General features: G+C 39.0%; 1 protein-coding gene, 2 non-coding genes and 3 pseudogenes across 5 annotated transcripts; 4 read left to right on the forward strand and 2 right to left on the reverse strand.

Moving 5' to 3' along the window:
• Nucleotides 1–11,549: 11,549 nt before the first annotated feature.
• Nucleotides 11,550–31,111, forward strand: LOC114212086 (calreticulin-like; annotated as a pseudogene).
• A 9,925-nt stretch (nucleotides 31,112–41,036) lies between these two features.
• On the forward strand, nucleotides 41,037–41,145 carry LOC114212188 (U6 spliceosomal RNA). Its single transcript, XR_003609911.1, has one exon. It is a non-coding gene; the product is annotated as a U6 spliceosomal RNA (small nuclear RNA).
• A 19,520-nt stretch (nucleotides 41,146–60,665) lies between these two features.
• Nucleotides 60,666–200,792, forward strand: EPS15 (epidermal growth factor receptor pathway substrate 15). Of its 3 annotated transcripts, XM_028106748.2 has the most exons (25): nucleotides 60,667–60,793; nucleotides 94,186–94,227; nucleotides 98,336–98,425; nucleotides 99,494–99,541; nucleotides 102,996–103,091; nucleotides 105,382–105,447; nucleotides 106,806–106,931; nucleotides 108,990–109,049; nucleotides 117,757–117,846; nucleotides 118,815–118,960; nucleotides 120,564–120,720; nucleotides 125,286–125,371; nucleotides 146,524–146,596; nucleotides 160,408–160,569; nucleotides 160,945–161,142; nucleotides 168,133–168,336; nucleotides 170,127–170,243; nucleotides 170,470–170,560; nucleotides 173,493–173,528; nucleotides 174,611–174,747; nucleotides 179,018–179,087; nucleotides 191,663–191,739; nucleotides 193,953–194,115; nucleotides 197,196–197,383; nucleotides 199,214–200,792. In XM_028106748.2, exons 1-25 carry the CDS (start codon nucleotides 60,761–60,763, stop codon nucleotides 199,358–199,360), a joined length of 2,703 nt encoding a protein of 900 aa, XP_027962549.1. In that variant the 5' UTR covers nucleotides 60,667–60,760; the 3' UTR covers nucleotides 199,361–200,792. The 3 variants fall into 3 exon arrangements, with proteins under 3 accessions (XP_027962550.1, XP_027962549.1, XP_027962551.1); XM_028106749.2 differs by lacking the exon at nucleotides 197,196–197,383 and having other exon boundaries at nucleotides 60,666–60,793; nucleotides 199,214–199,304; XM_028106750.1 differs by lacking the exons at nucleotides 60,667–60,793; nucleotides 94,186–94,227; nucleotides 98,336–98,425; ... (1 more) ...; nucleotides 102,996–103,091; nucleotides 105,382–105,447 and having other exon boundaries at nucleotides 106,854–106,931; nucleotides 108,974–109,049.
• Nucleotides 130,928–131,790, forward strand: LOC114212043 (neo-calmodulin pseudogene; annotated as a pseudogene).
• On the reverse strand, nucleotides 140,525–140,943 carry LOC114212044 (small ribosomal subunit protein uS8 pseudogene; annotated as a pseudogene).
• On the reverse strand, nucleotides 157,701–157,806 carry LOC114212191 (small nucleolar RNA U13). Its single transcript, XR_003609914.1, has one exon. It is a non-coding gene; the product is annotated as a small nucleolar RNA U13 (small nucleolar RNA).
• Nucleotides 200,793–222,852: the final 22,060 nt, after the last annotated feature.

Below are 222,852 nucleotides of genomic sequence, written 5' to 3' on the forward strand. Positions count from 1 at the left end.
CCCTTCATCCTAAAAACACAAACAAATGAACTCTAGAAGGAAAACGTGAGCACTACTGTGATAGTGAAATTTTTTGTATTTCATAAAATATCAGAGCTCAGAAGATCTTGAAGGTTGCCTTGCCTAACCCCCTCCCTGGAACGTGTCACGAGCAACAGGGAATTATGGCAGAGTTTACTTACTGAAGGACAGATGTTTAATGGTACTGTTTCATCCCATAAAATACTCTGTGTGTGTGTGTGTGTGTGTGTATAAAATCTGATTGATTCTTTGAGAGTGAGGTGAATAGGGTACTTGCCTAGGAATCAGGATTTTTTGGAGTTGAGTCTATATTCACCTTGAAAGCCTGGATAAGCCGTTTCTCTCTCCTGAGACTCAGTTTCCCCATCGATGATACAAGTAACACTGTGTTGAGAACAAGGTACAGAGATGGTACAGATATAGGAATGAATAAGGCCAGGCAAGGGAACTGGATAGGAAGACTTCAGGGAGAAAGTAAAACCAGAGCAGCACTTTGAAGGATGAAGAATTTATCAGATGAGCAGGGATGGAAAGAAAAGCATTCCAGTCAAGAACAGCATGTACAAAGGTTCCAAGTTATGATATAGCCGGCACTGGCATCTTCAGGGAACTGGAAAGTATGAAGGAGAAGGTAGTTAAGGTGAGGCTAGAGAGGAGGCAGGACCTAGATCAAGGGAGTTAAGGAGCCTGGCCTTTCTCTGAGCAGTGGGGAGCTAGTGAAAGTGGTAAACAGAGGAAAAACAAAACAAAACAAAAGAGATCTGGCCTGGGTATGAAATTGAGCACTTTAGCAAAAATATGGACGATGTATTATGAAGCTGACCAAAGTTCAGATTGGAGACAGAAAAATCATTTGGGAGACTATGGCAATCTTCTTGGTGAAAAGTGGAGAGGCCTACATGGGGGCATGGGAGTGGTGGGGAATATTAGGGAGGAGCAACTAGGAGAGATGGTTAGGAGTTGGCTGACAAGTGGGATGCCAGAATCTCACAGTTTCACTGACTGGTTGTGGGGGAATCTTCTGACAAGGCACAAGCCTCACCCAAGTGTAGATTGGTGGTCCCCCATTTCCTGATTGACCTCAGCTATCCTTTGCAGTAAGCTCTGTGAGGCTAAGCTTCTGACTGCTAACTCCTGGGCCCACCCCTCTGCCTGGGGTGGCTTTACTCACACTGTAATTCCTGTCCAAAGGCAGAGAGCATGTACAAACCTGCAGTCACTTCCCCAAGGACTGAACTCCCCTTACCCAATGTGGCAGGAGTGAAATGCCCAAGGATGTCACTGACAAATATTTCTGAAATTCTCCTTGGAATCAAAGGAGGAAGAGCTTCAAGTCCCAAGTTCCAAGACAGTTGATGAGGTCAAAATCATGAATAAAACCCAGTGCTTTATGCATAGGAAAGATTGCTCTACATGACCTCACCTTCTCCAGGAAGCCTTGCCTAGAACTCCCCTAGAACTCCACTTCTGTGCTTCTTGTGTTTCAGCCCTGCTCACACTGTGGTTGTTTATCTACCTGATTCTCCTGTGTTGCCAGCATCCAAGTCAGTGCCTGGTATAGAGAGGTGCCCAGTAAAGGATTGTTAAATGTTGAACCCTTTGACACACACACACAACCAAAAAATCACACCCTATGAAGAGAATCAATGTTCCAAGAAATCTTCCTGCAGTAGGATTTAGAGACATGTACTTGTTGAGGTCAAATGTCTACTTTAAAGGAATCAACCCAAAATATGATAATTATGCCAAAAGGAGAGAGAAGTCAGAGGAACGTGCTGAGGGGCTGATGCTGCTTAGACTGCCGGCGCAGGATTAGCTAGTGGGTCACCAGGGTTCTAAGGTGTATCCTTGATTTAGTAGATCCAGGAATCTAATACTGCTGGGGTACTCAGAGCTAGGAAGATCTAGGCACTGACTTGTTCTATCAAACTCATGAGTGGCTGGTATATAAACCATGTCCATAAATTCATGAGCATCTCAGATTTAACATGTCTAAAGCAAGCTCTTGTCTTTGTAAAACAAACCTAGACTTGTTCTCTGTCAGTCTTCTCCACATTAGTAAATGGCCCAAACATTTCATCTGGTTGTTTAGGTCAAAAAATCTAAGAGTCATCTTTGATTCTTTTATTTTCTTCTCCTTTACCAAATCCACCAGCAAGTCCAATTGACTCTACCTTCAAAGTATATTTTGAACATATTTCTAACTCCCGTATTGCTACCCACCTAGTCCAGGCTACCAGCATCTCTCATTTGGCCTATTGCAGTAACTTGAATGACTTCTTTGCTCCTGTTTCTGCTTCTCCCTAGTCTCCTCTCATCAGAATGATCCTTTGGAAATGTAAATCAGATGGTATCCTTCTAGAACTTAAAAACGTCCACTGCCTGCCTGTTAGATTTAAAATAACATCCAGCCTTCTCACCATGATCTACAAGAACCTCCATGATCTAGAGGCCCCTCCCTACCTCTACAGTCTTATCTCTTTCTTCTGTATTACATTCTATCCAGATTGTCTTTCCTGCTGTGTCTCAGACATTCCAAGCTTAACCCCATTTCAAGGCCTTTGTACTTGCTGTGACTCCTGTCTAGAGTCTTCTTCTTTTAGGTCTTCACGTGGTTTATTCCTTCTCACCATTCAGGTTTCTGCTTAAGTGTCTCCTTTTTTTTTTTTTTAAGTAATTTTATTTATTTATTTGAGAGAGAGAGAGAGCACGAGCAGGGTGAGGGGCAGAGGGAGAAGCAGACTCCCCGCTGAGCAGGGAGCCCGATGTGGGGCTCAATCCTGGAACTCTGGGATCACAACCCAAGCTGAAGGCAGACACTTAACCGATTGAGCCACCAAGGGGCCCCAACTGTCTCCTTTTTGATGGGCCTTTCTTCTTCATCCTAGTAAACATTAGTCCACCATATACAGTTATGTTCTCCTCCTTTAAGTGACAGTTTTTTAAAACTCAACTTTCTTGAGATATTGTTTATTTATTTATTTAAGATTTATTTATTTTAGAGAGAAAGAAAGTATGCAGGGGGTGGGGGCAGAGGGAGAAAGAGAGAGAGTCTTAAGCAGACTCTGTACTGAGCACAGAGCCCGATACGGGCTCAATCTTACAACCCTGGGATCATGACCTGAAATCAAGAGTGGGACGTTTAACCAACTGCCACCCAGGCTCCCCATTTGAGATATAATATATATACGATAAAATGCACCCATTTGAAGTATATGAAGTATATCATTCATTGAGTTTTGAAACTGTGTGACCACCACCACAATTAATATGTAGAACATGTCCATGCCCCCTAAAAGTTCCACGTGAACCTCTGCATGATTAATTTTTTAGAACACTTTTCACTATATGATAAGTTTCTCATTTGTGCATTTATTCATTGACTCTCCCTCTTTCATCGCTGTTAGTTTAGCTTTCTGATAACAGAGTGCTTCTCTGTTGTGTTCATTGCTATATCTGTAGCCCCTAGAATGACACATAGTAGGTGTTTAAATTTTTTTTAATGAATGAAAGAATTGCCCTGGAAAGTGACCCTTTCTAGAGGTAACAATGCTCCTAATAGCCAAGATAAACCCTTCCTGGTTGTCAGGGACCCAGGAAACCAAATTCAGTGAATCAGAACTTAATTTCTGTTGAGTGCCTATTGTGTAACAGTGGCTCTTTTTTCTTTATACATTATTTTATAGAATCTCTCAACAGTTCTATCAGAAAGATGCTACTATCGGGCGCCTGGGTGGCTCAGTTAGTTGGGCGACTGCCTTCGGCTCAGGTCATGATCCCGGAGTCCCGGGATCGAGTCCCGCATCGGGCTCCCTGCTCAGCAGGGAGTCTGCTTCTCCCTCTGACCCTCTTCTTTCTCGTGCTCTCTATCTCTCATTCTCTCTCTCTCAAATAAATCAAAATCTAAAAAGAAAAAGAAAAGAAAAATGCTACTATCTCTCTTTCACTGATGAGAAAACTGAGGTTCAGAGAGGTTAAGTGACTTTCCCAAGGTTGCACAGCTAGTGTCAACAGTGGTTTGGAGGCCAAGTAGAGCAAAGTCTGGAAAAACATTCATTGCATTTTATGGTTAGAAGACCATTTGATGACTCAGTGGAGTAGTGGAGGCGGTAGGCTGACTACAGTAGGTTTAAGGGTAAATGAGGACCTAGAAAATGAATAGAACAGGTATGGGCATGTTTTGGAGAACTGAGAGAAGTAGAGAGCTCAGTTAGGTAATTTGGAATGCAAAGGGAGAGTGGAAGGTTTGGATGAAAGGTAAATGGGCAAGTGAGTTGAGAGGAGGGAGTAAGGTGAAAGATCCACAAATCCAACATTACAGACTTGCATTTGGTATAGTACCTGGCACATAGAAAATGCTGAATTAAAATTTTGTGGAAAGAAGGAAGAGGGAGGGAAGAAGGAAGTACTGTGAAATTTAGATAAGAAGGAGCCAACCAACTGAAAAAAAAAATGGAGAGGATCAAAGAACAGGTGTACTTCAAGTAACAGAGTATGAGAACTGGAGGATAGGAGGCCACGATCATGCAGGGGAAGTGTGAGCTTGAAATTTCAGAAGTGGAAGAGTTCCTGGTGATGGTAAGGCCCAACGTGTGAATGTAGGGGCAGATGGCTAAACTGGTGTGGAGGGAAGGTCGGTGGAGTTGGGGGTACATTATTAATAATTGGGAACATTTGGGGACAAACCTAAATGTCCAATGGTAGGGGCCCAGTCAAATAAAATATGATACATCCATAGAATGTTTGGAAAACCTTTAATGTCATAGGAAAATCTTTATGATAAGAGCTTAGATTTAAAACGAACAAGATTGTATCTAAGATATACATTGTCACTATTATAAAATACATTTGTGTGTGGTAAAAGGAATAGAATATACTAAAATGTAAAAGGTCGATGTTGGAATTCCAGATGACTTTAATGTTTTATTTCCTACAATGAACTGGAGTTAGTCTTTTAATAAAAAAAAACTATTAAAAAATTAAGAGAAGTGTTTTGCCAATCCATTTCTGCTTGGAATTAAATTTCCTCCTTTTAAACTCTAGTTTTTACAGCAAAATTGTATCAGAAACCTTAACTAACCTTTATTAAGCACAGTATTACTCAGTAGGCACAATGCTTTACACACTCCAATCCTCACCTGAACTCTGCAAAGTAGTTATTTTTTTCCCAGTCTATAGACAGTCTAACTGAAGCCCAGAGGAGTTGAATAATTTGTCCGATGTTACACTTATTAAAAGGCAAAACCAAATTTGAAGGCTATACGATATAAAAACTGATCTTTCTTGCATTACCCCTACTCCCCACCTCACTGCCTCCCATGAGTCCAGTAAGTTGAAGTCCTTCTAGTTCACATTTTAAGCAGTATTTAGCAATCTCAAAGAAGGTAAATCTTAGTTTCTTTGATGTCAATACTAAAAGGGCCCTGAGAGCTCATCTAGCCCCAAATGGCCTCCTTCTTCCCACAGTCAGATGAGAAAACTGAGGTCTGGAGAGAGGATATGACATGGCAGGGCCATTTAAAGGGTTTGTTCCAGGGTTTGATTCAGACTCCTCTCTTTCTGCTGTTTTCCCAGACTATTCCAGGCCACAGGGCAGCTCAGCAACCAGAGGGCCTGCCAGGCCTTTAGAATCCAACCCTCTCATTGTACATAGAAACGGAGCCCCAGGTGGTTTTCCTTAAGTCACATAGTGGGTTGGTGGCAGAGATGCTTGTTGAACGCAGGTCTCTTGCCTCCATAAAGGAAGTATTGACCACTGCTACCAGCTGCCAAGTGTCAGTTGGTCAGCAGGAAGTAAGACCAGTGGCCTCAGGGGCAAAATGAGCTTTTGGAATCTGAGACCTTGCATAGGGGCTGGCACATTAAAATATGCAGGAATGTTGGTTGATTGAATTGGAGGATCACTGAATTAGTGATACAAATAAGTGTGGGGGAGGGCTAAGGCAATGGCAGTGCCATTTGTAAAAGTACAAAATCAGGCAGAAAGAAACAGGACTTCAGATGAAGATCTAAATGATGCAGAAGTCACAAGGGGGTTGTGTGTGTGTGTGTGTGTGTGTGTGTGTGTGAATGTCAATTCTGTCAACTCTTAGACTTGACCATGAAAACTTGGCTGAAGAGACATTCTGAGATAAAGGGCCTCTGTGCCCAGCTGGCTCAGACCCATGGAGGACAGCTCAGAGGGCTGAGGAGCAGCCTGCTGCTCAGGCCTCCAACTGATATGCGATTGGGACCATCTGCCAACTGTGGGTACTTGGACATGCTTGGCCTGAGGAAAAGTCACCCTGGACAGATGCCCAAACCAAAGAGGCTGAATCCAGCTGGCCTTTCCAGGTCTCAAGTACACACTGATGGTAAGGGTCTCTGCAGAGGCCGCAGGGATGTGGAGGTGGGAGCAGGGGCCATTGTTAACATGCAGAAAACAACAAAAAGGCTGGAAGGAAATATATCAGAATCTTGACAATGATCATCTCTGTGAGGTAGATCATAGGTGTTTTTACTGCTTATCTGCTGCCTCTGGGCTTTTTACATTCTCTACAATAAATTATTTTGCTTTGAATAATCAAGAAACATAAAATAAGAAAAATAGACACTATTTGCCTGTCTTGTGAGCTCCTTGAGGGCTTGAGGGCTCAAGGAATTATGACTTACTAGTACTTTGATGTTTAGCACTCACACTGGAAGTGTACAGGAAGTCTGTAAATATTTAAGTGAATGCTTTATATGGTCTTCTACTTAAAGCATTTAGGCTCTTATTCAATGCCCACTTTGGCATTGTGCTTGGCTATGTGCTTCCAGTGGCCTCAGACTTGGCTATGTGCTTCCCAGGGTATAGTTCATTAGAAATGACAACCTATAAAATGAATGGGGGACCTACTAGAGGTGCCCATTCAATGACAGCAAAACTAATTATTTTTAATAATTATTATAATCACAATAATCTTTATTATTATTATCTTATTTAATTGGGTCCTCATGCCAATCTGTCATTCAACAAACATTGAGCACCTACTATGTGTACAGTATTCCTTTCTTTGAAGAGTTTAAATATAAACCTTATTTACAGATGAGCACACAGATTCAGAAAACTGATTGGCTCTAGTCATATACAGAAACAGGTGGAAAGGCTCAGATTGTTATCCAGTGCTGTTTATTACCCCACAAGGCGTTTTTATCGGCTGATAAATATTTGAATGGCTATGGTCTATGTGGCAAACATGCAGACAGACTGGCCGGTAAAAAGAAAGGAAAGTAAGTGGGCAGATAAGCTAGTAGACAGGTAAGCAGGGACATAGGTTCTTGAGAACTGAGTAGATTGCTAGAGGCAAACACATTGACCCCGGGGAGAAGTGAGTGCTCACAGCAGAACCAAAACAATGGAGAGAGAAAAATTTCGAAGCAAACCCATACCTCCGCTGTACATTACAACCTAATACAGAGTTTGAGTATTCAAGAAACTTTATATTTTGCTTAAGATTCTCTATACAAGGGGCACCTGGGTGGCTCAGTTTTAAGCATCTGCCTTCAGCTCAGGTCATGATCCCAGGGTCCTGGGATCAAGCCCTGCATTGGGCTTCCTGCTAGGCGGGATGCCTGCTTCTCCTTCTCCCACTCCCCCTGCTTGTGTCCCCTCTCTCGCTGTCTCTCTCTGCCAAATAAATAAATAAAATCTTAAAAAAAAAAGATTATCTATAGAAGAGGTCAGAGTCTTTTATAATGTTTACAAAAAGTTTCCATTGAAAGTGGTAGATAAAATGTTGGCACCCGAAGAACAAAACTTTAGTTCTTCTAGCAAATTTTCTTTTGCAAAATAAAATCTGATGATGCTGGATAAATGTTACAAATATATTTTAATGTAATTATCCAAGCATTTTCTAAAGGACCTATTGTGTCCCAAGCTCAGGACTGGGTGTTGAGGAAGGCACAACTTTTACCTTCAAGGCTAAAAATATTTCTCTTTATCTTTGATGTTATATATCTTTGTATACATATACACGTGTACAGATTCTGTTTCAAGTAGTTTTTATTGAGCACTTACAATGTGCCTGACATTGTGTTGCATGCTATTTTATTTAATTCTCCCAGAGACTCAATGAGTTAGGTAACTGCTTTCTATAGACAAAGAAACTCAATCTCAGCGAAGTTAAAGATACTCCTAAAGCTAGTGGTGGAGATGAGACCCTAGCCCAGGCTTTGGATTTGAGCTCCATCACAAGCTAGACATGGTAGGAGGTGCAATGTGGAGATAAGTTCATTTGACATAGGAATCGTGGTTATGTGGCCTCCTTGGTTTTTCTCTCTACAGACTTGGATATGATTATGTGCTTATATCAGCTAGATGTACAAGGTTTCCAAACTCCCGTTACTTTTTGTTGATTGGATCTCTGGGGACATAAAATATTTGACCAATTTGAAGGACAAACTTATCAGAGGAAAAAAGATAGTAGCATCCAACCTTAGTTGATACGCAGGTCTCTTGCTCTCAGTTAATAAGAGCTCTCCTTGAGCTGGCCCCTATTTACTTTCCTCTCCTCTTCCCTGAAAACTATACAGTACTGTTTGCATTTCCCTTGAAACACCATCCTCTTTGATGCCTCTGGGTCTTTTCATGTGCAAGTTATTCCATTTAGAACACCCACTCCTCACCTTTTCTGCCTTTTCAATTCTTACTTCTTCAGGCTTGCCTTCTCTGAAGTCCACCCTGTCTTTGGAGGGCAGACAGTGCTTTTCTGAATTTCACTGTCCTTGGACTTCCTTCTATCACTGTCCTTACCACACTGTGTTGTAACTCTCTACTAGTCTGTCTCTTCCACCAGACTCTGAGCTTTCTGAAGCTCATAGGTCCCTAAAGGGAACTTGTCAGATTCATGTCTGTGTGCCTAGTGCCTTGCACAAAGTGAATATTCAAGAAATATTTGTTGAATGAAGGAACAATGAACCCAGAGCCAGGGTGCAGAAGAACTGGGTTCTAATCTCAGCTCTGCAGCTGACAACTTTGTGTCTGTAAGCAAGTCACTTCCTTCTCCAGGCTTCAGTTTCCCTGCCTGTAATATGAGGAGGTCAGACGAAATGACCACTAAGAGTCATTTGGCTTGAGACTTCTGCGATGTTTAGATGTTATGATGCTAAGAAGAAAAGTCTAAAACATTAAAGTTGAACTTTATTAACCATGTGACACTGCTCTCCTAAAAAGAAAGGCCCCTTGTTTTGGAACATCTTCAATTGTGTCAGGTTTGATTTGTATCAATACTGTTCACTCAGAAAAATAATTACTCGTAAGAAGTTCTGAGTTCTGCCCTAACCTTTCTTACCATGGAGTTCAAGATTAAAGTTGTACAACTGTTTCTACATACTTGTTAAATTGAATGAACATTTGTCAAGTGGATTAACAAATGAGTCAATCTTATTTGTAAAGCTGAGAATCTTATGGCATAGGCAAAAGGCAAGGTCATACATACATCCACTTAGTCATTCAACAAATATTTTGGCAATTAACTCTGTGTGAGATACTGGGACACAATGGTAAGTAAAATAGCTATGGAACCTACCGGTCTGGTGGTGTCTGGGGAAGACAGACATTACTCAAATTGTATGCAAATAATTTTATTAATTACAAACTGTAAAGGACTATGTCTCTTACCTTTGCTGTGCACTCTTTAGGTTATAAAGGGCTTTTCACACACTTTACCTCATGGGAAGCCATATAGCATAAGGGTTAAAAGTAAAGATTTTAGTGTTGTATAGGCCTGGGTCTGAATCTGGCTTGCCTACTTACTTACAAACTGGGCTCTTGGACAAGTTTCTAAGCTTCACTTTTCTCATCTTTTGAATGGGGGAAAAATAGCACATTCGTCACAGAGCTGTCATGAGAATGCAATGAGCTAATGCATGGGAAGCACTCAGCACAATGCTTGACATATGGTTGCTGAACAGTGGCTGTTAGTATGATTATACAATTTTTTGTTCTTCATAGCACTTTTCCCTGTATCTCCCTCTTATTCCAGAAGAAAGGCCGGGTCTGAAATCAGACGGGTTCACATCTCAGATCCACCACTTACTAAATACAAAATGAAACTAATAGTATCTTTTCATAGCATTATCCATCGGAGTAAATGAGGAGAAATTTTTAAGGGACCCACACGAAGGCCAAACATATAACAGCTCTTTTGACTTTGGTAACAATCCTTATCCTTCATGGGACGAACTGTGGTCAGGGAAGTAGTAATCACTCCAGTCTAACCACAGCAATGTTAGATGGGAAGGAGCTCTTGGGGCCCCACCACCAGGAGTAGTGGGTGAGGTGGTCACTGAGATGTCTTGGCCTGCCTAACACTGAGATCTTGGGAGAGATAGGGGAAGACTGGGGAAAGCAAACCCACCCCCTGGGCCCCATGGGGGAGGTAGTTGAGTTGTCAGGCTTGAGTCACAGGAGCTGACAGGACCACATATCCAGGTCTTCCTGGATATGCGTTGAAGTAGGGTTTTCAGGGGCAGAGCTAAGGCAATAACCCTAGATATTGGGTAGTGGAATTTAAGAAATATCCATTCAGCTGTGGGGAGAGATGAAATGAAGGCTACACCCCAAGGCTTCTTCCATCTCAAGCTTCCAAATTGCCCTGTGACTCTTGGACCCCCATGGGACCGGGAAGTGGGAGTCAGCATAAAATCAGAAAGAATGAGGCATAAAATCAGAAAGGCACTGAATGTTTGGATGGAGTGCCAGGTCCCAAAAAGAATGCCTCTTTGTCTGTATGCCATCTATGCCAAAGCAGAACAAATTTGTCAGCATCTTCTCAAAACTGAAAGGGAGAGTCTAAAAAGTTTAAGGAATAAAAAAGGGCAAATGGAAATTGATTATTTAATATCATCATTACTAATTCAAGAAGTATAAAATGGTATTACTAATCTCTTTACTTGAGATGAAGTGATTTTATTATTTTATCTTATTAGACATAAATATGTATAAGGGCTTTTTTCCCCTAACCATATTTTTTCTGTCTATTTTTAAGAGAATACCTCACGCCTTTCAACCATATATTGCCATGGTGGTTTTTAGGACTTCACTCCTACAGAGGAGGGTAGGTGGAGCCTTAATGTATAAGTGACTCAAATATTTGGTAGTCAAGCCATTCCACATGGTAGGGCACAAATGGTAGAGTTTAGGCATCAAATAGTGAAGGGGATTTCAGAAATATCAGAGTTATCCCATGATATTCCCTTACTGTTCCTGCAGGCTTGGTCAGCCTTAGCGCATCTTACTGTCTTTAAGAAAACACAAATCAGGGGCGCCTGGGTGGCTCATTTGCTAAGAGTCTGCCTTCGGCTCAGGTCATGATCCCAGAGTCCTGGGATCAAGCCCCGCATCGGGCTCCCTGCTCGGCGGGAAGCCTGCTTCTCCCTCTCCCACTCCCCCTGCTTGTGTTCCCTCTCTCGCTCTCTCTCTCTCTGTCAAATAAATAAATAAATAACATCTTTAAAAAAAAAAAGAAAACACAAATCATTCTATATGTTCCTTAATTCTTTACCCCATGGATGGATGGAAAAAGTGACGGGTGGAATCTAAATTTAGGATGGATTATGGTAATTTCAGTTTACCACAGGAAAATTTTACAGAGACAAAGGAAAGGATAAAGGTAAATGCTGGAATTCAGGAATATACTAATTGACTGGAAAAAAGTTCTGACTTTTATACAATTGTTTTTACACATGTTATCAATTCATTTCTCTTCATTAGAATAAAAAAAAGTAGTAGATGGAAAAGAATGAATTGTCCACAAAAATAATAATGTCTATTTATTAAATAACAGGTATTCAGGGGCACCTAGGTGGCTCAGTTGGTTAAGCGTCTGCCTTTGGCTGAGGTCACGATCCCAGGGTCCTGCTCAGCAGAGAGCCTGCTTCTCCCTCTTCCTGCCACTCCCCCTGCTTGTGCTCTCTCAAGTAAATAAATAAAATCTTTAAATAACAGGTATTCAAAACTAAACTCTTAGACCCATTATCCCCATTAATCTTCCTAACAACTTCATGAGATGGTTACTATTATGTTCCCAGTTTTGCAGAGGGGCCCCCAGAAAGGATGGGTAATTTGCCCAAAGCTATATACTCAGCTAGTGAGAGGCAGATCTGAGATTGGATTCTAGGTCTGGCTCCAGGACTGTGTTCATTACTGCCGGACTAGCCTGCTTTTCCCCCACCCTGGGATTTTTTATATAACACTGTACTTGAAACAAGGAAAAGCACTGTATAACCTCCAAATGTTGCTTTCCCCTAGAGCAGCTTGATACAAAGGAGAGTGGAGCAGACAGACCTAAGGCTAACTCCCATGACTCACTAGCTGCATAATTTGGCAAGTCTTTTCACTTCTCTGAGCCTTGATATTAGATGGAGATGATAATCATCAACTGCCATGTTCATCAGACAGGGCTGCTAGAAGAGCCAAATAATGTAATGAGGGAAGGGAGAGCTCTGAGGACAAGGTCTACAGGCAAGGTTTTCTTTCTTTCTTTATTTTTTTTGTCTGAGAAAGCTTTTATCCTATAAATAGAATCCATTGATTGTCCCCAGGAGTAACTTACCATCTTCTCTCTCCTGGCTACTGTTATGAATCTCATTTTCATGTTTATTGAAGGACAGAATTACAAACTGGCTTGAGCATTTAGAATCTCATTTAAATCCACTCTGGAAAATTGTTTCCAAAGGAGAGAGAATTGCAGACAGAGTGACTCGTGGGGTGTCAGCTTCTTGGTGGTTCTGGGAGTAGTCTGCATAGCCACCCATTTCCCCTCAATTTGATTTCTTCTGTGTTGCTCCTCATATCTCATCCCGCTCAAGTTCATTAGGTTCCCCTTGGTTGTCTAGAAGGGCTCTTGGGTACAAATGAGGCTCAGTAATGGACTGAGATTGGACTACATAGCAGGATCTGGTAGAGCCGAGATTCTGCTTATGGTCTTCTGCTTATGGGTTCAGTGTTCTTTTTCTTGGGCCCACTCCCTTTCCCTGCAGTCTTCCCTAGCTACTCTAGCCTCATGTGAGGTCTTCGGGGGAAGTAAGCATACTCTTTAAACTACAGACAGTTCCTAATGCAACAACAGACATGAAAGTGTTTAGCGCTTAGCACTGGTGTGCAGTAAGCACTTCAGAGACAGCTGAATCAGGAGCTGTGCTTCTTCTGTGCAATTTAACACTTATTTATTGAACACTTCTATGCCAGGCCTTGGCCTAGATGCTAGGAACATAAAGATGACCCTGCTCTTCAGGAGCTTAAAAACTATTCAAAGAGACTGAAATAAACCTCTTTGCAATCTAGTGTGACCCAGGGAAGTACAGAGAGCTATGGAATCATGGAAGAAGGATCTTCTCTAAGCATGAATAATGATAGCCCTTTGCATTTTATGTTGGCAGTTTACAAAGTGCTTCTCACAGCTCTTACCCATTTGATTTTCATGGAATCCCTATGAGGTAGGAATAATTATCCACATTTTCTGATGAGGCAACTGAGGCTCAGAGAGTTAAAGTGACAGACAAAGTCATAACCAGTAAGCTGGATAGCAGCATGCAGCATGGAATAATGGAAAGACCGCTGACTTTGAAGTCAGGAGACTTATCTTCTGTGTCTGCCATTTGTGACGATGTGATCTTGGATAATTTTCCTTCTCTGGGGCTTAGTTCCCTCATCTATAAGGTAATGTACTTAGACTAGAAATGTTCTGTGAGTCTCGGGATAAACAAGGCCTTGTTTTGTAAGCTGCAGAACAGTATTTAACCATCTTGAAAATCAAAGGCAGAATGGTATAAGGGGGAGAAACATGGATTAAAATCCCAGTTTAGTTCCTTATTTGCCATGTGGGCCTAGGCATGTCACTCCACCTCCTTATAACTCAGACTCCTAATTTGTAGAGATAATACCCATTTTGCAGAATTCTTCTGAGGCTTGAATAAGGTAATGTGTCCAGCATAGCACCTGGCACATAGTAGGTGTGTAAGAAAGTACCAAAGATTGGTGAGACCGAGTACTGGGTCTGGCTGTTCTTTGAGATTTAAGCCTAAAGATTCTGGTTCTCTGCTCCCAGGTCTCCAGACCAGTGAAAATGCCAAGTTTTGTGTCCTTTCATCCAGGTTTATGCCATTCAGCAATGAGAATGAGACCTTGGTGGTTCAGTTTTCAGTAAAACATGAGCAAGGCATCGACTGTGGTGGCGGGTATGTGAAACTCTTTCCTGACACCCTGAACCAGGAGGATGTGCATTCAGAATCCGAGTATTACATCAAGTTTATAAGCTTTCTGATAGCAGTCAGTATAAGCCCCATGAGGTCTTAATGAGAGCCACTGTAATTGTTGAAGAGACTCAGATTCACCTGAAACAGGAAATTTCTAATTCACCTTCCTATGCAGTAAAATTCTGCAACAACCTGAAAATAAAGCACTTTATTTTTTTTTAAGATTTTATTTATTTATTTGACAGAGAGAGACACAGCAAGAGAGGGAACACAAGCAGGGGGAGTGGGAGAGGGAGAAGCAGGCTTCCTGCTGAGCAGGGAGCCCGATGCGGGGCTCGATCCCAGGACCCTGGGATCATGACCTGAGCCAAAGGCAGACGCTCAACGACTGAGCCACCCAGCCATCCTGAAAATAAAGCACTTTAAACCTAAGTGTCAGTATAAGTAAACCAAAGAGGTAGAGAGCCACATGGCATTAACAAGGCTGTAGTACAGAGAGACATTCCCCAGTTCTCAAAAAGGGAGAAAGGAACCAGAAACTGTGTAGACACTCTCAGAATGTACCTACTACAGTAGGCTTTGTGCTCAGAAGGAGGTTCCAGCCCTTGATGAGGGAAGGCACAGAAGGTCAGGGAAATCACCTTTATCTAGCATTTATAATGAGTCCAGAGTATTGCATCTCTAACCTCACTATGTCACTAGGCCTCCTCAGGGCAGTCTAGCTCTTACTTCACTCCAACCTTGAACGGTGGTTGAGATTTAAAAAACCAACAAACAACAAAAACTAACCCAACTCCCAAAGCACTGATGAAGAATGTGAATTTTACTGAATGTTTTTATGCAAAGTCAGAGGAAAGTGTTGCACCACATTTTGTTACAGCAAAAATTTCCTTAAAATTCTCCTTAAACATTTCTTTCTTTTCCTAGGGAGTTTCAGATCTCTTGCTTCAAGCCCTTACCAAAATCCTCCTCTTCAGCTTTTTTTCCTTTTTCTGTGTGCACTCCCTCCTCCCAACTCTTTCTCTCTCATCTTTCAATCTCATCCATGCATAGAATGATATAGCACTCTGGGGCCCTAAATGCTTAAATGCCCCCACAGTGCTAATATTGTTGCCCATCTCTATTCTCTTCAGAATCCACCCTCATCACAAGGAGTTTATATGTGTGTATGTGCGAGGTGGTTGTAGTAGGGAAATTGAAAATAAATTTTCAAATGTGATTTTTTTTCACATGAATATTATTTTTTCAATGGTCAAACAATCAAACCATTTTCAGCTGTTATCAGGTCCATTTTACAGATGAGGAAACAGGCAAGAAATTTGCCCAAGATGAGTAAGTGGGAAGCCAGAATTTGAACCCCATCCATTTGGCTTAAAGCCTGTACTTTTTCTATTCCACACTTTTGCCTTCTATTTGGTGGGGACACAGGCAATGTGAATTGTTTTTTAAAAGGCAGAATGAAAGACATACTTTTAAAAAGATACTGGTGAGGAGCTATGAGACCACAAAAGATGCATGACTCAGTCCAACTGGGGGCTTTTTGGAGGGGGTATTAATTGTTCTTTGAAGAATGAGTTATATTTTAACAGGCAGAGAAGGAGGTGGAGGGAATATAATGAAGACAGAGGAAGCTGTGCAAAACCTCAGAGGCATGAAATAGAAATGCAAGTAGAAAAATGATGAGACCAGTATGGTTAGAGCACCTTGTGTGTGTGTGTATGTGTGTGTGTTTAGGATAGCCAGAGAGCAATAACATGGGAAATGAGGTTGAAAAACTAGGTTAAAACCTATTCTCGGACCTTTGTCACATTAAGCTCTCTAGGCTCAGAGCCACCGATCAACAATTGCCTCTAAAGTTTTCACAAAGCAGAAAGAACCCCAGGCTCTGTTTCTCGGTAGGCTTGGGCTGAATCCCAGCAATGCTACTTATTAGCACTTTGACCTTGGGCGAATGGCTTAACTTTTCTGAGCCACAACTTTCCCAGCTAAAGGTGGAGATAGTAACAGCTGCTTGTTTCGAGAACTAAATGATTTGGTATAAGGTACCTGGCACAGGAGGGGCTTTCTGATTGGGTTTGGTCAATTGAAGCCTTGGCAGGAGATCAGAGGGAGGCAAGAAAGCTGTGTCTCTCAACTGAAAGGCACAGCCTCCCTCCTGGCCACGCTCCCGACAGGACTTTTTTTCTTCCAGGCTCTGGTAACTACTCTTGCTCCTTGCAAGGATAGGGGTAGGAAGAGCCCTACTGTTGCTAGTTGACAGCACAGCACTATTCCTTATGTCTTCTCAATGTCCTGCCCCCTTCTTTGTAAATAGTTCCTTTATTAAATTCCCCTCAAGGAATCCTAAATTAGAGTGTGCTATTTATTTCTTGCTGGACCCTGATTAATACATAGGCTATGTCTGTCTTAGCCTCAGACCAGGCAAACTGCCTAAAAATGGTATAAAATCACGCATTAGGATTTAATTTCTAGGCCCTGATATCTGTGGCTTTGGCAACAACAAAATACAGGTCATCCTTTGCTACCAAGGGAAATACCATGAGAACAAAAAGACCATCAAATGCAGGGTGAGTATGTGGGCTGGTCCTCAGCCTGGGGGAGAAGGATAAGCATTTTATATATGTTATCTCACTTGATCCTTACAAGAATCCTATAAATTAAATACCATCAGAAAATAGATATAGAGGGGCACCTGGGTGGCTCAGTCGTTAAGCATCTGCCTTTGGCTCAGGTCATGATCCCAGGGTGCTGGGATCGAGCCCCACATCGGGCTCCCTGCTCGGCAGGAAGCCTGCTTCTCCCTCTCCCGCTCCCCCTGCTTGTGTTCCCTCTCTCGCTGTCTCTCTCTCTCTGTCAAATAAATAAAATCTTAAAAAAAATAGATATAGAGAAGTGCTATAAATTACAGAAGTTCACATAGGAGCAGTTTCTAAAAGGCCCGGAAGTCAGATAAGGTCCCCCCTTGGAAGAATGTTTGGCATGGTCTAGTTGCCCACTACTAGATATTGAAGGGATGGGGGAGATGGGGAGTGCTGGGCTTAAATATGGGTGATGGGTATCTTAGTAACATCCGGTTAGAGAGATCTAGGTTGGTTGGAGGATAGCAGCTGGATTTTATTAACAACTCAACAGGCATTCCCCAATGCCAACTTTGTGTTGGGCCTTGGGCTGGGGATAGAGTGAGCCAGACATGGCCCCTGACCACACAGAACTCACAGTCCAGTGAAGGTACAAATCAAAAAAAGGAGAGGACTACTTAGTATGCTGAGGGTCTGGGGAAGCACAGAAGAAGCCCCCTACATAACCTGGAGGCTCAGGAAATGCTTCTTAGAGGATTTCCCTGTGCTGAGTTTTGAAAGATGAGCATGAATTGGTTTTGTGAAAGAGTGACAATTTTAGGGAGGATTTAACTCCTGGAAGAGGTAATCACATGAAAAAAGTCAAGAAAACTTGAGAAATTTGCAAGAAATTTGGCACAACTAGAGTGCCAGAGAGGGGCAGGAACTGAGTCTAGAAAAGCCCATAGGATTTGCGTCATTGAAGAACTTGTATTCAGGCTCAAGGCCTTTGTTAGCAGGACTGTACATGCAGGGGCTCCCTGAGGTCCTCCTCTGGGGTAGGCCTTGTGCTGGAAGCTGCAGACACAACAAATGAGTCAGACATGACCTCTCCCATCGAGAAGCTTACAATCTAGGGGAGAGACAGAAAAACAGACAAGATCAGAAAATGAACAGAGCCGCGATGGAAGAAGGGTAGGGGCTAGGAGAAACCAAAGGAGTGTGTACTTAGGAGAATGAGATCCAGAGTCTCTATTTGGGTTAACCACTGAAATGGGATGAGGGATGTGGTGAAATATGTTTGTGGATATGTGGGGGGTGGCATTTAGGAACTGTTTTTGGTGGTGCATTTAATGCTTGAGGTCCAAAGATGTCCAATATGGGCTGAAATATTCCCCATCCCCTTTCTAGATCAATAAAGACATTTACCTATACGCTCTGATCATTTGCCCCAATGCTACTTATGAGGTCAAAATCAACAACTAGCAAGTGGCAGCTGGGGGTCTGGAGGATGACTGGGACTTCCTACCTCCCAGGAAGATAAAAGACCTCTGTGCCTGGAAACCAAGGAAATGGGATGAATGTCTGCAAATAGAGGATCCTGAAGATAAGAAGCCTGAGATTAGACAGTGTTTGTCAGGGAAGCAGGTGGAGAGGTCAGCTATGGGGATGGGAAAAAAAGTCTGAGGAATAGAAGCAGAAACTGGGGCATTAATCCCTCAAGGAGATGTCCAGCTAAATATTGGTATCCAAAGAGGTGTGGAGGAAAGAGGAAAGTAAGTCACATTGGTTGAGACATTATTGATCCTTCTGGCAGCCTCTGTGAACAATGTGCCCTGATCTCTGTTATGAATAGGGAAACTGACACTTAGAAAATGAAGTGACTTGCCAACTACAAATACGTTAGCACCAGCCTTTGAACCTGAATCTCTGATTCCAGAGTTATTGATATGGGGAGTGTGTGGAGTATATTCACTGATTTATTATCATTCACTGGGAAGCTCTACTACATATAGCTATGGATAGGACAATCCAGGGATTGAGAATCCTCCTGGGATTCAGAATCTTTCTCTCAGAAGGCTTTTTCTCTCCTGTATTGGGTTTGTTTACAGAATCTTGAGCTGGGCTTTCATAGGGGTAAGGACAGGAGGGTGGTAGGGTTAAGGAGCCAGGTCTAGCCTGATTATATGGATCCCAGTTTCATCCCAGCCCACTCACCTGTCCTCAAGGAGGAACATTTTGTTTTAGGACTGGGAGGACTTTGAATACATCCCAAACAGAAACGTCAAGAAGCCAGAGGACTGGAATGAGGCAATGGATAGGGAGTAGGAAGGACCTCTGATACCAAACCTGAAGTATAAGGTGAGGGGGGCCTCTCCTTGCAATGGGTATGAGAAATAAGACAGAAGAGATGTAAGATTTAATTTATAGAAAAGAAACTCTGAGATCCTGTGGTCTTCTCTCACCACGCCCCACCACCCACTGCCCATAAGACTGCAGCCTCATCTGGGCCCTGCTCTCAGGGCTGTGCCTTCCTGGGTCAGGGTGGTCTGGTAGAGGTCGATGCTGGAAGGGGCAGGTCCAGGAAGAGCTAGACAAGCGGTTTGTCCAGAGTGGTAGAAAGCAGCTAAAGGAACATGGTCAAAACAGGAAATGGGTCTGGGGTCAGGAAGCAGAAATCTTAGCACTGATCCTGAAAGGGAAAAGTGGGACATGAATGAACCAAAGGTGTCAGGGGTGGGGATGGGGAACTTCTCCTTAAGGACTAACTCCTGACCTCCTATCAGAAGTGAGAAGAAACTAAAGAAATCAGCTATCAAATGGTCCAGAGATAAAACTGACACCAGCATGATTTTATTTGGCCACAGTTTCCTGTGTTACATATCAGGAAGAGAATGGCCCCAAGTGCCAAAGTCCTTAAATGGTGTTCCCTGTGAAGCTACATTTTCTTAATTTCATGAAGAACTTAGGCACAGAGATGGGACCAGGCTCAGAATGGGTTTCTGTCACCCTGTTCAGCTCCCTCTAGGTAGAAAGGAGAACTTGGAGAAGTCTCATGCATTAGCTCAAAAAAACAGAAAGAAACTACAGGAATCCTGCTCTGGTATACAACGTCTTTGTAAATTGATTGGTCTTATGGGAAAATACTGATGCCGTGTTCACTCTTCGGTTCTTTGTTTAGGGACAATGGAAATCTCAGATCATTGACAATCCCAATTACCAGGGGGAGTGGATTCATCCAGAAATAGACAAACCTAAATGTAAGCCTGACCTCACCATTTGTCACTATTAGAACATCAGAGTTCTTGGCCTGGACCTTTGGCAGGTAAAGTTCTCTGGGCTCAGAGCCACTGATCACAGTCCCCCTAAAGTTTTCATAAAGTGGAGTTGCAGGCTAGAAATCACAAGACTTGAATGAGTCTTGATCTTTCTAAGCCTCAAACTGCTCATCTTTAAAATGGGACTAATTATATTTGTCCTGATAACAACAATAGCTAAAATGTACTGAGTCCCTACCATGTACCAAGTACCATATTAGAGACTTTGCAAATACTAGTTGATTCTCACTATGAAATCTCCTATTTCTAAATGTAATAATAATAATAAACTGAGGTTCAGAAAAGATAAATAATTTGCTCAAAGACACATTTGGTGAAAAGAAAAGCTGAGATTTGAGCATAGGTCTTTCTGAGGCCAGATTCAGGCTTCCAGTACTTTATATTGCCTTGCTGGTCCCGCATGATTCTTGGGGCTGATTTTGTGCAAAGGGAATCATCAGAGATGTGGTGAAATTTTGAAATATTAAAATCCCCAGGGGCACCTGGGTGGCTCATTTGGTTAGGCAGTCGACTCTTGTTTTTGGCTCAGGTCATGATCTCTAGGTCCTGGAAAGGAGCCCGGCTCAGGCTCCCCACTCAGTGGGGAATCTGCCTCAGGATTTTCTCTCTCTGCCCCTCCTGCTCCTCTCTCTCTCTAAAATAAATAAAATCTTTAAATTAATAAAATCCCCAGACAGACGTCAGATGTGATTGACCCAAGCCATGATGGCAATTCTTTAAAAAAAATTTTTTTAAAGATTTATTGATTTATTTGAGAGAGAGAGAGAGAGTGAGAGAGAGTACAGAGAGGGGCAGAGGCAGAGGGAGGACGAGAATCTCAAACAGACTCCCTGCTGAGTGTGGAGCCTGAAGCAGGGCTCTATCTCATGACCCTGAGATCATGACCTGAGCCAAAATCAAGAGTCAGATGCTCAACTGACTGAGCCGCCCAGGGGACCCATGATGGCAATTCTTGACCTAGCCTTTCTCTCTCTTCCAATCATCTTTCCTGGCTCTGGTTGGAAGGGAAAGAGAGGGGCTCAGATACTCAGGCCTTCACAGAGTTGTTCTCTCTCTCTCTCTCTCTCTGTCTCTCTCTCCCCTGAGACCTGTTATTGAAGATGGGAAGGATTCTTTCCCAACTCAGGGGAGAAGAGCGCACCTCAAGTGCTGGCCCTAGAATGAAGGTCTTAGCCCAGAAGGCCTCTGAAAGACTACAATCTATACAAAAAACAAACAAAAACAAAACCCCTGCAATCTACATAGCCTTGGAATTCCCTTGGAGAGTAAGGGAATTCACTTTTGTTAAACACAGGCCTGGGATCAATGCTTTACCTATGTTACCTCCCTTAATTCTCATAACTCTGTAAAATAAGTACTATTGTCTCTTATTATCCCATTTTACATTTGACAGAATTGAGACTCAGAAATGGCAAGCGATGCACCCAAGAGCACACAGCTAGTGCATGGTAGAGACAGGAATCAAAGGTCTGTCAGCCTTTATTTACTACTATACAATAGAGCCTCTAGAAACTTGTCTTTGAGTGTATCCTGGAAGATTCCATAGCCAGAGAAATCTGAATCTGGCCAGCCAGGGAAATCTGTCTATAGTACAGGGCTGCCAAAGGGCTCTTGGACAGACACCCCCTATATGAAGTTTTCTTGGTTTATTTATTTTCCACCTTCTTGGTTTCCTGGCTCAGTGAGACCAGCATAGGAGTGCAGGGAGATGATGTATATAAATTGCCACATGCACGGCAGGGGTTCAGGAGAGAAGGAGGGGAGGGAGGAAGGGAGGGAAGGAAGGAAGCAAGGAAGACATGTCCTTTCCTTCCTTTCCTATCTGAAGAATGTGGATACAGTTTGCACAAGTTCCCATTGTTATCTCTTTTTTCAGGTGTCTCTTTTTAATAAATAATAGGAACTTTCTATATCTTGTATAAATATGTGGTCATGTTAATATGCCTAATCTGACTGTTTCCTTAAAATGCATTGTAGTTTTTTTTTCACTGAAAACATTAAGGTATACATTTAAAACTGCATCTTTGTTAAAAATTTTGTACAAAATTTTAAAATGATTTGGCACTAATTGTTTTGAGTTGTAGCAACCTCTCCAAGCAGGCAAACCTTCTGTTTGAGAATTTAAACCATGCTGAAGGAATGCTTCTCACACTTTAATGTGCATATGAATCACTGGAGGATCTTATTAAAATGCAGATTCTGATCCAGCATGTCTGGGATAAAGCCTGAGAGACTACAGTTCTAAAACTCCAGCATTATCTCTTTAGATTGTTGTTTTTTTGTGACAAAGCTCTGCATCATGCTCCTATTATCCTTGCAGGCATCCTTTCCTTCTAGGTTCTAATCAGGTCTGATACTCCCAGGTCTTACTTCACTGGACACACTTAACTAACTGGATACATCCAGTTTACCACCTGGTTCCTGCACCCTATTTGAGAAGCCTAGTGACTCTCAGCATGGAGATAGGTGGGGATTCCCTCACCTGTCCTGGCCCAGCTGGGGTTTCCAGCCTTCAGAGGCTCTGTGAGCCCAGTTGTCCACCTGGTGGGACCTAGCCTAGAAAGCTGGTCAACTTTCCTGCCTGGTCCCTGACCCTTTCACCCTTTGTTCTGACTCCTGGATACACAATCCCCTTGCTTTTGTTGTTGTTGTTTTTAAGCAGAAGTAGTTGCATTGTTTGATCAGGCAGAGGCTGGGAAGAGATGGCCACAAAAAAAGAAAGTTCTTTCTCTTGGGTGCCAGGGTTGCTCCGTCAGTTAAGCGTCTGCCTTCTGTTCAGGGAATGATCCCAGGGTCCTGGGATTGAGCCGCACATTGGGCTTCCTGCTCAACAGGGAGTCTGCTTCTCCCTCTTCCCCCCCCCGCCCCCACACTTGTGATCTTGTGCTCTCTCTCAAATAAATAAATAAAATCTTAAAAAAAAAAAAAAAAGACAATTCTTTCTCTTACTTTTGGGACCTCTTATGATCTTTGAAGGAATAATGACACCAAAGGCAATATGAGCATAATGACACCAAAGGCAATGCAAAGCACATTGATATCCCTTAAGTCATATGGTCTGTGAGGCCGGAGGACTACTTACCATCTCCCTTTTACTGATGAGGGAGAAGAGAGCTCAGAGAGGTAACTTGACTTGTCAAGATGTGATAGCCAATAAAGTGCCCAAACCTACACTCTTTCCGTTTTATGATTCCAGTGGGATATACCACAGGAAACAAGTAACTTTCTGTGAACTAACTTTTCAGGCTTTACAGTGTAACCAGGTGCTTTCTTGTGCATTGTTTTCTCCTAAGAACTGTATGAAGAAAGCCGTAAGGTCTATTTTCTTCCATTTGTCAGATGAAAACATGGAGGCACAGAGAGGATGTTATGTAGACCAAGATAATTCCACTAGCAAGTTTTAGGAAGCAGAACTGGCCCTTGCGTCCTGATTTTTACTTGAATGGAGAACCATGAGTTTAGTGTGAGGGGGATGGGAATAAAGGGGCACTGAAGAGAACAGGGAAGATTAGGAATTTTTTTTGTGGGAGTAAGGAAAATGGAAGAGCCAATAAATGAGCTGTTCTCTAACCAAGACTGCTGATAACTCAAAAGAGGGAAAAAAATTGCAAAGGTAAAAAATCTCTTAAAGTTGTACAAGGAATTATTAAAACCAGATAAAAAATGGCTCAGAGCAAATAACAATCTCTATTCAAAGCAGCTATTTTGTTATTTGTTCTGTTGGGGGCAGGGTTGGTGGGATGATACAAGCCAAATAAAAGTCTTCTCATCAAAACAAAACAAAACAAAACTTTTCAAACCTTGGAGGAGGGACACATGATAACTCATGTTGCAAACTTTCTTTGGGTCACACAACTGCTCCCACACAATTAACTAACACACTGCTAAAGTAAAGAAATACAGAATGGCCCTCTTTTTGCTCCTTCTGAAACGGATCCAGATATTGAAAAGTTATGATAATTATTGCCATTTACTGAGTGACTATTATCTACCAGACACTGTGCTTTACATATATTATTCCTAATTCTTATGCTAACACTGCAAGGGAGTTATTCTCAATATTTTACTTATGAGGGAAGAGGCTCAGGGGAGTTGAGTAATTTGCCCAAAGTCATACAGCTAGTATGTGGTTGAACTGGTCTGTCTGACTCCATGACTCATGCTCACTGTATTCTGTTCCTTTATCATTAAATTAACACACACTGGACTTATATATATGCCATTGACTTAGTTCATCTTTTCCTTTAATTGTAAATACTAAATATATTATTTTAAGAAAACAGAGAAATATGGTAGAGAATCTAAATTTTGCTCATACTTCTTGTCAAAACTTTTTCTTATGTTCTCTTCATTTTTCTGATTACATTAAAGAGAGAATCTTTAAAAGGGCATCTCCAAGTGGCATCAAAGGTAGGTCCCATCAGTATGAGCTGGGGCAAGAGCCACTGGGCAGCAATTTGGAGCCTAGCAAAGTGATGAAAATTTCTTCATAATAGTGGTCAGAGGTTTGAGGAAAACAAATCTTGGGAACTAGTAAATTAACTTTCTTCTAGAGTGGATCAGCTAAGGTGGTACAACATTTTGGACCCTCTGTATTATTAATCACCTTTGTATTCCCTCATTCTGCCTCAATTATTGATTAAAATCTCTGGGCCCATGGCCTTTGAATTTGCACTTAGCAAGTGAATTTTTAAGCCCTTCAACCTCATTCTAATCCCACTGTTCTCATTTCAACAGGTAAAATCAGGTAGCATCTTTGACAATTACCTTCTTACAAATGATGAAGAGTTTGCTGAAGAGGTTGGAAATAAGACCTGAAATAAGAAAAGTAAGGTATTGCCCCACTCTGAATTCCAGATGTCTGACTCCTCAGTTGTGCAGTGTTCTTTACATTTGCAAAAGCAGCCTAATAGTCATTATCTCATTTGCTGGTCACATGTTCCTGAGAGGAGGGATAAGTAAGGAAACATACATATAACAACTTTGTACTTGAGCACTTTCCAAAAGTTATCCCACTTAGCCCTCAAAATCACCTAACGAGACAGATATTATTCCCATTTTTCAGATCTGGGAACTGAGATTCAGAGAGTATATATAAACTGCCCAAGGTCATGCACAGCCTTAAACTTGTTGAATTAGAAGTCACACTCCTTCTGTGTCATGCTCCCTGCTCACAGTGTGGTGATCTAGAAGGCGGCTGCAGAGCCTATATCTAATGCATGCCTTGGAGAAAGAAGGAAGGTGTTGGTGGTGTTCACCAGCTTTCCTGTTCTCCTAGAACTATTTTATGGGTGGAGTAATAATTGGGACAATGGCTTCATGACTCCCTGGTTCTGCAGGAAGTTCCATTCAAGCAGGTTTGTGGCCAGTGGCAGGTCTGATTACCTAGTAGGCAGATTAAGCTCATGCTTAGAATACCAGCAAAGCACAAGCACCCAAAAAAACCTTTTTGAGAGACTTTTGTACTTGTTATTTCCAAAGAAGCATGGCAGTAGTCATCATGGAAAAATAAAACTCTATGAAGCCTTTTTATACTTTTTAGTCTGGTTTTGTTTTGTTTTTACTCTGGGGTTATCATCTAATATTGTTTTGTTGAGGCAATGTTACATATTGGTTGAGGATGAATTTTATTTTATTTTAATTTTTTTAGAGAAAAAAATTCTTTATTGAAAAATAAAAGGAAACTAATTCTAACCCAGTGAAATTTACAGATCAAGGGAATTCAGTGCTTATTTATATACTACATCAGAAAAGCTGCTGTCTGACATGAAACATTACCAAAGATTAAAAATGATATTGCTAAATATAAATCTTTTAAAGAATGATTGGTACACAGTTATATGATCTATAGTGAATTCCAGTTTCAGTAAGAGCAAGAGCGTGAATTTTAGAGTTAGATTGCTGAGGTTCAAATCCAGGCTCCATCACTTACTAGCTGTATGACTTTGCACAAGTTATTTAACCTTTCTGATCTTCAGTTTTCTCATCTATAATTTGAGAATGATGATAGCAACTCTCTTATAAGTTCTTGGCATACAGTAAGTGCTCAATGTATGGTACCCATTGTTATTAAACCATACATTCACTCAACAAATATTTATTGAATGCACTGTTATAGGTCCTGAAGATCTATCAGTGAAATAAAACAGAAGTTTCTGTCCTCATGGGGCTTACACTCAGTTAGGAAAGACTAACAAGAAAAATATAAATAAGTCAATACCATATGTGTGAGATAAGCTATGGAGAACAATAAAGCAATAGAGAAGGCTATGATCATGAGGTTTTTGCTCTTTTATTATAGGGGTGGTCAGGAGAGGCTTCATTGAGTAAACAACATCTAAGAGACTTGGAGGAAGGAGCCAAGCAGGTATCTGGGGAAGAAAACCCAGGTAGAAAGAATAGCAAATGCGAAGTCACCCAAGTAGAAGCATAACTTGCTTACTCAGGAGTAAGAAGCCCAGTGTGATTAGACCTGAGTGAGAGAGAATGAGAGTAGTTAGGTCCATATCCCTGAGTAAAGTGGGGAACCACAGGAAACATGTTTAGCAAAGGAGTGATATGAACTGGCTCACAGTTTAAAATATTACTCTGGCTGCTATGTTGTAAAAGATGATAGGAATAAAAAAAGACTAGTGGAACAAAGGCAGAAGCAGGTGATAGTGGTGGAGGTAAAAAGAAAAGCTCAGATCCATTTTGAAGGCAAAACTCACAGGAGTGATGGAGTAGATAGGGAATATGAGTAAGAGTAAACAAGGGTGGCTCCAAGGTTTTTTACTCAAGTGACTAGAGGATGAAGTTACTGAGATAGAGAACAAAAAAATGAGCATATTTGGGGGTGGGGGTGGGGACAGAAATAAAAGACTATAATTGTTAAATGTTAAGTCACATATGATTATTAGAAATCCAAATGTCAAAGAGGCAATTGAGTATGAGACTGGTTAAGAGGTATAAATTCAGGAATCAAAATCAGCCTACAGGTAATACTGAAAGCCCCCATGAAGCTGGGTGAAATCCCCTAAGGAGTGAGTAAAGGAGATTCAAGGATAAGTTTTGGGGTACCTCGATATTTAGAGATCAAGAAGATAAAGTGGAACAAGCAAACAAGACAGAAAGAGTAGCAAGCAAGGTAGGAAAAGAACCAAGAAAGAGTAATATCCTATAGATCAAATCTAATATTTTATTTTATTTTATTTTATTTATTTTTTTAAAGGTTTTATTTATTTATTTGTCAGAGAGAGGGAGAGAGAGAGCGCGCGAGTACAGGCAGGGGGAGTGGGAGAGGGAGAAGCAGGCTCACCACCGAGCAGAGAGCCCGACACGGGACTTGATCCCAGGACCCCGGGATCATGACCCGAGCCGAAGGCAGCCGTTCAACCGACTGAGCCACCCAGGCGTCCCGCAAATCTAATATTTTAAGGGGAGAAAGAATGATCACTGGTGTCAAAAGGTCAAGAAAGATGAAGACTGAGAATAGACCACTGTTTTTAGGACATGGAGTTCATGTGACTCTGACAAGAACAGTTTCAACGGAGAGATACAGGGGAAAAAATGGATTCAAGAAAGAAAGGAAGGAGAACAACTAGAGACTCCCAGGATAGACTAGTCTTTTGAGAATTTTACTGTAAAAAAGGTAGAGAAAACAGGGTGGTAGGTAGTAGAAAATGTTGGTCAAGATTTTTTTTTAATATATATATATATATAGAGAGAGAGAGAGAGAGAGATCCTCCTGCCTACATGTATGCCAGTGGGTATGATCCAATAAAGAGAGAAATCAATATAGGAGATACAGAGGAGAATTTCTGGAGCAACATCCTTGAGAATATGAGAGTGGATGAGATCTAGTGCCCAGGAAGATGAGTTGGCTTTCCATAGGAGTATGGATATTTCTTCCATAATTGCAGATGTAAAGAATGAAAACATGAGAGTAAAAACAGGTGGGTGGGTAGATATGGTAGTGAGGGGTTTTTATCAGTGGAATTCTCTGGGAAGCAGACACCAAGATGGAGCTAGAAATGTAGGCTATTTATTGGGAATAATGTTGGGGAGAGATGAAGGGCAGAGGGTACAGAAATAGGTAGAAAAGTCTGACACCTGCGAAAGAAGGATTGGGTAAGAATTGCTGTGAGGGCAGCACAGCTCTGAGAAAGTCTCACCTACCCAACGGGGCTCCAGGGGAAATACTGCCTATAGAGGAGTTCTCTGTTAGGAATGGCCAGACCCTAGCACCCCCTCCATGCTCAGCCACTGTCTGGGGGCTGCTTTGGAATAGCATGTCCTAGGTTCAAACGCTGCAGTAGATCCCCAGGCTCTACAGCTACAAGCTAAAAGCTCACTGCACTCCTCACCACTGATTGACAGGTTCTTCTTCAAGGAAAATCCATGTGGCATAACTCCATGGCTGCCAGAGAGTATGTGGAAAATTTCTTCTGATTGTGAAATAGGAAGTGAGATTTAACAACTTAATCTGAGATTGAGAAAGATGTGTTGGAAGTTTGAGGAGAAGAAGAAGATGAGAAATAGTTATCCAAGGAGAAGTAGAGTGAATCAACCACAGAAATACAGTGGGCTCACTGGCTCACCTAACTAAGGGCTCACCTGAATTTAGTCATAATAAGTTTAAAATGAGAACAACAGGTTTGGTTTTATTGTTTTCTCTAGCTATTTTCTCCCAGGTGCAAGCATGGAGAGTTGGATTTAACTGAGTTGAGGGTTTGCTTAATTAAGGGAGAGCAAGGGAATTGAGGATGTTTATAAGAGAGTGATCACACAGAAATAAATAAAGGAGAAAAGGGAGGACACGAGCTGGTTGAGGTCTAACGAAAAATAGATAGGCTCCAAATGGCCAACAGACACATGAAAAAGTGCTCAACATCATTCGGCATCAGGGAAATCCAAATCAAAACCTCAATGAGATACCACTTCACACCATTCAGAATGGCTACAATTAACAAGTCAGGAAATGACAGATGTTGGCAAGGATACAGAGAAAGGGGAACCCTCCTACACTGTTGGTGGGAATGCAAGCTGCTGCAGCCACTCTGGAAGACAGTATGGAGGTTCCGCGAAAAGTTGAAAATAGAGCTACCCTACAGCCCAGGAATTGTACTGCTGGGTATTTACCCCAAAGATACAAATGTAGTGATCCAAAGGGGCATGTGCACCCCAATGTTTATAGCAGCAATATCCACAATAGCCAAACTATGGAAAGAGCCTAGATGTCCATCAACAGATGAATGGATAAAGAAGATGTTGTGTATATATATATATATACACACACACACACAATGGAATATTGTGCAGCCCTCAAAAAGAATGAAATCTTGCCATTTGCAACAATGTGGATGGAACTAGAGGGTATTATGCTAAGTGAAATAAGTCAATCAGAGAAAGACAAGTATCATATGATCTCACTGATATGAGGAATTTGAGAAACAAGACAGAGGATCATAGGGGAAGGGAGGGAAAAATGAAACAAGACGAAACCAGAGAGGGAGACAAACCATAAGAGACTCTTAATCTCAGGAAACAAACTGAGGGTTGCTGGAGTGGATGGGGGTGGGAAGGATGGAATGGCTGGGCATTGGACATTGGGGATGGTAGGTACTATGGTGAGCGCCATGAATTGTGTAAGACTGATGAGTCACAGACCTGCGCCCCTGAAACAAATTATACATTATATGTTAATAAAAAGAAAAATAGATAGGCTCAATGGATTGTTGTAGGTCCAGGTGGAGCTGAGGAGTTGGTGGAGTTGGTGGTCTCTGGTTACCTTTGGCAAGAGCAGTTTTGGTAAAGAAAGGAGGGTGGAGGCCGATGAGCGAGTAGAGCAGTGAGAGGGAAGTGGAGAAATAAAGTTCTTAATTGTAGCCAGTACTTTCCAGACATAAGAAAATGAAGGCCTGATTGAAAGAGAAAGTTTTTTCCTCTAATAAATGCGGGAAACACAACAAGATGTCAAGCATTTGCTCTCAGCAGGATTCTAGAAAGACCCAGCCTACTGGGCTTGCGGGTTCTCAGTCTAGCTTTATCCCCCAAAACTGGGTAAAAGACCAGTTGGCTCAGATACTCTAGGTGAAGATTAAAGCCCTAGAGGAATTTAGATTGTATCCCTTCTTTAATGACCCTTTGGGTAGAAAAATCTATGAAGTTGGCTCTAGGGGTCAAATTCTGGGACCTAGATGTACACATTAGCGAACATAGAAGGAGTCCCATTTCTGACCTATTGCAAGCTTGTACTGATCACAGGTCAAAAGCAAATTCAAAGAGTTCCATAAAGATTGTGTTACTGGATATAGTAGAAATGGGAACAGACTCAGATCCAGAAAACCTGGGTTTCTAATTCTAGTTCTACCACTCACTAGCTATATAGCTTGGGCAAGTCATTTAGTCAGTCCAAACCTCAGATCCCTTATCTAGGAAGTGGGACTAGTAACATTTACCTCATAGATGGTTGTGAGGAATAGAGATTATGTGTGTAGATTGTTTAGCACTATGCTTAGCAATGCTGTAGGCATTCAGTAAACGATTGTTGAATCTGAACCAATTTTATTTATGAACAAATTACACACACACAGAGTTCTCTCCACTGCACACATACTGAAAATTTGTATGTAAACAAATACCATCCCAGAAATCTTTAAGAGTGTGGGAAGACACCCAACATTTCTAAAGTGGGTTAACTTTGTTTATACCATTTGTAAATTATTTTGAAATTCTACATTCTAAGCAGGACAAAGAGAAGCAATGGAGGGAACTACATGAAGAAATGGAAAAAGAAAACAGGCAGGAGAAGCCAAGAAGAAAAAAGAAAAGGAGGAGGAAAGAGAAGATGACATCTGGGGAGTTGAAGAAGGGGGAAGTGAAGAGGATTCTGCTGAGGAACCAGGAAATGACAGGCAGTGGAAGGAAGATGATGCCAAAGGAGCCTTTCTGGGTAAAAATGAAGAAGCCTGTGTTGACCAGAGGGATGAACTGTAACTGGGTAAAAAAAAAAAAACCTTACACCCAGAGGCAAGTGATGTTGCTTGGAAGGAGAAATGTTCATGAGGTTAGCAGAATCTGGGGAGTAAAAGTATGTGCTCTTTTTGAACAAACTTTGGATTTGTACTTCTACTCTACCTCCTTTAGTCTGTATGACCTTGAGAAAGTCACAACACCTCCTGGGGCTTCTATTTCCTTATCAATGGAAAGGGAGTGATAATTCCTATTTCATGAGGTTGTGGTATGGACTAAATGAGCCATGTGTGTACATTGCCTGATATAACTATAGAGTGAACAAATAGTCACAATTCCTACTATCATTATCGCGGTGTTTAGGAAATTAATTGTTGGTAAATAAGCTTCTATATGAACTTGATCCTCACTTTTCATTTTATCTCAGTACATCCAGGGAATTTTATTTTGTGTAAATATCTGTATCACTAGGTATTTACTGAGTAGTTCTGATGGTTGTACTTATGGGTGATGATGTTTTCTTCTTACAGATGTATCAAACACTTAAAAACAAAATCAGACTTCCTCTTAACATAAAGAAGTTACTTTGTCAAAGTCCTTTTGCTTCTCTGCTGTTTTGTGCCCTAATTTTCAAATAATTGTTACTTGTTTGCAGGGTTGCTGGTCTTATCTTTTCTTCCCACCTGCTCACAACATCACTATCATAGGCATTCACATAGCCCTTTGCAGAATGCAAAGCACTTTCCCATAAATTTGAGGAGTTCCTGCCATGTGCTCATTTAACCCTCACAGCAGCAATTGTAGAGGATCCCATTATTATCTTCATTGTACAGATGTAGAAACTGCTTAGAACAGGCAAGTCATTTGCTGAGGGTAAGGGACAGGACCAGTATCTGAACTCAAGTTCATCTGGTTCCAAAACTTTTCCTTCCGTTGAACTAGGCTGTTGAATGAGTGAGCAAATAGTTCTTATATTGAATACAGATCGTAGGCATTATCCGACACAGAAGAAATACCATTTTAAGATAAATAAGCAAAAAGTAGTTTTCCTCTTTAAAATTTTTTCCCCCAAAAAACCAAACATACAGAGAAGCAATTGAGAGAAATGTGACAGTCTTTTCATATTAAGAAGTGATACAGCTAATGGGACAGCCAGCTGTTTGAGGCCACCGAGGTGGATTCCTGGCTCCGTTTACTCATCAGCTGCATTTTCTCAGGCAAGTGCTCTAACTTTCCTGTGTCTCGTTTTTCACATGTGTGAGACAGGGTTAATAACAGGACCTACCGCAAACTCAGCTGTGAGGATTAAATGCTGACTCCTTCCTGCCTCTGTTTCACAAGAAGTACACCAAGGACTAATTCCAGGCTAGCCGGGGGGGTCAGGCCCAGACCCATCTGTCATATGATAGCACAGGGCTACAAATACGGGTCCGGAACACAGTAGGTGATTGATAAATATTAGTTAAAAGATTGAACAAACCTCTGCCTGGTGTTTTCAGGGAAGATTTCATGAAGGAAGTGACTTTTGAGCCAGATCTTGAAGAATGTGTATGAGTATGTCTGTGGACCAAATTTCAGAGTCAAAGAGCGGGGCACCCAGGTAATGGGAATTGGGTGGTGAGTCAGGGAGGAATAGCAGGTATTCCTTCTCATTTTTTCCCGTAGGTTGGTGCCTAGTGTATTTTCTGAGCCTTATAATCTTTGGAATATTCTGGCTTGGGAAACTTGGCCTTTGTAGAGGAGGCAAAACTTTACCTCTGTCCTTTTGGGGTCTTTGGCCGGGCCTGAAAATTTAATTGACATAACACAGATGAACAGGAGAAAAGCATACACATATACTTAATATAAATTTTATGTGACAGAGGAGCCCTCATAAGGAAATGAAGGCCCAAAGAAGGGGCAAAACTTGAATGCTTTTAAACTAGGTTGAACAAACAGAGGCAATTGTGGAAAGATAATGAAAACGTACAGGGAGGCTATAGGAAGATAAGAATTATTTTAACAAGGTCTGCTTGTACAGAATTCTCTGTTTCAACGTTCTGTCCTTGATGATAAGAATGTTTCTTTTCTCCTGGTAGATGGAGAGCAGCTCTCACATGGGAGTTTATCTCCTGTTTTCAGGAAGAAAAGAAATCAGAGTGTCTCTATTGTATCTGCTGTTTTTCAAGTGCTTTTCACTAAAAATAATCTTTATACTAAAGTGGCATTTTTGGGGTGGCATATTTTGGCACCCTTCATTTTTATACCTATTTATTTAACATAAGCATCTTCCGTTGTGAACAAGAGCAAGGCTTTTGGTGCCTGAGCCTGAACATCGTACTGGGGCTGGAGGGCTAGCTTGTAGGTAATCTATATTTTAGGCATTCCAGTTTGATGCAAGCATTGTTACTACCAATGTCTGCCCCCACCAGATAAAGATACTGATTTTCATGCAAAAGAGTGAAAGAGTAGAAAAAAAAAAGAGTAAACACTATGGATCTATTTAAATATTTTTTTAAAGCTACTGCTTTGGGAATCTTAAACAAAAATTTTTTTTAAATAAGGGGTGACTGTGCGGTTCAGTTGGTTGGGCATCTGACTCTTGATTTCAGCTCAGCTCATGATCTTGGGGTTGTGAGATCGAGCCCCACATCTGGCTCCATGCTCAGTGGGGAGTCTGCTTAAGATGCTCTCTCTCTCTCTCTCCCTCAGCCTCCCCCCACTCTCTCTTTTTCTCTCTCTAAAATAAATAAATAAATCTTTAAAAAAAATTAGGGGCTTCTGGGTAGCTCAGTTGATTGAACATCCGACTCTTGATTTTGGCTCAGGTCTTGATCTCAGAGTCATGAGATTGAGCCTTGTGGCAGGCTCTGTGCTCATTGGGAAGGCTCTCTCTTCCCTCTGCCAACCCCCTCTCCCCCTGGCTCACTCTCTCTCAAATAAATAAATAGATCTTAAAAAGAATTAAAGCTGGTGCTTTGGGGCATGCAACTTTTGATCTTGGAGTTGTGATTTCAAGCCCCACATTGGGCGTAGAGCTTACTTTAAAAAATAAAAAATCATTCAAAAAAAGCTACTGCTTTTACCTTTGTTAAGTTTCTTTTATATTTATTTTGATAAATTGTACAAACACTATTTCAGAAATTAAGGTAATTTAACAGGGGAAAGTACATGTATAGTTCCACCCTTTCTGCACAGACTTTGAAATTTTTTGTATTTCCTTCCAGGTCTTGTCTTTTGAACACCACCATTCTGCCACTGAAACATAATTCTCCAGATGAGGTTTTTGTTGTTGTTGTTGTTTGGGATTTATTATTTATTTGAGAGAGAGAGAGAGAACATGAGCACAAGAGTAGGGGGAGGGATAGAGGGAGAGGGAGAGGGAGAGAATCTCAAGCAGACTCCCCAGTGAGCGTGGAGCCTGACGCAGGGCTCTATCTCACAACCCCAAGATCATGACCTGAGCTGAAACCAAGAGTCAGATGCTCAACTAACTGAGCCACCCAGACACCTGAAGTTGTGTTTTTTTTTAATTCTGATTATAGATTTTTAGAAAATAACAGGTGTTCAATGTAAAAATTTGGAGTCTATAAGCATATTAAGAAGAATTATAAAATTTTCTCATTATCCCCAAATCCAGAGACAACTATACAATACCTATTGTCTTTCCTCCCAGTATTATGTTCATTTGTTGATTGGATGGTTTGACTTTAGGTGTAGAGGGTTTAGTTAACCACACTCCTCAGTACATGGCATTTTATCATCTTAGGTTGGTATTATACTTTTAAATTCTGTTATTTATTTTTTCCCTCTTCGTCCCCTCCCTTCCCCCACACAGGCAACTAAGTTCTACTTGGTGTATATCTTTTCATTTGTATATGTTCTTATAAAATGTGAATTTTGTTTGGTATGGACGTATTTTAATTTATGCAAATGGTACAGTGTTTAAATCTCATTTTGTTTCTTCAGATTTTTCACTGAACACTGTTTTTCAAATGCATTCATATTGCTGTTTATACATCTAACCCATTGCTTCTGATTGTTGTGTAATTCTTTATGACATAAAATTTACTATATTTTAGTCATCTATTCTCCAGTGATAGACCACCAAACAGGTTGCCTTTAAGTCCTCACCATCATAAATAACACTGTGATTAATATTTTAATCCTTTGTGTGTCTGCATAAAAATTTCTTTGAGATATATCCCAGGAGAGGAACTGTGGGCTCCTAGAGTATGTGAGTTCGTAATTATCATAATCTCTATCAGATTGCTTTCCACAAAGGGCCATAGCAGACTGTACTCCTGCCAGCATGTGTAAGGGTCCCAGCATCCCCACAACTGCACCAGCAAAGCATTATCAAACATTCTAGTTTTTATAGTTTGATAGGTGTAAAACAATAGCACATTGTTGTTTCAATTAACATTTCTCTGATTTTTTTTTTTAGCATCTCCTCATATCCCTTTTGATTTTTGAATTTATTCTTGGTTTATGTCTTTTGCTTATTTTTCTCTAGAGGTTGCTGTTCATATTTACTTGCAAGAGTTTTGTAAGCTAAGTATTTCAAATAACTTCTCTCATTCTCTCTTCTAGTTACTTTGTCTTTCATCTAGTTACAGTGTGTTTTGTTAAATGGGAATCCTTATTCTTCATCAATATTACTGTGTTATAGTCTGTGACTTTGAAGTTTTGCCTTTTCCTTCTCCTTGGCCACAAACTATAATAGTCTTCTATTTTTTTAAATAATTTTTTCACATTTATTATGTCTTTAATTCTCCCAGAGTTGTTAAAATATGGTAATTTTAAGATTCAAGCCTTGATGTATTGGTTTCTGAGAGGGAGATATTAAAATCTTCCGTTACAATTATGCATCTATCTGTTCCCCTCTGCCGTTCTGTGTACCTTAAGACTATATAATTAAGTGCACCTAGGTGTTTGCCTGTTGTTTCTTTTATGAATATATAATTACTTTTTATCACTTTTTTATCTTTTGAGACTAAAATTTCTTTTTGACAGAATTAAGATCACAACTCAGTTCATATCTTCCTCATGTATCTCTTTCATCTTTTTATTTTTAATCTTTCTATCCTTTTATGTTTTTTTTTCAAGATTTTATTTATTTGACAGAGAGAGACACAGCTAGAGAGGGAACACAAGCAGGGAGAGTGGGAGAGGGAGAGGGAGAAGCAGGCTTCCCTCCAAGCAGGGAACCCGATGCGGGGCTCGATCCCAGGACCCTGGGATCATGACCTGAGCCGAAGGCAGATGCTTAACGATCTGAGCCACCCAGGTGCCCCTCCTTTTATGTTTTAAGTGTGTCTCTTATAGCCAATTTATTGTTGGTTGTAATTTTTAAAAATTCAGTTGGTGAGATTAACTTATTTGCATTTGATGTGATTAATATATATTAAGATTTAGTCCTACCATCCATTCACTATGCATTCCTTTTTATTTTTTATTTCCACCATTGGCGAGGCTGAATTTTCTTCAGCAGGTTTAAATTTTATATATAATATTATACTTCTTGTGGTAGTTAGCCACTGGCTTCAGACTCATACCCATGGGTTTAAGAGAATTCCTCTATCTTAACAGCTTGGACAAAAGCCTAAACAAAAGTTCCAAGCTTGACACTCAAAGATCTGATGTGTCATGTGCTCATGTTGATCCAATCACTGTTGCTAAGATGGAAGGTACTTGATTTCTAAAGGAAACACAGGGTACCATTACAAAAGGAAGAATGGATGCTGGGAGACCACAGAATAATGTATGTCCACTTCTTCATACTAAATCAACTCCTTCAAGCTTCCTTTTCTTCATCTGTGAAATGGCAATGATAATACCTATCTCAAAGGGGTGATATGAGGAGCAAATTGGGTAATAGATATGAATTGTATCTCTTGTGAATCATAAAGTGCTATACAAAGATAGTTGTAATTCTGGCTCTTGCATTTCTCACATGGTATCATTTATCTCTATGTATTTGTATTTATTTGTATTGTGTATCTGTATTTATTGTTGGTATTTATCTTTACTGCCAAATGGGAAAGTGCCATCCTAGCCAGCACTCTCCCTAAATTGTGCCAATGCCTGTAGAACTGATTTTTTTCTTTCCAGAGAATAATGAATGGGCAAGATGTCGGGATGGTGTTTGACTGGGGAGTAGTTTCTATCCAAAGAGCCCTGAAGTTTCAGAGCAGGTTAACTTGCTAGTAGACAGCTGAAAGTTTGGTGCAATAGAGCCAAACTGGGCTCTGGTTCTTTCTCTGCCCCAAATTAGTTGTGTGGCCTTAGGCAGATCACGTAAACTCTCTGAGCCTGAAAAATGGATGTCACAAGAAGATCTACCTCTTAAAGTTGTGGTAGGATTAGATAAGATTATATGTAAAATGCCCTGGCCTTAGAGACTAAGTCTTAAACTTGTGAGACACATACTCAAATCTCTTTCTTGAGCACTTATCAATTTCCATTCTGCTACATCATGGCTAGGTTGAATGCAGGTTCTTTCTCATCTCTGAAATACATTGAATTGCTCTGTTTTCTTAGAGAATAACTGTTGTTTCCCTCAAGGTCCCATGTCTTCAGAATTTAGGCCAGGAATACTTGCCAGCAGAATATAGTCTCACAAGAGATCCTGTTTATTATAGGCAACTGAAGTTGATAATTCTTTTTTTTTTTAAGATTTTATTTATTTATTTGACAGAGGGAGACATAGCAAGAGAGGGAACACAAGCAGGGGGAGTAGGAGAGGGAGAAGCAGGCTTCCCCCTGAGCAGGGAGCCCGATGTGGGGCTCGATCCCAGGAGCCTGGGATCATGACCAGAGCTGAAGGCAGACGCTTAACGACTGAGCCACCCAGGCACCGCTGAAGTTGATAATTCTAATTTTTTTCACATGTGAAGATTTCGATTCACCCTAGACGGAAAGTGTATACCTAATATGTTTACTGGACTAGGCTCTTCTATACATGATTGCTCAGAAACTTATAATAATCCCGTGAATTAGGTACTAATATCCCCATTTTACTGACAGGGAAATAGAAGGTCATATAAATTAAGTAACTTGACCAAGGTGACACAGTTGAGAAGAAAGGAGACAGTCTAGTGTAATGGAAGGAAGATGGGCTTTGGAGTCAGAAAGATCTAAATTAGGATCCCAGCAGGACCATATACTAGGTCTCAAACTTGGAACAGTGACCTAATCTCTTAAATCTCAGTTTCTTCAGTGGGGATTAGAATATCTACCTCAAGTAAGTATTGTGATGTTGAACTGAGATAGTATTTGTAAAGCAGAGAGCCTGGCACATGGTAGGTGTTCTGTAAATCCTTTGGTGCTTGATAAGTGTATGGGGAACACAGAGCCCGTGGAGGCCACCTATAGTGCTATTTTAGAGGAATCTTCAATCATTATCAAGCTTCTTTAGAACATTTGATGAGATATTCAAATGAAGCAGCGAGATAGAGTGAAAGGAGCCCAGGCATGGGAGTCTAGAACCTGGGATTTGGTGCTACCTCTTATTTAGTATGTATCTGACTTTGGGCAAGGAAACTGAGCTTCAGTTTCCTTATTTATAAAATAAAGACAATATTCTTTGCCTCACAGGGTTGCTGGACTTACGCATGCACATGGATGCAAACACTCTTTTTAGTCTTAGAAATGTAAATATGTGGGCTGTAAATGTGAGGGCTTTCAATTTGTGTTTATTATTCTCAGAGGGAAAGTAAACGGGACTCAAGATAACCTGCGCCCTGCCTACTAGAGAACAACTATTGGGGAACTGGACCCTTAAGTGAGCCCTGATTAACTATTGGCACCGCTGCTGCTGGGGCTGCCGCTTGTGCTCAAATATCAATCATCATGCCTGCTAAATCCTCAGGCCTGCCGAAAGGCAGCCCTGTGCTGGACGTCCCCCCTTCCCACACCCTGCCCCACACAACTGTTTAGACCAGAACTGGGAATCTGACCCAAAGGCAAGGAACCCACGAGCTTGTCAATGACCTACAAACGTGGTCTGCCTCCTAGAAAATGAGTTGGACAAATCAATATTTCTCTCTCAGGCATTTGAGTTGGGAAATATGAGGTGATTGAGGCAATTAGTAGCAATAGAAACTATGACCAAAGGGATGCAAAGAGAGAGGTCATGAGGTTGAGTAGGGGTCCATGTGAGAGGAGATGGCATCTAGGCTGTGACAAACCAAAGTGATGAAGAAGCAGAAATTATGAGTAAGCAGAAGCTATGAAGTAGAAAACAATAATATATGTTTATTCAACAAATGTTTCTAGAGTTCCTCCTATGAACAAGGCACCGTGTTAGGCTCTGAAAACACAAAATGACCAAGACACAGCCTCTGCCTTCTTTGTACTTAATTTTAGTGGGGAAGAGAGACAAAACAAGTAAGCAAACAAGTAATTAGAAATTGTTTTAAGGGCTAAAAAGAAAACAAATGTGAAGCTGTGATAGAACATACCAGGAAGGGAGCCACTTAAGAAATAGCACCATAAGGGAAGTTCTGTCAGAACAGATCATTAAAGCAAGACCTAAAGAATGAGAGGGATCCAGGGAGAAGAGTATTTGAGGTGGAGGATAAGTAATGCTGACTGGCAGGAAAGGGCTTATCACATTCAAGGAAGCTGAGAAACAGAAAACAAAACAAAACAAAGCAAGCCAGGCTGCTGAAGGAAAGTGAAGGAAAGGGAACAGCGTGAGTTGAGTTTGGAGGGGTAAGCAGGAGGCATGTCCCAGAGCCTAGCAGGCCTATGTATGGAGTTGGGAATTTAGTTCCAGTGAAGTTAGTCCCAGTGAGCCCCAGTGAGAAGCCATGAAAGTATTTGAGGCTGAGTAACATGATCCAATAGCGTGTGTAGATAAGCTTGAAGGCTAAAGAGTCACTCTGGGTTTAAACCTACATTCTACCATTTACCAGCTGTGTGGCCTTGGGCGCATTACTTAATCTCTCTGTGCCCCAGTTTCCTTTTCTATAAAATTAGTGGTAGAATTGGGTTTTACCTCATAGGGTCATTGTGAAGATTAAATACATATAAAGTGCTTGTAGCAGTTCCTGGCACGTAATAAACACCCAATAAATGTAAGCTTGTATTATTATTTTGTTTTCAAAAAGGTCATGGTACCTACTGTATAGAGAATGAATGTGGGAGGGATAAAAGGGGAGCCAGTTATGAGGTTGATGAATAGCCTAGGGAAGAGATGATGAGTGAAGTGGTAGTAGTGGAGACAGAGAGAAATGGACTAATTTGACATGTTTTTAGAGGTAAAATATTCATACTTTGCAGGTGGATTGGACATTGTGATTGAGGAAAATAGAGGAATCAAGACTGACTCCTAAGTTTCTAGCTAGAGCAACCAGGTGGAAGGAGGTGACATTTACTGAGAAGGAGGAGCTTGGAGGAAGCAGGTTTGGCAGAGAAATTAGGAGTTCTATTTTAGACCTGTTAAACTTAAGATGTCAGTGAGATCCAAGGAGCTATCAATCAGGCAGTTGGTTGTAGGTTTGGAGCCCAGAAGAGAGGTCTGGGATGAAGATATGAATTTAGAAGTCATTAGCATAATCAGCATTCAAAGACTCCCTTGTGGGTATCAGCATTTGAAGACACAGAAGTAGTTGAGATCATCTAGGAAGAAAGGATACAGAGAGAAGTAAAGGGAGCCAGGAACTATCCCAAGGAGCAACACATTTTAGGGTGGCTGAACAAACAGCGAGAATGAAGAAGGGCCTGTGAAGAGAGAGTAAAACCAGAAAAGCATGGAATCAAAATCAAGAGAGTTGAGTGTTTCAAGAAAATTGGAGAGGTCAGCTCAGAGTGGAAAGGTCAAATAAGATAAGGATAGAAAAAATAGTCACTGATGACCTTGACAAGAACAATTTCAGTGAAGTGTGTGTGCGTGTGTGTGTGTGTGTGTGTGTGTGTGTGTAAGTGCTAAGTAAGCATCAAATAGGCTGAAAATGAATTGGAGGTGTTCTTACTTTGACAGCACATATACTAAAATTAAAACAATACAGACAAAACTGGCATGACTCCTACATATAGATGACACACAAATTCGTGAAGCATTCCATGTTTTCATATGGATTTGACTTTTAGACAATGTTAACTTTTACATATTCAAAAAAAAATTGAATCTACAAGAATGAAAGGGATCCTAAAACTGAGTATAAATAGAAAACAAATAAACCTAACTGTATATAAATAAGTAATATAAATATTCTGAAGGAAAATAACAACTAATCCAAATAACTTTTGAACACAGTATTTTGTATATGTACCTTTGGTCTAAAAACAAAACAAAACTGCAAACAAATCTTGAACCCAATTTAACAGATTTTTTTTAAGTTACATGAATGTAGCAATTCTGAAACTATTTTGTATGTATCATAACACTGAGCAAAGGAAAAAAAGACAATGATGCTATTGGGAGTCAGAGTTCTCACTGTGGGAAAAGGGAGATGCAAATAAGGAATAGGAGAAAGAACCCTGTGGTGCTGAATTAGAATTAGAGTGTACTAGTAATGAATTCATGATTAAAAATAGTTGAACTATATTAAGTTGCCATTTTTCCTTGTGGCTCTGTTTACCTAGAGGGCCTAAAAGCAATTACACCCCAGTAACAATGAGCATATCTGGTGCCCAGATCTTGGTTTCTAAATACCATTGCCCACTAAAAGGGGAGCTCTTTGGAGAGATGGATAATTTTCAAGGCTAGACAGGAAAAGTACAAGATGAACCCGGAATATCATGTTATACCAGAAAGCAAGAAAAGTGCTTAAAAAAAAAAAGATGGGTGTGTGTCAAAAGGACACAGGAACCAGTATGAAGGGACTCTTACTGGCCAAATCTGGGACAAGTTGAACATTAAAATGAATAATGACAGTAATGGAGTATAACCTATTAAATAAAATAAGAATCTATGAGTCTATACTAATGATAATAAATATATAATTAAATAAGAGAAAAGGGAAAGATATTGTTTACAGAATGCCAACTAAAAAAATGGAAGTGGAATAATGGAGTTATAAAATCACCATTTTGCAGCCATTAGAATAATTAATTCAGACATTGATTAGCAGTTCTATTTTAGACATGTTAAGATGTCAGTGAGATCCAAGGAGATATCTATCAGGCAGTTGGTTGTAAGTTTGGAGCCCAGAAGAGAGGTCTGACATAAAGATATGAATTTAGAAGTCATTAGCATGATCAGCATTTGAAGACATAGAAGTAGTAGAGATTATCAATTATCAGTGAATGTTGAAAACTTTCAGCACAAGCTTGAGAAGGAACAAGATATTTATACAGTCTCAAAATACCTTTCCAAAGATTACTCATTATTTACATAGGAAAAAATGATAACTTTACAGTGAAAAAAACTAACAGATGCCACCTTAACCAACTGATCAAAGTGAACACCATCAATAATGGGACCAAGTGACACCATGTTTTTTCTCATCATATGCATTGAGGACATAATATCCCATGGGTAGTATGCCTGCTCCCTCAAAAAAAAAAAAGAAAAGAAATTGAATTATAAGAAAACATGGGAAAAAAACAAATAGAGGGAAATTCTACAAAACACTGGCCTGTACTTTTCAAAAACGTCAATATCATGAATAACAATAAAAGACTGCAGAACTCTTCCAGATTAAAGGAGACTAAAGGGTCATGACAATTAAATGCAATGCATGATTAGGGATCAGGCACTGGATCAGAGGAAAAACTACTAAATAGGACAGTATCAGGCCAATAAGTGGAACTTTGAATATGGACTAAATATAAGGATTTTATCAATGTTAAATTTCCTAAATTTGATCATCATACTGGGAGTGGGGGGAGGAATGCAGGTATATAAGAGAATGTCCTTGTTCTTAGCAGATACCCACTCAAATATTTAGGATATTAGGAGTAAATACTCCAAATCAAATGGTTTAGGAAAAAATGGTATATGTGCATGCATTCATACACGTATGCATACACACAGATAAAGAGATTGTGGCAAAATATAAAGTTCTGATGCATTGGGGTAAAGAGCATATAGGAATTATATGTAAGATTCTTACAACTCTTCTGAAAGTTTGAAATTATTTTGAAGTAAAAAGCTTAAAAATAAATTGGAGATGAGGAAATAGAAACAGAATGCAGATAACTCTTTTGAGAAATGTCTGTGAAAGGGAGCAGAGAAATAGGACTGGAGAGGGAGTCAAGGTTATAAAATAGGTTGTTAAAGAGAGGAGAAACTAGAACAGATTTGTGCGCTCATGAGAACAATGATGAGCCTCAGCCCATCCTTTGTAAGATAAGAGATTTGGTCAAATACACTCACCTCCGGCTCCTCTGAAAATAGTTTATTCCTTAAACTGCAACCAGGAAGACATTTGGGTCACCACTTGAGGGCAGTACAAAATGATGTTACATGTCGTTCTGGTGGTTTTACTGTCTCGGCTGCTGGAACAAAACAAAGCCCTTTATGGGATGTTCTCTCAAATGTGTTGTATGAAATAAACCTCCTAACATACCACTTTTTCCAAATGTTTTAAACCAGAAAATTCCAACATAATTCATAACAGGGGCTTGGGGTGAGGACAGAAGGGATGAGAAAGAGGGTCTCATGCTTAGAAACATGCCTGGCACATGTTATGAGTTTAATACAGAATAAAAGGCAACAGAAAGATTAGAGCATGTCAGAGCTAGAAGCAGCCCTAGAGAAGGATGAATCTAGACTTCTCATTTTACAGACAGGATCTTGGGTCCAGAGGAGGGAAGGGACTTGACCAAAGCCACAATAATGTGGTAGGGAAGGTAATGGTTTCAACATTTACCTGGTTAGTCTATGAAGACAGAATTTCTAACACTTTCTAATGACATCATAAATACAGTCTGCAAAGGGGACTGACCCCATCATCGGCACTGATACTGAGTTCCCGAAAAAACTGTGACCTCCGTTGTGAGACTGTGCCCCTTGTGTCTTTCTCTATCCTGGGAGGATATGACGCTTCACCTTCAACTCTTGTCCACTTTACCTGGTCCTAATGCTCTGGACAGGTTAGTTCTGATCACAGCCAACCTATTTCCCACCCCTTTCTGGCAGGGCCCTAAGGGGTAACATGTTAGACTTTCCTACCAACACTGAGGGATGAAGGTTGAAGCTGGAAGATGAAGTTGGATAAAAAGTGAACGGGCGTGTGTCAGGACACTGGAAAGAAATTAACAGTATCAGTGCAGTAGCCTGGAGATGATCTTAGAAGGACAATCAGAACACCCTAGTGAAACACAAAACTCTAAATAACATAATGGAGAAGAAAGCAACTTTAGACTAATCAAAACACAGAAACCAATATGACTTCTTATCATGCTAATAAGTGGGCTCAATTATGCAGAAGAGCCCCTAATCTCACTATTGACTACAGAAAAATGCTCACGCACTAGCTTTGCATTTCAAGATCGCCTAACCTGGCCCCAGCCCATTCTCTAGTCTCATGTCCTGCCATAGTTCCCATTCCATGCTCCAACCACTATTTTCTGAACACTCCCTGCAATGGTTTAAGTGCTGTGGTATATCAGGTTATACTTTGCACTTGCTCCATTTTGAGGTTCACCTCAAATGACACCTTCTTTGGATGCTTTCCTTGATCTGACCCTCACATTTACTTGAAGATTCCTTTTGGTTCTTACAGGCACTGCATATACTTATCTTGAGCATTCATTTCTGCCTTATCTTTTGTACTACATAATGAGCACTTTGAGGACATGGATTGGGTCTTAATACTCCTATTTTTGGGGGGGGATTGTTTCCATTTATTAGTAATCTACCAATAATCTTTCTTACCTTTCTACCACTCCAGTCTTTCCAGCTCACTCCTTCCAACACCCCAATTCCAACAGTTCTCTAATAGCCCCTGGGCCAGTGATCCCAACACCTCTTGACCATTCCTTACCCATCTTATGCCCTCACTTTCCTTCTTACCCACTTAAATTCCAAGGTCCAATGTTAAAATCATTCCCTTGATATGTCTTCTTCCATTTTACTCTTCTTGCTTTGTTATTCTGCCTCACAAAACCCCTACCCTGGACAATCTAACTCTCCATCTACTCTACCTTTTGGAACGTGGTTGAAGAAAAACCCTCAACACTGTCAACTGGACTCTTCAAATTCATTACCACTAACCTCAAGTAAGCCTTTAGTGCTATCTGGTAATCATTTTATGTTAAAAGTCCATCTGCTTTCCCTAAATGATTATTTCATATTTTTTCTTCAAACTTCCAGCACCTCTTTTTTTTCTCTCTCTGTAGATAATCCACCCATCTGCATCATCCATGCCTGCATGGATAATTACACCTCAGTGGTACTCTGAAAGCCAGTCCTTGCCCCTATGCTCCAGCAATTCTCTCTCTTGTCTATATCATCTGTATTTCCCTTCCCAAAGTATCATCCCACAGCTTAAAAAAGTGCTATGGTGGGGTGCCTGGGTGTCTCAGTCAGTTAAACATCCAACTCCTGATTTTGGCTCAGGTCATGATCTCTGGGTTGTGAGATGAAGCCCTCTAGTGGATTCTGGGCTCAGTGGGCTATGGAGAGTCCGCTTGAGATTTTCTCTCTCCCTTTGCCCCTCCTCCCACCCTGAACAAGCACACGCGTGTGCACACACACACATTCTCTCTCTCTCTTTCTCTCTCAAATAAATAAATAAATCTAAAAATAAAAGTGCTGGAGCACCTGGGTGGCTCAGTCGGTTAAGCATCTGCCTTCGGCTCAGGTCATGATCCCAGGATGCTGGGATAGAGCTCTGCATCAGGCTCCCTGCTCAGAGGGAAGCCTGCTTCTCCCTCTCCCACTCCCCCTGCTTGTGTTCCCTCTCTCTCTCTCTCTCTCTCTCTGTCAATTAAATAAATAAACAAAATCTTTAAAAAATAAAAAATAAAAAATAAAAATAAAAGTGCTATGGTATCTCTCATCTTAAAAAAAGAAATCTTGGAGTGCCTGGGTGGCTCAGTCATTAAGTGTCTGCCTTCGGCTCAGGTCATGATCCCAGGGTCCTGGGATCGAGCCCCGCATTGGGCTCCATGCTCCACAGGAAGCCTGCTTCTCCTTCTCTCACTCCCACTGCTTGTGTTCCCTCTCTCACTGTGTCTCTCTCTGTCAAATAAATAAATAAAATCTTTAAAAAAAAAAGGAAAAAGAAACCTCTCTTGACTCCATATTCCCTTCTAGCTACCACACTGTTTCTCTCTCTGCTCTTCATTTCAGCCAATATCTCTAAAGAAGTATCTATGTTCCTTGATTTCAGGTCCTATCTTTTCATTCTCTCTAGAGTCCACTTTAATCAGGTTTCACCCCCTTTCCTAACTGAAACTGTTTTTACCAAGGTCACCAAAGACCTCCATATTGATAAATCTGGAGGTATTCTCAGTTCTCATCTGACTGGCCCTATGATTAGATCTGATACATTTGCTAACTCCCTCCTTCCTTCCTCATTTCTTCCTGAAACACTTGTCTTTACTTGGCTCCAGGACAGACACCACACTTTTCCTCGTTTTACTCCAAGCTCACTGTTGGTTTCTCCTTCTCAGTTCCTTCTCTTTTGCTAGTTTCACTTCATTTCCTTGAACTCTAACATTGGAGTGGCTGCAGTTGGACTTCTTGGATCTACAGACACTGTACAGATGTACAGATGGTCTTACCATTGTACAGATGGTCTTACCCAGTCTCATGGCTTTAAATGCCCCCATATGCTACTGACACCCAAATTTATATCTCCAACTCAGATTTCCCCCATGAACTCCAGACTCTTATTCCAATTTCATTCTTGACATTTCAGCTTGGATGTTGAAAAAGTATCTCAAACTTAATGCAAGACAAAATTCCTGATGTTCTTCCCAAATTGGTTTCTTCCACAGTTTTCCCTATCTCACTCAATCATTCCAGTTGCTCAGGCAAAAACCTGGCATCATCCTTGACTCTTTTCTTCCTCTCATACCTTACAGTCAAACCTTTAGCAAATCTATTGGGCCCTACCTTTAAATATTTATTTATTATTTTTTTATTGTTATTTATTTATTTGACAGAGAGAGACACACAGCAAGAGAGGGAACACAAGCAGGGAGAGTGGGAGAGGGAAAAGCAGGCTTTCCGCTGAGCAGGGAACCCGATGCGGGGCTCGATCCCAGGAACCTGGGATCATGACCTGAGCCAAAGGCAGATGCTTAACAACTGAGCCACCCAGGTGCTCCAGGCCCTATCTTCAAAATATATGCAGATCTGACCACTTCTTACCACTTCTCCCCCCAAACCCTCATCTCCTCATCATGCTAACTCTCTGACCCAAGCCATTATCGTATCTGGATTGTTACAATAATATCATATTTATTTTACTGCTTTCTGCTCTTGTTATCTGTGACCTATTTTTCCCACAGTAGTCCAAATAATTTTTTTAAACCTAAGCCATACCATGTTCTTCCTCTACTCAAAACTCCAGTATCTTTCCATCTCATTCAGTGTAAAAGGCAAAGTCTTTACAATGGCCTACAAGACCTCACTTGATATAGGATACTATAACCTCTCTGACTTCCTTTCTTTTTTTTAAAATATTTTATTTATTTATTTATTTATTTGAGAGAGAGAATGAGATAGAGAGAGCATGAGAGGGGGGAGGGTCAGGGGGAGAAGCAGACTCCCCGCTGAGCAGGGAGCCCGATGTGGGACTCGATCCTGGGACTCCAGGATCATGACCTGAGCCAAAGGCAGTTGCTTAACCAACTGAGCCACCCAGGCACCCTCTGACTTCCTTTCTTAATCATTCACCCTTATCTTCACTCTGCTCCAGCCATGTTGGCATCCTTGATGTTTCTCAAACCTGCTAGGCACATCCCTGCCTTGCACTGATATTCCTTTTGCCTTGATTGCTCCCCACCCTAGATATATTCTTCGTCAGTCTCTTCCTTTAAGTCTTTTCTCTAATGTTTCCTTATCCATGGGGACTTTCTTTTTCACTGATGACAATTTATTATAACCTGTTGGCAGCACACAGATAGATATTAATAAAACCAGAACTATGCTTCTATAGAAGTGGGCAATGATATGTAGCTATGCTATGGGAAGTGTGTATGTTTTTTTCATGGGGACTTTTCTGACCACCCTTGAAATCTCAACCCCTCTCCCCTTCTTATATACTCTTCCATCTATCTTTTTTTCTCTCCTGATATATTTGTCTCCTTACCAACTTAGGATTTTATATATACTATATATATTTATATTTTTATAAATAATTTATATAAGATACATGAAGGCAGAGTTTTGTCTGTTTTGTTTACTGCTATATCCTCAGTACCTAGAATAGAACTTAGCACATAGTAGGTACTGAACAATTATTTTTGAATTAATGAACAAATCCTCATGATAACTTTATGAGCTAGATTCTATTTTTTATAGCTTCTGTTTTATAAATGAGGGAACCAAGGCTCAGAAAGGCTTAGGAACTTAAATCACATGACTAGCAAGTAGCAGAGCTGAGGTTGGATGCAAGATGTCTTTTTCTTTAAAGCCCACAACTTTAACCACTATGGTAGTCTACCTTCTCTGTATCTCTAGAATCAATCCTCTTAAGTATATCACCACTGTGCCATAGTTTTGGCCCCAACAAATCTTATCTGTATTTCTTTAAAGCATCCTTGACCCTATTGCTCCATCCTTTACACAGAGCCAGAGTGACATCTCTTTTTTGTTTTTAAATGTACATTTAAGTGGTTTTTACGATATTCACAGAATTTCACAACCATCATCATTATCTACTTGCAGAACATTTTCATCACTCCAAGAAGAAACCCTGTGTCCATTAGCACTCACTCCCGTCCCCCTTTCCCTCAGCTTCTGGCAATTGCTAATCTAATTTCTATCCCCATGGATGTGCCTATTCTAGAGATTTCATATAAATGGAATCATATAATGTGAGGCATAAAAGCCTTTTACATCTGGCTTCTTTCACTTAGCATAATGTTTTCAAGGTTTACCCATGTTGTAGCATGGATCAGCACTTCATTCCTTTTTTAAAAAAATTTTTTTAAAGACTTTTTTTATTTGAGAGAGAGGGGAAGGAGAGAGAGAGCATGAGTAGGGGGGAAGGGCAGAGGGAGAGGGAGAGGGACAAGCAGACTCCCCACTGAGCAGGGAGGCTGATGCAGGGCTCAATCCCAGGACCCTGAGATCATGACCTGAGCCAAAGGCAGAGGCCTAACCAACTGAGCTACCCAGGCATCTCAGTACTTCATTTCTTTTTATTACCAAATAATACTTCATTGTGTAGATATACCACATGTATTTATCTATTCACCAATGATGGACATTTGTTTTTACATTTTTGGTTGTTATAAATAACATTACTGTGAATATCCATATGCAAATTTTTATGCAGATATATGTTTTAAATTCTTTTGGCTATATACCTTGGAGTAGAATTGTTGGGGCATATGATAATTCTATGTTTAACTCTTTGAGGAACTGCCAAATTGTTTTCCAAAGTGGCTGTATCATTTTATATTTCCACCAGCAATGTGCGAGGAGTCCAATTTCCCCACATCCTTGCCAATTCTGGATTATTGTAACAATCTCAACAACATTCTTTTGCATGTAGATATGCAGTTGTTATTGTCCATTTAAAAAATTATAACCATTTTAGGGGCGCCTGGGTGGCTCAGTTGGTTAAGCAACTGCTTTCGGCTCAGGTCATGATCCTGGAGTCCCGGGATCGAGTCCCGCATTGGGCTCTCTGCTCAGTAGGGAGTCTGCTTCTCCCTCTGACCTTCCCCCCTCTCATGTGCTCTCTCTCTCTCTCTCAAATAAATAAATAAAATCTTTAAAAATAAATAATTATAACCATTTTAGTTGGTGTGAAGTGCTATTTCATTGTGGTTTTGATGTGCATTTCCCTAATGATTAATGATGGTGAGCTGTTAGAGCATATTTTGTGCACTTTTTGGCCACTTGTATATATTCCTTGGAGAAATGTCTATTCAAATAATTTAGTCATTTTTAAAGTTGGGTTATTTATCTTCTTATTGTTGAGCTGTAAGGCTTTTTTATATATTCTGAACAATTCATTTATCAGATATATGATTTACAAATATACCCTCCCATTCCTTGGATTGTCTTCACTTTCTTGATGGTGCCACTTGAAGCACAAAAGTTTTTGATTTTGATGTTCAATTGATCTATTTTTCCTTTTGTTGCTCATGCTTTTGGTGTTATAGCTAAGAAAGCATTACCTAATCCCAAGTCATAAAGATTTACATCTACGTTTTCCTCCTAGAGTTTTAGAGTTAGGAAACTTACTTTCCTCTAAGAGCTTTGTGGACTTACACTTGTATCAGCGACCTATTTTGAGTTGGTTTTGTATATGGAATGAGGTAGTTGCCACACTTTATTCTTTTGCATGTGGATATCCAGTTGTCCCAGTACAATTTGTTGAAAAGACTATTCTTTCCCCCATTGAATTGCCTTGGCACTCTTGTTGAAAATCAGGGGGCACCTGGCTGGCTCAGTTGGTAGAGCATGAGACTCTTGATTTCAAGATCATGAGTTTGAGCCCCATGTTGGGTATAGAGACTACTTAAAAAAAAAAAAAAAGAAAACCAACTGGCCATAAATGTATGGGCTTATTTTTGCAGTCTCAATTCCATTCTACTGATTTATATGTCTTTCCTTATGCCAGTACCACACTGTCTTGGTTACTCTACCTTGGTGGTAAGTTTGAAATCAGGAAGTATGAATCTTTCAATTTAGTTCTTCATTTTCAAGATTGGCTATTCTGAGTCTTTGAATTCTAAATGAATTTTAGAATCAGCTTGTGAATTTCTACAAAGAAGTTAGCTGAGATTCTAATGGGGTTGCACTGAATCTGTAGATCAGTTTGGGAAGTATTGCCATCTCAACAACCTCAAGTCTTCTAATCCATGAACATGAAAAGCCTTTCCATTTATTTAGGTCTTTAAAAAAAAAGATTTTATTTATTTATTTGAGAGTGAGAGAGAGAGAGGATGCATGTGCACGAGCAGGGGGAGGGGCAGAGGGAAAGGGAGAAGTAGGCTCCCCCCTGAGCAGGGAGCCCAAAGGGGACTCTGGGATCATCCTGGGATCGTGATCTGAGCCGAAGGCAGATGCTTAACTGACTGAGCCACCCAAGCACTCCTTATTTAGGTCTTAAAATTTTTTCAATGATGCTTTAGAGTTTTCAGTTACAAGTCTTAAACGTCTTCTTTTATTTATTTATTTTTAATTTTTATTTTTTAAAACGATTTTATTTATTTATTTGTCAAGGAGAGAGAGACCACACAAGCAAGGGGAGCGTAGGCAAAGGGAGAAGCAGGCTCCCTGCTGAGCAAAGAGCCTGAAATGTCTTCTTTTAAATTTATTCTTAAGTACTTTTTCTTTTTGGTGCTATTGTAAATAAAATTGTCATCTTAATTCATTTTTAGATTATTCATTACTAGTATACAGAAATAAAACTGATATTGATCTTAAATCTTTCAATCTTGCTGAAATTGTTTATTCTAAAAATTTTTTTGTTTCTTTAGGATTTTCCAAATATACACAATCATCTCATTTGTAAATAAAGATAGTTTACTTCTTCCTTTCCTATTTGGATGCCTTTTATTTCTTTTTCTGGCATAATTGCCACGGCCAGAACCTCCAGTACAATGTTGATGAGAGTGACCTTACTTCTTTTTTTTAAGATTTATTTATTTGATTATTTGACAGAGAGAGAGAGAGAGAGAGAGAACATAAGCAAGGGGCGCAGGAGAGGGAGAAATAGACCCCCTACTGAGCGGGGAGCCTGATGCAGGGCTCCATTCCAGGACCCTGGGATCATGACCCCAGCCAGAGATAGATGCTTAACCAACTGAGCCACTCAGGCGTACAAGAGTGACCTTTCTAAAACACAATTTTGGATTTTTATTTCCCACCTTTGGAGTCTTTCAATGACTCCACATTGCTCTTAGAATAAAGATTTTATTTCTTGGGGCGCCTGGGTGGCTCAGTTGGTTAAGCGACTGCCTTCGGCTCAGGTCATGATCTCGGGGTTCTGGGATTGAGCCCCGCATCGGGCTCCTTGCTCTCGGCGGGAAGCCTGCTTCTCCCTCTCCCACTCCCCCTGCTTGTGTTCCCTCTCTCGCTGTCTCTCTGTCAAATAAATAAATAAAATCTTTAAAAAAAAAAGATTTCATTTCTCATTTGCTTATGATGCATCTCACCTTAGCTTTGCATCCTTAGCAAAATCCACCCCAACTGAATCACAATACTTTTCCCAGCTCTTTGCTCTTTCTTGCTTCTGGGCCTCTGTGTACATTATTCCCTGTGCCTGATACACTCCCTTCTGCATCCATCCCTGTTTCACCAGGGCAATTTCTACTCATGCTCCAGATATCAGCTTATATACATCTTCTACTAGGAAGCCTGTTCTCCCTTGTCCCATAGCACAGTGTGTATTTCCACATTATTGTGATCTTATTCTTTTAACTTTATTACATTGCATTTATAATTGTCATTTTGCTTGTCTGTTCTCTCTAGGCTATGTGTTCTTTGAGGGTGGAGACTTAATCTTACTTTTGTAACTCCTCTGCCTTACAGAGTGCTTGGGGCGTAGTATGTCATAAAAACTTAACTTGTTGAATAAATTAATAAATGGGAAGAAGCCCATTTATCTGCTCTTTGTAAGTTCCATACTTCAGTAAACTGTCATTGGTAGTTCTAATCAGTGAATCAGAAAATGTGCCCACCAGGCTAGGAGTTTGCAGGATGTTGTTCAATGTTCTCTTGTGGGCCTGAGATAATGTTCCCTTGAAGTTCCAATCAGAATCTTCTGTTAAGTAGTAAAAAAAAGAATTGTTTTCACAGTGCCCTTGGGTGGACATTTAATTATAGGGATAATTTGTTTTGTATAGAATTTCAGATTTATAGCCTTTCAAAAACAATTGGTTTTCTTGAATCCAGTTCTTCAAAATTGATGATTTTCTAGGCCCCACTGCATTTTGATGTAACAAAACTACCCAAAACATGTAGTGAGGTAGGGAGTATCATTGCCATTTCACCCACGAGGGGCAGAATAGTTAAGTAATTTGCCCAGGTTCCCAGGGGCAGAGTCAGAATTTGAATGCAAGCCTTTCTGATAATAAATCCATACTTTTAACCATTTACTTCCTTCATCTTATCTACTTATAATGTATAATTTTTCAAAAAGAACAGCTGTGTCTTACTTGAGGCTAAGCTTGACACTTAGTAAGCCAAAATTGTATATTGTCAGAGTTATCCCTGAAAAATTCTAGAACTTATTCAGTATAATATACAGACATATTGTATCTGCATAAGCTCAACACAACCAATTATTTGCTTCAGGCTTAAATCAAAACCTTGACTCTTTGGTTGAGTATCAGCTGAAATCCTTGGCTTGCAGGTAGAGATAATATTGAAAGTAACAACAAAAACCCCTTTCTTTAAACACTGAGCACTGAGATGTATAATTACATTCCTATACAGTTAAATGCAAACATGAGGCTACTCCCCTTTTTACATACTTTGATTTTCTGGACTGTAGGATAGAATGGATAGTGCCTCCAGTAAAATATGTACCTTTTTTTTTTTGTATCTTTCAGTGCCAAATGTTGCTAGGAATCAGGACATTCTCCTCAGACTTCCAAAATTTGACAGATTTATTTGAGATCTCTGTTATGGGTGAGACACTGACAGGGTTTACTAGTAAAGCTAAAGAACATGAGGCCGTTATAGAGATAACTAAGTCCTTAATTATCATTGCCATAACCCTAATGTGATAGTCCCCATTCATCGAGCACTTATTCCCATGTGCCAGACACTGTGTAATGTGCTTTATAAGCATTGTCCATTTAGTTTTCTTTATCACTCTGATGTAGTTTGCATAAAACTGAGGCTCAAAGACTTTTAATAACTTGTCCATGGTGTTATATCTTATAAATGGAGGACTTCAATCCAATCTCAAATTTGTCTGATTCTACAGCCCATCCTCTTAACCATTGTCCTGATGTCAGGGTTTCTGACTTCCTTTTAAAAGGGTAAAACAGATTCCAGATTGTCCTTTTAAAAAATCAAGGGGATTAGATTTAAAAATGTCATCAATGCAAAACAATAATGGTCCCTTTTGTGTCCAGTAGATTTTGCTTGTCTGAGAATCTCCAGACAGACACATTTCCCTAAGCCTCTTCTGTCCCAGCCATGATTCCTTCTGAGTATATCCTAATATCTCTTCCATCTTTCTCTGCTCGTTCCTCCCTCTCTCATCCCCACCATGCTCCATTCCACAAAACATTTTAGCATGCTCAGAACATACTTGCTCTTCTGTGCTTTGCTGACTCATACTTTACCTGGAAAGACCTGGCCCCACTGGAGGTGTTGCTCAGGAGTTTGAGAAGTCCCAGAGGGTTTTAAATAGGGAAATGACAAGATCTGTTTTTTTGTTTTGTTTTGTTTTGTTTTTTAAGATCACTGTCTACGATAAGGAGAATTGATAGATGTAGCTGCAAGCATGAAACTAGTTAAGGAGTTTCCGCTGTGGTCCAGGAGAGAAGGGATGGTGGCAGTGAAGACAGTGAGAAATGGTCAGATCTAGAATATATTTCAAAAACAGAATTGGAATTTCAGATATATATATAGGAGGTTGAGCCAACAAACTTGCTCATGATTGGACTTGGGCTATGAAAGAAGGCACAGAATAAACGAAGAAAAGCTATGGACTGAACAAGGCATCCTCTATTTGTGTTATAAGATATTCAATACACAGTCATCATCTCAAACTGAGACACAACTGTGATTATGGCTGAGAAAATCTTTGACTGAAAGAGTTGTTTGTCATTATGTGTGTATGTGGAGTGCCTTAGTTTTCACCAACTACGTGAAAGTGCAGGATACTGTGCTAGGTATTTTCACAAAAGTTGCATCATTTAACTTCCCCTAAACCCTTAGAAGGAAGAATTAATATCCCCATTTTAGAGAAAGAAACTAAGACTTCACTTATGATTTGACTGAGGTTACACAGTTCATAAGGAACTGAACTGAGGTTTGAAGTCAAAGTTGACTCTAAAGCCCATGTTATTGTTGCTGCAATGATTCAAAGGTACAAAATCAGAATTCCCCAAACTTTTCTCTCCATTACTTGAAGCCTCTGTTGACTCTCATGTGTCCTACTTTAGAGCCCAAGGCTGGCAAACAGGACAGCTTTGTTCTGTCTGTAGCCCATCCGCTGACTTGCCTTGTGATTTAGGGCAAGCTTCTTAATTTGATGGTGTCTCAGCATTCCCACATGTTAAGCAGGGCTAGTAATTAGTGATGGAGACAATGCTTTGAAATCTGCAGATGAAAGGACCTGCAGTCTTGAGTGCAAATATTTTCTTTCCAATGGTGTTCTTTTGGTTTCTTATAGTTTCCAGGACCCTTCATAAGAGGAAGAAAGAAAAAGAAAGAGAAGAAAAGAAAAGAAGAGAAAAGAAAAAGAAAGGAAATAGGACAAGTATAAAACTGCATTTACTTGCTCACTGGAAGCCAATGGAACTTTAGGGACATAAATGTAATAATCTTCCTTACTCTCTAGTACTCGATAAATATTACTAATGGATGAATGAATTTTATTAAAAAAACCATTAAGGTAGGTTTGGAAAACCACTGATGATCTTTAAAAATGATTTCTATTTTTGTTTCTGATTTCTTAAACCCTACATATTCTCTAGTAAGTAGAAAAAGGAGGTAATGCTTATCTAGTGTCCATTGTGTGCTGGGCATCAGGCTAACTGCTTTCACATGTAACTTCACTTAAGCATCATAACAGCACAATCAGGTAGGTGCTATCACTACCTTCAGTTTATAGGAAACAATGGCTTGGTATAGTTCACTGACTTGTCCAAGGTCACAAAATTAGGAAGTAGCTGAGCCAAGACTGGGCCAGACTGGGGCTTCCCAGTTCTAAATTCTGGGGCTTCCCAGTTCTAAATTCAGGCTCTTCCCAGGACACCCCATTGCCCTGAAAAATTAGTGATGGAGACAGTTTTGAAATGTCCTATCACACCCTGGGTGTATGTGGCATTTAAAAATCTCTTACTGCTTGTTCTTTTCAGTTCCTGGCACAGGGACAGTTATTTGTATAGCACAATTGTTATTATTGTGCAGCCTCACATATTCTTTCTGCCCTGGGCAAACATGAACAATAATGGGCGATATTTATGCAACGGACAGCTTGGAAGCATGAGCTCCAGATTATCATTACAATTGTAGTTTAATTTTTTTTTCCTGTAGCTTAGCACCATTTATATGGAAGGGCCTTTCTCAAAGTCTCATGCAAATAAACTGGTTCTTTGTGTATTCAGAGAGCTCCTCCGTTTTTTTTTTTTTCCCATAGTTTCAATCAAGCATCCTGTATTTCTAAATGCTGGCATCACAGATACGCAGTGTTCGTGGAGAGTTGATATAACAGTCACCTCTAAAGTTGGAATATAAAGAAATAAAAGTAGCTCTGGTGTCCCGGAAGGGTCGGTTGGGGAGAAGGAGTGGGATAGAAAGATGGAAAGATAGGCTGATGACAAAGTTGTTCAGGATCTAAGTTCTCCTCTTCGGGATCAGGGCTATTATAAATCCAGGGCCTCATCTTCAGCTTTCCATGGTCAAAAGCTGATTACTAATTGGAGAGTTGTCTGAGGGGGTAGAGTTAAATGGTGATCTTGAAGAATGGTATTCTTATAGCTACCACTAATTAGGCATCTATCCCAGTCAAGGCTCTTTGATAGGACATTTATGCATGATTTGTAGTCCTTATATCATCCCCATAAGGTAGGCATTATTATCTCCAATGGACACATGAGGAATATGAGGCTTAGAGATCAAGAGACATTAAGTTGCCCTAGAAAAAACAGGCAAGTCCTTTTTGTCTGCTCCATGAAGCTCATTCTTGTTACAATGAATTAGATCACAAGTATCTTCCATTAGTTACATTTTACTCTCCTAAAATAGATTTGGGATATGACCCAGTGCTCTGATGAGATCTGGGACAGGCATTTGCAAACTGTCACTGGTGTGTCATTTAAAAAGAAATCCAGTCCTAGAAGTTCTAGGCCTTTTTAGGAGTTTGGACCATCACTCCTATCATCCATTACATGTCGTTTTAAATTTAAACCAGAACCAATGAGTGGAAAAGGAAGCCAGTACTAATTATTGATGATCTGGAAAGGGGTCTGGGGCAAATCCCATGTAATGATTTTTAACTTGTCTTCCCTTGCTGAGGGCTCTGATTATCATTATTATTATTTTAATCAAGACCCAAACCTGCTTTAAGTGGCCTTTACTGAAACAAGTTATCTACAAAATATTTGTTCCTTGGTTTTCTTATCTGTGAAATAGGGATAAAATAAGGATGCAAATAATAACTACACATGACATTATGCGTTTAATTCATTTCAACAAACCTTTTTCATGTACCTATTTGATTCCAGGAATTGTGCTAGATGCTGTATGTGAAAACATATATAAACTGTGAAAAGCAATTCTGAAAAAATATGGTGTATCGTTTTTGATTTACTATAAATCACATAGTGATTATAACGGTAATAATTCCTTATGTTTCCTCTATATTTTCCACACTGATCTGCTCATTTTTTTTTTTTTTAGATTTTATTTATTTATTTGACAGGGAGAGACACAGCGAGAGAGGGAACACAAGCAGGGGGAGTGGGAGAGGGAGAAGCAGGCTTCCACCAGAGCAGGGAGCCTGATGCAGGGCTCGATCCCAGGACTCTGGGATCATGACCTGAGCCGAAGGCAGACTCTTGACTGAGTCACCCAGGCGCCCCTGATCTGCTCATTTTTTTAAAGATCTATTTATTTATTTTAGAGAGAGAGAGCGAATGAACAGGAGCGGGAGGGGCAGAGGAAGAGTCTTGAGCAGACTCCGTGCTGAGTGTGGAGCCCAATGCAGGGCTCGATCTCATGACCCTGAGATCACAACCTGGGCTAAAACCAAGAGCAGGACATTTACCTGAGTGTGCTACCCAGGCGCCCCTGATCTGCTCATTTTTATATATGAGAAGCTGAGGCTCAAACAGGTTAAATGGTTTGTCTGAGGCCACACACCAAATGATTCCCTATTCTCCTTACCAGCTACATACTGCATTTCTGGAAAACTTTATACACCAGGGATTCCACTCTATTCACCCAAGAGTAATATCTTCTTCTACTTCATATTGTTTGGAGGAACCTCTTTGAATAGCAAGTGAATTTGTATTTCCCATAGTAACTTATTCCATGGCTTTCAGATTTCTTAACCTACATCTACATCTACAACTATCTCCATCTTTAGGTATTTTCATATATGTTATCTCATTCATCCTCACAACCCTAAGGTTGTACAGCTAGTAAATGGTAGAGCCAGAATTGTAACCTGGATGTTTCTGGTGTCTAAGCCCTGTTTATTCCACTATGCTATACTGCTTTGGTTATTAGCTGTATAACTGGGCAAATCAATTAACCCCTATAATCTTTTTTCCCCCCTATAATCTTCATTTATTGCATCTATAAAATGGGGTTATACCTTTTAGAGTTGTGAAGCTCAAATGTGATAATGTAAAACAGAAAAGTTGAATTACTAAAAATTACTACTCTACCTGGTAGAGTAATTTAAAACAGTATCTCCTCTCCTCCCTTGAGTTAAAAAGAATAACAGCAGAAAGAGACCCATGGAGACTGTTGAATAAGTGGTTGTTCACCAGACCTGCATGGCTGGCTTTTTGTGGCTGGACCTTGTAAAAAGGGGTCTGAGCAGAGTCAGGAGTTTCTGGGGGCACTTCTGGGATGGTTTGCCCATTTTGGCAAAGGTCTAAAAATTAGGTGAGGCTTACTCTATCATGAGCCTTGTTCAGTTGGCCATCCTGGTATATTCAATGGGGACTGCAGGGCACCTGGGTGGCTCATTGGTTAAGTGTCTGCCTTCGGCTCAGGTCATGATCCCAGGGTCCTGGGATTGAGCCCTGCATCGGGCTCCCTGCTCAGCAGGAAGCCTGCTTCTCCCTCTCCCACTCCCTCGGCTTGTGTTCCCTCTCTTGCTGTCTCTCTCTCTGTTAAATAAATAAATAAAATCTTTAAAAAAAATAAATAAATGGGGACTGCTATGATAATGGTGACAAGGTCATGGGCCTGATTAAAGTTGTGGTTTGTTGGTGTGGGAAGCCACCATGACTGAGAAAGGAAGACCAATTCTGGGCAAAAACACTTATTGAGGCCTACACTGTGGTAGCTAACCTGTGAGTGGGATGTAGTAATGAGTCAGTCCCCTGTCCTCAAGGATTTTACAGTGTGGTGGGGTAGAGAAAAGCCTTTAATTAACTCTTAAAAACAAGGCAGAGTATAATAAGGATCATATCAGAATAACTAAAGGGTGGGGTGGGAGTTCCTAGAAGGCTTCTTGAAGTAGGTGGCATATAAGCTAAGTTTTTAAGGATCAGGGTTTCTAGTAACTTGTTTATTCCAACTGAAGATGACAGTATGAGATAGTGTAGGATGTATTATGTTTAACACAAGCAGTAACTGAGGCTTTTTATTGAGTACCTGCTATATGCTAGGGTCTGAGGATATAGAAATACATCAGAAACTGTCCTTGCCATTGAGAACTCTCAGTCTAGAGGGGTAGACAGATGTAAAGAGTCATTAGAGTGATAATGACTTCATAGGGTAGAGAAGAAATGTCAAAAAGAAGAGTGTGTAACTCTGACTTGGGGAGGTCAGGAGTTGCTTTGCAAAGGGGCAAATACTTAAGTGTGTCTTCAGAAACTAGGAGAAGTTTGCCAGGTTGACTATGGGAGGAGTTAGGAGTGCTGCAGGCACCTGAGCAGGTCCCAGTGCTCTTTTATTAAACAATGTAAGTGTGGCAGGCAGCAAGAAGGCAAGGACATTATTTATCGTCCCTCCCACTTGGATTTTGGCTCTTGGAAGGAATGACTTAAAAGTCTTCTTTTTCAATATCATACCCTAATAGCAGATGGTTGCATGAGAGGTTTTGGAGCGAGACCTGGATTCTAACCTGGCTCCCTAATCAGCTGTATGATCGTAGGTAAAATACTTATTTGTGTTTTGGTTTCTTCATTTATACAACTTATTTGTGTCTTAGTTCCTTCCATTCATACATTTGAAAAATTAAGTGTCTAGCACAGAATCTAGCATATTTTAATAAAGTACTGTTATTTCTATCATGATCTCATTTAATTTTCACAAGGAACCTTTCTACCCTTCTTTGGGTAGAATTGCCCCCATTTTTCAGAAGCAGAAGCTTAGAGTAGATAGGTGACCTGCTTAAAGTTCACGGCACAATCTGTAGTGGTCTCCTCCGCCTACGCAGCCCGTCCGCCTTACTTTTAAGTCCGCGCCGGGTTTTCGCAGGCGGCCCGGGGGATGGGGTAGGCTCCTGTCCGGCAGCGCTAAATCCGGATCCAGGATTTGGGTGCCGCCGCGCTGGCGCCGGGCGGGCGGGGCCAGGCGGGGCGGGGTGGGGCGGGCGAGAGGAGGGAAGTTGTCGAAGTTAGGGGAGACGCCCGCCCGCCTGCCCGGGCCTCGCCTCTGACCGCTCTCTCCGCCTCCTCCCCGCCCCGAGCCCCAGTCCGCCCGTCCTTCCTTCCCCTCCCGTGCATGATGGAAACACCATGGCTGCGGCGGCCCAGCTCTCCCTGACACAGGTAACGCCGCCTGCCCGTCCGGCTCGGTGGGCCGGTGTCCCCGGCCCGGCCCCCTCCCCCACCGTCCTGTAGTTCACCGACCCGGGCAGTTTCTCTCGCCGCGGGCGGGGTGGCCGATGGTGAGAGCGAGAGCGTGTGTATGTGTGTGTGTGTGTGTGTGTGTGTGTGTGTGTGTGAGACTGTGTGACTGAGGGAGGGCGCCATCCCGAGCCCGCAGCTCCGTCGCAGCAGCCGTGACCCCGCCCCACGCCCCCCCTCCCCCGCGCCCTGTCCCGTGGCCCCTTCGTTCCACTGCTGAGTGGACCGTGCCCCCTGCCCTGTTCAGCCGTCGCCTGGCGCCTCTCGCTCCTCGCAGCTTTCACCCAGCGAGTAAGTTTCCTCCTTCCAGGCCAGAAGTACTCCAGGTGAGCTCCTGTTGAGCTCGCGCAGATCAGCCTCACCCCCAGGTCAGCCCTCGCCCCCCACGAGGCTGGCTTTTTGGGCTATGCAGAGCGCTTCTCTTAGTTAAAAGTCACCTTCCCGACCCAGACGCCCAAGGCTCCCTTTAAGATAGCCTTTCCTCTCTAAACCGGCCTTTTCCCCCTGGAGTCCCGCGAAAGCCTTCCCTTCCCCAGCAGTTTCCGATTGTCAGCCCCTCTTCCAAATATGTCTTACACTCCCCAAGCACTTACCCTGCTAGCCTCCTCCTGAATTCAGCCTCTTCCCCTCCTGATCAGGTTTCCTTCTGGGTTAGACCCCTAATTCCGTCTCTTTCTGCTTCCACTCTTACTGGGTGGGGGCTTTCTCTTAATCGCTGCCCACACGGATAACAGGGAAAACATCCTTCAACAGGTGTGATGGCTCCTCCAGTCTTGGCGCTGGGAGGACTGTGGAGATCACTGATTGTGGGGGAACCTGTTCTCAGGGTCTTTCCTCTTGCCTTTCTGTTTCCTTCAGAGCCCAGTCCTTGTGCTTCCCGGAAAACCTTGTGCTTCAACATCATTCACTCTGGGAGCCTCGTTCCTCCCTCTCTGTAAAGAAAGCCAGTTGTAATCCTCTCATGATGTTCAGGATGATGAGGACTTGGACCTGTCAGTCCCTTCCTGCTCCTCTGACCAAAACTCACCCCAACCATAAACTTCTCAGCTTGTTCTCTCCAAAGCTGGTGACCATATACTTCCCCCTAGGGGCCCACCACAGCCTTCCTTCCTGCCTTACATATCTCCCTGCCACCTTGTAGTCTCCTTGGCCTAGATTTGTCGGTGCTTATACATTTGGGCCATAGAATTTTCTGTGTTGGAGCAAAAGGCTTTGGGACATTTCACCTAGCCCTCTGGAATAGAGAAACTGAGTGAGAAATGTTCTCTTGAGGAACCTGGAGTCACATATAAACAGGTGCCTCAGGTGAAATAACTAACTTCAGTTTGCAGGAATTCTGTTTCATAAGTGAAGTTTGTTTCCCAGTTTTCTTGATGTTACTTATCATATTTTGACAAGCAGATAACAGGGAAGAATCCTTGGAATGTAGTGGTTTAGTTTTGGTGGTGAATCTCTTTGGAAGGGTTCTCCTGAGATTTAAATTTGTGGAGTGGCAACATTGACTTTTGGGCGTTCACTTTTTATGCGTCTAGTTAGTGACTTGCATTATACAAGATCCTGTTGGCAGGCTCTTGCTCTCTGGCTGTGTTGGCCAATTCAGGCAGGAGTTTTCCCCTCTTGAAGTTTTTGTTCTTGAAGTTTCTATAGATTTGTTTCTTAGTTGTTTGCATACTTGATTCTCTCCCTGGGTAATGTTTTTAGTTTCTGTTTACTATCATTCATCTCTGGAGATTTTCTTTAGGCTCTGTCAGTTTTACAGTTAAATAATTTAAATATGTGCTTGTGGTTATGTATTTAAATACTAACATGTACACAGAGTAAATACTGAATCAGGAGTATTATCCTTAAGAGTTTCACATATGAGAGAACATACATTGATGGTTCATTTATATTGATAATTCAAATTAAGTCAATTTAGAATATTTTGATTTTAAGACATTAAGAGGCAATAAGATATATGTTAAGGGACAGAAAAAGAACCTCTTTAAGTGTTAATATACCCTAATGTGCCTTCTTGCTATTTTAAAACTTTTCTAATTTGGATTGTTTTAATTTTTTAACTGCTTGAAGCAAATAAACTAAGGTAACAATGCAACCTGGTTTCACATTCATTATTGATCTATTTGTGTCATGCCCCACCGTCCATCCCCAAATATACACACTTAGGCATACTCAAGTGAGAAATCCTCCAGGGCAGGGACATCTTTTAATTCATCTCTCTTCCTCAGTGCCCATCTGGAAGAAAGTGATTAAAAACTGTCTTATGAATGACTGAAAATTTTAAAGGGCTCTGTGACAGTTAAAAGATTAAACAGATGCTGGAGTTAGTTTCTGCCTCTGGTCATGAGATAATAATGGGTTTGGAGTAGGTTCTTTCATTCAACAAATATTGGTTAAGTACATGTTATGTGCTAGGCACTATGCTGGGATTGTCTTTATAGTTTTTTGCCTTTATCAGTTAAGCAAAACTGACAGTTTGGGGGGAAAATATTTTAATTTACTCCTTCCTTCCTCTTTCCCTGCATACCAACCAACCCACCAGCTCCCAGCCACCAAAATAAATTATTTAAATTATCATATTCTAGCTACTAGAGAGGATAGAATACTAGAGTAATGAAATTGAGTTCCAGTCCTAGATCTGCCAAGAGCTAACTCTGGCATTGAGTTAGATAGATCTCCAAAGCCTGAGTTTTCTTAATTTTAATATTCATTCAAAAAATATTTGTTGAGCATTCACTGTGTGCTAGGAATTATGTGCTAGGGACTGAGGATATAATAGGAACAAAATAAATAATTCTTGGAGACAAAACATGGAACTTACATTCTAGTGAGAGAGCTTGAATTAGCTGATCTAAGGCCCTTTCCAACTGACATTCTTTTTTATAGATCATATTCTATGATTTGTAGCTCTAGTAGGACTTTCCCAGGGTACTTTAGTGCTGTGTAGCCTTAGTGTTTTCTTTCTTTCTTTTTTTTTTTTTAAGATTTATTTATTTGAGAGAGAGAGAGAGCATGAGAGGGGGGAGGGTCCGAGGGAGAAGCAGACTCCCCGCTGAGCAGGGAGCCCGATACAGGACTCGATCCCGGGACTCCAGGATCATGACCTGAGCCGAAGGCAGTCGCTTAACCAACTGAGCCACTCAGGCGCCCTCTTTCTTTTTAAAAAAAATTTTAAGTAGGTTCCATGCCCAGCGTGGAGCCCAGTGCGGAGCTTGAACTAACCACCCTGAGATCGAGACCCGCTGAGATCAACAGTTGGATGCTTACCAACTGAGCCACCCAGGTTTCCCTAGCCTTAGTGTTTTCTAATTTCAGTTGTCTTCACTAGACATTCTATTTTCTTCTAATCAATGAGAAGTAAAACTTGAATGAGAAAGTTCTTGTGATTTTTGCTTGTGGTGATAGATTATAAAAAAGATATTAATACTTTCTCTCTTTAAGCTTTTCCAGTTGCCCATTTCCTCTTCAAGCCTGTATTCTTTTTTTTTTTTTTTTTTGACAGAGAGAGACACAGAGCAGGAACACAAGCATGGGGAGCGGGAGAGGGAGAAGCAGGCTTCCCGCGGAGCAGGGAGCCCCGTGCGGGGCTTGATCCCAGGACCCTGGGATCATGACCTGAGCCGAAGGCAGATGCTTAACGACTGAGCCACCCAGGCACCCCTCAAGCCTGTATTCTTAATAATAATACTGCTATCAGCCTTTCTTACTATACGTAAGGAATGTTTACTATATACACAAGGGTGTTACAATATGCAAGGAATTTTACTTCATTTAATTTAAGAATGAGGGAAGTAATTTACATGAGCTAATAAGTAGTAGATCTGAGATTTGAACCAAGGTCTGTAGGATTTCAAAAGCTGTATATTTCACACTCTTTCTCTGTGTACAAGATGCTTGGCATGTCCAGTGCTCCCTTGTATTTTTGATGCTCTTTTTTTGGTAAATGCCCTATTTTCCTAATTAGATAGTAAACTTCTTGAGGATGGAAGCCAGGTCTTTTGACTCTGAATCTCCAGTGTCTTTTATGATACGTTGACAGTACAATTGTGGGTATACAAGTGGTGTTCTTGGTGATGATAAAAGGTTTATTTTATTGAAATATGGCGTGAGTATTTTAAATGATCTTCCAGCAGTTCAGCTTTATGCTGAGGTTTTCTTGTTTAATTTAGCAAGGATTCTTTTTTAATAATAAAAAAGCCCTTAGAATGGGACTTAATTGAAAAAAATCTTAGTATATGGTCTAAACCAATAAGTGCTATAGGTATATTTTCCTTTTAATGCTTTTTTTTTTTAATTGCAAGAGTGATATAACTGTATTACAGAAACTTTGGAAATTGGAGGAAAAAATCTCTCATAATTTTAGTTTGTGGTGTTTATTTTCAATTTCATTAAATAAAAAATACATGATGTATTAATAAATGTGTCATCTTAGTGGTCTGGTTTAGCAATTATGACAGTAAATATCAGGACACAATATGAAAATTACATGTTCTCAGAAGCAGAAAGAGAGTATTTATTTAACATGATGTATTATTTGAGTTCCTAATATGGGAAGGGCACAATAATGATATTTTCTTTTGTGCTTGCAGTTACAGTCCAGTGTACTCAGGAAATCCATACTTCTTTGAGTGATATCCAGCCGTTCTCAAAAATGGCTTGGAATGTTCAGCATTTGGGAGGAGTTGTCATAGTTAAAATTAATTAGGAACAGTTGGGTTTGTTCAATACAGAGTCTCCCAGGAGTAACCTAAGAGTGTATTCCTTTGTTTTCACTCTATTTGCAGACAGAATGATAATGGACTAAAATATAGTAGAAAAAGATTGAGTATCTTTATTTAGTAACGAATCATAGTGCTAATCTCCTCTCTCACTAATGGTCTGATTTAAGGACTCTATCTAAGGTGTTTTACTTGCTCTTCAAGGAATTAAACAGACTTACACACTTCTTTGTTTTGTGAGTTTTGCACTTAATAATATTGGAACTCTGGAAACTAGAAACAGGAAAATGGGTTGAGTGAGAGAGAGAATGAAAGAAAAAGAAAGAGAAAGAGAAATACCTAGTTACTTGGAGAATTGGTAGAACTAAATGAAAAGTTAATGCAGGCAGAGTTCATTAGGTAATCCCATACACTGGAATTTCATGTTAAAGTGGTTAAACTCTCATCAACAAGATAAAATATTATGCCTTCATTAAAAATTATGTTTATTAGAAAAAAAGCAAAAAAACAAAACAACAAAATTATGTTTATTAGGAGCTTCTAATAATATGAAGACTGTTGTAATTTGAATGGTGTATTACAGCAAAGTGGAGACATCTTATTTAGAAGAATGATCTAACCCAGTTAAGCATGCACAGAAAAAAAGACTGAAAGAAAAAAACACCAAGATTTTATAATAGCATGGTTGTAGGTTTTATTTACCTTCTTTTCAACAGTGAGCACATATTTCTTCTGGAATCTGCTGATTTAGCATTTCTGTGTGACAACTTTTTTTTGAATGTTTACTGCTAAAATGAAATGAATGACTATATATAAAGTGAAAATCTATTCTAAGATTGCATTTACACTCGCATTTCATCTTAAACATTCCCACCTTTGCATTTAGAGAAATTGGTCAGAAGAATGATAATAACTATTTTTTTTTAAGGTTTTTTTATTTATTTGACAGAGAGACAGCGAGAGAGGGAACACAAGAAGGGGAGTGGGAGAGGGAGAAGCAGGCTTCCCGCTGAGCAGGGAGCCCGATGCGGGGCTCGATCCCAGGACCCTGGGACCATGACCTGAGCCAAAGGCAGACGCTTAACCGACTGAGCCACCCAGGCGCCCCAATAATAACTATTGTTATAATTGGTGTGGAGAATTGTCAGAGGACTAATTTATAAATTTGTGTGCTGCTATATAATTTACAAAGCATTTTATTCTCTCATTTGATTTTCACAATAACTAACAAACTAGGCTATTATTATCATTTCAAATTGGAGAATACTAAGGCTCAGAATTTGTGACTTAAGTTTTACAGTCAGTAAATAAAAACATAAACCTGTGTTAAAAAAAATTCAAACAATACCAGTGAAAGTCTTCTTCCTGCTCTGGGCTCTGAGTCTCCTTCCTAGAGGCAGTCATTCTTGCCACTTTGTTCTGTGTATTTCGAGCAATAATCTGTGATGTATATGTAAATATGCATGTTTTTTTTTTAAGATTTTATTTATTTATTTTTATTTGAGAGAGAGAGAATGAGAGATAGAGAGCATGAGAGGGAAGAGGGTCAGAGGGAGAAGCCGACTCCCTGCTAAGCAGGGAGCCCAATGTGGGACTCGATCCCGGGACTCCAGGATCATGACCTGAGCTGAAGGCAGTCACTTAACCAACTGAGCCACCCAGGTGCCCTAAATAAGCATGATTTTTTCTTTTGAGTAAGCTGCGTGTTGTTTCATGGCTTATTATTATTTATTTATTATTTTTTTTAGCTTAATCTAGGAGGTTGTTCTCCACCAGCACGTATGGATCTCCCTCATTATTTTCAAAACTTTAGGATCTTTCCTTATATGAATAAACTGTAATTTATTTAACTAGCCACCTAATGGATATTTATGTTGCTTCCAATTGTTTGCTATTACTAACAGTGCTGCAGTGAACATTCTTTTACATACCTTTGTGCACAGGTTTGAGTAGGTACTTTAGTTTTTGGAAGGTATAATTGTTGGGCCAAAAGGATATTTGGATACATATTGCTAATTTGCATTTGCAAAGGTTGTACCAGCAACTCAGACCAGTTTGAGTGTGCTTTTCCTCCTCCATAGCTTCATCAATACAGTATATTAGCAAACTTTTGTTCTTTGCCAACTTGATATAGAAAAATGATGTTAAAAGTTGGCCTTATGCACTGTATTTCCTATCACATAAATGTGAATTTTTTAATATTTTGTACAAAAGTAAGGTAGAAGTGAGATATAAGAAACTTAACTTTGGGATATAAATAATGCTTTCATGAATTGAAAGTGCAATTAAAAATTAAAGGTTGGAGCTCTTTTAAAAACTTGTTTTTTATATGGTACATATATACAAAGAAAAGTAAGCCTCACTTCTTCCCCCTTTAGATTGGGGATTTTGTAATGGGAATTTAACGGTACCAGGAGTCTCTCATCCAGAATAATCAAGCTGCTTATATATTGTTATGTCTCAATAAAAGTAAAAATTTGGCCAAGAACAATGGGGCAAGACCATACTTTTTTTGGGGAAACCTTCTATATTATAATACTTTGGATTTTTTAGATCATGGTTTTTCAACTTTGGCACTATTGACATTTTGGGCCAGGTAATTCTTTGGTGTAGGGGGGCTGTCCTGTGCATGTGGGATGTTTTGCAGGTTCCTTATTCATGAGATGCTAGTAGCACTCTTCCCATTTGGGACAATCAGAAATATCTCCAGATATTGCCAGATGTTTCCTGGGGGACAAAATTGCCCCTAGTTGAGCATCACTTGTTTATATATATACTTTTCAAACTTACTGATCCAGTAAGGCATATAGGAGATAAAGAAGTATGTGCTTTCTTGAGATAGGGTTGGGAGAATAGTTTATCTTCATATTTTTATTCCTAAACCTGCCATGAGGCATGAATGGCTAATTGTGCATAGATTTTGAACTTAAAAAACTTAAATGGTAAGAAACTGGAAATTGTGAATTTAATTTTATATGTGATTTCTCTGCCTTTCTTAGTGAGGTCTTTAGTTGTGGAACAATTCTGTCTAGTGGGCTAAGTATTGATACAAAGATATGGGAAGGAAAACATTCTTACCCTGTTACTGAGAAAGAAGAGAACTGATGTTTCTTAAACTCCTAATAAGCAATAGGTACTTTCAGGTTATTTATATACATTATTTCACTTAATCTTCATAGTCTTTATAAAGTTGCAATTAATCTTCTGTATTACTTACTTAGGGTTGTGTTGTAAGTGGTAGCTTTTTGAGATTTGAACCCAGGCACATTTTTTTTTTTTTTTTTGGAGATTTTATTTATTTATTTGACAGAGAGAAACTCAGCAAGAGAGGGAACACAAGCAGTGGGAGTGGGAGAGGGAGAAGCAGGCTTCCCCAGAGAGCAGGGAGCCAGATGCAGGGCTCGATCCCAGGACCCTGGGTTTATGACCTGAGCCGAAGGCAGACGCTTAACGACTGAGCCACCCAGGCGCCCCCAGGCACATCTAGTCTTAAACACATTTGCTATACTGTTTCCTGTAAACAGTCATTGACAGTAAGTCAGCTATGAAAATGAACATTCACATGATACTCTATTCCTCAATTGTTATGTAAAAGGAACAAATTATTCAGAGTGAGGTATGTGTATCTATGTGCTTGTGTGTGTGTGAGAGGGAGGGAGGGAGAGAGAGAAGAAGTCAATATTGGGATAATAATAACAATAATTAATACTTATTAAGCACTTACTTGTCAGGTACTGTTTTTAATAATTTTTACAACCTGATGAATTTTTCAGTAATCCTTCCAGCCTGATAACTGGATCATTCTTATTATCTTTGTTTCACAAAAAGAGGAAATTTAAGCTCAGAGGTGAAGAGTAATTTGTTCAAGGTCAAGCTGCTGCTAAATAGTAGAGCCAGAATTGTGAGCTAGTTAGTGTAAACAATTCATATAAATTGAATGAATGTGTTTTTAAGAGCAGAATAATAGCTCTGACAGATTTAACTATGGTACTAATGCTTGGTTAACTGAACATATGTTCTAGGCTGCAACATCTTTTTATGTGAAAATCAACTTATCATTGTATAGACCACATCTCTAGAAAGTGATTATTATACCACATAGTGGAGAGTTTTTGTAGACTTGATAGAAGGTTGATAGAAAGTGTTACATTTTGCAACCTAGGAATTTATTACTCATGAAAACCTAAGCCTGTCTTGGTTTGTGTACATCATGCCAATATTTATTTTCAAGCTAATATTCTCTTGGACATCGTAGTTTGGACTTGGAGTTCCTTCAGTATTTTAATGCTAACGATGATACCATGTATCAAAAAAAATTCCCTAAGAAACAAACTGTTTTATTAAATAAAATCGAGAACCACTAAGTTTAAGGATTTCTGACACTCCAGATATGAACATTGTAGAGAGCTAGGGTGAAATAATGGGAGATCGGGGCTCCTGGGTGGCTCAGTCGTTAAGTGCCTGCCTTCGGCTCAGGTCATGATCCCAGAGTCCTGGGATTGAGCCCCACATCGGGCTCCCTGCTCTGCAGGAAGCCTGCTTCTTCCTTTCCCACTCCCCCTACTTGTGTTCCTGCTCTCGCTCGCTCTCTGTCAAATAAATAAATAAATAAAATCTTAAAAAAAGAAAGAAATAATGGGAGATCTTGGGCTTTGTGATGTCTTAGGTTAAATCCTTTATTTGATTGTGTAATAAGTTTCTTAGCCTCTGTTTTTCTTTTTGTTTTTTTAAGCCTATAAAATGGGAGATATACTTACCTTGCAGGATTTGTCATGAAGATTATGTGAAATAATGGATACAAATGTCCAAGATCAGTTTAAATGGTAACAGCTAATAATAACAACAACAACTGCCAGCACTAGCCAAATGTTCATAGTCGGTGGATTCTACTTATTTATAGGGCCATTAATTTTTATGAAATGTTGTACTTAGGATTTTCACAGATCATTGATACCAAGGATTATTGGTAACTTCATTTTATCTTGTATTCTGTAGTTACAGCACAGATACATCATTAGGCATATACAAAAAATGTGAAACTTCTGTGCACCAAAGATGCTTCTGTTATTGCTGGTTGATCTCTTTTAGTTCAGAAACCATTTACTGAATGCCTCCTGTGTTGTCATCACTGTGTTAGGCCTTAGACATACAAGGAGAGTAAGGCCTAGATTCATGCATGCACTGATATACCTTTGTCCTTTAGGGAGATAAACACTGACTTTCTGGGATGATAAGTGCCTTGAGAAAGGGTGATAGAAGTAAGACACTGGGGTGCTATGGAGTATCCTGTGATTATGATGGAACTTTTTGTGGTAGTTTGGTTTTTGAGTTGATTGACACCGTAGATGACATTTTAAATTGTACGTGACAGCATGAAACCATAGAACATTTGACTCAAGTCAAAATGTATTTTGGTGCATAGGGTCCACATTGGGGAATATACCATTTTCTTATGATTTATTCTCTGCTTTTTTTTCTCTGTAATAAAGCAAGAATTTTTAATCTAGAGCATAGGACATTAGGGAGGGGTTTCAAGGATAGGCTTCAAAGAATCTGTGACCTACTCTAAATACTATGTAAAAAATAAAGAGAATCAAGTTTTCTATCCCAGGGATACTCAGAGAAGTTTTATTTTTATTTTTTTAAGATTTTATTTATTTGACAGAGAGAGAGAGCACAAGCAGGGGAAGCGGCAGGGAGAGGGAGAAGCAGATTCCCCACTGAGCAAGGAGCCCGACCTGGGGCTCGATCCCAGGAACCTGGGATCATGACCTGAGCTGAAGGCAGATGTTTAATGACTGAGCCACCCAGGCGCCCCGAGAGGTTTTATATAGTGGGAGGAACACTGGATTTAGTACAAGACAAACCTGGGTTTGAATTCTCCCTCTGCCACTTGTACTCTCTGTGGGTGCCCATGGCAAGTTACCTAAACTCTTGGAACTTCCTTTTCCTTATGGGTGATGTATATATATTGTTGAAATACAGGAGACATTCAGTAAATAGAAGTCCTGTTGTTATTGATACTTACATGCAGAAGTCATATAAATATTATTTTAGATATTTTCATTTCCAAAGTTCTTCACTCATTGAAGAAAACTTAGAAAATGCAGAAAATTAGACAAAGCATGGATCACCATCTACCCCATTCTTTAAATTTTAGTTTTTTTTACTTTTTTCCTTTACATGTGTTTTACAATGTAGTTGTAAACTTGCTCTCTAACCACACATCACATACATATATTCATATAAATGTATAATTTTGTATTCTGTTTTCTTTAACTTAACATTATAGGTGTTTTTCTGTGTGGTCTTCATAGCATTTTTTTATGTCTTTAGAATATATTCATTAGTTGGATGTTTTATAGTTTACTTATGCCCTATGTATACAGGCAATTTTTGTATCAATTATAATTAATGCTGTTGTGAATAACCTTTGACATACCATTTGCTGAATCCTTTTTTGTAGTGTTCTAGATGGTACTTACTACATAATTGAATTATTTTTCTGTATATACCTTTCAGTTTTTAAATTAAGCTTGAGTGATTTTTGTTTAGTTTATAAGATCTTGAATGGCAAAGCAGACAGCAGCAGTATTTTACTCAGATGGGAACAATAATTTCAAAAATGCTCTTGTGAAGCAATTAAGTTGACTATATTTAATTTGGTTTCAAACTACATTTATAGTTTGTAAAGTTCACTTAGCATGGGAAATTGGCATTGAAAGTTGTAGCTTGAAGAGGATTGGATGATTTCAGTTTGCATATAGTTTTCATTCTTTGCAGGTTGGGTTGCTTTCATTCTTAGTTTTGTTCTCTACATTCTGTTCCATGTTTTATATTTTTTGTTTTTTATTATTCTGGCACACTTTCATACAGGGCCTTATAAGACCTGGGGGTGGGTTCTGGACCATCTGGCACTTTAAAACAGTTCAAAAACTTAACTCTATCGACTGTACTTTGAGCCAGACTTGTTTGAAATGTCCTGGTTTGTCTCTGTGCTTGATGGGTTTTTTTCTTTGTACTCACAGCTTTTTATGACTATTTTCTTCCTTATTTTAGTACAGAAATTTTACCAGTATCAGTGTTCATAGATTAAGATGGACAAACTTATTTTCCTATAACCACACACACACACGCAAAAAAAAACTCTAATAAAGAAAATTTCCCCAAAACACTCTATTTTTAAAAATAAGTGTATGATTGTCATGACTTATACATGTTTAATAAATATTAAAAATATTTAAAAATTGATTATTTTATAGGTAATAATTAGTTTTTCATCATGAGGCTAGGTGGAAGGAAGAGCATACTCTGAAATTGTAAATTTACTGAATTTGTTTCTATTACTAGTTTAAAAATATTTCATATGTGAAAATTAATGGTATTTTTGACCTATATTTGCATTTAGAAATATGAGCTATCAAACAGTATTAAAAAGTAGTAGAGGTAATGAATTTATAAAATGTTTAAAAATTGTTTAGTTGTTAAGCTTTCTTTGAGCTTCCTGCCATATTGTTTCTTTAAAATTTTTAAAATTTATTTTTTAAACAAAGTGACATAATTTGTATATCATACAATTTACCCATTTAAAATGTACAATTCAGTGATTTTTAGTCATTTATAGATGTGTGCAACCATCACCACAGTCAATTTTGGAACATTTAATTGCCTCAGAAAGAAACCTCGTACCCTTTAGGTATTGTCCTCTTTTCTTCCATGCTTTCCCCAGCCCTAAACAACCACTAATCTATTTTCTTTCTCAATTGATTTTCCTAGTCTGGACTTTGTGTGAATGGAATCATGTACTATGTGGACTCTTGTGACTAGTTTCTCTCACTTAACATAATGTTTCTGAAGTTTATCCAAGTTGTAGCAAGTGCCAGTACTTCATTCCTTTTTTATGGCTGAGTAATACTTCATAGTATGGTTATACCACATTTTCTTTATCTTTTTGTCCATCAGTGGACATTTGGGTTGTTTCCTCCTTTTGGTTATTATAAATAATCTGCTCTGAACATTCATGTACAAGTTTTTGTGTGGATATATGCTTTTATTTTTGCTGGATATTAATCAGGTCATATAGTAGCTTTATGTTTAATTGTTTGAGGAGTTGCCAGACTATTTAAAGCAGCTGCACCATTTTGCATTCCCACCAGCTGTGGGATCCTCATCATGAGGATGAGGACTTTTCCACCACTTCACTTCCGGCTGTGGCCAGAATCCTAGTGGCTGTGAAGTAGTATCTCTTGGTTTTGATTTACATTTCCCTGATGATAAATGTTTTCTAGCATCTTTTCATGTGCTTATTTTAGTCATTTGTATATCTTCTTCAGAGTAATGTTCATTCATGTCCTTTGCCCATTTTTCAATTGGGTTATTTGTCTTTTTATTATTGAGTTGTAAGAATTTGTTTTATATCTAGATATATGTCGCTTGTGAGGTATACGTCGCTTGTGAGATAGATGATTTGCAAATATTTTCTCCCATTCTCTGGGTTATCTTTCCACTCTCTTGATAGCATCCTTTGATACATAAAACTTTAAAATTTTGGTGAAGTCCAATTTATCTTTTTTTTTTTTCTTTTGTTACTTGTGCTTTTGGTGTTTTATCCAAGAGTTTTTTTGGCAAATATCAGGTCATGAAGATTGATCTCTATGTTTTCTTCTAAGAGTTTTATAATTTTAACTTTTATATTTAGGTCTTTGATTCATTTTGAGTTAGTTTTCACATATGGTATGAGGTAATGGGCCAATTTCATTCTTTTATATAGGTCTCCAGTTCTCACAGCACTGTTTGTCAGAAAGACTGTGCTTTCCACACTGAATAATCTTGTCAAAAATCATTTGACCAGGGGTGCCTGGGTGGCTCAGTGAGTTAAGCATCCAACTCTTGATTTTGGCTCAGGTCATGATCTCAGGGTCCTGTGATCCAGCCCCAGGCCAGCCTCTCCAACCCCCCACCCCCCACTCCTGTGCGCCCATGTGCACATGCTCTCTCTCTAAAAAAAAAAAAAAATTCATTTGACCACAGATGCATGAGATTATTTCTGGACTCTTAATTCTCTTGTGTTGATCTATATGTTTATCCTTTTGTAATAAAACGCTGTCTTGATTATGGTTGCTCTGTAGTAAGTTTTGAAATTGGGAAGTGTTAGGCCTCTAACTTTTGTTTTTCTTTTCAGGATTGTTTTTTCGAATTAGCTTGTCATTTTCTACAAAGAAGTCATTTGGAATTCTCATAGAGATTGCATTGCATCTGTAAATTAGTTTGGGGAATATAGTTATCTTAATGTGAAGTCTTCCAATCCATGAGCATATGATTTTTTTCTATTAAATATATCTTTTCTTTAATTTTGTTCAAGTTTTGTACTTCTTTGTAAAATTTATTAAGTATTTTATTCTTTTTTATTCTTTAGTTATTTGAATGGAATTGATTTCTTAATTTCATTTTCATATTGTTCATTGCAGGTATATAAAAATTCAGTTAATTTTTGTATATTTACCTTGTATCCTACAATGTTACTGAGCTCCTTTATTCTAATAGTTTTTTAGTGGATGCCTTAGGAATTTTTGCGCGCTGTATAAGATCATATCATCTATGAACAGAGAGAGTTTTACCTCTTCCTTTCCAATCTCGATGCCTTTTATATATTGTTCTTGTCTAATTTCCCTGGCTAAGACCTCCAGGACAATGTTGAATAAAAGTATTGAGAGTGGACATTCTTGTCCCTGATCTTTGGGGGAGAGTGTGCACATTTATATACAGTTCCTTGAAGATGTGTAGTTCAGCAAATGATTGTTCAAGAAACCTAGTATTATTTGAAAGGGGTTTAATTCACATTGTGGTTATGTAGCTCAGGGGTTCTTGAGAGTGAACTTGTATATCAACATCACCTGAGAGCTTCTTAGAAATGCAAATTCTTAGACCTTTCTCAGTCCTACTTTGAATCAGAGTCAGAAACTTGGGGGTGGGGGATTTAACTTTTGCATGATAAAGTTCATATTTTGAAAAAACTACTAAATGAGTAACATGCAGGGTTTTAAGTATATGAAGCATGTAGTATTCACAAAGACTGTTTATAGTAGATATTTTTCTCTTCCTTCCTTCCTTCCTCCCTCCCTCCCTCCCTCCCTCCCTCCCTCCCTCCCTCCCTTCCTTCCTTCCTTCCTTCCTTCCTAGCATATGTAGACCAACCCAGGGAGCCTGTCAGTTTTCTGTGCTTTTGGGCAAGTGGTTAAAAGAGTGAGCTCTGGCATTCTACTGCATGGCTTGAAATTCTTGTTCTGCCATTTACTAGCTATGTGAATTTGGGCAAGTCGTTTAATCTTGTGTTTCAGATTCTTCCTATGTAAAATGTGAATAAGAGTGTCCACTTTATAGATTGTGAAGATTAGATGAGATAATACAAGTAAAGTGCTGAGAATAGTGCTTGGCCCATAAGTAAGTCCTTAATAAAAATATCTGCTATTACAATTATTATTGGTCGAGAGGACCCAGCCGTGGCCCATTTTTCATGAATTTCTTTACATTTTTCTTGCTGTCCCTGAATTTTTCTTCCTCTTCTTTGCTTTACTCATTTGACAGATACTGTGTACCTCCTCTGTGTGAAGCACTGGTGTTTGTACTGTGACATACATAGTAAGCACGACAGATAGTCGTTGGCTGCATGGGTTAATATTTCTGGTGAAGGAGACCAACAGAAACAAATAGATAATAAATATGTCCAATTGTGTTAAGAGCTAGGAAAAACAAAGAGTGAGGTAAGAGAAGAGGGTGCCATCAGGAGCTAGTTTAGGTAGGGAGGTTAGAAAGGCCCCTCTGAGGAAGTTATATTTGATCAGAGATCGGAATGAAATAAGACGTGAGCCATTGAGTATCTTTTTTTTTTTTAAAGATTTTATTTATTTATTAGAGGAAGCAAGAAAGAGTGAGCACTATTAGTGGGGCGGCAGGGTAGAGGGAGAGGGAGAGCAGACTCCCTGCTGAGCAGGGAGCCCCATGTGGGGCTTGATCCCAGGACCCTGAGATCATGACCAGAGCCGAAAGCAGCTGCTTAACCGACTGAGCCACCCAGGTGCCCCACCATATGAGTATGTATGGACATGTTCCAGGTAGATGAAACAGCAAGTGCAGGGTTCTTGAGATAGGAGTGCTCTTTACAGTTGCTTGACTGGTTTCTTTAAGATTTAATTTAGGTGTCACTTGTAACGGACTTCCTCAGCTTTTTCTGTTAGTTATACAATAATTCAGACGTGACTTTTATTGACTTTTCCTTTTTGGCTTCCCTTAGGTATCTCTGATTCCATAGCAACTGTGTTTGCTCCCTCTTGTTGCACTTATCACAGTGGATTGTTATTGTCTTTTAGTATTCCCAGTATCTAGGCATATAGATGTACAACAAATGTCTAAATGCATGAATTTTCAACTTTGTATTTCCCTAGTATGTTTCTCTCTGTACTTTGTTTTTGCCTGGTAATAACGATAGTAAGTACAGTTTATTTGAATACTTCCTTATTTGTCTGGCAGTCAGCTTATTGCATTAAATACATTTTTGTATTTAGCCATTGTGTTATAATTTTTCTCTTTCTCCTTTTCTTCTCTTAAGGCTAAATGACAGTAGGACAAACAAGTTGTCCTATTTGTTCATCTATCAGGAGTGCCTAGTACAATGACTCATAATAGATATAGCAGTTGTGTAAATGGGAAATGACCGATATTAGTATGTTAATGCATTGAGTTTTCTACTGAATCACATAGACTATATAATATAAAGCGTATTTGTATAGTAGTCCATGGACCCTGAATTAGGAGTTTTAAGCAAAATAGATCATTTTGGATATCTCTAACCTTCCTAGCTGCTTTCCCTCAGCAATACCTTATCTAGTCAACTGTTTGTGTAAGTGCACCGCTGGAGTTATTGTATTTCCTCAACACTAGAAATTGAAATGAATGGTCCAATAATTATACAGAACACTTGAAATTGAGACTGGATGAATATTATCTCAGTACCCATGCGTCAAAATTATCCCCTCCTCCAATTCCAGTAGAAATTCTTATTCCTAGTACTTTCCAGATAGAGGTTAAGCAATTGCAGTTTCTGGTGTAGGTAATTCTCTGCAGAGGCTGCATGAGTGATCAGTAGACAACCCCCAGAGCAACACCTGCATTTTAAGAGAGGAGTGTGCTAAATAGGCCAAATGACAAATTGGTGGAATATGTGTGGCTGACAGTAGCACCCTGCTAGTATTTTACTAAACTATGGATTGAAAAGCAACACATCTTTTCAGATTATAGATATAGGTAAGTTGACAGTATTTTTCCAGTCAGAGGTTCAGTCATTTGGCTGAAAAAGGATGCTTTTTATTTCCTGGCTTAGGGATTTATTCCCAGGAAAAGATAGTGAAACACTTGCAAGGATGGTTCATATGAAAATGAATCAATGTAATATACCACATTAATAGAATGAAGGGGAAAAAACCCCACATGATCATCTCAATTAATGCAGGAAAAGCATTTGACAAAATTCAACACCCGTTCATGATGAAAATGCTCGATAAACTAGCAATGGAAGGGAACTTCCTCAACATGATAAAAGCCATATATAAAACCCCACAGCTAGCATCATACTAAGTGTTGAAAGACTGAAAGCTTTTTTCTTACTATGAGGAGCAAGATGAACATGCCTGCTTTTACTATTTCTATTTAACATAGTACTGGAAATTCTAGGTAGCACAATTGGGCAAGGAAAAAAAAAAGAAATAAAAGGCATCCAAATTGGAAAAAATAAAATCATCTCTGTCAATGACATGATTTTTTAAAAAAATTTATGGTGGTAAATAACACATAACATGAGATATACCTTCTTAACAAAGTTTCAAATGAATAGTACAGTATTGTTAACTGTAAGCACAATGTTGTACAGCAGCTCTCTGGAACCTTTTCATGTTATATTTACTGAAACTATTCACGCTGAATAGCAACTCCCCATTTTCCTCTTCCTCCAGTCCCTGCCAACTTCCATTCTACTTCTTACTTCTATGGGTTTCACTACTTTAGATACCTTATATAAGTGGAGTCATGTGGTATTTGTCCTTCTGTGACTCACTTAATATCCCTTAGAATGTCTTCATGTTTCATTCATGTTGTAGCATATACAGGATTTCCTTCTTTTTTATGACTGAACAATATTCCATTATATGTACTGCATTTTCTTTCTTTTTATTAAGTTTTTTATTTTAATTTCAGTTTTGTCAACATACAGTGTCATATTAGTTTCAGGTGTACAATATAGTGATTCAGCAATTCTGTACTTTCTCAGAGCTCATCATAACTGTACTCTTAATCCTCTTCACCTATTTTACCCATCCCCCACCCACCTCTCCTCTGGTAACCATCAGTTTGTTTTCTATAGTTAAAAGCCTGTTTCTTGGGACGCCCAGGTGGCTCAGTTGGTTAAGTGGCGGCTGCCTTCGGCTCAGGTCATGGTCCTAGGGTCCTGGGATCGAGTCCAGCATCGGGCTCCTGGCTCAGTGGGGAGCCTGCTTCTCCCTCTGCCTGCCACTCCCCCCTGCTTGTGCTTTCTCTCTCTAACAAATAAATAAATAAAATCTTAAAAAAAAAAAAAGTGTTTCTTGGTTTGTCTCTGTCTCTTTTTTTCTTTGCTTGTTTGTTTTGTTCCTTAAGTTCCACATATGAATGAAATCCTGTGTGTACCACATTTTCTTAATCCATTTGTTGATACACAGTTAGGTTCTCTCTACTTCTTGGCCATTTTGAATGCTGCAGTGAACATGGGAGTCTATGTCTCTTTGAGAACCTATTTCAGTTCTTTTGGATAAGCACTTAAGAAGTGGGATTGATGGATCATATGGTAGTTCTATTTTTAATTTTTTGAGGACCCTTCCTACTGTTTGACATGATTTTTTATATGTAGAAAACTAAAGATTCCATAAAAACAATGGTGGAGCTAATAAACAAATTTGGCAAATTGCAGGATACAGAATCAACACACACAAAAAAGGTTGCATTCTTATGCAATTTTTACTAGCAATGAACAGTTTGCAAAGGAAATTAAGAAAGTTGGGGTGCCTAGGTGGCTCAGCTGGTTAAGCATCTGCTTACGGCTCAGGTCATGGTACTGGGATCAAGCCCCGAGTCGGGCTCCCTCTCCTCCCTGCTCCTGTTCTGTCTCGCTATTTCTGTCTCTCTCTCCAATAAATAAATAAAATACAGATTTTATTTATTTATTGGAGAGAGAGACAGAGATAGCTTGAGAGAGAATGAGCAAGGAGGAGAGAGAGAAGTAGGCTCCCCACGAAACAGGGAGCCGGATTCGGGGCTCAGTCCCCACCCCAAAATCAAATCTTAAAAAAAAAGGCAATTTTGGGGGTGCCTGGGTGGCTCAGTTGGTTGAGAGGTCAATTCTTGGTTTCATCTCAGGTCATGATCTAATGGGTCCTGAGGTTGAGCTCTGAGTCAGGCTCTGAGCTCAGTGGGGAGACTGCTTGAGATTCTTTTCCTCTCCCTCTGCCCCTCTTCCCACTCACATGTGCGCCCATGTGTGCTCTCTTTCTCTCTCTCAAATAAATCTTTAAGAAAAAAAAAAAGAAAGCAGTTTCATTTGTAGTAGCATCAAAAAGAGTAAATACTTTGAAATAAATTTAACCAAGGGGGCAGAAGACTTGTACAATGAAAACTAGAAAACATTGCTTTGACTTAATTGATTATGATACTAGAGAAATAAGAGTGGATAAATGTATAAAAGTACATAATTTGGGGTTAATAAAAAAGTTCTTTTAAATTATCTATTTTCATATTAAGTTGTGTTAAATAGGTGGCCCTCACAACTAAAGGTGTCTTAGAATTGGAACATGTGGTAATACCTCTCTGAATGTTATGGAGGTTCAAATGATACAGTGCATATGAAAGATGCTAGTAAGATAATGATGAAAATAACAACATTGATGATAAAGACTAGTAAGATAATGGTGAAAGTAACAGCATTGATGGTAGAAGCAAAGGAATGATTAAGAGCAAAAAGTCTTGCAATCAGACTTCTTGGATTTGAATACGGTTCCAACACTTAAGTAGGTTTATGACTCTCAGTTACTCAGTTTATTAATGTGTCATTTTCCTCATCTGTAATGGATATAATATAGATGCTTTGTCAGGTTATAGGCTTAATGTGTAAAGTGCTTAAGACTAGTACTTGGTGTATAAGAAATACTCAATAAGGATTTAATATATGTTACTTATTATGAAGCTATAATACACTGTGTATGTGTATGTATGATTTTAAAATGTCATGTACTTAAATTCTTACTTTATGACTTAAGTTACCTTTTTATTTTTTATTTACGTGTTTATTTTTTTAGGTAGGCTCCACACCCAATGTGGGGCTGGAACTCATGGCCCTGAGATCAAGAGTCACATGCTCTTCTTAGTGAGCCAGCCAACCAGAAGCCCCTTAACTTGCCTTTTTAAAAAGCAGCATTTCGTTGCTGGGTCTCTGGTACCCCATTCTTTTGGGTCTCTGGTTCCCCATTAATTGCGAATTTTTTTTGTTTTATTTGTGCAAATCTACTGAAAGAGCTACTCTTCATATGTCTCTATTAAATTTCAGCATGTTTGTTTGCCTTTGATTACTATAGGCCAACTTTTACTAATCAAATCTATTAGTTCTGAGCTATTAATCATCCCACCCAACTGAGTGTCAGTGGTAGACTGTGAGGGTTTACCCTCTTTCCCATTTTGTAAGTCACCATAATGAAACTTCTTTTTACCAAATTCTTTGCTATTTTAGAAATGAACAAACAACTAATAAACTTGCAAACATGCATGTTTTCTTAGTTCACTTTAAGAAGTTTATTTAAGAAATGGTGTTTATTTCCAATTATACTTGAGACAAAGTAAGGTTGTGTGGATATTTTTTTAAATGTTAGGTCTCTAATATGAAAAGAATTGAAATAGCAGAGATTTTTGTTGCTTTATTTTTTGATCTGTATTATTCCAAAAGCCAGTCAAGAAGTATATAAAATTCACTTTATAGTCAGTTTTATTGCTATATCAGAACCTTTTTTTTTTTTAAGATTTTATTTTTTTGATGGAGAGAGACACAGCAAGAGAGGGAACACAAGCAGGGGGAGTGGGAGAGGGAGAGAGAGAAGCAGGCTTCCCACTGAGCAGGGAGCCCGATGCGGGGCTCGATCCCAGGACCCTGGAATCATGACCTGAGCCGAAGGCAGACGCTTAACGACTGAGCCACCCAGGCGCCCCATATCAGAACCTTTTTATGCAAATGATAGGAAAGGCTAGTTCTTAAGTGGAAAGGGAGTATGTTTATGTAGTTGATAGGTCTGGGAGTAGAGCTGGCTTCAGATGTGTTAGGGTCTCAGTGATATTACTTCTCAGTTTTTTCTTCATATCTTGGCTCCAGTCTCAGGCAGGCTTTCCGTTGTAGCACTAAGGTGATTGTAAAGCTTCAGGCTTATATACTTTATAACTACTAGTACCACGGTAAAGAGAATCTCTTTTCTGAGAGCTCCCACAAAAGAACTAAGATTTTGTCTGATTGGTCCACCCAGAGTTCATATTTCTCCCTGAAATAGTTGCTATGGAGAATGGGTCGAAGAGTAGGTTTGCCAGAAAGAATTGAGGTTACCAGTTGTTATGGGTTGAATTGTGTCTCTCTCCCACTCAAATTCATATGTTGAAGTCCTAAAATGTGACTTTGCTTGGAAATAGAGTCATTATAGATGTAATTAGTTGAAATGAGGTCATACTGGAATAGGGTGGGGCACTAATCCAGTACAACTGATGTCTTCATCAAAAGCAGAAATTTGGACACAGACATACAAGGAGAATGCCATGTGAAGATTGGAGTTATGTTGCCACAAGCTAAGAAACTACCAGAAGTAGGAGAGAGGCCAGGAACAGATCCTTCCCTGGTGCCTTCAGAGGGAGCTTGGCCCTGCCAACACCTTGATTTTGGACTTCTGGCCTCCAGATTGTCAGTAAATTTCTGTTATTCTAAGCCACTTAGTTTGTGGTACTTTTTTATGGCAGCTCTAGCAAACCAATGTAGTGGATCATGAATTTATAGTAATACCAGTCTGTCCTGTTGAGTGACTTTCTCAGTTGCAGCCTCAAAGAAAAGAGGGTAGTTGGGTTCATCTAGGTTTGGGATTTTGCTATATTGGTGTGACCAAAAGACAAGAGGAGTAAGAGAATTCAGGTTATTGACAATAGTACATCATTGTATCTAAACTGAATAAGAAGGAAAGTATAGTAAAAGAGGGTCTGGTGGCTCAAAGTCAAAATGAAAGGGTCAAAATAAGAGGTCTTATGGAGGCAGAGGATGTAACTTGAAAGAAGACATTATGTTTGGAGAACAAGATGATTGAAGTATGATTTAGGAGGAAGAACGGGTGCAGGTAAAGGTAGAAGAGCCAGGAAGGATGTTACCATAGGAGTAAGAGAGTGACTGGGCCATACCATGTGTATTAACTCCATGTTTTGCAGTGACCACTGGAGTTAAGAGGTCTAGGAAGTAAGAAGCCAGGTTGTTGGATGGGTTGTTTAAGTCTATGGTAAAGTAATCCATTGATGATGAGATTCAGAGTAGAGAGGAAGACAGTGAGTCGGTTGCCAAAACCAAAAGATGCCAATGTTAAGGAAGATGAGAGAGTAATTTTGTTGAAAGGTAAGAACCTCAAAAGAGTAGAGCTTTGTTTGTTTGTTTATTTTAAATAGGCTTCACGCCCAGCATGCAGCCCAACATGGGGTTTGAACTCATAACCCTGAGGTCAAGACCTGAGCTGAGATCATGAGTTGGATGGATGCTTAAACAACTGAGCCACCCAGGTGCCCCCCCTTTTTAAATTCAAGGTAGATGATAGTATAGTATTGGTTCCAGGAGTAGAGTTTAGAAATTCATCACTTAGATATAACACCCAGTATTCATCCCAACAAGTGCCCTCCTTAATGCCCATCACCCATTGTTTTGTTTTTAAAACAAAAAGTTGAGTAAGTATAACTACAAGCTGCAGAGGTAGTCAAAGAGGAGTTTATTCCCATTTCTGGAGCCTGAGATAGGCTGGATGTTAAAACTGTACTATTTGAGAGTGCTATAAAGGAGGTAAGAGACTGAGTTTCATTTAAAGTGGGAAGTTGAAGGTAACATTCTGAGAAAAGACGTATCTGACTTTGTCTTCAGGAGAGGACCAGGTGTTATTTCATGTTGGGAGGTGGAGGGAATGTTCTCAGAAGAGGTTGAGGAAAAAATGACTTGCTTACCTTTTCCTTTCTCTCTGTACTAGACAATAAACTTCTTGAGAGCGGGGACTATGTATCACTGTGCCTAGCTCAGTCTTTGGGAAGTAGTAGGTTGTCAAAAAATGTTGAATGAATGAATTTATATTCCCAGCAATATTTGAGAATTTACTGTAAGAAGGAATTTCATTAATAATCATTCATTCAACTAATATTTATTGAGGGTTTCCATATGTAGATACTGTGCTAGGTACTGGGGATATGATGGTGAACAAGATAGGTATGGGCTTCTGCTCTCATGGAGCTCATCTTATAGTGAGGGCCACAAAAAAACCAAAAAACCCCACACAGACAAAATTAAAACAAGTTGTATTAAGGTCTCTGAAGGAAACAAGCAAGGCTGAGGTAGAAAATAAAAGAGAAGAGGACCTACTTTATTTTATTTTATTTTTTTTTAATTTTTTTTAATTTTATTTATTTTTGAGAGAGAGAGAATGACAGAGAGAGAGAATGAGAGGGATGAGGGTCAGAGGGAGAAGCAGACTCCCTGCTAAGCAGGGAGCCCGATGTGGGACTCGATCCCAGGACTCGAGGATCATGACCTGAGCCGAAGGCAGTCGCGTAACCAACTGAGCCACCCAGGCGGAAGAGGACCTACTTTATGATGATCCAAAAAAGTCTTGGAGTGGGTAACATTTAAGCTAAGTCCTAAAGAAAATGAAGATACCAACTGTGCTTTTCAGGAAGAGAGAATGACACCTGCAAAGGCTGTGAATTGGGACAGAATTTGCTCTTTTAGAAGAACTGAAATATCAGAGTGAAGTTAGTGGCTCTAAGTGAGGCTGGGGAGGTGAGCAGAAGCTGGATCATGCAGGGATTCCGAGCCATGGCAGAGTTTGGATTTTATTTTTCGTCAAATGAGAAGGCACTGAGGTTTTTAAACAGGTGAATATTACTGTCCTGGTTTATATTTGTATATGACCACTCTACAGTCCATATGGAAAAGTAAGAATAAGGGCAGAGAGGGTAGATAAAAGTTTATTACAATAGTAAAGACAAGATACGGACTGAGATATGGAGAGTGGTGGATAAGTTCAATGTATATTTTGGAATCAGAGTTAATAGGACTTGCTGATGGATTGAAAAGAGAGTGAGAGGTAGGCAGACTCAGGTATTTGGCTTGTGCACCTTAGGTGGTTGGTGGTGGGGGAGGAATGGGTTTTTAGAGAAAAGAATATGTATGTCTGTCAGATGTTTGGGAGATATCCAAGTGGAAATGTAGATGATTAATATAAAAGTTTGGAGTTCAGAGACGGGGTCTGAAGTAAAGATATCAGTTTGATAGTCATCAGTGTAAGTGTGGTATTGAATAATGGGAATTGATGTGATCATCTGGGTTAGTGTAGAGAAAGGACCTGAGAGGTGAGGTTGTTAATGTCCTCTGTAAAAGGTAAAGTGCTATATATATGCAGGAGATAGTTATTTTGTTTCATTTCTTCCTCATTTGAATTTTTATACATTCATGTATTATTCATACTTAAAGATAATGCTTCTCCCAGTGATTTTATTTTGGGCTGTCTAGACTGGCATGTATAGGGCTTACTATCTTCTGATGAGAGACCAAGCTACTCTTTGTATTCATTCTTTGTCACTCTGCCACTTCGATTTTTGATCGGGTTGAACTGGATTTAACAGAAGCTGGTTCATTATTGGCCTGAGTTGCTGATACGATCTGTTTATGCCCATTGTTTTTCAGTGGGATACAGCTATGTCATCTCTTGAAATCCTTTTGTCTTCTTAAAGTACCTTTACCTTTCATTTCTGATCCTCTCCAAAGCAAATATATTCTTAGATCTAGATTTTGAAAGCTTTCTTTACAATACTGTTCTTGGAGTATTCCTAGGTTTTTGCCTGCTATGTTACCAATTTATAATGGTTTGTTATGGGACAAACATGAGGTATTAGCATGTTTGCAGAATAGAACACTGCAACTTTAAGGAGAGAATAAGCTGTTTGGGGGCAGGAGCCCTGTATGATTTTTATAACCCCAGATACCTAAACCTATTGCTCTGTCGCTAGAAGGCATCTAGTACATGTTTATTAAATTATTAAATGAGTTGTGACTCAGAGCTGAGGGGTAATACTGTGCGTTTTGTTTTGTTTTGTTTTGTTTTTCTTATTTTTTTTTTAAAGATTTTATTTATTTATTAGAGAGAGAGAGAGAAACAGTATGAGAGGGGAGAAGGTCAGAGGGAGAAGCAGGCTCCCCGCTGAGCCGGGAGCCCGATGTGGGACTCGATCCCAGGACTCCGGGATCATGACCTGAGCCAAAGGCAGTCGCTTAACCAACTGAGCCACCCAGGCGCCCTGTGCGGTTTTTTTTTTTAAGATTTTATTTATTTATTTGACAGAGAGAGAGAGAAAATACAAGCAGGTGGAGGGAGAGGGAGAAGCAGGTTCTCCATGGAGCGGGGAGCCTGATACGGGGCTTGATCCCAGGACTTTGGGATCATGACCTGAGCTGAAGGCAGATGCTTAACCGACTGAGCCACCCAGGCATCCCAGTACTGTGCATTCTTTAAGTGAACTGCCAGATGGCTGCTTATATTTCCTTGAGCTCCTTCTCCTCAGCTTTTCCTCTACTCAGCTTCAGGGCTTTTTTGCTTTCTAAAGTTTCCTTATTATTGACATTCTTTTGACTCTTCAGACATCTTCAGATTGCTGTTTCCTTTGTCAGTTTGGATTACTCCTTTTTATTTTTTCATTCTTCTGTTTACTATTCGTTTTTATCATGTTTTCCTTTGTATTGTGAAATACACAAGTCTGTTTTAGACATCACAAGACTGTCAGAAGATTTTAGTCTACTTTGCAAGCCATTCACATCGAGGAAACTTACGTGTCTAAGTACATAGGCTTTTCTGGTTGTATTCATTTGTTACTTTGGTCTTTGGAGGTGCTGTTCCATTTAAAGGAGTTGGTGGTTGTGGTTGTGATGGAGTAGTCGAAAGTATGTCAGGGCTAGTTCCCCTTCTGGTTCCTCGGTTCTCTTGAAAATGGAGTATTAGAAGGATGTATTCTAAGTAGCTGAATTTTGTGTGTTAATATGTCAGAAATACTTATATGGCAAATTACCTGGAAAATTGTGTGCATAATGACACTTATTTGTTTTTTTTATAACTTTTTTTTATGTCTACTAGTATTGAATTGTTACTCATTTTCTTAAATTTTTAGAGAGAGCAAGACAAAAAAGATTTTGGGTGGTTTATTTGGAAAAATAAAATCTGTTCCATTGTCTCCTTTTCATTACCTAGACTTCTGTATCTGCTTGCCTTTATACACAGTGTTCTTCCTGTCTGGATTGCTACCTCTCTACTTTGTAATGGTCTCCAACACCACCTTTTCATGGGAAGTTGCAAAAAGTACTATAGAGAGGTGGCATATACCTTTTACCCAGTTGTCCCTAATTGTAATACCTCATGTAACTAGTACTATAGCAAAACCAGGAAATTGACATTGGCACAATTCACAGGCCTTATTCAAATGTCATCGGCTTTATAGGTATTTGTGTGTCTGTGTATGTATGTAGTTTTATGCATGTGTAGTTTTATCAGGATTCATGTAAGTAACAACAATTAAGATAAATGTTCCATCACAGAGATTTTTCATGTTACTCCTTTATATTCGTAGCCACTCCCCTCTTCCTTTTGTTAATTTATATACTGGTTATTCTTTATCATATGTTATTCACTGGTTATTCTTTATCGTATGACCTTGTGATTAACAGAAAAAAGATAAGCGTCATGTTTTAGAAGTTATCTCTTTATTTTTACCCTTTTCCCGCACATTATACTGTAACCATTCACAATAAGCCTAACTCTAAAGTTTCAGTTCCTTTTGTGCTTTATAGAATCATAGTCTCTTGAAGTCCTATGATGTAGCATCTACCCCCACAAAGCCCCCCAAAATGAAACTAAAAATTCCATATGAAGCGATTCTTGACATTTGTTTACTAACCTATGAATTTCCCTAATAACCAGGACCTCCTCTTCTTCTTCTTCTTCTTTTTTTTTTAATTACCTGATATTCTTTGGTATTAGATTACCTTTATGTTTTGCTAGATTATGTTGCAATAAGAAGTAACCTAAAACATCAGTAGCTTACAATAACAAAAGTTTAATTATTGCTCACATTATAGGTTCCCTAGTAATTAGCTATAGTTCTACTCCACGATTCTTTCTCATTTTAGGATCCACACTGAAAGAGCACCCCCAGTTTGTGACATACTGTTCTCTTGGTAGAGAGAAAAGAGCAAGAGTTGATGGAAAACACAATAGCTCTTAAAACTTCTACTCGGAACTGGAAGTTCCTCCTATTTCACTGGCCAGAGTAAGTCACATGGCCAAGCCAACCGTAGAGTTGTATTTGCCAGAGAGAGGCACTACAAGTCACATGGCAACAGGCAGATGTGTTAATACTTTGATAAGAGGAAAATAAATGAGAATTATAATGCAGCCTGCCTTAGGATGGAATAGTATGCAATACTTTTGTAATAACTTTTTTCTTACTGAAGTTTATTATACTTTAAATGATTTTTTCTTAATAAAAATAGCAGCTCCTTTTTTTTTCTTTGTCACATTAATTAGGATATTGGTTCAAGCCAAAATCACAGTGGCTTAATCAAGAGAGAGTTTATCTCCCTTAAGCAACTGTCCAGGTAGGGTAAGTGGTATAGGGCTGATATGGCATCTTCATGATAGCATCTAGGACCTAGGCCCTTTTTCTCTTGTCATTCTTTTATTCTCAACGATGTTTTCCATCTCTCAATCTGGACAGCTGCTCCATATTCTGCTACCATATCTGCATTCTGGCAAGCTAGAAGAAGGGCTAGGAGGTAGAAAGCATTTTTCTTCCCTGTAGGTGCATGAACCTGGAGTTGGACACATTATTTCCTTTCTTATTCCATTGAGGAGAACTGGGATTGTAAGAGAGGTTGGGAAGTGTAGCTTTAGCTAGGTGTCCACATGCCCAGGTAAAGCTTAGGGGTACTGTTCTGAAAGAAAGAAGAGAAGAAAGGATATTAGGAAACAAGTAGCCATCTCTTTATTTCAATTAATTTAACTAATATAAGACCTATGAGAAATAGATATTACTAGCACTTTATAGATGAGGAGCCAGGCTTTTTAGTTTATTTTTTGTTAGAGAGAGAGAGAGAGAGAGAGAGAGAGAGAGAGCACGAGCGGGGGGAGGGGCAGAGGGACAGGCAGACTCCCTGCTGAGAGGGGAGCTCCATGGGGGGCTCCAATGTGGGGCTTGATTCCAGGACCCTGAGATCATGACCTGACCCGAAGTCTGGCATTTAACCTACTGAGCCACTCAGGCTCTCCAAGGAGACAGGCTTTTTAAAGAGGTCAAATAAGTTGTTCAGGATCATCTAAGAAGTAGTGGAATGGACTTTGAATCTAGGCCTATCTGATACCAAAACTTGAGTATTTTTTTACAAAACTATATTTGCTTTCTAATATCTATTATTTATAAGCATTTGACATTTTTTTCAGAGTAGTAATAAATAGCTACTGACTCTTTAGAAGGAATTCTTACATTTATGAATATTTTATTTGTGGCAGCTAATAAGAATTTATTATGTGGCTAATCAATAAATAATTGCTTTTAAATAATGTTAGAATTTTAAAAGGTCACATTTTTATTTTGACAACTTTAGTTTAAAAGTTTTCCTTTAGAAATTTAATTTAGATGCTAGGGGCACCTGGGTGGCTCAGATGGTTTAAGCGTCTGCCTTGGGCTCAGGTCATGATCCCAGGGTCCTGGGATTGAGCCCCGCATCGGGCTCCCTGCTCAGCAGGGGGCCTGCTTCTCCCCCTCCCTCTGCTTCTCCCCCTGCTCATATTCTCTTTCTCTCTGTATCTCTCTGTCTCGAATGAATAAATAAAAAAAACCTTAAAAAATTAATTTAGATGCTAAAAATTCATAGGCAATTTTGAACACTGATTTCAAATTCAGGGATTTTTGTATTTTTCCTCAAATTGAAAATAGCTTTATTGTTTTATTTTAATTATAAAAATAGGAAATGCTTAGGGCACCTGGGTGGCTCAGATGGTTAAGCGTCTGCCTTGGGCTCAGGTCATGATCTCCAGGTCCTTTGGGGAGTCTGCTTCTCCTTTTCCCTCTGCTGCTCCCCCTGCTTGTGCTCTGTCTCTGTGTCTCTCAAATGAATAAATAAAATCTTAAAAAAAAATAGGAAATGCTTCTTATAAAAAATTTTCAGAGAATACAGAGTAGTATAACAAAGAATGTAAAAATAATTTATAATCCCATTATTCAGAATTAATCACTGTTACCATTTTAAAGCTATGCCTTTCAAATTTTTTTCTCTCTGCATTCATTGTGTGTGTCGTGTATCTGTGATTTCTTTTTGATCTAAAGTGATCATATTTCAGGAAAAAAATTTTTTTACTGAGACAGGCCGAAAACACTCTGGTTTTTTTTGCTTCATGAGTGAATTGGCAGTTTGGATGGCTTTTTCCATTCTCACTTAGCTGTATCGTATTAGTATACTAATCAGCACAGGGTGTACTTTAGAACACTTCAGTGAGCTAATGCCTTTTCAAATGTGTTCATGTAGTAACCAATCAGTCTGTATTTTGATGATTAATAAAGTACAGTTTGGAGCTCAGAATTTTTTCCTGTGTATGAGATTCCCACCCCCACCCCCAACCCTGGGGGTCCTAAAAATTCAACTGAATTATCTTTTTTCTTCAGATTTTTTTTATTATGTTATGTTAATCACCATACTCAACTGAATTATCATTAAACATTAACTCTTCATTATTGATGGTATGTATTTTATTTGCTTCCTCTAGCAAAGTGTCTTCAACCTTATCTGTAAGTAGGATGGGTATGTAATTTTTCACTCAACCTGGACATTTTTGAGAATGAAGATTTAAAATTCTGGAAGTTTTTTGAAATATATTTTTTTGGCCATCAAAATGATTTCATTACATTGGTAGATCAGTATAGTAGTTCTAGTCAAACATGATTTTCAAAAATAAAATTTACTAAAACATACTATATTATAACAAAATTAAGTCTTTATATTGATTATCACAATATTAAAAAACACATACAGAATAATAATTTTTGGTATCATATTTTCTATCAGTTTCTTAGCCATACCTGTCTCTAATATTGTGTCACTAATACTTTTCTGAACAGTGTAATTATTTTTCAGTCTAGTTTAACTAGTTTAAATTTTTTCATGAAATTGTCTGTTGTAGTTTTCAGAGTTACGTATTGGGGTTTATAGTTGTTAATCTTTACAGTTTATTCTCTGTAACCAGTAATATTTTTAATTGCTAGTATAATCTATTTGTTGTGATGTACCTGGTTAGCTCAGGAAAAAATTTGCTAAATGGAGAATATTCTTAATTCTCATTTTTTTGTTATTGAAAATTATAAATTTGTCAGCCCCAATATTTTTACAGGTTTTTTTTTTTTGCCTCTGTTAAGGTACTCTTTTTGACAAATATTTTTATAAGATAAATCTTGTCATAAAAGTTGTCCCTATTTATGATTATTTTACATGTTCCACGAAATTTAAATGCCGCAAAATTGTAGGCTTTCTGTAATTTCATTTCATTCCAGTACCAGTGTCAAATACTTCTTCCACTACTTCACAAGGTTATAAGGAGTTAGCTGTCTCAAGTTGCTTGTGTCTGAGGATACTTTTCAGTGAGTGTTCTGCATGCTGTTGTTGAAAAGAAGGTGTGATATTGTATCTGTGAAGAATCAGGAAAAGAAAGATAGAATTATCACTAGTCCTCTTTCAGATTTCATGGCTTGTTCAACTGGATAAAGCACTTACACTACTAGTTGATACCTTGGCCAAAAGTTAGATGTATATAGTAGAGGTATACTAAATCCATTGTGGTTTATTTTAATGTATTTTAATATAGTGACTAGTAATAATAGTTCATTTAAGAAAATGCAAAATCTGAGGCAAATGGTAAACTGAATGGTATGCTGGGACAACAGATTGTAAATTAAGACTGTCCTGAGCAATCCAGGGCATGTGGAAAGCAGCATGGTATTGTGAAAGAGCATGGAACTTGGAGTGGAATAGACCTGCATTTAACTCTGGGCTTCACCATTTAACAACTTGGATAAGTAACCTTTTCGAGGTTAAGGTGTGTTAGGGTTTTTCAGAGAAGCAAAACCAACAGGATAAACACACACACACACATACACTGATTGATTTTAAGGAATTGGCTTATGTGATTGTGGGTGCTGGCAAATCCTAAATCTGTAGGGCAGGCCAGCAAGCTGGGGACCCAGGGAAGAGTTGATGTTGCTTCTGAATCTAAAGGCTTTCTGGAGGCAAAATTCTTTCTTCCTCAGGCGGGGTACTTCAGTCTTTTTTCTTAAGGCCTTCATCTGGTTGGATGAGGCCCACACACATTACTCAAAGTCTACTGATAGAAATTTTAATGACATTAAAAAAAATACCTTTAGGGTAACATCTAGATGGGTGTTTGACCAAACAACTGGGTTAGCCTAGCCAAATTGACACATACAATTAACCTTTACATTAGGTTTCCTCATTTGCAAACTGGAATGATACTATGTGGCTCACAAGGATACTATGGCTCACACTAGTTTTCTTCATTTGCAAACTGGAATGATACTATGTGGCTCACAAGGATACTATGGCTCACACTAGTTTTCTTCATTTGCAAACTGGAATGATACTATGTGGCTCACAAGGATTATTAGCATAATGTGTTCTCAAAGTTGGCACTCAATGAATGTTGATTCCTTCCTTCCTTCCACCCTTCCTTCCTTCCTTCCTTCCTTTTAGATTTTACTTATTTAGGGGCGCCTGGGTAGCTCAGTTGGTTAAGCAGCTGCCTTCAGCCCAGGTCATGATCCTAGGGTCCTGGGATGGAGCCCTGCATTGGGCTCCTTGCTCAGCAGGAGCCTGCTTCTCCCTCTCCCTCTGCTTGCCACTTCCCCTGCTTGTTCTCTCTCTCTCTGGGTCAAACAAATAAAATCTTTAAAAAATTTATTTATTTATTTATTTGACAGAGCATATGAGTGTGGGGAGCAGAGGGAGAGTGAGAAACTAAATGTTGATTTCTTAATCCGGTTTTATACCCATTAAGGCTATAGGTGCAACCTTGATGCTTGAAGATTTTTTTCCTGTTTATCTTTGTATTTCTATCTAAGCCTCTCTTGCCCCCTCATCTACTTAATAAGTCCGGTCAGATCTATCTTACAAACATTTATTCAGACCATACCCTTCTTTTCTGGCATTGCCAATGTTCAGATCCTCTACTGGGCCCATTAAAATGATTTCCTAAGTAGCCTTCTACTTTCCATCCTATTTTTCCTCTTCACAAGTAATCAACTAGACCTAATACTATGTTATTAACTCTTGAATCTGTCCCTTTGTCCATTCTCATTTTCTTTACTTTTGGCATGTCAATCCCTTCTTAAGTTGTCTTCTACAGAACTTCAAAATCTTATCTCCACAAGTCCTATCACCATTCAGAACTCCTCATTATTTTCAAACGTAACTGAGCTTTCTGTTGATTGCATGCTTTGTGCATGCTCTTACCTCCATATAGAATCACCCTCTCCCCTTCCGCATTCCTGCACTGATGTTACTTCCATGAAGCCTTCTTGGACTCCCTTCCTGGTTCCAGAACACTCTTACACATTCATGTCCAGGTGAACTTGAGCCTTCAAGACATTGATATTCCTAAGCTGCCTTTCACATGAGATAGTAAATCTGTTTATTAGCTGACCAAGGGAACCCTTTGAACTGTGGTATGAATTGAATGGCACTCCTTGCCTACAAGTGTTTCAGGTCTGATGATATAAATGTAATCTTTTTGTATATCAGTTTATGTATTCACTCGATTATTTTATCAAAATGGTTTTTGAATTGTATTCATAGGGACCTTGGACACTTGGGTAGAAGATGAATGCTGAAGGCTTTGGGCCTTTCACCTGTCTTTAACCAAAGCATTTCACCCCTAATTTGTTATATGTTGGGTTTCTTGGTAAAATTTTATATGAGGAAAAGAAGTTTTGATATCAAAAATAATTTTAAAATTCTTGTTTTATTTTGTCTGCTTGATTCTTAATATATATGTCTGCTTTTATTCACTTTCCCCCTCGAAACTAAACCAAACTTTTTGAAATCAAGGATATTTTACTCTTACTCATCGGTGTTTCTCAAATATCTGTTGAAAGAATGCAAATATACAGATTATTGAATAGCATTTAATTTTTAATTATTTATTTTAGTTATCAAGTGGGAATCCTGTATATGAAAAATACTACAGACAGGTAAGATTTTTGTTTCTTTGTTGTCCTAGATTGAATATAAAAATATTTTCAACTCTTGATGGTATATTTGCAGATCACCAGCCATCTCAACACATTTGGTGTCTTGTTTTCAATTTCTTGTGCTTTAACCTCCTGCTTAATGCTTTTGACAAGCTATCAGAAAATGAAGGAAAGAGATATTTAAGCCCAAACACTTAATTGCTTAAATGTCTGTCTACCCGTATTATGTATACCATTACATATGTTATAAAATCCATGTAACATTAGATATACTAATGTAGATACAAATATCCAAATTAATTTTAAGCCAAATAGAAAAGACTCTTCTGGTTTTTTGTTTTGTTTTGTTTTTAAAGATTTTATTTATTTATTTGACAGAGAGAGAGAAACCATGAGAGAGGGAATACAAGCAGGGAGAGTTGGAGAGGGAGAAGCAGGCTTCATGTGGAGCAGGGAGCACGTGGGGCTGGCTCCCAGGACGCGGGGATCATGACCTGAGCTGAAGGCAGATGCTTAACACTGAGCCACCCAGGTGCCCCTTCTCTGTTGTTTTTAAGACTTACTAAAGTTTAGGGATGCCTGAGGGGCTCAGTTGGTTAATTGGTTGGCTCTTGATTTCGGCTCAGGGCATGATCTCAGGATTGTGGAATCGAGCTCTTCCCCTACCCCCACCTCGTGGGGCTCCATGCTCAGAGTGGAGTCTGCTTGTCCCTCTCCCTCCACCTTTTCCCCTCCCCTCCCTCATGCCCTTTCTCTTGCATGCATGCTCGCCCTCTCAAATAAATAAAATCTTATTAAAAAAGACTTAAGTTTAATTTTCACAAAGTTAAAACTATGATTTTCATACAAATATGAAATGAACATGTGTCAAGGATTTTATTTACCTCAATTAATTACTGGAAGAACCAGTAAGACATAAAAATGAGCATATGAGTTGTAGAGATTTATATTCTCCACCAGACAAAATTCATTTATTGGTATGGACAGGAATCATTGCATTGCCATCAGTTTTCTATAATTTAACTTATATTCCTACTAGGGTAAAAGAGCCTAGTCAATAGAAAGTCAATCAGGGGTGAATACATCAAATCTCTTGAGGGTATAGACTATCTCATTTGCCCATTTCCAAATACTGGATCATTTTTCCTAACAATCTCCTCACCTGTGATCATGATCATAGAAAATGCTATAATTTGACCTGGCTATTTACATAATTACAGCAAGTTTATTAATGAACCATTGTAAGTCTCCTTGGGTATGACTTGCAAATCTACAGACATATAGTCACTATTTAACAACTTCTGAGCCTGGAGAATTAGTTTCTACCTGAAATTTCTAAAGAATCTTGGATTGTACTTTTTAAAGCCTTTGCTGTTTTTCCTCTATCTTGAGACCAGGACCCAAACCTTAGAAATTCTTTCCCCCATATTTCATCTGCAGCACATATAAATTTGAATGAATTTATCTCATCTTGAGGTTTCCCATATCTGCTAAGGTTCCTAGCTTGCTAAGTGACCTTGCTTTACTATCTCTGAGACTGGGACCTTATAAACCAGGTTGCAGGCCCTTTTTCTTGGGAGGGCTTTCTAGACATTGTCTCTGCATAAGTCAGTCCTTTTTCCTTAATAGTGGCTTTTTCTTTCTGAATAAAAGATACCTATTCTCACATAGGCCTTATTTTTTTTTAAGATTTTATTTATTTATTTGACAGAGAGAGACAACGAGAGTGGGAACACAAGCAGGGGGAGTGGGAGAGGGAGAAGCAGGCTTCCCACTGAGGGGGAGCCTGATATGGGGCTCGATCCCAGGACCCTGGGATCATGACCTGAGCTGAAGGCAGACGCTTAATGACTGAGCCACCCAGGTGCCTTATTTTGTGCAGTTTATTTATTCAACTATATCCTGAGAAAAAGAAAAAATTAATCTGTTAATAACTATATTGCCATAAAAATAAGGACATTCCATTGAAAGATTTGTTTTTGAGTTCTGAAAGGTCAGTGAAAATCAGATACCATTGAAAGCTATTTCATTCAGTTTACAAAGCAGAGCCTACTAAATTGAGGGTTAAAAATAACATAAGGAGAAAAAAAGGGCTTTTCTACATATCCATTAGAAAACAGAATATTAAAAATAATACCAATAGTATTCCAAGTTAATAACCATAATTAAATATTCCTCAACAGTTTATTCAGTCCTGTGTAATTAATTCTTCTTCTCCTGAATCTTGGGTGAGGAGTCTGATTTCATGAAATAAAACTACTTCTAGACTGCATAGTCCCAGATATTCTTTCTGACTTAGTTCACCAGTACAGTCTGAGAGTTGTCTAAAGTGATATCAGCTCAGAAGTCTTTATATAAAAGTCTATGTTTTGAAGGGTTAATAATTCAGATTATGTGGGATAGTTCTTTCCATGAGGCTCTGAAACTGTCTTTCTTTGTCTTTGATGAAGACACAGATTCTAACCTGTAGCTTATGGCAGAGCGAGCCTTTGGGCAAGTGTCAGAGTATAACAGAAACTCCTGTACATGATAGAGACTAAATGACTGTGTTTTAATTTATTATAGTAACCAAAAGAATGGAAGATAGTAAAATTGGAATATGATACATAAATATTTCATGAGCGTTTGATCAGTGTTTCCCTTGATGGTCTTTCTGTTTAGGTCATCCTAGGGATAATGTCCCCCCACCCCAACCCCCCAGTCAGGGAGTAGGCAAAGAAGAAGGAGTTCTGCAGATTTTTAGAGGCAGGTTTCTCAACCCTTTTTGTACTTCCTTGTTACCCCAAATTTGGATTGGGCAATTTTTTCTTTTTTGCTGAGTGCCTGATTTGTCCAGTGTTCCTTTGAAAGAAAGGATTGCTCTTTTGTGTCTTTGCTGGGATTGGCCTGTCTGAAATGCTTTGTGTATGTTTACAACAAAATCTTTTAACTAAACTGGAAAAACAGCTAGCTCACAAATATCCTTGAATCATGTTACTTTTCCCATGACTTTTTTAAAATTTACTTTTCATTTTTACAAACAATTTTACTTTAGGAAATTTTTACAGAAATGAAAATCATTTTTTTTAGCTATTTTTCTGTTTTAAAGGAAAATCCCTATCAATTAAAATGATGTGTTTCTGTTAATGTGCTTTAGGAACTTAAGAATTATTAAAATGTTTCCTGAAGTTTATTATGGAATCACTGCTGGTTTTAGAGCTGATACAGCTTTGATTTTGTTTTTAAGTGTTGCAGTTTCTAAGAATAAGTATAAAAGGAGAAGTTAATGATTTAAAGATGTTTGAAAAAAACAGATAACATATACAGCTATTCCCATTTGTCAAAAGACCTCTCCAGGAAATGCTGCCCTTTTCCTCCTGTTACTATTAAGTTTATTAGAATTTATTTATTTATAAATTTATTTGCGAGAGAGAGAGCATGAGCAGGAGGAGGGACAGAGGGAGAGGGAGAAGCAGACTCCCTGCTGAGCAGAGTCCGATATGGGGCTTGATCCCAGGACCTTGGGATCATGACCTGAGCTGAAGGCAGACGCTTAACTAACTGAGCCACCCAGGTGCCCCGAATTTATTAGAATTTAAGGGGTACCGGGCGCCTGGGTGGCTCAGTCGTTAAGCATCTGCCTTCAGCTCAGGTCATGGTCCCAGGGTCCTGGGATAGAGCCCTGCATTGGGCTCCCTGCTCCGCAGGAAGCCTGCTTCTCCCTCTCCCACTCCCTCTGCTTGTGTTCCCTCTCTCACTGTGTCTCTCTCTGTCAAATAAATAAATAAAATCTTAAAAAAAAAAGAATTTAAATGGTACCTATAGAAGACTTAGAGTCAGAAGATATATGTTAATGTTGTGACTCCCCTAATTTTGCTCTACTTCTCTGAGCTTCAGTTTTCCCATTTGTGTAATGGGTGTGATATAAAAAAACTTTGTAAATTGCCAGTGCTATTGAGATGGTGTTCTACACATGTGGTTCTCCGTATATTTCTTGCCTTTGTTAGTCAAAGGATTCCTGTTCCCTTTTTGAAAAAGCCAGTTCCCAAGTCACAGGGAGGAAGGCAGGTAAAATGATGATAATTTTGTCTTTGTGGTTGTCATCAACTTATGGTTTGTATCTTTTCAGGTTGATACAGGCAATACTGGAAGGGTATTGGCTTCTGATGCTGCTGTTTTCCTGAAAAGATCAGGGCTTCCAGACTTGATACTTGGAAAGGTAGTATTCATTTTATTTTTTATTTTTATTTTTTAAAAAGATTTTATTTCTTTATTCATGAGAGAGAAAGAGGCAGAGGGAGAAGCAGGTTCCCCAAGGAGCAGGGATCCCGATGCAGGACTTGATCCCAGGATCCCGGAATCATGACCTGAGCCGAAGGTAGACGCTCAACCATCTGAGCCACCCAGGCGCCCATATTAATGAATATTTATTTAGTAGTATAAATAAATTGGATGCAAATTTAGAAAGATACCATCAAGAAACTTAGAAGTAAGAATTGAATCATTGAAGCAGTTACAGTAATGCAATGGGGGGAATTTGTGGTGCAGTGATTTACCCTTTTGAAAAGTAAGGTGTTTTTCAGATTTTTAGAAAACCAATTTCTTTTTAGTGGGATGAAATGAGGAAGTAATAGTACATTTGGGTATTGTGGGGAGAAACAGTGCAGACTGGGAACCTTGCCACCCACTCAGAGAGTTGGCTCTATCTCTGCTTCCTCTATTATAACTGTCTCTAACTGTGTTTAATTTGTGGTGAATAGAATTGGGGATGAGAGGCTTAGAAAAGAGCACAAAAAAGTGGAAAGTCCCTCTCCTGGCTAAATCTCCCTGTGAATCCTTATACATGATATTGATAATAGTTATTATAAGTTAATAATTTAATTATTCACAGATAAACATGAACTATTTCAACTTGCCCATAAGGAAGAATATCAACTTAACATGAATCTAAAATCAAGGTAGTAGATTCTAGTAGAAAGAGCATTGGATTTGGAGTTAGAACCTGGGTTAATGAAAAAGGCATTGGACTTGGAAGTTAGAACCTGGGTTTCACTTCTTTCCTTGATGCCTTGAATGTTCTTGAGTAAGTATCTCCACTGGGCCTTAGTTTCTTTGTGTAGGATTGCACTAAATGACCTCTAAGGTTTCTTTCCACTTTCAATTCTATGATTCTTAAATCTGAGGACCAAAGAGAATGAAGTTGTAAATTACAGGGATTTAATTTATCTTTAAGATGAGTTTTGTTTAAAATATAGATTGACTTTTTTTTTTTCTTTCTGAATTTCAGATTTGGGATTTAGCTGACACAAATGGCAAAGGAATCCTGAACAAACAAGTAAGATTCAGAGATACATACGAAAAATTTTTTGAGTGCTTCGGAATAAAAAATAACCAGGACTTTTTTCTAATTTTAAACTAGGAATTGGGTTTTTTACCAACATTAGGGTTTTGCGAGGGCAAGTGTTATAACAATATATTGGAAAATATTTCCAATTCAGTAGACTGATTAAAGTAACTGATTCCCAGAGGTGAGTGTTCATTTGGTGACATTGTTCTCCTGGAATGTCTTAGTCTGTTGGGGCTTCTCTAACAGGATAACACAGACTGGTTGGCTTATAAATAGCAGAAATTTATTGCTCACAGTTCTGGAGGTTGGAAGTACAAGGTCAGGCTCCCAGCCTGTTTGGATGAGGACTGTCTCCTTGGTCAGGGCTTCTTGTATCCTTACAAGGCAGAAGGGGCTAGGGATCTTTCTGGACCCTCTTTTTTAAAGCACTAATCCCATTCATGAGGGCCCCACCCTGATGTCTTAAACACTTCTCAAAGGCCCTACCTCCTAATACCATTACCTTTGGAGGTTAGGATTTCAACATTCAGTTTCTTGTACAGTATACTTACTTGTGAGTATTCTGGTCTAGGTCTTACTTTTGGCATATAAACCAAAAAATGGTTTACAGGCCATAAGTAAACCCTAGACTAGAAATACATGAAAGCGTTTATGGGTATTGGATACCATCAGTGTACTTTGAAATTCAGCTTGTTGGGGATGAATTTCAGAGTTCCATAGGATTGAATTCCAAGCTTGTTGCATGCTGATACATTGGCTGAGTACTGCTACTCAAAGTTAATTCTCCCATATGGGATAGCTGAAACAACATCATACTCAGAAAAGGGATGGGAAATTTAGATGAGAGGGTCAGAATATCCAGTCCCTTAATTAAGATTCCAGGGTTAGATTGTAGTCCCCATTGGAGCCCCTGAGCAAGAGGGCCAGTTGGTCCATTGGAGACATAGGAAGACTAACATCATATGGGCAGCCAGGGTACTGTGCACTCAGTCAGCAAATATTTGAGTACCTATTTTGAGTCACGCTTTGGAAATGCAGAGGTGTACATGACAGGTGTAGTCTCTGTCTTCATGAGTTTGTAGTATAATAAATTCTTCACTGATATTCCTGGACTTTGGATGTTGAGTTTGAATTGTCTTTGTTAAATCCAGGTGGCTGGATTTGTGTTTCTGCAGTTAAACTTTTTTTTTTTTTTAAGATTTTATTTATTTTTTGACAGAGAGCGAAAGAGGGAACACAAGCAGGGGGAGTGGAAGAGGGAGAAGCAGGTTTCCCGCTGAGCAGGGAGCCCAATGCGGGGCTCGATCCCAGGACCTGGGATCATGACCTGAGCTGAAGGCAGACGCTTAACGACTGAGCCACCCAGGCGCCCCTGCAGTTAAACTTTGATATTTGCATTGGAGAAATAGATTTTTGAATTAACATCAAAGAAAGAAAAGAAACCAATATTTATTGAGTTTCTATGTGCCAAAAATGACAGTAGGTGTTTTCTTTCTATAGTATGGTTTTTATTTTGTTCCTCATAATACATGGCAAGGTAGGTATTAGAAAAATTTTGCAGAAAAATTTTATTTAACTTGCCCATGGCCTCACAACTTTAAATAGCAGAACTAGAATTTAATGCAGGACTATTTCACTTCAGAGTCCGTCCATACTATGGGGGTAGACCTGATTACCTAAGAGTAATTGAATTTCATCAATGAGAAAGGAAAGAGGGTTGATGTTGGAGTACTCAGAATACCAGCATTTATTTATTTATTTATTAAAAGTTTAATTATTTGAGAGAGAGAGAGAGAGAGTGCAAGCACATGAAGGGGGAGGGGCAGAGGGAGAGGGAGAAGCAGACTTCCTGCTGAGCAGGGAGCCTGCAGGGCTCAGTCCCAGGACTCTGGGATCATGACCTGAGCTGAAGGCAGATGCTTAACCAACTGAGCTGCCCAGCCACCCAGAATACCAGCATTTAAAGGTTGGAGGACTCCCCCCTCTCATACTCTCTCTCTCTATCTCATTCTCTCTCTCAAATAAATAAAATCTTTTAAATTAAAAAAAACAAAAGGGGGCACCTGGGTGGCTCAGTTGGTTAAGCAACTGCCTTCGGCTCAGGTCATGATCCTGGAGTCCGAGGATCGAGTCCCGCATTGGGCTCCCTGCTCAGCGGGGAGTCTGCTTCTCCCTCTGACCCTCCCCCCTCTCATGCTCTCTCTCTCTATCTCATTCTCTCTCTCAAATAAATAAATAAAATCTTTAAAAAAAATAAAAAAATAAAGTTTGGAGGAAGCATTGACTCCAAGAGAAGAGACTTGAAAGGTCAGAGGAAAGGTAGAAGAATTTTATGAAGCTATGTTGGTGGAAGAGAGTTTCTGGGAGTTATCATACTGTCCAGACTTCCAAAAGAATAAGCGGGATTAGGTGGGGTTTTTTTGTGTTTTGTTTTGTTTTTTGAGGCTATTGTATTTGGTAGCTAAGAGGTTATTTGTGACATAGGCATTGGTTTCTCTAGCTAATGGTGGGAGTTGAAGTCAGATTGTATAAAAGCTTGTGGAGTGAATGAAAAGGGAAGGGGAGATCTTGAAATACCATCTTTTCAAGAAATTTGTGAGTGAAGGCAAGGTATTGTATAAAGCAGACAAACCTGCAAGGTTCTAAGAATAGGTTAGGAATTGGGTAAGAAGGGTATAGGTGAGAATAGGAGGTTTGAGAAAAGTGGTGATGGGTTGATTGCATCAGCAACTATACTAAGTTCTAAATGATTATAACTGGAGTAAAAGCATTTGTTATGTCTTTTCCCAGACCTGACTTTAACTCAGAACAGCTGGAAACCAGCATCTCTGCATTTATTTATTAAATTTTGGACTGAGGTTTCAAGTGCCAAAAATCCAAGGACCTTTGGGAGAGATTTTCAAGTATTTTGAAGTCAGGCAGTTATGTAATTGTTTTAGATGCTGCACAGTAGCTCTGTATTCTCTGTAGCTTTCCTGGAATAGCAGTGGTTGAGTCACTTCAGTGATTGGCCCTGTTTCAAAATTTATCATCTTAAATCCAGAGATGACTTTTGATAACATTCAGTTGTTATTTTCTTCTAGGCGTTTTCCAGACTCTTTTTCCTCAATTAAATGATAAAAACAATTTTAACATCATTAAATGTTTTTGAAGCATGTATTTATTAATTTTGTATAATTTCCACTATCTGTATGTATCACAGTTTATTTAAGTATTTTCCCATTATATTAATACTTTTTGCTATTTATAATGTTAAGAACATCTTTGTACATATATATCTTCTTAATTTTAAAACAAGTGCTTTTAGGCAAATGTGCTGTTATTTTTGTTGCTACATAAAGATCTTGGAATAATTATGAATTGTTTTATATTTTCAGATTGCAAGTGTGTGGATGGATGGATGGATAGATAATGCACTGAATTTCATGCTTCTCTTTCTCAGGAATTCTTTGTTGCTTTGCGTCTTGTGGCATGTGCCCAGAATGGATTGGAGGTTTCACTGAGTAGCTTAAACCTGGCTGTCCCTCCACCAAGATTTGTAAGAAATGATCTTAAATTTAAATTGTATTTAATTAAAAAAATGATACTACATGATTTAAAAATTAAAATTGCCATATTAAAAAAAATTCCCCTACCCCTATCACCCAGCTACCTGATTTTTTTTCTTAATGGTTACTGCTGTTATTAGTTTCTTATATATCCTTCCAGACTTATTATATGTGTATATAAAGAAATATAAATACCCACTTCCTCATTTTACATTGATAGTAGTGTACAATTAACACAATTCTATACCTTTTTAAATAATATGTTTTAGAGATCTTTACATAAAAGCATCTTTATTCTTTTGTATAGCTGTATAGTATTTCCTTGCTTCTATTTACATAAAATTTTTAAAGTTTTTATTTAAATTCTAGTTAGTTAACATACAGTGTAATACTAGTTTCAGGTGTACAATATAGTGATTCAACACTTCCATACAACACCCGGTGCTCATCACAGCAAGTGCCTTCCTTAATCCCCATCACCTGTTTAACCTATCCCCCCACATCTCCCCTTTACCGTAATTTATTTAATTTCCTATCGATAGGTTTTTAGCTTGTTTCTAATCTTTTATTATTAAAAAAATGCTGCAATGAAAAATAAACTTGGATATATGTCATTTTGTATGTGCAGAAATATATTTATATGTGCATATTCTCAGAAGTGGAATTGCTGTTTCAGAAGTTTGCTCATTTGTGCAGTTTTCATACATAATATCAACTTGTCTTCCATAATGGTTGTACTCATTCACAGTCCTGCCATCAATTGGCTGAGTGCACTTTTGCTAACATACTGTTGTTAAACTCTTTGATCCTTGTCAATTTGAGAGGTGACAAATGGAATGTTAAGTGTAGTTTTAATTTGCCCATCTGGTTTTATAGAGTGAGTTTGAGTAGTTTTTCTCATGCTTAGGGGCCATTTACATTACCTTTATGTGAAACGTCTGTTTAAAGCTTTTGCCCATTTTTCTTAGGTTATTGGTCTTTTTTTTTAAATTGAATTCTAGAGGCTACACACACACACACACACACACACACACACACAATTTTTTCTCCAGTTTGTCATTTGTCTTTTGACATTGTGATTTTTTTTTCCATAAGGTCATTGTTCTTTATGTAAATGAGTTAATAGTATTTAATTTTTAATCGTTTCTTTTTTCACATTTATGTTAGTCTTGATATCAAGTATGAGTATGGATTCAAATTTATGTTTTTTTCAAGTTGGCTACTTTATAGACCCAATACAGTTTATTAAATAACCAGTTTTTTCCTTACTGATTTGAAATGCCACCTCAGTCATGTATTTTGGTTTCTTTTTGGATTTTTCTCTTCTTTTTGATTTGTTTATCCATATGCTCATCTCATATTGTTTTAATTATCATATTTGGTAATTTGTTTTTACATCTGATAGGGCTAGTCCTCCCTACCCTATCCCCCTTTTCAGAAGTTTCATGGCTCTTACTTTTTTTGGTTTATTTGTTTTAGATTTTATTTATTTATTTGAGAGAGAGAGCATGAGTGGGGGTTGGTCAGGGTTAGAGGGAGAGGGAGAAGCATATTCCCTGCTGAGCAGGAAGCCTGACACAGGGCTTGATCCCAGGACCCTGAGATCATGACCTAAGCCGAAGGCAGACACTTAACAGACTGAGCCACCCAGGCACTATGACTCTTAGTTGCTTTTAAATTCAGTATTTTAAAAGTATTTGGTCTGAGTATTAGGAATTCAGCTTCAGTTTTGAGAATTTCTGCATTTGTAAGTTTAGGCATGGAATCAGAGGGTTAATTTAGGGATTTGTTTCCTAACTATATTATTATAAAAATGTTTCAATATATCCATCTGTCTCTACAAGCAGATAAATATAACAACTTGGGTATGCTGTTAATAGGTTCATGTACTTGTAATTTAAGAAATCTTAAGTTGGGTTCTTGTCCCAGTTTGCTTTCCTTATATAGTGTTGGGAAAAAGTCATCAGTTAACAGGGCCACAAATATTTTAGTTACATTGAGATATCTTTATCTTGATATCAGTTGTAATAAGATTTCTTCTATAACACTTAAATGTTTCAGTTAGTACTCTAATATCATTTATGCAGCTAACTCAGATAACTTCGTTTTTGTTTCATTTGTATTTAGATGATAGTCTAATAGAGTCAATATAAAATAGTGTTGTGTGTGCTTTGAGTTCCAAATTTTGTATGAATGTATTTAAATCCAAAGACCACTTTTTCTTTGTTGTTTATTGATGTGAGGTTTTCAACTCCTCATGTGCCCTATTTTCCTTTCTAGCATGATACCAGTAGTCCTTTGCTAATCAGTGGAACTTCTGTAGCTGAGCTCCCATGGGCTGTAAAAGTAAGTAAACTTTGTAACTGCTTTTTCCTTACCACTGCTTTGCTTCCTACCCACATAATCCTCTTCCCCTATTTCCAAAATCTATTGTAATCTGCATGAGATTTTCATTTTTACTGTAGGAAAAATAGTAGTACTAGAAATCTTTTGAGAGATCTTAGTGTTCTGTCAATCATTTTGTGACAATGTGGCTTAATCTCATTTGTTACAGTATAAACTAAAAATGGTGATGTCATAATCCTATTTTATGAATAAGTAGTTCACCCCACTGGTATTATTTCCTGTTTGAAAATTATGGTTAACCAGATAATTCTCCTTATGGCTCTAAAACTTAACAATTTTGTATTAAATCTTTTTCTGAAGTGGGTCATTTTATCTGTTTGGAGACATCACACTAGTTATAGCTATCTTACCAGATTTTTTAAATTGTAATTTTTAAATAATACTAGAATATAGCAGATCAAATGACCTTTAATAAATATGAACAGTTTTGTCAGAAAGTCATTTGGTTTGTAGGTCTGCTTGTGTGTTCTTAACTAATTCTAAAAAGTATAGGGATCTGGCTTTGGGCAAATCACAAATGATAGGGTTTTTTTTTTTTTTAAGATTTATTTATTTATTTTAGAGAGAGAGAGAGAGAGAGAGAGCGCACACATGCAAGAGGGGGGAGGGGCAGAAGGAGAGCATCTCAAGCAGACTCCCTTCTGAGTGCGGAGCCCAACTTGGGGCTCAACCTGGGGCTCGATCTCATAACCCTGGGATGATGACCTGAGCAGAAATCAAGAGTCTGACTCTCAACCGATGGAGCTACCCAAGTGCTCCACAAACAGTAGTTTTTTATGTTATACAGATAACTTCCCAGGATTCTAGGGAATGTCCTTTTATCAATAAGAAAAGGAAATCTTGCTTTGGGAAAAATGGGGGAAACTTGATGTTTATTCCTATGGTGGTTATTTTCTTTTTAAAATCTGAGTTTGAAATGTGACTAATACCATGTTGAGAAAGTCATAGAATGTCACTAACTAGCTGAGTGTTCTCACAAAAGTTATTTCCTTGCTATGGATTTAAGTGAGAGGGTTGGACTAGATGCTCCTCTCAAAGCCCTTCCTATCACTAAAATATTTTGATTAAGCTAACAGAAAAGCAAACATGGTGTTCCAGCTACAAAAGGAATGGAAGGGATACTGGACTCTTGAGTAACTTTTAATTTGTTATTTATAATAATATTTTTTGATGAAAGCAAAAAGTATTTTTAAATAATTTTTAAGAATATGTTGCCTGTTCTTTGAGGATTTGATTTTTATAACTGCAGTTAAATGCTTATCACCAGTATTTAACTTGTGATCTTTTTTACATTATAGTCTGAAGATAAGGCCAAATATGATGCAATTTTTGATAGTTTAAGCCCAGTGAATGGATTTCTCTCTGGTGATAAAGTGAAACCAGTGTTGCTCAACTCTAAGTTACCTGTGGATATCCTTGGAAGAGTAAGATATTACTAAATTCTAAATGTAATTTTTATGTGTCTTACTTTTATATCTACCAGGAGCATTTATAGCTCATTGTTAAAAAATACTTAGATCTTATTTTGAAATTTTATTATTATATAATTTTTTGTGTTCTGATTTAATATATAAAATTATTGCCAATTAATTTTATTTGATATTCCCTTTAAAATATGAGTGCTTGAAATTAGTTATATATGTAAGCCCTTTGAGTAGGTCCTTTTTTCTTTGTGCTGTATGCTCTGATTTCCCAGTTCCTTGATTTAATTTCTGGAGACCGTCAGTATTTTATATCTGCTTCCTACTTAATAGCTGTATCATGGGGCCTTGCCATAAGGAATAGTTTCATCTCTGAAATAACTAGTTCTACTCTCTAAATAGAACTTCACACCTTTCTAGATCTCTTTCATAACTACTTAGAAGACCAATTCTTTGACTTCATAAGACCTTTAAGTCTCAGAGTCCTTCACTTTCTCCATTTTTCAAATTTATTTTTTTCCTCACCCAACTCGGTCCACAGTTTCATGTTGGTATCTTTAGCTCCCTTTGCCATGTTTTCTAACTTTCCCCTGAGCTGGTGAAAATCCAGCTTTGTGTTCAGCTAATTATGTGTCTTCTCTGTGGTTGCATATGGACTACTGAGAGTCTAATAAGATTGGTATCATCATAATTTCATGATCACCAACTTCAGCTGGGCTTTCCCTACTCTTGGGCTATTTCCATAATGATTTCTCTCTAGGCCTCTTAATACAAACCTTATCTATTCTCATTAAACCTCCAGGCATTTCTTTAATCCCTTGCTTGGTCAGAATACGTAGGGTCAAATCCTGTCTGCACCATTTCTTAGATGTGTGACCTTGGGTGAATCATCAAAACTGTGTATCAGTTTTTTAATCTTTAAAATGAGGATGAATCCCAGTTTATAGGGTTGTAAGGATTAAATGTGATAATTTATATATTTAGCACAGTACTTGGTACGTGTTCTTTGATGCTAGCTGCTGTGATGCTGATGGTGATAATGACTTACCACCACACAACCAGAAGGAGTACTACTGGATCAGTGTTGTATAGGTTGGGTGCTCAATAAATACTAATTTGGAAGCCATTTTCCATATTGTTTCTCATTAATCATTGCTCTGTGGTCAGTATGAGATTTCTAAACTATAAATATAATCCTGTTATTTTTTGACTTATAAACTAATCCTCTTAGTAGCTTCCTTTTGCATTTAGGATAAAGTCCACATTCCTTCAAGGCATTTAATGACTGGACACTGGCTTATCTCCATTCTAATCTCTTACCAATATACTTTCTCTTCCTTCCTCAAGTAAAATTTTGTTGTTGAATGACTTAAATATCTTCTTTTCAAAAATTTAACATAGTTTTATAGCTGGTCTAAAGGTATGGAATCTACTCTATATTTAAATCAAATCTACTAGGTCCTTTTAGATTTATTTTTCTCTTGTAAGCCCTGGACATTAGTTGGTTCATAATTAATAACACAGTATTCACTAGATTTATCTTTTAGTTGATCAGAGATTCTGTATGGAAAATAATAACGGACTTAGTTGGAAATCTTCATGTTGAATACTGATTCTATAACTTAATAATGGTCGCATGATCCTAACTAAGTCCTGTCACCTCATGTCGAAAAGCAGGTTGATAGTACCACATGGAGTTTTTGCATGAATTAACTGAGATGATGTTTGTGAAAAAACATTGTAGCTGTTTAAAGTGCTGTGTACATAATTGTTTTCTTACTTGAGAGAAACAAAATATTTTCTTTAAAATTTTGTAAGGAATTTTTATTTAAAAAATATTTCTATTAAGAATTATTACTTTTTACAATAATGTTAATAAAGAATATAATAGTGATATAATAAAATGTTCAGCATAAATGAAATTTCTCTGAGAAATAGATATTTTAATGTTTAGATGAAACTTCCGCACCTCCCCCCCGCCCCCCGTTTATGTATTTGGTGTTTACAGGTAGCACATGAAATGAAAGAACGTTAATCTTTGTCAGTTCTTTTCTTTTTAAGGTTTGGGAGTTGAGTGACATTGATCATGATGGAATGCTTGACAGAGATGAGTTTGCAGTTGTAAGTAACCTAATGCTCTTAAAATCTTAAACATCTTAATGGTTTTTCAAGTGAGAATTTTCCTGTTTATCCTCAGAGGAAAACTATATTTCCTTAAGGTTGTTGGTATGTGTATTTTTATCTAAAGTGTATAGGTAGTCAATAAATATTTTTAAACAAATGGATAGTAGAAAATGTATGTTCTTACCATCTTCATTTTATTTGACTTTAAGGTACATAGGATTATCTCCTTTGGATAATATACTGTAAAGATGCTGAGTGGTGTTGAGCCTTCCTATTCCATCTTAACCAGGCACCACATCTCAGTACCTCCTTCTGCTATGGAATAATTTTACTTCATATATGCCCCCAGATTTTCACATTTGTTTTATTAAAAGAAAACATGGATAACACTGTAGTTGCACTTCATTTATAGAGTCAGAGAAAGTTTTGACATCTTATCTGAAGACATGTCATCTTTGGAAATTGGAAGTTAATTCCAAATAGAGTTGTGGTCATCTCTTCCTTAAAGGCTAGATACAACTCTGCTGTGAGCTCATGAATAGTAAATCTCTAATCCCCCTTTTAATCTCTTACTTGGAAATTAGTCTGTTCAGATTTTCTGTCTTTATTTTGCTAAGAAATTACCTATTTCTTTGACTTTTCGAACTCATGACAGATTGGCATTATTCTTTTAATCTCTTCTGGGGTTGTGGTTGTGCTACTTTCTCATTCCAAATCTTGTGTATTTTTGCCCCCTCTTGAGAGATCTTTTGTTTAATTGAATTTTATCTAGTTTTAAATCTTTTAAAAGAGCCATCTTTTGGATGTAATCATCCTTTTTATTATGTTTTGACTTTTTTGTTCTCAGCTTTTATTTTAGTTCTTCCTAGTTTCTTTTGGTTTGCCTTTAAAAAAAAACAACTTTGGAAAATGAGTACTAAGTCCCTTTATTTTTTATCATCTTTAATATTGAAAACATTTAAAGTATGTATTTTCTCTTGAGTACCGACTTAGCTGGATTCCATAGATGCTGATATAAAGTATTCTCCTTTTTGCTACTTTTTAGATAATTTTTAGGTTTTTTTTTAATCATCTGTTTAGGAATATATTTCCTAATTTCAAAGTAGTTAAGTTTGTTTGGTTTTTAGTTACATATGTATACACTTTTAGCTTGATTAGTTTACACCTAGAGAATGTGGTCTTTAAAATCTCTATTTAAAAAATTTCTTGGGTGCCTGGGTGGCTCAGTTGGTTAAGCGGCTGCCTTCGGCTCAGGTCATGATCCCAGGGTCCTGGGATTGAGCCCCGCATCGGGCTCCCTGCTCAGCGGGAAGCCTGCTTCTCCCTCTGCCTGCCACTTTCCCTGCTTTGTGCTCTCTCTCTCTGTGTCAAATATATAAATAAAACATTTAAAAAAAAATTTCTTGAGGTTTTCTTCTTTGCCAAGTTCATGACCTGTTTTTACATATGTTCCCTGGGTGTGTCAACATTTCTGCTCAGAAGATACTACACCTCTAAAAACTCATCATATCAATTTTATTGATTATGTTTTTGTTTCTGGATTGCCTTATTTTTCCTTTTTTGCCCTTTCATAAATTTTATTCTGTTTATCTCCCAAGAACCAAATAAAATAGGAAGAATAAGTATTATTACATTTGAAAAAAAATTGAGAAGTGGAAACTTAAAGTGTGACTTGAGTTGATGGTCGTAAGTCCCTAGTATTTTTATTTTAATTTGGGTGATAGTTGGAAAGTGGCAGGGACTACCCCCTCACAGTGGTGACAAAAGTTTTCCCAGCTATATATTAAAGGTTGATTCAATGTTTGTGTGGTGTTTTTGGGAAAGAAAGTGGTATATTGAGATTTGGCTAATGTACTTTGAAAGACTGTCAAACTCTATATATTAACTTTTTATAAATAGCTTTTGTGTTAAGAATATTGGCATAAAATCTTTGCATTGGTAAGATGTGTAGAGGGATTTTTGTTTTTTATGAAGACAACAATTAAAAATTTCAAAGAAGCATTTCTATAAGCATAGTTAAGACAGATGGAGAATAGTATTACCGTCATTTGATTAATGGGAGTATGTGCTAAGGTAAGTGATTAAACACAGTTTATCTTATATGCCCTGAAGCCTTTTACTAGGTAACCTACTCTTTTTTAAAATAAAAGTAAGAATAATTTAAGAATGAATGACGCATTTCTAGGAAGTTACTACTTAAAAAAAATAGTGAACATCCATATGCCTTCTCCTAGATTTACTAATTTTAACATTTTGCACATTTGCTTTCTTTCTATGTGCATTCCTCAGAAATGCTTTCCAACTTTATCATGCCTTTAGTTTTGGATTCCAGCTTATGTGATATATATTTTTTTAAGATTTATTTATTTATTTGAGAAAGAGAAAGTGTGCATGAGTTGTGGGGGAGGGGCGGAAAGGGAGGGAAAGGAGAGAGAGAATCTCAAGCTGACTCCCTGCTGAGCATGGAATCCGACTGGGGGCTCCCTCCCACCACCCTGAGATCATGACCTAGGCCCAAATCAAGAGTCAGATGTTTAGGGCACCTGGGTGGCTCAGTTGGTTAAGCGACTGCCTTCGGCTCAGGTCATGATCCTGGAGTCCCGGGATTGAGTCCTGCATCGGGCTGCCTGCTTGGCGGGGAGTCTACTTCTCCCTCTGACCCTCTTCCCTCTCGTGCTCTCTATCTCTCATTCTCTCTCTCAAATAAATAAATAAAATCTTTTAAAAAAAAAAAGAGTGAGATGTTTAACCAACTGAGCCACCCAGGCACTCTTCATATGATATTTCTACTACCTCTGTTCTCTTTTTATCTGGATTACCTGATATTTCTTATATTTAAAATGTATCTCTTGAAAACAGCATGTTGCTGTGTTTCAGTTTTTTACCTAATTTGACAGTTTTTGTCTTTTAAGATAATGATGCAGATATTGATTTTATTCCCCCTACCTTACTTATTTAACATTATTATTTTCTCTTTTTTTTCCTGTTCCTATTGTTCCTGGTTATCAAGTAGTGATTCATTGAATTTTCCTTTCTCATTAAAGTGGAAACTCTGTTACAATGTTTATGCCATTAATGGTTAATAACACGTATCCCTGTACTTAATCATACTTTCTCCAGTAGCTGAAAGTAAGTTAACCTTCACTCCAATATAACAAACAAGTCCTTTAGATTATTTTCGCTTTTTTCTTCTTCACCTCCTAACCCCAGAAGATTTTAGAACATTTTTTGGTAACTAAAATTCTAGATTTTACTTGGTTAATTTAGTCCTTTTTGTTCTAGGATTTTCCTTGTGGTTTTGTCAATATCAGGAGTCTCACTAGCATTGTTTTGGTAGACTTTGCCTGATAAATCTTTTTCCATCTTTTTATTTCATGAATGGGGCAACATAGTCCATAGTTTTTTTTTTTGTTTTTTTTTACTCTTCAGATTTTGTAACTTTTTTTAATTGAAATAATATAATTAACATATAGTGTTGTATTAGTTTCAGGTGTACAACATAATGATTCAACAATTCTATACATTGCTCAGTAACCACAATAACCACAATAAGTATAGTTACTGTCTGTTACCAGACAATGTTATTACAATCTTATTGATTATATTCCCTATGCTGTGCTTTTCATCTCTGTGACTTATTTATTTTATAACTGGAAGTTTGTACTTTTTAATCTCTTTTATCTATTTCACCCTTCCCCCCTCCCCCGCAACTACCAGTTTGTTCTCTGTATTTAAGAGTCTGTCTTCTTGTTTGTTTTCTCTTTTGTTTGTTCGTTTGTTTGTATATTTCTTAGAGTCCACATGTGAGTGAAATCATGGTATTTGTCTTTGACTTATTTCACTTAGCATTGTATTCTCTGGGGCTATCCATATTATTTTATTTTTTTTAAAGATTTTATTTACTTATTTGAGAGAGAGAGAGTGCACGAGAGGGGGTAGGGTCAGAGAGAGAAGCAGGTTTCTCACTGAGCAGGGAGCCCGATGCGGGACTCGATCCTGGGACTCCAGGGTCATGACCTGAGCCAAAGGCAGTCGCTTAACCAACTGAGCCACCCAGGGCTATCCATATTATTGCAAATGGCAAGATCTCATTCTTTTTTTATGGCTGAATAATATTCCCATGTGTGTGTACCACATCTCTTTATCCATTCATCTATCGGTGGACACTTGGGGTGCTTTGTTATTGCAAATAATGCTGCAATAAACATGGAGGTGCATACATCTTTTTGAATTAGAGTTTTTGTTTTCTTTGGGTAAATACCCAGTAGTGGAATTACTGGGTCGTATAATATTTCTATTTTTTAATTTTTTGAGGAACCTCCATACTTTTTTCCAGTGGCTGCAGCAGTTTACATTCCCACCAACAGTACAACAGGATTCCTTTTTCTCCACATCCTTGCTGACACTTGTTATTTCTTGTCTTTCTGATTCTGGCTAGTCTGACATGTGTAAGGTATTATCTCATAGTGGTTTGATTTGCATTTTCTTGGTGTCTCCTAGTATATGATAGTTTTTCTGTCTAACTTCTATGACTTTGGCATTATCAAGGAGCACTAGCTAGGTATCCTATAGAAGGTCTGCCAATCTAGGTTTGTCTGATGTTTTTCTCATGGATAGACTAGAGGTATGGGTTTTTGGAAAGAATACCACAGGTGTGAAATGCCTTTTTCATCACACTTATCAGGGGATACATAGTGTCCACATGCCATTACTGGTGATGTTAATCTTCGTCACTTGGTAAAGATGGTGTTTGCCAGATTTCTTCACTATGAAGTTATTATTTTCCTCTTTTCCTATTCTGTTCTCTGGAGAGGCAGACTCATGCCCTTTTTACTTTGTATTCTGTCTTCATATCTTTGTACTGGTTTTTACATTCTTACTAGGCCTTAAGTTTTTCTGTCAAGTATGTGGTCTAAATTTTAGTCAGTAGCATTTGTTGGGTCCTCATGTGAAGAGTTTTTGGCACTTTGAGATTTATTAACTGTATTTATATTAACATGTTCACATTGTACTGAAGTTAACTTGTTACATATTTGCTGGTTCTATCGGGTGGTAAACATAAAATATCTTTTTAGTTTTCTATTTCTAGTGCCTAGCACAGTGCCTGGTGGCTAGAGATTTCTCAGTAAATATTTTGTTGAATTAAATTGATGAAGAAAACTTGTATTACTTGGCATACATAGGAAATGCCCATTATTTTCATCCCAGAATGCTATTTTAAGAAATTAAAACTGGCAGTTCAAGTGATTGAGTACACGAATGAGCAAATAAAACTCTAAAGGAAGCTCCTAAAATACTGGTTCTCAAAGTATGGTCTCCCATCAGCAACATCAACATTACCAGAGAATTTATTAGAAATGCAGAGTCTTAGGCCTTAGCCCAGCCCAACTAAATCAGAATCTCTGGGGTAGGGGCAGAGAAGCCCTCTCAGAGATTCTGATGGCCCCGAAAATTTGAGAATGCTCCCTAAAAGCACAGAGAATAAAAAGAAAACAAAGTGAGAAGCTACTGGTAATTGACTGCAATAGTAAAACTAAATCCCCTCTTTCCCTGCTATCACTGAGAAACCTTAGGCTTGATTTTGCCAGATTTTTTTCTTTTTTTCTTTCGGTGAATATGGTGCATCATTTGCTTTAGTTGCTATATTTGTTTCAATGGCAGGCTTTGATTAGGATGAAGTACAATATAATAATAAAAAAAAATCACAACCCAGCAGTATACTATTCACTTTTTTGTTTTATTTGGTAGAAAATTTTTTGGCTTCAGTTTTGTCAGGGAAACTATTTTCAACGCAACATGAAATTAATGATACTTTTTTTTTAACTTTCAAAAAATGTGTTGTCTATTGGCAGCAGATAGCTGACATAGCTTTTTTGCTTCTAGTGTCTTCTTTTCCAGGAAATGACTCCCATCTGCATCAAGAGGAATGCTGACCTTTAATGTGCATGTTAGTCACTTCTTTTAGCTCAGTGCCAATTTAATAATATTGCCTATATCATGAATTTGGTTGAAAGTATGTGCTAGCCAGATTGTTTTCACTCTGGAGTTTCAAGCCTTTGAAGTTAATAAAGTTTGTGTGTTTCTAAAACTAAATTGAATTCTTCAAGTTGACTAGTGAATGGGAAGAAGAGAATTCTTGGTTTGGGCCACACGGTTAAATATGGTCCCAGGACAAAGAGCATCAGCATCCTTGGAGACTTCTTAGAAATTTAAAATACCAGGCCCAACCCAGACTTAATGATTCTAGAATTCTGGGAGTGGAGCCCAAAAATTTGTGCTTTATAAAGTTGTCCAGGTAATTCTGATACCTGCTACAATTTGGGTCCCATTGGGTGTAAGTTTAGTTTTATCCTTTGTGGAGGAGAACATGGTATTGTAAAATTATATGTGTACTCCTAATGAAGCTATCAAATCTGAGAAAAACAAGAGCTTTGTAGCCGGATCTGTTTGAACGCTATACTATCTTAAAAGATATCAGGCAAGTTACTTAGCATCTCTGAGCTTCAGTTTCTTCATACATAAAATATTTGTAATCACAGAAATCAGGGATCAGTGTTGTTGTATTAGATGCTCAATAAATACTGATTTGAAAGCCCCATAAAACTTAACTTAGAATTGTAAGCAAACTTTTTTTGGGGAAAAATATTATTATTATTATTTTTTAATAAAAGATTTTGTTGATTTATTTGACAGAGAGACATCGCAAGAAAAGGAACACAAGCAGGGGGAGTAGGAGAGGGAGAAGCAGGCTTCCCGTGGATCAGGGAGCCCGATGCGGGGCTTGATTCCAGGAATCTGGGATCATGACCTGAGCTGAAGGCAGATGCTTAACGACGGAGCCACCCAGGCGCCACCGAAAAATGTTATTTTCAGTGGAAAAAAAATAATTAAGTACTTAAGCTTCCTCCCGGTTGCTGTTGGAATCTTTTTGGAGGTTCCAGGTTGCTTTTTTTTTTTTTTAAGATTTTATTTATTTATTTGACAGACAGAGACAGCGAAAGATGGAACACAAGCAGGGGGAGTGGTAGAGGGAGAAGCAGGCTTCCCGCTGAGCAGGGAGCCGGACGCGGGGCTTGATCCCAGGACCCTGGGATTATGACCTGAGCAACCAAGGCGCCCCAGAGGTTCCAGGTTGCTTTGAGCAATTTCATATGCTTGAAGGTTGTCATGGAAACTATCTTTTGAAAGTCTTGAAGGTGTCTTGAATTCTTTAAAATGAAGGGACTATCCTGGAACATTCTATATGTAGGTTGTTCCACTTTGTGCAAATGCTTTATGTATTTAATAATTAAAAATAATTTTAAATAAGTAATACATTTTCATGGTTCAGAAAGCAGTACAATATAAGAAGATATTCAGTGGAAAAAAATTCGGTTCCGTCCTTGCCCTCATTGTTCATTTATACCCACTCTATAATCAACCATGTTTCTTAGTTTCTTGTTCATTCTTCTAGACTTCTAAAATGCAAATATAAACACATATGAATAAATATTACTCCCTTACCGCAAAAGATAACACACTATACACACTGTTATACACATTAACACTGTACTTGGGTATCTTCACATAGAGAGCTCTACGATTCCCGCCCCCCCCCACCCCCCACCGCCTGGGTCAGCTTTATTGAAGAACTACTTACAGTGAATTGCATTCAATTTAAGTATATAATATGATGAGTTTTGATAATTGTATATATTTGTGAAGGTACTGCAGTTAAGATAGAGAATGTTTTCAGTGGTTTTTGTTTGTTGGTTTTTGTTTTTGCTTTTGTTTCAAAGTATTGTATAGCTGTATCAATCAAGACTGGTTTTGTTTAAAACCAGTCTTTTGTGGTTGAGCACTTGGGTGCTGCTACGAAGAATTCTGTGATTAACAATCTTTTTCACACAGTGTTTTTTTATGGAGGCAGGTAAGTCTGAGGGTAGATTCCCAAATGGGGGATTGCTGAGCCAAAGGAGAAGTAAATAAATTTGGTAGTCATTGCCAATTTGTCCTGCATAGGCTTGGTACCAGTTTGAGCCCCCACTAGCAACGTCTGAGGGTGCCTGTTTGCCTAGTGTAGTTAACAACATGAGTTATGAAACTTCGGATTTTTGCCAGTTAAGTGGAAAATGGTATTTTAATATAGTTTTAATTTGAAGTTCTCTTGTGAAAGTGAGCATATTTTTGTATATTATAGACCATTTGTAGTATTTACTTTTCTGTAAAATACCTGTTTTTACTCTTTACCCATTTTCCTATTGGATTTTGTTTTTTTCTTCTGTTAATTTCTAGGGACTCTTTTTAGGGAGATTAGCTCTTTCTTTGCAAATATACCCATTTTCCTATTGGATTTTGTTTTTTTCTTTTAATTTCTAGGGACTCTTTTTAGGGAGATTAGCTCTTTCTTTGCAAATATCTTTTTCCCAGATTGTTTGCTTTTGACATTGCAAGATCTTTAATTGAAGGGTGTGTGTCTGAGTTTTTGCTACTTTGGATATATTCCTATAAGTTGCTTAGCTTTGATTTATTTCCTTTTCTCCTTTCTTCCTTTCATCTCTCTCTCTCTTTTCCTCCTTCTTTCTTTCCTAGCCTAATTTCTTAAAAAAAAAAAAAAGAATTTGAGACAGCTTGAAGCTGCTTTGTGTTGAACAATAATCAGTTCAGTGGGTCGGTGTTGTTAAATGATTTTAATATATATGACCCTCGTTCATCTCTCTTGAAGGCCATGTTTTTGGTATACTGCGCATTGGAGAAAGAACCTGTGCCAATGTCCTTGCCTCCCGCCTTGGTGCCACCTTCTAAGAGAAAAACGGTCAGTATATCAGGCTCTGTGCGGTTGATCCCCTCATCAGCATCAGCCGAGGAACCTTCCCACTCCTTACCACCTGTAGGCATTTTACCTACCAAAGCACCATTAAGACAGGTATAGATCTATCAGTGTTAAAGGACTTTTTTTTAAGTGCATGGCATTTAACAGTTGATTGCTTGATGAAGACAGAAGGAGCAATCAAAGGGATGAAAGATTTAGAGCACCCTCTGGTTGAACCTGCATAATGTCATGTCCCGGAAAAGACATATAATCCTTCTCCTGCATTTGGCCTTACTTAGGTCATATGGATGTTTTATTGGCTTTGCCTTGATCTACCTGGAATTAGAGTTGGAGACAGAAGATACTCCATGCTAATCTGGCATGCTTGCCTGGGCATAATTAATAGATATTTTTGTTTTTTTAATCCCCAGTTAACTCTTGATTCTTTGGGATCAAATTATCCAATTTTGGGTTGTTTGAGCCTTTTTTTCCTCCAGGCTGCTGCTTGTCAGGCTGAGTAAAGGAAAATAACGGCAGGATATGCAAATCAGCTAATTCAGCTACAGCTAAGAATGCTGAATGAAACTATAAAAAATGGGGATTGAGAATTATTTGAATATTTTGTTTATACAGACTCACAGTTAACCCATATTAATGTGGTCATTAATAAGTCAAGAGTTAACTATGCTTGAATTTACTCATTACTTAAAAGGAAAAAAGTGAAATGGGCATCTGTAAGTATAGTCCCAACTGACCTATATTTTTCTTCTGTAATTTTCTCTTCACCACAGCATTTTGATTAGGGTGTGATGGAATGGTACAGTTAGTGGGGTGGAATTGCTCAGAATTTTGACAGACACTATCATGGATTGCAAGAATGACATTTCAAAGTCTGTTTCATTCTGTCAGAAATTCTCTCTCTCTCTATCTATACATATTTAATTATTTTTATTTTTATTTCTTTCCTGTAGTGGGTTGTATCCCCTGCAGAAAAGGCTAAATATGATGAGATCTTCTTGAAAACTGATAAAGATATGGATGGCTTTGTGTCTGGATTGGAAGTCCGTGAAATCTTCCTGAAGACAGGTTTACCTTCTAACTTACTAGCCCATATTTGGTAAGATTTTATTTAAATTGATTTAGAAAACAAATATGGTTTTGTATAACTCCTGTTTTGTGCATTCTTATTTTTAGGCATTTGTAAATTGGACAGTTTTGTTTCAGAATTTTTTGTAGAGAAAATTTAAATATGAGAATTTCTTCTGGATAATGGATAAAAGCTTGAGAATGGATTACCTGTTTTATAAGATTGACAATGTCAGTTAATGATTATTAAAATGTTAAAATGCAGCATTTGTTTATATCAATTAAACTTAAATTTTTAAGGGAGAATCAAAAAATCTGAAATTTAAACAATATACAAAACAGTATCTTCAAGGTGTGCTCTTATAATTCTGTAGGGCATATGTATTCTGTTATACCTTTACATAGAGAGTACACACTTGGTCCTAAGACAAACTTGAGTGTCTCTAGTGCATATCATGTTAAATGAGACCATGCATATGAAAATTATAGTATGCCTGTTGGCAGTCCACCTGACTATACCAGAGGTTATTTTGAGGTTTTCATGAGGCAGCAAACATCAGATGTGGAACCACATAGCTGCAAAGAGGTACTTAGAAAAGAACAAATGAGGACAGTAGGTCTGCCTTAAGAGGAACAAGAACTCAAGACTGGGAAAGATTAAATATGTGTAACTAATAATAACTGCCACTTTCAAGAGCCTAGGCCAGACAGTGTGCTCAATAAATGGCAGTTGTCATGGGCTTGGCAATATGCCCAGACTTTATGTACTTTACCTTTAATTCTCACTGTAACCTTGCAGAATGTGTGTTATCTCCACTTTATAGATGAAGAAACTAAGGCTTGAAGAGGTTAAAAAAATTTGTTCAAGGTCACAAGAAGAAATAAGTAGAGAAGCTGGAATTCAGGGTTTCTTTGACAACTTACCTATAGTCTGTTCATCAGGCCACATTGGGTTTCAATGAATGAAACAGATCAGGACTTCAGAAAGCTGAGCTTTAGAGAGAGAGAGAGAGAGGGAGGGAGGAGGGAAGGACAAAAGTAAACAGGGTAAAACATTTGCTGTTTCTCTTCAAGTGATTTTGTAAAGCTTTCCACATTGCTGCCTTCTCTTCACATGTGATCTCCATTTGCAGCTGTTGTTTCTGCTTTGACTTGGTGATCCTTATATCCGCCTACTCCCTAGAGTTGCAGGAAGCAAGCCAACGTGGAAATTTTTGCTTGTTTTAGAATCATTCTAACTCCACTAATGAACCAAATTTGTTGAAACTTAGGTTTCATTTTTAACATCTTTTAATGTTGAGAACGTTGGGATTCTTTGGCCCATCACAACTCTTACTCTGTAGTGGTTCTGGAAATTGGTAAGGAAGCACAAAGCAAACCCAGATAAGAGACCTCTGCTCAGCACCAAGGTGAACATTCTCTTTCTCTCTTTTTTTAAAACCATTTTAGCTGATCTCTCTTTTCTAACATTTGAGTTTAAGTTTTGGGCAGGCCAAACACACAGAAATATGAGTTTTTTTTTTTAATTCAACTGATCATTTTTAAAAAGCTACCTAGTCCTATTACTTTTTCCCTGGATTTTTAGAATAGCAGTTGTAGCATTTATATTCTGTTTGTTTTGTTTATTTGTACAGGACATTATGTGACACAAAGGACTGTGGGAAGCTTTCAAAAGATCAGTTTGCCTTGGCTTTTCACTTAATCAATCAAAAGTTAATAAAGGGCATTGATCCTCCTCACATTCTTACTCCTGAGATGGTTCCACCATCAGACAGGGCCAATTTACAAAAGGTAAGACAACTTAATAGAAAACCTGAATGTATTAACAGAAAGAAACAAGTGCTGTGTTAGATGACAGACTTGATTTGAATGAAACAGTGGAGAAAATGTATCTGGCTAGGAGTAGAACAGTATACTGTTTGTGGTTCAGTTTGTGTCTATAAATATGTTCAAACGCCTTGTATGACATCGTTGGGCTGCAGTTCATTTACCCCAACATTCATTACACATATGGCAACCATATTTTCCAATCTAAAAATTGGAAAAATGTGGTCTTCCCCCCCCTTGGATTTGTGAATTTTTATGAATAAGGTATAAAATTTAAATGAAATGTATAGGAATTAAATTATTGTGTTTCATTTGATGATTCACTCTTAATACAAATTTGAAAACAAAATCTAGGAGATTATGATTGTTTGGTGTCATTTTTTTTTTTTTTTAAGATTTTATTTATTTATTTGACAGAGAGAAACAGTGAGAGCAGGAACACAAGCAGGCTTCCCGCGGAGTAGGGAGCCTGATGCGGGGCTCGATCCCAGGACCCTGTTGAGAAGAAATCTTTGTGGTTTTTGCCATGTAGATGACCTTCTTTTCCTGAGCATATGGCCAAATTTCATATCTGAACAGCTAGAAGCAGGTTTTAGCAACTTTTGGTTTCTGGTCAGCAGTGGGAATTTTCAAAACTACATTGTTGTAGCCATGCTATGCCTTGATTTTTCTCTCCTCCTCTAGACATCCTTCCTAGCATAGTATATTTACAATATCTTGGTTCAGCTCAGGTCATGATCCCAGGGTCCTGGGATCGAGCCCCGCATCGGGCTCCCTGCTTGGTGGAGAGCCTGCTTCTCCCTCTCCCTCTGCCTCCCGCTCTGCCTGCTTGTGCTATCTCTCTGTCAAATAAATAAAATCTTAAAAAAAAAAATACATACCTTGCATTTTTAAATATGTTAAGACCTATAAAGTAATTATTGCTGTGGTGATTCTTCAGAGTTAGATGTAATAGAAGTTGTCAAATGTGTGGTGTAAGGAGAGCTGTCCTTAAAATGTCAGTAGAATATTTTGGTTTTGCAGTAATTTTGTCACATAGGTTAAAAAAAAAATCCCATTTTAACCTAATAAAAGTCAAAATTGATTTTTTTTATAAGTCAACTAAATGGAAATTTATAGCCACCAGGTTTAGAAATTACTTGTAAGAGTTTTTATCCTTATATTTTAATAAAATAAGTATTTGATGATCTCTTTTGTGAGTTTTGGGGGAGGGGAGAGCATTTTGTGAAATTTTTGAGATTTCTTGTGACGTAGGATATGGGTTCCCTAAGTTGTGGAAAAGGCTAAAAGTGATGCCACCCAGAAAGATAAAAGTTACAAATTTGTATGTGTGCTCTCTGCTATAACTGTATCTCAGTTGTTTCATCCTTTTTCCCCTTGTCACCTTCATTTTATACCCACTAAGTCTCCCACCAGTGCAAACTACAGATATGACAGAGCTTTCTGAAGCAAATGACATTAGTAGACACTCCAGGTTGCATCTGCTATACAGAGTTTTTAATAGAATTGTCTGAAGTCCGTTCACCAGAGCATAGACACCTTTGGCTATTTATATCAGATACCAATATTATACATTAAAATGGGATTTTATCATTATTGTCTTACCTATTAACCAAAATTTTTAACCTAAATATTAAAAATTTGCATTTGTTTTGTCTTTCAAATAATCTCTTTTCTCTTTATAATCTAATTTTTTTAGAACTGCATTTTTTTGCAGCTTTGACTAATCATTTTTTGAATATTGCTTTCCTTTCTGTGTTTTTTCTAGTTTGGACTATTTTTTCCATTCTGCAGCACTCTGCTTTTCGCCTTTCTTGTACTGTCAGTTTCTTAACTCTACTCTCTCAAGGTTAGAGCTTTACTTTTTGCCTTTTTTAGCATTACAGTTTTTGCTTTATAATTTTGAAATTAGAAGCTTTTTAAGTGGCAAAGTTGATGCAGAGAAAATACCTAAACAGCATGATTTTGTCACATGTCTGTCACTTGGTCCTTGTGTGCATTTTAGATGGCCTTCCTTAGGCTCTTTGATCCCCTTAAAATCACCAAAGTGGAATTTTTGTGTAATGCACAAAACAGGGTGAGAGAAAATATTTTGAAAGAAGAGGACATGCTACATTTTTCTCCATATGCCCTTCTTATACTTCATATACTTTTAGCTGACCTTTTTCCATGTTTCTTGGTTGGATGCCATTTTATTACTTTAGAATGGGAGTTTAATTTCTCTGTTAGCAATTGAGTGACACAAGCTATACCAACTACAGTACACTGATCTTCCTTCTAGAGTCATCTGTGGTATCACCTAACTTGTTTGAGGTTAAACTTATTTGTCTCACTCTTCTTATTTGAGATATTTTTAATAGTGAAAGACTGTCAACTGTGAATCACTTTTTTTGAGTTAGAGTGACAGAGGTGTGGAAGTCATGAGTTTCTTGGTATACTTGCACCTTTCATAGCGAATTTCTCAGTAGCAGCTAGGTGATATAAGTTACTTTTGGTGATAAAAGTGAGACCAAGTCCTAATTTTTCATTTTGTTCAACTGTCAAACTGTCTGGCCAGGCTTAGCTCATAAATCAAGTTTAGACAGACTTAAAATTCTAGTGAATACCTGTCATATTCAGAAATCCACTTTAAAACTTCTAATTTAATTTAGGATGATAAGGGTCTGTATATTAGAGAAACACAGTAAAACAGTAAGAGGTACATTTGATAAAAATTTATAGTTAATAATAAAATTGAGACTAGCATTAATTGAATCCTAATAGATGAATTTTGGTATTGATAGACAAAACATCTGAGGACTAATAATGCAGTGTGCCTAAAGAAATATGGAGGGAATTATTTGCCAGATTTTATTGACATACCTGTTTATCAAGTTGGCTTTTAGGGTGATGGTTTCATTTACCTAAATGATCTTGATATGCAAGCACTGAGGGGCATAATGTGAAATAGACTTGAATTTAATCAGCGGTCTCCTAATCAATATCTCCTATTTGCTGGGTTCAACTTTAGGCAAGTCATTTAAATCTAGTTCCTTAGCTCTAAAATGGGGTTAGTAATAATATCTGCCATACCTACAACCCAGTTTTCAGATTAGTTTTGAGAATTGATTAATGGATTTGAAAGTACTTAGTAAATTGTAAATCATCATATCCATGTGAAGAGATGGGATATTGTGAACTTTTAGGTTTCTTCTTCCATTGTCCAAGTTGGTGACATACATTAAGTCCATAACAACATAAGTGTTAATTCCAAGTTTTATGTTCTGCTAATAAGGTCCTTAATATATTTTAGTTTTACATAAACAGGCCTCAATTTTAACATTTCCTATTGGTGGTTATTCTGTTATTTGTCAGTCTGGTTGTAGCATTAGAGGTAGGTCAGGTGTTTAAAGGAGCAGTTATCTTCTTGCCCTGACTTCAGCCAGATATATAATGCATCAAAAATGGTTCACAAACCATTGTGAGCCAGGGTGGAAGCAACTCATTGGGAGAGTGTCCATCTTAAGAGCATATTCTGTTGAGGAAGTTAATTATAATAATACCTTACATTTGTAAAATGTTACAAAGTTTTAGAGTGACTTTACATACATTATTTATCTCATTTAATTTTTTAAAATATTTTATTTATTTGATAGAGACACAGCGAGAGAGGGAACACAAGCTGGGGGAGTGGGAGAGGGAGAAGTAGGCTTCCCGCTGAGCGGGGAGCCCAATGCGAGGCTCGATCCCAGGACCCTGGGATCATGACCTGAGCCGAAGGCAGATGCCCCTATCTCATTTAATTTTTAAAGAGACAGGGCAGAGATTATTTCCCTATTTTATAGTAAAGATAGTGCAGCTAGTAAAATGGCAGAGCCCAGAATAAACCCAGCTAGATTTTCTAACTACAGGTACCATTCAGAGACCAATTTTGACACTTTCATTATTGAAAGAAAACCATATGTAAAGGATGTCATATGTGAAAACAGTTTCATATATGGTGATATTAATACTTACTATAGAACATGCTGAGCAGTTGGTGCTACTTTAAATAGAGTAGGCACTAAAATTGTTTAACAAAAGTAAATGTTGAATTGAATAAAATCAACTACCATTATGATTCTGAGATTGAACAAAAATTTGTTTACTTACTTTGTGCCAGATGACATGAGTACAAATAAGTCAATGTCCATCTCCCCAAGAAATTTATTCTTTAATGGAGAATTAGTTTATAAATTTGGTATCCGTTTTACTTCAAGGTTTAAACAGGCGCTAGGATCAAGTGACAAAGACTTTGGGATCTGGAGTGGTGGTACCTATTATAGAGCAACAGCTTTTAGAGAATTTAAGGGAAAATGTCTCTGTTTATAACTGTGTGTGTGCGTGTGTGTAAATTACCCTAGATATTTTCTTAAATGAATTTAAAGTATTAGTAATACTGTAAAATGTGTAATAATCTGTATTTATGTAGTGCTTTTAAACATTTTTAATACTTCACCATATATAGATTTATAGTAATAATGTTATAATTGTGAACTTTTTGTTTTTAGAACATCATAGGATCAAGTCCTGTTGCAGATTTCTCTGCTATTAAGGAGCTAGATACCCTTAACAATGAAATAGTTGACCTACAGAGGTATGTAAAGTAAAATTACAACTGACTATGTAGATATACACACACACACACACTCTTCTGTTTTTAATATGTATCTTGGTAAATGCTACTTTATTTAAGTACCATGGTTCTTGACTTGGGAATACATGAACGCTGTTGCTTTTTTTTTTCCAGTGTAACCTATCAAATCTAAGGCAACCCTTTAATTGCAGGATGCACTATTTTCTTATGTACCACTAAACTAAAAATCACTGCCAAATAAACAGTGGCATCAGCTATAAATACTATCTGACTTTAGGCAGTGAAAAATGTGTATCTTAGAATGAATAGAATACAGTTTTCCTCCAGCTTTAGATATTTGAATAGTATATTAGAAAAACATTATTTAATACATTTTATGGAAGGAGTGTTAAATGCATATACCATGCCGAGAGCTTTCATAATTGTTACCTCATTTGCTTCTCACAGAAACCTTATGACTTGAGTTAGATTTTATTGTTCCTCGTTTACAGTTAAGGAGTTCAGGTGCTTAGAGAGTTATTTTGCCCAGTCATACAAACCTGTCAGCAGTAGAACTAATAATACCTGATCTCAGGACTACTTGATTTGGAGTTGTCTTCTCTCTTATACATAGGTACTATGTAGAATGGACTTAAATACAATTGGATTTGAATCTAAATACAGCAGGCACTATTGATATTTACTAGAAACTTTATATTAATACTATAAAAGTGACCTCCTGAAATTACTTTTTTAAAAATGAGACCATTTTTCCATCTACAAGGCATTGGGTTTAAATATCATTTTGTATTTACAGAAACCTTTTTCTGTTTTTAACCTTCATAACACTTTGAAGCAGATAATGGCTGATTATTTTATTGATGGTACTGAGACATAAGGGGGTTGTTGAATGATTTATCTGGGCCATATGGCAAGAAATAGGGAATGATCTTTCCTCATTCATGAGGCTACATTAAAATTGCTATAGAGAAACTTAGTTATTACGATTTTTCAGTTGCAAGAAAGAATTCAACCCAAGCTAATTCAACCCAAGCTAATTTAAGTGAGAGTGAATTTATTAACTTCTGAAATTAAGATCTCTTAGAGGTAGAGATGGCTTAAGGAATAACTTCATACTGGGGTTCAAATGATATAATCTGTTTTCTTGCTCTATTTATTGTCTCCACTTCCACTGGGTTGTTCTAGTCTCAGATGGAATTTCCCATTATATTGTCAAAAGGGCTATAGCACACCTAGCCTTGTGTATTTGTATTTCAGATCTAGTGGATCCACTAGATCTTTTCTGGCAGTTCCTGTAAAATCCCTAAGATTCCATGTGATTGTACTCGCTTAGGGCCATGACTGTCCCTGAAACAGGGGCCAGGGATGTATAGTTTATTGATTTGCCATGAACTCTGTCATGGGAGTGGTGGGAGGGTAGTTTGTTACTAGGACCACATAAGAGGAGTGAGTATCCTGACATGAAAATTCTGCCAGAAGGAGGCGTGGATTCTGGGGAGGTAAATGTCTACTGAAGGCAGCATAGCTTCAAATACACAGTAATTTCTTTTTTTTTTTTTTTATTAACATATAATGTATTATTTGTTTCAGGGGTACAGGTCTGTTATTCATCAGTCTTACACAATTCACAGCGCTCACCATAGCACATACCCTCCCCAATGTCCATCACCTAGCCACCCCATCCCTCCCACCACCCTCCACTCTAGCAACCCTCAGTTCGTTTCCTGAGATTAAGAGTCTCTTATGGTTTGTCTGCCTCTCTGGCTTCGTCTTGTTTCATTTTTCCCTCCCTTCCCCTATGATCCTCTGTCTTGTTTCTCAAATTCCTCATATCAGTGAGATCATATGATACTTGTCTTTCTCTGATTGGCTTATTTTGCTTAGCATAATACCCTCTAGTTCCATCCACATCATTGCAAATGGCAAGATTTCAATTTTTTGATGGCTGCATAATATTCCATTGTATATATATATACACAGCATCTTCTTTATCCCTTCATCTGTTGATGGACATCTAGGCTCTTTCCATAGTTTGGCTATTGTGGACATTGCTGCTATAAACATTGGGGTACAGGTGCCCCTTTGGATCCCTACATTTGTATCTTTGGGGTAAATACCTAGCAGTGCAATTGCTGGGTTGTAGGGTAGCTCTATTTTCAACTTTTTGAGGAACCTCCATACTATCTTCCAGAGTGGCTGCACCAGCTTGCATTCCCACCAACAGTGTAGGAGGGTTCCCCTTTCTGTGCATCCTTGCCAACATCTGTCATTTCCTGACTTGTTAATTTTAGCCATTCTGACTGGCGTGAGGTGGTATCTTATTGAGGATTTGATTTGGATTTCCCTGATGCCGAGTGATGTTGAGCACTTTTTCATGTGTCTGTTGGCCATTTGGATGTCTTCTTTGCAGAAATGTCTGTTCATGTCTTCTGCCCATTTCTTGATTGGATTATTTGTTCTTTGGGTGTTGAGTTTGATAGTTCTTTATAGATTTTGGATACTAGCCCTTTATCTGATATGTCATTTGCAAATATCTTCTCCCATTCTGTCGGCTGTCTTTTGGTTTTGTTGACTGTTTCTTTGCTGGTGCAAAGCTTTTTATCCTGATGAAGTCCTAATAGTTCATTTTTGCCCTTGCTTCCCTTGCCTTTGGCAATGTTTTAGGAAGAAGTTGCTGCGGCTGAGGTCGAAGAGGTTGCCGCCTGTGTTCCCCTCAAGGATTTTGATGGATTCCTGTCTCACATTTAGGTCTTTCATCCATTTTGAGTCTATTTTTGTGTGTTGTGTAAGGAAATGGTCCAGTTTCATTCTTCTGCATGTGGCTGTCCAATTTTCCCAACACCATTTGTTGAAGAGACGGTCTTTTTTCCATTGGACATTCTTTCCTGCTTTGTTGAAGATTAGTTGACCATAGAGTTGAGGGTCCATTTCTGGGCTCTCTGTTCTGTTCCCTTGATCTGTGTGTCTGTTTTTATGCCAGTACCATACTGTCTTGATGCTGACAGCTTTGTAATAGAGCTTGAAGTCCGGAATTGTGATGCCACCAGTTTTGCTTTTCTTTTTCAACATTCCTCTGGCTATTCGGGGTCTTTTCTGGTTCCATACAAATTTTAGGATTATTTATTCCATTTCTTTGGAAAAAGTGGATGGTATTTTGATAGGGATTGCATTAAATGTGTAGATTGCTCTAGGTAGCATAGACATCTTCACAATATTTGTTCTTCCAATCCATGAGCATGGAACGTTTTTCCATTTCTTTGTGTCTTCCTCAATTTCTTTCATGAGGATTTTATAGTTTTCTGAGTACAGATCCTTTGCCTCTTTGGTTAGATTTATTTCTAAGTATCTTATGGTTTTGGGTCCAATTGTAAATAGGATTGACTCCTTAATTTCTCTTTCTTCTGTCTTGCTGTTGGTGTATAGAAATGCAGCTGATTTCTGTGCATTGATTTTATATCCTGCCGCTTTACTGAATTCCTGTATGAGTTCTAGCAGTTTTGGGGTGGAGTCTTTTGGGTTTTCCACATAAAGTATCATATCATCTTCAAAAAGTGAGAGTTCACTTCTTTGCTGCAAATCCACAGTAATTTCAGTGATTAGCCTTAGTATCATCTATCTCTTTGAACAATATGACTTGACATTCTATAAATGTAAGTCTGGGCACAGTGTCATTGTGTAGTTTTTTTGTTTGTGTTTTCTTTTTTGTTTTTTTTGTTTTTAATTTTTTGTTTTATTTAGTTTTGAGGTTATCTGCCTTTTAAGTTCTGTCATATTCTTATTTCCTGCTCAAAAATTGGCCTTTGTCTATTTACATAAAGCCTCTACTCTTGGCATCACAGAAAGTAAAAAACAAAAACAGAAACAAAACTCTTGGGGATTATATAGTCCAATTTTTTCCTTACTCATGAAAAAAACTCAGTCACACATCAAGTTGGCAACAGTGCTGGGTGGCACCCCAAATCCAGTTGTGTTAAGTTATAGTTCTGCATTCTTTCTATTATATATTTGCCTCTCATTAAGATTTAAAGATTTTTTACTTTGGTTCAGAACAGAAGAAGTAAACATTCCATTATTGAGTCTATAATGGTGTGTAGACTTTTCATATGGTCTATATATGGTCTATTAACGTTTTTGCTTGCCTTATGTGTAATATACATTGAATAATAGCTAGATTTGAAAATACTTGTCTTCTGTGCCTCTCGCAGATATGCCCCAATATTCTAGGACTTGCTTGACTTCCAACAGTAATTAACACATGAAATGTTTTTGGAGTGAGCTTTAATAGGAAATAGAGCATCATACATAAAGTGTTCTTACCAGTGCACACATTTCTAATATTAGTTACATTTTGGTAAACTGAGCTTTCACTAACTTCTAATAACCATAATGTTAGGTTATACTAGTGACAGTCTTCTACAGTGAATCACAACTAAAACATAAAAACATATCTAACATTTTGTGACTGTCTTATTAAGAAAATCATACAGCTCCAAAACCTTGTTAGGTTTTAGGTTGTAGTCATATTGTATAAATGTGTAAAACACTTACACATGATTTGGCATTTGTGAAAATATTTTCACTAGGCTTTTATTTTAGATGAGATCTACAGTGTAGGCAAACTTCTATCATCTGTCAACCCCAGTAATATAATGAGACTCATCAACCCATGCTAAAATTATGGTTGTTAAAATTCACTTTTGTAAATGGTTGTGTTCGGTCCCTATATCACCAACTCTTCAAGATACTACATTATAAACCTTGGTTTTTGTTATTGTGAATAACAATTTTTCTGTGCCATAGTATTACACTTCAGCCTTTGAATTGTTTATTAATATATCAGGATGTAATAAGTATAACTATGAAACAGGAAAAAAGAATTTAAACAGATTTTGCTTATGGCTTTTACTAAATTGCTATCTGACAAAAGATTAGCCCCCCACCCTTAAAGATTTTATTTATTTATTTGCTAGAGAGAGAGAGAAAGAGGGAGAGAATAAGCAGGGGGAGCCGCAGGCAGAGGGAAAAGCAGGCTGAGCAAGGAGCCTGATGTGAGACTCTAGCCAAGGACCCTGGGATCATGACCTGAACTGAAGGCAGATGCTTAACTGACTGAGCTACCCAGGCACCCCTAGATTAGCCCCTTCTTATTTGCTGGTTTTCAGATGAAGATATGTAATTTCAGTCCAGGGACCAAATTATAAATCAACAATAAATAATATGGAATTATAATGAGTATGTAATGAATATGGTGCTTTGCAAATTTATTTTTCCCTTCTCAATGATCATTATAATGCATACTTGTAACTATTTTGAAAATACAGAAAAGCATAATGAAGAAAAGATTGTTTCTTAGAATAATATTTTGTTTTGACCATTGAAAATCAAAAGAGATAAGAAAAGCAATATATATAACCTCAAGAGTTAGTTGAGTAAAGAATGTTCTTTGTCACTAGTCAGAAAATGAGATGTTTCTATCTCTGGTTCATGAAGTTGTTTTCTAGTTGAAAATATTTAAGACATTGAGAGTTTGAGGCAGGATGCCTTTTTGTCATTTTTTTCTTTAAATTTTTAATATAATTCCTTCAACATTTTCTATATAGGAACTTAATTCTGTCCGTCAGGTTAAACGAGCATGATATTTTTAACTTAAGGAAAAACAGTAGTTGTAATACCAGGGCAGTGGTGCTGGGAGCCTCGTGGGCATGGTGCCATTTGTTACTGGCATGGGTGGCAGTGACACAACGCTGAGCATGCACCAAACCGCAACAGCAGCGGCACCTCCGTCCACTGTTCCAGCCCCTGTGCTGGTGCAGCCACTCCCACTCCCTCTGCTCTGTCTCCCTTCGTTCACACCATGGCTGATCAGCTGACCGAAGAACAGATTGCTGAGTTTAGGGAAGCTTTCTCCCTATTTGACAAAGATGGTGATGGTATCATCACAACAAAGGAACTTGGACTGTCATGAAGTCCCTGGGTCAGAACCCAACAGAAGCCAAATTGCAGGATATGATCAACAGGGTGGAGGCTTATGGTAATGGCACCATTGATTTCCCAGAATTTTTGACTATGATGGCTAGAAAAATGAAAGATACAGACAGTGAAGAAGAAATTGGTGAGGCATTACGATGCGTCTTTGATAAGGGTGACAATGGTTAATCATTGTGGCAGAACTATGTCATGTCATGACAAACTTAGAAAAACTAACAGATGAAGAAGTAGATGAAATGATCGGAGAAGCGGATATTGATGGAGATGGACAAGTCAACTATGAAGAACTTGTACAGATAATACTGCAGAATGACCTACTTTTAACTCCTTCCCCCGCCCCCAGAAGAATTAGAAGAATCAGACTGACTCTTTTACTTATCTCTTCCTCCCCCTCCCCCCCAAAAAAGTTCATTTACTCATTCTGTTTCTAGATAGCAAAACTGAATGTCATAAGTGTGTTCTGGCCATACACACAAAATCTGCATGTATTGCCTGGTGGCCTGTCCCTTAAAGATCAAGCTATGTATCAGTTTTATAATATAAGTATTTGTAATACCTTAATGATCAGGAAGCAATTAGTGGACTCCTTGTAGTTCCATTTGCTAATGATTAATTCACTGGGCTGGCCAGTTTTTCATGCATACAGCTTGACAATTAAGCACATTCAGGCATTTGTATTAAAAATGAAAAATGAAAAAACAAATTTAAAACCTATCCAAATGACTTGTAGCTCAGTTTGTTAGTATCAATTGTTATAACTGGTTTACTCAAAACAAACATTTAAAATTGGCTTACCTCAGGATGCTGTGCAGAAAAAATGGGTGAAGGATAAACTGTCTAGACATAGCCCCTCTTGTACTTGCATATGCCCCGAGCCTTGGTGATGCCACATATCCTGGTGGCATGCTGCATGTATTATTTTAGCATTATCCTCATTGCACTAGAGTGAAATGGGTGTCAGGCTGTCACCACTCACACAAATTTTTAAAAAGAAGCCTTTACCAAGGGAGCCTCTTTGGACTCTGTTTTTAAAGGCTTCTGAACCATGATGTGGAGCCAGCAGAGAGTAGGCTGCAGCTGTGGACTTCAGCACAACCATCAACATTGCTGTTCAAGAAATTACACTTTCTGTGCATTCCAAGTTGTAAATGCTAGTCTTTTTGTCCAATAAAAAGACCATTTACTTAAAATGTAGTTGGGATGTCATAATCTTTTCAAATACTGGATCTCCTAACTGAGCCTAAGACCTCTATTTTTCATTTGCCTACTAGAGAATGTCCAGTAGACATGACTTTCCAATCTTCCCCTGACTACTATCCTTGTCTCATTTATTTGCTTTTCTCAGTGATGTCACCATTCATCTAGTCACTCAGGCTAGAAATCTGAGATTTTTCTTCCTCTTATCTGTATTCTTCTATCTTTGAAATGTTTCTTGAAATCATTCCTACCTTTCCATCTCCTTTGCCTGATCACCTCCTTCTGATCTTTCAAATCTCACCTTAGACATCACTTCCTCTGGGAGGGGGAGCCTTCTCTGACTTGTTTACCTCCCAACCCTCATACTACCAAATCTTACCTAGTTTTAGTATTTACAGTAGTCATAGCATTTATCATACTTTTTTATAATCATCTCTTTTATTTGGATCTCCTGCTAGCCAGTGTACTTCTTAAGCATAAGGACTATTTGCTTGTTCACTGTTCTATCCTTAATGCCTAGCTTATATAAAAGATGAGAAAATAACTTTCAGTATTGTTGAAATCTGTCCTCTCTGGACTATTATTTCTGTCTTAGTTTTACTAACTCTTTACCTCTTCGCTGGATTACTGTTGTAACCTCCTAATTGACTCCGTGCTTTGTGTCTCTCCTTCCTTCCTTTGCACCTCCAAGTGATGTATAAAATACAACTCAGATCCCTTAGTGACTTCCTATCCCCAACTGGATTCAGCTCACTTTTCTGAGTATGACATGAAGTCTCTTCTTTCATGGTTTTCCTTTGGCTTCCTGACCATTCTTCTGTCTTAGCCACCTCCCACAGTAAAGTAGAATCCTTTTTTTCTAGGGCACCATCAGGCTCCTTGAGAGCAGACACCATGTGTTTCCTTTTGCATCTCAATGTTGAGCATGGTGCTCTACATTTTGGTTTTACCCCTTCTCTCAAGCCATGTGGTTGGATGGACCTCTGCCGTCAACATGCCACACATTTTTATTCTTTGCTTCTCATCCTGTTGTTCCCCTTTGTTCCCCTTTTACCTTGTAAACTTTTATTTACCCAGCTTAAATATCATCTGCTTTGTCAAACCTTCACTGAAATCTTGATTGCTAATTGCTTTTTTCTTTCTACTTCTAGAAACTTTATTCCTTTGCAGTAGTACTCACCATATTTTATTGTGGTCTTCATTTTAATTTGAACTCCTTTAGGGCAGGGCCCATGTCTTATTCACTTGGATAGGTTTAGAAGTTAATGCACACAATACCTGACACCACAGAATCTCAGTATAGGTTAATTGGTTGAATGAATCAATCAACGTATGTTACAAATATTAGAATATTTCCCAGACTCAATTTCTGTCAAGTTTATGGCAGATTAGAAGCCATGTATTAAAGGATGAAAAGACAAGAGATCTTCTGAATAATAGGTTATTTTCAAGACTGTGGAAGAGGCTTTTTTTAAAAAATTTTTTTTATTGTTACGTTAATCACCATATATTATGGAAGAGGCTTTTATAGACAAAAGGATTTTTAATCCTCCCAGGGACATTAAGTATAGGGGGCTGATTTTTCATATTTTGACGACCTATTTTTGTGTCAGGGATTCCTCTGAGAATCTGATGAAGGCTTTTAGGCCCCTCCTCCTTCCAAAAGAGTATGTGTATCCATGTACACCATTCTGTATTTATTTCAGGAGTTCCGAGACCTTTAAAAACTATCCATGGATCCATTTTTTAAGAACCCTTGCTCTGAAACTAAAATGTTTCAAATAGAGAAGTTCTTGACAGTGAAAAGTCAAAACTTGCTTCAGTCACTAAGATAGCACAGTGGTGGTGAATTGTGCTGAGGCAGGAGTTAATATTTATTTGTCTTCTATCAGCTTCTACTTCCTTCCTGTCTCTGTCCTTTTAGCAAGAACATCAGGAAGTAAAAGCTACATCCTGTCAGGCCAGTTTGTTATCCTGGTCTTGAAACTTGTTATCCTGGTCTTGGGCTAGTAAACAGGATAGGTAATTACAGTAATAGTTATTAGATATTGTGCTATGCCTGCTTTATATAATTTCTCTTATTTGATTCTTTTTTTTTTAAAGATTTTATTTATTTGACAGAGAGAGACACAGCGAGAGGGGGTACACAAGCAGGGGGAGTGGGAGAGGGAGAAGCAGGCTTCCCACTGAGCAGGGAGCCCGATGCAGGGCTCGATCCCAGGACCCTGAGATCATGACCTGAGCTGAAGGCAGACGCTTAATGACTGAGCCACCCAGGCACCCCTCTCTTATTTGATTCTTGCAATATCAGCTAAGGATAAGTAGTTTTATCCCAATTTTTCAGATGAAGAATAGACAAGTCTTCTTTTCTAAGAAGCTTTCCTTGGTATCTCCCTCAGCTCAGAGAGCATTCAATTTCCTTCTCTCAGAATGCTTACAGTACTGAATTATATTTCTTTCTGTAGTAAATTCTGAGCTATGTGTGATAGCACAGACTGTTTCTTATTTCTAATGAGGCAATATAGTATATTATTTCAGAGCATGGCTTTCCAACCAGATTGCCTAGTTTGGCTCCTGACATGACTTAGCCAAGTAACTTAACCATCTGTGCCTCAGTTTCTTCATCTGTGAAGTGGAAATGTGACTAATATGTAAAATGCTTAATATCTTTCTTGGAATGTGATAAATTCTCAGTATACATTCATAGTCGTTGGTATCGTCGTTATCATCATCATCCCCAACAACCAGCTTAGCACTTTACTGAATAGGTGCTCAGCACACACTGGTTCCAGTAGCTGAATGAACACTCTCTTTCCCTAGTTAAAGAAATACTGGAACTGTGTAGCCAGGGAGCCAGAATTTGTGTTCCTAAATATGTAGATCTCTATTCCAGTCATATTTAGGAACTGATTTTTGAAAAACCTATTTAAGGCAGCATTAGCATACAGTTTGAACTTTAAAAAAATTTATGTTTTGAGGGTTTAGTTCCGTTCACATACCATTAGAAACCATTAGCTCTGAAGAGAGCATTGCTTATACCATTGAATCTGGAGCTCTTTTGCTTATATGATCCGACCTGACCTGTTTCTGGCCCCGTAAAGATCTGTGGTACTATTAGACCTCAATTGTGACTACCTCAACAGTGGTGAGACTGATTGAATAATTGAAGCTGTAGGTTGTAGTGTGCTTTTGTTGGTAATAAGGAGTCAGTCTAATTAATTTTCACACAGAGTGCATGGCTCAGCATTTAAAACCTTTGTTAAGGGAGACTGCCCTTATTTGAAACCCCGCCTGCTAAAGTTTGAGTCTGCACTATCTAATACAGTAGCCACTAGCCACATCTGGCTATTGAGCACTTAAAATATGGCTAATCCTAATTAAGATGTGCTGTTAGTGTAAACTATATTGGATTTCAAAAAAGAATGTAAATATTTTGGCTATACTGGATTAAGTAAAACATATAAATTTCACTTGTTTCTTTTTACTTTTTAATATGTGGCAATTTGATCGTTTAAAATTATGTATGTGGCTTACATTGTATTTATGTTGGATTGCTCTGGTCTTTTTTATTATTTATTTATTTATTTATTCATTTATTTTTTGCACACTCACTCTCCCTGTATACTTTTTTTCATTATTTTAGGACTTCAAAAATTTTGAAATTGTGAACTTTCCACTCAGGCATGAGCTGGTTTATCTTTCTTTCTTTATTTTTTTAATTATGTTATGTTAATCACCATACATTACATCATTAGTTTTTGATGTAGTGTTCCATGATTCATTGTTTGTGTATAACACCCAGTGCTCCATGCAGTATGTGCCCTCTTTAATACCCATCACCAGGCTAACCCATCCCCCCCAGCCCCCTCCCCTCTAAAACCCGCAGTTCGTTTCTCAGAGTCCATAGTCTCTCATGGTCCGTCTCCCCCTCCGATTATTTTTTATTTTTAAAGATTTTATTTATTTATTTGACAGGGAGAGAGAGAGAGACAATGAGAGAGGGAACGCAAGCAGGGAGAGTGGGAGAGGGAGAAGCAGGCTTCCCGCTGGGCAGGGAGCCCAGTGCGGGGCCCCATCCCAGGACCCAGGGATCATGACCTGAGCTGAAGGCAGACGCCTAACCACTGAGCCAGCCAGGTGCCCCTGGTCTCAGTCATTTATATTCTATAAAAATTATATTTGCTTTCATTATTTTGTGGCACTGGTAGCTTACTAAGGGGCTCTTACCTCTTTTAAGAGAGCAGTAATTTTTAAGATGTGTTAAAGTTTGTCTTTGGGAAACAAAAATAACTACCAAGAACTTTCAGCTCCTGAAGGATAGGAGTCAGTTTCTACCCACCTATTTAAGTCCTAACTGCCATCACTGTGGATGCTTGATTGAAACTTTTAAAAAGCCAGTAAATATTGTACTTTTATACTAGTAAATAGTATAATGGTAATAATAATAGCTGACATTTATTAAGCACTTATTGTGTGCTGGGCATTGGGCTGAAATCTTTCTAGATGTAATAAAAATTAGTCCTTCTTATCAACTTTATTATCCCTGTTTTATAATTAGGAAAATTAAGGCCTTGTTTTACATTTCTTTTCTTTTACTTTTTTCATCTCCTTTTGTCCTGTCAGATACGTAGAATAAATTAATTATTTGGGGTTTGCAGAATGAGCTTTTATTTCTCCTTTTAAAAATGAACCATCAAATTTTGGATTCTGCCACTGACAGGGCAGCAGTTGTGTGAGCAACACCCAAAGTTTGTGTTTTCCTTGATCCCAGCTAGGGTTTCTTTTCAGTAATTTTTGCCTGTCAATATATTCTCTGAGTTATTTTTAAAAAATGAAACTTGTTAAAACAGCCTTGCAGAATTAAGAAGTTTAGTTATTCCGTAGAACCATATGCACTTAAACTGTTATAGCATTTGTCTTACTGTTTTATGATTAATGGCTATGTTTTTTTCCGCAGCAAACTATCGGTAGGGGTCCAACGTCAGTCTTGTTTGGCATTTAGTAGATATTCGATAACTGTCAAAAGAATGAAATAATATACGGTCATAGAGAGATTATATACTTAAGGCAACTTTTAGAGAAATTAAATACTTAAAGGTACAAATCAATGTCTTTACTCTCAAACTTTAACTCAAGTTTTTATCAAATCACTGTGAATTCTTAGAGTGAAAGGCTGTCTAACTTTCAAACCAAAAGGCTGGTTTGAAGTACAAGTCAGGATTTTCTTCTCAACTCTCTATAGTTGTTACTCTAGCTCAAGACTTCTGACAGTTCTCAAGATAAGCAGAGTCAGAGTGTTCTATTGCCTTTCTAGCAATTGTCATCAGCTTTCTGAGCAATAAGAGCCTCTACTTCCTCTCTTCTTCTACAGAGCAGAAGTCAGCAGAAAAAGAAGTTATGTTGCTAAATAATGCCTTTCAGAGTTCAAAAAAGCACAGCTCGGAAACCTTTAGGGACTCTCCTTTCCTGTATATTAAAAGACTATGTCTTTACCTAGTACTGAAATTCTTTTATTGTCCTACCTTGATTTTCAATTCCAGCTTCATTTATCACACATGAACCCTCCATCCTAGATATTTAATCTATCTAGAATTTTCTCAGCTCTGTGCTTTCTTCTTTTTCATTATTTTTTGTGATAAAATATACATAGCACATTTACTATTTTAGCCATTTTTAATCATGTAATTCGGTGTTATTAAGTACATTCATTTTCTTGTACAACATTACCACTATTCATCTCCAGAATTTTTTCATCTACCCAAGCTGAATGATTTAATTGGACTTGATAGCGACTTAACTTTAATCACATAAAATTCTACTCCTATAAGTTCTGTCCCCTCCATTTTGTTATTGATGTCATAAATCATATCTTTATACATTCTATATCTACTAACAGATATAATTATTTTTTATGTGTTTGTCTTTTAAATCCTGTAGAAAATTTATTTATTTTTTTTAAAGATTTTGTTTATTTATTTGAGAGAGAGAGAATGAGAGACAGAGAGCACGAGAGGGAAGAGGGTCAGAGGGAGAAGCAGACTCCCCGCCGAGCAGGGAGCCCGATGCAGGACTTGATCCCGGGACTCCAGGATCATGACCTGAGCCGAAGGCAGTCGCTTAACCAACTGAGCCACCCAGGTGCCCAAAATCCTGTAGAAAATTTAAAGGGAAGTTGCAAACCAAAATTACAATAATACTGGTTTTTGTTCTTGCCCATGTATCTTTCATTGGAGATCTTTATATTTTCATATGGCTTCGAGTTACTGTCTAGTAGCATCCTTTCATTTCAACCTGAAGGATTCACTTTAGCATTTCTTGTAGCACAGGTCTAATGATGAGGAAGTCACTCAGCCATTGTTTATCTGGGAATATCTTAACTTCTCTCTCATTTTGGAAGGACAGTTTTGCCAGATAGTGTTTTTCATTTTTTTTTTTTTAACACTTACATATATCATCCCACTGCCTTCTGGCCATCAAAGTTTTTGCTAAGAAATCTACTGATAATCTTATTGAAGATCCTTTGTATGTGACTAGTCTTTCTTACTGCTTTCAAGATTGTCTTTCAGCAGTTTCATTATAATGTGTCTCAGTGTGGATCTCTGGGTTTTCCTGCTTGGAATTTGTTGAGCTTCTTGGATTGTAGATTAGTGTGTTTTGTCAAATTTGGGAAGGTTTCTTCTTAGTCTGCCTCTTAGTCTGCTGTTTTGCTGACATCTTGTGTGCTTTCTTGCATAAGTTCTTCATTTTGAAATGCCACTTTTCTATCTGACATTCATTATTTCCTTCAAGCCTTAGCTGAAGTCTCACCTCCTTCACAAAGCATGCCCAGGCTGGAGTAATTTCTGTTGATAAACATACCACTTTCTATCTGTACAGCTTATCTTGCGGTTAATGAACCTGCCTTCACTGATACCAAGCAAGCCTTTTCTGACCCTCTCCAGGGAGAGTCAGGTACCCATCTACTGTGTTCCCACAGCACCTTGTGCTTGCCCATTCTGGCACCCAGTACACTGCATTGTGATTATCTTTTTATATTTTTCTGCCAGACCCCTCAGATACATTGAATTCTGAGTTTCTTAATGGCCGGTACCTGTCTCATTGTTTTTTGTAGCCCCAAAGTGTAGCACAGTAACAGGTATATAGTAAGATTCAGTATTTGTTTGTTGAATCAGTAGATAGGTCTTAAAGTTGCATAGGGATGTATTATTGAGTTTTGTTGTGTATTTTCTTTTTCACTCCTTGTAGCAATCCCCACATATGATATATAAAGTAGATACTATATTCAATTTATTTTAAGGAATTGGCTCACACAAATGTGGGAGCTGGCAAGTCTGAAATGTGTAGGACAGGCCAGTAGGTTGGAGACTCAGGGTAGAGTTGATGTTGTAGCTCAAGTCCAAACACAGTTTGGACATAGAATTCCCTCTTCTTTGGGGAACCTCAGGTTTGTTTTTTTTTCTCTTAAGGTTTTAAACTAATTGGGTGAAGTCCATTCATACTATGATGAGTAATTTATTTTACTCAAAGTCTACTGATTTAAATGTTAATTTCATCTAAAAAAATATCTCTATAGCAGCCTGGGTGGCTCAGTTGATTGAGTGTCTGACTCTTGGTTTTGGTTCAGGTCATGATCTCATGGGTTGTGGGATCAAGCCCCCTGTCCGGCTGCACGCTCCCAGACTCAGTGGGGAGTCTGTTTGAAAATTCACTCCCTCTGCCCTTCCCCAACTCTAAATAAATAAATCTTTAAAAAAAAAAATCTCTACAGCAACATCCAAATACCTGTTTAACCAAATACCTGGGTACCATGGCCTAGCCAAGTTAATGCATAAAGTTAACCATCATAAGGGCGGAAAGGAGCCAGAGCCTAAAGCCCTACCAGGATTCTCTTGTCTGCTTGCCTTTCGCCTCAGCATTTTTTTTTTTTTTTTTTTTTGGTCCATTGAGGCATTTTATTTGCACGTATTACATCCCTAGAAAAAGAATCCCAGGATTTTCCCTCCTGTGTGTTTTCGTCTTGCTTCTTCATGGTCCATGATGCCAGCTGAGGTTGTCAGTACAATGAAACCAAACTGGCGGGATGGGAGCAGGTTATTCTGCCATTTTTCTAGATCTTTCAATTGTACGTCAAATCTGGGGCTGATCACTCCACACTTGTTTAACCTGCCCGTGAGATTCACAATTTTCCCTGCTCTGTGATCATCAGTGATTTCAAATTCACCAGTGTAACCATGCTTCATCATCACAGTGAGAAACTGGACGATGACTTTGGAGCACGGCCTAATAAGAACCTGGCATTTGCCTCTCTTCTCAGCATTGTTAATGCTCTTGAGAGCATCTGCCAGGACATTCATGTGCACCATTATGGTGGGATGGAAAGATGGCGGAAAGAGGACCTCACCTCAGCTTTTTATGTGAAAATTTTATTATTCATTAGGCAGGGACAGCAAATATCCCCAGCACCTGGACTCACATTTGCCCGTCTTCATCATTTCACAGGAATAATTCTTCCTAAGAATGAATGAGATAATCCATGTAAAGTGCTTATCACATAACACCTATTATATAGTAAATGTTTAATAAATGCTAGTTTCCATAATTATAATAATATATTATAATTGTTATTATTAGTTGTAATGATAGTAATAGTAGATAGTATAGTGGTAGTAATAGTTTTCTATTAGTTCCAAATAAAGGCATCCTAGATAAAGATCCTGACTGCCTTGTCTTTAATCATGGGCCTGTTCTTGAGTTAATCCCTGTGATGGTGAGTTGGTGGAATGTGACTGGTTAAGCTTTGGTCAGGAGCCAATCCCTGGCCAGTCATTGCTCAGAGAGGTTGACTCTGTAAAAAGATGGCATCTTCTGCTTGAACTGTTCAGGCAGAAAGGTGATAGGTAAGGGAGAAAGAGAGGAGCAGTCTCCCAAAAGGATTTCTGGGTCCTAGGAGAAGGGAGGGTCAGCCAGAACAAATAACTGTTACTACAGTGCTTTAAGTAAGATGCCCTGTGATGGAGTCAGTATTTGAATTCTGGGCTATTTTACACCGAATCTTATGCTTTGAAAACCATATAATGAGTTTCTAAAGGTAGAGAATAGTTTTTTGAATATTAAGCAAGATTTGGGGGCAGAAATTTCAGTGATTACATTATATATTCTATGCATTAGATCAATGTATTCTAAATTTTATTGCAACCCATAATTCTTTTTAACAATTTAAAAATTACTCCATCAGTGTTATTTAAAATTATAAGTAATGTTAATGTTATCAGCAAAAAGCAAGCACAGCATAGGCTCAAAGCCTGCTTTTTTCCTAATTACATGACATCTTGTACATTTTACCTTGCAAATCTTAAGATGGTAGAGATATTAGCATCTGCATAATGAAAATTAAGACTGAGGCTCTGAAAGTTATGTGATCATCAGAGTAAAAAAAAAAAAAAACAACTGTTTCATGGCTGAGCCAGATTAGAATCTGTCTCCAGTTTTTAAGACCTAGATGCTTTACTAAAGACTGTCGTAGTGGGGGCGCCTGGGTGGCTCAGTCCTTAAGCATCTGCCTTCAGCTCCGGTCATGGGTCCTGGGATCGAGCCCCGCATTGGGCTCCCTGCTCCGCGGGAAGCCTGCTTCTCCCTCTCCCACTCCCCCTGCTTGTGTTCCCTCTCTTGCTGTGTCTCTCTGTCAAATAAATAAATAAAATCTTAAAAAAAAAAAAGACTATTGTAGTAATGAGAATAGTAACAAGAGTAATGAGAATAGCTTGCTTTTCTGTGTTTGCTTGATAGAGAGATTTTGGCAGTTAAGCTACTTAATGATAAGATCCCAAAATGTACCCAAAAAGATTTTTATCAATAAGTTTCAGGGTTGAAAAATATACCTTTATGAGTTTCTTTTTTTCTTTTTAACATTTCATTTATTTATTTATTTGTCAGAGAGAGAGAGCACAAGCAGGGGGAATGGCAGGCAGAGGGAGAAGTAGGCTCCCTGCTGAGCAAGGAGCCCGATACGGGATTCGATCCCAGGACACTGGGATCATAACCTAAGCCAAAGGCAGATGCTTAACTGACTGGGCCACCCAGGCATCCCTCTTCATGAGTTTCTAACTAACTGGTTTTTGGTTTCTAACTTGTTTCTCTTTTTATTGCTGTTTGGGAAATAATGGATATTTATATTCAGAAAAAAAAACTAAAACTATGTTTCTGGGAAGGGCTTTGAAGGTGACTTAAACCTTTTTCTCTGACAGTGTTGGTATTATATCAAAATTAAGACAGATCGTTCACTCCCTCCTTCCCATAAACAGAGCCTGGGGAAATGAAAGTGAACTTTGTGGACTTGGGGCCCTGAGCCTGACTGTCCTTGTGAATAGCTTTGACTACTTCATAGTAGGTTTATGCAGTTACCAACTTTAGGCTTCTGAAAGCCTAGCTTGGGTTTTGCTTTTCTTGCTGGTTTACATACTAGGTTCCACCGAATCAAAACCAGCAGCTTTTGGAAACTAGGGAGCCTTATCCCCGGCCTTTCTTTATTTAAAGCATTGGTATTTGTGGGTTTTTTAGGATGTGTCAGAATCTTGGGAGTGAATAGGGTCACAGAGATAGTCTAAGATAGAAGGTATGTGTGATCTTTTCTTTTCCCTTCTGGAAGTTTCTAAGCTGAAGGCAATAGCTTTCCTGTCATCCAAGATGAGTAGTGCTTTGGGCAAAATGCTCACACACCTATTTTTGAAATATATCTTAAATCTGTTTTACCCATATGTATTGGTGGGCTCCTTGGAAAACTACAAATAAATATTTTTTATTGTGGCACAGAATCTTGAAAAGAATTAAGTTTTTGAGGGGTGCCTGGGTGGCTCAGTCTGTTAAGCATCTGCCTTCAGCTCGGGTCATGATCCCAGGGTCCTGGGATCAAGCCCTGCATTGGGCTCCCTGCTCGGCAGGAAGCCTGCTTCTCCCTCTCCCACTCCCCCTGTTTGTGTTCCCTCTCTCGCTGTGTCTCTCTCTGTCGAATAAATAAATAAAATCTTTAAAAAAAAAACTAAGTTTTTGAATTATTAATGTTAAACAGTGTGCTTTGTATAGTTATGCATCCATCACCTGTAGAAAAATATATGTTATTTGAAAGAAAGGAGAATGTAAGAAATATGACCCAGGTCCCGTTCTCTTGCACCTAAGCATCTTCATGCACCTAAATGTATTTAGGTATTCTTATTTGCCCAAAATTAGAAGGATAGCTATAGAGGTTAAGAGTCTATGGACTCTACATCTGAAACTAATGGTGTATTATATGTTGGCTAATTGTATTTAAGTAAAAAAAGAGGGCGCCTGGGTGGCTCAGTTGGTTCAGCGACTGCCTTCGGCTCAGGTCATGATCCTGGAGTCCCGGGATCGAGTCCCGCATCGGGCTCCCTGCTCGGCAGGGAGTCTGCTTCTCCCTCTGACCCTCTTCCCTCTCGTGCTCTCTCTCTCTCTCATTCTCTCTCTCAAATAAATAAATAAATCTTTAAAAAGAAAAGAAAAGAAAAGAAAAAGAGTCAATGGACTATCACAGAATAACAATTTGACATCCCTGAAATTATAATCTAAGTTAATGAGAAAATAATTTGATTTTTAGTCTGATTTATAGGACAGATTTTCAATTGTGATGGTTTTAATAGAAGGTAATATAACTGATTTTTTTTACACATTTTCTCTTTAGTAATTTACACATTTACACATTTTCTCTTATACTACTTGGTTTTGATAATAAAGGAATTATTATGAGGCCAGAATTTTACCAGATAAAAGTGGATCAAAAGTTAAATTTAATTGATCTCAGTACTATGAGAATTAATGCCTGACACTCCCATATTTTGTTTAGTTGGAAATGGTCTTTGGGATATGTTTGGAGATATCACTACTGCTACCCTCACTCCCACACCCAAAATTATGAAAAGGACTCTGTACTTCTAAGCTTCCTCCATTTTACCAAAACACAGACTGTATTTGCTCGTTAGAGCTGACAGTCCTTTGTAATCTGTTTTCCATTTTCACCAAGCAAGCTTCCTTTTTTTTTTAGCTCTCTTATTCTTCTGTCTTGGCTGCATTGTCAGCTCACTGCTTTCTTGCAGCCCTGTTTTCCTGCCTGCACACTTGATCTTTGAGCAGACACTGTCAGTAACAGCAGTTAACAGAGAAGCAGAAAGGATTGAATACAAACATGTACATAAGTGTATGCAGTGCTGATCTGTGATACTGTGTGATGTTTTCTATTTTTGTTATTAGCTGCTGTCAGAAATTGATACTCACCCTGTGTGGAATGCCTCTGAGAATTTGGGGTTGGGGAAGGGGGCTAGTTTTTCATGTGACTTATCTCTGACATGCAGCAGGAATGAAAACACTCTTCTGCTCACTTAAGGAAAGGAAAAATTTCCAAGATTGAGCTTGCAGAATTTGTGTGGTATATTTAGATTTTTGTTCCTGTGATTTCTATTTTTTGATTTTACCTGATTTTATAAGGGAAGTGGGGGATGACCTTTGCATAATAAGTAGATTGAGGTATGGGAGGAATGGGCTGCAACAATGATTCTCATGGTAAGGGACTGTTTAAAATCTCTGCGACATCACGACCCACATTGCGACCCAGCTGACAAATGGTTAGTGAGCTCCTTGGCCATCTCAAGTGTTTAAAAGTAACAGTATACAAATAGCTTTTATTCTTGGGCTTTTTTTTTTCCTTACAAATCTTAAGAACATTGTGCCTGCATATCCAAAACATTTGATTTTTGTCTGCATTTAAAATATCACCTCAGAAAGGGTCGAGAAATAAAAATACAGCGTTAAGTTGTCCCCTAAGTATCTCCTCTGGTATAATTTTCCCACTTGCCTTTATGCTACAGCTTAATGGAACCTGAGCTTCTGTTTGGGTGATGTCTGGGATGAAACTGAAATAACAGTCTTGAAGCTCTAAGGAGAAACTCTACTAGTCTGGAGGACTTCTTGAAGGCATTCCCCCCTTTTTCATGTTGCCTTCTTTCACCTTTACCCCCACCCAAAAATGTATTGCTGCAGAGTTCTATGGATTTTTCTCTCATTTTGTAGAAAAGAAAAATGAAGAGAGCAAGCCAGTGTGTGTGTGTGTGTGATTTCAGTACAAACACTTAAATTTATTACATCAAAAGAAATAGCTTTATATTGTAATTCTGAATCTAAGGTTGCTTAGGACTCATTCATTAGGAATCTAGCTCTGATGGAAGCATGTAAGAATTTAGATAATGGTATCTCAGCCTACAAGTGGATCCTAGAATGTTTGATCTGAAGAGTATAGAAAGAGATAAATGCTAATGCAATTCTTTTTTTACTTAGTATACATTGTTTTATGTATTTGATCAACTGGAATTGATAAGTGGTCCTAAAATAGTTTTTTTGAGCAGAGCGGTATTTGATGGAGCAAACAGACTGTGTATTGACAGTCTTATCCATTTCTTCTATGTTGTTTCATTCTAAAAGTGGTACACACCAGTGATTTAAGGGGAAATTAACACTTCAGTAAATGTCCTTTTCCTTAATATTGTTGACTATTTCTGTTAGCCATTTTCATTTGATTTGACATGGTACTTAAGGGTTAAGCTTACAGAGCTGATGCAACCCCTCCTTTTTTTCACCAGCAATTTTCATTGGACATCATTTCCATAGCAACAGTGAGATCAGTGCAACCTGAGTGTTTCATTGATTATTTTTCTCCTCTTCCTTTTTTAATCTATTCTCTTTTCACCACATTTTAGTGAGAAAGCAATTTTTTTTTTTACAAACAGCTTATATTGATTTCTATTCCATAAATAATTAAAAGAGGGTGGAAACTCTGCCCTTCACTTAAAAATTGAATGTTTCACTATGTATTTAAAAAACGATTCAGGGTTAGGAGGATGGATAACCATACCGGCTGTAGCTGATGTTCTCAAATATTCTTGCATTGTTTGCTGGTCTTCTAGGGAAAAGAATAATGTGGAACAGGACCTCAAGGAGAAAGAAGATACTATTAAACAGAGGACAAGCGAGGTTCAGGTAAGTGAACTGTAAAATTCAGTATTCTATTTCTGATTTAGGAGGATTCATTTTAAATGTATAGGATCATTTACCATGTAATGGTTGTGGTATTGAGTAGGTCAAGGGAATACCTGTTATTTATGTGATATAAATATTTGCCTTTTGCAAATATCAGTTTTTCTCTGAATTCTGGCCTGTAAAGATTATACTGCAATGAGAAAGCTGTATTTTTAGCATAAATTTCTAGTTTTGAAAGTATTTTTAAGATAATATTTACCTACATATTATATCATTAAAGGTAAGTTTGAATGAGTTACGATATAAATATTATTACACCAATAAAATTAAATGAGTGAGATCATCATCACCATCATCATCATCATCAAAACACAAATTGCTTTTTACAAATGTGAAATTTTGTTAGCTAAGGAGACCTAGTGTTTTTAAAGGGCTGTTTCTCATAATACTATAATACTGATAGGATGGGAAATGATATGAAACAATTTAAAATAGCATTTTGTAAGTTGCTTAGTAGCCAGGATATCTTAAACTTTAGCATAATGAGATTTAATTCATTTTCACTAAGTGCTGCATTAAGTACCTTCATTTTACAAATAGAAAAGGTAATAAAACTTCAGTTTCTGATTGAGAAATGATATAAAAAGGGGTATTTCACGTATTAAAAATATAGAAAATCGAGCAGTGTTGCATTTAGAGCAGTAAATAATGCATGTGACCATGTTATTGGGGCACTGTTTCCTGAATGTTATACCAGCACATACAGGAGGTTGGATGTAGAAGCACTGTTGTCAGTTGCCAGTAAAAGCATATGGATGGGCCTTATAAAACATGTTACTTCTATGTTCGATTTCCTTGCTTGTGCTAATAGTTTTAAATGAATGAAAGCTCTAAATTGGTAGATCCATTGTTTTGTTTTGATGTAGGACATACACCAGAGATTGTCTGAGATGTACTGTGCCTGGGTGGAGAGAATGATTTACTGAGAGATTGAGGAAGAAGCCAGAGACTTCTTGTTACAAGTTGGCTATTTTATTAGATTACTACATTTATTATATATACTGGAATTTTCCTAAAGGTGATGGAAAAGTCAAGAGATCATCACTAATATATTTCCCTTTGTGGTAGTGAAATGGGGGGTGGTTACCTCAGTTACATTATTTTTGTGCAGTTTTTGAGCTTCTTAGGAAATGAAAAGAGACATAATTTCAGCAATTATTGCTGAAAATAGCTTAAGAATGGAAGATAAAATAATCTATAGAAGTTTTCTCAATCTGAAGAGATAGATATAGTTACTGATATAATACTGGATAGCTTCTAAATTTAGCCAGATAGTGTTTTAAAGTATGAAGGTTTTTGCAATGGACAGTATTTTGTTATTTATGTACATTTACCTTTTGGTTTTTCCCTACTGCATCTTTTGAGAATGTGAATTTAAAAGGCTGGTTTAGAACAACACTGAAATTTATATTGTTCTTTCAGGCTAAATGGGCTATCCTTGAATATTTGATTTCTTACAATTGTAGAAGTTTTTTATCAGTCAAGATTTCTTCATGATTTTTTTTTTTGTCCTTTTTCACTTAGTTGTGATGGTAAGATATATGTTAAATCTTAAGCTTTGCTAAATCCAGAATGTATAATTAGCAGAGGGAATCTATTTAATTTTTCTGCATTGTGTGCTGTAAATAAAAGGCATCTTGGAGGATGCAGAGTACAGACCAATTCATAATGTTTGAACATAAGTTTGTTGAAAAGATAACATTGGATTAAAGCTTTGTGTTAGTAGATTCATGACTCACTCCACCCCAATACAGGTATCTCTGTGTTATACTTGATAATGAGATACTTAGACTGACATGGATAAGTAACATTTACATGTAATTAACACTTTTCATTTTAGTGATTATTCTCAGTTTTCTGAAGCACTTGGTAATAAGTAGATTTCATTACCTATTGATTAACTCTGATTTACCCATTGGTAATGAGGCACAGACTAAGGAATAACATGGATAATTAAAATCTGTAAGTAACTCTAAGTCCTAGTGCTTTATTTTCTAATTTCTCTGGCAAAAGGCAGTTTACTGGTAATTAATAGCAAAATCAAAGAACTTCAGTGCTTTCTGACCCCACTTTCTAATGTAGGTGCTATTGAGAAATGCCATAATGATGACATCAGGAGAAAAGTAAGGGAATTTTGACCTATTAGTGAGTGTCTGCCTAATCCAAACTCGGCTTTTCTGAGTGTTCTTGCTTTTCTCCATATTTATAAAGTCATAGATAGTAATTATATGAGCTCATATCTCAAGGACAGAAACCAAATTTTAGATGCAACCAAAGTGCCAAAAGACTAGTTCTTTTTTGTTTTGTATCTCTGTAGTCTTTAGTCCTAATATAGGTAAGTTAGAAAATCTGCTACATAATTAATTTCTAAATTTTTGTTTCCTGTCTATATTCCTATGAACTACGATCTTGAAAACTTTCAGTTCAAGATTTTTTTCTTGAAAAACAAACCAGTAATTAACTTCAACTTTTTTTCCTGAAATGATCACTGTTAACGCATATGAGGTATACTGCTAGTTCCTCAAGTTCTATGGAGATATTAGGTCCAAAGTGATCCAAGGGGAAAAAGCTATAAAAGGCCATTCTATCTCAAAGGTGTATGGTTTGGACTTTTGTTTGTTTGTTTGTTTGTTAAGGGGAGAAGGCAGACCCACATTCTTTCCTACCTCAAACTGCCTATATAAAAATTTATTAAAGTTTTTCTTCTGAAAGTTAACAAATTAGGAATTCACTCTTCTGTGTGCTTTGCTTCAGTGTTGCATAGAAGTTTGTAGGAACAACATGGTATCTGACAAATTTGAATTCAGATTCTGGTTCTGACTCTTACAAGGTTTGTAATCCTAAGTAAGTAATTTAACCACTCCATACATTAGCTTTCTATTCAGTAATATGGAATAATAAAAATACCAAATACTTAGAGTTTGCTGTAGGAATAAAATGAGATAATGCAGTTACAGTGCCTCACCGAGTGATTGGTACCAGGTAAAAGTAGAATAAATGTTCTGATTAGTAGTAGAATTGTATACCCTAACTATTATCTCCTTATTATCTATCCTCGAGCTCTTCCTTCTCTGACTTCTGCCTTCACTTAGGGCTATCTGCACACAGCACTCACCAATTTGAAAATACCTTTTTTGTTTTTTGTTTTTTTCTGTTATTACTGGCATGTTAGCTACCAATCTGTTTTTTTCTTTTCTTTTTCTTTTTTTCTTTATGTGGACATTTTTTCCTCTTCCTATCCTTTCAAGTAATCCTCTTTAGTCTGCTGTTTACCCGTGCTTTAATTTTTCTTACCAGAACCAATAATAATCTTAAGGCCAGATCCATTGGTCTTTCCTGCATTGGTTCCTGCTTTCTTGAATTTTGTTCTTTCAGATACTCTCCTGCCTGTCAGACCCTTTGCTTCTGTTGCCTTTGTCAGGGATTGACTGATACATGCCTCCACCTTGTTTCCTTCCTTTTTCATACCCCCTGTCTTCCATATGCTGGTGACTACCAGATATTTATCAAGCCCTCTACTTTTTAATCTCACATCTCCAGTTAGACATTTTAGTGTTTCTCATTTCAAAGTCAGTGTATCTAAAATGAGTCTCATTTTGTTGAAAATAAAATTGGCTTCAGTTTTGGACTTTCCTATTTCTGTCAGTGTTTTCTTTCTCATTATTGCCACCCTTTTACCTAACATCTGAAATTTTGAAATCAGATCATAAGTGCTCTTCTTGCCATCCTCTTCTTGCCCTGCTGCCTAAACCAGTTTTAGTATCATGACTCTCAGCTGTGAAGAATCTTGACTGCTGCCCACTGCCACTGTTAATGATGGGAGGATGTCCTATCTCATGGGTATATTGGAGGTAGGAAAAAAAGATGAGATACAAATCCTCCTCTTGTACTACTTGTTTTTTTATTGTCTGCCTCTAAACTGTGCCATACACATTCTCTTTCTTATTCCTACGCTTATATCTGTTGTTGTGATCTAGAATGTTCCCTACCTCCCTGCTTATGTGAATTCTGCCCATGCCTTAAAGCCCAGCTCAAATCCCACCACTTCTCTAAATAAAACTTTTCTTTCTCTGTCTCTTAGTCTATATTAATCTTTCCTATGTTGGAACTCCCAGAGGAGTGTGTATTTACTTAGATGATATGTCCAATATGTTACCTTCTTGTGCTAGTATAGTGTGTATGATTCCAGTATCTTCCAGCCTCTATTTTAAACTCCTTAAGCTAAGAAATTGTACTGTGGAAAATTTCTTTCACTATATTTGATAATATATTATTACATGGAGATGAATTTAAGGAAGCTGTTGACAATAGAAATGAATAAACTTCAGTTTTGTACATGAAATTAAAAATAGGACAAGGCACACCCAGAAGCCCTACACAGAAAGGATTGGGAGCATGGTAGGTTCACACAGAGTCAGACTTTTCCATAAAGTTCATACTTGTTCATGCCACTCTCATGCAAAAGAAGTTCCTACTTATTTATACTTTATCAGTAAAGGTTCAGTAATCATAGTAATTGTCCTTTTTTTGTTTCATTTTAATCACTTAGGGTTTTTTTTTTTTCTTAGATGAAGAGGGATGACTTATTTTGGGTAGAAATAAAATTAGATACATGAGCTCAACATTCTTTTCCTAGCGATAATGCTCTTAGAACATGCTGGGAAGCATATGATTGGGAAATAAAGGCAGGCTGTTGGTGAGAATTTCTAACACCCACCTAGTTTAATAGACTTCCTTTCTGTTCTTTGACCTAAACATCTTGCCCTATAGTTGATACTTTTTTTATATTAAGAATACTCCTCAGAGTCCATAGTCAACTGAGGGTTCTAGAGGGGAGGGGGGTAGGGGGAAGGGTTGGCCTGGTGATGGGTGTTAAAGAGGGCACGTTCTGCATGGAGCACTGGGTGTTATACGCAAACAATGAATCATGGAACACTGTATCAAAAACTAATGATGTAATGTATGGTGATTAACATACCATAAAAAAAAAAAGAATACTTCTATAGGGGCACCTGGGTGGCTCAGTTGGTTGAACATCTGCCTTTAACTCGGGTCATGATCCCGGAACCCTGGAGTCCCGCATTGGGCTCCCAGCTCAGCAGGGGGGTCTGGTTCTCCCTCTTCCCCTCTCCACTGCTTCTGATCTCTCTGTGTCTCTCAAATAAATAAATAAAATCTTAAAAAAAAAAGAATACTCCTATAACTTCCGTTTTGAGAATTAGGCCAACGTAATGAATGTACCTGATTATTTCTAGTTTTGGATTAGTCTGTAGAATTTTTAAAATCTATTAAATAGCATTTTTATAAGATTACTGAAATATTTAAAATGCCCCTTGTTCTCTTTAATAATTCTTCAGGTATAGATATAATAGTATAAGTACATGTCTTTATATATATATGCTTTGGGGTTTTTAAATAAGTATTTATTCATAAGTTAGTGGTATTTTTATTTTTTATTCTGTATTTTATGTGAAATAGATGCATATGTATTCATCTTGCTAATAATAGCTTTAATACTTAAGTTACTTCTTAAGTCATATAACTGACTTGGATTGCTAAAATAAATTTTACTCTTTTAATATAGCTAAGAGTTTTCATGTATTTGTTTAAATTCTATTTTCATTACCTCTGTTGCACTTCATGGGGTTTGGAAGGTTGGGGATGAGTTTATAATTTTCATTAACTTGTGTGATTTCTAGAAAACAGGACATTTTCCTTGAAAGTTCTTTTTAAATAAAGCCAAGATACTAACTCAAGGATCCCTTCATTCCGTGATGAGGAATCTTGGATGTGGCTGCTTTGGTATTTTTCTAAAACAGACCTTGGCACTGTGTTACTGTAGTTTTGTTCACTCCATTCTTGCCAGTCTCTTAATTGCTGCTATCCTTCTTTCTTCTGTTGATGGCACAGATAGGCAAGTAGAGCATTACCATGGAAAATAGAGCATAACTAGGAAGGCTTCTGCAAATGTCTTCAGTCATTTACTTGATGGGATGGCATTTGATAGTGCTGAGGTCACGCACTGAATCAGAAGAGGATTTTCCCAGAGGGCTACCTTAAAGTTAAGAGACAATTATCCTAGTTAGGTGGAAGATACTGTTTGCTAGGAGAGCCTGCCACTGCCCTAGTCAAGGGTGTGGGGGGGGCGTTGGGGAGGTGGGCAAGGAGGGGAGATGTGCATCTGTTGCCTTCACTTAGTCTCAGGATAAGCAAATCTGTACCAAAAATAAAATAGCCAAGTTTATCTGAATACTGATGTTGATAGGGAAATTGCATTGCAGTGGTGGTAGTATTACAAGTAATTTTGCGATAAAATTTTGATTCTAATTCTTGTAGTATGTATGTTTGCATCTGTTCATTTTGATTTTGTGCAGTTTAATAAGTTTGCCTACTGAAAAAGTAGGCCCTTTTGTGTATGGATTAGTGTTAATATTTTTTAAGAGATGATTTTTTTTTAAAGATTTTATTTATTTATTTGAGAGAGCAAGAGCAAGCCAGAGAGCACTAGTGGGGTGAGAGCACAAGCAGGGTGAAGGGCAGAAGGAGAAGCAGACTCCCTGCTGAGCAGGGAGCCCGATGTGGGGCTTGATCCTGGGACTCCAGGATCATGACCTGAGCCGAAGGCAGATGCTTAACCGACTGAGCCACCTAGGTGCCCCGAGAGATGATTTTTTTTTTTAAGATTTTATTTAGACAGAGAGAGAGACAGCGAGAGAGGGAACACAAGCAGGGGAAGTGGGAGAGGGAGAAGCAGGCTTCATGCTGAGCAGGGAGCCTGAAGCGGGACTCAATCCCAGGACCCTGGGATCATGATCTGAGCCGAAGGCAGATGCTTAACGACTGAGCCACCCAGGTGCCCCAAGAGATGATCTTTTATCATATTTAGAAATAGACATGAAGATGGGTTCCCTGGGTGGCTCAGTCAGTTAAGCATCTGACTCTTGATTTTGGCTCAGGTCATGATCCCAGTGTCGTGAGATTGAGCCCCGCGTTGGGCTCTGCACTGAGCATGGAGCCTGCTTGTCCCTCTCCCTCTGCTCCTCCCCTGCTCTCTCTCTCTCTCTCAAATAAGTAAATAAATAAAATCTTAAAAAAAAAGAAATAGACATGAAGAAACATTAATTATAACTGGTTTTAATATGGACATCTATTCAGCTTAGAATATATCACTAAGGTGAGGTATTTTCTCAGTAACCTTTCCCTCGAAGCCTATACTTTTGTATTACTGTGTGGATTTTTACTACAGCTAGGAAGTGAGGCTGGGAAATTGTGAGTTTGTTTGCTCTGTGGAAAAGAAAAGGTCAAGAATGAGTAAATATATTGGCTTGTTTATTCCCTTTCCTTTTGCACAAACTTATCTTCAAAGAGTGTATTTAAAGTGGCTCACTAAAAATACTCATTTTGAAAAATGTTTCAGTTTTTTAAAGGAAACCAGCATTATTCGTACTATTGGTAGTTTTTACATAAAAATTCGGTCACATATGAATATTTTTATACTGGTATGAAACCGCCAGAGATATGTGATACTTTAAAAACTGCAAACTTGACATTTTCAGATTATACAAGCAAATGGGTCCATAGTAATCTTATAAAATATAGAAAAGTATTAAAACCCTACAATTTCACATTCTAGAGAGAGCCATTGTTAACATTTCGCTATATTTTTTATGAATATACATAAATGGCTTTATATTTATTTGTGATTATACTGTACATGCCTCATATTCAGCTTTTAAAAATTAGCATTATGTTCTAGACTTTTTTTTTTAAGATTTTATTTCTTTATTTTAAGAGAGAAAAGAACAGGGGGGAGGGGAGGGGCAGAGTGAGAGAGTCTCAAGCAGACTCTGCACTGAATGCAGAGCCTGACTAGGGGCTCAGTCCCACGACCCTGATATCACAACCTGAGCCAAAATCAAGAGTCAGCTGCTTAACTGACTGAGCCACCCAGGCGCCCCGCCCCTAGACATTTTCTTATGTTATGTGACCCATTTAAAGTAAATTTTATTTTTAATTAGATTTACAATAGAAGTAGAGACATCAAAATTGCATCTATCTATAAAGACTAGATATTATTAGAGATCAAGTCTAAGATTTTTTTGGTGGGGGGAGGGCTGGGAGAGGGTGGGAAATCAGACTAAAGTATTTGAGGATGGGAATAGATAACAGATATTTTTTCCTTTTCCCACCCCTGAACATTTTTAGTTAAAGGGAAAGAGAAAAAAATTTTTCCACAGGATTCTTAAAAAATGCTTTTTAGGCTAGCATACCATTGTATATAAACTATATAAGAACTTTATGACCAAAGTAAGGTTTTTATGATGGATTATATTCCCAAACCAATAAAATTACTTGAGCTGTAGGTGGCATTTAAAAAAATATTTTATAATTTACTTATAAGAAATTTTCAAACCATTGTCGTTTTCCCAGTTACCGTGTTAAAGTAAAGCTGTTATTCCACCTTCCTGAAGAGTAAGAATAGTACATAATATTATGTAAAAAACACAAATATACAAGCTTAAAGACACAAGAAAGGTGTATGCCACAGTAATGCGCTAATAAAGCAGTAAAGATTATTTCCATATAATGGAAATTTTAAATGTCAGATCAATCTTGGTCTATAGACTATAAAAATATTGAACAGTATAGAAATTTAGGTATGATTTTAATTTAACAGAAAGCATTTATCATAGGTCAGTTTGAGGCTCCTATTAATATTTACTTATAGTTCAAGTGCAGAGTGAAGCTTTTCACAGAATGGTAAAAGAACATAAAATCCTTTCTTTTTATCAACCTCTGGCACATTTTCCAAGGGTTTCTACCAGGTACTAGAAGCTTTGTAATAGTTACACATCATTGTTTAATTAATCCTCTGGGAAGTGCTATGCATTGTACAAGATTGTGGAACCTCAAAGAAAGATGAGACATTGGCTCTGTCCTTCAGTTTATTGTTTACAGTTTGTTGTTTACAGTGTCCTACAGTTTATTGTTTATTGTTTATAGTGTAGTATGTGTGATAATAGAGGTTAAGTACAAACTGCTATAGGAGCATAGTAAAGAAAGCTCAAGATGAGTCAGAGGAGATTAAATTTGGCTGGGCTTTGAAGAATGAATAGTGTTTCCAGGTAATGATGGTGTGGAAGGACACTCAAGGCAGAGGAAATGGCTTAGGAAAGGCACAAGGACATTGAAGTATATTGTCTCTCGGAGAAAGAAGATGGGGCACATGAATGTAAGGAAAAGAGGGTAGTAGAAGAAGAGGAAGGATAACATGGAGCCCAGAACTGAAGGTTCTCATGTATCTTGTAGGCAGTTTTACTTTATCCTACAGATAAGAGGGAGCCATTATATATTTTGCAGAGGGACTAAAGAACTCTACTTTGCAATGAGTTTTTTCTTTTTTTAAGAAAGTTGGACATTTGGAATAGGAAAACAGAAAAACAAAGTATGAATCAAGGAAGGGATGATGAAAACTAGTATGTATTTAATGAGAGCCAATGCCAGGTGCATATCTGAGACTATATCTTCATTTTGAGTATGGATCAGTTAACCGTATAGGCAGGTTAAAAATTTAGGCATGAAAAAAATTTAGGCATGCTGGCAAACTAATGATAAAGTACTAGTGGAGCTTACCATTATGAATCTGTAATCACATAGACTCATGGAATGTCCATACAAGAAGAGTCTTTCATGATCATCCATTGTGTGGGCCTTTTTAAAGGAACTTTTTAAAGAAAGCAGCATGATAGTAATTTTACTTTTAGATTAATCAGTTGGTTGAGAAAATATAAGTGAAAATCAGTTATTAAAAGCATTGTTCAATGTTTTACCTAATCACAGAAGCATCTACATATATTTGAAAAATAGCATACTTGTGAGACATTTAGCCTATAGCACTGTATAGCTTAGTGATTAAGGACTCAGACTCTGGAATCAGAACCTAGTTTGAATCCATTACCTGCTAACTAACTTTGGATAAATACTTGTCCTTTTGTGCCTCAGTTTTCTCATCCGTGAGATGTGAATAACAATAGTACCTACTTCATAGATCTGTCATATGGATTATAAATGAGTTAATATATGTAAAGAGTCTGGGACAATACCTAGCACATTTTAAGGGCTATTGTAGAAGTCTTTGTTTTGCATGCAGTAATTCAGAGACCTTCTTCTAAGTTTTTCTTTTGTTGTTCTTAGATTCTTATTCTGATGAATGATTGATGGGGTCTTTGAATAGTATGTTATTTAAAAGATATTATTTTTAGAAATTTGTGTTCACAATTTTATTTCACCCTTTTTGAGATCTCTGCCCACCTGCTGCCAAAACATGCCTTAGAGTTATCAATCCCTTCTTCCTTACTTGTGGTTCCTGGAGAGAATTAAGTCCTAATTCCCTTTGGAACCCTTTTTATAAACAGTGAATTAATCTCTCCCCTGTGTATCTACAGTGGTACTAATATTGTACCATTCTTCAAAGAATTGAGAAAATAGTCACTCAAATGATCTTCTGTGGTCCAGGTGAGGAACCCCAAATGTTAGAGGACACATAAATCAGGCCATCTTGGCTGCTCTGTTTTATGGTGGTAATGATAATGGCAGTGCTTTCATCTATCTCCCAAGGTCTCTTTTGTATTTTTTTTTAAATAGACTTTTTTCTTTAGAGCAGTTTTAGGTTCATAGTAAAATTAAGCAGAGGGTACAGAGATTTCCCATTGTAATTTTTTAGTTTCTGTAGCCTTTATCATTAAGCAAAAAGTATAGTACATAAATAAATACAGCATTTTCAAAATGATTTATCTTTAGGAAATTCCTTCCTACACTGAGATCTCTATTTTCGTCTATACATTTTTTTAAACTTTATCTTCCATACATTTTAAAGTTTTGATTTTCATACTTAAGTCTGTAATATACCTGGAATTTATTTTTCTCTTTGGTGTGATTTAGGGACTTCATTTTATTTTATTTTTTACCATACGGTATATGCCCAGGATATTTATTGAATATTTAATTCTTTTTTCCTTCCAGTCAATTTTTTTTTCCAAGTTCACACCAGATAGGTAATGTGCCGAGGTTGTAGCAAGGTTTGAGGGGAGGCACATGTCACACAACGAGCGTGAACACCCGGTCATCACGCTTACGAACTACAAAAGGATCCTCCTTCCAGTCAATTTTAATGTCATGTTTTCACATCATTATTTCTGTATATGCCAGACCTGCATCTAAATTCTCTTTTCTGTTCCTTTAATCTATTTGTCTATCCTTGTATCAACATCAAACTGTCTTAATTATTTTAGTTTTCCAGTAATTCATAATACTTAGTAGGTTAAGTCCTTTTACATTTTATTATGCTGTTTCTTTTTCTTTTTTCTTCCAGATGTGTTTTAGAACCAGCTTGTCAGGCTCCTTGCAAAACCTTGTTAGGATTTTCATTGGAATGTATAGATTAATTAGGAAAGAATTGACATCTTTATGATACCATTCATCATTTACTAAATACCTATGGAGTACCTCTGGTATACTGGAAGCTCTGAATATAGCAGTGAACAAAACTCACAAATATCTCCTGACTCATGGAACTTATATTGTAGTGGAAGGAAATAGACCATGAACAAAATAAATAAATTATATGCTCTATTATTCGTAATAGCCCAAAACTGGGAGCAATCTAAATGTCCATCAAATGTGTATTCATACAATGAAATACTACTCAGCAATAAAAAGGAACAAACTACCTATACATGCAACAACTGAGACAAATCTCAAAAATACTATACTAGGTGTAAGAAGCCAGATATAATAGATTATATATTGTATGATTTTCCATTTATGTGAAATTTCTACAAAAGGCAAAAACTGGAGTGACGGCAGATCATTGGTTGCCTGGGGCTTCAAATGGGAATGAGGATTAACTTTTTAGATAATGGAAGTGTTGTAAAACTGGGTTGTGATGATGGCTGCACAATTGTATATTTGCTAAAACTTAATTGTATGCTTACAATGGGCAAATTTTATGGGATGTAAATCAAATCTCAGTAAAGCTGTTTAAATGTTATACCAATACAGATGAGCCTTGAAAACATGCTAAGTCACAAAGAAGCCAATCACAAAAGCCAGATGTTGTATGATTTCATCTGTATTAACTATCCGGAATAGACAAAGCTTATCGAGATAGAAAGTAGATTGGTGGTTGCCTAGGGCTGGGGTGATTGGGAGGGAAATAGAGTGACTTGCTAGTGGGTATGGGGTTTCTTTTTGAGGTGATTGAAAATGTTCTAAAAAAATTGTGATGGTTGCATAACTCTGTAAAGGCATTAAAAACCATTGAAATTGTACACTTTAAATGGGTGAGTTTTACGGTATGTTTATCTCAATAAAGCTGTTTTAGAAAATGAATAAAATTACTGCTATATATGAAGGAGACCTAGGGGAGGGAGGTGGTGGTAATGGTACCGCACTGTAGCCTCACTGTGAGAAGGTTATAGTTGAGCAAAGACTTGAAAGTGATGAGGGTTTGAGCCATATGGATACCTGGAGGAAGAACTTTCTAGGAAGAAGGAATAATTAACGGAAGATCCTGAGAAAGGAGCCTGTCTGGCATGTTTGAGGAGCAGCAGTGAGGCCAGAGTGGCTGAGCAAGGGAAACGCAGTAGGAAATGAAGTTGGGAGATGCAGGGCTATTGTGAGGACTTTGGTATTTACAGTAAGGGAGATGGGGAGTCAATGCAGAATTTTGAATAGAGGAGTGACTCATCTGACACAGGTTTTTTTACAGTGACTACTGGGCTGAAAATAAACAGTAGGTAGCCTGGGTAGAAGCAGGGAAACCAGTTAGAAGGCAGCAATCCAAGAGAGAGAGAACAGTGACTTGGACCAAGGTTGAGGGAAAAAGTGGCCAGATTTTGAATGTATTTTGAAGGAAGAAGCAATAAAATTTGCTGACAGATTGAAGATGAGATGTGAGAGAAAGAGAAGAGTCAAAGAACATGCTGGATTTTTTGGCCAGAGAAACTGAGAGGGGGAGGATTGAAGATAAAGCAGATTTGGGTTGGGGGGTAAATGCCAGGAGTTCTGTTTTTGACATGTTCGAGAAGCTCCTCAGACATCCAAAGACAGATTTGAGTAAGCAAATTGGATTTTAAAATCTGGAGTCTATGGGGCGCCTGGGTGGCTCAGTTGGTTAAGCGACTGCCTTCTGCTCAGGTCATGATCCCAGAGTCCTGGGATCGAGCCCCGCATCGGGCTCTCTGCTCGGCCAGAAGCGTTCTTCTCCCCCTCCCACTCCCCCTGCTTGTGTTCCCTCTTACGCTGTCTGTCTGTCTGTCTGTCTCTCTTTCTCTCTCTGTCAGTTAAATAAATAAAATCTTTTAAAAAAAATCTGGAGTCTAGGGAAGAAATCCTGAAGTAAAGACAGTATTTAAAGCTGGGATTCCTCCAATCTACCAACACAATATATTTAATAAGACTTTATTTTCCCTTGGGGCGCCTGGGTGGCTCAGTCGTTAAGCGTCTGCCTTCGGCTCAGGTCATGATCCCAGAGTCCTGGGATCGAGCCCCGCATCGCGCTCCCTGCTCAACGGGAAGCCTGCTTCTCCCTCTCCCACTCCCCCTGCTTGTGTTCCCTCTCTCACTGTCTCTCTCTCTGTCAAATAAATAAATAAAATCTTTAAAAAAACAGCCCTTAAGATAGGCTTTTAAAAATTGTTAACATTTCCCTCTCCAAAGAGAATAAATACATTAATTTTCTTGTATTTCAGGATCTGCAAGATGAAGTTCAAAGGGAGAATACTAATCTGCAAAAACTCCAGGCCCAGAAACAGCAAGTACAGGAACTCCTTGATGGACTAGATGAGCAGAAATCCCAGCTGGAGGAGCAACTGAAGGAAGTTAGAAAGAAATGCGCTGAGGAGGCCCAGCTGGTAAAGTTTGGCCATTCGCTGCTGCCTATGTCTATACCTTAGTTGCTTTTCCTGGAAACATTCTTTGCTTCTTGTTGCTACTGTTGTGGCAATCTAGTCAACAGTTGGGGCACATGAAGGAGTTGGAGCCCTGTTCATCCGGAAATTGTAGTACTACTTTTCCAAATTTTAGCTGAAAGTGTGGTACCTATGCCTTCAAGTCCCCTCTATTTCTCTCTTAATTGCCCTTCTCTATCAAAAATATATACTTCCAAAAAAAAAAAACCCACCAAAATAGTAAACTGAACAAATAAACATATTTGCATTATGGAACATTTTAAATGACAATTCTTTTTTTTTAATCTCCCTTTCTTGTCATTCACTCCCATGTTACAGATCTCATCCCTGAAAGCTGAATTAACTAGTCAAGAATCGCAAATCTCTACTTATGAGGAAGAGCTGGCCAAAGCTAGGGAAGAGCTGAGTCGCCTACAGCAAGAAACGGCAGAATTGGAGGAGAGTGTGGAGTCAGGGAAGGCTCAGCTGGGACCTCTTCAGCAGCACCTGCAAGATTCACAACAGGAAATCAGTTCAGTAAGTCTTTGTGGCAATGAGAAATATGCTCAAATTGGGCCTCACCATATCCTCTTAGTAAATAATACTTTCTCAGTTTGTGTTCCTTTTCCCACATTTTTCATTCATTTTATACAAGTACATTTCTTGTTGCCTGTCATAAGTTAAAATTGTCATACATCTTGTACATCTGATTATTATCACTGGAGTCATGGCTAGGGGTATGGGTTTAGGTGTAAGTCTGGCTCTGCCACTTACTTCCTGAATCATCTTAGTATCAGATTCCTCATCTTTAAAATTGGAGAATTAAGAGTACTTCTACCTTTTAGGTCTGCTGTAGGGATTAAATGTAAAGGACTAAATGCTGTGACACAGTTTAGCAATAAATGCTAAGTGTTGCTTATTTTTATAAATACCGCCCCCCCATGAACATTTGCTAAATGTTTGGAGACCTTTATTATTTTAATTAGGGGATTGTTCTTTATATAGATAAACATGCTGTGTTGTGTGGGTCCAGAGTATAGATCTTTTGCTTTGTTATTCTAGGCTTCCCTAAATGGAGAGTAATATTTTATAGAATGATAGTAAGATAGGAGGAGAGAGATCATGTAGCTCATTCTTTTCATTTTGAATTTGAACGAACTGAAGCCAAAGAAGGTTAAGTAATTTACTTATGGTTACATTGCCTTTAAAAGAGCCACAGCCTAGAATCCAGATCTTCTAACATGTAGTCCAGTGTTCTCAGTTAATTATTATGTATAATGAAGTCCTACCCCTTGATATGCTTTCTTCCCCTCTCTTATCTGACAGGTGAATACCTCTCACTCATCTTGCAAGACATAGCTTAACTTTTTATTTCTTTATAGCATTTTCTGAACCCTGCCTGTATTGGACTCTACTTCTGTTACAGCAATAGTAACATTTTCCCCTGCATATTTGTTTATGTGTCTGTCTCCCCCAGCTGACTGAGCTTTTTGGTCTAGGAACTTAAACATTTTTTTTTCTCTCTTATCATTTAGCACAGTTCTTATCCTGCTGTAGGTACTCAATAAACAGGTACCCCAAAAGAAGGCTGTCCTAGTGGGAATGCTACCAGCTGAATGAATATTCTTTAAAATAATTTTCTTCTTTGAGTTTATTTAAAATTTTTTTAATGAATAATTTACATACCATAAAATTAACAGGTTTTAAGGGTACGATTCAATGATTTTCAGTAAACTTAGAAGTGCTCAATCATCACAATCCAGTTTTAGAACATTTCTATCACTCCTAAAAGATCCCTTGCACCCATTTGTAGTGACTCCCCACTTCTGCCCCTGGGTAAGTACTAATTTGCTTTCTGTTTCTATAGGTTTGCCTTTTCTGAGCGCTTCATGTAGATGAAATCAAACACTATGTAGTTTTTTTCATGTGGTTTCCTTCACAAGCATAATGTTTTTGAGCTCATCTGTTTTGTAGCATGTACCAACATTATATTTCATTGTATATTTATAAAGTATTTTGTTTATCCATTCACTGATTAATGAGCATTTGGATTCTTTCTATTTGTTGGCTATTATGAATAATGCTGCTATGAACATTTGCATTGTTTTCATTTTTCTTGGGTATGGAATAGTTGGTTATATTGTGAAGTTATGTTTAAGGTTTTTTTTTTTTAACTTTAAATTGCCAAACTGTTTTCCAAAGTCGCTATACCATTTCACATTCCCACTAGCAATATATGAGGGTTCCAGTTTCTCCATAATCTTACCAACACTTTATTGTCTACCTAACTGATTTTAGTCATTCTAGTGGGTATGAAGTGGTATCTCATAGTTTCTAATTTGTATTTTTCCTTTTTTTAAATTTTTTTATTAACGTATAATGTATTATTTGTTTCAGGGGTACAGGTCTGTGATTCATCAGTCTTACACAATTTAAAGCGCTCACGATAGTACCTACCCTCCCCAATGTCTTATCACCCAGCCACCTCCTCCCTCACACCCACCTCCACTCCAGCAACCCTCAGTTTGTATTTTTCTAATGACTAGTGATGTTGAATATCTTTTCTTGTGCTTATTAGCCATTTGTATATCCTCTTGGATGAAATGTCTGTATAAATCTTTTGCCCATTTTTAAAAAATGGATTGTTTGTCTAATTATTATTAAATTACAAGAGTTTTTAAAAATATCTTCTGGATATAAGTTCTTTATCAGATATCTGATTTGCAAATAATTTCTCCCAGTCTCTGGCTTGTCTTTTCATTTTCTTTAAGTTTTTTGAAAGGGAACTTCTTTCTTTTTTTTTTTTTTAATAATTTTTTATTGTTATGTTAATCACCATACATTACATCATTAGTTTTTGATGTAGTGTTCCATGATTCATTGTTTGTGCATAACACCCAGTGCTCCACGCAGAATGTGCCCTCTTTAATACCCATCACCAGGTTAACCCATCCCCCCACCCCCCTCCCCTCTAGAACCCTCAGTTTATTTTTCAGAGTCCATCGTCTCTCATGGCTCGTCTCTCCCTCCGACTTACTCCCCTTCATTCTTCCCCTCCTGCTATCTTCTTCTTCTTTTTTTTTTCTTAACATATATTGCATTATTTGTTTCAGAAGTACAGATCCGTGATTCATCAGTCTTGTACAATTCATGGTGCTCACCATAGCACATACCCTCCCCAGTGTCTATCACCCAGCCACCCAATCCCTCCCACCCCGCACCATTCCAGCAACCCTCAGTTTGTTTCCTGAGATTAAGAATTCCTCATATCAGTGAGGTCATATGATGATACATGTCTTTCTCTGATTGACTTATTTCACTCAGCATAACACCCTCCAGTTCTATCCACGTTGTTGCAAATGGCAAGATCTCATTCCTTTTGATGGCTGCATAATATTCCATTGTCTATATATACCACATCTTCTTTATCCATGCATCTGTCAATGGACATCTTGGCTCTTTCCACAGTTTGGCTATTGTGGACATTGCTGCTATAAACGTTGGGGTGCACGTACCCCTTCGGATCTCTACATTTGTATCTTTGTGGTAAATACCCAGTAGTGCAATTGCTGGATCATATGGTAGCTCTGTTTTCAACTGTTTGAGGAACCTCCATACTGTTTTCCAGAGTGGTTGCACCAGCTTGCATTCCCACCAACAGTGTAGGAGGGTTGAAAGGGAACTTCTTTCAACGGAAGGAACATATATGAGAAAAGTAGAAAGGACTCTGGATATTATAAATTATCATTGAGAAAATAAAACTGTTTCTGAGCAAGGAAAATAATCTCAGCAAACTATACTACCAATGTGCCAGATAATATTTGCTATCTGTAATCTGTGGAATGAATTATATTGTCTCTATCTGTGGAAGGAATTGTATTATATCCTTGCATCTGATCTCCAAACCTTAAGAACAAACATACGGGGGCACCTGGCTGGCTCAGTCGGTAGTGCATGTGACAGCGCATGTGACTCTTCATCTCAGGGTTTTAAGTTCAAGCCCCACGTTGGGTGTAGAGTTTACTTAGGAAAATAAATAAAACAAACAAATAAACCACAGACACACACACACACACACACACACACACACACACACAAATACTACTTTCTTACATTTGACATAGTGACTTGTGTGTCTTTCTCACAGAGGGCAATATTTTCCCATGGGCCTATAAAAAAATGAAAATCCAAATTGTAAATTATCCTGAAACTTTAATTGCTCTTTAAAGCTAAACTATAGCTTTTCTGGAAAAAGGAATAACTGAGGAAAAATTTCTGACTTGCTAAATTTTCATTTATACTCCTTACCTTGTATTTATGGTAAGAAAAAGCAAAGAACATTTGTACCTCTGTATCTTACTTACACAGTGTATACTGTTTTTATCCAAATGTTTCTGGCAATCTGATAGTTTATTGCATTTCTCTTGCACAGTTTGCAAAGAGCTTGTGTTAGTTTTGTGATTTTTTTTTCTATGTCCTCTAAGTTTATGTAGAGACTAAGGAAGAGACAGGCTAAGTGACAGTTATGTGAGAGGGCCAGACACAGGAAAGCCTAGTTTTGTTCAAGATTTTATTGTCTCAGAAGTAACTATAAGAAATAAGCTGTCTTAAATAGTACTCTTTGGTAGGCAAGTATTTCCATGTACTGCTTCATCTATATGATGGTTATTATTTTAATGTTAAGTTTTTAAATTTTAGACTGTAAAGGTTTAGTGGATATTGAAATTGTTTTAATGGTCATGATAAAAATTTTTTTAAAAGATGAAGTAAGACAGGAGTGTTCTGGAGTGTTCAGAGCTTTTTTGAGTCTTTGGTGCTGCTGACCACCTGGCTTGGACCACCCTTAGGACTCTGTGAGCTGACCCGGCTTGACATACTGGTAACTAGAAGCGAATAAACATCATCTTATTGCTCTTCAAACACATGTGGCCTGAGGTGTTAAAATCATTTTGTGAGCTTCATAGGTTCAGTCAGGGACAAGAAAAAAGTCAGAAGGACCATGGCTGGGAAAATAGGAGATACTGGGCAGCCCTGAAGCAGATGGACAAGAGGAGAGCTCTGCTTCTGGTCCCCACAGAAAACATCTCCCTGGCCTGTATAGTCAGTGATTGTGCCCGACTCGGTGAGAAACACTGCCTTATCCATAAAACGTAAAATTATTTTTTCCGTATAACATAAAACTGTTTCATACATGCACATTTGTTTTCCTAATATACATTGCAAGTTTTTCATGTATAAAAATATTAAATTAACTATTGTTAATAATGGAGTACTACACTATGTGCATCTTTTTTTTAAAGATTTTATTTATTTATTTATTTGACAGACACAGTGAGAGAGGGAACACAAGCAGGGGGAGTGGGAGAGGGAGAAGCAGGCTTCCCGTTGAGCAGGGAGCCCGATGCGGGGCTTGATCCCAGGACCCCGGGATCATGACCTGAGCCGAAGGCAGACGCTCAATGACTGAGCCACCCAGCACCCCCACTATGTGCATTTTTAAAACAGAAAGTGAAAAGTCTGATGATTCTACCTCCTGGAGAAAAACAATGTTTGCAGCATGGTATCTTTTTCGAATTCTGTCTGTACGTAGATGCACCTCTCTGTGTGTGTCTGTGCATTCATATGTATACCTGTACAAGTTGTTTTTATTTAGAAAAAATGAAGACATACTTTGTATACAAAAAATAAAATAAGAAGGAAATAAGACAATAGGAAATATGAGGGTACATTACATGGAATAAGGATACATACTACTTCATGAAACTTTCACAACTGTATGTGCGTGTAAATGATGCATATGGATGAATGTGTATTACATATATGTGTTTATGTATGTATATACACAGAGAGACCTATCCAAATAAATACATATATTTACTAGGTTAGGATGTAAAATCTATTTCTTTCTATAGATTAAGGTAAAAAAAAGTTTATAAGCCACAACTCAGTATCACTAGGAATATACAAGGCATATGCTGTGTATTACAAATGTCTAGTATTTTGGATTGTCAGTTTAAATTCTGAATATAATGCAGTTTGATAGATGCATATGCTTACTGATACCCACGGTTTAAATTTATAAGCACAATACTTATGTCCATTCAGTGAACATAAATTAAGCACTTACAGTATATACATCATTGTGGTAGATTTTGGAGGTACAAAGTTGATAGCAAAAGTTGTGGTCCCTACCCTCAAAGAGCTCAAGGTCTTTAACTTTTTAAAAATGGCATGAGTTAGTGGAAAAGAAATAGGGAAACTTAATTGGTATAATAGTGAGAAATGTAGTGCGCTAGGCACTTTTATACACATTGTCCATTATTTACACAGACCTTTACATTTTACAGAGTTCTTTCAAATATATCTTTGCTTCACTTAATCATCTGTGGAGATAGTTCTTACTCACTTTATGGATTAAGAAATGAAGGCTTGGAGAGGTTACTTCGACTAAGATCACTTAACTAGAAGGTGACAGAGCTTGACTGACATCTGTTTTCCCAGTTCAATATAGTGTTCTTTTCCCAGGTTATGAGCCTGAAAAGATCTGTGGTAAATTACAGATTCCAAAATGAGCAACGTAAAAACCTTACGCAGAAAATATATTAGGGGAACTGAGCCTTGATTTGTGAAATGTCAGTAGGAAATTTTTATGTTTGCTAAAAACAAAAAACAGCATGCTAATAAATAAAGGGAATTCCAACGTAATGTAAAAAATATATTTTATGAAAACTGGGAACTATTCAGTAAAATTCCATTCATTACTCCTTTTCACTAGAAACATTTCGATTTTGCCCTCTCTTCAATTTCTTTGAGATATTTGTTAATTTATTTTTCTTTATTATAAATGTTAGTATCAATAAGCATCACTTTTTTTCCTGCCTCTGGTCCCAGTGTTTTTCTTTTAATATATATTACAGTTTATTAAATTCTGCCTCTCCCACTATTGCTCCGGGAATATAAAGTCACTTGGATACTGGAATCCAAAATGCTTTGTCCTTTAACATGTTTAGGATAGCTTAGATTTAGGGACCACTTCCTAGGGCTCTAGCCCATTAATAAATAATGCCAGAGCATAGGACAGTAGCTCATTTTACCTTAGTCTTCACTCCTCTCCTTCCCAATAGAAGTATGGATGGCTCCAAATCCTTGTGTGCTCTCCCTCAGCTTCCTTTATGTTTCCCAAAGCTTCATCACAAAATCTTCTCTTGTTCTGTTACTTTGCTGTCTTTTTCCCAATACCCTGATCCTTCTTCCAGTTATACCTAAAGGACACCAAAATGTAGATATTTGAATCAAAATTCTTGGAGCTTTCAAAAGATGTAAAAAGCAAATCCATATATACTGGAATGTCAAGAGAACTTACTAGGATGGATTACTGAAATCTCTCCAAGTCATGCTGCATTCCCAGAGGATTCTCCTTAATGGAAGCAAATTTATTTTTGACTGAGTCTAAGGATGTAGCTATTTTTATGTTTTGTGTCTTTCTAGTAATAAATTCTGTTCTGTATTTCTACTTTGTGTTGACAGATGCAAATGAAACTGATGGAAATGAAAGAGCTGGAGAACCGTAATAATCAGTTAAATTGGTGCAGTAGCCCACACAGCATTCTTGTAAATGGTGCTACAGATTATTGCAGCCTCAGCACCAGCAGCAGTGAAACAGCTAACCTTAATGAGCATGCTGAAGGCCAAGGCAACCTGGAGTCAGAGCCCATACACCAGGAGTCTCCAGTGAGTCTAATAGTTCTATAATGTTCATAATCAACTTCAGAAGAAAAAAATTTGATTCAGGTCAAAGTTTTTGTTGACATCATACTTAATATAAATATGGGACCTTGCCTCATCTGAGGACAGTTGATTTTTTTCCCCCAGAGGGAGAGAATAGGTACTGATCCAACAGTTCTGACACTTTTAACTAGTGTAAAAATGTAATTTTAACCAATCTATTTGTTATAAAGCGTGTTTTCAAAACAGTAGCTCTATAGATAGTAACTTTTAAAACATTTTTTTAAGTAGTCCCACCCAATGCTGAAAGTAATTCTTTATTTCATAATGTTGAGGACATTTATTTACCAGTTATTTAGAGAGCACACAGCAGTGCTGCTATTATATGTGAGAGCCGCAGAGACAAAAAACTGTAACCCTGCCTTTAAGCAGCATGTAGTCTGGTGGTGTAACACTGTGTGAAAGGGCTGTGATATTCAGGTAGGACACCTTGGAGGGGGGCTCAAGATTGTATAGAGAAAGCTTTATAAGTGAGCTTCAAAGTAAGAAATGTTAAGCAAAGAAGAAGGTGGTATATTCCTGGCAGAGAAAATGGCATTTGCATAGGTATGGGATGGGAGAAACATGCTGCACAGGGTCCCAAGAAGTTCTCGAAGGGTACCTTGTGATGGTGGGGGGTATTGGTAGGAGATGAAGCTCTCTTATAGTGGCTCTCTGCATTACCTCTTACTTAAAACATAGATGGCTGCACCCCACTACAAACTTGCTGAACTAGAGTTTCTGGGATGGTACCAGGTATATGCATTTTTACAAAAAATTCCTTGGGTGATTATGATGTGCACCTGGATAAAAATGACCACTTTTACGTCAGAAAGGGACAGAGAGAAAAGAAATTTGGATTCATTTTGAAGCATTTGGGGGATTTATCTTACTGCAGTGAGTAGCCATTGAAGAATTTTAAGCAAGATGTGACATAATTGCATTTACCTTTTAGAAAAATGTAGAAAATGGATTTGAGAGTGTGACTGGACACACAGAGATTTGTTAAGAGACTATTGGAGTGGTCTGTGTGAGATTGTTTTAGCCTAAACTTAAGCAGTAATGGGAGGGATAATGAAGAGAGGAATACAAGTTTGAGAGATACTAAAGACATAAAATTAACAGACTTGATTTGTATTTAGGCATTGCAATCTTGGATACATTATACAATGTTCTTTTTAAGTGCAAAAGGTTATCCTTCAAAGACATAGGGTGGTATGAAAATGGAGATTTCCCCTGGCACTTCTTAAGTCCTGTTACCTGCTGGTTTAAATCCAGAAAGCAAGGGAATGCCATCGAAGGACCTTTAACCAGAAGGATCATGATCAGATTCTTATTTTAGATCTATTCCTTTAGCTACTATAAGAAGGATCAGTGGGAAGGGCACATATTGGAGGCAAGAAGGCAGTTGGAAGGTTACGCTGGATCAGAATGGTGATACTGTAAATGAATGATAGTGACAGTGAGGATAGAGGGGAATGGATTTGAGAAGGAGGTAGGAGGTGAACTCAGCAAGACTTGGAGGCTAGCTGGGAGATGACCAGAGAGAAATTATTAAGTGGTTAAGTTTTCTGGCCTGAGTGACTTTGATGCTTGATGATACCATTTTCCTAAGAAAGATTTTAAGAGAAGAACTCATTTAATGAATGCATTCTGCTTGTCTTCTGTATTTTTAGCAATTTTTGGTTATCCTTTGTCAGTTTCCTCTGCCAAGTAGAAAATACATTGTTAGTCCATGGAGCATTAATATTTTGTAGGCAAGAAGTAGTCCTGAAATACTGCCTTCTGGTGTGACTGATGATAATGAAGTGGCGACAACAGCTGTTAATGAGAAAGTTTGCCCTGAATTTAATAGTGACAGACATTCAAAAGAGGTAAAAATAATTTTATAGTAAATATTCTCATTACTGGTTTTCCTAGATGGGTTAAACACTGTTTTAGGATAAGGAAAGAAAAATGTATTAAGTGAACTTTATAACTACAGAAATACTTGTTATATTACCATCCATTGATTTTTCAAAGCATGTTATTTTATTTTAAAATGTTACATCTTAAAACTGGTTCCTAAAAGAATACTTTTTAATTTAAAATTATTTTTAGGGAGATCCGTTTAATGTAGAATCAAGTTCACTGACAGATCCAGTTGCAGATACAAACCTGGATTTTTTCCAGTCTGATCCTTTTGTTGGCAGTAAGTACTCTTATTTTTATATTATGATTTACCAAAAAAAGTCTTTTTAATGTAACTATATAAGAATTAGGGCTGAGTTTTGAGATCCTACTCAAAGTAGAGGGGTGTAGAGATGTGATATGCTTATATTTGCTGGAATTTGTCCTCGTCAGGCAACTAACTCCTTGGACTAAGTGACTGATTATGTCTGAGGAGCCCCTCCTGATTAAGAGCATGTTTCTTCTTCAGAATAAGGACCAAAAGAAAGATATTATGGACCAGGAGAGGAGATTAGGTACTCTTAAGTCAACCAGCAATTTTTTACTTAAGTGCCAACACCATGCTTTTAAAACAATGGAATCTATAGCAGTTAGAACCCGGATCCCTGCCCTTGAGGGGCCTATAGTGTTGTTGAAGAAATATAAGTGTAATAAGTTAAAATACCTGATGTCAGTGTAAACTATATTAAATACCACTGGTGTCAAAGCTCTTTTTGCATTTTATTTATTTCCAAATCAATTTGTGAAACTGGTCAGTTTACAACAGTTTTATTTTTTCCTCCAAGTTTTTATTTAAATTCCAGTTAACATACAGTATAATATTAGTTTCAGGTGTAAAATTTAGTGATTCATAACTTACATACAACACTTGGTTCTCATCACAACAAGTGCTCTCCTTAACACCCATCACTCATTGAACACTCCCCACACCCCCACCCCCGCCCCAACCCACCTCCCCTCTCGTTACCATCAGTGTGTTCTCTATAGTTAAGAGTCTGTTTCTTGGTTTGCCTTTTTTCCCCCCATGATCATTTGTTTTGTTTCTTAAATTCCACATATGAGTGAAATCATATGGTGTTTGTCTTTCTCTGACTTATTTCCCTTAGCATAATACTCTCTAGCTCCATCCATGTTGTTGCAAATGAGAAGATTTCCTTCTTTTTGCTGGCTGAGTAATATTCCACTACATATATATACACACACACATATATTACATGCATACAACCCACCTCTTCTGTATCCATTCATCAGTTGATGAATATTTGGTGTGTTTCTATAATTTGGCTGTTGTAGATAATGCTACTGTAAACATAGGGGCGCATGTATCCCTTCAGATTAGTATTTTTGTATTCCTTGGGTAAATGCCTAGTAGTGCAGTTGCTGGATCCTAGGGTAATTCTATTTTTAACTTTTTGAGGAACCTCCATACTGTTTTCCAGAGTGGCTGTACCAGTTTGCATTCCCACCAACAGTGCAAGAGGGTTCCCTTTCTCTGCATCCTTGCCAACACCTGTTGTTTCTTGTGTTGTTAATTTTAGCCATTCAGACAGGTGTGAAGTGGTATCTCATTGTAGTTTTGATTTGCATTTCCCTGATGATGAGTGATGTTAAACATCTTTTTGTGTGTTTTTTGGCCATCTGTATATCTTCTTTGGAAAAATGTCTATTCATATCTTTTGCCCACTTTTTTTTTAAGATTTTATTTATTTGAGAGAGAGTACAAGTGGGACAAGCAGAGGGACAAGCAGACTCCCCGCTGAGCATGGAGCCCGATGCGGGGCTTGATCCTAGGACCCTGATATCATGACCTGAGCCAAAGTCAGATGCTTAACCGATGAGCCATTCAGGAATCCCTGCCCACTTTTTAATTGGATTATTTGTTTTTTGGGTATTGAGTTTTACAAGTTCTTTATATATTTTAGGTAATAACCCCTTATTGTATATGTCATTTGCAAATGTCTTCTGTGGAGCATTTTTCTGTTTTTCTTATTGGCCATTTGTATAACTTCTGTGGAGAAATGTTGATTCAAATAACTTGCCCTTTTTTTATTGTTAGTCTTTTTATTGTTGACTTTTAAGAGTTCTTCATACATTCTGAATACATCTCTAATCAAATATATGATTTGCAAAATATTTTCATGTATTTTGTGTTGTCTTAATTTTGATGAAGGCCAGTTTATCTATCTTTTCTTTCGTCACTTGTGCTTTTGATGTCATGTCTAAGACCCAAAGTCATGAAGATTTACTCTTAGGTTTTCTTCTAAGAATTTTATAGTTTTAGCTATTACATTTCGATCTTTGATCCATTTTTAGTTAATTTTGGAATATGGTATGAGATAGGGGTCCAGCTTTATTCTTTTGTATGTGGATATCCAGTTGTCCCAGCACCATTTGTTGAAAAGATTATGTTTTCCCCATGGAATTGTCTTGACAATCTTGTCAAAAATCAAATGACCATAAATGTAAGGGTATATTTCTGGACCCTTTAGTTCTAGAATTATTTATTAAAATAATTTTTTAGGCTCAATGTCTTTGTTTCTGGAGTAGTGATGGTAATACCCATTCAGTATTCTTATGAAGTATATGTGCTGCCGAAGTGAGCACCAGTATTCTTATGAAGAGTAGAGAATCCTGTTAGTAAAATTATCACTGTTGTACCTGTCTTTTCCCTTCTATTTGTAACCTCAGCTTGTGATCAAGGGTTAAGTATAGTTGGCTCCAATTAAAATTTGCTTCTTTGGGGGCACCTGGGTGGCTCAGTTGGTTAAGCATCTGCCTTCCATAATCCGTTCAGGTTATGATCCCAGGGTCCTGGGATTGAGCCCCACATTGGGCTTCCCTGCTCAGTGGGAAGCCTGCTTCTCCCTGTGCCCCTCCCCCTGCTTGTGCTCTCTTTCTCTCAAATAAATAAATTAAATCTTTAAAAAAATAACAGCAGTCATTAAGAAAATTGCTTCTTTTATGAGGTATGTTGATGTTCTGCCTTTACTCTTTATTATTTTAAATGTTTCCTAAAGCTGCATGGCATTTAGTGTTTTGTCTACTTTCAGGTAGAGCTAATGAAACTGACTGTGCTTTAAGAAACTTTGCTTCTGTTTAAAGTTACCTTTAAGTAATGATGTCACAACAGTAAACATTATTATTGTGATTTCTGCTTATTTTTTTTATCATAGGTGATCCTTTCAAGGATGATCCTTTTGGAAAAATTGGTATGTATATCATTGAGGTCCAGCTTAGCTGTAATTTAATTCTGCTTAATTATAAACTTATGTTGTATTTAGAAATGAGAGATCAAAGTAAGGTAGTTATAGGAAGTGGGGTTCCTTTTTATTCAGTTTTTAAACTGATGTAAGGCCCCACTAAAATGTTGTATGTGCCTGGCATTTTCAGAGAGAAAGTGGTAGATTCTTGTGAATTTGCTTAATGAACCATTAGCTTTATTTATTTATTTAAGATTTTATCCATTTATTTGAGAGAGAATGAGAGAGAGAGAGCCTGAGAGGGGGGAGGGTCAGAGGGAGAAGCAGACTCCCCATTGAGTGGGGAGCCCGATGCGGGGACTTGATCCTGGGACTCCAGGATCATGACCTGAGCTGAAGGCATTTGCCCAACTGAGCCACCCAGGCACCCGTTAGCTTTATTTTTAAGAAAAATGACATTAGTGTTTATATTTTGATACTTTAGTAATACTTAGACTGATTTCTCCTTGGTAGCCAAGGATTAGATGCATATAGTGATCTATGCTACTATAGTGTTTAGAACATTTTGTTTTCCTAAGATTACAGCATATGACTTGGGGGAAAGGAAATATCTTAAAGAATTACTAAATGTCAGGCTTTATAAGATAGTCTTTCCCTGGGATTTTACATTAGAATAAATTTTGTGTACCATTTGTTATGCTTCCCAAACCTGTTCCAAGTAAGTTTATTAGGTGAAAGACTATCTTTTAACAAAATCACAAAGGAATTTGTGATTCCTCCTCCCCTAAAATTAGAATCACCAGCTTAGAAGAATTATTTAAACCTGGCATACAAGTAATCTTTGTGTAATAAGTATTGGAATGATTGATTCGCTTTGGGTGAATGATGAGCAAGTAGGAAAAAGAGTATTAATTAAAGCTATTTTAGGTGCAGCTGTCTATATTTTTTTATAATCAATAATCATAACGCCAAGTACCTTAATTTAGATTCTGCAGAAGTTCAAAATGTCTTTTAATTAAGGCAGTTATACATTCAGGTGATAGGAAATTTAGTAGTTTTTAGTCTTTCATATATGTGCTGTATTTTCTTAGATCCATTTGGAGGTGATCCTTTCAAAGGTTCAGATCCATTTGCATCTGACTGTTTCTTCAAGCAGTCTTCTGCTGACCCTTTTGCCACTTCAAGTACTGACCCTTTCAGTGCAGCCAGCAATAGCAGTAATACATCGGTAAGTGGGAGGGTTAAAAACTGTTAAATGGAGAACAAGCATCTTAAGTGAGTGTCTTGAAATATACAGTGTTGAAAGGATCCTCTTTTAGATTACTTCTGATGAGCTATGTAAAAATGTCAGTCTCATCCAGTCCATGTAGTTTTTGGTTCAGACTGGCATTTCACAGCTTTATCACTCCCTATAATTGGCTGGAATAACTTATTTCATCTAAAAATCAAGTCCATCTTTAATAATAAGGATCAAATATTATCCCATTGGGGATCTTTAAAATGAATGATTTGAAATCCATTAACCAGTCTTAAATAAAGCTTTTCAGAAATGTGTGGTATGCATTATTGAAATAATAAAAATCAACCTTAAAATGGCATTGATGTTTTAGAAAGATAAAGTCATTTATATTATAGACACATTTTATATATATTATATAACACATGTTAATCTTGTGGAGAAATACAAATTCCTACTAAATGTCAGACTCTCTTTTGTACTTCACAACCTGCAAAGTAGGTGTTGGTAGCCCTATTTTAACAATAAGGACACTGGGACTTGGAAGTAACCAAGGTCATACAGCTAAGTGGCTTTAAAAAGAAAACATATTATGGCTTTTTAAACATACCCAAAATAGAGTAATATAATGAAATATTTTAAGAAACCTCCATGTATCCATTACCCAATTTCAGTAATTATGAATGGTTTTGGAATTTGTTTGTTTTTATTTTTTATTTGGAGACTTATTTTGTTAAGCAGGGTGTTTCACCCAAAAAAGAACAATTGATTTGACGGGCATTTGAAGCAAAAATTTTGTCTTTTAATTCTCTTAGATTAAGAATACTCCCTTAAGAGACGAATTGATTCTTTTAAAGTTAATAGATTTTGTATTCTTTAATTGCTTTCTTACTCTACTCAGTGAAGAGCTATTTGGCTAACAACTGGTATTTTCCATTGATGTAAAAGTGAGCAAGTGCCTCTGTAACTGAATATTTGTGGTTTCCACACACTCCCGGATACTGTGTTTTCCTACAACACTTAGTTTGCAGTGTGGACCCATTTGCCAAATTCTTCTAAAATTAGCTGCAACCTGAATTTTTTTCATCTTACCTTATTCTAGGCTCTTATTCTCTACTCTTATCATTAAAGAGCAGGAGAACCAAAGCAGCTCTTCCTAATTTAAAAATAAAACAGGTTTCTCCTGTTCTTCTCCCCTGATGAAAATTTTCCACCATTTGCTCTATTTACTTTTTCTCTTCCCTCCCCAGTTTGTGAAAGCAATATTGCCCTTGCTGACTGCTCTTGATTTCTCCATTAAAAACAAAACAAAAAACCAAATTGGCAATATAAGAATAGGTTTGTTTATCTCATCTCTTCCATGTACCAGGCATGGTGCTAAGCTCTTTTCATGTGTTACCCATTTAATCTTCACACTATTCCCATGAAGCTCATGTTACCATCCTCATTTTTAAGATAAAGTAAATGAAGCTTAAAGAGGTTAAGTGATAATAAGTAAGTGGTAGAACTGAATTCAAACTTTGGTCTATCTGACCAAAATCTAAGGTCTTCACCCCTATAGTCCAAGATTTAAACTTAATTTTTCCCAGCTACAGAGCCCTTGTGTTTTGTGATCTTCCTTCTTTTCAAACAGGCCTCTGATTATGTTTCTAGATCTGACTCTCTCCCCAAAAGTCTTTCCTATTCCCTCAAGGCCAATCTCTGCTCTCAGAGGGACATAATTTAAAAAACCAAAGTGAAACAAAACAACTGGCATTTCTTACTCCCCTAGCTAGTGTATGGTAGCATTGTGTAGCTACTGAGTCATACAGTCAACGTGGGGGGTAGATGACTGATGTTGAAGGGAGAGAATTTCAGTGATAAATTTGGCGACCTTGTAGGAGGATTTTGGAACATTAATTCTATAAAATACCACCTGAATTGTAGTTATGAAAATTACTTTTATGTACTAAATTGCCTAATTATCAAACTGAATGTAACATAGAGTTTAATGGCCTCTTAATCCTTCAAAGGCTACGTATTCATTCCATCCTGTTCCCCTTGCCGTCTCAGTGGTCTTTTGGGTGGTGGCACAGTGTATGAGGAAGGAATAGAAATTAAACCTGACACTTATGTAGGCCTGCTTTTTCTATTTCTCTCTGTGATGGCAAATAAAAATCTGTAAGCTTTTGTTAAAAATCAGGCCTATTAGGTTGTTTTTCCCCTGAAAGTCAAGAGAAGAAGCAATAATAGTTGGTGACTTAAGTCAGTGACTATCTCTCACACTGGTGTTTTGACTATTATATTAGGAACTATGTGACTATACAGACCACCTTAATGTTTTTCTTTGATTTCTCTTTATTCATTCAACAGATAAAATAAGAATATAAGCCATTATGCTAGTTTTATAATAATATCATGGCATCAGTTAAAATAAGTGCTATCATCCTCAGTTCTAAAAACTTCATTAGTATTAATTACCTCTTTCTGATAGTAGTTTAAGTGGGTTCTCTTGCTTTTTTTTTTTTTAAGATGTATTTATTTATTTGAGAGAGAGAGAATGAGAGAGAGAGAGTACATGAGAGGGGGGAGGGTCAGAGGGAGAAGCAGGCTCCCTTACTGAGCAGGGAGCCCGATGTGGGACTCGATCCCGGGACTCCGGGATCATGACCTGAGCCGAAGGCAGTCGCTTAACCAACTGAGCCACCCAGGCACCCTTGCTTTTTTTTTTTTTTTAAAGATTTTATTTATTTCAGACAGGAAGGGAGAGAGCACAAGCTAGGGGGCAGGGTAGGGGCAGAGGGAGAAGCAGACTCTCCGCTGAGCAGGGAGCCCAACGTGGGGGCTTGATCCCAGGACCCTGGGATCATGACCTGAGCTGAAGGCAAACGCTTAACCAACTGAGCCATCCAGGCTATAAAAGAGAGAATGTACTACAGGTCCTGGTTAGCAATACTTTTCTCTTTTCAAGTACATTTGTTTTATTTGGAAATGTATCAGTTGAGCTCTGTGATATCATTTGACATTCAATTGTAATAATCAATTTCTTAATGATTAGAAATAGAGCCTGTAATACAGATGACATTGATAGCCATGAGTCAGAGGAGATAAATGTTCCCAAACCCTTTTCATGCCCCTTTCATCTAACTGTCTGCTAAGGCTTTTATTGGCCTCTTAACAAGGGCCTGATGCCAGAAAGAGAAGGTTCACTTTCTTCCTAGATATATAATTTGTTTGACTATGATTAAAAACCAAAATAATTTAGGAAAACAGTTCTGTAGCAGGAATCTCTGGCTTCTGGTAAAGTCCTCACTCTGTAGCCACTCACCCTTGCCACTTGGTCCAGATTCTTACATGGCTTATTATTGAAAGTAGCAGGATCTTATTAGCAGAGCTCCCTCCCTTCCTCTCTCCCTTCTTTCCTCCTTCTTTTCCTCCGCTCTTCCTCTCCCCACCCCCCTACCCCCGTCTTCCTCTGGTACATGTGCATGTTCCTCTGATGGGCAGAATGCTAGAATTATTTTTAGATAACTAGAAAATAAATCTAGCGTCTGATATTTAAGTACTAGGATATTTAAGAGTTAGAATAGAATGCATCCTAAAGGCAGCATGTCATCCTGGAATAGGAGAAGGACCTTAATGGGAAATCTAGTGAAATCCAAATTAAGTCTATAGTTTATAGTTTTGTACCAGTGTTAATTCCTTAGTTTTAATAGATGTACCATGATTATATGAGGTTATGAGGTACTAACATTAGAGGAAACTGGGTGAAGGATATATGGGAACTCTCTGTATTATCTTTACAACTGTTCTAGAAATCTAAAATTACTTCCATGTAGAAAGTTAAAACAGCGTGTATCTGTACTAGTAACAAAATTATGAAGAAAAGAAAAGAGATGAATGCCACCAAAGTCAGGGTAATAATTACCTCTATAGAGGAGGGATGGGATTGTGTTTGGAAAGGGGCACATGAAGACTTGTCAGGTGTTGGCAGTTTCTTGGAAGGTGATTACATAGGAATTCATTTGATAGTTACTTGTTAAACCATATATGTTTCATATACCATTTTGAATGGATATTATATTACCCAATAAAAGATTAGAAAATGATATGTGTCATTTCAGTTTAATAAGATTGCAAATCAGTAAGGGGAAACATTTATTCCTAATGCCTTGTATTTCTTAATTAAGAGTTTGTAAAGAATATTTTCTTTGATGTGGCCATGAAGTTTCAGCTATGAAATATCGCCTCTCTTAGTCATGATTTCGTGTAATTTGTTTAGGTAGAAACATTGAAGTACAATGATCCTTTTGCTCCTGGTGGAACAGTTGTTGTTGCAGCATGTGATTCAGGTAAGGAAATAATTGATCAGTTTCTTTGAACAGTAAATATGACTTTTCTTTAAGCTTCTTTTTCTGGTCTCCAAATATATTTGTCCTGTTTACTTACGTAAGGCTGTAGAATTATTGCATAGTTATAGCCAATTGTAATCTAGCAGTAATAATGGTGGCAAGTGTTGGCATATCACTTTCTACTTTTCTTATCATTTATTTATCTCATTTATTATTCATGTTAAAGCTCTTACTAGATGGGAGTGGGAGACAGGCTTCCAGGTATGGAATGAATAAGTCATGGAAATGAAAGGTACAGCACAGGAAATATAGTCAGTGGTATTCTATTATTATAAAATAGTGTTGTATGGGGACAGATGGTAGCTATGCATAACGTATAAACTTGCCCAATCACTATGTTGTACGCCTGAAACTAATGTCACAGTGTGTGTCAGCTGTACTTGATTAAAAAAAACTTACTAGAATATGTACTCTAGCCAGTAAAACCAATACAATTTTTTTTTCCTTGATAAAAGGCAGCGTTGGCAGTTTCAAAGTCAGCAATGACTCTTATAGATCTTGGCCTAAAATTAAAAATTGCTTCCAGTAGGTGATGATAATAGTTTTACAAATAGTGGATAAGATATTTAATAATATAGAGAAAATCGAAATGTTACTCTAGCATCCAGTCTTCACGCTTTATTTATGGCGGCTAATTTTCCATTTATCCTTGTAAGTAATATTTCCATTTTAAAGATCAGGAAACTGAGGACCAGTACTTTAAGTAACTTGATCAAGATTATATAGTTTACTAGATTTGAACCAGGTGAAGCCAGGATTCAAAACAAAGTCTGACAGAGACTAAAAGCTTCTGCAACTTTCTCATTACTCATTTAAAAATAAAACAGACCAACTATTGTGTAGGAGAGCAGGGAATTAGAGGGAAGTGGACTCAAACCTGTAAATACCTCAAGTATCATGCTGATACAGGATTCCTTATTTTTCCAGATGAAAATAAGGTGAGTTATTCAGTACACAAATTTGCTGATGTGACAAATTTGCTGATGTGCTGAAGTTGAGGATCATGAGCATAGAGAAAGATTAGTAGAAATGCCTTCACAATTTAGATTTCTGGTATTGTACAAATTAAAACAAGATGAGATTTAGCAGTGTGCGTTGTTTTCAGGTTGAAATTTAACTTCCAAACTGAGTAACAAAAAGGAATTGAATATAAAAAGCAGATATGTAGAAAACAAGATTTAATGTAGTGCTGGGTATTGATTTAACCCAAAACTTAGAATAACAGCAAATAAGATTTTTAAAAGTCTTATTGTAGTAACAGTGGTTAAATTAATATATTTTTAAAATACATGTGCTTTTTTTAGACTCCCATTATTGAGCTGATGAATTAATATATAGCTAGGGATATTGTATGATTAGAAAGGATAACCTAAGAAAATGAAAAGTTAATATATTTATACAGGTGACCCTTGAATGATATGGGGGTTCAGGATGCTGACCCTCCCCCCACATGCAGTTGCATATCTCCATATAACCTTTGACTCCCCAAAACCTTTACTAATATCCTACTGTTGACTGGCAGCCTTACCAATAACGTAACCAGGCAATTAACACATATTTTGTACGTTACATATATTCTTATAATAAAGTAAGCTAGAGAAAACGTTATTGAGAAAATCATAAGGAAAATACATTGACAGTACTGTGCTGCATTTATTGAGAAAAATCTGCATATAAGTGAATCCACACACTTCACACCCATATTGTTCAAGGGTCAACTGTAATTAACTCTTGACTGAAATGGTAATTGCCGTGAAGTTCATTAAAGCTGCAAAAATTTAAAGGAAAGGGAGATCACCTCCATTTAGGGTAAGTTATGAATGGTTTCAAAGCAGAAGGTAGCTTTTGTTGTGCAACCATCACAAATCCAGTTTATCTACTTTTTTTTTGCCTATGCTTTTAGTGTCATGCCAAAAAAGTATAGCTAAATCCAATATCATGAGGGTTTTCCCCATGTCTTCTTCTAAGAGTTTTATAGCTTTAGCTCTTACATTTAGGTCTTTGATGCATTTTGAGTTAATTTTTGTATTTCTTGTAAGAGTCTTACTTCATTCTTTAGAGTGGATTTTCAGTTTTCTCAGTACCATTTGTTGAAAGGACTTGACCTTTCCCCATTGAATGGTCTTGGTATCCTTGTAGAAAATCATTTGACTATATATGCAAGTGTTTATTTCTGGACTCACTCTTCTGTTCCACTGGTGTAAATGTCTATCTTTGATACCTGTAACTTTGTTATTCTTTTTCGGGTTCCCTTGAGATTCCATATGAATTTTAGTATGAATTTTCTATTTCTGCAAAAAAATGTCATTGGGATTTTGATACAGATTGCTTTGAATCTGTAGATTGCTTTGGTTAGTATTAACATCTTAACATTTTCCAATCCATGAAGTGGGCTGTCTTTCCATTTAATTGTATCTTCTTTAATTTCTTTCAGAATGTTTTATAGTTGTCAGCATACATGCTTCCTTGGTTAATTCTTGAGTATTTTATTCTTTTTCATGCTATTGTAAATGAAATTGTTATCATCTTAATTTCCTTTTCAGATTGTTCATTGTTAATATATAGACATGCTACTGATTTTTGTGCATTGATTTTGTATCCTGCTACTTTGCTGTTTATTCTAAACAGGTTTTGTGGAATTTTACGGTTTTCTACATGTGAGGTCATGTTGTATGCAACAGAGATAATTTTACTTTCTTTCCAATTTGAATGCCTTTTTTTTTCCTTGCCTAGTTACCCTGAGTAGGACTTCTGTGATGAATTGAAGTAGTGAAAGTGGGCGTCGTTGTCTTGTTACTGATTTTAGAGAAAAAATTTCAATCTCTCACCATTGAATAAGATGTTCACTGTTGGCTTTTCATATGTGGCTTTTATTATGTTGAAGTAGTTTCTTCTTTTTCTAGTTTGCCAAGTGTTTTTATCATGAAAGGATGTTGAATTTTGTCAGACGCTTTTTCTGCATCAATTAAGAGGATAATGTGGGTTTTTTTTTTCCTTTATTCTGTTAATGGGGTGTATTTTATTGATTGATTTTCATATATTGAACCATCCTTACATACAAATGAGCACCTGTATCTTCCTAGTCTGCCATTTAGCTTGCGTCTTGATTTGAATGAGAATCTTAGAACCAAAAACTTTTTTAAAAAAGATTTATTTATTTGAGTGAGAGAAGGGGTGCATGCACATGCACAAGGGGGAGGGGCAGAGGGAGGGAATCTTCAAGTGGACTCCCCGCTGAGCAGAGCCCCATGTGGGACTCAGTCTCACAACCCTGAGATCATGACCTGAGCTGAAACCAAGAGTTGGTCACTCAACCAACTGAACCACCCAGGTGCGCCCCCAAAACTCTTTTGAATTGGATGGGCTACATATTAGTGTGTCTGGGGCAGAGTTACACAGACCTTCCACAGATTCAGAAATACCAGAGGTCTGAACTTTCTTTTTCTTTTTTTTTTTTAAACCATACCCATAAGATCATCCAAACTTCGTTTTTGCATTTTCCTCATTTAATCTTTACAATGGTTATAGAGACAGGTACCGTTCGTTCTCATTTTAAGGATGAGAAAAATGAGACTTAGGTCAAGCAATTTGCCCGAGGCTGTAGTAGTTGTTGCCATGCTCAGTGTCCAGTCCATGTCTTATTTCAGAGCTCATTCTATAGTCACTTCATTATGGAGCCTCTGCCTTATCTTCTCATCCAATACTGAAAATATAAAAATGGTAGTAAGGTGATGCCACAGATTGTTTTTCTGTCAGTATTGCTGCCTTTGTTAGAGCTGGAAAGACTCTTACACATGCTATGGGCCAGAGTTTTCATATTATTTTTCACAAAACTAGCTTCCAGAGAGGTCTTCAGAGAGTTGGCAAATTATTTTCATATTTTTTAAGTGTCTTTAAATTTTTTAAAACTGCAATTTAATTAAATGTATGCATTCATAAATGTTACAAACCATATTAACATATTGTAGTGCATTGGTGCTTTAAAGTAGTGTCAGGTTAAGTGGTTTTTGTGCAAACCTCTGGATAAAAATTACTTTAAACTACTCAGATTGCAAGACTCTTGTTTAAAAATGTATATAACTACTTCTTTGGGTGAATTGTTTTTCAAATAGAGCAATCAAAACTATCCGAAATAAGTTCAACTCCTGACTTTAAACATTTGTGTTAATCAAAATTACTTTGTTTTCACTGTCATTGTGATAAGTAAATAATATAAATTTGAACTTAAGATGATTTTAGAGTTAAGGTGCCTAGGTGGCTCAGTCTGTTGGGCAGCTGGCTCTTGGTTTCAGCTCAGGTCATGATCTCAGGGTCCTGGGATCAAGCCCTGTGTTGGGCTCCATGTTCAGCAGGGAGTCTGCTTGAGGATTCTCTCTCTCCCTCTCCCTTTGCCCTTCTCCCCAGCGCGCTCTCTCTCTCTCAAATAAATAAATAAATCTTAAAATGATTTTAGAGTTAATTTTTAAAATCCCATTTATTTGTTTCATATATTGGAATTTCATATAAGATTTGAAACTGTTATCAAGCCTTATTTCCTAATATATGAAAGGAAAAGCTAAGCCCCAGAGGCACTTATCAGTTTGCTTCTCAATCCATGCCCATTGATTTTCCTCTGTGTTATCCTGCCTCTTTACTTATCTACTATGTAAGTGAGAAAAAAGAAAAAAAAAGAAATCCTTGGGAACCCAAAATTTCATAAAGGGTACTGGGAGTATAGGGAATATAATCAGATGAAAAATGTTAAAAAATTAAAGCATTTTAGTAAGAAACTTGTAGAAGATTCATGAAAGGCTCTTGGGGATTGGCGGAGATAATTCAACCTTACTATGCTCTTATTTCAACAACAACAAAAATAATTAGGAGTGGGTAATTTGAAACAATCACAAGCAGTAACTATGGAAATCATCAAGTATAGTAGCTTTTTGGTCTGAGGACCCCTTTACACTTTTAAAAATTAATGAAGATCCTCAAAGAGCTTTTGTTTATATGGGTTATCTATCAGTATTTACTATATTAGAAATTGAAACTGAGAAACTAAAAATTTTTTAATTCAATTAAAGGCAATGATAATAAACCCATTACATATAAACATAAATAACATTTCTTTAAGAAAAATAACTCCAAACCAAAAAAAAAAATTGTGACCAAGAGTAGCATTATTCATACATTTTTGCAAAGCTCTTTAAATGTGCGCCTTATAAAAAAGAAGATAGCTGGATTCTCATATCTACTTCTGCATTCAATCTCCTGCACTGTATTGTTTTGCTTGAAGTATGGGAAATGAAAAAGATCTGCTCTCACACAGATACGTAGTAAAGGGGTATTTCAGTAACCTTTTTAGGTAATTGTGGATATTCTTCTTTGATACTATATCAAATTTCAACATATTTTAGTTTCTTTAAAGTTAGTTGCCATGTGGTACGTGAAACCATATCAGTGACCTTTTCATGCTCTCTTACATTAAAATCCATTGGTTTTTCTTGCACTTTGAATGAATTTTTTACCTATATGTGATTTTGTAATTTGCACTGATCCTTTTGGAAATAATTGGTTCACTGCTGACACATTTCATTATAAATATTTTTTAAATTATATTTATTAATATCACCTTCCATCTTATCAGAGTCTTTAAATATTGGTATGATGTTAAGATTATGGGACAGGTACAGCTTTCCAAGATTCTGATTTTTACTTGAAAGCTTGAATTTTTATCACTAGCAACAAAACTATCAGTTGTTTTCTTTAAAGTGACAGCCTCACTGTTTGTTTTGGAGGAAATGTTGCCAGATACCCAAATCTGAATAACCATTGTTTATCTGTTACTCCTTTCAAGTAAAAAGGGCATTCCGTGAAAAAAGCAGCTAGTTCAACTTGTTTCGCACACCATCATGCAAGTGCTTTTCTTCCAGATAACTATCATACTTTCCTACTCAGCAGAAGTGCTTTGTGTGTATTTCCCATTTTGTTACTCAGAATTTTAAAAAGATGTGTACCTAGAGGCACCTGGGTGGCTCAGTAGGTTAAGCATCCAACTGTTGGTTTCGGCTCAGATTGTGATCCTTAGGGTCATGAAATCAAGCCCCAAACTGGGCTCTGTGCTCAGCGCAATCTACTTGCGATTCTCTCTTCCTCTCTTTCTGCTCCTCCCATTTGTGTCCTCTTTCTCTCTAAAATAAATAAATCTTAAAGAAAAAAAGATTTGTACCTAAGGATCATGATTTATTAAAACTAATAATTTTTATCAGTTCATCAAGAACAGACTTTTTTTTAAGATTTTATTTATTTATTTGACAGAGAGAGAGAGACCGTGAGAAAGGGAACACAAGCAGGCAGAGTGGGAGAGGGAGAAGCAGGCTTCCCACTGAGCAGGGAGCCCGATGTGGGGCTCAGTCCCAGGACTCTGGGATCATGACCTGAGCCGAAGGCAGACGCTTAATGACTGAGCCACCCAGGCTCCCCAAGGACAGACATTTTTAAACACAACTGGCTTTTTTTTACCCCCTGCCAAGTTTGTGATGGTGCTACTGCCTTGATTTGCTGTAAGACACTAGCAGTTTTATCTACATTGTTGCAATATTAACACATTAAGAAATATAAATAACATCTTAATATTCAAAATAGTTTTGATCTTACAGACCTCCGTAAAGAGGTGTGGGGGACCTCCAGGGTCCATGGACCACACCTTGAGAACTTCTGATCTAATATGAACTAAAAGATTTTTCCTGTTGCCCTGGTCTCTGTTCCCTCAGGACAGCTTGCTCGCAGAAGGTATCTGGGACAGAGATCTCCTTTTATTCAAACAAAACAGGATCAAGAGAATAACCTCAGTGTCCTGGAGAAAAAAACTGAAGAGTGGAGGCTATCTTTTTAGTTATGTATTAGCCTAGTGCTTCTGCTCTTCTCACAGTACACACTTTTTATGGTGGTGATGTCCAGTTCTGTGCCTTCAACTACAACCTGTTTCCTAATGACTTCTTGATTTAGTCTTCCAGTGTTGAACTCTCTCCTGAACCTTCAGTACCTTCAGGTTATCTGCTGGATATTTCCCCTTAGGTCCCAAGCTCAACGGTGCTTAAAATTGAAATAATCATCTTTTGCAGTTAGTCTCTCCTTTAAAGTATTAGTATTTCTACTTTCTGTATTAATGATACTATTAGCCAATCATCTGAGACTTTTCTGCCATACCTCACCTCCAATAAATTGCCAAGTTCTGTTGTTTTACCCCCAAATAGACCCTGATTGTTCCTTTTTATACTCAGTTTGTTTGGACTCTCATTTTGTTTTATCTGGACTGTAATATTAAATTGCCTTCATTCTCTTTACCTGCCAATCTGTCATCTACATGACTGCCAGAATTGTCTTTCTTAACATTTGATCATGTTACTAACCACAAATCTAAGTCGCTAGCCCTGTGTTCCACACATATGTGTGTATATAATTTTTTAGTTATATATTATTTATATTAATATAATGTTTAATATATATCTATATTATATTTGTATTATATGTATATATATTTAATGGTCTTTTAATGTGTCACAGGTATATGTCTGAAAGTAAAGTTGTCCACCTGATGAAATAAAAAACATTACTAAACATCTTCTTGACATTCCATCCCTGTTAATAGTATTACCATCTACTCAGTTGCCCAAGCAGAGATTTGAGAGTCATCCTAAATTGTATCCCTACTTTCCCACCCCAGAGCTTCTGGGACATAGCAGAGTCCATCAGTTGAATGCTGAAGAAATGAATAAATGATTTGTCTCAAATCTACTACATTATCGTAAGATTTTGAATTGAATGGAAGCATAAACAGTCTAAAGGGGGGGTTGCCATCATTAGGACATGGATGTTTGAAGCCAACAGCCTGAAGTTACTCATTAGCATTTTATTAGATAAAATGCTAATTCCTTAGGTTTTCTTAGTCTCCATTTCCTAAACGATAAAATGAAGTTAATAATTATACTTCATGGGTTTGTTTGGTAGATTAAATGAGATAATGTATGTTAAAGTATTTATTGTGGTACCTATCACAGTAAATGGTAGCTGCTATTACTATTATTACTACTATTTTTTAGTTTAATGGTTTCTAAATCCTGACTAATGTTACTTGGAATATACTCTGATAGTTCCAAGTCAAATAGGGATGAGAGAGAGAAAATGAGAATGAGAATTGTTGCCAACTCTCTTTTCCTGGAAAGGATTCTTTCCAGTCTAAGATTGTTTTCTCTTCTTTTTAGTTTTTAAATCCTTTTGTTTGTGAAATGAAAGATGGACTTTTTTTTTTAAGTTAAGCAAATCTCTTTATGTTGTTGTTTTCTCTATGTGTGTTGGTTTTAATATATTTATTTAGTTTACTAAAAATAAAATCCTGGGCGCCTGGGTGGCTCAGTTGGTTGGGCGGCTGCCTTCAGCTCAGGTCGTGATCTCGGAGTCCCGGGATCGAGTCCCACATCGGGCTCCCTGCTCAGTGGGAAGCCTGCTTCTCCCTCTGACCCTCTTCCCTCTCGTGCTCTCTCTCAAATAAATAAATAAAATCTTCAAAAAAATAAAATAAAATCCCAACATCTGGAAACCAGTGAGACTCAGAGAGGTGGCATTACACACCTAAGGTCACAAACAGAACTTTTGTCCTCTTTACTTACACTCCTATATCCCTCTTCTTTTTACCAACAAATAAAGTGTTTAGCCAGAAAAAAAGATTAATCCCACAGAACAGGAAAAATAGAAGCTTTCAAAATAAACTAAAAACCTAAGGGTAAATTTTTGTTCTTAAAAATTAAATGATAAATCACCCCTACTTCTAGAATTTAGTGATTATGATAAAGATAGAAGGACATCAGGTATTTTTAATATTTTGACTCACAGTGGGGTCTTTTTAGCATTTACTCCTTGTGAGTAGACATGTTGCAGACTAAAAGAATACTAAAGAAAGCAAATGCAGGTTACTCAGTTTCTACATATACTTTATTTTGTTTTGTAAAAGTTCTTTTTCCACTTCATTATAGATGGGATTAGTTCTGGTGCCAGAAGATTTTTTGCATGGAATATTTTATTAACTCCTAACTGAGGAAATGCAAAGTCTTTCCAACTCTTAATTAAAGCTTTATAACATCCTGAGGATTTAGAGGGGAACTTGTGGTCTCCCCAGAGCATCTTTGACTCTAGAGGTAGTAAAATGCCACGTAGGTCTTTATTTTTACAGGCGATGACTCAGGCTAAGCATACAGATGTTCATATGTTTTATTATTCTTAGCCTCTGCCTTCTTTCATGTTTCTTCTCTAATTTTCTCTATTTCCACAAATACAGGTCATGACTGTCTCTTCAAGGCCACTTCTTTTTTGCCTGGAAAAATGTGTGTGCATGAGCAGTGTGTATTTGTGTATAGTGTGTATATGTTTCTCTCTTCTCCCACCCCTTTTCTGTCCACAAGAAAGTAAAACCCTTTTTGGAAAGTCTTCTTGTCCTCTTTCACATAAATCTAGCTGTTGCTTTTCCTTTACTCTCTTTGAACTTTAATACTTACTGTGTAGCAGTTGTATACATATGTATCACTCAAACCATGAGTTCCTTGAAGGTGGGTGTTGTGTCTTATTCTCCTCTAAATCCCTAGTACCTAGCCTTGATGCTTAGTAAATGTGAGTGGATGAGTGGGTCAGTGAGTGAGTGAGTGAATGATTTGGAGACCAGCTTGAGAAAATGGATTCTGTATTAATGACCAACACCGCAGATTATTCATGAGTATCTCTTAAAGGTTTTCTGAGTTTGAACTTGATTATCTGATGACTTGTGCATGGGTCATGGAAAAAAAAATTTCTTCCTTTTCCCAGGATTCCCTGGTTAGATACCTGTTCTTGGTTATTATCTGTGAGCCTTAAAACTGGTTTCCCTTATTCCTTGTTGGTCAGCTGGTTATGCTAAGAACTATTATGGTATCTGTTTGGAAGATCCTTAATAAGTAGACAGTTTCTGTCCCCCTTTTCTCTCAGTATTTTCAGTGAATATGAGCATCTTCTATTTATCAGACCTTTTTCTAGGCCTTGAAGATACAGTAGTGAACAAAGCGAAGTTCTCGTCTTCATAGGGTTTATATGGGAAAGATAGGCAATAAACAAATATGTAATATGTCAAGTACTGATGAATGCTATGAATTAAATTGGGATAAGGGGATTAAAAATGATACACCTAAAATGTAGCTTTAAAGGAAAAAAATACCAGGAAAAAAAGCTGTTAGAAGCATGCTAAAATAATTGATGAGTTATTTCTGATAATGAAATTATAGATGATTTTTTAAATTACGCTTTTATGTAATTTTCCGAAGTGTTCATCGCCTTTATTCTTGGGGAGGAGAGGGTGCCAGTGAGATCACATTTGCATTTAAAGCCTCATTCTGATGGTCTTTAGCTCCTGTGTGATCAAGAGGAAGAAAGCCACCTACTGATTCGTCTCCGAATATTTCTGGGAATCCTCAGCACATGGTCTGGAAAAGTTCATACCCAGTGAGTCCTTCCAGTCTCTGGACAGGCCTCTACTTCATATCAGTCATGATCAATATCTGAGGAGGTGGTTGCCAAAGTCTTAATTCCCCAATTTAGGCAAAAGTCCTTTGTCATTCTTCCAGGACACATTCCCCAGTGTTTGGACCAATGCCGAATAGGTCGTTTTTTTCTGATGAAGAAAGTGTAGAAAAACTGTAGTAAAACTATAAGTAGCATATCTTTATATACAAATGTCATGTATTTTATTAATGTCTTTCACAGTGTATACTTAACAACATTTCAGTCAAACTTGACCTAACTCAACACCGTTGCCATGAGCGTTATAACTTCTTGTAAAGGCTGTGGCAGAGAAAAAGCATGAAGCAGATCTTTTATTTCCCTCCAGTGAAAGGAGGCAACTTCTTTTCCCTCATCACCTTTCTACCAGTCAGGAGGGCATCTGCACCCTGGTTGTGCCTCAGCTGCTTGTGGCATCAGGAATCACAAGGCACAGAGGAAGGAGAAAGAAAGGAAAGCCTAAAACAACACCCATGACCAGGCTGGGCCCAGGCTGTGGGACTTAGATATGTAGTTATAAAAAAGCATCTTTTATGGCTAACGCTGTAGAATTTCTTGTAACTCTGGACTTTCAACATCCTCTTCAGGCTCAGAGTTGTTGGTCTATTTCTAAAGGGCTAATTTTCTTTATGCTTCTTCCCACTCTCTTTACCTGCTTCCTCTGCCTCATGACTGTCTTGATGACAAAGCAAGCAAAAGTAACATATACCTTCTTGCTCCTCTTCAGTTTATGTCCATGGTGTACTGATTTTTAGAGGTGAAGGCACAATTTACACATTTAAATGGGTATGTGGGCACACTTGTTTTAAGACTGATTTGATGTAAAGATGACGATTTGAGGGAGAACAAGGAAAAATTTTCAGTGCCTCTTTGCTCTTTCTTAACCTGTCTCTTGCAATTCTCTTTCCCTTCCTTCCTTTGTTTCTTTCTATTTTCCTATATCAAGTAACAATTCCTATAAACATTCTTTGGCTTTATTGGTAGCCTTTATGCCTGAATAGGTGAAACCTATCTCAAAGTAGATCCGTTCATTCCAGCCAAAAATGTTAATCCATTTGGTAAGTGCAGTGTGATGGAACAGATACTTCTCATGCCTGGGAGCAGGTTAAATAATTACTTTTGCAGATACTGTTCCCTCTGCCTGGAATGTCTTTATCTTTCCCACCTCGATCTATTCCTTATGTAAAACACCTAGCTCAAATGTAATAGTTTCTTTGATACTTTTTCTGATCCTCCCAGTTAATGACTCCTACTATGGCATTTTCATACCTCTCTAATAGCTCATTTAAGATTGTTTTATTATTGTTTTTTACATGTATCTCATTAGACTGTGAGATTTGGGGGGTAGGAACTGTATTTTCTTACTTTCTTAGATCTGATATTCAAGAAATGTTTTTGACCGTTCTTCTTGGATAAGCCTTATTCACTGTTTTTAAGGACTTTTCAATCTAATAATGGTGATATATCAATCACAGATAACCATAGTACAAACTAGAATGCAGTCAGTGCCACAAAGAAGAAAGAAATCACTGCCTGCTGTGGGAATTAGAGGTTTTCCCAGGCTTAGTGGATGAGGTGACATTTAAAACGCATCCTGAAGGATAAGTGTGAAATGTGGAATTAATGGAATCTACCTTCTCTTACTTCCTGATAGCTTTATTAAAAATAGTTTCAGTGCATGGGAACTATATTATTTGACATGTATTCCAAAGCCTTAAACCTAGAGTTAGTTTTCTTGTTTTTCATCTGAAATAATTCATCAGTTGATTTATACAAAAGAGTGTATTGTGTGTATGTCGGGGGGGGTGGGTAGGTATCAATTTGTTCACTGGATTTAAGTCATAAATTCAGGAACTGATATTTAGGATTAGATCTTTTTCATCTGTCTAAATGTTACCAACCAAAAAAGGACATGAAATTTTGATGCCTATTGGATTGATTTTCTTTATTAATTTTAGCCACAGATCCCTTTGCTTCTGTTTTTGGAAGTGAATCATTTGAAGATGGATTTGCTGACTTCAGCACATTGTCAAAGGTAATCTGCAGTGATTAGTGGGAAGGTGAAATATACTGTGTTTCCACCAATGGAGCAATCCTTCCTTCCAATTATGTAACCCTGTCACAGACATCTCAACTTGATTTCAATGTTGATTTCAGATAGAAATGATAGATGTAATTCAAGTAGACATATTTCTATACATAAGGACTATGGTGATGGTACAGGTAATTATAATTTTCTACTGACAGGTTAGCTCAACAACTTCATGTTAAGAGTCTTCTGCCTCTTTAAATATATTTCTTCCAGTTGAACTAATTTATCCCCTGTTGACTGTTTGGGTCAATAGATGTAAAATTTGGGCATTCATGCCATCTTCTCTGCATTGATTACTTCATTTTATGTTCTGAGGCTCTTAGGGTTAGTATTTTTTTTTAAGATTTTATTTATTTATTTGACAGAGACACAGAGAGAGAGGGAACACAAGCAGGGGGAGTGGGAGAGGGAGAAGCAGGCTTTCCACAGAGCAGGGAGCGCGATGCAGGGCTCGATCCCAGGACTCCAGGATCATGACCTGAGCCGAAGGCAGATGCTTAACCCACTGAGCCACCCAGGCGCCCCAGTTAGGGTTAGTATTAAGATAATGAATACACATAGTCATATGTGTATTCCACTATATGTCCACTATCTATTTTCCAGTGTAGCTGTAGGATTGATTCAGGCCAAAAGAGTAAAATTAGAGTATATGTGAAATTGTCTATATCATCGGTTCTCAGCTGGATGTTATTTTCCCTCCACCCTCACCCTCAATTATTTGGCATTGTCTAAAGACATTTTTGGGGCGCCTGGGTGGCTCAGATGTTTAAGCGTCTGCCTTCGGCTCGGGTCATGATCCCAGGGTCCTGAGATCGAGTTCCGCATTGGGCTCCCTGCTCCTTGGGAGCCTGCTCCTCCCTCTGCTTCTCTCTCTCTCTCTCTCTGTCTCTCATGAATCAATAAATAAAATCTTTAAATAAATAAATAAATAAATAAATAAAGACTTTTGGTTGTCACAACTGGGAAGGGGGACTATTCATATCTAGTATATAGAAACCAGGGGTGCTATTAAACATCCTACAACACAGTATCCAGCTCCCCACAACACAGGATTACATCCAGCCCATAATGTAAGTAGTACTGTAGAGAAACACTGGCCGAAAGAGATCTAAAGTCACAATGTCTGGGGCGCCTGGATGGCTCAGTAGGTTAAGCAGCTGCCTTCAGCTCAGGTTATGATCCTGGCGTCCTGGGATCAAGCCCCATGTCCGGCTTCCTGCTCAGCAGAGAGCCTGCTTCTCCCTCTCCCTCTGCCTGCCACTCTGCCTACTTGTGCTCTTTCTCTCTCTCTCTGTCAAATAAATAAAATCTTAAAAAATAAATAAAATCTTTAAAAATAAATAAATAAAATCACAATGTCTGATTCATTATAGAAAAGTGAATTTTTCATTATTAGAAAGGCAGAGTCTTCAGACCCACATTAAGACTTGTTATTCTAGGGGCACCTGGGTGGCTCAGTTGCTTAGGCGTCTGCCTTCGGCTGGGGTCATGATCCCAGGGTCTTGTTACTGAGTCCCGTGTTAGGCTCCCTGCTCAGTGGGGAGCCTGCTTCTCTCTCTCCCTCTGTCTGCTGTTCTCCCTGCTTGTGTCCTCTCTCTCTATCTCTCTGTCAGATAAATAAAATCTTTAAAAAAATAAATAAAATTTTTAAAAAAGACTTATTCCATGGGATTATTTTGCTTTTAAAAATTGACTTTCACCTTGTCTTTAATGTTTTTCAAGATGCCATTTTCTTTGTCATTAGTATTAAATTTTTCCTATATTTAAGTGCATTGGGAAGTGTGGAATCAGTATCTTTTTTTCTTTGATTATCATTTGGATCAGATACTCATTTGAGGAAAAACATATAGTCCCTTTAAAGTGGACCTCAGGTGGTTTTGTACTGCCTGAAGCTTGAAAAACTTTTAATCCAGAGTTGGCTTGTTTTGGTATGATCTGTTGCTTTAGTAAGTAATGATGTTATAATCACTACTCATATAGAACAGTTTTTTAAAATACTTATCCCTTTTGGCTTCAAATGCAAAGGTTAACATGTCAGTGCTCTCAGAATTGAAATAAATAAAGCTGCATAATACTGAAGATCATTATTGACCATATATATATTTTGGTTGGTATAATTTATATAACCATATATACACATTTCTTTTCAAACAAAGGTCAACAACGAAGATCCTTTTAGTTCAGCCACATCGAGCTCTGTCAACAATGTGGTCATTAAAAAAAATGTGCTTGAGGAAACATCGGTCAAAAGTGAAGATGTACCCCCAGCACTGCCACCAAAGATTGGAACTCCAACAAGACCCTGCCCACCACCACCTGGTATGAGAGTTGGTATCTTTCCTAAATCAACTGAGATGCTTTTTCTCTTTCTGAAAAATACTGGTGTGAGCCTTATAGACTTAAATAAAGGGCTTTCAACAAAACAAGTCAAAAACCATGGCAGAAGCCTGCTACTGTCATCTGTTCTCACCTCAGTACAGAATGACAGACATGTGCCTAAAAGGCCAGCATGTGTAACGTGAACCCCTTTTCTGGCGAGAGCTCATTTCTTTTTAAATCATTTTAGAGAGGGCAGTAAATGAAAAAACAGTATCAGTGAAATGGCTTGCTTTCTGGAAACTCATTGATTACCATTTGCACAACAGTTTCCTTCATTTTGGTGCTTTAAATTAATTTCTGTAAAAAAGGTTAATTTGAAGTCCCGTTCTTTTCCTGACCAATGTGAAGTCTTCCTTAAATCTTTTAATGTGAAAATATATGGCCTTTTTGGTATCCAGAATTCAGCAACATAGCAATTTAAAAGAAAGTATTGTTTTTCTTGAAGGAAAATAATATTTTATTTACCTAATAAGAGACTCCTTTATTTTATAAAAGTAATTTTTTTGTCCAGGAACACATTCTTAATGCTTTTTAGTGTTTTGTTTTTAACAAAGATAGTAAGTTCACGAGAAGTGGCTAACAGGGCAATCCCCTGAGTAGGTGTAGTGCTGCTAGGCTGTTCTGTGAGAAGATACATCTGATACATGGTTATTTTAATAGTCATGTATCATTCCTTGGTAAATTTTTAGCCACAGTAGTTACAGATTTTTATGCTTGCCTTTCATAATCACCTCCCTGTGGTAATTCTTGGGCAGATAATTTTTCTCTTTTTTGACTTAAAGTGTACTCAATTATCTGTTGAAAAATAAGGTAAACAAATTAAGTGACTTCTGTCTCTTAAGGTAAGTAGCCTATATCATATATTGCCAGAGGCTAAGGTTGTCAGAATATATTAAAAAACAAATGAGCCAACAAACAATCTAACTAAAAAATGGGCAGAAGATCTATGATTCATCAGTTTTACACAATTCACAGTGTTCACCATAGCACAAAAAAAAAAAAAAAGACATGAACAGACATTTCTCCAAAAAAGCATACAAATGGCCAACAGACACATGAAAAGATGCTCAACATTACTTACCATCAGGGAAATGCAAATCAAAACTACAATGAGATATCACCTCACAACTGTCAGAATGGCTAAAATTAAAAACACAAGAAATAACAAGTGTTGGTGAGGTTATAGGAAAATGGGAACCTTCATACTCTGGTGGTGGGAATTCATACTAATGTGGCCAGTCTGGAAAACAGTATGGAGTTTCCTCAGAAAGTTAAAAATAGAACTGTCCTAGGATCTAGCAGTCTCACTACTGGGTATTTACCCAAAGAATACAAAAATACTGATTCAAAGGGATACATGTACCTGATGTTTATAGCAGCATTATTTACAGTAGCCAAATTATGGAAGCATCCCAAGTAAGTGTCCATCAATAGATGAATGGTGTGTGTGTGTGGAATGGAATATCACTCAGCCATAAAAAGAGTGAGATCTTGCCATTTACAATAACATGGATGGATCTAGAGAGTATAATGCTAAGTGAAATAAGTCAAAGAAAGATGAATACTGTATGATTTCACTCATATGTGGGATTTAAGCAACAAAACAAATGGATAAAGAAAAAAAGAGACAAACCAAACCAAAAAGTAGACTTTTAACTATAGAAAACAAACTGGTGGCTAGAAGAAGGGTGGTGAGTGGGGGGGTGGGTGAAATAGGTGAAGGGGATTAAGAGTACACTTACCATGATGAGCACTGAGTAATGTACAGAATTGTTGAATCACTGTATTGTATATCTGGAACCAATATAACACTGTATGTTAACTATACTGGAATTAATTTTTTTTAAATAAAAAATGAGTCAATTTTAAGTTTTATACGTGTATGATGCCAATAGCAAAGTTATTTTTAAAATCCTAAGTAAAATAATATACTAGTATGTTAAGTAAATCTAAGGGTCTTCAGCAAAGTGAGTATATATCACTATAGAAGTGTTAAGGAAAAAAGGATGGTTTGTTGGAGAGAGTACTGGACTGGGAGCTTAAAGATCTGGGTGTTAATTCTGGATGTCCTCAGACTCGCTCTTTGATTTTGAGTGTGTAATTTCATATGTTTGGGCCTCAGCTGTCTGAGCTGTTAGATGGTGGCAGTAACTCTAATTTGCCTACCTTCCCAGGAATGTTGGAAGGATCTAATGAGATATGAACATCTTTTATAAGCTGCTACGCTCATGGAAAGACTGTTATAATTGCTATTACCAGTTTAACACAATTTAGGAAAAGTGCATATTTGAAAATATTTTAACACGTATATTTATCATTTTCTTTCAAAAGTACTAAGTTAAGACTTTAAAATTGGAGAACTTGAGAATGGTGATGAGTTCAGCAAGGGTACACTGTTGTTTGGTCAAATATGAGTTTATCCACAACCACAAAGATTTATATCCCAGACTTCAAAACATTCTCTTTATTCTTCAATTAGAAATATTGTAGATGGCAAAAGTGTGTGAGGTTTTTCAAGGTAATTCTTAATCGTGTTCCCAGGTGTTATATATAGATCTAGAGACAAAAATCAGAAGAATATGGTCATTTTTTAAAGGTCATTTGCCCTTAGTGTGCCAGTGGTGGACAGCTGTGTCAGGCTGAGGTTACAACAGCAGAGGCCATTTCTGTCTTTATTTTTGTCACCCTCATCCTGTTTCACCCTCTCCCTCTCTTTGGGAACATACTGCTTTGGGGAAGACAAGGTTTACACTCTGGGCAAAAATATGATTCCTGGCCCATTCCCTTCCCCTTTGCTATTTTTTCATTTAGCTACATAGAGCTGGAATGTATTTGAGAGATTGTGTGTGAAAATTTTGAGGACAGACTATTGATGTAGTCATTTAAGACCATACTAAGAATGTATATTTTAGGCACTTACCTCCATTCCCCCAACCCCAGTTCTTTAGTGCTGTCTGTGTTCATGTTCTTGTGCGTTTGTTTGCCCTATTTGCTGGTTAATTGTAATGATTTTGATCCAGGGAAAAGACCCATCAACAAATTGGATTCTTCTGATCCTTTTAAACTGAATGATCCATTTCAGCCTTTCCCAGATAATGATAGCCCCAAAGAAAAAGATCCTGATATGTTTTGCGATTCATTCACTTCTACTACTACTACCACTACCAATAAAGAGGCTGACCCAAGCAATTTTGCTAACTTCAGTGCTGTAAGTACTGTGAATGGGCTGTTTGGGGGAAAAATCTTTCCATTTACAGTTTAAAGAGTTTTCAGTGATTACTTTGGAGTCTGCCAAATTTGCATCATTTTCAACTAAATTTACCAACTTACTAAAAATTATCTAGATTCCTCCCCAACCAGAATTTGTTTCTGTTTTGATGCTTCTGACATTGTTCCATTGCACAAACGATTTTAGTAGTCTTAGTCCTTGTGATGTCTATACCAGTTGTTTTGCAAACCCTTCTCTTATTCTTAGTAAACAATATGAATAAAATCTTGACAGTTACTATTTTGCAAATTGTTATGGATGATGGGCCATTAGAGAGTCATTTGTCTGCCCACTGGATGAATAATGGCAATAATGAGCTTGTGTATTTGTAATTGTGTATGTTTGTTTGTGTATAAAGTTTTGATGATTTCTGGAGACCTGTCGGTAACTATTATATGAGGGGATAAAGCCAGGGATCTTTGAATAGAAAGCAAAACTCTGGTTTTTATATAGTAGCGTTTTTAAAATGTAAATGTCGATTTTATGAAGTAAATACAGTTGGCAAGAGCTAAATAGTCTTGGGGCACCTGGGTGGCTCAGTCGGTTAAGCGTCTGCCTTTGGCTCAGGTCATGATCCCAGGGTCCTGGGATCGAGCCCTGCATCGGGCTCCCTGCTTGGTGGGAAGCCTGCTTCTCCCTCTCCCACTCCCCCTGTTTGTGTTCCTGCTCTCGCTATGTCTCTCTCTGTCAAATAAATAAATAAAATACTTTTTTAAAAAAGAGCTAAACAGTCTTTAATTATTTGGACGGTTCTAATTTACTAACCTTCCATATTTACCCTGCATTCTCCCAGAGCTGACTAAAATAAATTTTTTCATTTCATCCCGTTGTGGTATTCCTCTATATGACAGGACTTCAAACCAAGTAAAATTTTTTTATTTAGTGTCTCTCAACATTGCTGTTTTAGTTAGACAAAAATATTTCCCTGATGTAACATTAAGGTTTATGGTTTTATTGATGTTAAGTATATGGTTTTATTTAGATCAAGTCAAAAAGTTCTCAGTGCCTGCAAAAATCTTTATAATGCATTAAAAAATAATTTGGTCCACATCTTGTTTATTATACCCAGTACTTCTTGTTTCATGTATAGCAAAATCAGCATATTCTTTGCTACATAGTTTTTCTGTACCCGAGAGCAAGGATAAGGTAGGAAATCACCAGTGGGATTAAGTTGAAGTGATTGATCATGTAAGGATGCTCCCTGAAGTTGAAGTAATAAATGTTACATTAGATTAAAAGGCTAACCCTCCCGTTGGTAAATATCCTAATTCACCTTAAGCATTTCTACTTTCTAAAAGTGATTTAATGTTTAGTTTTATAGACTATTTTTTCTTTTTTTAAAGATTTTATTTATTTACTTGACAGAGAGAGACACAGCGAGAGAGGGAACACAAGCAGTGGGAAGTGAGAGAGAGAGAAGCAGGCTTCCCGCAGAGCGGGGAGCCCGATGTGGGGCTCAATCCCAGGACCCTGGGACCATGACCTGAGCCAAAGGCAGACGCTTAACCGACTGAGCCACCCAGGCGCCCCAGTTTTATAGACTTTCTATCAGTAGACTACAATAATTTTTAAAATTAAACCACATTTAATAACTGGTAAAACTAAATGTGTTTTCAGGGAAAAAAAATTAACAAGTAACGGATAAGACTATTCCCAGAGTCCTGTAGGTGAAACAAGTAGTGAATGTTCTTTGTAACAATTATTTTCCTTCCTTTCTTTTTGTTTTACTCATTAACTTACGTATTTGTTCATCCATCTTTTAAATGACAGTATCCCTCTGAAGAAGATATGATTGAATGGGCCAAGAGGGAAAGTGAGAGAGAGGAAGAGCAGAGGCTTGCCCGACTAAATCAGCAAGAGCAGGAAGACTTAGAACTGGCTATTGCACTCAGCAAATCTGAGATATCAGAAGCATGAAGAATTCTCCTGTCCTTTGTCAACCATACAATATTCTTCTTCCTGAATACTGAAGCTCTTTACAGTGTGTATCAAAACTACCTATGAGCATGGGAATACAAAAGGTTTGAGATTCCTATAAATGTGACAAAAGTTTGTTTTTGTTTCTTACTCCATTTCAGATTTGTCTTCCGGCCCCCCTCCCCCGCCCCCGTCAAAGCAGTAACCCAGTCAGACAACATCACCTGTGCTCCTGTTCTGATGTGTATTTACTGTGAGCTTCTGCCTGCCTGTGCTCCTTTTACTTGTAAAGCTAGAGTACCCAAGCTTCTGCCTTCTGGAATATAGAGAAATAGTTTCATCCCTGTGCTACCTTTGTTCTATAGTTACTCTGATGATAGCCAGTGGGTTTCTTAAAGTTTGCAGTATTCTTTGATTTGAATAGTTGAGGGAGGGGAAGGGAAAGAACATCCTATTTCTTTTATGATAGTGCAAATTGGCTAGTTTAAAGCATATGTTTGTATTTCCTTATAATTAAAATACTGTTCAATTTGTTTTTATAAGAAACATACTTTGCATAAATTGACTCCACTATTGAAAAAGGGATGCTTTAAGGTTGAACCATTATAGCTTCAGACTCAATCTTTTCCTAAATAAAAATGTTAAAGCCTCATATGTGAAACACATTTTTAAAAAATTTTCTCTGGATTTAAAGAATTTTAGATGAACAGATACCTCTCCATAATTTTAAGTACTAGACAGTGGAGAAAATGTATCACTTAACTATACCCATCAGTGTAAGGTAAGCAAAAATCTAACATAGCAGTTGTTCTGCCATTGCTCTGGCACTGTCCCCTTTAGTCCATGGTAGGTTTATTTTTGTACTTTGCAGAAGAAACTTTAGCATGTGAGAACTGGAAGGTACTTTAAACTTTTGTACATATATTTTTTGTTTTCTTTAATGAAGGCTCACTTACTTGAAATGTAAAAACTTTCACCGAATACAAATGGGAAAAGTGACGTGTATTAAATCATATTATTGCTTTTTGTCCATCTTTGTGTTTTAAAATAGTTTATTCTCTTCCTGGTTTTTACCTATAAAATTGGCAGGCTAGCAAAAAAAATCTTGTTTTTTTTTAATTGAGAGAGAAGAGACCTGTCAAATTGTCAAAGCTCTTCATGTGTTAAAAGTCTATCTCCTGTAAAACTGACCTAGCAGGCAAGCTGAATTTGAAATAGACTGTGATGTAGGCTGTAAACTGTGGAATAACCTTAGTTTTCTTTTAACATCAGTTACTGACTTAGGTAATGTATTAAATACCAAGATAAAGAAAAATGCACCTACAAAATAATTAAAAGTCTCTGTGGTCACCAAGTCAAGGTGGTATTGATCTGTGTTAATCAGAGTAACTTATTGCCTAGTCTGTGAATAAATTCCAAAATATCCAATTCATTTCATCTTGAAATGGTGCTTTTTTTTTCTCTCCACACACAATTGGACTGCTGCAGTTTAAAGCAAACTTACACCACATTCTTGCACAGCTAACTTTTTTCTACTTTTATAAATTGAAACATTTCAGCATAAAAGTCCTACATATGAAGCAAGGGCTGAATCATCATAAGGCTCTAATTTTGATAAACTAATCCAGTGGCCTGTGGATATACTGCAAAAAGTTGATTGAGAAGGTAGTGTTGGGAGCTGTGATAGGTAGTCGTTTCGGGGTTTTTTTTCCCCTTCCCCTTATACTTCAGGATAAAGGTAAGTTGACTTGAATAACCTTCTTTTGCACTGGGAAAATGAACAGATGTTTGAAATGCTTTTAAAATATATTTTTTTTTAATTAAAAAACCACTCTGGAAAATATTAAATATCTGTAACTTATAAACACCAACCTTCAATGTAATAAGTGTACCCTAATCTTATGTATGTTTAACTGGATTACACAGATTCTTATCTTTTGTTAAAATATGTATACTCAGTGGACCAATATAATATTAAAGTATGTATATATTATATAAATATATATATCGCTCTTTCTCTCCATGCTCACTTGTGGAGGATGAATGTTTTAGCGTCATTTGTGATTCCATTTTACTGGAGATGGAAATGACTTAGCAAAGACACCCCCGCCACTCGACCCCCACCTAGTAGAGACCAAGCCAGGTTCCAGCCCAAGTGCCTCAGCTCTGAGACCTGCTCTTCCACTACCAGCCTGCCTCTTGTATGTCTGGTCTTAAAGGCAGCCCTTTGGGCCTAAGTGGCAACAGAGATCAAACACAGTAAACCTGGGCTCTAAGCAAGAACTGATGTTCTCAAAGAAAATGCTGATTCATCTCAGCTTCCTGAGAAGGTTCCTAGCCTTGTAGAAAGAACCCAGATCTCAGAGTATTATGAACAGGCATCTAAATTCTGGCCTTCCCATCTGCTCTGTGACTGTGGGTACGGCTCTTAACCGCTCAGATAACAGTTACTTCACAGGGTTGTTGTGAGGATTAAAGATGATGGATATAAAGTCTTCGTTCCTGTGACATGGCAGATATTCACTAAGGGCTGTCATGTCTGTGTTTGAGAAGACAGAAAAGGTAATACTACATTTTAGGAAAGTGTGTAACCATGGTTAAAGAGAATATACATACGTCAGTCCTTAAAAGTTTGATACAGAACATGGGGCGCCTGGGTGGCTCAGTCGTTAAGTGTCTGCCTTCAGCTCAGGTCACAATCCCAGGATCCTGGGATCGAGCCCCACGTCAGGCTCCCTGCTCCTCGGGAAGCCTGCTTCTCCCTGCTTGTGTTCTCTCTCGCGCTATGTCTCTCTGTGTCAAATAAATAAAATCTTAAAAAAAAAAAAACTATAAAAAAAGTTTGATACAGAACACTTCATTCCTCACTGATTCTGAATAAAACTCACATAGGAGGTGCACATGACACACACATATTCAGCACTATTGTGTTTTGTTTGAATTCACTCATCTAGCCCTCATAACAACTCTTGTGGTGGGTGCTTTTCTTTTCCCCATTTTACATAATTCCTGTTTCAGATGAGAACATTGAAGCAGAGAGAGGTTAAGTAACTTGCCTGAAGTCACATACAGCTATCAGGTGGTGAAGCCCAGATTCTAACTCAGGAGTCTGGCTTCAGAGCAAGGGAAAGAATAAAACCCTCTCTACCTTGGGGTTGTTATGAGATTCAAAATAAGATAAGCTTTGGGAAAATGATTCGTAAATGCCGTGTGCATTCTAAGAGCTTGCCTGGCAGGCAGACTGGGGCTGGGGTTAAGATACAGACTCGAGGGTGACTGCTTGGGTTAAGTCTTCACTCTGCCACTTAATTGGCCTTTGTGAGCTTGAGTAAATTACTTAATCCTCTGCCTCATTTTCTCAACTATAAAAATTGGAATTATAAAAGGAAATACCTAATAAGATTGTTCTGAGGATGAAATGAGCTGGTATTATCTGAAAAGTTTAGAATAATGCCTAACATAGCTCTAGACAAACGATGGTGATGAGGATGAAGATGAAGGAAAAAGTGAACAGGAAGAACAGGAAACAAACCTTGAAGTTTAAGAAACCTGGGATTGAATCCCAGTTCCTGACTTTATCTTAGGAACATTTCTTCACTTCAGACTCAAATATTCTCACAAGAGTTGTTCCAGTTAGAGTGTATGTAAAGGTAAGTATGTAAAGTGCCTGCCGCGAAGTGGAAACTTTAAAAATATGAGTTCCTCCTTCATGTACTCTGCTCTGGGCACCTGCTAGTGTAGCAGTGGTGCCAGGCTCCACGGAAGACACAGATGTGAGACATTCTCTGTATTTTCAGATAGAAATCTGAAGATGAGACTGGTCATTGATAACTAAGGATTAAAAAGTATGTAGTGCTAAACGCTGTGAAGAAGACAGAAATGTAATCTCCAAAAAGGAGAGATTCCTCCACTGGGGAGATCCAGGAGGGCTTCTTGGAGGAAGTATTAGCTGTGGGCTCAGAGGCTGGGTGGGACTTTAATTCCAAATGGGATTTGACTGGGCTCTGGGCCTATAGGAGGCCAGGCTTCTGAGGCCCTGTGATATTCATGCCTGTGAGCCCAGGAGGAAGTTGGCTATCTGTAATGCCAATGCTGCCAAGCTGGGTAAGGCTCTGCAGGCTGAGGGATTTGGGCCCCTAGGTGCATGTAACTGGAATTTCCAGATCTGGAGACTCTAGCATTGTGGTCAGATAGGCATCATTTTCGGGCCCTGGTTGATCTGCCAAGACCATGACATGAGTTCTCAGAGAAGGGGAAAGGTCGTATTTTCTCTGCTGCCTACCAAGGAAAATTGAGAGAAACTGCCCAGTAATCCTTGAGGCTTCTGCCCCCTGCTTTGCCCAGGCCTCCCACTCCATGCCCAGCCCACCTGCAGACCTCAGGCTGGATTAGGGGAAAGCGTCAGATGGGGCAGACAGACCTGGGTGTAAGACCTAGCTCCACAGCTTAGTCTCAAGAGAAGTCAGTTTTCCCCTTGCAGCCCCAGTTTCATCAACTGTAAAATGGGAGTAAATATTTAATAGGATGAAATTAAATGAGGATTTGCTTCAAACACCTGGCTTAGGGCTTGGCACATTAGAGTATGGCTCAGACTTGTCAGAATCAGTCACCATTTAGTTGACACATGATTTGTGTTGCCCAAGTGCCTACAATACAGATCCAGCCCAAAAGGAGACAGAAATGGTCCCCTTAGTCACCCTGCCCCGGCCCCATTTTCAACCCCCATCCCTTCACTGAGAAAAGTCTCCAGGGACCCCTAAATCCATCCTTCACACTGGACCTGGAGTGATCCTCCTCAAGGCGCTCCCTGCTCCTAGTCCTTAGTTGAGCCTCCTATGGAAGCCTCCTGTCCCAGAGCCTTGCCTGTCAGCAGCCTCTACTCCCAGGCCAGACAGCTCCTGCCTACCTCGCTGCTCCCCTACCTGTCCCCCAGCCGCTCCTGCAGGTCCAAGCCCCAGACTCCATCCATTTGCGGCCCTGGCAAGGCAGGGTTATGTACTTAAGCAGAAGAGAAAGGCGTTGCTGACACCATCGCCCCTCGGCTCACTGGACCAGACCAGGACTGGAGAGGCCCGGGGCAGGTCTTGGTGCTGCCACTGGCCTTCCGTGTGGTCTTGAGACAAATCCCTGGGCGTCCTGGGGCTCAGCTTCTCCTCGTGACTAGTGATGGGTCTCGACGGCTCTGGACGGGAATGGGCTTGCCCTGGGACCCCAGGTCCACTCCGGGGACACCGACGTCCCTGGCAGGCAGGGAGGCGCCCGGCCGCGGCGGGGAGGAGCCGCCGCGCCGGGTCCGCCCCGCCCGCCGGGTCCAGGCGCCGCCGCTGAAGCCGCCGCTACAGCCCACGCCGCCACGAGGGGCCGCCCGCGCCCCTGTCCGAGTCCGGCCTGCGTCCATGGCGTTTCTGACCGCCAGGAAGGGGGCGGCCTCCGGGAAGAGCCACAGCAGGTACGGGGCGGGGACGGGGACTCGGCGGGAGGCGCGCGTGGGAGAGAGGGGCGGCTGCCGGCAGCCGACGGGAGGGACAGCTGTGGGGGTACAGCTGGAGACCGCAGTGCGCGGGCTGCTGACCGGGGGCTAACGGCCGGAAGGCCGGGGCGGGGTGTGCAGCCCAGTGCGTCTCACACCCCCACGTGCCCGCTGCTCGCGTGTTGCGGCCCCCGGCGGGGCTGGGCCTGGGGACGAGGGATGCGGACCCCCGCTCCCCGGTCGCCCCCGAACCCCGCTTCCGGTGCCGTCATCTGCGCGCTACCTGCGAGGGTACCCAGGTGAGCTGGCCCTCGGGCGGGCTGGGAGTCAGGTTTGGGCAGCTGAGTCAGCCCTCAGGGGTGCTTGTCACGTACCTGGTCCTCCAGAGCGCTGCATGAGCGGAGCCATGGGCACTCTTTGTGCTGGGACAGGTGAGAGCAGGCACACCATCCGACCTCAACCCTGGGTTGTCCACATCTGGGGGCAGCACTGTGGGGGGAAATCTTGGGTGTCAGTGCTGGTCCAGGGAGGAATTATGTGCACCACAGCTCCTCCAAGGTCAACCCATCAGGGATGTCATTGTCTCCTGTGTGTTGCCTCCTCCTCCCCAGCTGTCCCCACCTCCTGGATGAGTTGGTGTCTCCAGATGTGTTCCCTTGAGAAAGAAGAGAGGGAGCAGTCCTGACCTCTCTTCTGAGCTTAGATACCCAGTTCCTTTCCTTCACATACTTAAAGTTCACTCTCCATTCTCCCTGAAGAAGAGCAATCCAACTGCCCTCCCAGCGCTTCCATCTGACTTTCCTGTGAGCACCTCAAACTCTGCAAGCCCCAAATCACATTTCACCCCTAAACCTGTTCCTCTCCCTGTGTTCCCATCTCAGTGAATGGCATAGTCATCTACCCTGTTGCTCAAGCCCAGAATCTGGGAGTCATGCCTTTCGCCTCCCTCCCTTATCTCCACCCCAGTCTCCGAGTCCTGCTGATTTTCTCTCTTTGGTGTCTCTCAAAGCTGTTCATTCCCCTTTGGACTATTGCAGTAGCCCCTAACTTTCCCCGTTCCTCCAGTCTTATTTCCATTCATCCTTCAGACTGATCTTTTCTAAAGCACAACCAGACCATGTCAGTTTTCTGTTTTAAAACTTCCACGGCTCTCTATCACCTAGAGGTTAAAGTTCAAGGTTCTTGAGAGAGGGTGTGACCTGCCTAGGCCCATTTCCCATAGCTTCCCAGTGCTCGCTCTGGTCCAGCAACACCGACCACTTTATAGTGCTCTCACAACTGTGCCAGGCTGCTCAGGGTTGCCTCTGCCTGGAATGCCGTCCTCCACTCCTGACATTCACATCGGTAAGACTCAACTTCAGGTGACCTCTTTTCGAGAGCCTTTCTGACCCCACCCTTGAGTCAGACTCAGGGGCTTTCGGCATCTTTGCTTCCTTCTTGTGGTTCTCATTCAGTCTTTTAACAAACACTGTTGAGCACATACCGTGCTCCAGGCACCGTACTAGGTGCTGCAGATATCACATTACCTCAGAGACACAACTCCCTGCTCCCAGGAGACCATGTTCGAGTGGAAAAGACAGACTATACAAATAGGCAAACAATGCTGTGTGAAGCTTAAAAGAGGGCAATGTAATAGACAATAAAAATAGACCATTCCCAGAGCATTCCCAGAAGTGAGGGTAGCACATGTCAAAGGGTGAGGAGCAGAAAGGAGGTCCTTGAGGTGAATCAGTGTCTGATAGGATCCAGGAGGCAGGCTGCCCCGGAACAGGGCAAGGAGTTTGGATTTCATTGTGTGTCGGGAAGCCACTAGAGGGCGTCAGGGAGAGGATTTACATATTTAAAGATGACCCTGCTACCTGAGGAAGAAAGGATTTTGCTGGGGGACAGACCATTTCAACACTGAATCGGGGTCACCTTTTTCTGTATCCCCACTACACATGCAGAGGGGACAGGGGCTTAGAGTGTGCTTCGGCTTTGATGAGGACATGAAGGGACAATTTCTGAGGAAGGTGAGATCCCCTGGTTGGGGTAGAAAAGAATGGTTATGTCCGGATGAATTTCTTGCCTGAGGCCTGCCCTGCCTACAAGAACCTGGTTATGCTCTGTCCTGTAGGCACCAGGCACCTTCTGAGTTTCAAATGTGTGTATGTTGCTGATGTCACAGTGTGGAGGGAGGTAGGGAGACCAGAGGGGGGGCTGGCGTGATGATCCAGGATGGATGTTGGGGTGTGGATTAGGAGAATGCCGGGGCAGCGGGGGTGGGGGAGTGGGGTAGAGGGGGAGGCTAAGGAGGAAGAACTGCTAAGTGGTGAATAGACAGGCTGAGAGGTGAGATTCAGAATCACTAATGATGGAAGGGAGGTGAGAGACAGTGAAGAGGAGAGGAAGAAAGAAGTCTCTAGCCAAGTAGAGGAACCTGTATCCTCTGTGGGCCTGGGTGAGGGAGTATATGGGAGGGCCTGAACACATGTGCCTTTATACTTCAGGTGGAACTTGCTGGACACAAAAACCCAGAGAATACTCCCAGTTGTCCCCACAAAGTCTCATTTCTGAGGCACAAACCCAGGTCTCCATTCTCCCAGCTCAGGACCTGTGACTTCACCCTTACCCCTCACCCACCACACTGCCTGGTCTCTCATAGCATGGCCAAAGGGTGAAGAGCTTGCCCAGCCCCTGGTCTGCCACTTACTGGCTCTATGGCCTTGATTCAATTACTTGGTCTGTGTGAACTTAAGCTTACTCAGCTATAAAATAATAGCTACTCACTGAGTGGTAGGAAGACCTAGTGAAGTTACATCGGAAAGGACCTCACAGACAGCCACTGGGGCATATTTGGTGTGTGTTCACTTCCTTCTTGGCCGTGGTATGAGGTAACTAAGGTATTCCCATTGAACAGAGGGGATTCTGAAAGGTTTGGGAGTCAAGGGTGGGATTCCGGGCATGAGGATGGAGAGCCAGGAAGTGTTAGGAGAAAGAAATGATGCCCACACATCTTACAAAGGGGACTGCCACCTACTCATGCTACAAACGGGGCCCCTTCCTAGCCAAACCAGTAGCACCCCCCCCCCCCATGGCTGCTTCTGTAGGAGGCAGCACCAGGAGCAAAGGGGAAAATGTAGATGGGTAGATGGCTTTTGGGAGAGTAACTAAGCAGCAGAGCTGCTGTGGGGGGAGGGGCCTCTCTGAGAATGGAGGGGCCCAACCAAAGAGGCCGGGGTCCTTGGGGCTGCGGTCAGCTGCCCCAGTTTCCTGCCCTGCGTTTGAGCCTGAGCTCCAGGAGCTCTCAGATGCCTCCAGGTAGGCAGTTTCAAATTTGGTGACTGGAATCCTGGAGAGGCTTTGGGGTTCCTTCCCTGGGACAGGATCCGGACTGGAGGCCAGGGCTGAGTGTTCACCTCTGTGAGTCTCAGATTCTGTGAATTAAGGCATTTGTGAATCATGAGACTCGGGATTTAAAATTGCCATGCTCTACGATATTGAGGTTTCTGATCCCAGGGTTCTGATCTACCTTCTGCTGTCCAGAGCAGCTGCTTGGGGTATGAGAGGGCTCGGGTGTGGGAGGCACACTGCAGCCTTCAAACCCTCTATCTCTTGGGAGGATGCTGTGGGAAACCCACAGGTCACCTTTGTCCCTTTTTATCAGTTACAGAGGGATTCCGACTTGGGACATTTTTGGTCCTGTCTTGAGGTCAGTTGGAAATAGATTATGTAGGTTGCGATGTTAACTCTGCCAGCATGCCAGTTCCTGATTTATCTCCAAATCTGTGATTTGCTTGTCCTTCCCCTGAATATTTCTGCTGCTCAGTTCAGTTTCTCTCTGCGGTCAGCTCCATTCTCTCCTAATGCTCACCTACTTCTTCTCCGTTCTGTGCAGGCATGGCTGCTAGCAGCTTCCAAGCTCAAGTCCTGGGACAGTAGTACCCTGAGCCACACAGGCAGATTTTGGGTCCTGACTCTGGGACTTTCTGGCAGTATGACTTTGGACAGGTTATCTAACTTCTCCATACTTCACTCTCCTCATCTGTAAAGCGCGGTTAGTGTTAGGACTTGCCTCACAGGGTTGTTGTGAGGATTATATGAATTCTTTTATGTAAAGCACACAGTGCCTAACACATAGTCAGTGTGACCCAGGAGTGTTACTGATTATTGTCATTAGTGCCCCAGGCCAGAAGAGGAAGGGGCTCCTCCACCAGTCTTGTTTGAAAAAGCTCAGGGAAATATTCCAGTTGACCCTTCCTTCAACCAGTCACTGTGCCCTGACAGGTAGAGTCAAATAAGAGGCACCTACGATTCTGCCAGTGGGGCTGGGCAGGAGGGAAGGAGAGGCAGTACCCCTAAGAACAAGTTGTGGGGGTGGGGCATGATATTGTAATTAACCATGGCCAACAGGAGGACCTTAACATAAAGTCATAGCTTCACGAAGTACCCAAAATATGATTTGCTTGGACCCTCCTCTGAGGGTCTTCCAGTTGTTGTTGCCACCCTGGGAGCTGGGAACTAGTCTCTTGTGGGACTCTCTTGCAGTTGTGACTGCCGGCCCTAGCCCCATTCTCAGCCTGACTACCACCACCTGGGGGGGCAGGGCTTACAGGGCAACAGTCCCTGAAGCTCGTCACTGTATCACCCCAGACCAAGGGTGGGACAGACCCTTCTCCTAATTCCTCTCTAGCTTGACCTAAAACCAATCTGTAACTTTTTAAAACGTCTTAGGAAGCAAGGAATGAGTAACAGAAGATTTTTAGGATTCTACGGCCCCTTGCCAAGCCCCTCAGCCATCCTGGAAGGAGCCTAACTGCAAAACTTCCACATCTGGAGGGCCCGGTGGATGTCTTCCCACATCTTCCTTCCTTCCCACTTCAGATGAAAACAGCAGTTCAGAAATCTATTGTATTTAGGTAAAATCCTTCCTACTTAGTGGCTGGATTTGTCCCATGTACCCCAGGAGGACAATTATATTAGGACTTATGACTGTGAGTGGGACATCAGGTGCCCTATCCAGGTAACCCTGAGCCAGATGCTCCATACCTTGTGAGTCCCTTTTTCCCCACGAAAGGAAGTTTGTCCCTGCTTGTTCCCTCCCATAGCCTCAGGTGTCCCTCTCCCTCCCTTCTGGAGTCTACCCTGGCAAGACCCTCCCCCTGCAAGAATTCATCCCTAGCTAAGAAACACCCTCCCCCAGAGAGAGCGTCTAAGTCTCAGAATGAGGGTAACTGCTGTCTTTCCAAGAAAATGGGTGGGTGGGTACTTCCTCTACACCTGTGTGACTGAAAGGCACACCCAAGCGCTGTCCCTGAGTGCAGGACAAGCCAGTCAAAGAGGGATGACCTCTCCACAGGCTCAGTGCACAGCACTGCACTCAAATCATCCCCCTTCTCCTTCACTTGCCACTGCTCCTTCCAGCCCAGGCTTCTCTCCGCTGGACCCTCTGAACTAGGCCCCGGCCTCTACAACGGCCCTACTGCCTGCCACCCTGTTGCCTCAGTGATCTGATAACAGAGAGATCTGCCCTTGGCCGAGCCCTGATTTGACATGCCTCACCACCTTCTACCCACCTCAGCTCTGACGGGGGAGGTCTTCTTGTCTCCAATTCTAATAGATGAGGAGATGGAGCCTCCTTGTGCTTTCTCAAATGCATACACATTAGGGTTTTCTTTTTAGTACTACCTTTGTATTCTGCTTTTTAAATATTTTCCCACCTTCCAGAAAACTCAGTCATGCAACAATTACTGAGCGCCTACTGCGTGCCGGGCACTGTTCTGGGCACTGCAAATATATGAGAGAACAAAACTGAAAAAAAAAAAAAATCCCACCCCTGTGGAGTGTAGAATTTAATAGGTAGAGACAGAAAATAAATGAATAAGCAGAATATTCAGGAGGTAAGATAGAAAGTGCTGTGGAAAAAATACTGCAGGATGAAGGAATAGGGAGGATGAAGGCAAAGGTTCCATTTTAAATAGAATGGTCAGGGAAGTCCTCACGGAGAAGGTGACATTTGAGCTGAGATCTGAAGCCATTTGGTGGAGGAGTAATCATGTGAATATCTGCAGGAAGAGCATTCCAGGCAGAAGGAATAGCAAGTGCAAAGGCCCTGAGGTGGGAGTGTGCCTGACATATTTGGAAAAAAGCAAGGAGGCCAGAGTGGCTGAATATGAGAGAGAGAGTGAAGGGAGATGATGTCAGAGAGAGAGATGGGGGTGCAGGTCATTCAGGGCCTCGAGGCCATGTGGAGACTTTAGCTTTTGCACTGAACAACATGGGGAGCCAGTGTGGGGTTTTGAACAGATGAGTGACATGATCAGATCAAATGGGTCTGGTTCTGTGTGGAGAAGACAATAAGGGGACAGGGGTTGGAGCAGAGAAACTACTTGGGACACAATATAGTAATCTGGGTAAAGAAATTATAAAATTTAAATATCTGCAGAATATTTGACCCTATAAATTCACTATAATTCACTGAAATAATTCTTTATTGATGGACATTTAGGTTATTACTAGCTGTGTCCTTATTATAGAAAACACTGTGATGAACATCTTTGTACCAGCAATCTTTATGTTTGTGACTATTTCTTCAGACATATTTGTGGTCTAGGTGTATTGGGTCACCTTTCTAAGGTTTCCAGTCCAAAATTCCAGTTCCCCTTCTGAAAGATGGTGCTGCTTTCTACTTCCCGTGGCAGTGTGGGAGGTAGCACATTTGCCATAAAGGTATGTGGCAGGTATCCAGTGGATGTCTTTGTGGCCCTGGACAGTTCTACATGCATATCTTAGGAGACTTCCCTCTTCTCTGGACAGCCTTGCACAGTTCCAAAGCTCTTTTGGGTCCATTTGCTTATTTAATGTTCACAAGAATCCTGTTATCCCTGCTTTATAGTGAAGAAACTAAAGCTCAAAGATTAATGGTAAGGCCCTGTTCCAAGTGCTTTATGTATGTTACCTCATTTAATCCTTGCAACAGCCTAATGAGGTTGGTGCCATCATCATCCCCATCTCAGAGTTGAAGTCACTGATCCAGGGTGTCAGAGCTGGGGTGCTAACCTGCTCTCTGAACCACTCCCTGCCCTGCCTCAGGCTTGTAGAGTGATTTGCTTGGGGCTGCACAGCTAGGTTGTGGTGGGGCCAGGAGTCCAGCTACATCTTCCTGGCTCTGCAGCCCAAGTTCTAACCCCTGACAGGATGCCACTCAATGCCTGAAACACTTCATTAGAGCTCTGCCTATTTTTTTCAATCAAAACTGTTCCTGGTCCCTTGTGCCTGACTGGGGCTCCTTCCTTAGATCCACTTTCAGCAGCTCTGGGAGACCAGACTTTGGTACAAGAGCTCAGATCCCAGAACCAAGAACATCAGAGCAAGGAAGGGCCTTGAGCTCCTGGCCCACCCTTCTCTCCCTTCTATATGGGGAAAAGAGGAACCTAACGGCCAGAGTGGGGCAGTAACTTGCCCAAGGTTACACAGCTAGTGGGGGTCAGAGTTCATGAGGAGGGAGGAGCCTGGCCCAACAAGTAGGCCTAGGTCTTCTCTAAGAGCCCCTGCTAAGGGATATTTCAGAACTGTGACTGTCACAGCCCTGTTCAAGGGCCCTTTGTTAATGGGTCTGTTGATTGTGTATTATTAACCTGCCCAAGCCTGCAATCTGCTGGGTGGGGCTCACTCACTTTAAGAAAACCCACTGTATACTCACCAGCCCAGCAGGGTTGGTGGGAGGTCTCTGGAGTCCAACTGGCTAGTTCTGGGCTGGTAGAGAGAGCTAGTCCGTGGTTGCTTCATGCCAGGGAAAGGGCTGGAGAAAGGGACTGAGAAGAGGGAAGAGGGAGAAGGGGGAAGGGGCCGAGGCATCGCCTGAGTAGTGCTCCGTAAAGCCTCACAGCATCCCTGCGAGGCTGGCACTGTTATCCCAGATTTACAGTTGGGAAGACAGGGCCAGAGAGGTAGAGGCAGAGCAGACTTCACAACTTAAGCTGTTTCTACAACAATGGCCTCACTTTTCACATGCTCACACCCCCATTTCTGTGGCCCACCCCCCTTTCCACACACTTTTCCTAAAGGATAAGGAGTCAAGACCTGAGTCCAAGTCACACTTGGTCCAAGCCACTGTGGGATGGGAGATAAAGACACTGTGGAGCTTTTGGGAGCATCCTGAGGAGGTTTCACTAAACAGATATTTATTGAGGGCCTTCTTAAGCTGATAGATGGCACAGGTAAAAGTAGTCCATGGAGGTTCTCAGGGCCATCAGGTGTGGTGAGCCCAGCAATTTGTTCTTGTCATCAGGTGTGGTGAGCCCAGTGATTTGGGAGAACATGCAAGAGGAAGCAGGCCTGGCAACTTCAGGCACAAAGCACCAGGAAACTCCCCCAGCAGGGGAGGAAGGAACCTGGGATTCAATGTACTCTCCTAGTCCCTGGAGCTTGGCTTTCGCCTTGAGGTGGAAATGGGCAGGTGACCTGAGAGTCACCTGGGTTGGGAGGCAGAAATAATGGTGACTCCCAGGCTCCCCAGGGTTGGGGCTGAGCCAGAGCTCCTGGGGGCTGGGAGCTTCCCCGGGTGGAGCCCTACTGAAGGGTGGACCACTCTGCTGCCCTGACTCATCAGGTGAGTGGCTCCAGCATCTTTGCCACTGCTATGTGGGGAGAGTTCCAGCTCCAAAGGCAGCTTGGCTGCTTATCTTGCTTAGCTTCAGTTTTCATCTACAAAAGGGGAGAATAATAGCATCTGCCTCATGGCCACCACCACCAGAGCACCGCACAGCACTGTGTCACCTGCCAGGTACTAGGCTGGGCATTTTATTTATTTACTTTTAAAGATTTTATTTTTTTATTTGACAGAGAGGCAGGCAGAGGGAGAGGGAGAAGCAGGCTCTCCGCTGAGCAGGGAGCACGACGTGGGGCTCAATCCCAGGACTCTGGGATCATGACCTGAGCCAAAGGCAGCCGCTTAACCAACTGAGCCAACCAGGCGCCCCTGCTGGGCATTTTAGATACAGGAATTCTTAATCCTCACAACCACCCTTTGAAGCAGGCAGTATTTCCGTTTTACCGATGAGGAGGTGGTTAAAAAGAAAAAAAAAACCAAGAGAGGTGGTTAAAAGAGAGCACTAAATGAGATAGCCCGTGTTCTACACTTAACATGTGTTGCGTGTAATAAGCCTTCGGTGAACACCAGTCATTATTATAATCATTACCTCAGAGGGAAATGGTAAAGTGCTAGGCCAAATGTTGGTATTCGGTGATTCATCAGAAACAGAAGTCTGACCAGACCGGACCCTCCAAAAGCTCCCAGTCTAATGGCAGAGACAATCACATACTCACTCCACCACCATCACACACAGATGGTGTGGTGTCAGCCCCCCATGATGAGGTTAGGTCAGAGGGGGTTAGGGCAGTGTGTACCCAGGAAGCCCCTGACCCAGCCAGGGAGGGAGGGCTTTCTGGAAGATGTGCTGTCTGAACTGAAACCTGCAGGGCAGGTAGGAGTTTGGGCATATGTCAGGCTCTTAATAAATGTTGGTCAAATGCAATAAAGATTTACCTGTAACTAACGTAGTGTAAAGCTTCAGAACCATTCACTCACCTGGCCCTTATTGGGGCTCTGGGAGGACTCTGGCAGTTTTATATTGGTAAATTTGTATTCTTTTGTTGAAAAAGAAGGCTTCCAATTGTAAGCTTCTGGATCAAACCCTGATTAAATGAATGAATAATAAGTGACAAGGGAGGAAGGTGTGTCCCAGGTGGAGGGATGAACATGTACAAATGCCCAGAGATGGGCATGGCATGCGATAGGGTGCCCCAGCTTCATTACTGACGCTCCTCTTCATACACATGGCTGGTCTTCTCACCAGCCTCACAAACACCAGCTGACATGGGTATGCCTCTGCCCACCCCCATTCTGCTTTCACCCATGCTGTTCTCCCATCTGGTACACCCTCTCCACGACTTTATTGTGTATAAACAATATAAACTTCAAGGCTCAACTCTGTGCCCACCTTCTCCAGGAAGCCCTCCCCCCACCCCTCCAGTCTATGTTGTACTCCTGATCTGGATTCTTCCAGATGATGGTGTATGTCATCATAGCCTGTTCCTTGTAGTTAATTACCTTTTCTGTCCCCATGTCTGAGAATCCCAGACATAGGATGATCCTTGCAAGTGAACATCTAGCCTCTGTTCACATATGGGCAGGATAAGAACTCACTACCTTTCCAGATAGTCTAGATTTAAACAGTGATCTTCTAAACCTCTCCCCTCTGCCACCAGGCCTAATCTACCTGGCTTTCCCGGGACCTAGTCCACAGCCTTCTTCCTACCAGGCCTGCCTCTATAGGCTCTTCCTGCTTCCTCTTCTGACATCCTGGAGCTAAGGGTTACTCCAGGAGCGCTGGAGTCCCTCCTCCTTCTGTCCCCTGCCTTTGTAAAGGGACAGTTCTAATGGCAGCCACATGCTCTGATGAGTCATGATTAAGAGCATCTGGGGCCTGGAAGTGGTGGCTGGTTAACTCTTCATGGACCAGTGGCTCATTGTGCCAGAAGGCCAGGTGGGCTTCACCCCTGGTCCTAGGCAGATACCTTAGGGTATGCACACAGTGAGCATTTGAGGAGTGTTATGGGTGACTTCATATAGGGGTTGGGGACTCAGAGGGGAGAGGACCAAGGGGGAAAGAGAGACAGGAGTGTCCACCCTGGAGTCGGGAGGGCCAGTTCCAATCACAACTTGCCATTTATTAGGTGAGTTAACTTGAGCAAGTCACAAACTCTGTCTGTAAAATGGCAGCTAGGGGGATGATTTGAGAAGGCGAGTGTGAACTACTGTGTGAGCACAGTGAGTGCTAAACCGCGTTATTTTCTGCCTTCTTGTGTGCTGCATGCAGTCAGGCAGTGGGCAAAAGGGAGTATTAAAACCCAAGCCTGACTTTGGAGGCTGTGTCTTTCTCAGCGTGAATGCCCCCCCACCAATGCAGTAGGATGACGAAGGGCTCAGGTGGGGGCCGCTGCGAGGCGGGAGCCGGGGGGGGGGGGGGGGAAGGGGAGAGTGACAGGGAGGTGGACCTCAGGTCTAAGAGAACTTTCTGGCCACAAATAGGTGGGGCTGTGTGAGGAAGGAACGAGCTCCCGCCCCTGGGGGCTGCGCAGCGGGGGCACTCGGCATGGGCCCGGCGGACCTTGGGCGCCCGGGCCTCTCACCTGTGAGAGCTGAGGGTGGGGGCGCATCCCGCGGCCGCCCCCCGCCCAGCCCCAGCCTCCAGTCGGCCGCAGACGGGCGGCGGCCGCGGCCCCACTCCACGGGCAAGCCGACCGAGGCCCGGCCCGGCCCCGCCGCCTTCCCCGCCCCCGGCGCGCCCCTCCCCGGCCGCGGCGTCTGTGGCTCGGCCGCACAGCGCCCGGCTCAGGGTTCCGGCGGCAGCACCTGGGCCGCGGCTGGCGTCCGGCGGGGGCACCCTGCCCGCCCCACTCCGCGATGAGCTCGGCGGACGCCGCGGACTCCCTGCCCGCGGGGTAAGTGCGCGACGGGGGCGGCCCCGTGGGGAGGGGGGCGGGCGCGGGGCCTGGCCTCCCCCGCGCCTCCGGCCCGCGGCCCGCACTGCGGCTCCCAGCCCCCCACCCCACCCCACCCTCCGGCCCGGCGCCCCGCCCGGCCTCCGGGAACCGCCGCCGCCGCCGGGGAGCGGGGAGGAGGCTGCGGACGCTCGCGCGAGGGGAGTAGAGGCTCCGGGAATCCTGGGGCGGGCACTCCCCTCTGGGTCCCAACTTTCTCACGGAGCTGTAGTAACGGCCACGTCAGAGCCGCCTTCCTCCCCTTGTGGCGTTTACACCTGTGGTGGGCTCTGTTGTTTTCACCTCCGTTACAGTTGAGGAAACTGAGGCATAGCTCTTACGTGGCTTGCCTTCCGTTACCCAGGAGGTGAGCGGTGGGCCTGGGATTTGAATCCAGCTCTCTCTGATGCCAGAGCCCCCACCCGCGTGCCATACTGCCTCATCTTCGGGATATCTGAAGGAGTTAAAAGGCTAAGATATGAATCAGCTGTGCCCATCGGGCGCAGCAGGAACTGGGGCAGTAAAGGTGGGTGTTGTCACTTCCAGTATGGCTCTCCTGCTCTTCCCCACCCCACTGAGGAACCCGGTAGAATCCCTACACTGCCTTTGTAGCAGTGATCGCTGCTAGCAGCTGGGAGACCAGAAGCCGCTGGCCCTTTCCTGGGCGCAGGTGAGTAGGGAGCGGCTCCTGAGGGCCCAGCTGGGCAGTTGCTGGGTGGAGATCAGGCTCAGGTGAGCTGGGAGGTGTGCCCATCCTACCTGGAGCCTCACCACCAGGGACAATATTTGCCAAGGGCCTCAGGGCTAATATGTGAACAGGGAGGTGAGGGGGGCTGGTGCCAGCTGCAACTGGAAGCCTCCACAACGCCTGTGTGTGCATCCTGGATGAAGGCTTAGAAGTTGGGTCACTGGGGGACACTCTGGCCCTGGGGACGGTTGCCTGGTGAGTTTTTCCCTGACCATGTTTGTTGTATGATTTGGGCCACATCCTTTATCCTCCCCGGACTTTTTTTTTTTTTTTTAAGATTTTATTTATTTACTTGAGAGAGAGAATGAGATAGAGAAAGCATGAGAGGGGGGAGGGTCAGAGGGAGAAGCAGACTCCCCGCTGAGCAGGGAGCCCGATGCGGGACTTGATCCTGGGACTCCAGGATCATGACCTGAGCCAAAGGCAGTCGCTTAACCAACTGAGCCACCCAGGCGCCCCTATCCTCCCCGGACTTCTGGTCCCTCCTTTGGAAAATACGGGGGGGCCAGGCCTGGCTGCTCCCTTCCTGCTCTGAGCTGAAGTCTGTACATCTGGAGCCTGGTTAGGTCCCTTGTGCCCAGCCCTGACTAAGCACCACCCTAGTGTGCCCAGAAAAGAAGCTGCCAGGAGAGAAGGCAGGCGTGGAATAGGGCACCTATCAAAGAATACTGAACTCCCAGGCTAGAAGCCAAATCCATGCCTCTTCCTTGCATACTCATATCCCTGCCTGAGTCCACTCTCCAACTGCAGGCCCCTCTGGCCCCTCCATGGGCCTTTAGGGCAGCAAGCTCAGTCTTCCAGCACTGGTGGATCTTCCTCATACTGAACCATACCTTGCCCCCCACTGCATGCCCTCCAGGTCCCCCTCTTCTTTGAGGCCACACAGGTCCATCTGCCCCTGTCTCTGGTCAGTGCCATCCCGGTGGGGTCTGAGCAGAACAGAGGCAAAGCAGTTCCACCTTCACAATAGGTACTCAGTCACTCAACAAACACTCCCAAGGCCTGCTCAGGGCCCAGCCCAGTATATGAGGGTCAGTGGTAAACAAACCAAACTTTAAATCTCCACCACTTTAAAAATTATGAAATATTTTAAGCCTTCAGAAAAATATAGCAAATAATAAACTTCATGCCCTTGCCACCAGCTTTTTCAGATGTCAACATTGTGCCCACTTATTTCATATTCTTCTTGTTAAGAAATAAATTGTAGCAGAGACTTTTGAAGCCTCTGTGGACCCTCGCCTCTGCCCTCTCCAGAGATAATTGCTGTCCTGAATTTTGATTTTGGCATTTGCATTTTTATCTTTTTAATTTTTTCTATTTGAGTATAGTTGACACACAATGTTACATTAGTTTCAGGTGTACAACATAGTGATTCAAATTCTCTGTATTACCCTGCGCTCACCACAAGTGTAGCTGCCATCTGTCATCCTACAACACTATTACAATATAGTTGGTTTTGTCATTCTGTTTTTATTCTTTCGCTGAGTGTGTATAAGTCTAAGAAAATGAAGCTTGTTCTGACTTTAAAATTTTTATATAAATGGAGTCGTCCAGCATGAATCATTCTGCAGCTTGCTTTTTTTCTCACTGAGCTTCAGGTTTCTGAGATGTAGCCTTCTTGATCCTTGCAGCTCTGGTCCCCACTTTCCCTGATATATGATATACCGCCCAATGTAGAGTCCCGCATTTATTTGTTTATTGGCCTTCTTGATGGACATTGAGGTGGTTCCCAGAGTCTTGCTATTCAAACAGTAAATACTCTCATAAAGTCGTCCTTTGTGCATATGTGAGTTTTCTTTTCGGTTGCCCCACAGGAGTGGAATTGCTGGGTCATAGGATATGTACACTACATGTTTTAAAGTCATTTAGTTTTCTTATAAAAGCAGTGTTCCTTCAGACATGATGGAAACACATTCTCGTAGAAAAAAAGTAACAATGGCTGACATTTCTTGAGTACTTTTACTGTGCTTTACGTTGTCTCAGTCATTCTTCTCAACAACCCTAGGAAGTAGGAACTGCCATTCTTGTTTTCTTGATGAGGACACTGAGGCTCATGGAAGTTAAAGAACCTTCCCAAGTTTCTCTAATGAGTAATTGCTGAGCTGCAGTTTGCAACCATGGTTTTCCGCTTTCAGAACTCTCGAAGGCCACACTGCGCGACACCCTGTCACATCACTCCATGCCACATCATACTCCATTCACAGCTAAGGGAGATTCTCGGAAGGAGAGTCACAATCATATGTGCAATTGAGAGAGGTCACTTTGGGATGGGTTCCCATGGACAGATCCCCTCCCCACCCCACACCCCGAACAGAGTTCCTCCTGAATGGTGAAGCAGGGAGGAAAAGCCACCTCTGGCTCCAGTCTGCTCCCTGAGTGACTTCCTTGCACTGCGTCTGCTGCCCCAGTGGGGATGGAGAGGTCCCCTGCTCCATTCATCCTGCGCATCAGGTGTCAGGGTAGCAGCTTCCAGACAGACAAAAGCCGGGAAGGGGGAGGGATGGGGAGAGGGGGGTGACTCCAGGCCGCCTGACAGCTCCCTTCTCACTCCAGCCTCAAGCCTCCCTCCCCTACGATGCCAAAGCTCCTGGCATTGGTCACCAGCCCTGCTCCATGCTCCATCCAGCTCAGCGGCACCCCAGTGTCTCAGGTTCTCCAAGGCACAGTGGAAAGGCCACCATCAACCCCTCAGGAGCTCAGTAATGTATTAACCTGGGCTGGCAAGGTGGCTTGGAGCAGAAAGGCCTTGAAGACACAGGACAGCCTGCAGAGAAGTGGGGACCTCAGTCACAGCCAGGGGAGGAGAAAGGTTTGGCAAGCTTGCTTTTTTTGGAAAGCATTTCTGTCTTCTCCCTAGGTTCCTTATCTTCATTGTCTTTATCTCCTTATCTGTCAAATGCAGATAAGCACACCTGCCTCTGGTCTGGTGGGAGAAGTGAAACAAGGCAGTTATCAGTTTAGAACCTGAAGTGAGAATCTCATGATGGTGAAGGGGTGGCTATTAATGCCATCATTAAATCAAATGGGACCAGTGTCCCCAGCCTTCCTGAGCTCCCCAGCCAGCCAGGACATCCCCACCTCACACCACTTAGCAGACCTTCCAGAGCCTGTCTTGCCACCTTGCCTGTATGGCTCATGCCTCTTTATCACTATGGTATCATGACTCTAGCTCCTTGCTCGCCTTTTTCCCCTTCTTGGACTTCTTTGCCCATCTTGTCCTCAGATCAGTGCCATCTTTTCCAGAAAGTTTCATCGAGTGCCCTGTCTCCACTTCTGGGCCATCAGTGATCCCCATGATTGCAGCCTTGATGGTTTTGGCTGTCACTGCCTCTGCCTGCATCTGTCACTTCTGTAGACTGTGAACTCTTCAAGAGCAGGGCCGGGTCTGGGCCAGAACTAGAGATTAGTGGGTATTTGTGGGAGGAAAGGAAGGAGGAAATCAGTCCCAGGGCCACCCCAAAGCAGCTCCTAGTCTGGAGAGGTCACCTCAGACCCACCTCACTGCAGTTAAGCAGAAGAGGTACTGGGGCTGTGAAGGGAGGGAATGCCCCTCTGTGCTATGGGTCCATCTGTCTTTCTCTCCACGTAGAGCGAGCAGGCAGAACGTCTTTCTTGTTGGGAGGCAGAGGTGGTGGTGACGGTAAGGTGTATGCAGAAATGGGAGGTAGGCTCTTGGATCTGGAGTTGTTTAGAGATGGTCATAAGCCAGGACAGTGGACTTGACTTTCTGGAGCTGAGCTGGTGGGTGGGAACTGGCTTAGGCAGAAACCCGGTTAGAACCCATGCTTGGGCATGTGATCTTGGCCTGGTCACCTCTCCTCTGTGCCTCATCTATAGTGGGGATAATAATCCTACTTCACAGTCTTTGTAAGGGCTCAAGGAGAGAAGGCCAGTTAAACACCCAGGGCGGTAGGTACTCACTGCCTCTTCACCCATTCATCCAACAGAATGGGCAGACTGAACACCAGTCACTAGGCTAAGCCCTGGGCACAAAGGAAGGCACTGTGCCTATCTCATGAAGAAAGGGACAGGGGCTGCTTCTGGTGGGGCCTTTATCCTAAGAGTAATAGGAAGCCAGTGAAGGATTTCAAGTTCAGAAGTGACATGGTCAGATTTGGGTTTTAAACAGATAACTTTGGCTATTATGAGAAGGATGGGTTAGAGGGAATAATGCTTCCATCATTCTCCCTTATAAAAACTCCCTAGAGGCTACATGGGTTACTTCAACCATCCTTTAAAATACATTCGAGCTCCCACAGAAATAACAGAAATCCTCTCAAGCCAAGAATAAAAAGGATGCTGAAATCAGGCTGATAAATGAGATGAAGCCTCAACAACATGAGGGTGTTGACAAATTCCAGAAATCCAGAACCTTGAGTTTTAATGACCACTGAAGGGATGATAAGTAAGGACTTGGGCCTACCCAGTGACAGTGTGAGGAGTTGAAACCTAGCCCTTCTACCACCACCACATGAATCTGGGACCTTCAGAGGGCTACCCCCTCAGCAAATAGACCAGAAAGAAATAGCCACCTTCGCACAAAAAGTGGGACGACAGGTCTGGTGGAGAAATTTATAAATACGAATCTGCCCTCACAAAATTTTGTGTTTGAAGACATACTCCCTTTGTGGTCCTGGAGATACTAACCCAAAAAAGTAACTTAAGTATCATGGATGGTAGCACCCCAGGGAATCTGGCCAAAGTAAGGGAAAATCCTATCTGGAGGAATAGATTCTTCTCCTAAGATCCCTTTGGGATCAGCCAAATAAATAGGAGCTCATGGTAAAATTACAAAACACAAGGAAACAAGTCATTGTGAGCAGTAGACACCCAAATCAAGAAACAACAGAATTTGTTTCCCTGAGAGTCTAAGATGCTAGAATTAAGATCTAGAATATAAATATTTTAATAAACATGTAAAGAAATCAAAGATGGACTTGAAACAATAAGCAGGGAACAAAACACTGCCCCAAACGACCAAGCAGATTTGAAAAGGAATCAAGTGGAATTTCTGGAAATGTGAAAGATAATCATTGAAATTAAAAACTCAGGAAGAGTAGCAGATCAGACACACTTCAAGAGAATTAGTGAAATGGAAGATCTGAAGAAATTACTGAGAATCTCACGGAGTCAAGGAGATGGCAAGAAGAGCGTTAAGAGACTTGAAATACCAAGCAAAACAGTCCAACAGAAAGAGAGAGAAGGGTAGGAGGGGCGAGTGCGGAAGGGGCAGTCTTCCATCAGACCCAGGTGGGGGTGATGCCGGTGCCCTGGAGCTCACCAGGCTCAGAAGGAGCTGGGTTGAGAGATGGTTGGGAGGCAGAACTGACAGAGCTCAAAGTAGAGGGGTGTATTAGGGCTGACTCTCAGATTTCTGGCTTGAGAAACTGGGTAGAGGAGTTTCATTTATTAAGATGGCAAAGACTAGGGGAGAACAGCTTTGGGAGAATGAACAAGAGTTCAGTTTTGAACAAGACACATGTTTTGATTTGCTGGGACGATCCGCTGCTGCATCATGGAGGAGGAGATATTCGAGCTGGACCCTAAGGCATGTGTAGACATTTATCTGGTGGAAAGGGACTCTTTCTCAACTTTTGGGGAAGGATCTCCTTTTAGTGAAGTCATCAAGACCCCTTTTGAAATCTTCTCTCAAAAGAGACTCCTTGAGAAGAGATGTCCTCAAGACCATCCTCAAGATAGGACTTTTGGAATCTCCTAGTTTAATCTCTTATTTTTCAGATGGGGAAGCTA

This window comes from Eumetopias jubatus, unplaced genomic scaffold (genome assembly GCF_037043125.1).
Source record: "Eumetopias jubatus isolate StellerSeaLion01/CBP00866 unplaced genomic scaffold, mEumJub1_p1.0 scaffold_4, whole genome shotgun sequence".
Classification (NCBI taxonomy): Eukaryota; Metazoa; Chordata; class Mammalia; order Carnivora; family Otariidae; genus Eumetopias; species Eumetopias jubatus.

Coding starts and splice junctions, on each gene's coding strand:
- EPS15 (XM_028106748.2), top strand. CDS start 60,761: ATGGCTGCGGCGGCCCAGCTCTCCCTGACACAG. Junction 161,143..168,132: donor CACAACAGGAAATCAGTTCA/GTAAGTCTTTGT, acceptor TTGTGTTGACAG/ATGCAAATGAAACTGATGGA. Junction 170,244..170,469: donor GTGACAGACATTCAAAAGAG/GTAAAAATAATT, acceptor AATTATTTTTAG/GGAGATCCGTTTAATGTAGA.